The following is a 288358-nucleotide window of genomic DNA, read 5'->3' on the forward strand; positions in this document are numbered from 1 at the left end:
TGATTATATTCTTATCAAAGTAGAGTGCTGGTCATCTCTGGTGGACATGTCCATTCTTGCCCGTCCGGAGAGTGACCATAATCCTCTGGTCCCTAGCCTGAAGCTTGAAAGTAACCCAGTAAGTACTAGAGTCACTAAGTACGCTACTGCTGAGGCTATTTTAACAAATGATAGACGGAGGGTGAGGTGGAGCAGGGAAGTGGAGGACCCGGCAGTTTTGGATAAGATCTCCTTCACAGTTTTAAATACTCTACATGATATGCAGGCATTGGTTGATCCTTTGGACAATCTGGTGCACATAAGTGTACTGCACAAGCAGCTTTTTTGTTCCTTGAAAGCCCTTTTCTCCAAAAATATTATGCCCGCAACTATCTTGGGCACGAAACCAGGGCATAAATGGTATAACAAACAGTGTCGGCAGGCACATAGTGTCCTGATTACTGCACTAAAATCCCGTGTTAGCGCAGACATCAGGAAGGCAAGGCTTGAATACAAAAAAATCCAGAGAGAGGCAAAGAGAGAATGGGATGACTGTCACTGGCAAGACTTATATGAGGCAAGCCTGTCTACTAACCAGACCAAGTTCTGGCAGATTATTAAATGGGGAAGAATCCCCGAATTGCAAACCCCCTCTAATCATGTTGCTGCGGACGATTGGGTAGAATATTTTGAGTCCCAGTTTAGGGGTCATGAAATAGTGGCCATTGGTGGCTCGGAAACAATTGCCGCACTGCCAAGGTCAAGGTGCCCCCCCATAGTATTTGAGTCCAAAGACGCAGAGATTGCACTGGGTTTAACAAAAGCCGATAAGGCCCCAGGCATGGACTGCATCCCGGCAGACCTATTTAAGCACGAGCCCGGGATCTGGGTGCCATGTATTACCTTATTTGCGAATGCAATTGCGAATGGGGCTCCGATTCCGGACTCTTGGTTGGGGGCTGAAATTCTTCCTATATTTAAAAAGGGGGATCGTTCGGCCCCGGGGAACTACCGCCCAATTAGCCTGATAGACGCAATCCAGAAAATTATATCTAAGATGGTGTTAGCTAAAATTCTGATCTGGATGGATACTGAAAACATCTTATCCCCCATGCAGGCCGGTTTTAAATCCTGTGTCAGCACGATCGACCAGGTGTTCAGATGTATTCTTATTTATTGGAAAGTGGTGTCCCTGGGTGATGGAACAATCTATGCTGCGTTTGTTGACTTAAAGTCAGCATTAAATCTTGTCTCCAGAGCCAAGTTATGGAAGGCATTGTGGAGTATGGGTATGCCTAGTGATCTTTTGGATTTGGTTATAAGACTGCAAAAGGCAAATTTTGCACAAGTTAGATGGGGCAGGCAGGGGCAGGTTACCCAGAGATTTCCAGTTACTCGTGGTGTCCGTCAGGGGTGCGTATTAGCTCCAACTTCGTTTTTATTATTTATCAACAGAGTTGTGCATTTCCTTGCGGACACTCCGACAGATGCACCTGCTTTAGGTGGCACAAAGTTCCCTCTTCTCATCTTTGAGGACGACACCCTTATCCTGTCTAAAACTCAAAAGGGGCTACAAATTGCTCTAAATAAATTTGAGGAATTCTGTAAAAATAATGATCTTCAGGTTAACGTGAGTAAGACCAAATTTATGGTGCTAACAAAAAATAGGCCGCTGGCGAGTCATGTCAGTATGAATGGTGTCGGGTTAGAGCAGGTGGAAGTGATGACATATCTGGGGGTTGTCCTTGAAAATAGGCTTAGATGGAAAGCTCAGATTGAAGTACTTTCTCTGAAGTTTGCACATCTGACTGGGAGCCTTATCAAGGAACAGATAACCTCACTAATAAAAAGAATTGGTCCTGCACTTAAAATATATAATGCTAAAATTAGTTCATCCATATTGTATGGTAATGACCTTTAGGGTTACTCGGATTTGTCCCCCTTAGTGAGAGTACAAAAAAATGTCTGCGCTGTCTGGTTGGTTTGCCCCAATCTACTCCTTTGATGCCCCTGTTATTGGATCTAGGCTGTCAACCGATTGAAGAAGTTGCACGTTTTAGGACTGTTGCCCTGTGGAGGAGGATATGGTCAACCCCGGAACTCGCATCCTTTGCGAAGGAAAGCCAAGATGTTAGATCTATAGTGGGCTCTGGTAATCTTCCATGGTTTAAGACAGTTAAATCTATATTGGAGAACATGGGTTTAAGTCAGCTGTGGTTGGACCCTGGAAATAATGTATTCCCTCCTAAAAAGGCATTTAAGGATCTTTATTGGGCGGCCCAAAGGAGTCAGCTTATTGCCCAGTCAGATTCAGTTTCCTTGACTGGTAGGTTCCTGAATCATAAGCTTGATCCCTCGTTTGAAATTTACTGGGATGTCATCACCAAGAGTATTGATAGGAAGCTGTTCCACCAGTTTAGAGTTGGGGCGTTACCTCTAAGATCCTTTACAAAGAATTTGGGGTGGGGGGGTCAGTCGAAGGCTACCTGCCCGTGGTGTAGTAATCAGATAGAGTCTATTGGCCATGTCTTTTTTGTCTGTCCCGCATATTTAGCACCACAGAGAAAATGGTTAAAACCAATTTGCAACAATCTGAGAACACGGGTGGGCCAGGAGGCTCTATGGCTGCTGAGGACGACAACATCAGTCCCCGTGGCCACAGCCGTAGCTAAATTTTTGGGTTGGACTTGGGTTATTAGAGCCAGGCACCCAACTGATGTTTGTTGATCAACTATTTGATTGTCTTAAACAGTAATGTATTTTCTGGAGCGTCTATATTCGCTAATTTAATCCTGTTTTATGTATTTTATTCAATTAACCTTTTTTATTACTGTGTAAATGTGTAGTTTTGTACTGATAGGAGATGGGTTTAGGAAATTTCGGCCAATCAAGTTTTTAAGTATCTTTTTATGGTCTATGCTGCAATTAGATGATGAAAGTGTTTTATGATGTCTTTTATGATGAAATATACCGAAATAAGGACGTTTGAACTGAGTTGCACTGTGTTTTCTTGGGTCTAGCCCACCACAGATCAAGGGGTGGGATATTCAGGGTTCAGGCGTCTCAGGCTAAAGGTCTCAGGTCTACCAACACTTGGAAGCAAAACTACCGTTATTAATTTAGCACATTGTTGCTTTGAACAGGTAAAGAGAGGCAATGTCAGACCCACCCTTCCTAAGTCCTGCATCATTCCTGCTTGGATAGGTAGAAATGGAGCTAGTTTAGGGCTCAGGCCGTGCAGAGAAAAGGGTACACTGCACCCACCCCATCTTTGTAGCCCTTAAAGTCAAAGGACACACAGGTTCTGAAAATAGATGGCATGGGGGAGTCTCCTAAATGAGGGTGGCATAAATCTGTGAGACCTCGAAGTAAATAGCCCCGAGCATGAGACCAGCTTTAGAATCCTGCTGGTGACCTTTAGGGGTGCTTGCATCACCGTATCCCTGGAGTTATTATATTTTATTTAAAACATTTTATATAGCGCAAACATGCCCCATGAGGTTATCAGAGCACTTTACACACGTTCAGAGAGCAGATACATATGACCACAAAATATAGAAACAGATGGATACAGTAGTACAAAAACAAAAGCCATAGGTAAAACAAAATCAAAACAATAACAACCAGCAGTAATAAGGGAATATCTGATGAGTCAAGAGTGGTACGGGGAGAGGAGATCCTAGGATCCAGGGCATACCTTTGTTCATAATAATCGGTTGTAGGTTTTCTTTTTAAGAGAATCTAAGTGGTTTCAGCAGTAATGTGCTGGAGGTTCTGGAGGATCTACTGCCACCGGAAAGTTCCAAGTTCTGAGCAAGGTATCTCCAGGTATTGAAGTGTAGGGCTTTATGGGTCTTGCAGGCAATGTTTTATTGAATTCTTGCTTCATAAGGGAGCCATTTGAGAGCTTTTAAGTCAGGGGTGATGTGGCAGCCCTTTTCACACTCCCTTCTGGTTTCACCGTACTGCTGAAGTAGGACAAAAATGTAAACCACAGTCCACAAAGGCTACCACTTGCCAACATTGGTTACCCTTGCAATATTTCTCATAATTATTCATCTTCTGTACCATACACACTATCAATCAAAATAAATTTGCACAGGCTGGCAATCAGACATGACACTCATGCAACCATGATGGAGCACATATGTAGCACACTTTATCGCGCGCCAATGCTCTGTAATGCCTGTTGCCTTCACAAAGTTATGTATGTTTAGGGACATAGATACATTTTGAGAGTAACCGCCAGCAGCCTTCTTCCCTGTCTGCGTTTCCTCTGGAGGAGTAGAGGACACACCATGGACTTAACAGGAGGTGACTACGACTCCCGTCACCCCCTGCACGAGGAGAAGAGCTCTAAAGCGCATCGCTTCACTGAGTCAGCTGTAGCTGCCACCAGCCTGTATGGCCAGGGACTACTGAATTGACATGAGAGGTATTTCTTTGGAGGCGGGGGTCGTACAACCCCCGGCCGTATTTATTAAAACATAAAATCAAATGAAAATTGAAATAAACACTATTTACAAAATATGCAGAAAACGTTTCATAACATCGGATTACAATTGATGTATACAGTTATCAGATGGCTAACCTTAACATAATTCTAGTACAAGGTATTTCCTATCCGAATCTAACATATGAACCATAATCATACAGTAATTACTTTTCTGAATATCCTATTTGGGCCTACGGCAAGGTTACTAACTGTGTCAGATCGTTATCAATTAACCATGCCCTCCAGTCAGAGTGCGCATGCGCAGAGGGCCCGTTTACCGTGAGGGTACTCCCCCCCCCCCCCGTTACCCCTGTATGCCATTAAAGGGGGCCCTTGCAGCTCTCCGCCGTTTAATGACATCATTGTGCATGTGCGGGGTGGCCAACCAGCCTAAAGAAAGCGTGACTCCCCCTCCCCAGCACCCATCCAGCCAACCGGCTGTACTTCCCCTGGAGTTCTAGGAGAGACCACTTGTCCCTCCCCTTGGGCGACCCCATTCAAGAATGGCGCCTCCCTCTAGGGACCTTAAATTTACTGCCACCAATCATGACCTTACCGCCACAGGCCAGCGTAGTTGCCCGACTATCTGGTCCCCCCTACCCTCCTACACTGACATGTCATGCCCTGCCCTTAAAACTCACTAGCTAAGCCAATATATTTTCCAACAGGATTTCATTACCTATCTTAGTCAAGTGGACTCAGTCTTACAAGAAGCACGGTTCCCCCCGGATACATCCATGTGCGATCGTCTGTAGGTGAGGAGACCTAAACAATTTCCCTATTTTATGGTTGATCCTCCTTACTGAGTGATTCAACGCTTTCACAGAATCTCCCCCCCTCCATTTAAATCTGGGTACCATCTGAAACCAGACTATGGTGCAGCCCTGGCATGTCTTAGCTAACCACCCCACTTCCGAGATTATGTCCCCCATCAAGCCTCTTCTACCCAGATTCACCTGGTAGTTCCCACCCAAGTGTAAGATAACTATCCTGGGTGGAGCACCGTATCTATTCAACAGATCTGTAACAAAACCCCTGAACAGACTAAAGCAGAGACCCCCTTTTCCGTGGAAAGATACAGTAAAACCGCCCTGCTCAGCTCTGTGTCTGTAATTTCCTGAAAGAAAAACTGAACTCATACGTTTTACATACGAATGACCAATGACCCAAACAACATGTGCTCCTGGGTCTTGTGGATGCGCCAGTCGGTGTGATGTATCCTGTTGCTGGTGCGCTGACGCCAGTTTCCCCCCTGCGTGACAGGTTTCAAAAACTGAAATGTAAGCAGAAAATGGGACAGGCATCAGCAACAAGTAAGAAATGCCACACTCAACATGTGTAGCCGCCCACAGAGCTTATAACAATTGGAGGACCACCTCCCAATTCTCTTCACACTGTTGCTGTGCAAACCTCTAGCTGTTGCCTCTGTGGCAGCCCCTATTCTGAATGAATGTGTTCCAAAGCACTTGGGATCCAAGCCTGCCCTATCTATTGCCATGTCCAATACCCTTTTAAATTGGAATCTGGTGAGTGGGGTACCGTCAGCATGTATCAACAGTGCTTCCCCATTGCACCATTCCTATCGGAGGAACACTTCTAGCTGAGTCACGGGGCAACAAGGATTCTCCTGTGCGCAGTGAAGTACTACCCCTTCACCACGGGCTTCCTGGTCTGTTTTTGATTTTCTAATGGATATTAGTAAGATGTCGCCCTGTACCCTTGTGTGACAGGGTGTGTCGGCCTAACAAACAAACATCCGCTATACCCGAGTGGTGGTCTCCTACATGTGACCCTCCCAATCTTATTCCCTTCCAGCACGACAACTGGAAAACCGATGATAAAACTTTATTGATCTCGCAAAACTCTGAACAGGAGGACGGCTCCTTTAACTGGGGATTTCTGTCGGGCGAGGCCCCACCTACCGATGACGTCAACCCGCACCAGACGCTATCCGAGGCAACTTCCTGGTTCCCGGCACGTCCCAAGTTCGGAGAGGAGAGTGGCGTTTTCCAGACGTGGAGAATACAGGTGTACTGGCAAGAGAAGAGGACGGAGACCACAGACCAAGTTCGGCGGAACTCGCAACAAAGCCAGAAGGCCAACGACCCCGCGACTCGCCCTGCCACGCCCACGGAGGTGCGTGGCTTGAGCAGGGTGGGAAGGAAGGAGGGTAGTAAAACCACTCAGTTACCTCCAACCCCCCACTACCTTGTAAATACCTGTAAATACTAATGGCAACACCTCCACACGAGCACAGTTCCCCTCCTTTCGTCTCTCACTTAGTGCACAGTGTGTTTGGTGTTTCTCCTCACTCCCCGGCACTCTCAGATCTCGGCTCTGAAAACAAGAGTCCTCATAGTATTTTTCTTTCTTCTTTATTTTCGGCCAGAGCCCTTTTGTATATCGGATGGACCCCCAAGTCTTCGGATCTGAAGAGGCCAACCACAGTCCCCTGACAAGAAAGGCGGAAAAAGACCAGCGGCAAAACGGACCTGGACCCCTTGCCCAGAGAAAAGAGGACTCAAAGACATATGCGCTGTTTTAAGCAAATAAAACCTTAGTTGATCCGACCTGGCCTACGACCCTATCATTCGAACCCACAACACCTTGCATGCTCCAACTGCAGCCCTCCTTGCACATCCTGCTTATTGCGCGCCACCAGCTCGCCTATCCTCAAGGCTCTGTATAAAGCCAGTGAAAAAGCTGCTCTGAATAGCAACGCTTCCCCAGTTGAGCTGCAAATGCCACCAAGGGCTACTAGCAGTGATGTCAGCAGCTCTATCCCACTTGGGCGCCTTGTGTCTGGGGTTGCCCCCTGGAGGCGCCGCCACCCCTTCAGCGCCTTTCTAACATTAAAACTATTAGTGGGATCGTTGGTGTCCTTGATTTGTGCAAAGAAAGAGATTGCTGCCACATATTGCCTGGCTGTTGCCACAGAGCGCCCTTCCTTATTCAAAGTATCTAAATACCGGAGGAATGCCCCTGTCTCATGCCAGCTGTGTACCCAATCCTGCCCCCAAAAAGCACAGTAAGACCAAAACACCCCTTCATAAGCTTTCCTGGTCTTGGGGGCTAGGCTAACTGCCACGAGGTTCTGTAGCTGGGGGCACCAATCTGCCAGAGTACTTCCGGGAAAGGTGTTGGTTTTGCCTCCGCAGAGGGAAGGTGTTCCCTGAAAACCTGCATCTTGATGCAAGAGAGTGCGTCAGCAGCATTATTTAACACCCCCGGGACTTGTTTAGCCTTAAAGTGTATGTTTAGTTTCATACAGAGCAATACTATTTCTTTCAGCAGGCGGAGGATCATTTTACACCGTGCTACCTGTTGGTTGATGCATTCTACCACTGTCATGTTATTTGACCAGAAAATCACAGATTGATTACGCAGATGGTGAGGCCAAACAGTCAGCGCCACCCAGATAGGAAATAGTTCCAGGAAACAAATGTTAGCTGTTACACCATTCTCCACCCACCAAACAGGCCAATGTTGTGCCACCCACTCGTTCCCAAGTATGGCACCAAATCCCAAACTGCTCGCAGCGTTGGTCCATAAACCCAACTCTGCAGAAGTAGAGGGAGGACCCACTACTCTACCGTTGAAATTCTCCAGGAATGCCATCCAAATTCGCATGTCCTGGCAAACCTCAGACGACAGTCTTGTGTGATAGTGTTTTTCCTGGAGGCCTGTCATATCCTAGGAGATGGAGTGGTAAAATGGTTGTGCCATAGGTATGACTTAATGCAAAGTTCAACTGAAGCACTGTCTGTTGTAGCTGATGTAAGGTTACTTTATCTTTTGTCAAACAGTGTTGCAATGCTGCTCTAAATTTCAATTTTTTTTCTTTAGGTTACCTGAAACACCCCTGTACTGAGTCCAACTCAATGCCTAAAAATTCTATAGTGGTTGCTGAACCCACGCCAGAGGAACCCCAGAGGATCCCCAAAAGCACGCACGAGCACACAAAATTCCTGCAATGTCCAAGCGCACTCCCGGGAGCCCGCCGACCCCAGAAAGAGAAAGTGCTCCAGATAATGCATGACATGCTGGTGCCCTGTCGCCTGTCTTAAAATCCATTCCAAAAATGAACTGAATTTTTCAAAGTAAGCGCAGGAAACAGAGCAACCCATGGGCATGCACATATCCATGTAGAATTTGTTCTGAAATGTAAAGCCCAGAAGGTGGTGATCCACAGGGTGCACAGGTAGCAAACGGAAGGCAGATTAAATATCTGATTTGGCTAGCAAGGCCCCGGGTCGCAGAACCCTTAGCATATCCACTGCCTGGTCGAAGGAAGCATATTTCACGCTACAGATATCCTCATTGATGGCATAATTCAAAGAATTGCCTCTAGGGGCTGACAGATTATGAATCAACCTGAACTCCCCCTCCTCTTTCTTTGGGACCACTCCCAGGGGTGAGCAAATAAAATTGTGTATGGGATGTGATCAAAAGGGCCAGCTATTCTGCCCAAGCGTAATGCTTTTGCAATTTTTGTCGCTGCTACCCCCGGGTTGGTCCTCACATAAAGCTGATTTTTACACTCAGGTGTCCCTATGTAATCAAATGCAGGAATCCTGAAGTCATACAAAAAACCTTCCTGTAAAGTCCTAGACGTAGCATGATCTGCGTACCTGTTTAACCAGTCATAGCCATAACATCAATGGGTGAGTGTGTTACCAGTTGTGTCCCCTCCTCAATGCTGTTTCTTCTTTCCCCTATAGCCTGCTTTCTTGAGACATTTAGATTCTGGGTGAGAAGGGCTGTTGCAGATAGAACATGCGTGTCTGCACTTACAAGTGCCTTGGGCCCTGGTGCATTTCCGTCTATTGAATTCCCAACATGTCCATTTCCACCCCCCCCCCCTCCCCTGTCCCTGTCCCTGTCCCTGGACCAGTGGCCGTGCCCGTGGTTTGGGGCGGCCGAAAGGGCTGTGACGCTTGAAATGTGTGACCCTTGTTCAAATGTTGGACTGCGTTACCCGGATGCCTTGGCCCAAACTGATCCAACCACGAGAGCGCGTCGACTCGGTCCCAGGAAATTGATGGGTCAACTGCTTTGGCCTTCCTGAAATTCATGTCAATCCTTCCACCCTAAGCCCCCATATTTGTCATGAGACATAGTGATCCTGCTCTGGTAACAAGCCATCTCTGCTTGTAAATTAGGTGAACGCTAAGCTATTATTGCCATAAATACAGAGAAGGCCCTAATCCAATTGCTCAGATTCTCCTCTACCCTGAATTTCAACAGTTCAGCGCACCATTCACTAGGAAGCATCCAATCTTTCTGTTTCCTTGATTACTCCATTTCCCTATCATCCACCAGTAGGGAGAAAATATTAATGTAAGCACCAGACAATACCAATTCTTTCACTTCGCGTGTTACATGTCTGGCTAAATGTTCCCTTCCTGTGGGTAGCACATCCGCGCCCAGCAATGGCAATGTCACTTCCTTACCTACTGCCACCACTCCAGCTGGCTCAGTCGCTTTGTCTTTTCCATAGCTGGTCGCTGGCAACTCTTTGTCTCCTGCTAACGGAACCACCCCTGTTGGTTGGGGAAGAGATGGAGTATCCAGCCCTTCGCCTGGCGTCCCGTTTGGAGCTGCAATAATCTTTGCCACCAACTTCTTTGCCTCCGCCAACGGGTCCTCCCCTACTTCCTTTGCCCCCACTGACATTGGCAACTCTCCCCCTCTTCCTAGCCAAGGGAGAACTACAGCTATCTGTGCCAGTAGCTCCTGTGGGACCGGATTGATACCTGTTGGCACTGTGACGGGAGTAGGGACCACTGGACTCGGTACCGGTATCACTGGACTAAGTGTGGGCACCACAGGGATTGACGTAGGCACCACTGGGGTAGGAGCGGGGGACCAATGGAATGCTTGTAGGGATCACTGGTATCGGGGTAGGGCTCACTGGTGTTAATGGAACTCCTGAGGGACCCTCACCCGAAGAAATCTCCCCTAGAGGCTGACATGGCATGGGGGCTTTGTCCTGATTCTTCCCCTTCCTGGACATAGCCCGCCTGGGGAACGGATCCAATTCACCCCTGGGCTTTGGTGGCAATATTGTTCTCTAAGGCCTGCCAACCGCCTCACTCTGCCCTTCCACTCTTTGTCTGAGCTCTGCAAGGCTCTGCCCCAGTTTTTCAACCTTTCCCAACTCATATCCATTGTCACCATCCTACGCATCATCGACTCCAACATATGTTCCATGCGGGAACGCTTAGCCCCACGCTTACTGGCCATAACTGCTTGAGCCAGAAAATTGAGAAGTCACCTATAAGTTTGATGAGTAATAACACCGCGAACACAATGTTATCTGAATCTAAGTGATTTCTATCACTGCTCACTGAGAGCCTCCCCACAATATTTTTCTGGCCTGGAAACCTGTCCAGGTCCTTACCTAAGCACCGTTGGAGGTCCACAAACCGGCCGTAAGCACCAAGCAACTGGAGCCGCGCCACACCCGCTAACCTGGGTGTTGGGCGAGTAATCTCGAGCCCGGCGGCCCACAGAAGCAGTGAAATGTAGGCTTGTCTGTGACCGCTGTGAGTCAAGTCTCCTTGGATGTCCGATGTGCCACCGTGGAGGGTCCTTTACCAAAGACGGCGAATATGGAGTCTGTGAGAATAACAAGGAAAATGCTTAAAAATCCCTGATATCAGCTTAAAAACTGCATCTGAACCCTCTTTGACCGTACCTTGCAACGCAACACTGTTGGCCAGGGGCAGTAAGTACCTTTCTTCCTACGGTGAGTATCTAAAGTACCCCTGCAGTAATTACACACTTATGTTCACTGGTTACAATAATGCCCCCTCTGATCGCTGTTAGGACAAATGCACAGCCCACTGACTTAAATCATTCACTAGGCTTGTCCAATTAGCAGCACTCACACCAGCACGAACAATGTGGTTAGTTATCAGTTTAAAAAATATCAGAGTGTTTCACATGAGCACCAGTATGTTGAGCAAGGACTGTGCCACAGAAGCGGCAAAAAACAAAAGATCCAGTGATCAAAACCTGCAACCTCTGTGCTTTTTTGCGACCGTCACTACCGCTGGCCCAATCGCCTACTTCCGCCCTAGCACTTGGGTCACAGCCTTGCGAGCCCGCAGCAACCGTTGCCCTGCTATTTCAGACAGGCGCTTTAACCAATCCTTAAAAACACTTCGCCCAACTGCCGTGATAAGCACCGCGCCTATTCAATTGTCCGGCCGTGTGGACAATTCCTCCGAGGAGCGCTGCCCGTGCTCCTCAAACCACCTAGTCCTCCGTGAAGCGGAAAGAAATGCCTATCCGATCCGGGCGCTGAAATACCGCTGCGGCCCCAGTCGACGTCCTTGAAAGGGGGACCTCACTCCGGCGGGAGGCGCCCCTAGCACTCGCCGGTCCCCTCTGCTGCTCGTGGTGTAATGGCACTCGAAGCAAATTGCCCTGTAGAGGAGAGAAAAACAAAAGGGGTGCTCTCCCAAGTGGTTTCCCTGCGGTTTTCGGACTGCTCCTCTTGCCGGCGCTGAATCCTTTTGCTTCCAGACGCGCCGATTCCTCTACACCCAAAAACTCACCTGTAAGAGCGGAAAACACAAGAAAAAGAATTACAGCCTACTGGAGGCTGGGGGGGCAGGCCGTGGAGCACAGGATCAAAGAGGCAGACTTCCGCGCTCCCCGGCCTTTTAACCCCTCACTGGCCAGGCCAGTTCTAACCGGTCTTAGCTCCCCAGTGGCCCGGAAGTGATTCAATCACTTTCTGGTCACTGAGGAACAGTGATGTGATGTGACGGGGCTTGCCCTACCACAGGATGCGGGTGGGGGCCGGTGCGCCCGCCATACTTGCAGCAGGCCGATGCCGGCCCCGCCTTTCTCTTTCCCCGTTTGCCTTTCCCCTGGAGGAGGAGGAGAGAGGACTCGCCACAGACTTCGCAGGGGGGACTACGTCTCCCATCACTCCCTGCGAGAGCAGAAGCAAGTAGCTGCATGAGCCTATTGTGAGAAAGTGGTTCTATATATACTGGACCAAAGTAAGGTACAGTGTGTATAGAGTCCACAAACACCAGAGGTATAACAGAGGTTAAAGTCAAGGCTGACCTTACTCTCAAAAGTGGTAGCTTGGTCGAGCAGTAAGGCAGTACCAGAGGACAGTGTAAAACATTTGTTATATCACAAGATATAATAGTTTTATTTTTAGAACAAACAGGTATAAAAATATACTTTTCTTGATAATGTGTGATCTCAGATAATTACTTTGCAGAAAGGTAATGACTTTGTGAACACAGTAAGTACAGTGGTTGCAGTAGGCAACACAGTTCTAAACACAATTTAGCATTGAGCTCAATGGGTTTTTCTACACAATTACAGTTGATTACTATGTAGATTACTTTTGTAATTCCAGGACTTGATCCTAGATTCAATCCTGGGGTCTAAGCTGAAAACAGTTTAGTAAAAACGTTTTGGTTATTGCAATGATTTTTAAGGAATATAAAGGTATTTTAAAAGTTCTCACAGAAACTTTTCAGTAAAATCTGGCAATGTTATCCAATGGGAGAAAAGTCAGGTTACAGGTAGAGTATGTTCTTGTTACTTTTTGTAATCCAGTACTGGGCTATTAGGTCCAGCACTGGGATCTCTACTTAAGACAGGTAAGTAATTAAGTTTCAGTAGTTGGTACAATTTTTAAGGAATATTTCAAGTTTTCAAAAGTAGACAAGAAATGTCATAGAAAAGCAGACAATGGATTCACATGGAGAAAATTCAGGTTACTAGTGAACCCGGTTAGGATTACTTTTGCAGTTCAGTACTGGGCTGCAAGGTACAGTACTGGCCTCTCTCCTGATCACAGGTGAGTACTTCGGAATTCGGCTGATTTTATAGGAATATTTAAAGTGTTCAAAAAGTCACACTTAGAAGAATATTCGAGTCAAACCAGTCAATGTTATCCAACGGCAGGTAAGTGAGTTACTGGTTTCCAGGTGAGTGCTCAACTGGTGAAGTTAAGGTTCTGGGCATAGACTCAGGGATCCCCTAGGGTCAGGTAGGTACAGTTGGTTCACCCTGAGCAGCAAAGGGACAGCCGGGTGCAGAGGTAGTTAGGCCCAATGTTATCAGACGAGAGGCAGGGGGCCTTCGGTTGGTGGCTGCTGGCTAGCAGGCCACGCGGCTGTGGGAGCTGGGCTCCTGGTCACTTTCTCAGAGCAAATGGGGAGGTAGGATAGGGTACAGGGTGCAAGGCCAGAGGCACTCGGACGGCTGGGTGCAGGGTGCTTTTGAGCCGTTGGGCGCTCAATGTTATTCAATGGAAAAGGTAAAAAGGGAATAAAGGCTGCAGGCTTGTGGACGGGGGAATCTTCAGGTGCGACCACCACTTCGAGAGGTAAGTTGGGATCTTGGAGAAGAGGTAGGTACCCCAAAGGTAGGCACAGGGCGCCGGGTGCAGGGGTCCCAGGTTCTGAGGCTGCAGGCGTCGTCTAGGTGGGTCTTTGGGCACTGGACTTCGGGTCCCAGTCGCCGGGGGGACGTCCTCGTGGTCTTGGATCACTCAGGCACGGGCCGGGCTCGGCGGGCGCAGAGTGGGTTGGTGTTGTGCTTCCTGGCTGGCACCAGGAGTAGGGTTGTTGAAGTAGAGCCTCTGCTTAAGGGAGTCCCAGTCTTTAAGAGGGTCAAGGCAGGCAGGTCCTCCGGTTGTTCCAAAGTTGCTGTTAGCAGGAGTCGCCGGGATTAGGCAGGAGCAGGTTCCAGGATCGACAGGCCAGTAGGGCTGGGCCCAAGTCAGTTGGTGTGGTCCTAATGTTAGCAGCTGCACGGCGGGTCTTCTTCTTCTTAATCTTATTTCTTCTTTTCTTATCAGGATCTAAGGAAGGAAAGTTCAGGGTACCCCTAAATACTAAATTTAGGGGCATTACAAGTAGGGCAAGGGCAGGGACCAATAGGTCCCTGTCCTGGGGTGGGTACACCAACTAGCCTGCTCCACTCCTGTGGGAGGGGGGCAGCAGCCTAGCTGTGATTGGGCAGGGCTCCTCATCCTCAAGATGGCCGGAGCCCGGGGTCATGCTTCACCTCGCCTCCCCCACCTGAGGGGTGTGGTTGGCACAGGCTGGCACACCGCCCTTCCTGACGTAGGGTTTCCCGCCAGTCTTCTCGCAAGAGTGGCTGTCAGAACCAGTGGGGGCCAGTTGCTGGGTACAGCAAATGGTCTGGTGAAGCTCACAGAGGCGGTATGCTTTTGAAGCTTCCCCCTGCCCATCCTGGAAGGAGGAGACCTAGCACCTCGCCCAGGATGTGCATTGTTGCAGGCCCAGGAGAGCGGGAGGCTCTCCACCCAGGGGTCCAGCAACATGTCTACTGTGTGGCAGCCTCTGCAGCCACTAAGACCAGACGTGGATTGTAGGTTAGGTTTTCAGGGGGCATCTCTAAGATGCCCTCTGGTGCATTTTACATTAAATCCCACACTGGCATCAGTGCGAGTTTAATGTGCTGAGAAGTTTGGTATCAAACTTGTCAGTCTTCAGTGTAGCCATTATGGTGCTGTGGAGTTCGTAATGACAACCTCCCAGCACCATATACTCTTAATGGCATCACTGCACTTACAGTGCCCAGGAATGGTCCTGGGTACTGTACGGGCACAGGGCTCATGCACCTGTGCCCACACCACTGGCAGAGGGGTGACTGAGGTATGCAAGGGCCCCTTTGCTAGCTCTCGGTTCAGGTCGAACACTGAAGAGCCACTCCTTGGCATGGGCTACCGCCAGCGGTGTGAGGCAAACACCGAAAGCCTCGGCTTCAGCGTGATCTATGAGCACCTTCATGGGTACCGCTATGTCAGTGAGCTCCTTGGCACACTGGTAACTGGCAGACCGTGGGATGAGGGTTGAAGGTGTGAATAACGGTGGAATGCTTCCTGTTAGAAATGTGATCTCTGGTTGGCCAAGGCTCGCGACAAAGTTAGGGCAAGGGAGTTACATGCCAAGATAACCCCTGCTCACCCTCTACGTAACGTGACGCGAGCAGCAAGGCTAATCTCGGAGGCTATGTAAGTTAAGCATTTGCGAGCGCAGCCAGCAACAACACCCAAGGCCCACCACAATGGAAACTCCACACAAGGTTATATATAAAAATAGCCTTTGTATTATACCAAAACACATTAGATTAAAAGCACACACTTTACAATGTGCCAACAGGCACGGGCAGAATTTACAGGGGAAATGCACAAGACAGGGCCACCTGGACAACTGTCAGGAATATGCACTTTTAGACTTAGTTCTTGGAAGAATTAGCACTTGTAGGAATAGTAATTAGCACATAGAACACTTGTAGCATCAAATAGCAAATGTAGCACAAAATATAAAAATAGAGCACACAACCAGTAACTACTGTACCACCTATGCAACCCTAACCACCTTAGGAGAATATTACGCAGGGAACCAGGACCTCACTAGAAACACCTGTACTAGGAGAAAACAACCACCTAAGTATCACCATACATTTAGGGGTATAGGCATAGGAACATTAAACATGATGCATCACAACATTCAGAGGTGTAGGAAAAAACACATGATGCATAAACATACATTCAGCGGTGTAACAAAGAACACAATTGCGCAGAAATCACCTTAGGCCACAACCAGTGACTGTCCCAAATGTCAGGGGCCTAAACGTAGCAGCTGCCCACTAAGTGCTGGGCAGCTGAATCCAATGGCAAAAACACACGTTGGAGCCTCGTGGGCTCGAACAACCACTGGGACCTTAGGAGCTTCAGGGACTCCGGAAACAAAATGGCGCCTTCAGGGGAGTCCCTCTCGGGGGACTCAAGATAAACAAAAATGACCTGAGGCTCTCGTAGGCTCTTAAGAAATGCCTCAATGCCCCCTGAAGCCCTCGTGGGCTAAATCAAGAATGTGCCCGGAAGCCTCGCAGGCTTTCAACAATAATGTCCCCCGGGAGCCTCTCAGGGCTCGGAAGAACTGTCCCACACGTTGGAGTCCCGCTCGGGGGACTCTGAATCCAAAAAATACCCAAGAGCCTCTCCCGGGCTCTGAGTAAAGAATGCCCCCGAAGCTGCTGGGTTTAAGGGGGGGGGGGGAGCGGCCCGCTGCCTTCTGGAGCCGCTCCAGGAATATGCCCAGGCCCACAAGGGGCCTTTCAGAACAAAGCGCCCAACGTCGGGAGAGCCTCGACAGGCTCTGAATCACAAGTGCCCTCCCACGGAGAGAGCACACTGGGGAAGGGGGAGGGGGGGGGCGGGCACCGGCAATGTGCCCCAACGCCTCACCCTGTAACTACCAATACTTGGCCCCACTCACCGGCTTCTCCTGGTGCGGCGGCGGCTATTACTGCGGGGCTCTTCTACTTGGTCGCTGGAGGCCCGCCTGCTTCTCTTTGCCTGCAGCTGCTGGGCTCTCCCCACACCACGGGGGCCCGCTGCTGGACAGGCGGCTTCTCCCTCTTCTTGGAGAGCGCAGAGTAGGCTCCTGCCCGCTCCGGTGCTTGTTCAGCCGCGACTCTTCTGCTTGGGCTGCCCTGCGAGGGTGGGACTTCCGGTCCTGGCCCCAGAACTTCCGGGTCGCCGCGGGGAGCTCGGCGGTCCGTCCAGGCACTGCAGGCTGGGGAGTAAATCAACCGAGGGGTAGGCTCCCTCGAGTTAAACAACAAACTGGGCCACACGAGGGGTAGGCTCCCTCTTCAATTCAAACACAAAGCGGGCTGGCCACCCGCTAGCCAAATTATGCCACGAGCGGCACAAATGCGAGGTGGGCACTCGCCTGGGGGCACAAAGGGGGATCCCCACACCGGGGAATCCCTCAAGGACGTAAAATATCGGCAAATCAAGCGCCCCCAGGTGCTGAAGAGAGAATAAAGCGCTCCCAAGCGCTAGCGGAAAAATCAAGCTCTTCCAGGCGCTATAGGGCAAAGTTCAGGGACCAGCAAAAAGTCCTTCAGGAGGTGGGGGGCAAGGCTGGGCCCAGAGTTAGCTCACAGGGTCCTCCTAGGCAGGGAGGCAATCCCCAGTGGCGGTCCTCCTGGCGCCCAGCAGCAGCCCCCCTCAGCAACAGGATCCAAGAAGAGAACAACTTGTAAGGGGACACAGCCCCTTTTCATACAGTGAATTCCTTTGTCTCAGGGTGCAGGGTGGGGTAAAAACCAGTCGCAGCTGGTTTTGGAGCACTGTGATGTGCTCAGCCCCTCTCACTATTCACTGGCCAGGCTAGGGACATCAATCGCACCACAGGGGGCGGAGCCAGCATTGTGTGGGGGAAAGCTCAGCCCTATTCAGGTCCTAGGTGCACCCCCCCTCACATCAGCATGCTAATCTCTCCACTCATCACCGGGGCAGACCCATCCAGACTCCTGGAGCCAGGCTCACCAGCAAGCTCCAGCCAATCACACGCCAGCACACTCACCGCACACCAATGTCTAGAAGTGGCCCTTCCACACTAGACACAATCATGCCACATACATCATTGCGCAGCATTCAATCTCACGAGTTCGCACATACCAAACTCGGGCCTGCACACCCCAGGCATCAGGAACTACCAGGGACACATACATTCCCCATGCATTCCTATGGGAGGGCAGGCCTATCTCACCACACGCACTCAGAGTGTGCACGCTTTCCACTGGGACACAGTGAAAAAGTGCGCAGAGACCAAAAATCACTACCATTGGGTCACCACACAACGCAAAAAGTTTAGGGGTGAACCTGCCAAAAGGGCCAAGTCCAACACTTCCTGTCAGGGGCCGGGGTACTATAGCATCCGATTAAATTTCATGGCAGAGACTACAGACAGACTTACTACCACCCACATGGATGTAAAATTGTCTTGCGCAGTTTAGTCATAGGTAACGAGGATACAAAACCACTGGACTAGGATAGCGCTTCCTTTGCTACAGATCACTGGCTTCAGGTGAAGCACCTGAGAAGAGCTATGGGTAATTTAATAGTGTAAAGTGTCCAGGAACTGAGAACATGTTTTGGAGCCCCACAGGCTCACAGAAAAGGTGGTCCTAACAGTATCAGACCACAACTGGGAACAGATGGAGCAACGTACCGTTCACACAGGTTTCTTTTTTACTATGACACTTTGAGAGAAGTCAGATCAGCAGTATCAGTGGGGGAACACACTGGGTTTTCTAATGTCTAGCTCAAATCAGACTCAGGAGAGTACTGTAATGCAAGTTCCTTACATTCACAAACTAACCAAGAGTAAATGTCCAAACGGGAAGCATTATACCCAATGCAAGCGGAGCTAACTGAGGAAACGGAAGCTACCTATTGGAGCCGACGTGTACAGGGAGACCACGATATGGAGACCCACTACTGGTGATTCCTGTCAGAGAAATCTGTAAATCGATCGGAAAACCGAGGAGTGAATGGAAACACCTACCAAGGACGAACAAGGACTTGAAGGGTAAATGTTAATTTATGACGAACAAGCCCACTGTGGTGTTCTAAAACCGCCAAAGGCCCAAAGGGATACTGTTTCTAGAGAGAGCAGCAGTCCTACTGTAAAATGCAACGGTATGGTTTAAAGGCAGCATAGTGTGCACTCACTTCATGTTTGGGTTTGAGGGTTACAAATATCAAGGAAGACCTCCTACTATTCACAACTACAAAACTAGAGGCGTTGTATAGGCACTTAAAGATATGAGCAGGGTGCTGGCTCATTAAAACAAGCATTGGCATAGCCAATAGGTCTTGCCTTTGGGACCTTATAAGTGTTTAGCCATGCAACAGTTGATGTTGTTGTACCAAGGATATTGTGCTGCATAACGAAATACTTATAAGGTCCCACAAGCGAGACCTATTGGCTATGCCAATGCTTGTTTATTTTAGGTACCTCAGTGGGGACTGGCACTTGGGGATCCACCTGAACGTTAAGGGCTATTTTAAGGTTCGAGTTGGACTCATCTAGCAGGAGTGGCTGAATAGAGCTTTGAAGACCACTTGTGTGAATATCCTCACGGTATTTAAGTAAGGCGTCAGCAGTTTGTGGTTAGAAGCCAGAACTTCAGAGTGAAGACACTGCTGATGACAGCGGGCTAACTGGACCCGTGGTCTACATCCTATGGGTCTCACTTGACTCGGATTCGTTCTTCCTTATTGCCTCTGCTCTGAGGCTGACCCTTTTTCCTACACCTCGCTCTGAGAAGATCCCTCCTCCCTCTGACCCACTCTTCTAGGACCTACTGGGAGCCGTGGCAATCTGGTTCCTTCCAGCACTTCAGGGGCTCCCACAGTGGCAGTAACCGGAGGCAGAGTCCTATTACTCCTACTACACCCACTGATGGGGGACCTGGTCTCACTGGGATGTAGACCGAGATGTAGACAGAAATTAAGTAGAGAGAAGGAAAGAATTTGGCTGGCACAGTGCAACAGGAAAGTACAGAAGGCAGTCTTACCTCCAGACTCTGATGAAGGGCATGAGGTCCTTACTGTCAATACAGCATAGCCTGGAGTATTGCAGAAGTATGGCTGGGGTGTAGCTGGAGTGTAGTTGAAAAGGCTTCAGGAACTGCACTGGAGCTGAAACTAATCCAGTTCTTTGCCAGTTTTTCACACCTTGGAGTTTAACGGAAACTGTGGAACCTAGAGGCCCACGAATCCAAGGGCCAGGACTACTACTTATTTTATTTCATTTTCTTAGGTGGGGGGGGGGGGGGGGGGGGGGGGGGAGGATAAAAAAATGTTCTGGCGCCCTAATAATAAGCCACTGTGCCCACTGAGCTGGGTAGACGAGTGGGGCCCAACCGGCTTGACCGGGGGAGCAGGGAACTCTAGCAGGCCGTTCGCCTCTCCTCGGGGAGAGAAATTCCCCTTTCATATGATATCCCTATCTTGTGGATCCCTGCTTGACGGTCAGCACAGAAGGGTGATACCATAACCTTCGCACTCTCCCCCACCTCCCAGTCTGTACCTTTCCACAACCACTGCCTTCCCCCTCTGAAGTAATAAAAACAAACATACGTTTTATTCTTGTGGTGGTCATTTGTTGGCCGCAGTTTAGTAGGAATACAGTGACAACATGCATAAATTCTGTGTTTATGCTGTATAGTCTCTTTTTGGTGTTTTCCTCCGGTTGGTTGGGTTTTTAGGGCTCCCCCTTTTCGGGAGGGAAAGGAGTAGCTTCTGTACTGGGAGTTAGGCCACGACTCGCTACCTTCCGGTTCTGGTTGTGCCCTGCCATACAGCGGGGGCTGGGCTGCGAGCGCCGTCTCTGTGTCTGCTACTCCCCCATTCTTTGGTAAGCCACCTCACCCAGTCGTGAGGCATCTGAAGGTGGGGGGGTCTTACCCTCTGCCCTTAGGCCAGCTCGCCCAGCCGTGAGGCATCCCAAGGCGAGCGTTCCCATCTTAGCACACCGCCCTCCGGTGTGCCTTGTTACCAACCATTCTTTGCGTAGTTCTCTGCCACGCCGCCTGGGAGGCTTCCGTCTCCCGGCGGCTCCCGCTTCCGACTACGCTGAGTGTCCTGTTTACTTGCATCCCGCCAGAGCCATGGCGCCCCAGAGGTTGCTCCAGAACAGGCCCATCCCGGCGTCTGCCAGGTGCACGCCGTCTCCGGCGTATAGTTCCGGGCGGCCCGTGTGGATGAGACCATGCCTTACCAACGATAGGCCATTGGCCCTGCAGTATTTGTTCACTGCGAGGTTCAGTTGTTTGCGGGAATTCGACAGCTTTCTGCGATTCGGCCCGGCGCCATTCGTGCCTGCTGATGACTTCTGACCATATTACTGCCAAGCCCCTAAATACCCTGGCGACCTCTGTGAGCTCTCTCTTTATGTTATGCAGGAGAGTCCTCCTTCCCAGCCTCGCCAGGTCGTTGCCCCCCAGGTGTATTATTAGTACATCTGGGTGCCATGCCGTGTCTGCCCTTAATTCCTCGAGGGCTGCCGGCAGCTGCTCCCACTTCATCCCCGGTCGGCTGAACCACCGAATACATGTGTCTGCTGGTCCTCCCGGCGTCTTGCTACACCCTTCGCTGCCACCAGGTCTGCATCCAGGATATGAATGAGTGTCCCACCACCCCCACCAGGCGTTGTCTCCTTCCTGTCAAAGCAAGGAACATGAGTCACTTCTTGTTCATCCCGCGTGAGGGAGGGGGGTGCTGCGCCCTCCTTGCCTGGCCTGACCTGTGGTTATAGCAGCTCGGGTCTCACGTATGTTCTGTAGGCCTGGGATCTCCATCTCCCCACTGCTTGAATCTCTGATTCGTTCATCCCGTATAATGCTGCGCTTGTGGCTGCACCTATTCTAAAAGAGTGGGTCCCAAAGGCCGCCGGGCACAAGCCGGCTTTGCCTAGAATGCTGCGCATCACAGTTGTAAACTGAAACCTGCTTAGCTGGTTTGAACAGCGGTCCCTCCCCAGCTGGCCGGAATGCCATGAAGGCGAGCAGGCAGCACACTGCGCAATACCGCTGGTCCTTGATGCAGCGCAACCCTATCTTTGTCCCTTTCCCTGCCTGGTCCGTCTTTGACCATCTCAGTAAGATCTCAACCCCTCCCGTCGTGGGCGTCACGTCGCTTGCCTGTATGCATCTCTCTGCCGCTCCCCATTTTGTTGGCGACACCAGCTCGCCGATGCGGAATGCCCCAAAGAAAGCGGTAGCGAATACCGCCCTGAACAGTACCTGCTCAAACTCGTCTGTGATTATGCCCCGAGAGCCCCTAGTACTATCAGGAGCCTTGTGAAATCTATGGGGCGTCTGGCATCCTTTCTCGGACCTTCCTTTCACCTCCACCCTTTCGTTGCCTATTTGCCGGCCTGATGTAGTGCGACACCACCGGCTCCTGGCCTACTTCCAGCTTCGCAAAATGGGTCACTGCGGCTATGTGCCCATGATCTGAATTTTCCTGTCTCGAACGACCACTGGATGAACCGTTCACTTGCTCTGCGCGTGTCGCCCAGGGATTGAATCCCACCTACCCTCATCACTGTCTCCACATACTTTCCGTACCTCTTGGCTGCTTCAAGCCAGAGTGCGTGGCGTGCCAGCTCTGTCAAGTCGATCCTGCCAGTTCCCACAGCTTCTCTGGGAATGGGTTCATGCTCTGCTTTGCCTTCGGTGCCAGGCTCCTGAACGTCTGTCTGCTGCTGGACAGGGCATCTGCCATCTCGTTTTCCACCCCTGGGACGTGGTGTGCTCGCAGGTCCATGTTGCTGTCCAACTGCAATGCAACCAGCCTACGCATTAGTCGCAGCGTGTCCGGGCACCTGGCTGAGCCCCTTGTTGTCTGACCATAATGTGAGGTTCATGTTCTGTAACAGTCCACCCCATATCGTCAGTGTCACTATGACAGGTAAAAGCTCTAAGAATGTAATGTTCCGGAGGCGGAGCCGGACCGGCGACCAAGATGGCCGCTCGGGTTCCCGGCTCCACCGACCTTCTTCCCTCGCCGCCCGATCCAGTCGAATGTCCCGCGCAGATACGGTGCTCCCGTACGTTGGAAGGGGTACTGTGATGCTGCGTTTGACTTTGAGGATTTTCCGAGTCCCGGGGACGGAGATACAGACCCCCGCACGTTGGGGCCTGCACAATACCTGAAGCCGGGACCCCACGTGATGCTGCTGCCGGCCGCAAGTTGAACAACAACGGACATGCAGACCCGGAAGGTACCGGCCAACCGTCATGGAGGTCAGCCCGCCCCCCGAAAGTATATTTCCAGCGCGTGATCATTGGACCCTGGTGAACGTGCAATGAGCCGTCCCTCTATGCCGATCGCTCTCCCTCCCCGAACACAGCTCGACGGACACTGGAACCTGGAAGTTGCTCTTTGTTTCCCTAACGGTACTTTGTTGGACCCTTGTATAACTGTCTACATCCCACGCTCCAGCTGATCGGAGCCGGTTGATGTACAACGTTGCGGTGGCACTTTTTGGGTTGAGGGGGCTCGTATGTGCCAGTCATTGGTGAGTGAGGATGGCACCCGTGTTGTGCACTAGTGTGGAGGTCTTGGTGGACTACGCTCCTCTTTCTGGCGGGGGCCGGCGGCTTTGATGCTCGTCTGAGCTGCGCTCATGTGGTGAATTCCTTTTGGAAGTGGCGCCTCGATGGGTCCTATCTGATCATGGGGGTGGCAGTGCGAACTGAAGACCGGGGGGAGGAGATCGGATACCCCCTGTGTGCTGGAGGGTCAAAATCTGGAAAAGCGTGCTACGTGGATGATCCCGGTTGCCTTTGGATCGGTCAGATAGCCAGAGACCGGTATCAGCTCTGGGAAACCCTGTTTGTGTGGCACATACTGCAGTTCCCCCGTGAAGACGCTGCTGTCGGGTGTGGAGGTGACTATTGTGGTTGAGAGGCGAGTATGCTTATTTGAGAGACTCCCTGGTAGTTCTAAGTGGACCGACACAGGGACACCTGGCTCCGTGGGTGAAGGTGGAAGGCTGCCGAGTGTGTTGTACCATGGGACATTGTAATAACTCTGGCTTCTCCTGGACTGGCCTGCGTGCTCCATCTGGTACTTTGCTTGCCCGACCCTGCACTACACAGACTGTGTAATTTTTTGATTAGAGCCGGGTGGGTCTGTGGGAGTCGATGGCACTCGGGTCTCCCTTGTTGCTTCACGGGGGGATTTACATCTTCACTGTGTGATTTGAGGAGCTGAGCGGCGACTGCTATCCTGATTATGTTGGTGTCTCCGATGCCTTGGATATAATTCTGGGGTAATTGAAATGCCATGCGGCGGTGGGGGGGAGAGGGGGGGGGGTGTCGGGGGACCCGCAATGGGAACCCTCCATATTTCTTCTTTCTCCTATCGTGGGGCTCTAGTTAATTTCTTTCCTTTCCCCCTTTTTTTCTCCTACTTTAGTGTAGATTATTGTTTCTTTCTCCTTTCTCTTTCTCTCTCATCTATATTTCGGGTTTCAGACACTGGGCGACAGGCACGCTGCTAGGGGGGTAGGCCGTAGCCATATGCAGGGGTGCAGGGTGGGGGGATGGGGGAGGGGTGTTATTGTTTTTCTTCTTTTTGTTTCTATGGCCTTCTTTTATTTTTGTTAGTCTTGGCTCGTCTTCCCTTCCCTCTTTTCTTCTCCTTTTCCCGGGATCTGCGTGGAGTAACCTCTCCGCACGCTTTTACTATTTCAGATAATGAGGGTGGAATTTTTTCTAATGCCTTGCTTACTGCGGTCAGGAACTGTCTCGGTGGGAGAAATGTATTGCTTACTGATTATCCTGACTATGTACTCCAGAAGTAATATCTTGCCTACAGCAATCCTGACTGTGAATATCCTGCCTAACGAATATCCCTTGATTTGTTCTGGTTTAATTGTACTGCATCAGATCCTGTTCTTTCCTTAATTTAAAAGTAAAAAAGGAACCTTCTTTAATCCTGTTACCATTATGGTAAGAACGTTCTCCTGTGTTACAACAGAGTATTTGAGGAGCGGACTATTTCTATGGCTTACTTGTTTTGATTTGACCGCTTCTGTCTTGATGGCCGACCGAGATGGTATATATACTCATGACTGTAACTGACTTAAGTAACAATAAAGGTTTACCCAAAAAAAAAAAGAATGTAATGTTCTGGGTGATGCCCTGCCTATGCCATTTGTCGGGCCACTGTCCCGCACACCATCTGTCCCCCAGGATTTCCCCGAAGCCTGTGCTCCCATGTGTCTGTGTACAGTTCGATCTGCTGGTTGGTGAGCTAGCCTTCTCTCCAAATTAATGTTCCATTAAACTCGGTCAAGAATGTGTCCCACATTGCCAAGTCCCTCTTTACCTCGGCCCCCAACCTTACGTGGTGGTGTTTCCGTGTGAGGCCGCGTGTCAATTGTGTCAGTCTCCTAGCAATTACCCTGCCTGCCGGTATCACTCTCGTTGCAAAATTTAGTTTGCCTGTCAGCCTTTGGAGCTCCCGCAATGTTGCCTTCTCCCTCCCGCGCAGGCCCTCAATTTCCTTCTGGAAATCCTCCACCTTGTCCGGCGGAAGCCTGGGGGTGCCTGCTACGGAGTCGAGCTCTATGCCCAGGAAGGTGGTCCTGGTGGCCGGCCCTTCCGTCTTTTCTTGTGATAAGGGAATCCCTAGCTCTCTTGCCAGTGTCTTGAACATCGCTAGAATGCTTCCGCACTCAGCGGATTCCGCTGGACCCGTGAACAGGAAGTCGTCCAAGTAGTGCAGTTTCCCCCCTGTTGGTTGTCTGTCGTGTAATGCCCATTCTATGAAGGTGCTAAAGATCTCAAAATAGGCGCATGATACAGAGCATCCCATTGGCATAGCTTTGCCTATGTATAGTTCCCCTTCCCACCGGAAACCTAGCAAGTGAAAGCTCTCCGGATGAACTGGGAGGAGGCGGAACGCCGACTCTATGTCCGCCTTTGCCATTAGGGTCCCCCGACCTGTTGCCCTGATAAGGTCAATGGCATCATAGATCGTGGCGAAGCTTACTGAGCATATCTCGGAGCTAATCTTGTCGTTAACCGATGCTCCCTCGGGGAATGATAAGTGGTGTATTAGGCGGTACTGCCCCTCTTCTTTCTTAGGCATCACTCCTAGCGGCGAGATCACCAAACCTTTGGCCATGCTCGCAGGCAGCATGCCCTCAATTCTCCCTAGCTTCTTCTCCTTATCAATTTTCTTGGTTACTATCCCTGGGTGCTGCAGGGCAGATTTCAGGTTTGTCTTGCTGCCCGTGGGGAGTGTGCCCCTGAAGGGGATGTGAAATCCTTCCCTGAAACCGCTCACTAGTATCGCTGCGTCTGCCTAGTTGTGGTACCTGTTGGCTAGTCTGTTTAGTGCGTGTGTCTGGACGGTGGACCGTGCTAGCCTGAAATCTTGAGAGTCCCATTGTGGTCCCTGGGTCCCCCCCTGCCTCTCTCCTCATTTCTTCCTCTCCTTCTTGTCCCCTTTGTGCTCTTTCCTGCGATTGCATCCTGCTGCTGGGTGCCCTCCTCCGTAGGTGGTGCATATGTGCTGGAACGTATACGCTGTCCCGTATGTACACTCGTTGGTTTCGAACTTCCAGCATATAGCTGGTGGGTCACCGCTGTGTGGTGCCCGCCCTGTGCCGGCCTGCTTCTGCCTTTGGAATTGCCTTCCCCTTCCCCTGTGCTTGTGCCCGCGAAAGGACTGCTTGTTCCTGCCATACCATGTCGTAGCCTCCTTCACTGCCATCATTTTGTGGATGAAGCCGGACACGTCCTCCTCGTTCCACTCCATCTCTGGGTGGGTCTGCATCTTTAGCCTAAACCCTTTATCATATTCTAGCCACGCCTCGCCTGGGAATTGCCTCTGTGCGTTATATATGCTGGCTTCATACAGCCATAAATCCACTGTGCAGCGCGGGAATTTTTCTACAATTATGCACGCCATTATCCTAAATGCGTCTAACCAATTGTCAAAGTTCCTCTCCTTGCGCTTCCGCCGTCTCTCCCTTCTGTCCTCGTCTTTCTCATCACAAGTCGTGAGGGCTAGCCTCTCTAACTAAATTTCTAGTAGCGAGAATAGGTCGATGAATTCTTACCTCCAAATGCGTTCCTTCACTGCCAGTGGTATCAGACTAACGAGCCCTGTGGCCCAGGTGGTTAATGGCACCGGCCCCGGCGACGGCCGTGCATAGGGTTCCGGCGCAGGTGCCGCAGGCGTAGGATTGCTGCTTGCCCCCCATGCTACCACTGGTGACCCCTCACCTGCCATACTGCTTATCGTGCCCTGCCCTGCAAGCGCCGCCAGTCGTGCCGCCCCCGGGTCAACTAAATGCCAGGGCAAGCCCGAAGGCTCTTCCTCGTCAGAGTTCCCTGATGCCCCGGCCCATTCAGTTACAATCACGCTTAAATGCTCACCGCAGCGTCCATGTCTCTCCCGCTTGGTCCAGCAGTGCAGTGGAAGGTCCAGGAGGCCGGGCCGCCTTTGGGGTTGGTCCCTTTGGGTGGCTGCCTCTGCAAATTTAGCTGGCACCTTCTGTTGTCTTTTGCTTGGAAGTGCGCTGTGCGCCCCTTGCTGGTTGCTTGGGCCTTCTCCACCGTCCCCCAACAGGTGCGGCTGGAGCCAGTCGCTCCCATGAATAGCTGATGCTGCCCTGATGCGCTGGAGCAGGTCGTTCAGCTCTTGCTGCTGCTTACCGGCTCTCTCTCTTTTCGCCATCGCCGCCCTTGACCCCAAGTCGCGCTTGCCTTCCTCATCGACGTTCTCCTCTGTCCAGGCAGGGTGCTGCTGCAGTTTATGCACCAACCCAGGCCTTGTGCGCAGGACCTGTTGCCTGCTGTTTACTCTCTGCCCTTTCCTTCAATGGTCCTTTGCGGGGTGCTGCCACCGATTTTATGCACCAACCCTGTGGAGGGTGGCCCTGCAGTGCAGGACAACTGTTGCTTGCCTATTTGCTGGGGAGGGCGAGGGATGGATACAGCACCCACCTTTGTGTCCACTAGCAGCTTGCCCTTCGCTGCTGTGTGTTCCCTCGAGCAGCTTGAATTTTGCTGCTGTGTGCACTCGATGCTGCCCCTTTAAGGAGCCGCTCGCCACCTACCGCGCATGCGCAGCTGTTTACACCCGCGTCGCGCCGGCCTGTGTTCTGTTTGGTGCGGGCGGGCCGTGAGGTGTATTCTCCCCTCGTTGCTGCTGCTGCCGGGTGGGCTACGGTCGCCGCGGGCCACGCCCGCTGGTCCTTGGGCTAGTGTGGGCGGGTCGTGCGGCATGCTGCTCACTTTCGGCTGGCGCCGGGTGGGCTCCGGTCGCAGCCTGGCCCGCTCACCTTCCTTCTCTCTGCGTCGAGCTCGCCGGTGCTCGGGCTGACGCGTGCGGGCTGCAGAGTTTCGCTGCCGGTGGGCTCCGGTTACAGCGTTGCTCCCCTTGCTCCTTCTGCAATGGTCTTGATGGGCAGCCAGCCCAGCTCCTTCGGCCTCGTGCCAGGTGGGCTCCGGTTACTGCCTCGTGTCTTCCTCCTGCGGGCCTCCGATGCCGGTTGGGCCCCGGTTCACGGTGCGCCAGTGGAGGGTGCCTCCGGTCGCCGCTGGCCAAGCCGCCTGCTTCAGCTCCCGGACGTGCTTGAGTCGGGTGAGGGAGCTCCCCTGCTTTTACCCGCTCTGCTGGGGGACAGCTCCTCGTCGACCTCCTACTTCCGCCGCCAAAGTCTCCTCAGGTAAGCCACGCAGTTTTCAAAAGTTTGATAAACGAGTTGCTGCTCCCCCGCTCCAGCCGTGACCATGGAGCCTACCTGGGGGAGCAGCCTTATATCCCAATCCCCCGTACTGCTACCTGCTGGCCTCTCCTGTTGGGCTATACCTCATTGGAGTGTTTGTATCTAGCACCCCCTCCCCATTGCAATGGGGGCGGGGTGCTCTAATGCTGGGGGCTGCTCTCACGCCCTCTGCTTTTTGCGTGCCAAAACTTGGCGCAGGCTGGCTCTTACAGGGGGGGGGGGGGGGGGGGCGCTGCGACAATTATGGCGCCAGCTCTTGAGCCCCCTTCGTGGGCAGCCTTTGCGAAAGCAGGTATTCACACTAAACAACGGGGATGATTGCGGGGAGGGGAATCGGGTTGTGCTCCTCCCTTGGGCCCCATTAGTCTTGCGGTCACCTCTTGGGGATGGATGGTGCGTTCACCTCCAATCGCCCCACTCAGGGGGGGGAGGGAGGGGGGGGGGAAGGTAGAAAGCCCACTAGATGCCAGAGATTTTTAGACTGCAGCATTGTTTTGGGGGTGGGAGAGGTCCCCAATGTCATGGACATGTGCTCTTGTCATTAGCACAATTAGTCTCATCTTACTGTCCCACAAGGAGGCTGATGGGGTGTTCATTCCGTATCAGGTTGCCTGGGGGTAGACAGACCACTAGACACCAGGGATTTTTTTAAAGCTGTATTTTTTTGGAAGGAGGGGAGAGGCCCCCTGGGCATGGGCCTGTATTCCCTCTCTAACCCAGGCCTAATTAGTCTTTTGCCCCTACAGGTGAATATGAACCTTCATCCCCCAATCTGTCCCACCCCAGGGATTGGGTAGAATGCCCATTAGACACTTTTCTTAGGGGGAAGGGGAGACCTCCCTGTGCATGGGCCTGTGTTCCCCAACAGGCACCTAGGATTTTTAGACTGTAGAATTGTTTTAGGTGGTGGGGGAGAACGCCCCCCCCCCCGGGGATAGGCCTGTGCTCCACCCAAAACTGGGCACAATTAGTCTTACTGCCCCCCCCCCCCCCCCCCCCCCCCCTCGTGGTGGATGGAGGTGTTCACCCTATCTCTGCCCCAATGTGAAGCTGAGGCCACTATCACCAGCAAAAAGATATTTCCGAAGAAAGGAGGGGGTGAGAGGGCCAACTCACCCAAGCATCAGGCTGTACCCCCACCCCAATACGCACCCAACAACCTTTTTCTTTCAAACCACTCCCCTTGAGGGTAGATTGAGGGAGAATACCTGCAATCTGTCCCCTGTGTGATATAAAGCCCACTAGCGATATATTTTATTTTTGTAAAAAAATAATATTTTGGGTGGGAGACCACCCAGGTTTTAGGTCTATCCTCCAGCTCTAAAACCCCCCAGTCTGTCTGCCCACCTAGGCACAGAGCCCCATTCCCAAGACAAGCAGGAGAAACATAAGATTCTTTTGGCTCTAGTTTTGAACTATGGGCTGGCTGAGTAGGAAAAATCATCCATCCTACTCATACTTCAGTGAAGGAAAGTTCCAGAATCTCAGAATCTGTGGGGAATAACAATGTTCCTACCTTTTAGCGTCCCCTACTTTTCCCAATAAAAACGGTACCCCAGGTGTGTGACTAACCCAAACACTTGCAACACATATAGCCCCAAAATGCAGCATGGAGAAATCTGCAATAGGGGAAGCAGTATTCTTTGAGTTTTAGCTGGACGGCCACTGAGGGAAGCCTACCAAACCCAGACTTTCTGAAAACTATACACCTGGGGGGAGTCCAGGCTTGTTTGCCTTGCATTCATCTCATGATGGTTTCTTACCTGTTATGTGCTGCAAACCTCAATCTTGGCCTAAAATCGCATATTTACCTTGCATTTCTGTAACTTGAACATTTGGAAATTGCAGGGCTCCACAAAATTCGTACCTCCCAGCATTCCCCGATAACATTTTTACCCCACTTGTGTCAGCCCTTGATTGCACGCATACATAGGAGCCGAACGGGGCATCCACCGGAAAAAATAACATTTACCATAGAGTGTAAAAATGGTTCCTTTGACACTTCACTTGGAACACGTTCACCCTCCAGACTGGCCGTCCTTCTTCTGGTTACTTTTAAGCTGTATTTGGGCCTTCCTGCTATTTCATAACACTGTTATTAGTTATACTGTGCTGCTTCTATTACTGGTTACCACCCTGCATATGTAGAGGTGAGTGAAAATTCAAGTGGCTTCATGTAACCGCATCTACTGTCTGCATTATTGAGCATGATAAAAACCATTGCATTTTGCCTTTCCATTAGCTCTCTGTCAATAGGGGTCAGTACTGGCACACCTTCATCCCTAATTCCTCCCTGTTTAGTTATGTTTTGCTTAGTTCTGTTTTACCTGGTCCTGGCCTCTCTCTCAATGCTCTTCATCAATAGGGGGTCAGTACTGGCACACCTGCATCTCTAATACCTCCCCTGTTTTTTCTTTTTTGCTTAGTTCTGTTTTACCTGGTACTGGCCTCTCTCAATGCTCTTCATCAATAGGGGGTCAGTCCTGGCACACCTGCATCTCTAATGCCACCCCTGTTTTTTCTTTTTTGCTTAGTTCTGTTTTACCTGGTCCTGGCCTCTCTCAGTGCTAGGTGTAAGGATAAGTGGGGAGTCCAGAGGTCAGGGGATGTGTCATCATGTGGACATGCGTGCCGTGACTTTGTAGGTGTTTTAAGTTACATTAAAAAACAAGACTTGCTGTATGTTCTCTTGTTCACTGTTTGTGCACTACCGGGTCTGATGGAAGCACAAGACTGCAAAAATAGGCCTGCTAAATGTCCAACAAGAGATGTTCAGGTTGTTTTAACTAAGAAACATTTTTTTTCCTTTGTAAGAGGCTTTCTGAATGAATAAGACAGCTGCAAAGCGGTTATTAGGGAAATGACTTTGCAAGTATTGTCTCGAAGGAACAAGAGGAGATACCATAGCAGTAGTCTACCGAGTACTTCTTATAATCTGAACATGTGTATCAAAGTAGGAGACGAGCCCCTCCTCGTTTCTCAGAGAACCATGCATTAAGATAAAGGTGACTCGTTCCTAATTATGCAAATTGACCAGTTGCTGGCAGGGAGCTGAAATAAATCGTTCCAACTTATGGTGTAGAGGCATAACCAAATAAGCAGAGAGGCTTTACATGACTGAGCATATAAAAGCAAACTAATACAACTATGCTGCTAAACAGCTATTCTTTTACATTTGAACAAATAAATACCTGTGCTAAAATTTGGTTGGGGATAAACAAATCGTATATGTCAAAGAGAAGACGGATTTGTCTCAGGTCTTTGCATATAGAAATAAATTAATCTAGAAGTGTGACTCACTCCACACACTGTGAATTTTCAGCTTCCTTTTAGTATTACCCCATGACCCTAGGTTGTGCCCAGTCAGTCACATTTCTTTCAAATTTACAAAGCAAAACTAGGAGGTCACAACCATGGAACAATACCCTTGAATGAAGCAGTTTTGTTCTTTTCTGATTACTCATTTAACTAAAAAGATAAACTCTTCTCTTACAGCTGACATAGGCGCTTTCGCAATCCCCTTCTCACCTAAAAAAATTATTTAAAAGGCAAACCTCCTGTTATTAGCCAACAAAATCTGCTGTTTCATCTCTTTCACTCAGAGTTCCGACATTTGACAGGGAAGGAATGTTAACTGGCTACCATTAGAGACGAGCTCTTCTTCACGCCTGATGAAAAGTATACGCTGCGTTGATCCTTCTTGATCTCAATGTGACTTGTGATACCATACACAAGCATATTATTATTCCACCTGAAAATTCCTGGTTTGGAATTTGCTGGAGTTGCACCCTGGACTTTTTCCTCTGCTACCACACCCAGCAAGTACACCTCCAACCTTTTGGTTCACTGTGCTGTGCCTCCAGGCATCTGCCTTCTCCTAGGTATGTGCTCCCTTCCTCAGCTACTAAGTCTGCTCAAAGTCCATTTCTGACTGTACTCTGACATATGCAGACATCATCTTGGAAAATGATTCAGAGAACCAACATAACATCACCAACTAGACAACATCCCAACTTTGAATGAGAAAAAGCTTTCTTTGTTTAAGTGGAACAAAACCGGTAATGCTATTCTAAGTCAACTAGAGTATGCCTCTTCCATTTAACTCCCTCTCTTGTTTAGTGTCCACTCCTACTACCTCACAGAAGGTTTAATTGTGGGATCGTTATCACCTCGATTTTCTTATCCACCCTTCTTGGGTATAGGTGTCTATATGCAACTCTCCTTGCTTTGGAAAATTCTTCCACTTCAGTAAACCTACCATCGTATTTTTCTCATAAGATGTCTACTGCTTTGCGTGTTATTTAGGCTTTCCACAGAATCCTATGAAAAGGCTTAAAGAACGCCAAGTTAACCCCTTCACTGCGGCGGCTATTCCGCCGCAATGCTAAGGGGCGGGGCGGAAGAGCGGCAGGCGCATGCTGGTGACTGAACCGCTCCGTCACCAGCGTCGGTTGCGCTGTGCTTATGACGGCGCGGTTCCGTCATGGCCCCGCCCGCTCAATAGAACGCTCAGCGCAGGCGCGGAATTCGCGCCGCGCATGAGCGGCGGGCGGGCCATGACGGAACCGCTCAGTCATCAGCACAGCGCCACCGCAGCTGATGACGGAGCGGTTCCGTCATCAGCATACAAGGGGTTAAGGGCACTCGGGTGTACCAGAACAGACATGATCACTGAGACAGACCTCTACCCTTTTGGAGTTTAGAAATCAGTTAAAAACTTGGTTGTTCCAACAACTACCATAACTCATCTCCGTGAAATAATTCTGCGTGGCAGTCTTTGCTTTTGTCTTTTCTGTCAAAGCGCCGGGACACTCTTGACGAGTAGCTGTGCACTCTATAAATTCTGGATTAACATAACATACCTTCAAACCAGCTCTGAATGCCGCCCACTACCTTAAAGTAGACTGGAAATTCAAGACACCTTGCATAGTTCATAAAGTTTGTTGGAAAAAGGGCCTGTCTGCTTCCAAAAGAGGTCTCCCCATTACCTCTGCATCAGAAACCTTCAATCAGAATCCTTGAACTGGTCCCTCAGTGTTCCATCAATCACACACACTGCAGTCATCCCTGGGTAAGTGTTGTAAACTTTGGATCACACTGGTGCCCCACCTCTGATCATAGCCAAACTCCCTCCAATCCTTGATACTTCTTAAAACTCAACTAGTCGGATCATTTTAAGAAGTCCTTTACCTGAGCCCTCGTTGAATGCCGGATAAGGGCGCACCCAGGATCCTGTTGGACTAACAGCCACTCCGTTCCCTGATCTTTGGCTTTGTATAACTCAGAGCTCCAAAGAGATCACAACATGACAGCTAGTACTTTACAAAACAGTTCCATAAAAAATAAGAACCATCTGCTCATACTCACATGAGAAGGCACTCGTGAAAGGCGGAAACCATTATAAAACACTTTCAAGACCATTATTTAACAGGCTTTTTATTTCATACAAAAATTGGCATTTTACTGTCATACAAAATTTAAAAAAAAATTCATTAACAAGGTGACATTGGGCTTAAACACAGCCCGGTTGAAGTAGAAGACATTATCATAAGGCATGGATTATTTTAACTTATGTAAACTACAGATCAAACATCGGTCGACAGTGATTAGAAACGAAATAGTAAACTGTACTTCAAAAAACATAGCCTACACATCTTGACAGTGTATGTGCACATAAGAAAATTAAGACAGGCACACACATACACGTATGTGTACTTGTATGTGCAAGTACACATACACGTATGTGTACTTGTATGTGCAAGTGTGAGTTTGTGCGTAAACTACAAAAAAATGCCATATAGTAAACTGACAAAAATAAATAATTTCCGTGTGCATAGTGAAAAAAAGTGAACCCCAAATAAAGAAACAAATGCATAAATGAATCCTCACTGTTAGAGTTCATGACCATGGGTGCACATAAAACAATGTATACCACCCAAACATTTGAAGGGATATTGATTGTGTACGAGATTCCAAGTATACACACATACTAAAATATCAGAAATTCCATAGAGTACACACCAAAATCATATTCAATCAGAGTCCAAGCTCAGCACAGAAATGACAGCTTGTAATGTGGAACTACGATGGCTCAATTGCCATGCTGTCCAATGTGTGCTCCAATTGCTGCGGGTAAGTAGGAAGACTGAATGATCAGGGTAGAGGCAGAATTGATCTGAAATAAACATTGGCGTTCTGGGAAAAAAATGGAGGGCATGTGATTTGGGGGCATTTCAAGTGGAAAATGTTGGGATGAGATTTAGTTGTGAAAGTAGTGCATGATGGAATGTGGATCAAAGTGCAGCTCTTATCGGGTACTGAGTACATCTAACAAAACTGTAATAGGTCACAAGGATAACTACTGAATTATTCGATCTCTTAAGGGTAGACAATACATGTCCAACTGACCAGAAACAAAATGATGCCTAAACTGCTTGGAAGAACATGAAACAGATTCAACTCAACAGAATAAACCTCTCTCATGGTAGGCACTACTGCAACTATGTAGTTAATAATCTGCTTTGTGTGCACCTGCAGGGAGATCAAGGACCATACCTTCCTGGTTTAAATGGCAAAGCATCTTCTCCAGTGACTCATAGCGGCACAGTGCCCCAGCACAGCCCAACATGACCAGCTTGTGCTTGGCCCTCGTGAGGGCAACATTCAGGCGCCGCCAGTCTTTCAAGAGATCACCTAGATGACCATCTGTGTTGCTACGAACAAAAGACACAATGATGATGCTTTTATCCCTGCCTTGATACTTGTCTACGGTGTTCACTTCCACCAGACCGAGGGCTGGATTGTCAAACAAGTCTGAAATGACTTTTAACTGTTGTCTATATGGAGCAATGATTCCAATATCTCCGGGCTTACAACCAGCACGAATGAAGAGGGAGGTAAGTAAAAACACCAACCTGGCTTCAGTCAAGTTACTAACACCACCTTTCTCTGTGGTCTCTGGTGCAGGAACATTTTCAGTGTTCAAAAAACAGACTGGATTGTTTGGCTCAAGCACGTGAAGCCACCACTTCTCACAGCATCCAGCCAACAGTTCCATCTCCAACTTGAGGTCACTAAACTTGGGCAGATGAACTGTTGCAGTGGCTACTCTTTCCGATCCGCACTCAAGTTTCCCTTCATAAACCATCTTGTTACTGAGTGTCATAATTTGGCGGTTCATCCTGTACTGCACTGTCAGCTGCACCACAGCATCCTTGTTCTTTTCCAGTCGCTTAAACAAACTTTCATTCATTCCAAGATCTCGTGCTTCAGAGTTGAGCACAAGTGGGGGCAGCTGCTGATGGTCGCCCACCAGAACAAAGCGGTCTGCATGGAAAAGCGGGCCAAGGCAAATGGGTTGACTAATCTGTGATGCTTCATCCACTATACAAAAGTCAAATCTCCTCCGAGTGAAAATTGGATGGTTTGCTCCCATGCACGTAGTTGCAACTACAGGCTGGCTGCTGAAGAGCTCCTCCAACTGTGCTAACGAATTAATTGATTGAGATCGACATACTTCTTCCTCTGTGAAACGCCTCACATCTGGATGAACTTTCTGAGCCTGTCCCAAGCGCAAAAATCCAACTTTAAACTTGGTCAACTTTAGCAAGATGTTGTCGACGGCAGAGTGCGTGTAACTGGTAAGCAGCACACTGAAACCACAGGCGTAGAGAATCCGAACCAGACTACATATGGTGGTGGTTTTTCCTGTCCCAGGCATACCCACAATGAGTGTGTAGTCCTTCGAAAGCAGAACTTTCTTCATTGCTTGCTTCTGAGGCTTGTTGAGACCCTTTAAGATGTTTGCTACAGTTTCCTTTGCATCGTGAGGAAGGACAGAGCTGAGATGTAGAACAAATTGAGGCACACAGAAATCAATAATCAAATTGCGCAGCTTTTCACTGCCAGTACTGTTTTCCATCAGTTTGGAAAGATTACCTACATGTGTATCTAACCCACCTCCACCCTCATCATGATCAATGCGAAATAAAGTGCCTGTGGGAAGCTTGGTCAGATTTCGGTCAAGGGTGCAAGTGATGTGCATCGTACTGACCTCAGAAACATATCCAGAAGACAATGCAAGCATATTTTTCTCTTGCCCGCTCACAACAATCCTGTCCCCAATTACAAGATTGGTTCCTGGTAAGGTGCCACTTTTACCCTGAAAGTAGTGGAGGTACTGGCCTTCTGAAATTGCTTGCACCTGTCCGGTTCGAATTAGATTTGCAATGCAGGTGCCATCTTTTTCTCTTTCTGAGGCAGACGTCATCCAAATGCTTCTACGGCCTTTTCTACTCTCTTTGCATTGTGCCTCCAGGGAGCACATGAGGTACCAGAGGGAAAAATACTGTAAATGTGTCGTTTTCAAGTGCTGAGTCTCTCTCTCTACAACAGGTTTCATTTCAGAGGGAATATCGTTGTCCACTATCTGTTCTTCCACAGCTCTGTTATAAAGGGAACAGTTTCTGATTTGTGAGCAATATTTACACGCTTGATGATCATTGATTATAGGGGGTAAGGGGGCTAGTTGCACCTGTCCAGTTCCTGACTCACATTTTCTTACAGTATTGAACAAGTAAAAGGCCAGCTGGTTTCGCAACTTTAAGAGTTCTCTGCGGTCCATGTGATTGGCAGGCACTGGATACATGGTGCCTGTCTTGAGATAGAGCAGAAAGCCAGCTTCTGGATCTAATCTTCTTTCTTGACTCATCAAAGTGTACAGCACCACCTGACTTCGGTGTTCTATCGAATTTGATTCCTTTCCAGTTTTCAGCTCCAGAGGCATGACTTTAAAATTAGAGCTACATCGTCTGTTGATCTTCACCCCTGCGGTTACATCAATCTTCCCTTTTAACCCAAACCTGGGGGACCAGATGTTCTCCTCAATGTCTAGAAAATCTGTAACTTGGACATGGCAGGATGAGTCTTCTTTTCTGGCATCACCTGGCAGCTTCATGATCAACTGGCGTGGACGAGTTTGGGCAGATGTGTGGAAGTAGTCATCAGCCCACTTGGTAAACGAAGGCAGGTACTCTTCCACCTCTTGCAGTATTTCCGTCTGGTTCATATTCAAAGGGTACATGTTTTTTAGAAACTTGGGACCATTGACAGTTTGAAGAGCAAGTTCTTGCAACTTGTCCTGGGCAAACCCTGAAACTGTTGCCCTTTGGAAAATGTCATGAAGCATTGTACCAAGCAACATTGGACGAGATGCCAGGTCATAGACTCGAAATTTCTCACTCAGCACAGCTCTTCGCATGCATCGAATGCTGTTGGCAATGCTAGTTCCGGAGATGAGGAAGTCTGGGTACAGGATAAGAAATCCAGAGTCTCTGTCAATTATCCACATGTTTGACTTTATTTCTCCTTCAAGATGAATGATGTCGCCTGGCTCTATAGGAAGAGACTCCCAATCATTCTTCAGAATGCATGTTTCCGTGTCTTCAAAGGTCGGGGATGCTGTAATGGTGAGATGTTTCTCAGTCTGTCTGCCATATTTTGGGATCTCTTTCACAGACAGGACACAGTATCTGTTGTTCAGACCCTTGCAGAGTGTGGTACCCGTGAAGGCAATTTTTTTCTGTATTTTTTCCACATATTTTGGTTCTTCCTCTATGTCGGTGAAGCTTTTCTCCATCAGTTCTTCCAGCAGCCATTCTGGGTCTGTATCCATCGTCCCACATTCAGATGTCCCAGTTAATTATCACGTTCAACATCTGGAATAACACTTGCCTGGAAAATACACAAAAGATAAAATAATGAGAACATTAAACTCTTTGCCAACAGACTATCAAAACACAGGAGTAGCTAATCGTAAAAAGATGCGTTGCAGACAATTGTAGAAATGTAACTAGCAGTCACCACTCTAAGTAGAAAGACCCCTGGACTCCTAGTGACTGCACATCTGTCACCCATCTACATAAGAACCCCACATTATGATGTATGAAAGAGTGCAAGCTTTCATTGTTTTGACCCACTTTGCATACCTTGAGCGAAAGTCACACTCCAAGACCCCCTCCAATGTACATATTCAGTCAAATGCATACATAGCTGCCACATTTCCCAGATCCATTCTTGACTATCTGCCCCAGTCCAAATTTTTCCTTCTTTGAATTCTTGGACTAGTTGGCCTGATTTACTAATGGGATAAACAAGACTGCCAGGCCTAGAATGCGAAGACAAATCCAAGACTGGAACATCAACTCACACATGGGCCTGAGTAATTTCCAGGAATGCCAACATAAGGGCAACAGCCATGCAGAGTATCCACAGGCAAAACTGCACATCCTCTGCTATACCCACACAAGGTCTCAGCCAATCTCTGCACCCTCCACTTGACTTCTCCACCAAGCGCTGCCTGCCACAACACTGCACACCACTTCACATTGCAAGCCCTCTATGAGCATTCATAAGCACATCATGTCATGCCCTGCACACACAGCCATATACTGAAAATGCTGAGGCTACACAGGCAAGCTCTGAACACTGTACCCCACAATAAACACCCATAGCAATGTTGTGCAGACTAGGTGACAACAGAGCGAAGGTCTGCAGATCTTCAGCCTTTGCGGGCCATTTAGCAAACCTATCAGCTCCTTTCGCTTACTAGGTATAGGTGGAATATTAGGTCCTTTTACACAATGAAATACTGTTTGAAGCAAGAAAAATAAACGTGATCCAACATAGTTAACTGTAAACAGTTAAATAAAATAGTTGCACCGGTTCTACAGTAAAGCCCAAAAGACATGAGAAAAACTTGGGTCGCTCCCTCATGTTTGCATGCTGCAATGATTTTAACAAAGGGAATAACTCTCCTGATAGTCACAATGGCTCTTCAATGTCATTTTAACTGAATCTTATCTTATCAAGAATTTATAGAGCGCACGCTCACCCGAGGGTTTCATGGCGCTTACGGATATACTCTGGGATATTACTGCTCAGAGACTAAGAGAAATTAAGTCAATGCATGGGCAAACAGCCATGTCTTGAGGAGTCGCCTGAACTGGAGAATAGTGACACAAGAACGGATTTCACAGGTAAGAGAGTTCCACAATTTAGTGGCAAGAGTTGCGAACCTGCATCCTCCCTTGCGTTGAAATTGATAACGGGGGAAAATCAGAAGAGTTTGTGATTGTTAGACCTGGCACCTTGGCGTGAGTCTCCCTTCCACTTTTTGCTGATGTGCCTCCGATGTTTTGCTGGTTTTCCGATACTCAGGGCACTGCGCCACGGCTGATCCGTGCCGCAGTGCAAGTGCTCCCTACTGTAAATTGTACATACGATTGGTATCCATGATTGGTGCATTGGATTTACTGTTAGTCCCTAGTAAAGCGCCAGAGAGAGTGCCGGGGCTTGTAGATGCCAATACTGCTGGTGGGCCTGCAGCGCTGGTTGCGCCACCCACCGAAGCAGCCGTAAAGATGTGTCTGGGAACTGCGACCGCAGAACCCGCGTGCGGTCTCGTACTGTCACGCTAGCTGGGCAAGTGTCCCCACTTGCCAGCACCGACCCTTCCCTTGACTACATATTAGTCACCCCTATGGTAGGCCTACGGGCAGGGTGCGTTGTAGGTGCAAGGTAGGACAAGCCCTGATGTGCGTGGCATGTCCTGGTAGTGACTTACAACGAAGACCGTATTTCACTACTGAAGGCTACCTGCTCCATTAGGCCAGACTGAGCTGCGAGGGTTATTACACCCTATAATCCCCGCAGGCTCAAGGAGCATGGTAGTGAGTCATGTTTAGTATGCCTGAACTCAGGATAAGGAGATATTTCTTGTAGTCAAGTTTATTTCAGTACCCTGGGTTTGCAAATGCTACTTTTAGAAAGTTAGCATTTGCTTGCTTAACCATTTCAGCCGCCTCTGCTGGTGTGTATCTGACTGTCTGGGATGTGTGAGTGACAGGGCTGGAGGGATGACGGGTGGTGAATGCGCAGATTACACCTTAGTGGGAGGTAGGAGTGCCTCTTGACTCGAACTGTCACTGTGCTCGACCTCCACAATGCTGGCTCCACCCTCCTGGGGAGCGGCGGATGACTCTGCCGGCACCTGGCCCAGGAAGAGCGAAGCCCCCATCAACAAGGTACTCTGGCCACTCCTGTCCGGACAATGCTGGCTCCACCCCCTGTGGGGCGTCTGATGCGCCTGCCCCTCACACTGAAAGCAGAAGCCGGAGTACACCCGCGGGGGTACTCCAGAACTGAGAGTGGCTATGCAAAGGCCCCCCTGGCCTGCGAGAACAAAAGAATTGGCCTATAAAAGACGGAGCCCTGCTCCTTGAAAATTAGATCCGGTTTGGGCCACAGAAAGACTCTGCCCTACGAGAAGGACCGTGAGAGACAAGGAAGGGTGCTGACTCTTGCCTGTGTCTGGTGCCTTGCTGCTGAAGGAGAGGAAGACAATAAGACTACGAAAAGACTATTGTGCTACTTGTGCCAAACTCTGCAAAGAGATCTCCAAGGGCTTGCAACTGAACTTGCCCCCTGACCAGCGTCCCAGGACCAGTGGACGCTACCCCCTTGGAAAGCGACTGCGGGGGCTGACCATCGCCGCAGCACTGACGGAGGAATCTCCTCTTAGGCATCAACATCCTCCCGACCACCGTGACCGGGGCCCAAAGCAACAGCAGAAGCAAAGTGAGGACCAGCCGCCGCTGGCCCGAACACCGTGACCGCAACTGCACCGGGAGCCCGAGAGCAAAGCAAAGGAGGACCCGTCCGGTCCGAGCTATCGAGGTGACTGCATAGCGAGCAGTCACTCACCTGCAAGGACGGACAGTTGCCCTACGAGAATCCGCAAGGTCGGTAAGCCTGCCCGACAGCCCAGCTGTGAGCCCACAGCTGCACCGACATTTGGCTGGGTACGTCCTGCACTTGGGGACCGTACTGCCACTTGTCACAACCGCACAGCCGCCGCCTCCAGGGTCGGAGCGGACGACGAGGAAAGGACCCTGCCGCCACAGAACACCGCTGCCCCGGACGACCAGTGACCTGTTCGGCCGAAGAGCCGCAACGATCAGCGACCCCAGGAAGGCAACGCGACGTGGGACAGATCCCTTGGAAGCCGCCGGCTCCACAAGAACTTTGAATAACACCGGCCTACGGGCCTCAAGAGAACTTCCATAAGAACTGTGGTAACCCAAATTACGTAACTTGCAACCGTCTTCATAAAGTTATTGACTGTATTCACAAGCCTGCTTAAAATCTATATAAAGATATATATTTTTACAAGAATACAGTCTGGTCTCGTTGTGTGGTGGGTTGGTTGTAAAGGTGTGCTGTTGCAAGTGTTTAACCCTATGTGCCCCAAAGATTAGCCTACGACTGCTTAAGCCACACTACCTAGAGGGTAAGCAGAGGTTGTCTGGAAGGTAACCCTCAGCCCTGACGAGGAAGAGAGAGTCCCTGCTTGTCGCTAGTGTTGCACTGCGCCAACTAGAGCCTCCCCCTTCCTACATTGGACGCAGCGGTGAGGATTTTCGAATTTACACTTGCGATAGTTATACCCGAGCTTCTGACCACTACACAAGGATCACGGTACAGTTACGAAACCACAGACTTTGCTTTTTGAAAGAAGATTCCGCGTGCAGAAACCATGCCGGGCACAAAGAGCCTGGATGGAGCAGAGTCCAAGACCTCTGAGGTGTTGGAGGTAGAGTGGGACGCCGCAAAGCTGGACAAATACTCAAAGATGGAACTGAAGTTTTTCTGTAGGAAACTCAAGGTTCCGCACGCTGGTTGCAAAAACAAACCGGAATTCTACAAGGCCCTGAAAGCCTGGGTGGAGTCCAGAAAGACCCCGGAGGAGCAAGACGTCCTCGCCGAGCAGAATGCAACGCCGGAGCAGAATGCACCTGGGGATCTGATCGATCTCGAAAGGCAAGACAGCGAGCACAGCTTTGGTAAAGGCCTGTCGCCAGAGGAGCTGGCGGACAGGAAGGAAACCCGGAATCACGAAAGAAAGTTGGCAGAATTGAAAATCCAGCTGGAGCTGGAAACCAAAAGAATGGCGCTGGAAGAGCGAAAGCACCAGATGGATTATGAAATCAAGATGAGGGAGATAAGTCTCAAGGAGAGAGACTTGGATCGGCCTCCCTCTGGTGGCAGCACATCGCCAGTGCAGGTAGAGTCAAGAGTGCACATCCCGAAGGACGTAGTTAAGGAGTTCTTTAAGGGGGATGACATAGGACAGTGGTTTAGGGCATACGAGGTAGCCATGTCCTCCCACCGGGTCCCTGACAAGGATTGGGGAGCGGGGTTGTGGGGAAGGTTCCTTAGCGAAGGGAGAGATACCTTGCTAGATTTGCCCGTTGAGAATCAGAGATCCTATGCCCACATGAAAGAAGCTTTATTAAACAGGTACGGGCTTACCCCTGAAATGTATAGACAGAAGTTTAGGGGATGTACTAAGCGGCCTGGGAATACGTATGTGGAGTATGTGACTTACTTTTGCAGAGCACTGGATGGTTGGGTGAAAGGTAACAAAGTTAATGATTTTCAAGGTCTCTTTGATTTAATTGCATGGGAGCACTTGGCTGATCACTGTTTTCCTGAGTTACGCCAACACCTGATCGATAGCAAGCTGTCCAACCCGAGGAAGCTTGCTGAGGAGGCGGACCGCTGGCTCAGCACCAGGGTCCACAAGGGTCCCGTGGGAGATTCCGCCAAGAGTGGGCAGGGTCCCCAGCAGAAGAGTGGGGGGGACAAAGGGGGAAAACAGAAAGGGTTCCAAAAAGGCCCCCAAAGTAGTTCCCAAGGGAATCCGCAGCAGGGTTCTCAGCCTCCCCCACCCCCGAAGCAGAATGGGGCCCGACAGGTAAACCTGTTCCAAAGGGGCCCTTCAATTGTTTCAAATGTGGCGAGCCTGGGCACATATCCAGTGACCCCAAGTGTCGCCTATTTGGAAAACCTGCACCCACTGGTGCTCCGCCCCGACAAGTGACTAGCGTTCACCTGGGAGAAGAAATGATGGTCCCGGGGGGTGGAGATCCCGTTCACATGACCCTGGTCTCGCTAGGAGACAGTGAGATGATCCCGACTAACTACCTGCCCTCTAACACTAAGAAATATGGGCAGGTGGTGATCATCAATGGCAAGGAAGCTGAGGCTCTTAGAGACACAGGAGCCAGTGTGACTGCAGTGAGGCAGCACCTGGTGTCTCAAGAGCAGGTTGTACCCCATGCCTACTGTAGGGTTATCAATGCTGATAATTCTGAGAGCCAGTGTCCGATGGCTCAAGTTCCCTTCGAGTGAGGGGGGGGGGGGGGGGGGGGTCTCTGGTACTCTGCAGGTCTGTGTGAGAAAAACCATGCCTGTTGACTGTTTGCTAGGGAACGACTTGGAGCACTCCCCTTGGGAAAAGGTGGAGAAAGCGACTCACCTGCGGATGGTGGGCCTGCCTGACTGGGCGTGCGTGACCACCCGGTCGATGGCAGCCAGTAAGGGTGATCGAGAGGTCCTGGGGCCTGATGGAGAGGCCCAGGAACCGGCTTTAGGGAGAAGGCGCAGGGGGCGCGGGAAACCGGCCCCTGAAGTTCCTACGGTCCAGGAGGAAGCAGACCTTGAGGGGGATGCCCTGGAGCCTACAGGGGAACAGATCGCCGAACTGGGGGACCTGCCTGAGCTGGCCCATTGGCAGCAAGAAGGAGGACCCTCCAGGGAGGAATTCTGCAAGGAGCAGAAAGAATGCCCTTCTCTCGTGGGTATGCGGCAACAGGCTGCAGACCAGGCCAATGGTGTTCAGGCCAAAACACATTACGTGTACTGGGAGAACGACCTCCTGTATTCGGAGCCTAAGGCTGCTGAACCTGGGTCAGCCCGTGTGCTGGTGGTACCCCAGAAATTCAGAGCCTTCCTACTGGGGCTGGCTCATGATGTGCCTTTAGCAGGACATTTGGGGATGGACAAGACCTATGACAGGCTTGTCACCCACTTCTACTGGCCCCAAATGCATAAAAGCTCAGACGCTTATTGCAGAACCTGTCCGACTTGCCAGGCAAGTGGGAAGACGGGAGGGAAGAACAAGGCTCCCCTCCAACCCTTCCCTGTGGTCGGTACGCCATTCCAGCGAGTGGGTATTGACATCGTTGGGCCTCTGGACCCCAAGACAGCCATGTGCAACAGGTTCATCCTGGTCTTGGTGGACCATGCCACCCGGTACCCTGAAGCCATCCCTCTGAGGACAGTGACGGCTCCCGTGGTGGGGCGTGCACTGATGGGAATTTTCTCACGAGTAGGATTCCCTCTAGAGGTGGTGAGCGACAGGGGGACCAATTTCATATCAAAATATATGAAGTCCCTTTGGCAGGAGTGTGGCGTAACGTACAAGTTCACCACACCCTACCATCCCCAAGGTAACGGGTTGGTTGAAAGATTCAACCGAACCCTCAAAGGCATGATAATGGGCCTGGAAGGTCCGATGAGGCGTAAGTGGGACATCCTCTTGCCATGCCTGCTGTTTGCATATCGCGAGGTACCACAGAAGTCCCTAGGGTTCAGCCCCTTTGAACTGCTGTACGGTCACCCCGTGAGAGGACCACTGAGTTTGGTAAAGGAAGGCTGGGAGCAATCTCCCAGGAAACCTCCCCAGAATGTATATAGCTACATGATGGCCTTCAGAAACCAGACCAGACGCTTCAGACAACTTGCCGAGGCAAATCTGGAAGCGAGCCAGGAAGAAATGAAGCGGTGGTACGATCAGAATGCCACTCTGGTCGAGCTTCAGCCTGGACAGGAGGTGTATGTCTTGGCCCCAGTGGAGCCCTGTGCCCTTCAAGATAAGTGGACAGGACCATTTGAGGTTGTGGAGCGCAAGAGCCCCGTGACATACTTGGTGGACATGAAGACGCCTAGGAACCCTTTACGGGTCCTACATGTCAACCGCCTCAAGCCCCACTTGCGAAGGTCCGAAGTGGGCATGTTGTTGGCAACCGATGACGGGATGGAGGAGGAGTCGGAGCCTCTTCCTGACCTCTTGGTGGCCTGTGAGAAGGATGGGTCAGTGGATGGAGTTAACCTCTCACCCTCCCTGACCGCCGAACAACAGGAGGATTGCCGCCAGTTGCTGGGACAGTTTCCAGACCTGTTCTCCCTGGTTCCGAGTGTCACAGATTGGTGCGTCCATGATGTGGACACTGGAGACAGCTTACCGGTGAAGCATAAGGCTTACAGGGTAACTGACAGGGTACGGGCCTGCATCAAGGAGGAGGTCTCCAAGATGCTTGCCCTCGGGGTGGTTGAGTCTTCCAGCAGTCCTTGGTCCAGCCCCGTGGTCTTGGTTCCGAAGGCTGCTGCGCCGGGAGCCACACCCGAACTCCGGTTCTGTGTGGACTACAGAGGACTCAATTCAGTCACGAAGACTGACGCGCACCCCATCCCCAGAGCTGACGAGCTCATTGATCGGCTAGGGGCTGCCCGGTTTCTCAGCACGTTTGATTTGACGTCTGGGTACTGGCAGATCGCCTTGACCGATGGGGCAAAGGAGAGGTCGGCATTCTCTACACCAGATGGGCATTTCCAGTTCCGGGTTATGCCATTTGGAATGAAGAATGCCCCTGCCACCTTTCAGAGATTGGTCAACCAGGTGTTGGCTGGGCTGGACGAGTTCAGTGCCGCCTACCTGGATGACATCGCGGTGTTCAGCGGCACCTGGCCCGAACACCTGCGACACCTCTGGGAAGTGTTGATGGCCCTGCGCAGAGCAGGCCTCACAATCAAGGCAAGCAAGTGCCAGATTGGGCAGGGTTCAGTAGTGTACTTGGGACACCAAGTTGGGAGTGGCAAGGTAGCCCCCTTGCAGCCCAAAATCGAAACCATCCCGGCTTGGGAACCCCCCAAAACCCAGACTGCAGTGAGAGCCTTCCTGGGGCTCACTGGGTATTACAGGAGGTTTGTCAAGGGCTATGGCACGATCGTGACCCCCTTGACAGAGCTGACTTCGAAAAAGCAGCCCAGGAATGTGATTTGGACTGACACCTGTCAGAAAGCTTTCGACACCCTGAAGACTGCCATGTGCACGGCGCCCGTGCTCCTGGCCCCAGATTTCTCCAAAGAGTTCATTGTGCAAACAGACGCTTCAGAGCATGGTGTAGGGGCTGTTCTTTCACAGATGACTGAGGAGGGCTTTGACCAACCCGTAGCCTTCATAAGTCGGAGGTTACTTCCACGGGAAAGTAGGTGGAGTGCAATAGAGCGTGAAGCATTTGCTGTGGTCTGGGCGCTGAAGAAGCTAAGACCCTACTTGTTTGGGTCTCACTTCCGAGTTCAGACGGACCACAGGCCCCTCAGATGGTTGATGCAAATGAGGAGTGAGAACCCGAAACTGTTGAGGTGGTCCATTTCTCTACAGAGTATGGACTTTACGGTGGAACACCGCCCTGGCACCGATCACGCCAACGCTGACGGTCTGTCCAGATTTTTCCGCCTTAGTGATGTGGGGGAAGGGTAGTTCCCCCCACATTTCAGCTGGAGGGGACACATGTTAGACCTGGCACCTTGGCGTGAGTCTCCCTTCCACTTTTTGCTGATGTGCCTCCGATGTTTTGCTGGTTTTCCGATACTCAGGGCACTGCGCCACGGCTGATCCGTGCCGCAGTGCAAGTGCTCCCTACTGTAAATTGTACATACGATTGGTATCCATGATTGGTGCATTGGATTTACTGTTAGTCCCTAGTAAAGCGCCCGAGAGAGTGCCGGGGCTTGTAGATGCCAATACTGCTGGTGGGCCTGCAGCGCTGGTTGCGCCACCCACCGAAGCAGCCGTAAAGATGTGTCTGGGAACTGCGACTGCAGAACCCGCGTGCGGTCTCGTACTGTCACGCTAGCTGGGCAAGTGTCCCCACTTGCCAGCACCGACCCTTCCCTTGACTACATATTAGTCACCCCTATGGTAGGCCTACGGGCAGGGTGCGTTGTAGGTGCAAGGTAGGACAAGCCCTGATGTGCGTGGCATGTCCTGGTAGTGACTTACAACGAAGACCGTATTTCACTACTGAAGGCTACCTGCTCCATTAGGCCAGACTGAGCTGCGAGGGTTATTACACCCTATAATCCCCGCAGGCTCAAGGAGCATGGTAGTGAGTCATGTTTAGTATGCCTGAACTCAGGATAAGGAGATATTTCTTGTAGTCAAGTTTATTTCAGTACCCTGGGTTTGCAAATGCTACTTTTAGAAAGTTAGCATTTGCTTGCTTAACCATTTCAGCCGCCTCTGCTGGTGTGTATCTGACTGTCTGGGATGTGTGAGTGACAGGGCTGGAGGGATGACGGGTGGTGAATGCGCAGATTACACCTTAGTGGGAGGTAGGAGTGCCTCTTGACTCGAACTGTCACTGTGCTCGACCTCCACAATGCTGGCTCCACCCTCCTGGGGAGCGGCGGATGACTCTGCCGGCACCTGGCCCAGGAAGAGCGAAGCCCCCATCAACAAGGTACTCTGGCCACTCCTGTCCGGACAATGCTGGCTCCACCCCCTGTGGGGCGTCTGATGCGCCTGCCCCTCACACTGAAAGCAGAAGCCGGAGTACACCCGCGGGGGTACTCCAGAACTGAGAGTGGCTATGCAAAGGCCCCCCTGGCCTGCGAGAACAAAAGAATTGGCCTATAAAAGACGGAGCCCTGCTCCTTGAAAATTAGATCCGGTTTGGGCCACAGAAAGACTCTGCCCTACGAGAAGGACCGTGAGAGACAAGGAAGGGCGCTGACTCTTGCCTGTGTCTGGTGCCTTGCTGCTGAAGGAGAGGAAGACAATAAGACTACGAAAAGACTATTGTGCTACTTGTGCCACACTCTGCAAAGAGATCTTCAAGGGCTTGCAACTGAACTTGCCCCCTGACCAGCGTCCCAGGACCAGTGGACGCTACCCCCTTGGAAAGCGACTGCGGGGGCTGACCATCGCCGCAGCACTGACGGAGGAATCTCCTCTTAGGCATCAACATTCTCCCGACCACCGTGACCGGGGCCCAAAGCAACAGCAGAAGCAAAGTGAGGACCAGCCGCCGCTGGCCCGAACACCGTGACCGCAACTGCACCGGGAGCCCGAGAGCAAAGCAAAGGAGGACCCGTCCGGTCCGAGCTATCGAGGTGACTGCATAGCGAGCAGTCACTCACCTGCAAGGACGGACAGTTGCCCTACGAGAATCCGCAAGGTCGGTAAGCCTGCCCGACAGCCCAGCTGTGAGCCCACAGCTGCACCGACATTTGGCTGGGTACGTCCTGCACTTGGGGACCGTACTGCCACTTGTCACAACCGCACAGCCGCCGCCTCCAGGGTCGGAGCGGACGACGAGGAAAGGACCCTGCCGCCACAGAACACCGCTGCCCCGGACGACCAGTGACCTGCTCGGCCGAAGAGCCGCAACGATCAGCGACCCCGGGAAGGCAACGCGACGTGGGACAGATCCCTTGGAAGCCGCCGGCTCCACAAGAACTTTGAATAACACCGGCCTACGGGCCTCAAGAGAACTTCCATAAGAACTGTGGTAACCCAAATTACGTAACTTGCAACCGTCTTCATAAAGTTATTGACTGTATTCACAAGCCTGCTTAAAATCTATATAAAGATATATATTTTTACAAGAATACAGTCTGGTCTCGTTGTGTGGTGGGTTGGTTGTAAAGGTGTGCTGTTGCAAGTGTTTAACCCTATGTGCCCCAAAGATTAGCCTACGACTGCTTAAGCCACACTACCTAGAGGGTAAGCAGAGGTTGTCTGGAAGGTAACCCTCAGCCCTGACGAGGAAGAGAGAGTCCCTGCTTGTCGCTAGTGTTGCACTGCGCCAACTAGAGCCTCCCCCTTCCTACAGTGATGCAGATCGTAGATTGCGCGGAGGAGTATACTTGGGCAAAAGTTCTTGAATGAATTTAGGGCTGCGTGAATGGACGGACTTAAACGTCATACAGGCGGCCTTAAAAAGTACGTGCTGAGTAATAGGAAGTCAATGAAGTTGCTTCAACAATGGTCTTGCAGATTGCCAATGCGGGAGACGGTAAATCAATCAATCAATCAAGGCATTTATAGAGCGCACTACTTACCCGGGGGGTCTCAAGGCGCTTGAGGGGGGGGGGGGGGGGGGGAGGGGGTTGCCGCTACTGCTCGAACATCCAGGTCTTGAGTTTCTTCCTGAAGGTGAGGTGGTCTTGGGTCAGGCGAAGGTCGGTCGGGAGGGTGTTCCAGGTCTTGGCGGCCAGGTAGGAGAAGGACCTTCCTCCTGTTGTCTCTCTTCGGATGCGGGGGACGGCGGCGAGGGCGTGGTTGGTCGATTGGAGGTGGCGTTTGGGAGCGTAGAAGTTGAGGCGGTTGTTGAGGTAGCTCGGGCCTTGGTCGTGTAGGGCTTTGTGTGCGTGGGTGAGGAGACGGAAGGTGATTCTCTTGTTGACGGGGAGCCAGTGCAGGTCTCTCAGATGTCCGGAGATGTGGCTCCTTCGGGGGATGTCGAGGATGAGTCTGGCTGAGGCGTTCTGGATCCGCTGGAGTCTCTTCTGGAGCTTGGCGGTGGTTCCGGCGTAGAGGGCGTTGCCGTAGTCCAGTCGGCTGGTGACGAGGGCCTGGGTGACAGTCTTCCTGGTCTCGGTGGGGATCCACCGGAAGATCTTCCGTAGCATGCGCAGGATGTTAAAACAGGACGCGGAGACGGCGTTGACTTGTCTGGTCATGGAGAGGGAGGAGTCCAGGGTGAAGCCCAGGTTGCGTCCGTGGTCTGTCGGTTTGGGTGCGGTGCCCAGGGCGGGGGGCCACCAGGAGTCGTCCCAGGCGGAGGGCGAGGAGCCCAGGATGAGGACTTTCGTCTTGTCTGAGTTCAGTTTCAGGCGGCTGGTCGTCATCCACTCGGCTACGTCTTTCATCCCTTCGTGGAGGTTGGTTCTGGCGGCGGCGGGGTCGTTGGTCAGGGAGAGGATCAGCTGGGTGTCGTCGGCGTAGGAGATGATGTTGAGGTTGTGTTGGCGTGCGATGGCCGCAAGGGGGCTCATGTAGACGTTGAAGAGTGTGGGGCTGAGCGAGGAGCCCTGAGGAACGCCGCAGATGACTTCCGTGGCTGCAGATCTGAACGGTGGTAGGCGGACTCTCTGTGTCCTTCCAGCGAGGAAGGAGATGATCCACTCCAGTGCCTTCTCCTGGATTCCGGTGTTACTGAGGCGCTGCACTAGGGTGCGGTGGCAGACAGTGTCGAACGCCGCGGAGAGGTCTAGGAGGATGAGGGCCGCTGTTTCACCGTTGTCCAGCAGGGCTCGGATGTCATCGGTGGCAGCGATGAGGGCGGTCTCGGTGCTGTGGTTGGCTCGGAAGCCAGACTGTGAGGGGTCGAGGGATCCATTTGTCTCGAGGAAGGTGGCCAGCTGCTTGTTGACGGTCTTCTCGATGACTTTGGCTGGGAACGGGAGGAGTGAGATTGGGCGGTAATTCTTGAGTTCGGTGGGGTCCGCTGTTGGTTTCTTTAGTAGAGCGCCGAGTTCGGCGTGCTTCCAGCTCTCAGGGAAGGTGGCGGTGTCGAAGGAGGAGTTGATGATGTCCCGCAGGTGGGGTGCGATGACAGCGTCGGCCTGGTTGAAGACGTGGTGGGGGCACGGGTCGGTCGGGGATCCGGAGTGGATAGAGTTCATCGTGCGGATGGTGTCTTCTGTGTTGATCTGGGTCCAGGCGCTGAGGGTGGTGATAGGGGGCGTTGGTGCGGTCGTTGGGAGTGTTGTTTGTGGGCTGAAGCTGTTGTGTATGTCAGCGATCTTGTTGTGGAAGTAGGAGGCGAGGGAGTTGCAGAGGTCTTGCGACGGGGTGATGTCGTTGTTTCCGGCGTTGGGGTTGGAGAGCTCTTTCACGATGTTAAAAAGTTCCTTGCAGTTGTGTGCGTTGTTGTCCAGCCGGTCCTTGAATGCTGTTTTCTTGGTGGCGCGGATCAGTTGATGGTGCTTCCGGGTGGCGAGCTTGAGGGTGGTCATGTTGTCCGGTGTTTGCTCCCTTCTCCAGGCTTTCTCGATGGCTCGGCAGTTCTTCTTGGAGCTCTTGAGTTAGTCGGTGAACCATGGGGCCTTCTTGCTGCCGGGTCTGCTAGGCGGGGTCCTCAGTGGGGCGAGGTCGTCTGCGCAGTTGCTGATCCACTTTGTGAGGTTGTCGGCGGCCTGGCTGGGGTTCGCTGAGCTGGCGGGAGGGTGCTGGCTCAGGGAAGCGGCGAGCTGGTCTGCTGTGATCTTGTTCCAGTTTCTTCGAGCAACCTGTTGCTGTTGGTGGTGGATCTTCTGAAGGTGAAGTGGACGCAGCTGTGGTCCGTCCAGTGGAGTCCGGTGGCGTGGCTGAAGACGATGTCCTTGCTGGATGAGAAGACAGCGTCGAGAGTGTGTCCGGCGAGGTGGGTGGGGGTGGTCACCAGCTGCTTGAGTCCGAGGTTGGCGAGGTTGTCAAGCAGGGTGGTAGTGTTGCGATCGTTGTTGTTCTCCAGGTGGAAGTTGAGGTCCCCCAGGAGGATGTAGTCAGCGGATGGGAGGGCGTGCGGGCTGATGAAGTCGGCGATGTCTTCGCTGAATTGTGTGCGTGGTCCCGGGGGTTGGTAGATAAGGGTGCCTCTGAGGGTGGTTCTGGGGTCCGTGCGGATCTGGAAGTGCAGGTGTTCGGCGGTTGTCAGGGTGTCGTCGGTGTTGGTCGTGATGCGGATGGTGTCCCTGTAGATGATGGCGATGCCTCCTCCCGTCTGGTTGCCTCGGTCTCTGCGGGTGATCTTGTAGCCCTCTGGTATGGCGATGGCGATGTCGGGCGCTGAGGAGTCGTTCATCCAGGTTTCCGTGAGGAAGGCGACGTCAGGATCTGTGGTGTCGAGGAGGTTCCAGAGTTCGATGATGTGTCTGTGGACGGAGCGGGTGTTGAGTAGGATGCACTTGAGGTGGTTGCTGCTGGTGATCGGCTTGGCGGGTGCTGGTGCAGCTGAAGGGTCCGTGGGTTCGTCTCGGGGTGGCTCGGTAGCATCCCGGGATTCAGCCGGTGTTGAGTGCGCTGAGGGTGGCGGCGGCGGCGTACGTCCGGCGGGTGGGCTGGGGTCCTCGGGGGCCAGGGGTCCTGGCACTGGGCGCGGTCCAGGCGCGGACGGGCGCAGACGGGCTTACCTTTGGCGCTCAGTCGGCGCTCAGTCGGCGCGCGTCGCGCGCGGTCGCTCAGGGGGCGTCATAAGAAGGAGGACGGGAGGGCGGGTCTGCTGGGCTGGGCGAGCGGCTGGGCCAATGGGCCGGTGGTGGGTGGGGCCACAAGGGCCCAGCGGCGGGAAAAAGTGGCGAGCGGCCGGCTCAGCTGTGGCTGGGCCGCTCGGGGGGGCTGGGGGGCGACGGAGTCGGCAGGCAGGAACAGCAGGCGAGGCAGCAGGCAGGAACAGCAGGCGAGGCGGCAGGCAGGAACAGCAGGCGAGGCGGCAGGCAGGATCAGCAGGCGAGGCGGCAGGCAGGATCAGCAGGCGAGCAGGTGAGGGGGCAAGGGGGTGACCCGGCCTCGAGAGGCAAAGTGGTCACTAAATAAGTCTGGCTGCCTGATTTTGAGCCATTTGAAGGAGTTTGCTGAGAGAAGCCGGCAGACCCAGGTAGACGGCATTGGCGTAGTCTAGATGCGACAGCACCAAGGCCATCACCACCTGGGTCAAAGCAGATTGAGTGAGCATCCGGCTAATCTTCCTTATTTTCCGAAGTTGGAAGAAACACGAAGATACCACTGAGTTAACTTGAGGTCTCATTGATAGTTCTTCGTCAATAAGAACCCCCAAGCTTTTGACAGAGCTGGAAGGAGTGGGGGGAAGGCCCAGATTTAAAGGCCAATAATGTGGACCCCAAAAGATCTTACTTTTGCCAAAGAGAACCAGCTCTGTCTTCTCAGGGTTCAACTTCAATTGGTTGCCGTCCATCCACTGGCGTATAAAGAGCATGGTGGATTGAAATTGGTGGACAGAGTCTGGGAAATCATCACTAGTAAAAAGGAGTTGCAGATTGTCCGCATAATTAAATGTAGTGACTTTAAAAGTTTTTAGGGAGTGAAGCAAGGGAAGCATATAAATGTTGAACAGGATGGGTGATAGGGAGGAGCCCTGAGGCACCCCACAAGTGGTAGGAAGTTTGGAGGATGAAAAAGGCGGTAGGTCGACGGCTTGAGAGCGGTCACAAAGAAAGGATCTGATCCAGTCATGTGCGAGGCCGCGAATGCCGGCTAGTTCGACACTGTCGAGCATAATATCATGGTAGACCGTGTCAAACGCAGCCGACAGATCAAGCAAGACCAGGGCCTGAGGAGTGCTCAAGTCTGCATTGTGGCGTAGGGAATCTAGGACTGCAGTGAATACCGCCTCGGTTGAATGCGCCGGACGAAAACCGGCTTGTGCAGGGTCCAAAATGTCAGACTGTTCAATGAAGCTAGAAAAATGAGATGTAACGTGGGCTTCAAGTACTTTAGCTAAAAATGGCAACAAAGATATTGGCCTGTAGTTAGATAGGGTAGTGGGTTCCATGCCTGATTTTTTTTGCAAAGGCATTACCACTGCCTCCTTAAAAGAAATAGGTACTACACCTTGATTTAACGAAGAGTTGAGGAGAGCCAATATAGGAAGAGGAAAATCAGTAATTAAATTTTTTAGGACATGAGGGAGGCAGCAGTTTCGTGGAGATCCCGACTTAATTCTTGCCATAAGAGCGCACAAGGACGGGACGTCCAACAGAGGAAAACGATCAAGGGAGAATTTATTGAGGGTATGAGTAAAGTCAGGGGACACAGGGTAGGTGGGTAGGATAGTGGACTTTATAAGTGTGATTTTATCCAGAAAATACTGGTTGAGGGTATTACAGAAATCTTGAGTGATTATAGGTTTAGGCTGGGTTCTGGCAGGGTTCGATAGTTTGTCAACGATCGAAAAAATGTCTTTAGATTTATTATTGGACATTTCAATTGCATTGGAAAAGAATTCTGTTTTTGCTAGGAAAATGGCTTTCATATAGGCGGAGCGGGCGACTACATAATCAGTCTTTCTGAGCGGGTCATAATTCCTTCTCCACTCACGTTCTTTTTGGCGAACGATTAGTTTTTTTGCCCTAAGGTCTGGAGAGAACCATTTATGCGCGTCAGATTGACGCAGAGTCCTCAGTTTTTCAAAGGGGCATGTGTATCACTAGCTTTAGTAAGCCATTCAGAAATGTTGACTACGGAATGGTTAAGATCAGTATTGCAAGCCGGGACTGAGTTCTTCAGGCTCTCCAGAAAGGCTGGCAAGTCAAGAGAACCCCACTTCCTAATAAAACTTCTCTGGAGTCATGATTTACAGAGGGATTAGGAACGGAGATGTGAAATTTGACCAGAAAATGATCAGACCATATGCATGGAGAGATAGTGGGAGGCGAGATACTAAGATTGGCACTCCAGATCTGATAATTGCGGATACCTACCACAATTTGGCCAATGGCTCCATGAAAACAAATTTTGTATTCTATTCCAAACGCCGGTCAAAATGGAAAAACATCTTTCTTCTCCTCCTGCAAGAGACCAAGACCATCAAGATACCCTATGGAACTAAACTGACGACGTCCCCCTCCTCTTCTTTTAAAGGTGAAATGGATATGTCCATTTTCAAGACAGGTAACATACTTATACAAGCGACCGACCCTCACCTCTCCTTATTCGATCATCACTTTGTCATTTTTCAAACCGTTATCTCCGCAGGGAGAGCTGATTCATTTGCCTTCTTCCCCACGACCTCCGACTAGCTCCCCTGAACCACCCGACTTCTTCCCATCTCCAATTCACCTTCCAGCCTGGAGCTACCCAGGGTTCTGACCAGCATCCTTACTTCCCCTTCTAACACTCCCAGCACACGTACATCTCCCGCTGGGTCGACACCTCTGCCCACCCTAACAATCTCCGGGTATCTAATCGCAACGATGGGCACCTCAATCCTAGCAGCTCGGACCTCATTGCGAGGCTTGCTACACACATACCCAAAGCCGACGCGCCCTTCCCCACCATTGACTTCCATACTCAACCCATAGGGGCTAACCACAAACCTAGTCCAAAAGATAAAGAGAACACACATTAAAACAGTATGCTCCGAGACACCAAGGATTGGACTCATTTATTTATCGAGTTTTTTTATAGCGCAAACTTGACCCGATCCTCCCTCTGGCATTGCTGATAGTGTCAAAAAATCACTTTCACTCAGATATTTTCCCGCTTGGAACAGAAAATTGACTCCCTAGCCTATGACATAGCTTACCTACGACATGACATATCTCAACAGACCAAGCTACCTAGATATCACACCCCAGAGATTTTTAAAGTACCCCCAATCACTGGTGCGACCACCTCAGCTGTGCAAGATATCACCTGGACCCTCACTCCTCTAAGTCATTTGGTCCACAGACCCCTTTGTGCACAATGCACCCTCTCTGATCTTGAAGCCACTGCTCTCAGTGAATCCTACTCTACGAAGCACTTGACAAAATCTCCCCAACCCCTATCCACTATCCCAGTAATTGTCAGCACAAATAGACTACCCTTAACTATAAAAAGAACCCAGACCACCAGCTCAACTCACCTCCAGTCTAACTCTTCCTTCCTCGAAGGATAAGCCTTGTCCTCTCTCTTACATGCTCCTACACTGTAGATCAGCAGCAAAGCACACAACCGATATCGCTGAATTTATCATCAGAGAAAAAATAGACATTGCTTTCCTCACTGAATCCTGGCTAAATGACAAGTCCACCCCTTTACTTGACCTGCTAACCCCACCCTGTTACTACATCATCAGGCAGGACAGACCTAAAAGATCAGGTGGGGGTCTAGCCATTATTCACAAAATTTAAATTTAACTTTCCACTTTACGTAAGGCAGAATACTCAACCTTCAAATACCTCGGGCGGAACGTGTAAACAAAGGCTCCCATCCTATCAAATTCCACACCATCTACCATCCTCCTGGTGAACGTGCCCTCTTTGTAGAAGAGTTCTCAGACCTAATTATGCTTTACACCCAAACAGACACTAACAAGATGTTCTTCGGAGATTTAAACATCCATTGGAACAACACAGAAGACACTTCAATCCGGCTACTCACAAACCTGGAAATTAGCAACTTAAATCAACTCTGTAAGGAACTAACTCACATCAAAGGCTCCACCCTTGACGCAATTATAACGAAAAATGACCTTATCTCCATTAGCTCCATCTCACCTATTGACTGGTATGACCACCATCTAATTCTTTTCAACATCAATTCCCCAACCAGATCCCGCCCTGATGTTATAAAGAAACCAAAGCTGTTAACCAGAAATATCAGACAAGTCCCAATTCTTGAACTTGAATCCAAAATGTGTGATCAACTACAGCACCTACCCGTCTTGTCTACCGCAGAACAGCTCACTTCACACTACAACTTATTGATATCGGATGTTCTCGACCAAGTGGCCCTGCCTAAACTAAAAAGATCTTCAAAATAAAAAGCTTGGTTTAATTCCGATCTCAACAGCGAAGGAAGAAAACTCAGACAAGCAGAAAGGACTTGGAGATAAAACCCCCCAACTTATCAACTAGTACTACTTAGAACAACAAAGCTGTCTTACAAAAAACACTTCTTTAAAGAAAAAGCCTCCTTCTTCCGCAACCAACTGGACCGTGCAAAAAGCAGACCTAGGGAGCTTTTTAAAAAACTGTTAGACAACAAACTACATCAGCATCCTCTACTGCTATAATCGCCACATATGAATGTGTGAAGAAATCGCTAGCTTTTTCGCTGACAAAGTTGTAAAAATTGAGCACCATCCCACCTCCCCTCGTAGCTGGTCCAGCTCCAGAGCCTGTTGCGGACCAAAAGACCATGATAATAACCAACGACTTCATGAATCTCGCCAAACTGAAAAACAACGCCAACTGGTCGGACTTCAACCCTTGACTGAAAAGGAAGTCTTCAATATAATCATGAATCTAACGCCAACGACCCACAACAATGATCCCCTCCCATCCATGATGGTGAAAAACCTCAACCACATCATCGCCCAGTTCTGGACACATCATCAACATCTCTCACCACGGGTTGTGTGCCGATCTCACTCCAACTAGGACAAATCACATCTATCCCCAAAAATACCAGGGCTGACCCAAACGATCTCAACAACCTCAGACCTATCTCCAACCTTGCCAAGACTTTGGAAAAATGTGTCTTACAGCAACTTAATCATCATATACAAAAATTCTACCTTCTTGGCACTTTTCAAACAAGTTTTAGGAAAGGCTGTAGTACCGAAACGGCCATGCTGAACATATCTGATGACATCCACGGAGCCTTAGACGAGGGTGAAGCCTGCCTACTTATTCTGCTTGACCTATCGGTGGCATTCAATATGGTCAATCACCCAGCCCTACTTGAATCTTTGAAGTTGTGTTAGGTTTGAATGGCACCGTACTAAAATGGTTCTCATCCTACCTTCAACACCGCTCGCAACAAATTGAAATCAACTCTTGCTTGTCTAAATCAACTCGGATCAATCTTAGCGTGCCTCAGGGTTCACTTCTATCCTCCTCCCTTTTCAATTTCTTTAAGAATCCCTTAACAGTCATCTTAAAACAGATCAAATACCACCTATATGCTGATGACACCCAACTTGACTACAAAATCAAATCACCCAGTGACATGACATCTCAAGACACACTGAACAAGTTACAATCCTGGCTTTACACAAATTACTTAAAGCTTAACCTGATCAAGACAGAAGTTATTATTTTCTCCCCTAGAAGTAACCGCCTTCCAATACACGAATGGCTCATCGACCTAAATGCTTTAAAGTGCTCTCTTACTTTATCAAACTCTGCAAAATCCCTTGACTTCGTCCTGGACAACATGTCAACGTTAATGTTAATGTTAACAGTACTTATAAAGCGCTAACAATCATCCTGAATTAGGATATCACGGCGCTATAATGGCAGTAGTGAATGTGAGTGATAGGCATATGGTGGAATCGATGTTTTAGTCAGGCTTGGGGAAGAGAAATGTTTTTAATTGCTTCCTGAAGGACAGGTAGCAGTCTGTTAATCTAAGGTTTGCGGGCAGCTCATTCCATCTGGTTGCTGCCAGGTGGGAGAAAGCCCTTCCACCCATCCTTGTTGTTTTCACACGGGTTGTTCTGGCACGTGCTGTAGTTTGGGAACACAGATTCCTGGATGGTGCATAGAATTTAACTTTGTTTTTTAAGATGCATGGGCCTGTATTGTGCAGTGCTCTAAATGTTATGCACAGTAATTTAAAGGTAGCTCTTTGCCTCATTGGCAACCAGTGGAGCTCTCTTAGGCAACTCTTGGCTGAATCAAATTTTCTTTTGTTGCAGATTGCTTTTGCCGCAGCATTCTGTACGACCTGAACTTAACAGAACGGATAATCAGCCATTCCTGCAAACAGGAAGTTTCCGTAATCCAGCCTGCTCATCAGTAGGGACTCGACAAGAATCTTTTTGCACTCAGTAGGAATCCACGGGAACACTCTTCTAAGCATTTTGAAGACTGCAAAACCTTTACCACAGATTGACAGTACATGACTTTTCATGCTCAGAGTGTTGTCTAGTGTCACACCTAGATTTTTTGCCGTGGTTGTCAGGCTGGGGGGGTACCCAAAGATGTAGGCCACCAACTGCTATCCCGTAGCTGTATGTGTCTGCCAAACAATAGTATTTCAACAATAGTATTTCAGACTTGTCTGCATTCAACTTAAGACAATGGCTGTGCATCCAATTGGCTAATTCAGTGAGGCAGTTTAATAGCCTCTCCTTTGGATCGTTTCCCTCATCTAATGTGATCATTAGCTGGGTGTCGTCTGCATATGAACAGATTACGACGCCCCATTTTCTTCCTATTTCAGCCAACGAGGAGACAAACACATTAAATAATGTTGGACTCAGAGAGGCCACTTGCGGGACCATATTTGATGTTCCGGGGAGGGGATGAAAAATCACCCATCCGTACTAGTTGTGTTCTCTCAAGCATAAAGGATCACAGCCACCCTAAACCATTTTCCCGGATACCTTTCGTAGCAAGAATTTCCAATAACCGATTATGTGGTACGGTATCAAATGCCGCAGAGAGGTCCAATAATATCAGGGCAACTGTCTTACCCTGATCTACCTGTGTTCTGATATTATCTGTAACTGCCAGAAGTGTTGTCTCTGTGCATTTATTGGTCCGGAACCCTATTTGGGAAATATCCAATAGTTCGTTGGTTTCCAGGAAATTGGATAGTTGTCTATTGACTAATTTTTCAAGTACTTTTGACAGGTAGGGTAACTGTGAAATGGGCCTACAGTTTGCCGGATTATTGATATCAGAGCCTACTTCTTTTAATAATGGAGTGACTATGGCGGTTTTCCAAATTTGGGGGAAATTCTGCAGAGGTTAGAGAGAGATTTAAAGCTTTTGTTACAGCCGGGCAAATTATTGGAGCTTAATTGGGAGAAAATATGATACTGGCAAGGGTCTAGTAGCGAACCTGATTTTACTTCTAACATAACCTTGCCTACCTCCTCTTCTGAAAATGGGCCGAATCTGAGGCAACTAGCCTGAGTTATCGGTAAAACATCAGGTTTGGAATGTTCTGGTTCGGTCTTAGAAAAAGAGGCATAAATTGAATCTATTTTCTCACAAAAATAATCATTTATTTTATTGCAGCCCTCTTGTGAGGGAGTAGAATCTAAGGAAAGGCTTGCAGGGCTACACAGTTCTTTAACTATTTTAAAAAGCTCTTTCGATGAATTTTTATTTTCAGTTATTCTGCGCAAGAAATATTCTTTCTTCGCTTTCCTAACAGCTTTGTTATAGAGTGTAAGTTCTCTTTTATATGTGGCTCTCGTTCCTTGAGTTTTATTAATTCTCCATTTATGTTCACAAGCTGTGCATTTTCGTTTTAATAATTTAAATTCCGGTCCATACCATTTCTCTGTTAGTGTTTGTCTACGTTTTTGTCTAGAGTGTAAAGTTGAACAGTGTTCTAGTGCACTCCTGATGTTGTTCTGGAGTAGCTCTATTTCGTCATTGATATTAAAAACTCCTGTGTTGACATGTGTAAAATGTTGCTGAAATTTTTCTACAGAGAAGTTTTTCCAGCTCCTCGTTTCAGCAGCAGCCGCAGTTAATAATTTGGAGTGTTTAATTGTCAGTTTGAGAGAAAACACGATCATGAAATGGTCTGTCCATAGCAATGGGTTTATCTCATTGATATCAATGGTTTCTATATTAGAAAACACTAAATCTAATATGTGTCCTGCCGTGTGTGTAGGTTGATCGATTCTTTGGGTCAACTGTAGAATATCCATGTTCTCTACTAGATGTTTAGTAAGGGGATTGTTACTATTATCATAGTGTGTGTTGAAATCTCTTATAATCAGGATGTTTTTATTTTTTAGGCAGAATGGCATAATTTGTGCAAGAAGCTGGGCACTAAAGTCTAAAGTGCTACCTGGAGGGTTGTAAATTAACACTCCACCAAAAATAATATTGGTGTTTAGGGACACAAGAAGGCCATTGCCTCATGTCTATTAGCCTGGGCGATCGTCTCTTGTCTACAAGAGAGAGAGTCTTTAAAAACCAGGGCTACCCCTCCGCCCTTTTTCCCCCACTCTATTTAAGTTCAGGATTTTATATTCGGATGGCAAAGCAATTGCGACATCCGGGGTACTATGGTTGTCAAGCCATGTCTCGGTTATAAAAGCCAAATCCGGCTGAAGATCAAAGAAAATATCCCAAATTTCCGTAGCATGTTTAGGTAAGGATCTGGCATTAAGGTAGATGCATTTTAGTGCAAGATTAGGGGTATTTACCAGAGTGGGATCATACCCGGGGTCGCTCTCCCATCTGCAATTATAACAGCAGACAGAGACCATAGTATTATGTGGTCCCAAACATGCACATAAAGCAGACTTATTTACCCTTGTGAAATTAAGATTCCTAAGTTCACTACTAGAGTAGGATATAGTATTGGACGTCTCACCTGGGTTTTCGCTAATCAATTGAGTAGGGGTTGTGGCCCCTGGTCCCGGCCGGGCGCTGACGGGCTTAACTTCGGCGCGCCCGCTGCGCTAGTCCGCTGCGCTTCCTATGTGAGGTGATCATTTTATGCCTCCAAGGGCGGGAGGGGCCGAGCACAGCACTGCTCGCCTGCTCCTCACCCAAGATGGTGGCCGCAATGTATCACGAGCCCAGGCAGCACCTAATCAGCTGCGATGGGTCTGGGGGGCAAAGACCGACTACGAGGTCGAAATGAGGCAGGTCAGTGCTTGGGGAAATGATTTGCAGCAATAATCGATTTTTAGATTGCACCGTTTAAAATTTCGAACAAACAAGTAAAGTGCAAGTAATTTTTAAAAATAATATTTCCAAGGCTAGGCGCACACACCAATCTCGGCTTCCGCCTCAGGACTCACACACAGACACTGTCAATCGTGGCTGGCGAAAATGAATGTCTTTTATGCCTCCAAGGGCGGGAGGGGCCGAGCACTGCACCGCTCGGCTGCTCCTCACCCAAGATGGTGGCCGCAATGTATCACGAACCCAGGCAGCACCTAATCGGCTGCAATGGGTCTGGGGGGCAAAGACCGACTACGAGGTCGAAATGAGGCAGGTCAGTGCTTGGGGAAATGAGTGCAGCAATAAACGATTTTATGATTGCACAGTTTAACATTTTGAACAAACAAGTAAAGTGCAAGTAATTTTTAAAAATAATATTTCCAAGGCTAGGCGCACACACCAGTCCCGGCTTCCGCCTCAGGACTCACACACAGACACACTGTACTGACTCATATTTTCATTTGATGCCTGCATTACTGTATTCTATCACAACCATGTAAAGTGCTCTGACACCTAAGGGGCTAGCTAGCGCTATATAAAACTTACATAAATAAATAAATAGACAGAAGAGGCTGTGCGGGTGGGTAGTGAGGTCATGATATGAATGTCTTTTAAGGCTAAGAAGCCTTGGAGAATAAAAAAAAAAAAGCTTAGTACATTTCTGGGAACTTTTGATGTACTGGAGTTTCTAAAAAATACTGTGAAGTTGAGCGACGGTAAGGTTTGGAATCTCAATTGCATCACTATCCTTAGGGGAGAAAAATACGTATATTCCAAAAATTCCTCCAATGTGATTGATAATTATAGTAGTGACACAGAGTTTCAAATTGAAGACAGGGAAAGTGAGAAGGATCTGACAGATCATTTTGGGAAAAGGGAATTGTTACAAAATGCCACTGAGGATGCACAGAATCTTTACATGGAGTACTGAAGATGTTAGTGATGGAGGAAAAAAGATCAGAAGGGCCATGTGTGGTTGTCTGTTTATTCTGTGTAACTTACATTTCATCCGGCACTACTTTTCCTTATTTTTTCTTTGGTTATGTGTACAGCGTGGGGTTATATTTATTGCTCCTATAGTGCATTTATTCCATGTTTGTACTGCCACATGTGCACTCTTATTGTTAAGTTACATTCCTATCATATGTATATTATGTTTTAAAAATAAGAAAAAGGTGGAAGATAAGTTGTTTTTCAAGTTGTTCGTGCAGCGATTGCCACGGGTGCATTTCATATAGTTGGAATGTGAGTGCTGTCACTTTGCAGTTGCTGAGACAAATAGGGGAGACCATGACAACACTTAACTGATGTGGTGCTATTACTGAATAAGCATACTTAATTGCACCTCTTTCGTAGGTTTACTCCTTTACAGTACTTTTCAGAGCAGTGCCATAATGTGACATATCATTGTCAACGCGTTCACTTGCTAAAGAAAACTGGGTTTTTGGAATTTTAGTAGTGTTTGTTCTATAATTTACATGAGAAACATTTTCAGGGCTCGGTTCGTGTCTGGGTTCTAAGAGCCAATCAGAACCTTGGCTCGGCCTCGGCCACCCTGTTAATTTGTTAGCTCGTCCACCTTTTGTTTCACATTACACGATTACCTGTAAACTAAAAAGGCGTCACCTGTCCCGTCAACAGAAATCCTAACACGAACATCCAAATGTCGCCAGCCCAGATGTTTGTCCTGGGCACGTCATATACAGCAGCCTATCCGAGCCCCACTGAAGGAATTCCACTGGCCAACATCCGCATCTCGTGACCAGCGCAGCACAGGCATGTCACAAAGACTGAAGATCAGCTGCTGCCATGCGAGGTATAACATAAGGGAAAATTAAAGCACTATGTATATTACCATTAGTTAGATTTTAGCGCGAGATTAAGCCGCACATTAAAGCGTTCACCCTCCGTGGAGAATAGGGTATATCTCAGTGTACACAAGGAAGTGCTAGCTATCCACTAACTTGAAGGGGCTTTCTCGCCATGCCTGCACTATGCTGATTTGTATAAACTGCCAGGCGTTGAAGAGCTGACTGTTACCGAGATGCACTCTCAACAAAGTATTAAAGACAGCGCAAGAGCCCTCCTCCCGCTCCGCGAAATTGTCACTTAGCAAGAAATACAACTGTAGTGAGGATAGCTATAAATGTAATACCTGGTGTCTAGAAGGAACACAGTCCAGGCTGGTCCTGGCCGAAAAACTACGAAAGATTTAGAAAAAAAAAAGGCGCGCGGTCTGGAGGTCATGGACAAAAAAGAAGGACAACATTTTTAGACGGCTAGACTGTAAGCATAGAACATTGAGCGGCAGTGGAAGAGGGAGCAGTCTATCGCGTAGTGTCTAGTTCTAGTGAACGAAACCACAACTAAGATATCTATCAGTACATCGTCTGTGCCTGTGAGGTAAGCATGCAAAAATACCCGGTTATTCTCTCGTAAGAAAAATCAATATTAGGTTCCCTAAATAAAAAAAATGTCCTTTTATATAAAAAAATACATGCAAGAGGTCCCGCATTTTAAAGCAAAGATAAATGCTTCTTCAGGTGTAGTAAGCGCTATATAAATACAATTACACTATATCTATTCTGTGCAAAACATCCTGCAGTTTATTTCTAGTTAAACAGGTAATCACCCTGATTTTTAAACCTCCCTCTGGTGGCTATTGTTGTCCCTCCTCGCTTTTCTTATATTTTCTCAAATCTAGAAACACGCTTTTGTAATGCAATCTGCGTAGCATTGTTGAAAGTTAGACCTATTAGTGTTGTAAATGGTGCTTTTTACGTTTTTTTTGTCTTCAGTGGTGTGATTAATTAGAAAACGAGAGTTAGAGCTATAGGCGTTGTTAATGTAAATATTTTTTACTTATGTGTTGTGAATGTATGCGGGAGGCATTGGAATTATGTGGATAGAAATTATGTGGTATTTAGTGTATTGGAAGTATGTGGAGGGAGGTTGTGTGTTATGAGAGCAATTATGTGGAATCGCATTTTGTGCTGAGGAATCTTATGTGGTTGAGTTTAAATATGTTGCTTGCTGTTGAATTTTGTGATGTGGAATTATGTGTTGTGGATTGAATGTATGTGGCGTGTTATGTAATTGAGTTGTTGATTTGTATTATGTGGTTTCTTGTTGAATTAGGTGGTGTGGAATGGAAACGTGTTGAGTTGATTTGTGTGGAACTAAGTGGCATTGAGTGAAATGATGCTGATATTAATTATGTGGCGTGGTGTGGATTGTTGCTATGTGGTATAGATTGGTTTAATGTGGGGTATATTTATGTGAGCGAGAGATAGGCTGGGTGAAGAAAGAGGGTGGAGGGATGCAAGAAGAGAGAGGGCGAGAGTAAAGAGAGGAGGAGGGGAAGGAAGTGACATGCCCAGCGCGTCCTGGGGGAGGGCCCGTCCTGTAGTGAGCAACGTTTACAAGTTACAGCCCAACTTTATTTTAACTCTGTTCCAAGTCCAGTGAGGGGGAGGGAATGAAAGCACAGTATGAAAAAAAGACAACACTATAGGAGAGAGACACCCAGCACAGCGTAAGAGTGATTCTAGCACTGCATGATTGAGTGAGAGCAAAGCATTAACAAAAGAGATGACGGCACAGGAGAGTGACAGCACTGCACGAGTGGCCTTTGCAACCAATTAAAGCAAAACAGGTTTACTGGTATTTTTACCCTTGTTGCCAATTTCTTTGTGGCAGAGGTTTACAAAAAAGATGAATAAGTTGTCTGTCAGACTGTTTTTCATTACTCTCACTTGCGACTTCTGCCCCTTTTTGCAACACCATGACCCCCAATTTATGGGTTCCCTGAGTAAAGTTTTTCCAAATCCAGCACTGGTAACGCCCATCCTATACTCCCTTGCCTCTTATTCCTCAATGTAATATATACTATATAATAACAGAGCAGCATAGCATAGCAGATCTGAACAGTACAAGATGGCATCTACTTATACGCCATTGTCTAGCATAGTATTATAACAAATAGTAGTAGAGCATTACGAAAAAGCACCTCCTTAACGTTGCCCAGGATCACACTGTACGACCTAGCAAAGCATCACATGTACCGTAAAGCATAAGCACAACACAACTTGAAGTGAATTGTGTCTCCGAGTTCCCTGCCTCCCCTCTGAGAAGGGGGTGCATCTCCACCTCTATCTCAAAACCTGATTAGTACATGTCTCCTCTGTTGGGGTAAGTGAGGCTGGGTACCGCTGGAAATGAAAAGAATGACACGAGAGAGAGAACCTGGTAGTGGAGGGAGCCGAGAGCGGTAAAACAAGATAAGAGCATGAAGATTGAACATGGAGAAAATGAGATACAGAAAGGAAGAAGAGTATGAAAAAGAAGAAAATAGGAGAATGTAAGATGTGGAGAGAGATTAAGGAAAGAAGTCGCGTAACTGGTGAGGTGGCAAGAGAGGTGGGCAGGCAGGAAGGACGAGGAAGCGCATGTGAAAGACAGGAGGGAAAGAGAGAGACCCAAAGGAAGAGAGAGCAGATAATTAGATGGAAGAGAAACGTGTGAGGGAAAGGACAGCAGAAGATAATGATGGAAGAGGGGGCACTAGGAAGGAGGGAGGGAGTGACACAGGGAGGGGAAGAGACAAACAAATAAGGAGAGTAATTTCACTTCTATATACAGATTTTACAGATAAGCCTTGCAGGCAATTTTCCTCCGGGCGCTTGTCGATGACCCTAAAGAAGTTAAAAAGCTTTATTGCAAGTATCATGGCGCTGGTTTTTGTTATTGTGGATGGGGGCTTGACAACAGGGACGGGTGGGGGGCAAGGAGACACAACAGGGACAGTGGGGGTGAGCGAGGGAGAGGGCAAGGAAACACAGGCAGCCAAAGATGGAGTGAGTGGGCAAGCCACATAGACAATGAGAGGGCAGGTGGGGGCCGCCGCATTTGCTGAAAACGGCACTGTGCTAAAAACTGAAGTGCAGTGCATTAGTACGTTTTATGGCATGTACTAAAAGCACCAGCCTCCTGAAGCTGCTGTAGAGTTATGCAGTACTGGATGGAGTGGGAGGGGCTGGAATGTATGTTTTAGGACTTTTTTTATATTATGCGCAACCGCAGAACAGAATATAAATAAACAAACCTTATGAAAGAAGCCCTCGCACATAATATTTAAAAAAAGTAAAAAAATACTCGACGGGTGGGAGGTGGTGGGGGGACGGATGAATGTGTCCTTGTGTAATGTAACTGGTGCTCATGTAAAACGCTCCAATACCTTCGATTAGAGTTTGCGCTATATAAAACTGCAAAAAATAAATAACATGGGAGCTGAAGATAAACCACACGAAATAGCGAGCAGGAAATAAATACCAAACAGGAGGAAGGAGGAGAAGGCAGCTGTAGCCCGAAGAGAGGGAGCCAGTTTGGGCGTGAATGAGTTCCTGAGCCTGAAAATGCAACAATAAAGAAAGAGTGCTTGTAAAGGTAATAAATAACATGACGAGTGAGAGCATAGGTAATAGGGCCAGTCCTCATGGGAGGTTACAAAAGTAGAAAAGGAGGAACATCTGACCATATTACCCAAAGAAAAACAGCCATTTATGAAGGGCCGTAAAAGGAGCCAATCAGAAAGATGGGCGGTGCTTAAAGCCCCTATTCCAGATAAACCATGTCTCGAAGAGACCGCGCAAGCGCTGCCCATGCCAGACCTAAAAAGGCAGACTGAAGCCGCACTATGCAAACCCTTTGCTAAGAGGCACGTGCAATACTTTAACCATTTAACCTGATCTTTCGCCCAGGAATGTAAAGTGGGATGAAAAAAAGTATTTCTGGGCAGGTCTTCAAAAAAGGGCACGGCCTATGAATTTAAGCTGATATCTTAAACAGGTTCTTAGACCTGGCATCTTTTGGCGTGTTTCCCCTGTCTTTTGGCTTTCTGACCTCTTGGTTTTGACTCTGCTTTTGCTGGTTTAGTGTCTCTGCGCACTTTCTCACTGCTGTTCAGTGTTAAAGTGCAAATGCTTCTATCGTAAATTGGAATATGGATTGCTGTTTCCATTGAAGGAAGTGGCCCGTTTAGGGTCAACCGGGTCACTCACGACCACCTCTCAGCCTGCCATACCAAATGAAGAATCGGTCAGACAGCAGAGAATACAAACCAAGTATATGTTTATTCAGATACACTTGAGTGGAGCCCCATCTGGCCAGTCGCTTAGGGGTGCTGCAGAGAGAACTGACTTTAGCAAACATAGCGAAACATTATGTACGTTTCAGAACCAAGGAAGACCCACCCATAATAGAATATTCCAGGCAGGTGCAGCTAACACAAAGAAGTACAGTAGGATGAGTTTCGACTCTGAGGCCGAGCACACAGTATCTGCTACCCAAGGTCATTCTGTCCGTGCCTGCCGCTAGACTAGTGGGAAAAGGCCGCTATTGAGAAAGGTTTGCACTAATAACAACAGTGTATTCATTAGCAGAACAAGACCTAACGTTGGAGAAATGAAACTTTCCACAACCTACTTCTCGAGGAGGGAAAACGCAGTTAATGGTATGATTCAAAATGGCGGATAAACACAAAATGGTGCAGCATATGTTAACTTACATAGAACAATGCATGAACAGAATAGCAAAAACATATTCATTTAATCGGACCCTCCTTTTAGCATTCACTAACCAATTTATGGGGGGCAAAAAAGACATAACATGCTTATGAAGAAAATGACATAAATATTTGGAACAATCCATATACTCAGTGTCAGGAATAGAAGCAGCAAGGGATGACATAGAATCAAAGATGCCCTCGCCGAACTGCATCATTTCGTCAATCTGTTTCTGTAACATAACTTCTGCATTAGTATCATGAACTTGCATTTTCGGCTTGGGAGTAAGGATAGTGACACAATAAGAGCAACAAACTGGGAGACATTGTATGCAGAGGCAGCATGTGAATAAAATGCCGGCAACTACAGCCAGAAAAGTGAGGATCTTCCAACCCTAGGATGTGAGTATGTTCCAGAACCACCCGGATAGGGTCCCAGTACCTGTCTCTTAGTGTTTGTCAGACGAAAGTCTATGCAATTTCTGTGTAGCTGCATACACGTTGGGAATGTGATCAGGTATGTAAACACAACAACTGCTGCCAATGATGAGATAAGCCCCACCCCTATCTGCTAGTATGACGTCTAACACCATCCGGTTTTGCAAAGTGAATAATCTCGAAGCCTGAAGCTCAGCAGTCATGTTTGTCAATATCCCAGCAGCTGTATTAATAACTCCTTCCACAACTCTTGATAACCAACAAATTTGGAGACTATTAGTCATGGGACCCCAAAAAGGTAGTAAACCCTTTATGACATCCCCAAACTGTTATTTCGTAGTGTCTGCCTGATATTTATCCTTTGTGTCAACAACCCTTCTGACTCTGGGCAAGTATGTACTCCTATGCTGCAGCTGATGTTCTTTATGATAATTGGATGGGGCAATATACACAGGGGGAAGGAGCAAAGAGAGATAACATCTGCCTGTCCATCCCCTCAGACTCCAAACATAAGGTTGGGATCCACAGACAAAATAGACATTATGGGGTTGGGCCAAGAGCGGACTATTAATCGTTCTCAGTGTGTGGGTGTAATTGCATTTACTCTCCCCCCACCTTTACCTCCACAGTCCCATGAACAGAGAAACTAGCTGCTGTGTTGACCACGGACACCGGCATCGGTTTGTCTTTGGTAATATTGCGAGCTTGGAAACACTGAAAATACTCAGAAGTGTTGATCCTTTGGAAATCAGGAATTTCCATTCGAAGCCAGGTTTCGTTCTTTACTTTTTCATATTTTTTCATACAGGATTTTGGGGATAATGTACCGAGGGTCCTTTGTCCTGTTGGTCCTGTAGGAGTAAACCTGTGATGGAAACGTATATACTCTACCACAGTGTGAAAATCAGCAGGTGTCATAAACAGAGTAGAGAGTTGGAAATGGTAGTGCACCATAATGAACAATTCAAACCAACCTTCACAGCTACCAATATATGACAATGGCATGGATAACAAATTATCACTTCTATGAGTAAGTGAGGGGAGCAACCCACAAACCCAACAATTAGTTGTATTGGAGACATTATGAGCTTGATGCAACATTTATATAAAAATATTATTGGTGTAGGAGATCTTATGCGCTGCTGTGTGTGGAGCCAAAGTGACAAAAACGTGCTTGGGGGGAGTGGTGGTATTACCCATCAGGGAGTGTACAGGACATTTTTCCTCTAAGAACCAAAACATTCCAAGTACTGTTTGCTAGTATAATCACAACAAGTAATATACAAATTATTTTACTCTTTTTCGACCAACCCATCATTAAACTCTGTGGTGCAAATGGCTGTTTCTCCTCAGCCACAGGCCGACCAAAACGGTACATGATTAGGCAAGAAGAGAAATGCAACGAAAATAAAGGCAAGTGTTCCCACTGTCTGTCTGAGCTTCACTGGTACAGGCTCCTATTGTTAACCAATGTTGTCGCTCTTGAGCGCCGGTGGGGGAGCTTGCTCAGTCCTAAGCTCAAGATGAATCCCATGATGATCAGGATAATGTACCCCTCTCCAGGAGTGAACGTACAACTTATCCTGTCCAATGTCATGAACAGTGCACAAATCTGACTTCACAATAAACTAACTCCGTTGGTACTACAGGAAGTTACACCCTAACTTACACATTCCATCCCTGTCTAATTTGACTTTTCCTTTTGTGCACTATTACTAAGCCGGGCCGCATATTGTACCTCGCAGCCCCAGGCACAGTTTGATCAAGAAACAGCAGCTCTTTTATAACTCTTATCTCTGGGGAAACCGCTACATTCTATACATCATAATTTTCTTTTTCTGTTTCGGTCCAAGTTAGCATTGCATCGCTGAAGGGGAGGCAATGCTAACTTGGACACATTCAACCCAGTCAAAAGATCTGGGTCCTAATCCATCGTTTTTTTGCACTCCACACCACCCTGGGTTAGACAATGGCGATATGCAAATCAGCTCTGACCCTGTGCCCCATGGGAACAGTCCAGTCCGAACTACAAAAGCCATGTCCTTCCCAGAACGGAATCAAGCATCCGAGGACCGGACCGGTTTCGAGGTAACACCTCTCATCAGCCCGGCTAGCTTGACTCCAGTGGTGTGGAGTGCCTGGCACCCACGTCTGGGCATCCCCAGCGCACTTAGGGCGGAATATGCAAACAAAACAGGTGATGGACCGAATGTGGATCAATGTCACACACTCACCCCAGTCCAAAGATCTGGGCCCAAATCCATCGTTTTTTTGCACTCCACACCACCCTGGGTTAGACAATGGCAATATGCAAATCAGCTCTGACCCTGTGCCCCATGGGAACAGTCCAGTCTCTCCAAGGGCTTGAAATAGAGCTTGCCTCCTGTTCACGAAGTCTCAGGGACAGCAAAATCTTCACCTACATCTGAGTACGACATTTGGAACCGCGGTTTGAATTGCTGCAGAGGGAGAAAGCAGCCAACACCATCACCAACACCGCTGCTGTCTCCGTCAGATGGCAGATGGCATCGCTGCACTTTGCACTACAATGCTGGCCTCACTGACGATAACGATTGCTGCCACTGAGCTGCTGCTTGCACCGTGACCTGTGGGCACCGCACTCCGCACCGCCCCGCTTCACTCCGCACCCCCGGTCTCACCGATGACGTCGCTGATCGCAACACCCATGACCACACCGTGGGTTGGAGGCACCGCTCATAAGTTACACGATGCACCGCCCCGTCCCACACCGCAGTCTGGGCCCACCACCCCCAGCTTCCAGCAACCGGCACTGTCACCTGCACAGTGACCTGCCTGCACCGCAACAAGCACTGCCTCACTCTGCACTGCAGCCCTGGTCTCACCGATGGCGCCGGACGATGTCACTAAGCCGCTGCCTGCACCGCGCCTTGAGGGCACCGCACCTCTAAGCTTTACATCACAACTACAATGGTTGCCACGACTGGCCCACTCCAACGTGATCGGCCGCAACAAAAGGGTACTGTTTTCCAGGCTGCCGACACCACGACCGACGCAGTCGGATGGAATTGTTGGATTCTGTTTTCAGCACTGTGGTAGAACCGGACTGAGCTACCGCCTTCAAGGAACTGCATCTTTATGGTTATTCTTGTGAAGTACATATTTTTAAGTACTGTATATTGGATTCTTATAATTTTGGTCTTGTTTTCAACATATAAAGTATTGGATATTTTTCTAAACTACGGTGGTGCCCTTTTGTAGTTTTTTCACTGTATTACTGTTGGTTATGTGCAATTGCTTCACACACTGCCTCTGAAATAAGCCTGACTGGTCATGCCAAGCTACCAAGGGGGTGAGCAGGGGTTATAATAGGAGTGTATCCCCCTTATCCTGGCTAGAAGGAAGGGCCCCGATTTGGACAAAGGTGCAAACCATTGCAAACTAGAGACCCCCATAACTCAGGTACATGAAAGTTCTGTGATAGTGTATGCTAAGCCCCCAATCCCCATATCTGAGGGGAAGGCAAGTGACACAGAGCATTTAACGTATCAGAGGTCCTCTGTATATCCACAAAAAGACACAGAATTGTGTAGCCCTGGACCACAGGTAAGCAAGGCTTTGCCAATCGACCAAAAGAACAAATGCAAATAATTTGGAAACAAGTTGCGAATTAACAGAGCCAACAGAAACAGAAATTATCATGGTATCAGTAGGCCCCAAAGTCAAAGAGACTGAGTTCCCCTGTTTAAACCTGTCAAACTTGCCAGAAGTACATGGCAAAAAGACACATTTAACACAGCCACACACTCCCTCCTACATGTATACCTCACCAGCGTATAGCGTATCAGAGAACAACCCAAGTATGACAGCTATAAATCCAGCAATCAACTGAAAGGTTTGGTCTCTCCTGCAACACAATCCCCACCAAGGTTTTCGGAATTCATGCATTTCTGTAAAGTCCATTCAGCTGCCTCCAGATTCCACCTTGCAATCCCTCCTGAAAACAATGCAGGCCACAGATGTGGCAATGAATTATCATTCTGACAAAATGGACATTCAAGTTAATCTGTTCAACACGCTGGCCATCTTCTTGGCAGGGATAGACTAGAAGTTAAGACAGCTCAACTCACGCATTGTCAGAGCCGAGGCCACGAATGGCAGTATGCACAAAGCTTCTTGTATATGTTACTGATATCAGAGAAGCTTACGGATACTAGAGAAGCTAACAACCATTGGTATCATCATGAGCTGCTTCCTTGAAGAAGGAAAACTGAGCAGACTTATACTCACAGGAGGCAAGCTTGCTTTACAGGAAGACAAATACCACCTCCCCCAAAAGGTGACTTTCGCAAGCAGAATCCAAACAAGGCCAGACAGATGCACCTTGAACATTATAAAGGACGCAGTGGAAATAAACAGGGCAAAGAGCTGGACTACGCGAATGTCCTCCTCCTAGGCGCAAACAGAGCAGAAACTGCTAGATTTCAACGAGTGCAAAATGCGGCGGCAAGAACGCTGGTCGGCCTTCCCCGCAGATGCTCAGTCAGAGCCACCATCCGCAAACTTCACTGGTTGCCCGTTGAATCCAGAGTCCAATTTAAAGCCCTCATCACGATCTTCAAAATCTTCAAACTGGGAAGCCCCACTCTTCTACAAAACCTCATCAACCCCTACGTTCCTAGCCGTGAGCTGCGCTCCTCCAACCAGCTCCTCTTGAGTGTACCCTGTGCAAAGCTTTGCCGCACTGGAGGTCGCTCCTTCAGGGTCCTGGGACCCAAGCTGTGGAATGCTCTACCCCTTCACATCCGCTCCCTAGACAGCCTTTCTACCTTCCGAAAAGCAATCAAGACCCTCCTATTCCCATCCGGCTAGTTCTGTTCTTCTCCCCCCCCCCCTTCCCCTTCCTGGTAGGTTCTGTGACTTCTCTCAGCGCCGGGACGCCCCATTGCTGGGGCAGCTGTCGCGCTTTACTAAACCCAGAAAAAAGAAAAAAAAGAAGCTTATACTAATATCAGAAAAGTATAATATTGAGTACTAATTAGGGTGAAGATCTGCTAATTGAGAGTATGCCTAGGATTGCTGCCCAAGTCACAGTCTTCAGGGTATGCAGGAAATACCCGATATGTAATCCAAGAATAGACGTCTCAGTCAGGACGCCAGGCCCGAAAAACACTCAAAGCCCACACACTGGCAAAAAGGTACCTCGGCTGAGCACGCAGGAGAGAAAGAAGCAGTGTAAAAGCAGGAAAAGATTCTGTGATAATCACAAAAAACTACACGAGAAATGTATACCCAATTTAAAAAAAAGAAAATCATAAAGGTTCAACATCAAAGTCAAAGAGAGCCAAACCACTGGCACAAGCCAAGAAGCAGCTGAGGTAAATTCTAGTAATGAACCAATTCGGAGGCAAGCCATAGAAGAAGGAATACCTACAGCGGTAAACACTGAATTGCAAACAAAATGGGTCAAACCTGGGCTCACAGCAAACCCCCGTCTGTGGGAGCCTGAAAGCAGGAGCTAATCCAAGCAACTAACCATTGTGAAAGGAGTCTACAAAGTACACTGGTGGTACTCAGAAAGCAGAGGTTAATCCAAGTAGCCAAGCTAGTTGGAAGGAATCCCTGATTTGAGGAAACACCCTTACAGGTAACAACTGAATCCCAAACTGAATAGGCCAACCCTGGGGAGTTCACAGCATCTGCTGGCACTGATTCAAAAGAGAATAAGCTGAGGACCATAATTTGTGCAAGAGCTAAGGACATCGACTTTACCAGGCAGATCCTAAATGGCAATCTACAAATCATCAAAGATCTCCAACCACAGAGTAGAGTAACACCAAACTGCGTAGAGTAACACCAAACTGTATGAACAGGCCAAGTAATGATCAGGCTTTGTCATTTCATCAAAATAAGCATTTATGGTAACTGGAATACAAAATAAGGGGCAATCACAACGTTCTCAATCGCACTAACATCTTTCTATTTTTGGAAAAAACAGATTTTATTGGTAATTTATGATAACATCACGGCAGGCTATCAGTTGAGATACATTCCTAACATAAGTTCTGTAGGTGTATCTGCTGCTGATGTTCCCATCACTGACTAGAAGCCCCTTAGTAACAGTTGTAACTTCAGTGTCCCCCTCCCTCCCTTCCCCCCATGCGAGTCCACATCATTAAGTAGAGAGCTAATACATATAGCATGGATCTTTATGCGTATCAGCTAATGAAAGTTTAGTATGGGGGTTCAGACGGCATTAGGTTGGGATGTAGGTCTATAAGGATAAGGTCAAACCTTGAGTACAGGGTGGCCTCATTTATGGTCAGTGGATTATGTTTCAGGGTCTTGTCCTATTAGGTCTAGTCTTCTCCCGCCGGATCCTCCAGATCCGGCTGTATTAGGTCATGCAGTATGGTTTCCCATGCCCTGGCAATTTCCATATTCACCAGTCTTCTCTTAGCCTCCCTCATCAGGACTCTCCCCTCGCATCCTGCCCATTTTAGGAGCTCTGCTTTCCAGGTGGTTGTCTTGGGACCTCTTGGTGACTTCCAATCCCTGGTTATTTCCCTTTTCGCTAATATGAGCCCCAGATCTTGGAATCTGCGAGTGTCCTTGTTTATGGCCATGTGGGGGAACCACCCTAGAAGACAGTGGGATGGGGAACAGGGAATTTCTTTGCCTATGGTCTCTCCTATTATGCGTGCTACCACCTCCCAATATTCACATAGGCGGATGGGCAGATCCAGAATATGTGTAGGATATGTGCTTGCTCTTAACCACATTGTGGGCAAAATTGCCCTGACATCTTGAGGTTGCTGGTAGAAATACGATGGTAAGCAGGTAAAAGATCACGCCATATAGCTTGCATGGAGATTAATCACACCACTTGGGCTGCAGCAAACCAAATCCACTGTCGTGACCTTCTCAACACCCCAACAAACCACACAGGTATACATGCACAAGAGCACCCTTAAGAAATGGGGTTTTAAGACCAGCTGGTTTATAGGAAATATATAACCCCTGCCACTGGTTAATCAGGAACCATCCCATCATGCCAGGAATAAAACTATCTCTGTTTTGCAAAGCGCAGTGGGACCATCCCCAGGATTTTTGTTGGCGCAAGAACGGAATATTACTACAGGCCTGAGGACCAATCATGAGGAGGTAACTGGGTGTCCCACTAGACAGTCCATCAACCAGGGGATGCATTGGGGCTGGTTTGCAGCTACACTATCCACTCCCCACAACTGCCAGTGACAAGATAGACCCAACTTTCACCCAGCCGCAGAAAAGAAAGGACATTGATATGCTCCTGTGATGGAGGGGGCTTGAATAATAAAACTGATTGTTAAGATTCTATACTGTACCTGCAGCAATTCAATGTTATAATATTACAGGAAACTTGGTCCCAAAACCCTGTGTTGTTGATGGGATACACTGAACAAGTTAGCTTGGCTGTCAAATCAAAGCATCAGTTCTGACCTAAAGATAAAGAAATCGCCCACTGTATTATTAGATCACGGTCTCCTTGCAGTCCTCCTGGAGGGATAGAAAGCAGAAGGTAACTCTCGCCCAATTATTATAAACACCTACTTAAATCCCAGCACAAAAGAAAAAGGACCTGAGGTTGAAAAGCGATGTGAAGTTGTAACAGACAAGAAGACAGCCTATGCTGACCCTGACATAATGCTAACGGAGGATTTAAATTTGGACCTATTCGATAACAACAACAAGAAGTGGCTACACATTAAATGAGTTTCAGAGGAGCAATACCAGATCAAGCTCTGCTATTGATGAAATGCCCCAAAAAACTAGAAAAAGCTTGGTTTGACTATTGCTCCTCGGCAGGTTTGAGGGGGCTTAATTGAACGAAAACAATGGTTCTGTTGGGGATCACATTTACATTGAAAATATATACAAAAATGTAGTGGTGGAGATATACCCAGTGAGTGATATATCAAGAACCTGAATTTAAAAGGAGAACAGAACAAACACCTGACCACAATTGACATTTGTAGGCAAATCTTTAGTATTTGTCCTTTCTAGTGGTTTGATTCTCAAATTTTTTAAGAAGCTGTCCAAGACAAACAATACATCAACAGAATGTACATTTAGGAAGGTGAGTTGTGACTTGTGACTGAGTGCTCAACATAAAATTAAACAGAGAACATAATCATAAGTATACATATAAACACTATATTTCAATCATAAGTGTCCACATTGAATTACAATGGTTTCAAGCTGATATTATTTGTTTAGTTGAAACTCTGTGTGGACCGATACATAGACAGAACGTCAACGTTTCGACCCTCGATTGGATGCGCTGACTTTGTGCATCTAAAGGCGGGTCTTCCTCAGGACTGCAAGAAAGGTGGACAGCCTATGAATGTAAATAGGATAAGGTCAGGGCCTAATGTGTGTCAGTTTTTAAATTAATGTCAGTCCACTTGCCATTCGGCTGCTTACCTTGTTAAAAGTGGATCAAGGTGGGGGGGCGTGGCTAGCAGCCGGAGGGAATGGTCGCTTGCTGAAGCGGCTCCCGGCCCTCGCCTGAGAATCCGCCCTAATAATCCGTTATCCTGATCGGGGGACCCCTATACAACTGGAGGTCCCCAAGAGCAACCGGTGGTGCACACATCGGACCCGGAGCAGGCCGGGCGGACGGTGCTGTCAGTAAGAACGGAGCAGGTTAAGTGCGCCTCCGGTCGCACACAAGATGGCGCCAGCTACCGAACCCAGGCCTTGAAGCAACCTGAGCGTCGCTCATAGTGAAGAACCTGAACCGGTAGCAGCTCGGCACGGCCCCCATCACTGATCAGAGCAGAACGGACCCCGCCGCGAATATAGAAGCTGCCTGCCGAGCCACCAGACGGTCCAGATGAGCCTTATTGGGAAAGCGGAGTTCGGCCGCCCACAGCGCCGGGGAGACAAACACGCTAGACCCCGGCTTCTAGGCCGAAGACCCTGCGATCAGATCGATCCGCCTCTGGCGCTTGGGAGTAATCTCCTCTCCCCTCTGCCCCCCCCCCCCCCCCCCCGGCAGCCCTCCGACGCTCGGCAGAGGTCAGGAATAAGAAGGTGAAGCTGGCACCGGGCCCCGGGGGAGCAGGCCGGCGACAATCCACCTGATCTGTATACCGAGACTCTGTCTGGCCCCCACACTCACCGGACGGCTCCTGCATGGTTGTGCAGAGCGGAGCTCTGCTGGGACGGCCGGTGGCGTTGGCCCTCTGAATAGCGCCCTAGGATCCGGACCAGGCGGTGAATATTGACCCCACCCCCCCGACCTACAAACCATGGACATCGACGGCCTGTGCCGTGGCTGGGCCCACGAGGACACTCCTGGTTGCGGACGGCCTACTGCACCGAGAAAGGGGCCCACAGTAAGGGTTTCATCGAGTGTGGGGTCTACAGTTACAAGCTACACGGCGATCTTGGACTCTAGCAAGATCTAACGCAGGCCTCTGGAAGTACACAGTTCCTTTTCGTGATCCCCAAATCTGACCAGGTCGACGGGCCACAGTGACCATCACCAAAGTCGCAGATAAGGAGCGATCCCTCTCCCTTGTAGTGCCTAGCTTGTACCCGTTGCTTCGGCCGCCAACAAGCAGTCGAACCAGAGGCAAATTAATAAGCTCTCCTGGGGCCCCAAAGCAGACAACAAGGCCGGAACTTCTTCCGGGGACCCACCCCCCACGTCTCCCTCGCCACGAGGGAAATCCCTCACCCTAGAAGACGTCATGGAGGCAATAGCAGGGGTCCGGTCCTCCTTCGAAACCCGAAGTGATTCAGTCAACATAGAGGTGACCCTAATGAGAGCGGACTTGTGGAAAATGGACTCTAAAGTCAAAGATGTGGAGGTCAAAACCGCAGCTCTTATTGAAGACACCTCTACCCTCCAGCAACAAATGGCCCAGCTTCAAAAACAACAAAAGCAGATGGGTGACCTTCTGGATGTCTATGAAGGTAGGGCACGAAGGAACAACATCCGTTACCTAGGCGTGCCGGAAAGAATGGAACTGCAAACTGCTGACTGGTTTGTTGAAGACCTAATTATGAAGCACCTCCAGCCCAAGAACCTCTCCAATTACTTCTCAATTGAACGGGCACACAGGGTCCCAAGAGGGAAACCAAAACCGGGGGCTCCACCTCGCCCCATCATCGCGAGGGTCTTCAACTTTAGAGATCGAGGTACCATCCTCCAGACGGCTCTCTCAGTTCCACCCCTACTAGTAGGGAATACCCGCATCACACTGTTTCAGGACTTTACAATGAAGGTACAGGCACAGAGAAGCAGCTTTCTAGAAGTTAAGAAAGCCCTATGGGATAAAAGCATCAAGTATTCTATGCTCTTTCCGGCGAAGCTACGAGTTGAAATGGACGGCAAAGCGTGGGATTGGCTGGAGGGCTGGCAAAAGTTCGGGAGATCACAGAAGAAGCGCAATCTCTCTGCGGAACACCAACGGGACGAAGATCGGCCGGAGAGTCAGGATCTGTTCACTGGAACTAACGAAGATGAGATTTGAACACTCTCCACCACAAGTGGTTTACCATGTGTCATGACCCGGAGCTCGCTCGTCTAATCAGCGCCCTTCACGCCAAGGCGGTGGTGTGAAGTGAGTTACGGCTTGATTAGTATCTCTTCTCCCGGCGGGCTCATTCGATGGACCGGACAGAACTGAGAGTGTATGCCAAAAATATTCCTTGGGTAAGGTGTTGATGTGCAGTGACACTTGTTTTTCCGATTCCACTGTATCCGGTATAAATTTCCTTGAATCAGGCGAGAAGCTTCAACGGCTCACCAGGTACCCCTGTAATGGTTGGGAAGGCGACAGGCACTCTGCCTAGTTGGGGTGTGGATAGTTTTAAATCCACGTGCAGGGAAGCAGGGTGGGGGGACGGGAAGGGGAGAAGAGTGAAACTTGCACGTTTTGTATGGCGTAAAAGATGATCTTTCATTTGAAAACGAAGACCCGATACGAACAGACGCTTTTGCTGTAGCAGGGGATACGATTATACCATTTTTTAAGAAACTACCCCAACGCTCACAAAAGTAAAGGCAGCTCACCGCGCCTCTATTATTCCTTCTACTGCGAGATCTCTTTTTGACCATTATAGAGAGACTCGTTCTGGTCATTGAAGCCAACCGCCATTGATCTTGATATTCATCCCCGCTACAAGTCAAGAACAACTAAAGAGTAGTGACATAGAAGTGTCTGAAGATTTACAGACTTTGAAAAGTTTTCTAATCCTTATCGGATAGGAGAATCATTAGTAACCTCCAGATAGTCACCGCCCAATAAGAATATCTCCTCACATCCTGAAAGAATTTTTATCTCCTACATAATAAGGAATCCCACCAAACAGGACAACCAAAAGGATCCAGTAACACGACAGACAACAAATCAATAGTCTTGATAAAGGTGGCACATAATAATACGCAAACCACCGAAACGCGTCGACGCAATTTTCTGTACAATTCATCTTTTTTCCCCCCCGGTGTATATAAGATTGTAAGGTTATAAAACCAGGGGCCGTTGAAATTTTAATTGTGAATGTACGCTTTGTAATCTCTAATTTGTATGTTTTACAATTGAGTTTTGTCTGTCCTTCATTTTTGTGCTGGTCACAAAATTATATAGTATTTTAATTGTTTTTTAACATTTTTTCCAGTGTAATTGTAAATTGTCTTTTTATTGTTTCAATAAATAGTTATGTAACTTCATTTTTTTTTTTTTTTAAATTTTTGAAAACCTTTATTTGTGCATTCAGAGAAGTACAAATAGTGGCCCACAACCTTCAGGCCGGCCACAAATACTGTTGAGCACACATACATACAAGACGGTGAAACGACAGTATAGCAATATAATCAGGAAGCAGTAAACAGGTACGTTGCAGAGACCTTACTGTCGCGTCTCAGGAGTTGTGAAGGTTAATTTTAAAATTTTCATTGCAAGCAATAATGTCCAACTATTCCATTTTAATAAAAGATGGGGAACATAAGCAAAAGAAAGAGCAGGGTCTATGAAGACGTGAAGTAGTGATATCAACAAAGGCATATACAGCCCAGCAACTCAGGAGATACATCCCACTAGGCAGAATGGCGGTCAGGATATACATCACCAGGATATTAGCCCCAAGGCCCTAACAGCAGTCGCCGCCACCCACCCAGCAGCAACGTCTACACTGTAACTTCATTTTTGATCAATTTCTTTAGTTAGTGTGTTTATATCTGATTGTGGTTATAGCTAATTCCAAGCTTCTCCTGTACACGACCCAAGGGAATCATTCTGTTTGATTTAGGTTTAACACCCCAATTCCCTTGTTGACTTCAAGGGGTTCCTCTCTCTTTTCATAATATGGTTGGGAAGGCGACAGGCACTCTGCCTAGTTGGGGTGTGGATAGTTTTAAATCCACGTGCAGGGAAGCAGGGTGGGGGGACGGGAAGGGGAGAAGAGTGAAACTTGCACGTTTTGTATGGCGTAAAAGATGGGGAAGTGGGGGGGAGGAGGTTATGGGAATGTTTAGTTGTTGCAATGATGTTTTTTTACGTTTTCAGCGGAGTCCTATTTAGTCGCGATGTTCTGCCCATTCAGGGTTCCTTGCAGACAGATTGGCCACCCAGGTTGGCTTCTGGTTTCCCTGGGACCGGGGATCCTCCTAATCATACGGCACGATGTATCCTAAGGTCTCGCCGTCACGGGCGATCCCCTTCCAGTCATCCTTCCTTTCAGCTCCACCAATTCCACCAGCATGACGCAGCTTCTCTCTAGAACCCTTACTATCCTATCCTGGAATGTCAATGGTCTGGGTCACAAGATAAAGAGGAGCGTGGTCCTCCAATTTCTCCGACGCCACTCCACCGACATTGTCTTGCTACAAGAAACGCACCTGGTGGGCAACACCTGTCAGATGCTCCAAAGGGGAGGGTACAAATTCCTAGTCCACTCGGGGTTCTCTTCTGGTTCCCCTGGCACCGGGATTTTGGTCAAAAAGACTCTTGCACTCATTCACACTAGGACTTGGGCTGACCCCCTGGGCCGTTTTGCATTGGCTGAGGGCACGTGGGAAGGGCGCCCACTGAACATTATCTCAGCTTATCTTCCACCGACTTTGGTCCGAGACTCCCTTGGAGCTGGGCGCTCAATTACTAAGTCTTTCCCCTGGGACGCTCCTGATAGGCAGTGATTTTAATGTAACGATGTGTGATGACATTGACCACAGGCCCCAGCGAGGTTCCCATCGTCGTAGATTGGACTTGGCGGACTTTGCGCACGCCATGGGGCTGGAAGACATATGGCGCCGTCACTATCCAGACACACTGTATTTTACACACTATTCTAATGCACACAACAGTATGTCTTGAATCGATTATTTATTTTGCCCTACCGCGGACGTAGGTTGCTTCGTTCGCCCGAAGGGCCTTCCCCGTGGCATCTCCGATCATTCACTCCTTAGTGTGGACCTCACCTATAATCGCCAATTTGCAAGGGGACCAATTTTCATCAGTCCCTGGCTAATGCAGATCCCAGATATCAGAGAAGCGTTGCAAGAACGCACTGAACAATATTTCGCTGAAAACGTTGGGTCTGTGGACTCGACGGTCACACTCTGGGACGCTTACTTGGCGGTGATAAAAGGAGTGGCGCTGGCCCTTAAGATGGGCTATCTGCGGAAACACAACGAGCAGATCCTTCAGGCTGAATCTGACCTCATCCTCCTTGAGGCATCCCATAACGCGACTCCGTCAGATGCTAGTGCAGCTAGGCTCCGTGCCCAGCAGCTGATCTATAAGGCCTTGTCATAGGAGAAGTCGCAAGCGCGGCTGCTTCACACGCGCCATCGGGTCTACGAGTTCGGGGATAACGCCGGTAAGATGCTTGCCTGGCTGGAGCGCCGTGACCAAGGGTCCAGGTGGGTGTCATCCATAGTCAAGCCAGACGGCTCCACAATTGTGGACCCGCAAGACATCGCGGAGGCCTTCGCAGACCACTTGGAACGGGTCTATACGACTGGCGATGGCTACACATCTGATGAATCCAGACAACTTCTGGAAGAGATGCGCCTCCCAACTGTGTCAGATGCGGATAGAGTGGCCCTGGACGCCGACATCACGGCGGAGGAGCTAACTGCGGCACTGTTCGCCGTTAACTCCGGCAAGGCTATGGGCCCCGACGGGGTCCCTGTTGAATTTCTGAAGGGCATGGTCCCTGACATTATCCCTCATCTTCAGAATATGTTCACAAAGAGTCGAGAGGTCGGGGTCCTTCCGCTTGCCCAGAGGCTTGCTTCCATAGTGGTCCTACTTAAGCCCACTAAACCACCCTCTGACTGCAGCTCTTACCGGCCTATCTCCTTAATTAGTGCGGAGGCTAAGGTCCTGGCAAACTTCTAGCAAATCGCCTTCTCTTAGTGCTCCCCTCCCTGATACATGATGACAAGTCTGGTTTTCTTCCGGGTCGCAACACACCATTGAATCTTCGGAGGGTACACAATGTAATGTGCCGCCGGTCCATTCTGCAACAAGACGTGGCCATTTTGTCCCTCGATGCCACGATGGCGTTCGACTCGATCGAATGGCCTTATATGTTCGAGGTTCTCTGTCGCTTCGGGCCTCAGTTCATTAGTTGGGTGCGACTCCTTTATACAGACCTTTGGGGTCAAGTCCGAGTGAACAATCACACATCTCGGAGGTTTCAACTTCATCGGGGTACCATGCAGGGCTGGCCCCTGTCCCCACTATTGTTTGCTCTCACCCTGGAACCCCTGGCTCATTGGGTCCGCACGGACGTCTCTATTAGAGGTCTGCACTGGAACGAGGACATTACGGATAAAATCTCCCTCTATGCGGACGACATCCTAATATATGTGTCATCTCCCCGATCCTCAATTAATAGCCTATTTCACGTTCTTTCTAATTTTGGGAAGTACTCCGGATACTCTATAAATTGGACTAAATCGGTGCTGTATATGTTATATGGCCCCCCCGCCCCGTTTGCCCAAAGGGTTTTCCATCGCAATGGCCACGGAGGGTTTTATGTATCTTGGTATTTTTATTACACCAGATTCCAAAGTATTTTATGATCGCAACTTGTTGGGGCCCCTGCGTAGGCTCCGCAGTGATGTTTCCCACTGGCGCTCACTCCCACTGTCGCTCCCGGGCAGGGCGGCATTGTTTAAGATGCTGGCGCTCCCGCGCTTCTTATATGTCCTGCAGAATTGCCCTTTCTTGATCCCAGATTCATATTTCCGGTCTGTAGAGAGCGAGCTCCGACTTTTTTTGCGGAACGGTGGTGCCGCTCGGATTGCCCTGTGTAAACTTTTCCAGGGATGGTATGACGGGGGCATTGCCCTGCCTAACCTCTGCCTCTATTATTGGGCTTCGCATTTGGTGGCTATAAACCATTGGTTACACGGTTAGCCCCTGAATCCGGCCTTCCTCTTGGACAGTTGTCAGACTGGTCGAGAGGGATACCTGGGAGCTCTTTACAGTAAACCTGCTAAAGCTAGATACTTGGGGCCTAAGGCACACACAGTAGATATTTGGCACAGGGCTAATAGATGTTTGGGGTGGTCGAACAGACTCACTAGGGCAACTCCTCTGTGGTCGGCGCAAAGTTTGGGTTCCCTCTGCTTCCTTCGGGGCTTTGATAGGTGGGACACGATTGGGATCTCTGAGATAGGGGACCTTGTTCATAAGGGTAAACTGATGACCCTTAGTGATCTCCAGACTAAATATGCTCTAGCGCCCACTGAATTCTTCCGTTATTTGCAAATTACACACGCTATTCTTGCGGCTGTCCCGGATCTTGCCACCTTATTTGAGTCATCTCCTTTGGAGGACAGGCTCCTATCAGAACCCCTCCCCGAGAAGGCCATTTCCCTTACATATCGCAAACTATGTAATAATCTCCCTGATCCCTTCCAGTCGCTGAGATCCAAGTGGGAGGCTGACTTGGGTCCCTTAGATGAGGGAGACTGGCGTTCGGCCTTAATGTCCCCGAGGGAATCAGCCATCTGCCATAGGTTCCGGTTGATCCAATTGAAGGTGCTGCATAGAGCGTATATGTCTGCCCATACCCTGGCCAGGATTGGAAGGCGCCCTGATGCACTGTGTCTGTGAGGTTGTGGTCTCCCTGGTACCTTCTACCACATCTTGTGGGACTGCCCGGTGGTGCAGCAGTTTTGGAGCGGAGTACTTTGGAAAATGAGTAACTCCCTGGGTAAACCGCTCTTGCCAATGCCCAGGGAATGTGTCCTTAACATCTGGGGTGCTAATGACCTGAATGATCAGGAGGTACATTGGTCAGCGTTAGGTTTTCTGCTGGCTAAATGTGCAATAGCAATGAAGTGGGGATCACCGGACAGGCTATTGGTCGTGGGCTGGGTGGCTGAAATGGATAGATGTATGATTGCTGAAAAGACAGTCTACAAGGTTCAAGGATGCCCAAAAACGTGGGACAAGAAATGGGGGCATTGGAATGCTTATCGGGGAAAATATGTGACTCTCCAACAGCGGAACTGGCCATGTGCCGTGACGGCCCTGTGGGAAGACCTGTACGGTGAATCTGATATGATTGATTTGTGTATAACTTTATGGACTATGCAGTGCTTGTGACTGATTTCTGACTCCGCTTTCTTTGTTTCATTCAATGTTTCAGTTAAAACAAAAAAATGAAAATAGGCCGCTATGATATTCTTGTAGGAATTGGGGGTTCTGAGTATGTCTTATTCTACTACGCCGCCGGACACCAGGGTTGTCGGCTAACGGGCTGTGTTGAACGGAAAATGATCTGATTATTGCTGCCGGCCCCTGGGTTGTAGGCATGTAGCTGTGTTTTAAAGAACTATATAATAAAGGTCTTTTATAAAAAATAATAAAAAACAAAAAAGTGGATCAAGGTAAGCCGCTATATGGCAAGTGGACTGACATTAATTTAAACACTGACACACATTAGGCCCTGACCTTATCCTATTTACATTCATAGACTGTCCACCTTTCTTGCAGCCCTGAGGAAGACCCGCCTTTAGATGCACAAAGTCAGCCCATCCAATCAAGGGTCGAAACGTCGACGATGAAGAGGAGGTCTTCATGATCTCTTTTATATGGCCAACCAATCAGAGAAAATTACCCCCGCCCATCTGACAAATACAAATTGAAGGGAATCTTGTAACAGCACTTATAGACACAGGAGCTTCCGTAAATATCCCAGATGCGGACCACTATCTCCAGCTAAAATCACGTCCACAATTATTGGCTACCAGAGCAAAAATAGTCACATATGGAGGTAACACACCCATTCCGTTACAGGGAGTAATTGAAGTGGAGGTCACCCATGGAAACATCTCATTGCAGACCAAATCTTATGTAACACAAGGCAGCGCAGGAACAATACTTGGATGTCAAACGGCTGAGGATCTGGGGTTGGTGATGTTTGCACGTCAAGTCCACCAATCTCATATTGCTTTAGTTATGACAGAGTTCCCCGGGCTCTTTGAAGGACTCTGTTGCCTGAAGGACGTCAAGGTCAAATTGCACATTGACTGGTCGGTCAAGTCTGTGGCTCTCCGCCACAGAAAAGTACCATTTCATTTGCAGAGTTGGAGAAACTGGAAAAAGCGGGGTGATCGAAAAGGTGTCAGGACCCACTCCGTGGGTGTCCCCACTGGTGATCGCTGCCAAACCTAAACAGCCAGAAACGATACAGCTGTGTGTGGATATGCACCTACTGATTAAGGCAATACGGAGAGAGAGGCATATTACACGTACCATCGATGAAATCGTCATTGACATCAACGGAGCGAAATGTTTTTTGAAAATAGTCCTCCACTCTGGATACCATAAGTTGCTATTGGATGAGTCAAATCGTTACATAACAACTTTTTTGACACATGTAGGGTTAAGAAGATTTTAGCTGCTTAGTTTTGGAATATCATCTGTGGCAGAGGTATTCCAAGACCCCATCAGATGTGCCCTATCGGGATTGATAGGGGTCATCAATGTCAGAGACAATGTTTTTATTTTCTCAGAGAAATTGGAGGAGCATCACATGCGCTTAAGGGCAACCCTACAAAGACTGGTAGAACAAGGGCTTACTTTAGACAGAGACAAGTGCGCGTTCTATACCAAAGTTCTTCGGGTACAAGTTCTTGAAAGAGGGCCTACAAGTATATCCCTTAAAAGTGGAGGCCATAAAAATTCCCCAGAATCCGACAGACATGCAAAGCATTTTTGGGGATGGTGAATTATTGCGGAAGATTTATTTATCTAGCGAGCCTGTTGGAGCAATTGAGGGTACTCACGAAAAAGAACAGCAAGTGGCAATGGACCAGTGCTGTGACAAAAGCCTTCCAGGAGGTGAACAGGGCAGTACTACAGGGAGCGACAGCGTGTACTTTAGCCCAGGGAGCCCCACAGAGCTGATAGTGGACGCTATTTCTGTGGGACTAAGAGTGGTCCTCCTTCAGCAGGAGACTCAAAAGGAATGGGTACCAATTGCGTATGCAAGCAAGGCGCTGTCAGCAATTGAGACCAGATATGCTCAAATTAAAGGGAGAACAAAGCAAACCCAAGGAGATGATGGACATAGCACTGAAACAATTAGATTAAAGCTGTATTTCACACAGCCTCAAACCCAGCCTGTGAGGCACTGTCCTTTAGCCTCAGCTTATCCCAACACCACACTTTTAAGGGCATCCTATTATATAGACCACCGGGACCTAGGAGCACCTTTTATAACCTCAATTGGAAATCTGTTGGAAGAGGGGCTCTGCACAGACTCCTTTACCATCTTGGGAGATTTTAACTACTACCTGGAAGCATTCACTAAACCAGATACAGTGGCCCTTATAGATATGATGAACTGTGCTGACCTTAGGCAGCAGGTGACAGGCCCCACCCATGTGGTAGGGCATACTCTGGATGTAATTTTTTCCAACCACCCACAACTCTCGTACATCGGTTTATTGCCTCTTGTATGGACAGACCATGCAGCTGTACAATTTGAGCTGGTCCTTCCGGATTATCGTTCTGTTGGAGGAGGCCACAAGAGGCAGATGGGAATTAGAGCCTTGAAAAAAATTGAGGGGACAATCTTAGAAGAAATGCTTATTACAACTGCTGGGCAGATGCCTACAGGATTGGAGGAGGCCACCATCCAATATACTAACTGGGTGGAGACAGCTTGTAAAAAACTAGCCACAGTAAAAATTCTGGTTCCTTAAAGATCACAACCTTCGGCCCCCTGGTACACAGAGGAACTTAGGAATCAAAAATTCGAATGCAGACGTTTCGAGGGAATTGGAGGAAAGAATAAAAGGAAATAGAGAAAAAGATATATAAACAGAGCCTCATGATCTTTAAACAACTCTTATTCAATGCGAAGAAAATGTTCTTTGCTAAACAAATGAACATAGCAAATAACTCTTCTAAAGAGCTCTTTAAAACTGTATCTAGCTTGGCATCACCCTACCCAGCTAAAATTCAGACGAGCCAGGAATTATGCGAGGACATCTCCATGTTCTTAGGTCATCTTCTCAGCTTTCAACTGTCCAAGCTCAGTAGGGACTGTATTTCTAACAGAGGAAAACAAGCCAGCATCTAGCCTGCCCCTTTCCTCTGACAAGTTCGAGCCGGTATCTATAATTGACACCAAAAGGCTCCTTATGTCAGCAAGATCAGGCTCTACCTACGCTCCCTGTCCAGTCTCTGTGATCAAACTTGCCCCGGGACCTGTAGCCCTTTCCCTCACCTCCCTTTTCAATGCAATGTTTGAAGCAGGGCACTTCCCTAAACCATGGAAGGTAGCATCAATACTGCCACCTCTAAAGAAGCCCAGTTTGGACCCCAAACATCCTAACAATTTTGGAACAATCTCACGCCTCCCGCTCCCAGCAAAACTGGTCGAGAAAACAATGAATGTGCAACTCAGTGCCTTTCTATGCGAAACTCAAGCCCTGGACCCCACTTAATATGTTTTCAGAGAAGAACACAGTACTGAGTTTGCCCTCATAAAATCCACCGAAGAGATTAGGGAAGCCCTGGTTCGGGGAGGCAAGTCCGCTCTAATTATGCTGGATCTATCTGCGGCTTTTGATATGGTCCATCATGATTTGTTGATGGATCGTTTGTTGGCATGCGGGGTCCAGGGTAAAGTGTGGAAGCTTTTGAAATTCTTCCCAACCGACAGATCACAAAACATGTAATTGGGTGAATTCTACTCCAAACCTTTTTCCCTACCTTGTGGAGTTCGCAGGGGTCGTCTCTTAGCCCCACACTTTTTAATGTGTATGTATCGTCTTTGGTCTCCGTGATCAGCTCCTTTGGCTTTTGCCTTACTTCGTATGCAGATGACAGACAAATTGTTGTGTCACTGCTGCCAGGACAGGAATTGGGAATAGGCAAATGGTTCCATGAGTGTATGGTAGCGGTCGGGAGGTGAATGTCACAGAATTGCCTGAAGCTCAACTCGGGCAAAACTGAGGTCATCCTATTTGGAAACTATGCCAACTTCTGGACCCCAAATTGGTGGCCAGATACAGTGGGTACTCTTCCTACACCATCCAGGAAAATTAAAAACTTGGGAGTCATAATTGATGATCAGCTCAACTTTGGTGACCAAGTTAATGCAGTGGCATCTGCCACCTCTTACTCTCTCAAAACGATCAAGAAAATACTGCCCTTTTTCCTGGCCGACAGTCAGCGGACAGTTGTTACAGCACTTATCCTGTCAAGGCTGGACTACTGTAACAGTCTTTACCTGAATATTCAGGAACGTTTCCTGAACAAACTTCAACTGTTGCAAAATGCGGAAGCAAGACTGCTTACTGGCATATCTAAATTTGCATCAATTTCCATGGAAATCACAAAACTGCACTGGTTGCCGATTTAAAATCCCTTTGCACCATCTACCAGGCCCTACCGGGAACAGGACCCGACCATCTGAAGAGGCAGTTTCAGTGGTATATGCCCAAAAGAACACTTTGCTCTGTAGGAGCCAAATTGGTGACAGTACCACCCATTAAAAAAGTTATGTGGGGAGGGAGAAGCTTTATTGCCTGTGCTGCAAAATCCTGGAATTACCTCCCTTTCCATTTGAGAAATGCCACTGACCTCCTGGCATTAAGGAAAGGATTAAAAACCTGGCTCTTTGACATGTAAACCTGTCTACAACGCTCGGTGCTCAGAAGACAGTAGCTAGCGCCAGGACACCTTGGGGTAACCGCTGCGCTTTAGAAATGTCTATAACATAACAGAACATAACAGAGAATACCTTCATCATTTAAATATCAGACACCGGAGGCTGACCCCCCAAGTGGCCTCAGGCCAACGAGGAGGTTGAAAGATTCACACGAACACTAAACAAAGCGCTTAGGATTAGTGTGTCTCCATCACTTTCTGAGAGCCTGTAGACAGACAGGGCATAGTACCACTAGGTGTTCGCCGAGTGAGTTGATGATCAAGAGTCCTGTGCAAGACCTAGTTCCAGTGAGTGCCAGTGGACACTGGGAGTGTTTGATGGCAATACGTCCAGGAGATTGGGAAATAGTTAAAGAAGGGCACCCGGGATGGAAATTTAGGACACAGTTCGAGAGGGAGTCATGGGAAGTATTGGAGATGAAAAGAACCATGGTCACTGTCAAAAGAGGCGACCGGATGTTATCCGGGAACGTGTCATAGTTCAAGAAGGATTCAGAAAAGGGGGTGGTGATGAACAGAGTGTCTGAATTAAGCAGACCACTCTTACCCAGTCCAAAGATCAGGGCTTGATCCATCACCGTTATTTATCTCACTGCACCATCCCAGCTCAGAACCTGGCTATATGCAAATCAGTCTGTCCCTGGCCCAGTGCATCATGGGAACAGGGCAGACTAAACTACCAAGCCAATTCTTCACCAGAAAGGAGACAAGCTACCGGGGACCGGTTTCTGGCATTTCAGCCTTCTTCGGCCTGGCTTGCTTGAATCCTGATAGTGCAGTGAGAAAGGGACTCATGTCTGAGTATACCCTGCCACACCTATAGTGGCCAAAAACGATTCAGAAAAGGGGGTGGTGATGAACAGAGTGTCTGAATTAAGCAGACCACTCTTACCCAGTCCAAAGATCAGGGCTTGATCCATCACCGTTATTTATCTCACTGCACCATCCCAGCTCAGAACCTGGCTATATGCAAATCAGTCTGTCCCTGGCCCAGTGCATCATGGGAACAGGGCAGACTAAACTACCAAGCCAATTCATCACCAGAAAGGAGACAAGCTAACGGGGACCGGTTTCTGGCATTTCAGCCTTCTTCGGCCTGGCTTGCTTGAATCCTGATAGTGCAGTGAGAAAGGGACTCATGTCTGAGTATACCCTGCCACACCTATAGTGGCCAAAAACGATTCAGAAAAGGGGGTGGTGATGAAAGAAAGATCACAGTGCCACCAGACTATGGCGTTGGTGAGGGCGCACTGACACCTCCAAGGGAACTTGATCTAGAGGAGGAAGAAGAGGGAGGGCCAGTCAAGGGGAAGAAGTAGTGAATGATGAACCCAATACGACGGAGGATGACAGTTCCTTTGTTCAGACAACCAGCGTGCCTTGAACTGGAAATGATGTGGAGTCCCGGAGAGGACATCCCTCTATTTTTACGAGAAAATCCATGGCCTAGCCAAAGGTTGAGAGACTTTGTTTGCTAAAAATTATCTTTGTTTTTTGTCTTGTTTCCATTATTAAAGGTTATGAGGGATGTAGTGAGCCATTCGGCCACTAGCATACTTTCTTGCTAATTACATCCTCTGGGCTGAGCTTGGTCCGGAGGTGATAAATAAAGTTGCGACCAACACTCGTGGTTGATTGCACATAATTACAAACTGGGTCTAGTGCGTAAGTGCGCCCATACACCTAGGGGCACTTTCCAGGGCACACTGTGTACATGAGGAGGATAAGATGGGATGAAGTCATAACCCCAGACCTCCTTAACAGCTGTGCTACATTTATGCAAACCCCATAGGCAACTGGTCGGATCTTGTACAACATATCTCACTGTGATGCCCAAGGAGAACCCATAAAAAAGGCCGCGCCCTGATAGTACTGACAAAACAATGGTTACTGCCCAAAGTGAGGCATTTGAAAAAGAGGGTGAATAAACTAATGCTGCAGTTAAGAGTCACCCCACAATGGTCCGAATTAAAGGAGGCAGTCAAGTGTCAGAGGAGTGAACTAAAAAAGGAGCTCTGGGCATATTAAAAGGCAAAACATGATGACTTCTGGGCAAAGCTCCTTTTTGCCAGTAATAACAAAAATGCTGCAAATTACTGGAGGATGTTTAACAATAAAGGGCATGGGCCATGGAAAGCCAACAATGCAAACGCTAGCGAGCAGGCCAGGACAACTCATCTATTGAATCACTTTTCAGCCCCCGATGACCAGCAGGGCAGACCAAATCATGAAAAACCCAATACATGTAGCCGGAGCGAAAACATTAACACTGCAAGGGAAATTAAACAAAATTGCATTGAAGCCAGCGCAACAAGCAACAGGTGCCGATTGGTAAAAAAAACATAATTAGGCAGAACTGCAAGGCTGCATATGTTACCAACACATTCAACACAATGATTAGTAGACACATAACAGCATATCATGAACAATGGCATTATGGGCGGTTCAACAGATCTTAGCTAGCAGGTTGTCACCTCACTGGGTTGCCTATTGAACATGATGGCCATCTCTATGTTAATAGATTGTGCGATATAGACCCACTCCTTTCTATATGCTTGCTTTATTGACTTTAAGGCAGCCTTTGACTGCGTTTCAAGAAACAGACTCTGGAAGAACATAACAGCCTTGGGTATACCAACAGAGCTTCTGAGACAAATACAGCTGTTATACATAGGAACCTGGCTGCGGATGAAAGTGGTAGATGGCGGAACTTTGGCAAGGAAAATGCCACCACGGAAGGCCTAAAACAAGGATGCGTTTTGGATCCCCTGTTTTTCAACCTGTTTATCACTGATCCTAAGGGAAATTCAGACAAACCTCAAATGCTCCGATTCTCAGGAGCAAACACTTCTCCAGCCTACTCTATGCAGATGATCTGGCCCTGTTGAGCCGCACCCGAGTCAATTTACAACGACTGATAAATGCCCATTGTGAATACACACAGCAAAATAAATTGGAAGTGAACCTGGGGAAGACCAAAATTATCATCTTTGGGAGGAGACAAAACAAACCAGGTGTTTGGCAAATGTGTGGGGTTACATTCAAAAGGGGCCGGAATATGAATACTTTGGGTTTAGCTAGATGCAAAAAGGTGTTTCCAGAAGCAAAAGACCTCAAATACGAAATAAGACATATTCCATCCAGACAGCCCTGACAACCCTAGGAAAAAAAGCTGTGGGGTCCTAGCATGGACCAAATCCTGAAGGTAATCAGGCGAAGGTTTCACTGGTCCTTTCAAATAAGAGCAAAATTATGCCAGGTAATAACGCCAAATTGTTAGACTCTTTGACTATACAAATCTACAAAGGCCTCTTTTGCCTCCCAAAGTCAGCATCGCCAGCCCTGGTTCTTCTAGAGTTTGGCCTCCTCCAGCAATCGGTGTCCAGGAAAAATGCATTTATCAGGCTATATTATAAGTTCAGGTCGGCACCACCCAAGATACTCAAATATATTCTGGAATGAGTTAACTAAAGGTAAAGCTGCCCATGCCCGATATAGTGATGCAAGCCTGGATGATCTATGCCTCCATGAGGCATGGAGTTTTGGAATAAACATAAATTTGTTTTGAAAAATGGCAAATGAAAGCGCCTGGGTCCTGGGCACAACTTCTGAAATTCTGTCTCAGCGGTCTCATGCATGGATGGTTTTACCATCATATAATACTAGGAGGAAACTATCAAAGACATACAAAAAATAGATTTATGGCATTCACACTTGAGCTCTTCCAACACTAGACCTTCTCCCAAGGAGTGGCTGCTCCTCCGCTACGGTGGAGGATCGTCGTCCCTTTGCTTTTCAGCAGTGTAAAAAAAGGAAAAATAAAATGATAACTCTATGTTAACTCGCTCAGACCAATCACAATGCTGCATTGCAGCATGGCTTCGGGAGCCTGGGTGCTTCTTGCTTCTGTTCCAGCCCAGGAGAGATGACTAGGACAGACGCTGTGGTAAGGTAAGTTTATTTTTACTTTTATGCACACTCAGCCGACCCCTCCCAGCCACCAGTGATCCATGTTAAACGCCACTGTCCCAAATTGGCAAACTCATTTTCCAGAGACAAAATGTAAGCGCCTTGACACCTTCGGGTTTAGTTTGCGCGATACAAGTTGCTTAATAAATAAATAAATAAATAAGCTATATATCAAACAGCAGGAGACCCTACTTTACATTATATGTTTGTGTCCTGCAATTCTTGAACAATGCAGGCTGATGCTTCGCTGTGTTAGTTAAGAATTGTACTGTTATCTTACAGGATCAGCACTGCCACTTTATAAGATCTTCAAATTTGGATAAGCTTAAGCTTTTAAGTGAAACTTTATTAAAACAACCCTTATAAAGATTGTTGAACTGAGTTTTATGCCCGCTTGGTTGTATTTAGTACATTTTATCAATATATGTCAATTGTATTATAAAGATTTTATTTAATTATAAAGTTATCTAGTCCTGGAATACTCAGGCAAAGTGTTTGTTTGTAAGCCTTTGAATGAATGAATGAAATAGATTTGTAAAGCGCAATAGAGCTGCTCCAGGAGTGACCCAATGCTAAGTGATGTAAGAAGCAAACCACTCTCTCCCAGCCCTTTCCTGTACTCATGGGGGTCCCCCAAGGGTCCGCTTTATCTCTTATCCTCTTCAACCATTTCTTGGAACCTCTTGCAAACTCTCTACATTCCATGGACATTCTCTTCCACATGTATGCGGACGACACGCAAATATATCTGAAAGTCTCATCCCCGGAAAACATCATCTTACTCAATACTACCCTAATGTTTACCCAAAACTGGTTAACAGAGAACCATCTTCTGCTCAACACTTCCAAAACGGAATTTCTGCTCATCTCCTCTCCGAACCACATCCATAAGCTAGACTCCTGGCTGAGTCACCTCAATGCTTTCAACTGCACTCCTCTCATCGTAGATTCAGCCAAACCTCTCAGTATCACCATGGACAAGCACCTGAACATGAAAAATCATATCAGCAATGTATGCAAAGGAGCAAACCACTTGATGAGGTCTCTCAGAAATATCAAACCTTTCCTTCTTCTAAATGACTTCAAGCAGGTGGTCCAAACGCTTGTCTTGCTGAGGCTAGACTCGGCAGTGATAACCTCTGTGGCCTTCCCAAATATGCCCTGGTTCCGCTAGGGGCCTCACTGAATGCTGCGGCTAGACTGGAAACAGACACCAAACGAAAAGAGCAAATATCCCCAGTCCTAAAATCCCTCAATTGGCTACCATATGAAGCGCAAATTCACTTAAAGATTGCTGTTCTTACACACAAATCCCTTCACTTGAACACTCCTACGTGCCTTGCGCAAAAACCTAAACTATCCTGAAGTGTAAGAGCCTCAAGAAGCGCCTCTTCCTCCTGAAACCACTCATCCTTAACAAAAAGAGAAGTTGTCACCAAGCCTTCTCCGGCGCTGCCCCTAAGATATGGAACTCTCTTCCACCGGAAGTATGTAGAATCTCCTCATCGACGGCGTTCAAAGAGGAAGCCAAAAGATTCCTAAGGAACAAATTCTTACCCTAATAGGGATAGACTCAAGCGCCTGTTGACATTGCTCCTACTACCATTGTATTTCCATCTGATTCGTCCCCCCCCCCCTACTGCATACTGTGACTCCCTCTTGCTGTTCGCCTACACCTGTCTATTACATTACCCTCCTGGGTGTAATTGTACTGTCATATGCGAACTTTCCTGTTTTTTTCTCCCTCCTATGTGATATATTGCTTGTACTTCCTCCCATTATACTGTTAAGCGCTCTGATATCCCTTGGGATCTTATTCGCACTATATAAAACTTTATAAATAAATAAATAGGCAGCTAAGAGGAGTAGACTGAAAGAGGGATCTGCCAACATAAGATATCTATGAAGTGGTGGGTCCTCAGAAGGCTCTTGAATGTGCTCCCTGAAGCTTGGGGGCTAAAAAAGAGAAAGAGCGTCCACCTACTCTGGTCTTGTAAATCTTAGGAATGCAAAGCAGGTTGTGGTTGGGTCATCGTAAAGCAATGCAGGGAAGGGATCTTTTGATTTTATCAGAGATCTATTTTCGTCCTATCAATTGTGTGGCCCTGAACGTTATTGTCAGGACATTGAACTGTATTCTTTGATTGACGGGCAGCCAATGTATGCTTTTTAAGGCATTATGAATAGATTGCCTTTTAGGGATGTTCAGCACTAATCTGGCTGCCGCATTCTGGACCCATTGCAATCTTTTTATCAAAATGTGGGGAGACCCCAGTAGCAGCATGTTGGATGATCATATCTAGATGTGAATAATGGTCTTTCTGGAGTGTTCCAGCAGGAACTTGAGGATGTTTTGTAAGGTTTTCTGTAGGAAGCAACAGGCTCCTGCGGTAGCAGTAAAGAAAGGTTTGAAAGATAGAGCATTGTCTAATTTGACCCTAAAATTTTCACAGAGGTAGACAGAACCAGAGAAAATCCCAGTTTAGAAGGCCACAGGTGGGTCAAATCCAAAATGGAGGAGGTCAAGTTTCAGATTTTTGAGTGTTTAAACAGGGACAGCTTTTATGCATCCAATCTGCAACTGCAGATAGGAAACCCTGAAAACTGACTGAAATCGAGGTGCCAAAATGTTTAAAGGCAAACATCAACTTGGTGTCATCAGCAGAAGACAGCACACTGAAGCCCGACTCTTGAACAATAGCAGCAAGGGGAGCCAAATAGATATTAAATAGACACAGGCTTAACGCTGAGCCCTAGGGAACACCACATATTGTCTCACAAAATTCTGATGTAAATGGGGGAGGTAGACTGTTTGCTTGTGATTGGAGAAGAAGGATTTTACCCAATTCCACACTGTGCCAATTATTCCTGCCCGTTCCAGTCTTTGCAGGAGAATGTCATGTACGCTGTGCCGAAAGGCGCTGATAAATCCAGCAGAATAGCAATGGGTTTTCTACCCACATCAAGGCGGGTTTTGATAAACTTGCTTAGCTCTAGGAGAGCCGTATCTGTGCTAAAACCAGATCTGAACACTGAATGCGAGGGATGTAGCACATTGTTTGCTTCGATAAAATTCATAATCTGACGATTAACTGCAGATTCCAACATCTTTCCACACACCAGAAGATGGGAGATTGGCCTGTAGGTAGCAGGACAGGAGGGATCCAGATTACATTTTTTTCACCCCTTCGCTGCTAGGCTTTCACCCCCGCCCTGTGCTAAGCCTTTTTTTTTTTGCTATTTTGGGTAGTTCACGCTTAGACCCCTGTAACTTTTCGACCACATAAGGTATCCATGTCAAATTTGCGTCATTTTCTTCCAACATCATGGGGATTCTAAAGGTTTCCAGGGTTTGTGGATTACCCTGGAGGCGACCCAGAAATTAGCGCAAAAATACAGCAACCTTTTAGTTTTTGGGGGAAAAAAGGGCTACAATTCAAAGTGTCTGTTTCTTTCCTGCAAATGGTATCAACAAAGGGGTTGTGGTGCTGAAATCACCATCTTCCCAGCTTTCAGGGACAAGCAGACATTTGTCAGAACACCTACATTTTTTACACAGTTTTGGCATTTTTCTGGGACATAGCCTATTTTTGCTATTTTTTGTGCTTTCAACATCCTCCCAGTTAATGGTAGAAATGGGTATAAAAGCAATAATGGAAAGCTATACATTTTAGCAAAGTAACACAATTCTGAATTCAGCAAGGGGTCATTTGTGTAGATCCTTCAAGGTTTCTTTATAGTAACTAACAGTTAAATATAGGAAAAATTGAAAATTTGTTTTAAAAAAACAGCCATTTGTGTCAACGTTTTCACCTGTAACTTCTTGTAATTATGACAGCTGTTTAAAAGCAATATACCCTTACATCCTCTGGACCTTTCTGGTTTTGGGTATATATAGGACTTGTAGGTTCACCAAGAACCCGACAAACCCAGCGCCAATAACTGAGCAGCATCTTGCAATGTTTTTTATTATGTACCCGGTATATAGCAATTATTCTGGGAAAATGTATACATGGAAAATCGGTATGAAAGACATCTATGTATTTCTGAAATGGGAACAAAATATAGAATTTAAAAACATTACATATTTGCACATTTCCGAAATTGGGAGTACCCATACTAGCATGAGAATTATAGGTGATTTTTCAAAATGACTTCTTTTTTACACATTGTCTTTCATTTGGAAGGAGGAAATGCATCAAAAGTCAATAGGTAATAGCAGTTGCTCTACACCAGGTTCTGTTACCCAGAATCCCTTGCAAACCTAAATAATTGACAAAAAACACATTTTCCTCAAATTTCTGTGGTGGAAAGTTCTAGAATCTGCATGGATCCACATAATTCCATCCACCCACGCTCTCCTAAGTCTCCTGATAAAAATGGTACCTCACCTGTGTGGGTAAGCCTTGTGCCCACGACAGGAAACAGCTCAAAACGCAACCTGGACACACCACATTTTCACAGTGAAAAATGACCCTTTTTTTGCAAAGTACCTAGCTGTAGTTTTTTAACCCTAGCTCTGCTGGCACCTAGAGAAACCTAGCAAACCTATACATTTTTTAAAACTTGTCACCCAGGGGAATCCAGGATAGGGTGACTTGCTGGCTCTCACCAGGTTCTGTTACCCAGAATCCCTTGCAAACCTAAAAAATTGACAAGAAAAACACATTTTCCTCACATTTCTGTGGTGGAAAGTTCTGGAATCTGCATGAATCCACAAAATTCCACCCACACGGTGTTTCCCAAAGTCTTCCAAGAAAAATGGTACCTCACTTGTGTGGGTAGGCCGAGTGCCCACGAAAAGAAACTGCGCAAAACACAATGTGGACACACCACAATTTCACAGTGAAAAATGGCCCTTTTTTTGCAAAGTGCCTAGCTGTAGTTTTTGAACCATAGCTCTGCCGGCACCTAGGGATACCTAGCAAACCTGTACATTTTTGAAAACTAGACACCCAGGGGAATCCAGAGTGGGGTGACTGGACTGGCTCTCACCAGGTTCTGTTACCCTGAATCCCTTGCAAACCTAAATAATTGACAAAAAACACACTTTCCTCAAATTTCTGTGATGGAAAGTTCTGGATTCTGCGTGGATCCACATAATTCCACCCACCCCACGTTCTCCTAAGTCTCCTGATAAAAATGGTACCCCACCTGTGTGGGTAGGCCTTGTGCCCACGACAGGAAACAGTTCAAAACGCAACCTGGACACACCACATTTTCACAGTGAAAAATTACCCTTTTTTTGCAAAGTGCCTAGCTGTAGTTTTTTAACCCTAGCTCTGCCAGCACCTAGAGAAACCTAGCAAACTTATACATTTTTTAAAACTTGTCACCCAGGGGAATCCAGGATAGGGTGACTTGCTGGCTCTCATCAGGTTCTGTTACCCAGAATCCCTTGCAAACCTAAACAATATGACAAAAAAAACACATTTTCCTCACTAGTTTCAAGTTTATTTATTTATGATGTTTGAACTCATATGAGATCCACATAAAAGAATTAACAAATTTAATAAAATAACATATAATCCTGAGCACGATACAACGAAAAATAGATGGTTTAGACATAAATAGACATTTGTAACCTTCTAATATATCGCAAAGAAACATTTAAAAAAATTATACAATTTAAAACAGAACATTTCATTTGGAGGGTTGTGAATAGCAGCAAGGAAGGTAGTAGCTGAAAAAATACTCAATTGAAGACAAATAGGTTTTAACCACTTACGCCTATGCACCATTAGGGCCGGACACACAAAGATAACATGATGCATATCCTGAATATTGCTATTACAGAAGTCACATAATGATGAGGTGGCATACCATCTAGACATTAGAGAGTTCAAAGGAAGTAAATCCTGCCTCAATAAAAACAGTAAACGCCGGAATCCGTGAGGGAGATTCCAAACAACGAATGATTGGTCTTTCCTCATTAGGCAAGAGTCTATGGCTGGGGTAATACCTTTCTTCGCCATACAAGCCTCCCTATCCAATCTAAAACCTAATTCCCAGGAGGCCAACTTCAGAGTAGATTTCAGCTGATATGCCGATAGGGTGAATAGAACTGATTCATCCAATTGCAAAAGATCGGCAGCGATTCTAAAATTCTTTACAATGAGCGAGTGTTCATTAAAATTTCCCAATAACTCAGTTTTTATAAGGTACCTTAAAGTGCCAGGATCTCCCTTTGCCAGGTTATAAACCCAACGCACAATTCCCGATAAGCCTTGAACCCAGCTACTACGTAAGCCGAATTCCTGTCTAAGGGCGGCTGTTGAGCTTGCTATATTAACAGACGCTAGACTACGTAGAATTCTGCCTTCCGTTGCATTCATATAGCTCCAACTTTTCATATCAACTATTTCCATGCCATAAAGTAATGATTCTGGAATTTTTGCTCGATATACCTCCAGCAATGTCGCAAAATGCCTTCTACCAGTAGCCTTATAGAATGTGATCAAACTCTTCCCTTGGGCAATAGCTTTCCGTGTATTATTAGCTATATGTGCTTTTTCACTTAAATTACTAGTAACTATTTTTTCAAGGAAAATGTAAGATTGTACTACATCTAGTCTTTGTCCCCCTACAGACCAGTGAAAGTTCGCATATTTTGACTTTTTCCTCCCCGTCAAGCAGATAACTTTACTTTTTGCAATATTTATCTTTAAATGATGTTCCTCCTCATATTCATATAAGGCATGCAGGCGACTATTCAGACCTTTCGGTGTGAGATCCAGGATCAGAATATCGTCTGCATACATTAGGCATGCAATTGGGGCACCCCCCAAGATCGGAACTATACCTTTGCTTGCGGATAAAACCTGGGGGAGATCAGCTATATACAAGGAAAATAACAGAGGAGCCAATAGGCAACCCTGTTTTAAACCGTTTGCTGTGGAAATTACTCTAGATAACCCTCTTTCCCCGCCCATCAATACTCTGCACCAGGTGTCTGAGTGCAAGGCTCGAACTAAATTAATGAGAATAGGTGGCATTCCTAAAGCAAATAACTTTCTCCACAGCAAGGATCTGTCCACTTTATCAAAGGCTGTGGAGAAGTCGATAAAGGCGCCGTAAACTCTCCCTCCACGAACCTTGACATATTTCTCTGTTATGACCTGCAATGCAGTCAGATTATCTAGAGTGCCATGCTTTTTCCTAAACCCAATCTGTTCAGGGGGTAAGATTTCAGCCTTAAGCACCCAGTCATTAATCGAGTTAAGAAGGCATTTTGCAAAAACCTAGCCTATAGCATCTAAAAGAGCTATTTGACGGTAGTTTTGTGGCAAGTCTCTAGGTCCTTTCTTGAAGAGGGGGACTAAGATGCTCCCTTTCCAGGATGGTAAAACAGTTCCACTAGCAAAACAGAATTTAAAGACAGGAAAGAGAATTTTACTCCAATGCACACTCTGTTGTTTTATCACCGAGATGGGGAGCTCATCCGGACCCATCGCGCCCGAAGAACGCAAGCTCTTAATAGCTAGTTCAATGTCCTTTTCGGACGGTGGGTCATAAGGATGATTAACCTCATATAGTGTATCATTTTCACGGGGCAAACCCTTACTACTGTATAATTGCTCGATGTATTCGACCCAAATCTGCTCATCTATAGAGATTGGTGAAGGTCTAGATCTTAGGCCGCAACCCTCACCAATTATCGACCAGAATAACCTAGCTTGTCCCCTATAGGTACATTTCTGTGGTGGAAAGTTCTGGAATCTGCGTGAATCCACAAAATTCCAAACACACAGTGTTTCCCAAAGTCTTTCAAGAAAAATAGTACCTCACTTGTGTGGGTAGGCCTAGTGCCAGCGAAAAGAAACTGAGCAAAACACAATGTGGACACACCACAATTTCACAGTGAAAAATGACCTTTTTTTTGCAAAGTGCCTAGCTGTAGTTTTTGAACCGTAGCTCTGCCGGCACCTAGGGATACCTAACAAACCTATACATTTTTGAAAACTAGACACCCAAGGGAATGCATGATGGGGTGACTTGACTGGCTCTCACCAGTTTCTGTTACCCAGAATCCCTTGCAAACCTAAATAATTGACAAAAATAAAATTTGCCTCAAATTTCTGTTGTGGAAAGTTCTGGAATCTGCGTGGATCCACATAATTCCACCCACCCCACGTTCCCCAAAGTCTTCTGAGAAAATGGTACCTCAATTGTGTGGGTATATCTAGTGACTGCGACAGGAAATGGCGCAAAACGCACCATGGACACACCACATTTCACAATGAAAAATGACCCTTTTTGTGCAAAGTGCCTAGCTGTAGTTTTTGAACCCTAGCTCTGCCGGCACCTAGGGTATCATTTTGCTCAGGAGACTTAGAGGAACGCTGTGTGGTAGGACATTTGTACTGGCACGGTGATTCCTCACAAAATATGTGGAAAATGTGTTTTTGTCATCTAAATTTGAGGTTTGCTGGGCATTCTGGGTAGGAAAACTTTGGGGTATCCACCCAAGCCATACCTCATTGGACTTCCCCGGGTGTCTAGTTTTCAACAGAAATGTTTGGGTTTGGTACTTTCACAAAATGGCCACCGATCCCGGGGCCCAAACCCCAGGTGCCCCCCCCCCAAAACCAGGTAGTTTTGTTGTAGGTACTTTTGAAGTCTCCACAGTACAATATGGGCCATTTCCTGTTGCAACCACTATGCCTACCCACACAAGTGAGGTACCATTTTTATTGGGAGACCTGGGGGAGCGCTGGGTGGGAAAAGATTTTTGGGTCCATTCAGATTCCATAACTTTTCTACACAGAAATTGAGCATAAAGTGATTTCTTTCAACTAAATGTGAGGTTTGCAGGTGATTCTGGGTAGGAGAATGTTGGGGGACCTACCCAAGCCATACCTCGCTGGGCTCCTCTGGGTGTCTAGTTTTCAGAAATATGTGTGTTTGGTAGGTTTCCCAAGGTGGCCGCCGAGCACAGGGCCAAAAACTCATGGAACCCCCCTTGCAAAACCAGGTTTGTGATAGGTAATTTTGAAGCTGCCTCAATAGGTTTTGGGCCCTTGCCTGTCGCGGGTACTTGACCCACCTACACAAGTGAGGTACCATTTTTCTCGTAAGACTTTGGGAAATGCAGGCTGGGTGGAATTTTGTGGATCTACACAGATTCCAGAACTTTCCACCACAGAAATGTGAGGAAAATCTGTTTGTTTTTTACAAATTTTGAGGTTTGCAAGGAATTCTGGGTAACAGAACCTGGTGAGAGCCAGACAAGTCACCCCATCCTGGATTCCCAAGGGTGTCTCGTTTTCACAATTGTATAGGTTTGCTAGAATTCTCTAGTTGCCGGCAGAGCTAGGGTTCATAATCTACAGCTAGGCACTTTGCAAAAAACGGGTCAATTTTTACTGTCAAAAATATGTCTTGTGTCCACATTGCATTGTGAGCCATTTCCTGTTGCAGGCACTAGGCCTACCCACACAAGTGAGGTACCATTTTTCTCGGAAGCCTTTGGAGAATGCTGGGTGGGTGGAATGTTGCAGATCCCAGAACCTTCCACCACATAAATGTGGGGAACATTTGTTTTTTTTGTCAATTTTTAAGGTTTGCAAGGGATTCTGGGTAACAGAACCTGGTGAGAGCCAGACAAGTCACCCCATCCTGGATTCCCATTGGTATCTTCTTTTAAAAAATGTACTGTTTTGATAGGTTTGCCTATGTGCCAGCTGCGCTAGGGCCCAAAATCCACAGGTAGGCACATTGCTAAAAAAAGCCTGTGCCTAGTGGGCTTTCTGCTGCCTTGGGGGGAATCAGGAGGGGGCGGGTTGCCCCGATATGTTCCGAAGGGGGGCAGAAAGACTGTGGCTATTTTTTGGGGGTGGGGCCATTCTGGGCAGCCCCCACGCATACAAAAAGCCAATGTATTCGCTGGCGCCTAGTGGGCATTCTACCCCCCTGGGGGCAGATCAGTGGCCACTGGCCCCATCTGCCCCCCCGGGGGGCAAGAAAGACTGGAATTTCTCTGGGGAAGAGGGTATTGTCATGCCCATTTTGGGCAGCCCCCACCCCTACATGAATACAAATAAAATCCCTGGTTTTTAGTAGGCTTTTTGCCCCGGGGAAGGTCAGATTGGAGGCTACTGTCCCATATACCCCCCGTGGGGGGGCGCAGAAAGACTGAAGTTTTTGCGGGCGGGTAGTGGGGGCATTGGCCTGTCCGTTTTGGGCAGCCCCCACCCCTGATTCAAATTGGCAAAAAAAATCCCTGGCGTCTAGGGGGCAGATTGGGAGCTACCACCCGCAACTGCCCTCCAGGAGGGGCAGATAGGATGTAATTTTGGCCGGGTGGAAGCATTGGCATGCCCGTTTCGGGCAGCCCCCACCCTAATTAAAATTGCCTCATACAATCCCTGGTGTCTAGGGGGCTTTCTGCCCTTGGGGGGGCATAAAGGCTGTAATTGTGGTGAGGGGGGTGGGGGCATTGGCATGCCCGTTTTGGGCAGCCCCCACCCTCATTGAAATGGCCCCCAAAAAAATCCCTGGCGTTGAGTGGGCTTCCTGCTCCCCCACCCCAGCTACTGCCCACATCTGCCCCCCAGGGGGGCAGAAAGGCTAAATTTGGCTCATTTTTGTTTTGGGGGGAGCAAAGGCCCTTGCCCAAGGGGCCGCTTCCCCCTCCCTGGTGTCTGCTGGTAGATCCCTGCTTGGGGATCACCTTCCACTGGGGTGGGGTACCATTGGAAAGGGGAGATTCTCCCCTTTCCAATAATACCTCTCCCTTCTTTCTATGTGCTCAAGGGGCTGAGATAGCCCCCTGAGCACATAGAAAGTGGAACTGAAATAAGCCTAAAGGCTCATTACAGTTTCGGTTTCTATGAAATTACGTCAGCGCAACATGCGCGCTGATCATCATTTCATAGAAACTGCAGGGGGTGCTCGAGAGCTGGGGAATCTCTTCCCCAGCTCCCGAGGCTTTGGGGATGAAAAATAAATCCCTCTGATGTCTGCACCAGAGGGATTTCCACTGCCATGTGCCAGGACGGCCGGGAGCCTTCCTGCCCACACGAGCCCTGTTGCGCACGACAGCTCCCGGCCGTCGTGCGCATGGAAAGGGTTAAGAGTGGAAGGACTAACGCCTCCTTCCAACATGTAAAAACAACAGCTGATGGACAGAATCCAGAACAATGTCATACATTCACCCCAGTACAGAGATCTGGGCCTTAATCCATCATTTTTTTGCACTTCACACCACCCCAGTTCAGACACGGCCATATGCAAATCAGCCTCAACCCTGTGCCTCATGGGAACAGTCCAGCCCGAACTGCCAAGCCACGTCTTTTCCGTGCTCACTACGCCACTGGAGTCAAGCTATCCTGGCTGGAGATGGCTGTTAGCCAGAAACCGGTCCTAGGATGCTTGATTCCGGTCCAGGGAAGACATGGCTTGGCAGTTCGGTCAAGCAGTGAAAAACAAGTCTTTTTTCACTACATTGACTGCTGATACAAAAGTGACCCATTGAAAGGAACTGTATGACTTTGGGAAATCACTTCATCAAAAAAGCTAATGACCTTGAAATTTACATTGAGACGAAGAAGCAGAACTGCTTCACTACAACACCCATTCCCCAACCTAACTACAAACCATGCCACATCCTGAAACTGCTCTTTAACTCTTTAACAGCAGAAGACGTCTCTATCATAACGAAAGACTATTGATCATCAAGATTTCCACTGGACCCATTACCAGGTCACATTTTCAAGGACTTACTCATCAAAAGCTCTGCAACCATACAGATCAGGGGATAACCAATCATTTCCATAATAAACTGAAAATGGTATAAACTCAGCATTTATTAATAAAAGTATTAGTCTCAGAACCCCTTTTAGAGGGTCATGGTGCAAGAAGGGGCTACTGGGCTCAACAGTGAGGTTTGAGACTTTTCACTCCTGATGTCCCAGGGCCCGACCTACTGTGGATTCTGAGTAACTGGGCCTAGTACCCCTTCAGCACTTGTTTCTCAGTAATAATGCGATTTGAGGACACCAAGGCTCCCTTGGGGGGAGGTGGATACAGGCGAGTGAACACCGACAAACAATTAAAAATACGAGCAAAAGCAGCAATACATAATTGTCTAGGTAAATACTCACATTTATGTAAAAAGAGTAGTACTTTATTTCTACCGCTAACCACACAAAGGAAACATATGAAATTCACAAACAACTACACATTCCTCCTGAGGTCAGGGCTCAAGTGTTTCTTTAGGCAGTTCCCTGGGCCCTGCTCCCTTCTTGCTCCTAGCAATAGTGGATATTCCCTATTCACTACAGGCGACACTCGGGGCCAGCCCTACGAGTAGTCCAAGTTACAAGAGTCCACTCAAACTCTATTTTAAAGTCAGTCGTACCTATGCCTGCAACTTTGGAGCATCTGGTGTTCCTGGGGTGCTTGAGCGACAGCATCTGAATCAGGTGAGTTGATGCATGTGGCTCAGGTGGGCTGCACTCAGCGGGCGAAGAGTTCCTCACAAGCAGTCGCACCACTGAAGTGACCAGAGGTTCTCTGTAACTTCTCCTTCCACAGAAGTATCTGATCCATCCCAAGGTGGCAGTGTAATGAGACAATTCTGAAGTGGGCCCCTTGCCCTAATGATGGTGCGCACATACTCCTACGGTGGCCTTACTTCTCTGTCAGGGAGTATCGATCAAGGCGCATGTCTTGTTGCACCCAGTGACCCTCTCTGGCATACAGGGTGTCGATATCCTCCCTGTACATGGGCTTTGGCTGTTTAGCACATCAAAGTCCTCTGCAGCGGCCCCTTTTGGCCAACGGGGTCACAACTCACCACAACACAAGGGCTACAGTCCTCAAGGCACAGAAATCTTCTCGGGGTGGCCACTCCTGGCATATAGTGTTGTGACTCCTCACTGCACACAGGTTCCGGCCCGATTGACGCAGCAATGCACGTAGTTAAGTTCACATCAGCCCTCCTCCTGCATACAAGGGTCGCCAACTTTGTCCTGCACATGGGCAACAAACAGAATGGTGCTTGAGCCGTTTCCTCACACGCCGCAAAGGGAGCCCTCCAGTCCTGGTCACAGGGAGGCAGAAGTTTTGCAGAGCTTCCCCTTCTCGCACAGTGCTCAACTACAGCTCATCCCTGTTTAATATCTGTTTTAGACTATTACCTGTTCTCATATACTCCTTAAATCTCAACTACTAGAACTACGCCGATGATAGTTAAATTATACGAAAGCTGTACATTTCAAATAACCTTAACTAACGTACTATGGGTAAATGCCTCCAAGAAATTCACCACTGCATGGTTGCTCCATCTCAAGATCAACAACTCAAAAACAGGTATTCTTGCTTGTGGCAGCTGGAGTAATCATCATCCGTCTACCATATGGCCTTTGGAACTAGAGCACCCTCCTTTTTACTCAGCTGAAGCAGGGAATTGGTTGTGATAATGGACTCTAAACTATCCCTTGTACTGCGAGGTATTTAAATGGCCTAAGAAGCTTTCACACAATGAGATGTATTAGATGTTTTTCCCATTCCTTGGGTTTCTGCGAAAGGTCCATGTTACGATCATCCTAACACTCAGCCACCTTCGCTATGCTAAAGTACTGTATTTAGAAGCAACAATACTAATGCTACTGAAATTACACACAATTCCAATTGGAGTACCAAACAGCACATCAACCTATCAGTGTGCTCTCACATAAGCAATATGGCATTTTCTTCCTTCACTAGCTATCTTTTTTTTGCTGTTTTTATTTAAGATTTTCTGAAAACACACAGGGTTAAGTTATTTTGGATATATTATAGTATCATCTGCAAGATTCTAAAGACATAGCAATAGTACAATAACATGAGCAGGTGCTAGTAGGTGTTGGTTCCATGACCACTCCTCTGGGTGGGCCAATATCACTTAAGGTATGTGGGCTCTGCTAGGTTGGAGTGTCTGGTAGACCCATAGCGTGAATTAAACCTAGGAGAAGTGCCCTATGACACTATTCTAATAAAGAGCATGGGGGAAGGAGAAAGCAGGAGGCACAGGTACGTAAGAGTGAGGATCTGTGTGCCTAAGGGAAGCAGTGAGCTGGCTGAGTCATGAGGAGTTTCTGGAGTCTCAGTCTGAAGAGCATGGTCGGGGGAAGGACATGACCTACTAGGGCACAATGGTTTGAAGTGAGGGCATGTGCTCAGTAGCGCTGTACAGTGACGGGGGCCCTCTGGGGGCGGGCGATCAGATCCGGGTCTGTGACGGGGGTTCACCCTTAAGGGACAGAGGGCTCATCGGGTCCCGGGGCAAGGTATGACGGAGAGCAATGGGGGGCTCCAGCTGTGTGTCCCAGGCATCGGACAGGGGAGTTTGATGTAGTTGCAGTGCTTTCTCATATCTGAGGGCCTCATCCTCAGCCCTTCCCCACTTACAAACCAGCCCATGCCATGCCACCACCAGTGGTGCCACCTGCGGTCTCCAGTGCACTGTCTGAGTCATTTTTGCCAGGAGGAGGACCAAGCTGGCAAAATGGGCTAGTACCTTGTGCCGTTTAGGGCGTTTGAAGATGCTCAAGGTGCCTGCCTCCCATGAGTCTACGTCTGGGAGCTCTGTGACATCACGAGGTTTGCATGTATGTAGGACCAGTAGTGAGAAAGAGATGGACAAGACCAGAGCATGTGGGGTAGGTCAGCAATGCTGATTTCCACCGAGGACAGCATCGGTCTGCATGCGGGAAGTAGCAATGGAGTTGATCAGGTGTTTAGTAAGCCTGATGCAGGATGAAAAATTTAATATTTTTTAAATGTGCATTCTGTGAGACCGAAACTCCATAGCCTATTCCCACTCTTTGTAATACAGTACCCTCCTAATACCTTCCTCCCACTTAGCGGGCAATGTGTCCTTCACCAGCTATAAAAATAACATTTAAACTAATGTGTGTAGCTCACAAAGCAATCTTTGGGACTGGGCCACCCTTCCATCACTCAAACCTCCATTGGCATCACCAAAATAGTCCAGCCCGCTCAAGGATTGACCCACTACTGATTTTACCTCCATTTTGAAAAAAAACTTGAATTGGTGGAAAATCCTTCTATGAACAGACAGATAAAGTCTGGGATTCCATGTCTGCTAGAATAAGGAACATAGACAATTACCCCTGGTTTTGGATGGAACTAAAGACTTGGCCCTTCCCTTCATTATAAACAAAAGTCATTGGCTGTGATCAATACAAACTGGTAAGTAGATATGCAAAGTTGCATCTGCCAACTCTCAAATCTTCCTCAATATTTCATGCTTGTGCACTGCGACGTATGAAGCATCAATTTTGGAGCCTGTCTTTGAACCTTAACGTACATCTTCAATTTATGTTATTCTACATCAAAAACAGTAAAAATATATAGGGAGTCACCCTTTGTAAAGAAAAAGGGAATGGGTTTGTGAACAACAAAATACAAGAGTTCCCTTTTTCTGTTTGTAAGTGACAGAACAGACTAACCTCGTAGTCATTCTGTCAAGTCGTATTTTACGATAGCCTATAATCAAGTTAGAGTCCCACGCCACAAAGTAACAAATTTACAAACAGTATCATCAATATAGATAATTTACTTTCCCCACTTCAATATTCGTAATTGTAAATAGTTTCAAATCTGCATCAATAATGAACAAAGGATAATAATCAGGTAAAGAGAGGTTTTACAATTTATATAAAAAGGTTTATTATAGCAAAAAACTGTTTTTTTACATTCAATATTATTCCATAAAAACCATTAATCACATATACTTTATTAAAAACATGATATTACATTTCTTTTTTTTTAAAAAAAGGTTATTTCAAGAAAAAGCACAAAGAACTGTCGATGCGGCGTTTCGGTGAAAGAGCAGATCACCTTCTTCAGGCCAATGCTTTTTAAAGTTAAAAACAATCTATACAAAGAAAAATAAAAGTTTATTATTTATGCTAAACATTCCTCTCAAACAACCTCTATATCCTATTACTCCATATTTTCATTGTAGTTCTAACTTTCTTCATTCTGTTTACTATATGTTATTCCATTAAACTTTAAGCATGCATTTTATCCTAGAGATTGAATTTCTTATTCATACAGTATACTTATTGCATCATACACAAGATCAATAGTTTCGGTGGGAGAGATTATTAAAAGAAAGGACCTATCCACATGTTGCATAGGTGTTAAATTATTACATCTTCTACTATTTGTTACTCTGTGGGCACCCGGTTCATTGACATACTCTGTTGGGAAATTAAAACTATATAGTTCATGAACACGATACTCACTTTTTTAATAATAAATTTCTTGTTTCAGTTCAACTATATTGGCCTTAAGTTGTGGTACCGGAACTTTGCTGGGGCACCAACCGTTCAATTGTACTGTAACATAAAGAGTATTATCTTTAGTTGTCACTTTTATGTTATCTCCAGGTAAGTCACACTGTGCTCTAAATCCCAGGATTATTATCACTTACTTTTTATCTCTAGGGCCGGACTTTATATATATCCTCTGCTCCTAGTCTGTTATGGTCGTTTTCATATGGATAGTTGTTGTTAAATCTAGTCAACTGTGGGGACAAAAATTTATACTGAATGCTACTCCTTATTTACTAGGTACATATAATAAATACATTTATCAAAATTCTAACCTAAATTTAAATGAACTTAAAGACTGTAGATCAGGGGTCTCCAACCTTTTGTGTAGTGTGAGCTACTTCTGGTCACTGAAAATCGTCGTGAGCTACTAAACCCCAAGCAACTCGCGCATTTTTCGAGCGACCTCCCCCGCCCAGTTTTATTGGCGTTAAGCCTATTTCTTCAGAGCCCATGGGCCCCATACTGTGGCTTCAACACAATAACACTGAAAGAAACTACTTTTTTCCCTTTTTACCTGTGCACTGCCTTCTGCAGCACAGCGAGACAAAAGCTAAAGCACAAGCCACAACAGTGACACAACAAAAGCACAAGCCGTGCAAGCGGAGGCTTATGCTTGTGGGAATGGGACAGAAAAGAGGCTCTGGCACCAAATTAAAAGCAGCCCCATAAGCCGTGTCTGATGGCTCACTGCACTAAAGCAGCCACTGCAGGGGCCTGTGCTTGACCTCATGGTCACAGGTTTAAATCCCAGCAGGTCCACTCATCCTTTCATCCATTTGAGGTCGATATAATGAATAGCCTTGAGTTGGGTAACAATAAACATCTTTTATTCAGCCCCAGGACACCTTCTGGTAATAGTGTGCTTTGCAACTAGACCTGTTACGTTATTAAATATAGGGCAGGCAAATGAAATAGCTAAAAAAAAGTGGCCCACATTTGCAAAATAAGTAAAACTTAGGTATGGAAGACTACTTGGCTATTTGTGCTTGCAGCAGGCAATGATTGGTACTTTCAGAAAAATTTACAATAAAAAGCATCCCACCAGCCAATAAAATCGGCACACAAATAGCCAAAAACCCACAGACAAGCATTGGCACAGACTACCAACCAATAAAATTGTCACACAAACAGACCACAAAACAACCATACATAGCATCTTGAGTGGCCACACGACACCATGAAACAGTCAAGGCCTCACTGTTGAGAGGCCAGAGCTGGGAAGCCAGAGCTGCCTGTGTCCCTGAAGAGCACACAGAGGCCAGTGAAAAGGCACATTGTGGTACAGCCCCCCTCTGGTTCAGTCAGCACAGGCTCAGAATGGACCAGCTTGAGAGGTGCTTCCGGTGCCCTCTTCCTGCCCCATGCCCATGCTATCGCCCCCTGCACCCTGTCCCCTGTTTCTGTTCTCTGTCCTCCCCTGCTCTCACTCCGTGCTTCCGGTACCCCCTATCTGCCCGGTTCTGTGCCACAGGACCCTGCCTCTGTCCCACTCCCTACTCACTGCATATCCATGGCTAAGGTCCTTGCACCTGTACCTGCCCTGCTCACCACTGTCGTCTATAGCTGCACTCCCCCCTGTCCCTTGTTCTGCCCAACATGTCTGCCTTTCTGTCTCTGCTCCCTACCCCAACCCCTGCACTCTGTCCTGGCTCCAGGACACGCTCTCTGTTACTGCACCTTGCACATGCTCCCTGCCCCTTCTCTAACACTACACTGTGGTGTTTTCCTAAGACAACATTACATACACTGCCCTTATCCTGCCCTTGCTCCTGTCCTGAGCCCTGTTCACCATCTCTGGCTCTCCCTCACTCTTTCCTTGCCCCCCTCTCTCCCGGTCTACGCCCTAAGTCTGTCGGTGACATCTCGACAATCTTCTCGTCGAACCCTCTGTCTTTCTCCATCCCCACTGTCTCTCCCCAGCCCCTCTCTCCTCCTACCCCTACTGTCTCCACCAGGCCCCCTCTCCATCCTGCCTCTCATGGTATCTCTGCACCTCCACTGTCTCTCCCGAGCCCCTCTCTTGTCTGCCCCTCACTGTCTCTCTCCGCCCCAACTGTCTCTCCCCAGCCCCTCTCTCCCCAGCCCCTCTCTCTCTTGCTCCTCTCGGTCTCTTTCAGTACAGCTGCGCCTCTCTCTCTCTTACTCTCTTTCCAGCGCCCCAGTCTCTCGCTAGCCCCACTGTCTCCTCCTGCCCCTGTCTGTCCTGCCCCTCACCGGGTCTCTCCAGCGGGGTCCAACTACGAGGGGTCCTTCCTCCTCTCAGCCGGAGGGTTGGACACCGGGAGGGTTGCCTTTAAGCATGTTGCGATGTAGCCCATAGCACTCGTCTCCCAAGCCTGATCGGGGTTCCAGGTTCACCGCTCCCCCTTTGTGTTGGCGGGGGCCTCCACTTATGAGCCCCTCTGCCCCCTCACCACACCTCCCGGTATATTTTGACTGCCAGCAGAGCTGGCTCTGGTCCGCTGCGGGTAGACAGTCTCTGAGAGGCTCAGCTCCGCACTGACCGCAAGATATCTTCGCGGCCGCCGAGTTTTACTTGGGGGGGAGGGGGAATAGGCTTGCAAAAGGCCGCTTCACGCCGTGGTCCATAGTCGGGGGGGGGGGGGACGACAATGCCGGTGGAGCACTGGGGGCTGCCCAGGGTCTATGGGCCTCCGGGTTTGTGCCAAAGCGGCCGCCTGTGCCTCTAGGTCTGATGCATCACGTCGGGAGGTAGATTTTTCGGCGGTGAGTCCGTGCCCTTAGGGCATTTTCCCTCGACTTGCACATTGCTTCTGCCCTCGTCACCATTCCACTGATCCTCCCTCTCGCGAGACTGCAGCAATGAACGTCATCCTCTTCGGCCCGCCCCTCCCCATCTAAGCGCAAGCCAATTGGAGCAGCTGCGTTGGGTGAGGGCGGGCAACAGACACGGAAATAAGCCTGAACAGCCCAAAATAAAACTAATGGGGTAATAAATTGAGCAGCACTCGGCGAGCTACTCACACGGTCTCGGCGAGCTACCAGTAGCTCGCGATCGACCGGTTGGAGACCCCTGCTGTAGATCATTGATTATCTCTATTAAACTGCATTCCCCTTCTATGTTCTTTCTATTTCCTCACGAATGATTCTTGGAGGGCTATGAAAACAGTCAAACATTATTATTCCTGCCAAATGGTGCTCTTAATTTTACTAGTATTGATGTTATCCCTCTTACCTCAAGCTTATTGGGCTTGAAATCTTTTAAGGGCTGGTTGTGGTCCAGGCTTTGATTCACTGTGGAAACACAACCTAGCATTATTCCTTCCAGGTATTTTAGTAGATTTTATTACCTCACTGAAAATGCCCATCATATACTAGATCTATGTATTACCTTTGAGCTGTATACTGATGTGTACCCTCTTATTTGTGGTTGGTCTGCATCTTTGGTTGGCCTGATTTTATATTTTCAGGAGATTCTATCACAAAGGAATAAGAAAACAAAGATTTTGTATAGATTGGGTCTACAATTATTAGAGCTCTAGTTTTAATTATTTATCTGGTGGCTATCTCAGCAGTCTGCACTAGATTACACTTACTTGTGAGTTTTCTGAGAAACGGCTTCCGCAACTGTCCTCTTTCGTGGCTGCAACTGAGATTGCAGTTCAGTTTTGCTCTCCTATTTATATTCCTCTTAATTGAATGAGGAGGTCTTAATTGGTACTAATTAGAACTTTTCACTCGGGGCGGCGTGTATATGTACGTAAACGTGTCGGCCATCTTGGAACATGTTCGTTTTACATTTACCGTATTTTCCGGCGTATAAGACGACCCGGCGTATAAGACGACCCCCTACTTTGCTTGATAAAATTTAGGTTTCGTGCTATACTCGCCGTATAAGACTACCCACACTTCCAGCGCAGTCCAACGCAGTCCTGCATAGCCATTCCGAGAATGTATTTTGAACTTACCGTATTAGTGATTCTAATCCTCCTCCCTGTGGGTGAGCAGTAAGGCTTTATCAGTGGACAGTGTTAAGCGTTTATTTTACAAACTCAAAGACTGAACTCAAACAAATTGGTTGTATAAACAATATTGCTTTACTCGCAATATTTTTATTTAGAACCATATGAAAAACTGTCACTTGTGAACATACCGTACCTGTTTGTCATCAAACATAAATTAGTGCATGAAACAGTGCAAGTGGATTAAACTTTCCATAACTTTTCATAAATCCAAGCGATTTCTACAGGATTTACAACGTTCCCTTTAAAAGCCTTCAAAATCCTCCTCTTCGTCATCTGATCTCATAAGTAAGTCAATGAGATCTTGTGGTACATCTGTAAGGCAGTCATCGTATGGATCTGGTACCCATTCCGTATCAGATGATGTGGTCTCTGCTTCGGCATCCTCTTCATCTTGCCACAAGTACTCGTCCTCCATACCATCTAATGAATTTGATATGCCACACTTCTTGAAAGACTTTATGACAGTTTCTGCATCGATGTCGTTCCAGGCCTTTATGACAAAGGTGCACAAAACATCCAACTGTGGAGCACGCATGTTTCCTCCTTTTGTGAATGTTTTTTCACCGCTAACAATCCACTCATTCCACTGTTCTCGGATGCGATCTTTAAATGGCTTGTTTAGACACACATCCAGTGGCTGCACCAACGATGTCAATCCTCCAGGTATAACTGCAGCATCTGTTTTTAGTCTTGCCAGCCTTTGCTTGGTGCTTGGAGTTAAATGAGCCCTGAACATATCCCACACCAGTAGACTACGTCTTTGTAGAAGTCCACCTGGTCGCCTGCTCCATACATTATCAAGCCATAGCTTTACCCCTTCTTCATCCATCCATCCTTTCTCATTCACATGCACAAAACAACCAACAGGAAACTTGAGTTTCGGCATTGTTTTTCTTTTGAAAATAACCATTGGTCTCAGTTTTGCGGCATCAGCTGTGCATGCTAGTACCACTGTGAAACTGGACTTCTCATGTCCTGTTGTTTTTATTAAAATTGTCTTTTCACCTTTTTGATGGACAGTTTTGTTTGCAATCATATCGAAATTCATTGGAGTTTCATCCATATTTCCGATGCTACTTAGCGCATAGCCATGTTCATTGCACAGCCTAATAACGTAGCGATGGAAGCTATGCATTTTGGCATCAAGATCCGCAGGTAATTTTTGGGCAATTTTTGTCTTTTGCCGCAATACCAGATTATGCCTTCCCAAGAATCTGGTACACCAGGATACAGTGGCCTTAAATCTGTTGCTGAGATCTGGGTTAGATTTGGCCCACTGAAGTGCAACCAATCGGATTTTATTTCGGGTCACAACATAACCGCTTTGGCGATGATCGGCCACCATGTCTGCTACATGCTTTTCGAGTTCTGGCCAATGTGGGGTGCCTCTTCTTAATGCACACTTACCCCTTGGCATACTCCGTAATGCTTTCTCATTTGCTCTCCAGGCCCGAACCATCTTTTCTGTCACTCCATATTGTCTTGCAGCAGCACAGTTATTATGTTCCGTGGCAAAATCCACAACTTTAAGTTTGTAACTGGCTTCATATTTCCTTCTTCTTGCCACCGCTGGAGCCTTGCTGGGTTCTTGACTGCCAGCCATTTGCACTGGATGTACTGCTGGAGCCTTGCCGGGTTCTTCACTGTCTGTCATTTGCACTGGATGTACTGTTGGAGCCTTGCCGGGTTCTTGACTGTCAGCCATTTGCACTGGATGGACTGGTGCTGTACAGTATGAACAGGTGCGGTACGGCAAATATCTGCTCACCAGACTGCCTTTCCTCTTCGCAACAACCAGCCAATCACGGCAAGTGCTCTACTGCCTTCGGGAACATTCCTCAGTCCCCTTTCTATGCCCATGCCCATGTCATGGAGAGAGGAGCGCGTGCCAAACGTGCAACACAGCGGGGCTGCCATCTTCGGCGCTGGCTGCCCGTTATATATTTCGGACGTCCTGCTGCCTCGTCCTGCTGCCTCGTCTGCCTGGGGATGTGCAAGTGGTTGGAGGAGCATGTGCAGCGGCAGCGGCAGTCGAGGTAAGACTCATGGCGCCATTTGCTTGCTTGTGAAGTGGTCTGACACCTTCAAATGAAGTCCTCGCTATGAAAAAACGCTCGCTTTCGATACTTGCACAGTTCATGGCGCGGGGCCTGGGTGTGGACGTTGCCAGTGCCGGTGGCTGTATTTTTTAACATAAGGTGTGTTGTTTCTTGTTATTTCCTATTGTGAAGCGGTCTGACACCTTCGAGTGAAGTCCTCGCTATGAAAAAAAAACGCTCGCTTTCGATACTTGCACAGTTCATGGCGCGGGGCCTGGGTGTGGATGTTGCCAGTTCCGGTGGCTGTATTTTTTAACATAAGGTGTGTTGTTTCTTGTTATTTCCTATTGTGAAGCGGTCTGACACCTTCGAGTGAAGTCCTCGCTATGAAAAAGCACATGAAAACATACCATAAAATTTGGTACCCGGCGTATAAGACGACCCCCGACTTTCCAGAACATTTTACGGGGTTAAAAAGTCGTCTTATACACCGGAAAATACGGTACTGCCCTGTTCACCAAATATCTTCCACAATTAACTTCATATTTTAATCACGTACTTGTTGCAGTCCTGTTTATTATTCAGAAAGGAAACGGACTTGCCGGTTATGCAGCGTTTTATTTGATTAGTATTTCAAAATAGTAATAAAAATTCATATCGACATTAAGTTCTGCACCTAATGCCGAACTATATAAACAAGAAAGGGCCATCTGTTTTGTAGATGAATTCCATTCGATTCAATTGGGAATTGAAAAATGGTCATAGGAATTCGTATCGACTTTAAGTTCTGCTCGTAATGCCAAACTATGTTTACAAAAATGAGCCACCATCTTTGACTGTTGTTTAATTGAATTTGTTTCATTGCTCGTAATGCCAAACTATATTTATAAAAACGAGCCGCCATCATTGACTGTTGTTTAACTGAATTTGTTTCATTCTCAGTATGTTCTAGATTATACTGTGGGCTTCTAATCAACTCCATATAAATAAAGGAATATGGTAGAAATACAATATTCTGAATTAGTCAATTGTAGAATGACGAGCCATTAATCTGGAATATCATGTGCCCTGTATGCGGTTTATCCTGAGTTTTACTTAGGGCTTCTACTGAGCTGCCAATATCTTGGAGAGCTATTATTGACACTTAGGAATTAAAACGATTGTGCCAATGTAGTGAATGGCTGCCTGGGGTTTTGGTTGTCTAACTTCCGCAAAAAACATCAGGGCTGCGGACATCTTTTTTTAGGAGCTTGTTGTCAAGGAGTATTATTCTCGGCAAACTCGGCGATCCCGGCTAGCCATTTGGAGTTTCGCCGATTGCCTGTTTTAATGATGTTAAGTACTTGGGACCCGCTTGTCTTGATGTAAATACAGGCGGTTGGAGTGATTATAGCAAAATGGGCCGCCATCTTGAAGTGTCGTGTAATGTGCCTTTAGCTAATAATTGTCAGTTTTCTCCTTTTGTTTCAGCTTTGGAATGGTGCTATATTATTAATAAACTATTGTCTAAATTTGTGAAATAAATTGGTATTCCGAAGGGATACCTGATATAGTAGTTGTATTGTTACAGATGAATATTAAAGCCGTGAATTTAAAGCTTAAGAACTTATAGTAGGTTGCTTATCTTATATGAGATTATATACATGAGAACCGCTTATCTTGATGTAGAGTAGGCGATTTTTTGTAATGTCTATAGTACATTATATTTTCCATGGGTCTACTATGTTTTGTACTAATGAGTGTTATATCTGTGGTGTCCACAGAGTACAGTACAACCATCTGGGGTTTATTTATACTTATATTCATATTGCGTATTTTTACAGGTTAAACTTAAGCTCCAGAATACAGCTATAGGCAGAAAAAAGTCAAAAAACAACGGGTTGAAATATTAATCAAAGGATTCTTTCCCATTCTTCTCGACTGTTTAGGCCATTTTTGAAAGTCTCAAATTTGGATATATAATATTGTTCAACGTTTAGTATTGAGATCTCCTCCTCTATTGTTCAGTCTTACTGCCTCTAGAATACACCATCTGATTTCATCTTCTTTGTGATTTTCAATTCCCCAATGATCCACTAAGGGTGCATTGGGCCGTTTAGTTCTGATCGCTGATTTATGTTCATTGAGCCTCAACCGGATTTCTCTAGAGGTCTTTCCAATATATGCTTTCTCGCAAGGGCATTTGATCATATAGACCACATTTTATGTCCTGCAGTTATCTAAGCTTTGTTGTTTGTGGTTGATTCCTTTGTATGTCACTATAGGTCCTTTCATAATCATATTACAGTTTTTGCAGGTACCACAAGGGAAGCTTCCAACAATACTTTTTCCATCTAGGGTTCCTATCTGTTTTCTAGTTACCGTATCTGGTTAAGTATGTACTAAGCAGTTTGTAATTGTTCTGTTGCGTCTAAACACATAGATAGGTTTTAGAAGTGGGCATGTGTTTTCATTATTCAATAGCTTTCAATTCCTATTAATCAGGTTTTTCACCTTGTTGGTTACATTTGAGAAATTTGTTACACAAACTAATTTGTTGTCCTCATTTTCTTTCTTCTGTTGTGGTTCAAACAAACTCTCCCTATTGTAATATTTAGCTCTCTTATATGCTTTCTTAACCATTGTTTTGGGGTAACCTCTTTCTGTGAATTTATTCATTAGAACCTTCGCATGTTTTTCAAACTCCTGCCTGTCTGTACAGTTTCGTTTAACCCTAAGGAATTGACCAAAGGGTATGTTGTTACGTTGACTGGCTGGGTGATTACTCTCATAGTGCAACATTGTGTTGCGGTCTGTGAGTTTACAATAAAGCTCGACTTGTAATCTGCCTTGTGCATCTTTTATTTTTATATTCAGAAAAGTGCAGCTCTTGTTACTATATGAGGATGTAAACCGTAGGTTACTGTCCCCGAGGTTGATCCACTCAATGAAGGCTATCAGGTCCTGCTCATTTCTCTTCCATATAAAGAATACATCGTCAATGAAGCGGGACCATCTATCGACATTTTCGAAGAAAGGGCCGCTTCATTGAAGATGTGTACCTCCTCAAATGCTGCCACGTAGAGACATGCCAAACTTGGGGCGCAAGTATCGCCCATGCTGGCTCCCTTCGTTTGTTTAAAAGAATCCTCTTTGAATAAAAAGATATTATTTTCAGGATTATTTCTACGCAGTCTACTATGAATCTCGAATGGTCAGATAGCTCATCTTGTTGGCCTCTTAAGAGATTATGAATCACGGCAATGGTATCATCTTGCGAGATATTTGTGTATAGTGCCTCAATATCTAAGGTCACTAGCCACTCCATTTCCGCATTATAGGGTGTATTCTCTATTTTCTCAATCATAAGAGTTGTATCTTTAATGTAGGCTTTTTGGGCTATCACTAAGGGTTGAATAAACTTGTCCACGTATTGACTTAAAGGTTCAGTTAATGATTTGAGACTAGACACAATGGGGCGCATGGGGGGGTTTGTTAAACTTTTGTGCACCTTCGGTAGCCCATACATGGCTGGTACTGTCGGTGTGTCATTTCGCAAATAGTTAAATTCTTCTTGCGAGATAACTTCATCTTCGAGGGCAAAATTTAAACGATTGGTTATCAGTTTACCTAGGTCCATCCATTCTTTTCTATTGCTGGCTGAGTAATGAGTGGCATTATTTAAGAGATCTTTCATTCTCTTCTCGTAATCTATTGTATCCATGACGACAATGCTGCCACTTTTGTCGCCTGGTTTGATGGTAATATCCCTACATTGTTCTAATGTTGTTAATGCTGTTTTTTCTTTGAGGGTTAAATTATGTGTAATCCATTTGCTTGTAGACAAAATATCCTCCAATCCTTTTTCGACTACTTTTTCGAATATTTCAACTTCCTTACCTACCATTTGGGCTGCGGGGGTCCATACGGATTTTGGTCTTAATTCTGATGTATTTTCTGCTGTTCTTTTTTCTTTTCCATCAAAAAAATGTGTTAGTCTTATTTTTCTGAAAAGACATCTAATGTCTCTTTGAAGATTAAATTTATCTGGGGGTCCGGGTAGGGCAAATCCTAATCCTTTTTCTAACAGATTCATTTCATCTATGCTCAAATCTCTACTTGATAAGTTTATAACTACATTTTTTTAGACTAAACCCAATTTTTTTGAGACCGTGTTTTCATGTAAGGACGTTGTTGGCCTTGGTTCTGAGTATAAAAGCCTCTCCCTCGTCCCCTCCCAGTTGGGGTTTGGTTCTGTTTGCGTCTTTCTAAAAAAGACAAGTTATCCCTATTCAAGTTGTTTGTGACTTCTTTTTCTCTAGGTACTTGATGTTCTTGTGCTCCTTCATTCTCTGATTCAGTACTAGTATAGGAGGTATCAGAGAAGGTAACTCCCTTTCTGGGGCCATTACGTCTATTGGTTCCCCAGGTTCTTCTATAGGCTGAATCTTCTCTTTGTTTGTCATAGTAATCTTTTTGTAAGTAAGGATAAGTTATTTCAGGATTGTATTTTTCAATATCTTTTCTGAAATTATTACTTTTTTTGTTAATTAAATAATCTTTATATCCATTAAGATTTTCCTGAATCTCATCTAATTTCTTTTTGGCATTTTCAAGTGACGTAGTGTCTTTTAATTTCTTTTCCATATCCTCAAGTTCTCTTTTTTCTATAATTAGTGTGTCGGTTGCGGTCTCAATTATTAACAGCAACCAATCTCGACTGTACCTATTCGCTATGAAGGTCCATGTTTCTATGAATTTACCGTTTTTAGTGAACAGACTAGGTTCATTTTTCACTTGTAAACCTTTTGGAATTATGCCTTTTTTGCAGTACTCCACTAGGAATTCAGCGTGAAGTTCTGTACTGATTACTTTCTTTTTTAAATTCCATAGTTCTTTCCATTTCTCTTCATCACTTTCTGATATTACTATTGTATTGATGCTTCTTGCTGGACCATTGATTACTTTATTAAAATGGTCTTCAGAGAAACTAAAAGTTTTAAAGGAGTCCATTATTACTTGGGAGCCCTGTGCCGCAAGGGCACCTCACTTTGTTATGTGAGACTGTAGAACCACTCCACAGTTAACAAACTGTTCTTGTAGCAGTAAAAATATATAGGGAGTCACCCTTTGTAAAGAAAAAGGGAATGGGTTTGTGAACAACAAAATACAAGAGTTCACTTTTTCTGGTTTTAAGTGACAGAACAGACTAACCTCGTAGTCTTTCTGTCAAGTCGTATTTTACGATAGCCTATGAGTATAATCAAGTTAGAGTCCCACACCACGAAGTAACAAATTTACAAACAGCATCATCAATATAGATAATTTGCTTTCCCCACTTCAATATTCGTAATTGTAAATAGTTTCAAATCTGTATCAATAATGAATAAAGGATAATAATCAGGTAAAGAGAGGTTTTACAATTTATATAAAAGGTTTATTATAGCAAAAAACAGTTTTTTTACATTCAATAATATTCCATAAAAACCAATTAATCACATATACTTTATTAAAAACATGATATTACATTTCTTTTTTTAAAAAAAAAAGGTTATTTCAAGAAAAAGCACAAAGAACTGTCGACGCGGCGTTTCGGTGGAAGAGCTGATCACCTTCTTCAGGACAATGCTTTTTTAAAGTTAAAAACAATCTATACAAAGAAAAATAAAAGTTTATTATTTATGCTAAACATTCCTCTCAAACAACCTCTATATCCTATTACTCCATATTTTCATTGTAGTTCTAACTTTCTTCATTCTGTTTACTATATGTTATTCCATTAAACTTTAAGCATACATTTTATCCTAGAGATCGAATTTCTTATTCATACAGTATACTTATTGCATCATACACAAGATCAATAGTTTCGGTGGGAGAGATTATTAAAAGAAAGGACCTATCCACATGTTGCATAGGTGTTAAATTATTACATCTTCTACTATTTGTTACTCTGTGGACACCCGGTTCATCGACATACTCTGTTGGGGAATTAAAACTATAAATTTCATGAGCACGATACTCACTTTTTTAATAATGCATTTCTTGTTTCAGTTCAACTATATTGGCCTTAAGTTGTGGTACGGGAACTTTGCTGGGGCACCAACTGTTCAATTGTACTGTAACATAAAGAGTATTATCTTTAGTTGTCACTTTTATGTTATCTCCAGGTAAGTCACAATGTGCTCTAAATCCCAGGATTATGATCACTTACTTTTTATCTCTAGGGCCGGACTTTATATAAATCCTCTGCTCCTAGTCTGTTATGGTCATTTTCATATGGATAGTTGTTGTTAAATCTAGACAACTGTAGGGACAAAAATGTATACTGAATGCTACTCCTTATTTACTAGGTACATATTATAAATAAATTTATCAAAATTCTAACCTAAATTTAAATGAACTTAAAGACTGTAGATCATTGATTATCTCTATTAAACTGCATTCACCTTCTATGTTCTTTCTATTTCCTCACGAATGATTCTTGGAGGGCTATGAAAACAGTCAAGCATTATTATTCCTGCCAAATGGTGCTCTTAATTTTACTAGTATTGATAGGGATAGGTATGGGTTTTGGGGTACAGGGGTATTTTTAGGGTTCAGGGCAAGGTTTGGGTTTTGGGGTACAGGGGTATTTTAGGGTTCATGGGAAGGTTTGGGTTTTGGGGTACAGAGTGATTTTTAGGGTTCAGGGCTAGGTTTGAGTTTTGGGGTACAGGGGTATTTTTAGGGTTCAGGGGTAGGTTTGGGTTTTGGGGTACAGGGGTATTTTAAGGGTTCAGGGCTAGGTTTGGGTTTTGGGGTACAGGGGTATTTTAGGGTTCAGGGCTAGGTTTGGGTTTTGGGATACAGTGGTATTTTTAGGGTTCAGGGCTAGGTTTTGGTTTTTGGGTACAGCCCTGAACCCTAAAAATACCCCTGTACCCCAAACCCCAAACCTAGCCCTGAACCCTTAAAATACCCCTGTACTCCAAAACCCAAACCTAGCCCTGAACCCTTAAAATACCCCTGTACCCCAAAACCCAAACCTACCCCTGAACCCTAAAAATACCCCTATACCCCAAAACCCAAACCTAGCCCTGAACCCTAAAAATACCCCTGTACCCCAAAACCCATACCTATCCCTAAACCCTAAAACTACCCCTGTACCCCATAACCCAAACCTACCCCTGAACCCTAAAAAACCCCTGTACCCCAAAACCCAAACCTAGCCCTGAACCCTAAAAATACCCCTGTACCCCAAAACCCAAACCTAGCCCTGAACCCTTAAAATACCCCTGTACCCCAAAACCCAAACCTACCCCTGAACCCTAAAAATACCCATATACCCCAAAACCCAAATCTAGCCCTGAACCCTAAAAATACCCCTGTACCCCAAAACCCATACCTATCCCTAAACCCTAAAACTACCCCTGTACCCCATAACCCAAAACGATATCTGAACCCTTAAAATACCCAAACACCCCAAAACATATACCTCAGTACCCCAAAGCATATACCCGTATACCCATACTTACCTTATCCAAACATTTTTAAAAAACATGCTTTTACCATTCATGCATTACAAAGAATTTCGTTGTAAATGTATGCTTGGTAAAAGCATATAAAATGTAATGCATGCGTTATAATTAAGCATGGGGGGGAAAATCCGTTCCGCTCGCGGATTTCGCAGATTTTCGGTAAATTCGCAATCCGCGAGATTCGCGAATTTCCCGCAAAATCCGAGAACGAAAATCCACGAACGGACGGATTGGGTCAAAAGTTCAAGCTGACTTTTGTAACTCTTTTAGAATGGCGCCAGCAAGCTGCCAGAGCCATTCTAAAATAGTTACAAAAGTCAGCTTCAACAGGAAGCTCTAATAGATAAAGTAAAGCAGGTGCTGCTCAAATTCAGTTACACAATCATTAATCACCCCAAACTTGGGATGATTAATGATTGTGTAACTTAATTTGACCTTCAACTGGAGCACCTGCTTTACTTTATCTATTAGTGCTTCCTGTTGAAGCTATTACTAGCTATTTTAGAATGGCGCTGGCAGATTGCTGGCGCCATTCTAAGTGGGGCTGAGGGCAGAAGGGCACAAAAGTGGGACAGAGGGCAGAAGGGGACAAAAAATGAGTGGGGCAGAGGGGCACAGAAACAAGTGGTACAGAGGGCAGATGGGCATAAAAAACAAGAGGGTGGCAGTGATTAAGCAGGCAAAAAAACAAAACAGCGAAATTGCAAAGCGCCTCGCGAACACCCGCGAACACGCAAAGCGCCTCGCGAACACCCGCGAACACGCTAAAATAAAGAAATCCGCAAATTCGCGCGAATTTGCGAATTTTGCGGATTGCCAATTCGCAAATCCGCAATTTCGTGAATTGCCAATTCGCAAAATTCGCCCATGCTTAGTTATAATGGCATTGCGGAGTCATGGTACTTTCGTAATGAAAGTATGCGGAGTGATGGTTTGCGGAAAGAAAGTTGCAGAATAATGGGTGTTTACCCTACCCCGGTAAGTACATTGGTGGCACGGCGGCCCACATCTCCAGCAACATACTCATTTTTTTTCACCACTGATTTGAAAAATGCACAGGTCTCTCTCATTGATGGCCAGCACCGACATACACTTTTAGACACACCTCCCGCCACAAGTTCTAGAATTGCGAACTTTAGAGCTGGGGAGCTACGTTCAAATCTCGGCATCAGCTCAACATCCTGTGATTCCAGGCAAATCGTTTTGTCTCCCCGTGCCTACCACAAATGAATGTGTTCTTCTGTAATGTAAATTGTACTCATGCCATGTTGTCGAGTTCGCGCTATATAATATTACAAGGAAAAATAAAGTAGGGAAACTCGAGTTCACACACTACTGAACGCGCACTCTTATGTGCATCAGCAGTGCACTGTGAATCGAAGCGTTTCCCAGGCCTGTCACAAATAAGAAATGCTATCAAACCGAAATCCTACAAAACAATATACTACTGGCCGGCAGCAATTCATACCCGGTATAGCGCGAACTCGATAACATGGCATGAGTACAATTTACATTACAGAAGAACACATTCATTTGTGGTAGGCACGGGGAGACAAAGCGATTTGCCTGGAATCACAGGATGTTGAGCTGATGCCGAGATTTGAACGTAGCTCCCCAGTTCTAAAGTTCGCAATTCTAGAACTTGTGGCGGGAGGTGTGTCTAAAAGTGTATGTCGGTGCTGGCCATCAATGAGAGAGACCTGTGCATTTTTCGAATGGGTGATGAAAACATATAAGTATGTTGCTGGAGATGTGGGCCGCCGTGCCACCAATGTACTTACCGGGGTAGGGTAAACACCCATTATTCTGCAACTTTCTTTCCGCAAACCATCACTCCGCATACTTTCATTACGAAAGTACCATGACTCCGCAATGCCATTATAACGCATGGCATTACGGTACATTTTATATGCTTTTACCACGCATACATTTACAATGAAATTCATTGTAAATGCATGAATGGTAAAAGCAAGTTTTTTTTAAATGTTTGGATAAGGTAAGTATGGGTATAGGGGTATATGCTTTGGGGTACTGAGGTATATGTTTTGGGCTGTTTGGGTTTTTTAAGGGTTCAGATATCATTTTGGGTTATGGGGTACAGGAATAGTTTTAGGGTTTAGGGATAGGTATGGGTTTTGGGGTACAGGGGTATTTTTAGGGTTCAGGGCTAGGTTTGGGTTTTGGGGTATAGGGGTATTTTTAGGGTTCAGGGGTAGATTTTGGTTTTGGGGTACAGGGGTATTTTAAGGGTTCAGGGCTAGGTTTGGGTTTTGGGGTACAGGGGTATTTTTAGGGTTCAGGGCTAGGTTTGGGTTTTGGGGTACAGGGGTATTTTTAGGGTTCAGAGCTAGGTTTGGGTTTTGGGGTACAGGGGTATTTTTAGGGTTCGGGGGTAGGTTTGGGTTTTGGGGTACAGGGGTATTTTTAGGGTTTAGGGATAGGTTTGGGTTTTGGGGTACAGGGTATATTTATAGGATTAAGATGGGTTAGTGTTTAACACCTTGGCTGCTGTGGTTATTTTTGCCCTGTGCTGGAAAGTCCTTGATGCCATATATTCATGACAAGCTCAGCTCGTCATCAGCACACGACCACCGTGGCTGATGACGAGCTGAGCTCGTCATCAGCATCGAAGGGGTTAAGGGTGTTGGGTTATTTTAAGGAGTAAGGGTGGGTTATGATTATGGGGTGCAGGGGTATTTAAAAGGAGCAGGGTGGGATTAGCACACGATATGAGACATGGCATGAAGGGCGGAACGTACCACACGCCCCCAGCGTTTGTCACGCCCCTAGCACATGCCCACAGCACAACGCAGACACGCCCACAAGGGACTACTTTGCTGGCACGGTTCTTTTACCTTTTAAATGTATATGGTGGGCGTCTGTATAGAGTATGTCCTTCTGCTGCAACTTCCCTTTCCAACGCTGTATTGGGTGTTGTGATTGGTGCTGTGGTTCCTGAGATTACCCGCCTCAACGGTTTGGGCTCTCTCTTTATTATATTAGTATGGATATATATATATATATATATATATATATAGAAAAAGTATCATAGTAGTGCAAACATATAAAAAGGCTATCATATCATAACAGTAAAATGTCCTGGACTGGACTAAAAACTATTAAAAAAACATATAAAAGACATTTAGTTTGCATTAAAAAAGATTTCTTCATTTGTACTGAAATCAGATCTCGAGAGAAAGGGGCATAAAAGGAAATTTTTACAGGATGCGAAACATATTCAAGATATGATTGAGACATTCTTGCTGAATAGTACATATAACTACATTTCATAAGAAATTGTGCATGTCTTCCGTATTATTCAATCTGTTGGGCCATATGCTATCGAACTCTAAAATAATTTTAGTTTCTAATTGCCTGAGCTGGCGTTCTCTATTGCCTCCTCTTCTCAATTTAGGGATGGCATTAATAACATAATAGGAAAGGCAATTTATGTTGTTTGCATGCGTTTGCTTAAAGTGTCGTGCCACAGGATATGCTGGATCACTGTGGAGTATGGCCCTTATATGCTGTAATATCCTGACATGCACCTGCAGCTTCGTACTACCGATGTAGTTAAGGCCACAGGGGCACGTCAGGACATACACAGCATATTCGGTTTTACAATTGTAGTTACCTTGAATAGGAATCGGTGTATCGCTGAAAGGTGTGGAGTAATGCGTCGTATTGCGCCCAAACTTACATGCCCTACAGGTCACGCACTTTCTAAAGCCATTTGCAGGTTGCAGCCACGAGGATGCTTTTCTTGTTTCTGGAGAAGGCCTATCTAAGATACTACCCATAGTTTTACCTCTTCTAAAAGTAATTATGGGGGTATCTGTTAGTTTATTGTGAAAGACGTTATCTGTGAGTATTATAGGCCAATGTTTGTTAATGATGGATCTCACTCCGCGTTCCTCTTTACAAAAGGTTGTCATCAGTCTGGGGGTATTCATATTTTTAGATGTTGTGGGATATTCTGTTTCTTCCTCATTATTATAGTTAGAAAAAAGACTTGTCCGAGGTCATGCATTGGCCTTAGTTAAGGCATCCCCAATTCGTTTTTCAGAATACCCTCTGGCTAGTAATCTTTTCACCAGATCAGTTTGACATTTGTTAAAATCCACCTCATTGCTGCATATACGTTTGAGTCTCAGGATTTCTCCGTACGGTATGCTAGCAATGGGGTGTTTATGGTGGGAACTGGTGGCATGCAATGTAATATTACCTGAGGTTGGTTTTCTGTACAGTGTGCTTTCAATTTTTCCATCATTAATGTAAAGCCTTACATCTAAAAAATCTATTTGTGTTTTATGGATATTGGAGGTGAATTTAAGATTTAAGGAGTTGTTATTAATTTCCTCTATGAAGCTATGAGCTTCATTTTCATTTCCTCTCCATAATAGGAAAACATCGTCAATGTACCTTAGATATGTTACCACATGGGATTTAAAGAGTGCCTGATGCGTGATCTTGAGGACCTGCTCCTCCCACCAGCCAACATGCAATCATGCATACCTGGGGGAGAAGCAGGACCCCATTGCCAAACCCCGCACTTGTTTAAAAATATCTTTGTCAAAGAGAAAAAAGTTATTATTCAGGCACCAAATAATGAGTTCAAGAATCACCTTATTGTGCTCATAAAATTCACTTGACCTGAAATCCAAAAAATGTTTTATAGCTCTTACTCCTTGAATATGATATATGCTTGTATATAGAGATTCTATATCCACATACACATGAGTAAAATACATTGCCATTTACAACACCAATAGCTCTAACTCTCACAAATGCGAGACCTATTGTATTGCAAATGCTTGTTTACACCTGGGGCATATGTGCCACTAGAGGAAACAGTTAATGTCATGTTGGAGTGTATCTAGATTGCAAAACTGCCTGAAGTCACTATTTAATGTAGCTGTGTTAAATGCGCCTGTTTTCACTGTTTTTGTAAACAAAAGTTTGCAGTGCTAATTGCCACATATTTATATAATTGAGTGCAGCCATCACATGTATGCTCAGTTCCTTGCTGTACGTAGACTTATCTGCAGTGCACAGAGATCTTATACTTATACAGAGGGGAAAAGGTAGAGGGAACATTGCCTGAAGTACCATTCATTGCTTCACAGTCTCTACATATTTTAATTTCCCAGTTGCACCATTTGATCTGCATTTCTTCACTGCCTCCTTTGGCCACAGCTCCTGGATCTGTATTGAATCAGTTCCGGTGCTACTGTGTGAGGTTCACAGGTTGAGCTTCCGCCAGAGTCCCCTTCTAATGATATCCTGCAGGCGATAAGGGTCTGTGGCGCACCAGTGAGCTCAGATGGAACCCCTCTGGACCCAGCAGTGCTGAGTACCTTGTCCAGAGCAACAAACACCGCTGATTTTGGCAGTCAGCGCCGGAGGGCCACGGAGAGATGTGCGTCCCTCAAGATTGTGGAGAAGGGCTGTGACTAACGGCCGAGCGAGACCCATCAGCAAAGGAGGCCTGCTGCAGAGAGAGGCCTGAGACTAACAGCAGGAGATATTGAGTAGCGAGAGTGCCCCCCCCCCCCCAAAGTTGCCTCGTGGACAGACACTGCGGCTTGGAGGTCGGGACCCAGTGGCGCTGTGAGTGGTTGAGCCTGGTAGGATACCTGACTTTGTAATATAGATCTGCCTGCCCCGAGATTCTGCCCCCTTCCCACAGCTGGATCCCAGCACAAGCTCAAAATCAGCCCCAGGATCCTGCATGCCGCCTCCACCGACTACCGCCTGGCCATCTAACCCTATGGCCATCACCAGCTCGGGGATCCCTCCAGGACCAAGATAACCGGGCAGGAGTGCAACAGCACCTTGAAGGCCTGGCTGAATGATGCCGAGAAGATCATCCTCTGTAAATATGTAATATATAGTTGTCCAACCCTAATCGCTTCTTAAAATGTAATCTTGAGTGAATTTGCAACTTGTGTGCATATATATATATATATATATTACCTACTGGCGGTCGCCAGTAGGTATATATAGTTAGGATTTTTCCCTATGGCATTTCTGAAAATTCTATGTCTAATAACTTTGGCGTTTGTGGACGGAATCGGCTGAAATTTTCAGGAAAATGGCACATTTTGTTTCTGAGCAGCTCCTGGAAATTTGGGGGGGGTTCGTCAAGGGGGGGCCGAGAAAAAAGGGGGGTCCCAAAACGCGTTTTTCCCATGTTAATTTCCATAGGGCGGTTGGACTCACTTTTAGCCCGAACGGCTGAATGGATTTCCACGAAACTTGGCAAAATTGTAGGGACTGTTAGCCCGATGTGCCTTTGCTAGGTCTCAATATATGTGCTTCAGTGGATTTTGAGAAATTAACGTTTAAATCAAGATATATATCTGTAACAGCGCTCCGGGCAGCGATCCGGTTAGCGAACTTTTCGCGTATCGGAACTTTGCGATGCGAAGCTGATTGGCCCTCCGGTGTCTGTCAACATTCTAAACAGTCCGTAGCGGCCGCCATCTTGTCTCTCGGTAGGATCGAGAGACAAGAGGAGGCCAAAACAAAGGGGGAAATGAAGGAAAGGGGGCAAGGTAGACCCCTTCTGACCCCCTAGGATTGATGAGGGGGATATTATAGAGCCACGCGGGGCCCCAAAAAAAAAAAAAAATCCGATTTTTTCGCCGTAGAGACGCGTCTTGGTAAGCGAACCGGGCAGCTAACCGGGCAGCTAACCGGGAAGCTAACCGGCAGTGTAACGGGAGTCTGAGGAGCAGCTGATTGGCTGTCAACATTGTAAACAGTCCGGAGCGGCCGCCATCTTGTCTCTCGGTAGGATCAAGAGACAAGAGGAGACCAAAACAAAGGGGGAAATGAAGGAAAGAGGGCAAGGTAGACCCCTTCTGACCCCATAGGATTGATGAGGGGGATATTATAAAACCACGCGGGGCCCAAAAAAAAAAAAATCCTGAGGAGTAGCTGATTGGCTGTCAACATTGTAAACAGTCCAGAGCGGCCGCCATCTTGTCTCTCGGTAGGATCGAGAGACAAGAGGTGGAAAAAAAAGGTGTATATGAATGAAAGGGGTAAGGCAGACCCCTCCTGAACCCCTAGGATTGATGAGGGGGCTATTAAAGTTCCCTGCGGGGCAAAAGAAAAAAAAAATTGCGATTTTTTGCGGTAAAGGTGCTTCCTGGTACGTTAACCGGGCAGCTAACCGGCAGCGTAACGGGAGTCCGACATATTGTGTTTTTTGAACGTTTGTGATATGTGCACGTGTGGATTTTGTCTAATTAAGGTTAAAAAAATATATATATATCTTTAAGTGTGTTCTGGCGCGCTTACGTTTTGGGTTTGGTTTGCGCTGCAGAGACGATACGTCACGGTTATGCGATGCATCATGAGGCGTCTCACGGGCTACGTGATACGTCACTTAATAAAGAATATATTTTACAGCTATAGATATTAGCTTTTAAAAAACCAATGAAATTCACAGAAAAAACCATAGGTTATAGACCATATATAGTTAGGAATTTGCATTTACAAAACCTTGAAAATTCACTGAAAAAACCATAGGTTATAGACCATATATAGTTAGGGATTAGCATTTAAAAAACCTTATTTTATTTGCACAAAACCATTGAAATTCCATATATAGTTAGTTGCACTAACTATATATCGCGGACCCGCAATCCACTGCTAATGATGTCACATATTACATCATTCATGACATGGTCAGTGACATCACTGATGACATCACTGATGACATCTCAAATGACATCACTGATGACAACACCCAGTGACTGTATGTTTCTGTAAAGTTAAAATATGTCTTACATATTGAAGAATGAGTGGATATATAAGTGTCTGGATGAAGGATTTAGTAGGTGCATGACTGACTGTATGAGAGAATGATTAAATGTGTCTCACTGAGTGTATGGGTTAGTGATTAAAGTGTCTTAATTTGGCAATCATTATTTATGTTGTTCTGTAAACTGCTGCATGTTTAAATCAGTAGCTATATCAGTAACTATATGGGTTATTGAATGGTTGCCCAAGTATTTGTATGGGAGACTGAGTATGTGTGTGGGTGGCTGGGAGGTGTATAACTCTGTGCATAGATGTGTGAGCAGTTGATTCCCTAGGTGTATGGGTTCAAAAGTGCATGTAGAAACAGCTGTATGGACAGTTGACTGTGTGCATGAGTATATTGGTGAGTGAATGGATATCTCAGTGCTACATGTCAAAGTAAGTACATATGTAAAACACACTCCATGTGAGAGTTGACATATATAAATAACTGAACATAAGAGCCAGTGAATGTGTGAGTGGCTGTATGAATCATTGTGAACTTGTATCAAGGATTGTATAAGAGAGTAAATATGTGTTACTATATGTTTGAATAAGTAAGGTGTGTATAACTGTATAGTTGAGGAAATGGAGATGTGATTGATTCTTTGCATGACTGACTAGGTGTGTGAGTAACTCCATGGATGTGTGACAGTCTGTGAGTGCCTGTTTACACTGAGTGTATCTAAGGTTATATTAGAGTCTGAAGATGTATTATCACATAAATTATATCATCAGTGATGTAATCAGTAATGTCAAATGAGATGTCAGTGATGTCATCAGTGATGTCATTTGAGATGTCATCAGTGATGTCATCAGTGATGTCATTTGAGATGTCATCAGTGATGTCATCAGTGATGTCACTGACCATGTCATGAATGATGTAATATGTGACATCATTAGCAGTGGATTGCGGGTCCGCGATATATAGTTAGTGCAACTAACTATATATGGAATTTCAATGGTTTTGTGCAAATAAAATAAGGTTTTTTAAATGCTAATCCCTAACTATATATGGTCTATAACCTATGGTTTTTTCAGTGAATATATATATATATATATATATATATATATATATATATATATATATATATATATATATATATATATATATATATATATATAATGCCAATTTCTCTTCCTCCATGCAGACCGGGACACTTTGCCGGCGGTGCGACTTGGGTTGGAGGTTCCCGATAGTAATCCAGTTTCACGTACACAAAGTACCACGCACTCCGCACAGGCAATGATGATTAGTACTCCGTCTGTGTGCTCATATACAGGGTTTATTAGTAAAAACCATAAGCCATCAGAAAAACCCTACGCGTTTCGGCGGGTAACCGCCTTGCTCACGGGTAAAGTGTTGTTGTGTGACCATTGGTTATATTTAGTGCACGTGATTACACATCTAAACAAACAACACAGAAAAGAGACTAACATAATTATTAGGGTCGGCCATCTTCAAACGGGTTGTGTTAACTTCAATACAACGAAAATGCTGTCATCAAAAAAAAAAAATATGTGGCCAGCACCATGTTTGCTGCCAAGAAACGGGTGCTAGAACACATGAGAGCGATCCAAAATAAAGACAAACATTCACCCCTTGCCCGACATTTCGAGGAATTCCATCATAGTAACCGTGACCTGCTACGCTTCTTTGTTGTAGACAGAATACCAGCTAAGCAACAGAGGAGGCGATAGAATTCGCAAACTAAGACAATTGGAATCTCAGTATATCCTGAATTTAGATTCCAAGATCCCCAAAGGGTTGAATTCTGAGGAGGAAATGGCATGGTTTTTGGGATACTAATTTTCCCTATCAGCTAAATTCCATGTCAATCTGGGAAGCTATGGTGTACAACTGCTAGTAATTCCCCTTATGGGCTCCCAATTTCGATCCTTGACTGTTTTGGACTGCTTTGTTCTGTTTTGAGATAAGCATGAATGATACTGAGTCAATATGTCTTCCGCAATGTTTTTCACCTTTACTTAAATGCACTTGTTTTTAATGTAACAAAAGATAGGAGTCGCATCTACTCTTAGGGTTGGAGATGTAACCTTTTTCTGATTTATAATGAGCCAGGGGCATTTTCTTCTTTTTAGATTGGGATATCTCTTATCATATGGATTTGGATATTGAACAAGGAGCACATCTTAACAAATAAGAAAATGGAAGAATTAATTATATGGACTGTGTAATTAACTACCTGGGTTGGAGTATAAGAACTATGGCAGTTGAGAAAAACCATTATTTAACCCACTTGGGTACTGACTGTGTTGGTTTTTGTTTATGTTTTGTGATGAATTCCACACTAATTATTAAGGACTGTTTTCCCATCCTTGGAGATGCCACTGGGCAAGAGCATTAGTAAATTGAATGTTGGGGCATCTGTCCTTTGGTCAGAATAACTGCCTTATTCCGCCAGTCCAGGATATTGTGGATGAGACTATGTCAAATTCCATCTTGATTGTTTATACTAATTTACCTTTCTTCCTATTGTGATACACTGCCACTTGGCAAAATATTTAGTGTTAAGGCTCCATCCCTTTGTTGATACGTGTGGGACCCATATTATTGTTACATTCCAAGCCCTCGACAATGAGGCTCGGCAATACCTGTCAGAAACTGTGGTTCATAGAGCAACAGAATGGTATATGCAACGTCGATTGGCCTTTTGAGATGAACACGGGGGATTCAGTATATCACACACGCATAATGCGGGTACCTGAATCGCTAAGGTTAATATAATTCAATTTCCTTTAGCCCACAGACTTGATGACAAATCTTGGATAATTTGGTTTAGCAACAAATGTATTATGTATTCAGGTTTAATGTAATTTAATTTAATCTGATGAATTGATTTGACCTTATGTTGCAGTATAAGTATCGAAGTGTACCCAAGATAGTTACATTTATATTTACATGCATGCGTGTTAAGAATACTACAATACCCTGTTACCAAATTCGAACATTGAATCTGCTCTTTGTCCAAATCAACAATTGATGACAGCATTTTCGTTGTATTGAAGTTAACACAACCCGTTTGAAGATGGCCGACCCTAATAATTATTTTAGTCTCTTTTCTGTGTTGTTTGTTTAGATGTGTAATCACGTGCACTAAATATAACCAATGGTCACATAACAACACTTTACCCGTGAGCAAGGCGGTTACCCGCCGAAACGCGTAGGGTTTTTCTGATGGCTTATGGTTTTTACTAATAAACCCTGTATATGAGCACACAGACGGAGTACTAATCATCATTGCCTGTGCGGAGTGCGTGGTACTTTGTGTACGTGAAACTGGATATATATATATAACCACTATTATCTGTAGTAGATTTTTGTACTTGCTACCATTCTTATGTGAGTTTAGAGTTCATTTGTTTGCATCTTTTATGTTATTCATGTACTCTGAAGTCCTTATGTGACCCCTGACCCTGCTCAGGCCAGGTCGCCTCCCTACTGCCGAGCAGCACCACCTGTGCCTGCTTGCTCCACTGCTTCCGCTCCTAGCGCGTGCTCGCCTCCTCTGTGCCCCGGACAGCCGTTGTGCATTTTGGTTCGCTTTTTAAAACCTGCTTCATTTTTCTGCTGTTGTAATCTTTGTGTGCCCACTAGCACTGTAGTCTCTGTCTGCCCAGTCCGCTCCCCCCCACCCCCACATTTTCTTTCTTCTGCAAGTCGTTCCCGCCGCTGCCGCCTGCGGCCACGCCTCCTCGCAACCCTGCTCCCGCCTCCCAGTTGCTCCTACCTCCCTCCCCGCCTTAAATGGCGGCCGCCGCCCGGCAGTAGGAGTGACACCTGACCCTGCTCAGGCCAGGTCACCTCCCTACTGCCGAGCAGCGCAACCTGGGCCTGCTCGCTCCACTGCTGCCGCTTCTAGCGCGTGCTTGCCTCCTCTGTGCCCAGGACAGCCGTTGTGCCCCCTGGGGCCGCGCCCCCTCACCACCCCGCTCCCGCCTTCCAGCTGCTCCTCCCTCCCTCCCCGCCTTAAATGGCGACTGCCGCCCGGACACGCAGCGGACACACCAAAGGCCGCTCCTGGACCGTGCCCAGTGCCAGAACCCCTGGACCCCGAGCACGCCAAGACACCAGATTCCGATACGACGCCAACACCCACCTGCCGAGACCACCGCTGCTTCGAGGCTGCCCCAAAACGCACCCACGGACCCTTCTCCTGCCACCTCTGCAACTTCACCTGCGACAGAACCACCAAACCTTCAAGGACCGGACCCAACCACCTCTGCTGCATACTCCTCAATACCCGCTCCGCACGCAAACACGCCGTCGAGCTCTGGGACCTACTCGACACCTCCGCCCCAGGCATTGCCTTCCTGACCGAGACCTGGTGGAACGACTCCTCTGCACCTGACATCGCCATAGCCATCCCGGACGGCTACAAGATCTCCCACAGAGACCGCGCCAACGGATTTGGAGGAGGAATAACCATTGTCCACAAGTCCACCCTCCAGGTCCACACTCTTGCAGTCGACTGCCTCAACACCGCTGAACACCTTCACTTCCGGATCCACACCGACCCAAACACCACCCTCAGAGGAACACTCGTTTACAGACCCCCCGGAACCCGGGCCCCCTTCAGCAACTCCATCGCGACCTCGCCAGCACCCACACACTCGCCTCTACGGACTACATCCTCCTCGGAGACCTGAACTTCCACCTTGAGAACAACAATGACACCAACTCCGCCACCTTGATTGACAACCTCGCCAACCTCGGCCTCCGACAACTCGTCACCGAACCCACCAACGCCGCCGGCCACACGCTCAACCCATCTTCTCCACAAGCACCCACATCGCCTTCAACCACACCACCAACCTTGCACCACACACTCAACAGCTCCCCCGCCGCTGCTGGAGCAAAGTCACCGAAGACCAGCTGACCTCCACCCTCGTCCAGAACCCGCCCACTGACCCCCACCGACACAGGCGCCGCCGCCCGAAACTTTGGACAGTGGATCAATGACTGCGCCAACACCCTCGCCCCGCTCAAGAAACCATCCACCAACCACTCCAGCAAGAAAGCCGCATGGTTCACCGAAGAACTCCAGACCTCCAAACGTACATGCCGGAAGATGGAGAAGAAATGGATCCACGACCACACACCAGACAGCCCACAAGGACGCCATCCGCAGACATCACCGCCTCATCAGAATGACCAAAGAGATCCTCCTTCAAAGCCCGCCTGGACAACAACGCACACAACAGCAAAGAACTTTTCATTATAGTGAAGGAACTCTCCAACCCTAGCGCCAACACCAACGACGTCCTACCCTCGCAAGATCTATGAGACTCACTGGCCACCTTCTTCCATCGCAAGATCACCGACATTCACGACAGCTTCAACGTCCCATCCACTCGGACCGCTACAGACCCCACCCCGAACACCACCTGCACCACCCAGCTGACCTCTTGGTCCCACGTAAATGACGACGAGACACGCAAGGTCATGAACTCCATCCACTCAGGATCACCGTCAGACTCCTGCCCACACCACATTTTCAACAAAGCGGACACAACCATCACACCCCAACTACGGAAGGTCATCAACATCTCCTTCAACATAGCAACATTCCCGTAAAGCTGGAAGCATACCGAAATCATTGCCCTCCTCAAGAAGCCCAAGGCGAACCCTAAAGACCTCAAGAACTTTCGGCCCATCTCCTTCCTCCCCTTCCCGGCGAAGGTCAGGCCGGAATACAGGAGAAAGCCCTGGACTGGACCACGTCCTTCCTCTCCGGCAGAACCCAGCGAGTTCGCCTCCCACCCTTCCGATCCGAAGCCACCGACATCATCCGCGGCGTACCCATGGGCTCATCCCTCAGCCCGACCCTTTTCAACGTCTACATGGCCCCCTCGCACAAGTGGCCCGCCAGCACGACCTGAACATCATCTCTTACTCCGACGACACCCAGCTCATCCTCTCCCTCACCAAGGACCCTCACACCGCCAAGACCAACCTCCACGAGGGAATGAAAGCCGTCGCTGACTGGATAAGGAGCAGCCGCCTGAAGCTGAACTCGGACAAGACGGAGGTCCTCATCCTCCACCCCAACTCCTCTGCGTGGGACGACTCCTGGTGGCCGACCACACTGGGAACAGCACCGACACCCACGGACCACGCACGCAACCTAGGATTCATCCTCAACTCCTCACTCTCCATAACAAAGCAGGCCAACACCGTCTCTTCCTCCTGCTACAACACCCTCCGCATGCTACGCAGGATCTACAAGTGGATCCCGACCGAAACCAAAAGAACGGTGACCCAAGCCCTCGTCAGCAGCAGGCTGGACTACGGCAACACACTCTACGCCGGAATCCCGGCCAAACACCTGCAACGCCTACAACGCATCCAAAACGCCTCCGCCCGACTGATCCTCAACGTCCCCCTCAGCAGCCACATCACCCCCACCTCAGAGACCTGCACTTGCTCCCCGTCAACAAGAGGATCACCTTCAAGCTCCTCACCCACGCACACAAAGCACTCCACAACACCGGACCAGCCTACCTGAACATCAGACTCAACTTCTACACCCCCGCCCGCCAGCTCTGCTCCACCAGCCTCGCCCTTGCCCCCGTCCCCGCATCCAACATACATCCTTCTCCTTCCTCGCGGCCAAGACCTGAAACTCCCTCCCCACCCATCTGTGCGGTAGACCCAAGACCTGCTCAACTTCAGAAGGCTCCTCATAACCTGGCTCTTCGAGCAGTAGCAGCACCCTCCCTCAGCGCCTTGAAACCCTCACGGGTAAGTAGTGCGCTTTACAAGTTCACTAATTGATTGATTGATTGATTGATTGATTGATTGATTATGTAATATAACAGGTTCTGTTGTAAAGCACTCTGACACCTTCGGGTAAAGTTGGCGCTGTATAAAAATGCCTAAATAAATCAATATCTCTTCACTTTCACAGCTCTCCACAGACCAGCAATGTTTCACTTTTTTGTAGTTTTATATAGCCCGCACACGATCGGAAGGTATTGTAACTGGTGCTCATGTGAAGCTCTCCGAGCCCACGGGTCGAGTTCGTGGTATATAAAAGTGCAAAAAATGGAACGCTCTACATGAGGACTAGTTACATTGCACAACCACTCATTCATTTCAAACGGCCTCTTTTCTCCTCAGTTTACGCTAATCAATGACTAAAGTGTAAGAAAGTTGAAGGGAGCAATGGATCCTTGCTGAGGTCTGTGTGATACATATACATTACGGGAGTGCTAATGATAGATCGGACTGCCTTTAGGTCTGCTCATCCGCGTGACCTCTCTCCCCACGCTCCCGAAGACTGGCTGTGCCAGATGCCACTCTCTCTGCCCGCCCTCGCGTGCCTGATGCCGCCGGGATCAAGGGCTTGCATCAGTGACGCTGACTTGTGCTCTGTTGCTCTGTAGCTTGCCAGTTCGGGAGGGGCCAGTCCTCAGTGGTGTTTGTTTTCCTCACGTTTGTCGGCGACGTGGCATCCTCCGAGAGCAGGCGCCCTCCCTCCAGAGCTTGACCTTGAAGATAAGCGCACGGAGAGTGTAGGTTTTCAGGTTGGTGTGGAATTAACTAACCAAACAGCAGTCAAAGGGGCCCCTCACTTGCTTGTACCAGGACCCATGGCCTCCTTGCTGCTCTACTGGCCCAAATCGCCCCTAAAACCTACCCAGGCACCAGCGAGGCAGGCGCACACGTGCAAGTCTCTACAAAGAGTGTGTTGGCCTCTTTCCGAAAGCGAAAGACCTCCTTTTTGATAGGGCACAGTATTCTGCAGTGTCAAATCATATCTGTGCCTTTAAATTGTATCACGCCTCCGCTAGTCCAGCTAGCAGTCACCCTCGTCATCGTCGCCCCCATAAAAAGTACTTTTTTTCGCGCCTCGTTGGGCCGCAGTCGCCGTTGTTCTGTTGAAAATTATAATGCACACCAAAATCAAAAGGGGGAGTAGTACTGAGAGGAAGAGATTGGAGTCCGGGTGGCACCGGTGCACTCCTTACATGCAGTAATGTTTCCATGGGCCCTCATGCAAAAAAAGAGAATTACCCCCGACCCATAGCCACAGTTTAGTAGTAAAATACAGCCGTACTAGAGACTGCCGCTGGGCCTCGGTGTCACTGCACCTGCTGCGCTATTGATAGTTACGCCCCCTCTCACGAGCTATGTCATGCGTTATAAAAAGCCCTATGGGCAATGCGCCCTGCTGACTCGGATAGTTCTAAGCGGTCGACACAAAGCGCAATTGAGAGAGTAAACAAACTTTTCAAGCCTGTTAAGTTCGTGGAGAACAACGGGTGTTTGTTTTAAAGAGGAAGAGCTGACACTGACTTGAACTCTGCCCGGTTGACAGGAGGAAAACCACAAGAAGGAAAGTGAAACCTGAGATACGCCGCGAGAAGAAGAGTTACACAGTTCAGGACACGTCCGCGGAGTCCGGTCGGTGCCTCGCTGACAAGTATGTGGATCTGGAGAACGTCATATCGTTTAGGTGTGGGGGCGGGGGGAGCGGGGCGGTGAACTTATATTACACATTTCATTTACCGAACCTTTACCAGGAACATGGCACAAGTCCTAAAAATAACAAGCATTGGCATAACCAATAGGTCTCGCGTTTGGGACCTTAAAAGCAGGGCTCGAGTCGAGATACCACGCGGGTGGACGGCGTCCCCCCACTTATTTTACCAGGGGGACGCTGTCCCCCCTGCCAAACAGCTGGACTTCACCCTTTGGCCTCTCTGGGACGAGGAGCTCAGCACCTTTTGTGACATCACTTCCTGCTGTGACGTCACTTCCGGTGACAGCGTCCCACACTTTTTTTTAGGACTTGTGCCCTGACCCTATATATCATTATTCGAGTGATTAGCAACAATTCACCAACAATTAAGCATTTCAACAACAGTAAGGTGTATTGTCCTTTAGCTCCGGCGACCATTACAAACTATTCGACCATTGATTTTATAAGCTCTAAACAGCTTACTTATTGGTCAGTTTCACCTCCCTGTCAATCCTATGTTCCGGACAAGTTATAAGTACTTAGTTATGCAGTAAAATATCCTTGGTGCAACAACATTAACTCTTGCATCATTAAACACTTATAAGGTCCCAAAGGCGAGACCTATTGGCTATGCCAATGCTTGTTACGGCTTGCCCTCCCACCAGTAAGCGCTGCCATCAGCTTAGTTATGTAACAAGCTCGAACTTGAGTGAGTACAAATATATCCCAGAAATCACTGGGAGCCCATAAAAGTTGCACAAACAAAACCCTGAAAAACAAAGAATCAGACACTGTGGGGCTGCTGTGTAGAACACACTTTATTTTGAAGCGAAAAAATAAATAACGGCGAGGGTTTTTGGTCCAAATGCTTTTTTGCTTCAAATTTATTTTTCATTTCCCTCCGTACATCGAGACAACCCCCCTAGGAGGCCAGCCCGACCGCGAGCCCTCAAAATACAAGAACCCAATAAATATACATGGCCTTTTCTGCAGAGCTTGACAATTTAACTGTGCTATCACCTTTAAGGAGCACTTTGTTTTCTAAGAACAAATTATATATCGCATTATACTGCTAAAATTAATTTATTTATTCAGTAATGGGAAATGTGTAAATAAATGCACTAAACGCATAATTGAAACTTACTCTTTTGAAATGTTTTCTTCTATCCCTGGTGTAATACTATTGCTGTGGAAGTGAAGGGTCACACTTCCGTCAAAGGGACCACACATTCTGTTAATTATTTATATCAAAGGTAGTGTCGACATAGGAAAGCATGTAAAGTATTAAAACAAGGCAGGGTTAACGTTTTTATCTTCTTGAAATGGCAAGAACAAAGAACTTCACTGTTGAATATCCCTAAAATATTCCCACAAACAATCTCCATCAAACAAATCTGTGTAGCTATTCACCAGTCCCCGACCATGAATTATGTGGTAGTAAGTTTGGAGTTACCGCCATTTGAAAATGTAACCCACTTTTTCAGTTTTTTTTTTTTTACCTACCTGCTTTGCAAATTGTGGTATTCTTAATTTGGTGCCCAGGCCCATATTCTTCCTCGGTCTGAGCCTGCCTGATTAGTTTTATGATAGGAACCATAACCTTCTCATGACGTTGAGCGACAAAACCGGGTCGTTTGCACCCATAAACTTTGCAGAACTTTTACTAGTCAGATTTAATTAACTAGAAGGCAAACGTAGCGGAAATTTCTGCGCTGCACGAAAAGCCAACTTGTAACTCGTAAAATTACTACTGAAGTCCGGAGCTCTGGTCATTGTGTTTTAAATGCCTCTGTAAAGTCAACTGTTTCAAAAGGCTTTGAAAGGAATGCTGGTAATTGAAAACCATCCCAATGCAGAGAATGAAAAATATCCCTCCAACAACAGACATTCTGCCATGAGTGTGCCAGCAGAAGCGCCTTGAGAATCTGTGGCCTCCTTTATTATATCAATGAAACCACCTCTGACTCTGTCCTTTTCTGTTAAACGAGTCAACAAGTAGCAGTATGTCTGAGCAGATGGGCACAACTGGGCACTCAACAGTTAGGCCCATCTTTAGGCGCAGGAATAACAAAGGACCATGTGGCACCAGAATACGAGGGAGAGGCAGTAAATGAATGCAAGGAAACCTTTCGAACCACACCAAGTGGGCTGTGATGGCTCTCTTGTAGTTGCCTCATGTTATGTTATGTTATGTTATGTTATAGGGTTTTATATAGCGCTCAGCTGCCCCAGCCAAGGGGCGTCCCGGTGCTCTCAACAGCAAAGAAACTAACCGCCGCGGCGAGAAAGCTCAACATAACTCAGCATAACAGCCGCCCGAAGCGTACCCTAAAGGAAAGAGGAGGGTTTTGATGGCCTTCCTGAAAGTCAGCAAATCCTCCAAACCTCGTATTTGGACCGGCAATGAGTTCCACAGTTTGGCTGCGAGATAGCGGAAGGAGCGACCGCCCGCCCGACAGCGCTTCACCCGCGGAACTGCTCCCATGTGCTGCCCTAAGGAGCGGCCCGCTCGCGGAGGAACATACGGGGTCAGCAATGTACAGAGCATCTGAGGTGTCGCGAGCTTCAAGATCTTAAAGGAAAGGCAGAGTGTCTTAAATTGGATCCGCTCTGCCACAGGGAGCCAATGCAGTTTACGAATGGTATCAGCAATAGGATGGAAGCTTGGAAATAATAATATATAATAATGCAGCATGTAAGCCAAAACTGGAAACCTCTGTCGAACGTCTGAAAGGAGATGACGTACCCCGATGAGGGCAGACCAAGGCAAGCAACAAGACTCTGCCCTGGGATGCAGATTGCTGCTGTAGCAACAGCTGCTCACCTTCCAAGTCTTTTCTCAAACTAATCAGTTCCACTTTCTTCAGAAGCAACAGCGGCTTTAATGTACATGCAGCACTGCAAAAAGGGGTGTGTTGCGAAAGAGTGTGAAATGTTTTGGTGAATAAGGGCTTCGGTATTTCGTAGTGGATCAGGAGCGAGGGCGGAACCAGTTTGGGGACGCATGGTTTAGGGCACCAACAGCAACCCATCAATTTTAAATGTGCTTTTAACTGCATGTAGCACGAGATTAAATACCATGCTAGTTTCTCCTGCTCATTCACAAGACGTGGGCAATTTCTATAGTGTGTATTTACACGGGGCATTCGAATAAAGCCTTTTAATGATTCACAGTCTTATTTAACTTTACCAGGCACTTTTTGGCGAACAGAGCATTCCTGGGCGAGTTCACTTCACTGGAACATGTCCTAACATTTTATGTTCACGCATGGGCTAAGACTTACATACTGGCAGAGACGATTTGCGGCTCATGGGACAGCTTATTCTTTGCAGTTTAAGGTCCTTAATTTAATTGTGTGTCATCAAAGGAAAAAAAACAAGTGGGAGGGGTGATTGAGTGCGCGCGCGTGCGGGCAAACACTCGAGTGAGTGCTGCATGCGCAGCAGAGCCCAAAGTGAAAGAAATCACGCTCCAGATGGTGCCTCAGGCGCAGAGAGCTGGCAGCTGTGCACGTTCACGCTTGCGTGAACGCAAGCATTAGGCCAGCAAAAGCACTTTTAAAACTCACTTACTAAAAGTCAAGCAACAGCGCATGCCGTCTTTAGGCTCGACCTAAAAAGCGGGGGGCTAAGCAAGTTAGGCAGTAGGCAAGTGGCATCATGGTGCTTGACATCACATTGTGTGATATTGCATGTGGCATCACAGGAAATTACATCACAGGAAGTGGCATCACAAGAAGTGACATCAGATGTTAACACCTCAGACATATGTTTAGCAGTTCTATCATGCGCACATTTGAGTGCATTACAAGATTTAACAAGTGAGGTTTGCATCAGGGTTGTGCAAAAAAGGTGAGGCAACTATGCTTAAAAAAAAATGACGGTACAAAAGACGGTGGTGATGGAAAATTGACAGCAAGGAGAAATGTGGCTGTAAATCTGTTGTGCTTAACTGGTTGCAAAGTCTGCTTTTTAAAATATTTCATGAGGTTAAGACACCTTCTACAGAGATGGGTATGCCCAGTAAATCTCAGGGAATAATAATAATGGTAAGATAACTCTGGCGGTTAGTGCATTTGTATGCTATGAAGGAGATGTGACACCTACTACTTGTAACCATCACTGTCTTATGTAACATCCTGGATTTTTGATTTACACACATGATTTACTGTCAATGTATATTGCTTGCGTGCGATATAAACCGCTCTGACACCCTGCATTGGCATGAGTAGCACTATAAAAGAAATAAAGCAAAACAGTGGTATTTAAATTGTTATTTCTCTAAATAGTGGGGCGGGCCAACACTTCTGACATTCTTACAGTGCATACCAGTCTCTTATAAACAGGGGCTGAATAAAGTCAAAACCATGCCTCTCTTAAGTATCTGTGAAGTTTTAAACTGTGTGCGTTTGTTTGCCCTCCATTGCATTTTCTTGTGAGGCTCCAGATAGCTCCCAGCCAGGAGATTCAAACAAAAGGAGACCTTTGTTTTGAGCCAGCTGGAATTTAAAATAAGAAAGCTGCCTCTCTGTCTGCATGCAGCTGCATAGAATGAAAGCTGACAACATGCAGGTGCTGCTGAAAGTGAATTCAGATTACTTTAATGGGGCACAACTTCTTGGCAGGGTGAACAGTGTCAAACGTGTGAAAATAGTGGGTGGATGCCACCTACCACGTGTACCCCCTGACTTGTGCCTTGACAGGAACTGAAAAAAATTCTACTTACCTTTCACCCTCGGCAACACAGGGTCAGATTGGCCTATAAAACCAATCGGGCAGTGCCCGATGGGATGATCTGACGGGTCAGTGTGCCAGCCATTTTCTTTGTTTGTGGGACTGTTTATGGTCTGCTGGGCTGGTTTTTACTGTTAATTTCTTTATTATTAAAACAATCATCACCTCCAGCAAGCACAAATGCATGCAGTGTCCCATACCTTGCAAAACACTCATACAGCGTGGGCCCGATTTGCAAAGGGCCTTTGCACACATGGCGAAGGCCCGCTAGTCAAGGCAGGGACCCCACACTTCTGGTGGATCTCCGCAATCAGAAACTGCAGTGCAGATGTCCTAACACATGGGTGCAGACCCTCACCACGACAGAGGGCCTCCTCCATGAGTGTGGAGGACCTCTGTGAATCAGGCCCAGTGTCTTTTCAAGTTTAGAATTGCCTCAATTTGCCAATGTGGACCTTTTTAGGTTTCGGCTACCGTCCCACTGCGTAAGCAGTGGGTGGGCGGAGCCCAAATCTTTTGTTAGTAGTATGGGGGCCTGAACACGCCCCTCTTCTCCATTGGCTGGCCTCGTAAATGCTGGCCAGCCATTGGAGGAGAGGAGCGTCACTGAGTTCAGGGCCCGCCTTGATGCGATTCAGGGGCGTTTCTGGGTCTTTTTTTAAGCCCCGCCCCTTGTTGCCGTGTGTCCCGGGCCGCGCTGTGATTGGCTGCCGGCCCGGGACACCCCTGTGACGTCATTCCCCGGGCAGCGCTGTGATTGGCTGCCGGCCCGGGACACCCCTGTGGCGTCATTCCCCGGGCCACGCTGTGATTGGCTGCCGGCCCGGGACCTGACTTGCTTTATTTTTGACACCGGTATGAATGGAGTGTTTTTGAAGTTTAGGCATCATTAATCAGTTTCACCAAGGGCCACTTTCTTGTTGTGCTTCATAAATGTTAACAAAACAAGCGATATATTTATGAAATACAATAAAATAAAAAAAAGCTCATGTACAGTTTACCGCCGGGCTCTTTCTTTTAAATACTTATCTGCGCCCTTTAAGCCCATTTCACTCTCGCTTCAAAAGATGAATTTCAGAATGTACCACTTCCGCCATTAACACTGACGACGGACCGGAAGCGCCGCATGATTTGCTTGCTGGTGCTGTGATGCATGGTTGATTTTTATGATGTACTTACCAGCCAAGTGCCTTGATACCAGCCAAGTGCCTTGGTGTCTATCTAACAACAGATGATGTTGGTCCCTTAACAACATTTGATTAGTTTTCTTTTCAAAGCCGTGATCGTATTTTACATTTCCTGACTGATGTGTCGTTGCTAAATATTTATATTTTAACATGACCTAGTGAAACAATAATTTAAATGCTGTTTTACAGTAAAGCTAGTAGCGACAGATTGTGATGCATGGTTGATTTTTATGATGTACTTACACCTTGGCACTTGGCTCGTTTTGTGAACCAATTTTTTTTTCTTTTTTCATATTTACTATTGCAGATGATACTGAAGGTAAAAATAAAATTATGATTTCTAGATGCACGGCGCTTTTGGTATACGGCATGCATATTGTTTCTTGTGATCGTTCTTATCTACATGTATGGGTTGTTAAAGCTGCATATCCATAGTCTGACCACATGGAGTCCACTCTAAACCCATTCCTATGCACTCTCATAATTACGAGCCTATTATTAGTATTTTTGGCAAGACCACTTATAAGCAGTCTTGCAGATCGGGCCAGCCAAAATTGTAAAGGAATAACTATAATTACAGTACTTTTCAAGAATAGACCACCTCATGGTGCTGACTCTAGGCAGAATTTCATATTTTCTTAGCATTTCATCCAGTGACTATTTCGATTGATATTATTTTTGAACAATAGTGCTTCACGTTGATGGTGTTCACGAGGGTCATGTTAAGTGTTCCACCCTGCATGCAGTTGCTGTAAATCAGTTCCTTCATTTGAATTCGTAAGGTTATTCAGGAGCTTTCACTGAGAGAGTGGGCCAGGAGGAAGGGCAGTCAGTTAGGACCTGCTGTCATGAACTCACTTTGACCTGTTGATACAGTGTCCACATTAAATATTGAATATGTGTAAGTGTAGATTTGCTCGAGAGAGGTGTGCACATCAGTCTTTTAACTTTCAAACTTAAGTTGTGGTTGTTTTTGCTGGGGGACGTCAGCGCTTTATCACATAATAAATACGCCCTGGTCATGGAATGTGGATTCAGATGACTTAATGTTTTAGGAGAGTACAGAGGAGAGTACAGAGGGGTTTCTCGGGCAGCATTGGGTTCAAGTCCCTACCCCTTTCTTTATACCTGCTCACTCATTGAAGAACTCGAGACCCCGCCTTTCTCTCTCTGGGACCGGCCAGTCCCTAGTAAGGCCCCCCTATGACTGCTCAGACAGCAACGGGTTCTGTGCCCCGCCCCCTCCAAGGTCCCGCTGTGCTTCATAGCCTCACAGGGTGCAACAGATCTCAAAGCTGGCAGGTCTGGATGTCCTAATCCGTGGGTGGGCGTTTGTGATTGTTTTTAAGAAGGCCCGGGCTGCTTTTTCTGCGTAAAAAAGTGCCCCATCTTCCTCGTCTTCATTCATCCCTCTTGACCTCAGTGTGCATTTTGAATGTTGGTAAAAACCGTATTTATCCTCCGTATATTTTAATCTGGGGAACTGATGAGTAGTTTCCTGGCGATAATAGCAGTATGAGCAACACCCAGTGTTTTATCGGCTGTATTTGCCAGGATTTCAGAGTTATTTGCATGACATACATACAGTGTAAGTGGGCAGTGCTTCGCAAGAGGTGGGAAGGCGCTATACAAATAGTTCCGAAATGGTGTCTGTCACTGTTCTGATCTGTGGTGACTGGACTTTCGGGAAGGAAGGTTTAGCTTCCCAGAAACGCGTGAGGAGGGCCTGTGGTCTGCTTGCACACACATAAGTGGGAGGTTCTGCCAATCACATGGGAAGAAAGGACATGACACACTAGATGGAGAGTTTGATTTATGTCCGGAGGTGCTTTGGGGGCTGGTGACATTAAACACCGTCTCTGAGGTGGGGGTGGGGGTGTGGTGGGGGGGGGACCATTCAGTCTTGATCGCTCTGCTGTGACTGGGGAAGGGCTTGTTCAAAGGGCAAACAATGCATGCATTGCAGACGGGTCACTCGCCTAGGTAAAGCTGGGAGGGCACTTTGTCCCTTACCACAGTCAATTCTAATGCGTCACTTACTCTCGTCAACAATGGGAAGCAACTGGGCGAAAAGTGAGATTAATGGCGCATTGTATTTACGTTGGGCAGACACATTTATTGAAGAAGTCTCTCTCTCCCGTGGACTTGCAAGTGCGCCCAACTGTTTACCTGCATCAACTAAGTCTGCGCCCTGCCCTTCCGCCTAGATTATGTACATTTTGCAGCTGTTTTTAGAGGCAAATAAATGCATGACAAACAACGGGATTTTAGTATAAAATATGTGGAAAGCAATTCAAATCAACAGCCAAGCGCTTACTATCGCCGACCCCCGCGTATAATGGTAGCAGGGTGGTTGGCGTGTGTGGGGGTGGGTGGGTACGCGTTTCATTTGTTCACCGGGGTGTACTTACTCGTCCAAAAGTGTTTGGGGGTCAATGTTGCTCGAATTACGAAGGGAAACAAGAAAAATAAAACAGTTATATGGGGATTCTCGGTTGAAGATTTCTCATTAACCATAGTTGGTCTGATCGCTCAGTTAACACTCTGGACTTGATTTAAATTTACCAAAGCAGTGTTTAAATAAAAGAGTGGCTAGGGAGTGCAGATTGGCTAGGGAGTGCAGAGTGGCTAGGGAGTGCTAGGGAGTGCAGAGTGCTAGGGAGGGCTAGGGATGGCTAGGGAGTGCAAAGTGGCTAGGGAGTACAGAGTGGCTAGGGAGTGCAGAGTGGCTAGGGAGTGCAGAGTGGCTAGGGAGTGCAGAGTGACTAGGGAGGGCTAGGGAGTGCAGAGTGACTAGGGAGGGCTAGGGAGTGCTATGGAGTGCAGAGTGACTAGGGAGGGCTAGGGAGTGCTAGGGAGTGCAAAGTGGCTAGGGAGTACAGAGTGGCTAGGGAGTACAGAGTGGCTAGGGAGTGCAGAGTGGCTAGGGAGTGCAGAGTGACTAGGGAGTGCTAGGGAGTGCAGAGTGACTAGGGAGTGCAGAGTGACTAGGGAGTGCAGAGTGACTAGGGAGTGCAAGGGAGTGCAGAGTGACTAGGGAGTGCTAGGGAGTGGAGAGTGACTAGGGAGTGCTATGGAGTGCTAGGGACTGCAGAGATTAAGCTAATGGCAATGTAAATGACAATGCCACTTATTTATCTGTTTTCAAAACCAACACATAAATACAAATTTTGTCATTTACAATGCCAATAGCTCTAACTTTTCCAAAGGCGAAACCATTGCATTCTAAATGCTTGTTTCTTTAGCTATCTGATTAGCTAATTTAGGCCATATTTTATTTGATGTCAGGGCCTATTTACTGTCCTTGTCCGACCTTGTGGAGACCTATTGAACAGCTTCTGGTTCACAAGGAGAAGAGCATTAAAATCTAACAAACATGTTTTGTTAAACAAAAAAAAACAAAGTAAAAAAACATAATTCGAGGGCGTGGCCAGGTAAGCACCAATAAGACATGTCTTTCTTGAGCTCTGCCTGTTGAGCTCCCGCAACACCATCCCATGTCTGCACAGCAGGTGAGGGTGCAGGGCGCCAGAGAGCACAACCCACATAGAGGACGGCTGCGGGATCAGCAGACTGTCTGTATGTAACAGGATGGTGATATCTGACAAACTTACACAGCAGATGGAACCTGAGCCGCCATCCAAGATGGCACCCATGCTACAAGCCTGATCACGCCGCAAGAAACTTTGGGCTGGGGCGCCGGGACTTTTGTAGGGACTTGTCCCCTACAGCGCTATGACCCGGGCTCCTGGAGACATATGTGGCGCATTGAGGCATCCACCTCAACCTGAAAAAAGGTCTGGATCAGGCAGTCTGGACTTGTGGGTGAACTGAACTCCAGAGCATTATATTGGCTTTCGCCACAAGAAGTAAAGTGGGCTTGCGGGGCACTCTGAGCTCTGCCGCACACCTGAGGGGGCCAGAGCCCACTCTGCAGATGAGGTGCCCCTCTCCTCCAGACCTGGATATCCTCAGGAGCCTTACTTTATCGTTGTCCCAGAGTCCTCCTGGGGCCTGGACCGCAGCTGCCCGCTGCACCACGGCCTTTTTGATGGGAGAAATTCACTGATACCAGGTGCTCAGCTACAGGCGTCCGCATAAGCGGCTAGGGTGACTCCTTCAGTCAGTTTACCCGACGCAAAGGCAACTCTAGACTCCTTGCCCCACTCCGTCTGATATGTGGCTGGCAGTTGTAGGAGCTTTTTGGGCCTGCCATCCTGCAATCATGCAACAAAGAAACAGTGTCCTGAGAGGTAAGAGTCGGTAGACAATTAAAATAAGCATGCACATAGCATTACTGTGAAAGAAAGAAGGCGAATACTCGTTGGTGAGATAAAAGATAGTTATTCATCTTTATATTGTAACATTAGTTCCAAGGTCGGATGTATACAGTTGAAAACAGCACTGCATAGATTGAATTGGTGACAACCATGTGAAACTTGGTGCATAAAAGTGTTCAAAGTGCAAGTGGCGACGCAAGTGAAGGTGAAGAGCGTTGGTGGCGCACTGTGCATAAGGTGCAAATAATTTACAGTGAGTGGCTCAGAGGCGAATGTGACAGTGTGATATCACAATAGGCAAAGGTAATTTCATTTAATTGTAGAGCCACAAGGGAAGAGTGCGCCTATTGTTTAGGCTGTTAGGTCGACGGCGTTTCGATCCGGGTTAGTTCGGATCATCATCAGGACTAGGTTGTCTGAGTTGGGGAGTGCTGGAGTCAGATCCGAGTGATGCGAATCCTCTTAAATTAAGCAAGTATCCTCGAAAGGGCGGCTGTGGTAACTTCTGGAGCCACTCAAGGATCGTCTGCGGGCTGCAGGAGGGCACTTTAGTTAATCTGTACCACGGTCGGCCGTGTGGTTCAGCCGTTCTCACGTACGCTGTGTCAATCGGCGTGTGCGGCGCTGCCGTGAAGGCAGTTTACCCGACGCAAAGGCAACTCTAGACGCCTTGCCCCACTCCGTCTGATATGTGGCTGGCAGTTGTAGGGGCTTTTTGGGCCTGCCATCCTGCAATCATGGCCAGTGCCACATCCAAGCACAAGTCATTCAGAACCTCTTCTATGCATAAAAATCGCAGACTCAGATGCCAGAGAGGGGGCAGACGTAGGAGACTGAGGCAGAGGCCCTTTGAATGGCGTTCTGACCTCCCAAGATGGCGACTTGCAGGGACCAGCGACCAAGGTGGACATCCAGGCTTTAAGGTCGAAAACCACATGGACAAGATAGAAAACTGTATCGTAACCACTGCCCATGACCAGGAGAACCTATCGCTGAAGGCACACCATTAAGAATTGACATATAAGATGGAGGACTTATAATATGGATCCAGGAGAAACATATGTGTAAGGTACATTCCAAAAGAAATAGAAGCCTCAGACTTGGAGGATTACATACAGTCACTCTTCCTGCAGATACTCCCAACTCCTCCCCCAACTCCAATCTGAGTGGATCGCACACACAGGATACACTCTGCATTTCAACAGAGGAATAACCTAAACACTGACTGTAGGAAAGTAGGATCTGCTTCTTATGGTTATCCCCACTTTTTGCTTTTTGCACCCACTGTTTTGACTAATCTGGCTGGGATCCTGCTATTCAGGACCCCAGCCTATCTGCTTTCTCCCTTAAATTTAGATGTATGTACTTTGGTACAACTCAAGATTGGATACTGGAGTACCCTTGGCAGTCCTAGTATATGGTACCTATGTACCCTGGGCGTAAGTACCCCAGAGGTCTCCCATGAGCCATGCAAAATGGAATCTCAGGTCTGCTACTGCAGCCTGTGTAAGCTGGTGCTTGCATGACTTACGAGAGATATAGGTTCACTATATCTATATATATCACTACACTTAAAACCCTATAAGTCACTCCTTTAGCAGGCCTTAACAATCCTGAAGGCAGGGTGCCGGGTTTTAATTGAGAGGGTGCACCTGCATGAGTATGGCCTCTCTGTAGTCTTCGGAGACCAAACATATAGGTAGAGGAGCATTATAACCTCACGGCCATTGCTATCTCAAAAATGACTGCAATGAAGTATGTTGTGTTTTGTGTCAAACACCTTGGAATCACACGTCCATACCAGTAACTGGTGTTTGAGGTATGATTCCTAAGACCTAAGTCTACCGGGACCAACTTTGTCGAGCCTTACAGCACAAAATGGATGCTGCCAGCCACAGACACGAGTCTGCCCTCCTGCTGCTGAGCCAAGCTCGAGCAGAGGAAGGTCGGACAATAGGTATCCTGTCAATGGGAGGTGTGACCACCTCCCAGACAGGATTTAGTGTATTGTGGCTGGGTGGTTTCACGGTCTCCATGCCAGAAAGTATGCACGAGGGGCACATTTGGAATCCCTGTGCATAGTCCAGCTCAGACCAGTTTTGGGAGCCATTTGCTCCTGTTCTGGTGTGAAACTGACCAAAGGGCATGGGTGTAGCCACCCCTCTGTCCTGTCCCTCCCCTAGGAGGGTCCCTAGAGTCTGTCCAACCCTTTCCCGTGGGTATAAAATGGGTTACCTGGCTACAGGACATTAGATTTTACGTGGACAAGATTCTCAAGAAGATACCGCTACACTTCGACCGTCTGGACACTCTGTACTTCGCTGGACCTCCCTTGGGCTCGAATTTGTCTTCCCTTGCTGTCCCCAGTCTCGACACTGTCCGGGATCCATGAAGGCTCCGTGCTGGACCCTGTGGACCTCCAAGACAACAACTTGGAGGTCCACAACTCCCTTGGGGTGAAGGAGTCACTCCCCTGCAAACGCAGGCACCATAACACATCTGACCAGTTTTCTGATCCTGAGCTCCTGCGGACTCCAAAGGCTCCAGAAACACAGGAGGTGGGTTTCTGAAGGTCTCCGAGGTTGAGCTGCCCTCTCTCGGCGGTATCCCTAGAGGGGACCGTATACCCGTACCCCTGTGATCTGCCTTCATTTGCAGCTGCAAATGCAAATGCTTGTTGTCGTGCAACAATTCTGTGCATTGGGCATTGGGCAAGTTGTAGCCCTGACCCTAGTGCATCTTTTCAGAGGAGGACCCCGGCATACTCACACTCTGTGCGCTGCTAGCTGGTATCCTCTGAAACCGCCTGAGGTCCCATTGTGACTCATGTGCCTTCGGCCTGTGGGTCCACTTGAGGGTCAAATTTGCTTTATTTGGGCTCCTCTGGTTGCTCCAGGCCTGCCCTGAGTCACCTTGCTGTGGTGAGTCTCCTGTTCCTTGCTGGGCCATATCGACACAGAATTTGACCATCTGCGTTGTTTGACACTGTCAAGGCTTGTTGGTGCTCCCGCCGGCATTCGACATCCTTCATGGGACAGCTCGCCTCCAGCTCCTGGTCATCCAAGATGTCTCCGGGTCCTTGCAGCTGAAGAGTCAAGATCACCATCATCACACCTGAAGCACCCGACATCAGTGGGCATTCGTCTACTGAGCCCCTGGTCACTCCAAAGTGACACAGACTCTGTCCCCTTTGCTTTCAGATTCTTCTGATCTAAATTCCATGTTTGGATTCCACCAGACACTTTTCGAACTTTCAGCAGCAGCATTTCTTTGTCGACATCCATAGAGAACGACAAGGGTTTCCGACGTGACATTGTGCCTATGCCTCCAGCTCCTCTGGGGTAGGTAACTCTGGTACAAATGTATCAACGGGTGGGGTGGCTCTTCAAACTCTTAAGTTCCAAGGGTAGTCTTTGTAATCTGCTGGGAAGGGTCCTTAATCACTGATTTTCCAACCGCAACTTTCCCATTGAATTGTACAGAGCACGCGGTTGTGTTCTCACACTGCACCCGTCCTCCATGGGGTCCCTACTCACTCACCTTGGGTGTTTCCTTCCGGTGCCAGCGATTCTACATCTTCTAGACTAAGTCAAGTCCCGAGTCGTGGTTCTTATACCGTATCAAACTTCTCAGCACATTAAACCCACACTGATACCAGTGAGGGATTTAATCAAAAATGCACTCAGAGGGCATCTTAGAGATGCCCCTGAAAAACAACCTAACTCTAGTGTCCTGGCTGAGTGGCTGCTCGCGCCAGCTGCCACCACCAGACTTGTTTCTGGACCCCTGGGGCGAGAGGCTGTCTCTCTCAGGGTCCTGAAACAAAGCACATCCTAGGATAAGGTGCCAAGCCTCCTCTCCCAGGATGGACAGGGTGCATGAAGGGGAAGCTTCAAATGCTTGCCGCCTTTGTGAGCTACCCCAGCCATTTGCTGCTCCCAGCAACTGCCCCCACTCGTTCTGACCACCACTTTGGACGGAAGAATCAGCGGGAAAACTAAGTTAGGAGGAGAGGTGTGCCCACCTTTGCCCCTCAGGTTGGGGAGGCGAGGTGAAGCACAACTCTCAGTCTCCGCCATCTTGTAGATGGGGGACCTAGCCAACCAGAGTGAGGCTTATGCCCCCCTCCCACTGAAGGGTGGCATAATAGGGTGTGCACCCACCCCAAGGTAGGGACCCATTGGTCCCGGCCTGTACCTACCTGTACGCCCCTAAATGTAGTATTTACGGGCAACCCTGAACCTAGCCTCTACAGACAAGAAGAAACAAGAAAAAGAAGGACCAAAGAGCCGTGCTGAAGAAGAAGAGGAGGACACCATCTAACTTGGCCCCAGCCCTACCGGCCTGTCCCAAACTCGACCTGCTACAGCAAAATCCTGATGCAAAGTCCTGCAGCCAGCAGCCCCCAAGAACCCAGAGGTCCTGCCCTGCCTTCCCAAACCAGAATTTGTCTCCTCTGAGCACCAGATTTGCTCACCCACAGACTCTGGCTCCGGCCTAATCTGCGAGTCTGCACCACTCTGCACCCGACACCCACGGCCGAGTTCGAGTGGCCCAACACCACAAGGAGGTCTCCCCGGCAATCCTGACCTGGGATCTGGTGATCCCTGACCTACCTCAAGTCTCCAACCGATGCCTGCAACCCCTTTCTGGAGGATCCCCCGACCGCGACCGGAGCCAGTAAGAGCAACCTGATGCCAAAAAACACCCCTGCACCCGAGGTCCCATGGCCTTGGGTGACCCAACCGACGGTGTCCCAGCATCCCAAGGCATCATAACTTACTCTCCAACCGGTTGTTGCCTCCAGAAGAACTTTGTCCCCATGCCTGCAGTGTTTGTTGCAACCAGAGAATCCCCATTGGAACCAAAAAGGCTCCTGACGCCAAAACAGCACCCTACACTCGCCCGCCCCGGTGCCACTATGGGTGCAACTTGTGTGCAAAATCAGATGCCCCTTTGCCCTGAGCCTAACACCAGGCACTTTTCTGCCACAACCTTGTGGCCTACTCATGATCAGCCACCAACCGGAGGCCCCCTATCCGTCATTGGATAACACTGGGCCTCAGTACTCTGCAACCGGCTGCCCTGGTTCCGCTGAGGGTGGTTTGCGAGTGCATCCTTGACCCTGGGGGAACCCTGGTACTAACCCCAGAATACCAACTCCAAAACCTTAGTACTTACCGATAAACCAATAACTCTGTTTTCCCCCATTGGACTGCATTGACTGCTTTTCTGTGAAAAATCTTCTAAGTGTGGAGTTGGTTGGTATGAAACCCCAAGAAATTGCAAATGTACAAATACTGATTTACTTACCTTTTCTCTGGGACACGTCCCAGTGTAATATCTATGCATATCACAATGAGTAGAAAAAGTACCTTAAAAAGGAATCTAAAAAATAACTGAAAAGTAATTCCAATTGTTTTACAAACATCTGACTTAGCTATACCCATTCCAATTGCATTCAACTGCATTCAAACTGTATTTAACTGCATCTTTCTTGCAAAGTGTTATTATACTTACCTGCACCAGGCCTGGCTTGGTTCTCGAAAATAAAATACAACTAAATAATATTTTTATACTAACAAATCGGTCTGCGTTCAGTCTTTGAGTGTGTGACATCATTTCTTGCCTGAGTGTGTACAATAAATGCTTAACACTACCCTCTGATAAAGCTGTACTTCTCGCCCTCACTACCACAAATAAAAAGTAAGGATTTATCCACTTTTCCCTTTGCTTACCTTTGGGGTTCCACTGGACTCCGTGTGCACTATACCTTACTTTCGTAAGGTATATACAGAGCCAGCTTCCTACACTCATCCATTCAAGGGTTTGGTTTGCAATCTATGAAGTATAGGCGTCAATTTATTATGGGATAAAGAAGACTACTAGTTCCAGAATGTTAGAGCAAAAACCTGGACTGGATGAGCTACTAATGGTGTCTTGCGAGCTTTGTTTTGGTGCATTGAAGAGCCATGCAGCAGCTTGTAGGACACTCTTCAGAGGGGGCAGTGTGGAGATTGTGACCAGAGGAATATTGGCTGACTTTGGATGTTTTATTGTGGGATAAACAAGATTACAATTCCTTGAATGTTGGACCAAAAACCTGAACTGGATAACCTAATAATGCATGGTCCTGGTGAACTTGCGAACCCTGTTTCAATGCTTTGAAGAACCATGCACCCTTCAGGGGCGGCTCTCGGCTCATGGCGGCCCTGGGCAGGGAGTGTAGGTAGGTGGCCCTGGAAGAGGGGGTCCGGGTGAGGCGGAGCGCGGAGGCCAGTGAAGAGGGGGGGAGGGTTGGGGGTCAGGGTGTTTGGAAGTGGAACAGAGCCAGAGGCCGCCAAATCCCTGCCAGGGGCTGCCACGCAAATATGTATCCATCCTCAGAGGATTTTTATATTAAGGATATATATTGGCGTGGTGGCCCCTGGGGTTTGGTGGGCCTGTGCAGGTGCACAGCTTGCACATGCCTAAGGCCGGCCCTGCACCCTTCAAAGGGTCCTGTGTGGGGACAGAGGCCAGAGCAGTAATGGATGACTTTGAATGTTGATTTGGATCTTGCTATGCAAACATGTTTCTTTTTTTTCTACAGGAATCGTGTACAAATTAATGTTGCTGGATCTATTTTGTGTTTTAGTGCAATGGTGTAGCACTGCTGTCCTTCTAAGAAACTTTTAATCCCACATCTTTAATGCGATATTGCTGTTCAGTCTGGGGAGACTCGGATCTCGTAGAAATCACACCAATAACGTTGCCAGACAACTTCATGTCACTCAGGGCAACTATACCCGTGGGCTTGTATTTGACAACAAAATGCATTCTGATAGCTGTCGTTTTGATTTCAGTGAATAGCATCAGTTAGCCTAAATTACCACATGACAGTGTTTTATAAAAGGGTATCCCAGGCCTGGCTCATTTTCCAGATACATCACTTCTGTTGGTAAGCCAGGAGCACCGGCCAACTACAGTTTCCTTACACTCTAGGTCTTTATGTATTTATTTATGGACTACTTTTTTTTTAACAAGTGCCCCATTCCGTGCTTTCACTTTAATGATGGCCCGCCACTTTCTTTTGACTGGTCTCATCTAAACAAGGATGCGCGGCCGCTATTAAAGTGAAATTGTGGAATGGGGCGATTTAAAAAAAAATAAAAAATCATTTGTTTTTCAACAAGAGAAACAAATGCTTTTTTTTTGTAAAAGCACCCCATTCCACGCTTTCACTTTAGTGACAGCCGCACCCCTTTCTTTAAACAAGCTGCATCTAAAGAAACGGTTGTGGCCGCCATTAAAATGAATGCACGTCATGGGCCGCTTCTTTAATTTTCGTTTTTCCTTGCATGTCCTGGTCTCCAAGCCTCTGCCTGTCCACATGCTGGCTGAGAGTTTAAACTAAATAATTAGTATTAATGGGATCGTAACGTATACTTTTTAAATATATTTTAATACTGGTTTCATTGGAAAAAGATTCTGAATACAGCACTTGCTACTAAAATATATTTGTATATTTGTTTGAGTTAGAAAATGTATTTCAGTTCAGTTAAACATTTCTTGATTAGTATTTCTCGTTTATTGCCCTTAGCCAAGATAGACTGCGTATGTAAAAGGTTCAGAGTTTCTTTTTCTTATCACCAATGTGTGAGTCGGCAGCCAAGATAAAAGGGTTTCATTTGAAAGGGCTTATGCGAGGCTTGGATTTCCTTCAGTTGCAGCTAATGGAGGTTTTGATCTCTGTAAAATGTCCAATACTCTCTGAGACATAGTCTGGTGTGTTACCAAAAGCTTTCAATATTCAGCCTTGAAAGGTCTGCAATGAAAGGTTCCTTGCCATGGCTATTAAATCTAATTTACTTGGGTCGGATTCCTATTAAATATTCACTTATTTTTGTCACTGCACTCCTAAATAAGAAACTTTATGAAACGGAGACAACCCGTGTTTGGTAAAAGTAGCCATTGCCCTATTAACTTTGCAAGAAAGAGGAAGATGAGGGGGGGGGGGGGGTTGTTGGTGATTCTTTATTGTTCTTCTAATGTACACGTAAAAAGCCAGTTTCTGTTCTGCTCTCGACCTACGAGCGGTCTGCGGTATGAAAGCACCCCTCTTTCAGAATGAAATAGTTACTGGCCATTACTTCAGATGCTCTTCTAGGAGGATTCCTGTTGTCTGTTGACTGTCTCTAGGATACCTGTCTGCATATAACCATGCCCCAGAGGTGTTGTTGCTGCGGCTAGGCATGGTGCACAGCAAAGTGTAGGTGCACTCCTAACAGAATATTATTTGTTGGCACTAAACAAGAGATTCCCGCCTGAAGTACCCACTTAAAAGTGCACACTTAGGGCCTTATGTATGAACACATTTTCCTATAGGCACCGAATGGGCAAAACCCTTTGATACATCTGGTACCCTTCATGGTGGAATGAATCAGCGACGGCTGATTCAGACACGCCGAACGCGAGAGGGGAGCCACTAAGTCCGAGTTCTGGGCATTTTAATTGTGTTTGAAACAGGACGAATACAAGCATCAGTGCACGACACCCATCGATTCCACCATGAAGGGTACCTTAATTGTGATTTGAAAGGAACATATATAAGCATCAGTGCACGACTCCTACCGGTTCCACCGCGAAGCTTAGAATCTTCCCAGCATTATTATCGACAATGAAAATGAGTTTTCCCTAGAAGACAAGGACTAATGCCCGTTAGGTCCTGAGGAGAACCCCCAAATTGAAGGGGCTTCGAAATGCGTCGACCTGTTCTGTTGTGGTTTTCTGATTTGTTTTTTATGGTTCAGCGGCAAATCTTTTGTAAATGAATGTTGTTGTATATAGAATAACCTATATATTGTTTAGATGGCCCATTGCATCATAGAGTCAATAGTGATGTTAATATAATATTAGTGCCCCACCATTCTTCGAATAAATTGGCCATTCGTTTTTTGGTTGGGATACTATTTTTTCCAAAAAACAGCCTAAAAGTACTAACTCTAGTGATATTAGGAATCTTCTTCTTCCTTTTTTGTTCACTGCACACTGTATGTTCTGATTTTGTGTTGTTAGTCCACTGATGTTTGTGAGTTTGAATTGTGGTATGAAAGTTTGGCACAGAATAAATGAAGAGTGAGAGTGTACAAGTATTACCCATTTATGTGACATTCGTCCTCACTTGTGCGTTTCACATTTCTTCGAATTTTAAATTAGATACTACTCCCCTCCCTGACATTAAAATAAAACCTCTTAAAAATAAAAAATGAAATTTTGTGAAATTTTCTACATCCTCAAAAAGAACAAAAATAAAAATATTTAACTTTGAACACACGGTGTATGGTGGTTATGCTTCAATTGTTTCATATCATTGGGCATTGTAAGTTTGTTGATCTATTTGTGCAGTATTGGCAATTGTTTTGTTTACTTGGTACAAGCTGCAGCAGGTCTCGCATTTGCAAGAGTTTCAGCTAATGGCATTGTAAATGACAAGGCCTTTTATTTATGTGTTTTGAAAACCAGCCAGCGGTGCCTTAACACTGACTTTGTGCCTATAGTTGTTGCTTACGAGAAAAAAGGCTGGCAGTAACTGTGTCTCATTTACTGGCAACCTTCCTTCTCCTAAGGAAGGACTATAAGTACAAAGTGCGTGTTTACGCACCGCTTGCCAGTTTTTAAAACACATACATAAAAAGCATTTACAAAACCAATAGCTTAAACTCTCGCAAATGCGAGCGAGACCAATTGCATTGCAAATGCTTGTTTTCTATGCATTATTAAAAATAGGGCGAGTTCCAGAGGACAATGAAAAAGTAGGGGTGGACCAGTTGGCCCCACGCGGACCTGGGAACCTTGGCTGCTACTATTAGTCATCTAATTTTCAAAGCACCCCTTGACTTGCCTCTCCTGTGCGGCCTCATAACGTGCCCTGTTGCAGCATGCTCCTTATCGGGGCGTACCCTCTCAGCTTAACAGGCACCGTTGGTGCAGCAGTTTCAGCCCTATTGGGCCCACTGAACCCTGATAACTATTATATTTTAGTACCCCCAAAGTAGTCCAATAGGTCATGTTCCTTGCTTGCACCAGGTTCCATAGCATCCTGGCTACACTGCCCTGCCTTAGCCCTCTCTAAACTCACTCCCCCATTGCGTGGAACAGAACAGGTTAACGCTGACTCGCACTCTCTGTTCACAGGAAACAAAGAAGAAAAGTGAAACCTGAAAGACATATATATCTATGTATGTAAAGGGCGAGAGCTGAAGCTACAAAGTCCGTTACGAGTCGAGTCGACATAGCCGCGAAGATGCCACCGTGTCAGGTAAGTTAAGCTGCCTTTATTTATTGTTTCGGGGGTTTCTTTATATGTCACGGCACGTGAACTGAATCGCCTTGAGAGCAGGACTAGCCTCCCAGATTTGTTTTGGACGCTTTTTTGAATATTTGTCGGCCTATTTTACGGTCTTCTGGGTCAGTTTTTTGGGGGTTGAATTCCCAGCTATTACAGCAAACATTACACGCAGCAAGGTCAAATCCTTGCAGTTTTCCACGCATTGCAAAACACCTGCACAAGTTCAAAACTGCCCCTATTTGCAAATATGGGCCGATTTTTTGTTTTGTTTTCTATTACAGTAGTGTGTGGGGGGCGGTTCAATGTTGTTTTGGTGCCCAGGCCTATTGTCTCTCCCAGACCGACCCAGCTCGAAGTACATTGAGTTAGCAGCTGAGGAAGCTAGTTTTGGTTGCGAAAATATATTAAGTGCTATTTTCTGAATGTGAGCTGTCCCCCTGACGTTTGTAGGAAGGAGCTGACAAGAGAAGTTTGGAGAGGTATCCGAAGGCTTTCCTTTTAAGGTTTGTTTGGGGAGGAGAACAAGTAGGGAGCGCCAATTAGTGGCGCATTAAAAGAATGCTTTGCTGTTTGTGGACATTTCACATACGTAGAAGAAATACCGTGTTTTCTTGTTCTTGTATATACCTTAGCTATCTTGAGTTTTTATATTGGTTAGATTATATAGCTTGATTTTGACGGCATATTTGTCTGGGTAGGTCAGACAGCTCCGTCATTGCACCATCACGAAAATATGAATCTTCCCTTGCCTGAGACCAGGGGGAGCTTCATTGGGCTCTCACTACCAGTAGCTGCTTCTACAAATGGCGGCCACATCGAAACTATGAGATTCGTGGGGCTGCTGCCAGGGCTTTAAGTGGGCCGAGTCTCTCCGGGTCTGAGCATCGGCAGTTATTTTCAGGGGGCCTCGAAACGGGCCTCTATCGGGCTCTATTTTCGGGCCTAGCAGAGGTAGTCCGTTTTCTTTTCTTGCACCAAATTTATTTTGCTCTAGTTGGAATTGCCAGGCTAGATCCTGAGGCAGCTGACCTTTGTGCACGCTGTAGATCTGTCGTGCAACGCCCATTGGACTGAAAGGGCTTCAGCCCCCCCACCCCTTTCATGTGTGGCAGCCGGGGCAGAGACAGCTTCCCAGGCACACACACAGCCACGCCCGAGTACTTCACAGGTCTTTAAAAGACCATATTTGTTCATAACCACTTCTCTGGCTATTTCATTCTTTTTTCTCCCTCTCTTCATTCTTTTACTAAGCAAGGTTTGGGTTCCTATTCACCTTTTTGATTCTTTTATTTTACTTTCTTTTCTCCTTTGATTTAATTCCTCTTCGATTAATTTTCTGTCCAGTTCTTTCTATCACCTTAGAACGACTTTCTCTCCAGTTTTTGTTTGTTCTTTTCATTCTTTTTTTTTACTTTTCTCTTATTTTAATCTTCCGTCGTTGTCACCTTAGATTCTTTTCCTATTCATTTATATTTTTGCCCTTAGAACCGGTTGTTATCCAAGTTTTTTTCTGTTCTTTGATTCTCTTTTAACCCTTGGATTTTTTTTGTTTCCTTTGCTTCTCGATGTTTCCACGCCTGTTTTGTTCCCTTCGGTTCTTTCACTGTCCCTTGATTCTTTATCTCACTTATTAACACCCTCAATTGATATATCTGCGGGGTTTATGTTTCTGTAAACACTACTATTATCGTGTTTTAGAAAAACAGCGTAGCATGCTATCCAGTTGTGTTACCAGCCAACACTTTACCTTTTTTTCACACACCAGAGAACCAGCTCTTGGGAAACTCTGAAGTGTTGAAGATGGGAAAAGAAGAACGAAATGGCAAAGCAAAATGCACCCTTTACGGACAACACTTTCAAATCAGAGCATGTGCAAGGAAATAACATAAAGAAAGCCCATTGATTTCCAAGAACAATACTCTGCGATCAGGCACCTAAACAAAACAGATTCATTATTCATACAATTGGCACAGCATGCAGTCAGGTTGGCTCCTTAGCAGGATGACAATGAACGCTGCTTAGATATAGGAGTCGTTACCATGACTTACTGTGATATCATTGGCAGAAAGAGTAGACCATGAGATCAGAAAACATCCCCTTGCATGCCATGGTCGCTACAGCATGATGGCGGAAGATTATAGTTGTGAACATATTTTAGTAATTACCAGCCCTCTCTTTCAAAACGTAAGAACACCTCTGGAATGCCCCACACTGCACTTCTCAACAGGCAGGTCAGTCAGTCTAATAGACGTGCAGATGTTGTAGTCGTCAGTTTCTTCAACCTGGGGTATTTCACTGTTTGACTTAAAACATAATCATTTTGAGGAGTTATGCTGGTTGGTATGAATGAAATCGATTCCCATTTCTGGTGTGTGCTCTCTTTCTGCGACATGCTTCCACCAACCATCTGGAGGACTCTTAAAGTGAAGACATATTTAAAGTCAGGGATGTGGTCAGAGTAAAATGTGCTAGTCATTTATGTCAAATGAATGCATAAAGTTCTTTTTAGCGAAAAGTTAGAGAGCACACAGATCAGTAAGAACAGGGCTTTAAGTGGGCCGGGTCTTAGCACCAGCCATACATATCTTTATTTAGACCACGCCCATACTACGGTATTTGGCAGGCTTAAGGTCCTACTTTGGTATGATGACCCCTAGGGAAACCCTATCGGGCCTCGCAGACTGTTCCCATGGGACCTGCACGGTCTGGTTAGGTACCTTAGCGGCGTGCGGTCATCGCCTCTCACACCTACCCCCACAATACATGCCACGATCGGTGTATGGAACAGCTGTTCACAATTTGTTCACTGTGTAGTACTGTCACCATAGGTCCTGAAGAATTGCCCGTTAGGCAAGAAACATGTCGACCTCACTAGAGGGTTGAGATAGCTAGCCACTACCTTTCCTGTCTCTCTATCTCCCCTCCCACTTTTTACCTAAGGGAACCAGCCACATCAATAAAGGTCATTGTGGACTGTTTCACCTTGTTTTAATTCACCACTCCCACACGACTACACAAGTTTTCAGAACCCCTCACATGCACTCACCCACTGGCCGGAACAGAAGAACTCCGACAAAGAGCACCTATAAGGTGCCCGTCAGACATTGCAGCGCCAGTCTGACGAGGAGCAGAAGGCCAGTGATGAAGCATGACATCTAGCTTGCTGGGTGTGTGAGGCTTTCTAGTTCCAATAAGGGAACCCACCAGTTCCCTGTGCAGATACTCTCCACTTCACAACACATACCTCGTTGTCCTCTCACTCCCTTTGGGGAACTTTGTACCCTATGTTGCTTTCAAAACAGGAACAGGCCTCAGAGTCTGGAAGAAACATTTTACTGTAACTCGTTCTGAAGAAAAGAACACTGTGCTCCCAATGTGTGGAGAGGAGCAGGGTACTGGCCAGAAAGTATAAGGAGGAAGTCCCAACAGACTGAAGCCTGCACACAGGTCGTGTCTTGAGGAAGTGAGCAGCCCAGGAACCATGAGCACCTTGCAGTCAGCCGGCCCACAGTGAAGGACACAGTACACGACCAAAAAAGGTGAGAATATTAAAATAGAATTCCAGGACTGCTTTGTTCCTAATCTGCAATAGGTGAGAGCCTGTGTACTCCTGTCCTGACCCAGACAAAGAAGGATACAAAGGTTTTTTATTCCAGCCCTCTGGCGTAGGTCATGTCTCATTTGACGCAGCTGACCCGTGACCCCAATGGTTCTGGAATAATCCGAACAAATTTGTAGCACTACTATGTGTGACATATTGCTGTTTAAAGTTGCAGTCCCACCTAACCCGAACTATCATTTCCCAGTGTTAACTTTTGCTCTGGTGGATCAAGTTGCACCTCATTCTGTGGGAGCCATCAATTGGCAAGTGTATTCCTACTGATGCATTTTACCAGTTTAGTGATACAAGGGTCTAATGGTTAGGTCCCTCTGAGAACAATCGTTGACTGTTAGCCCATCATCAGTTCAAGTATCATGCATTCATGTTGACTGTGAGACCAGTTTCACTCTCTAACTGATCTCTCCTGAACTCCATGCTGTTTCTTGACACTGACTATCAGATCATTAGTTGCTGTGTTAACTTCACACTGAGACTCTATTTTGGGTAGGAGCACCTATAAACACAGGGACATCATGGTTGACGTGTAAAACCCATGTTCCTCATGGGCGGAGGGACCTTGGGTGTCATTACTTCCTGGAACAGTTTTAGTGACATCTCAGCACCTTCCGAATTGGATTCAACCTCATTGCGTTATTTGCCTTGACCCCTGGGGTTGCAAAGAAACAAGAAAAGGGAGACATGTCATATTAAAATTCATTGATTTCTTTCTGGCACCATTGCCACATTGACTGAGCATTTTAAACACCACCTTGAACACATATAGGACTGCATCACCATGGGATTAATCACAGACCGCATACCAGACATGCCTGATAAGGCGGCTATTACGTACTTTACGCAACGTTGAATAGCAGGACAATAATTCACTAATGATGCCACAACTGCACTCATACTGATAACTTACGCCTTGAGAAAGCCCCTGCTTGTAAGCCAAAAAAGGGGGCGAAACACGTGTTGACTGTTCTAGTTGCTCTTACCCCACATCAGTGATTCTGACCCTTAAGAATCACTTTTGACTCTGGGCTTTTGTATCAATAATTAGACCATGAATCATAGTTGAATGGAATTTACTGAGGATTGATAACTTCATTGATTTTTTTCTTTGTGTTCTTAAACTATACACCACTCAAAGTCTGTGACTTGAGACTCAAGAGTTTTAGAGTTTAGTAATATTCAATTCAATTCAATTCTTTATTATGTTTTGGAACTCCGAGGAGATCCACATAAAAACCATACACAATACAAGACCCATTCAATGCAAAAAAGACATCTACAATGTTTACAAAAATACAGAGTAATCAGATTCACATACTACAAAAGCCATCAATAAATAGCTAAAAAGCATTTAAAAAAGTTAAAAATATTAAAACAGAAGAGTTCATTTGGGGGATTATACAATGCAAGTAAGAAAGAGTAAGCATTTAAAATACTCAATTGCAAACATACATATCTTAACCACTTACGCCGAAATGGGCGCAATACAGGGCATATGAAGAGAACATGCAAGCGATCCTGGGTGGACAAGTTGCAAAAATTACAAATTGCAGGAGCACCATACCACTTTGCCAATAGATTGTTTAATGGCAACAAATCCTGTCTTAGGAGAAACCAAAATCGCCGAATGCCATGTGGTAGAATCCAGGCGACATAAGGTTGCATAGCTTTCCTAACATACGAGTCAGTAAGATGGTTAGCTCCCTTCTTAAAATAAATAGCCTCCTTGTCCATTTTAAAGCTAAGATCCCAAGATGCCTCTTTCAAAAGTGATTTTAACTGTGCAGAGGAAACAATAAAAAGAGTGCTCTCTTCCAATTGGAGAAGGGCGGCCGCCTTTCTGAAATTCTTAACAATTTGCGAGTACTCCTTTAAGCTGCCCAACAGTTCAACCTTCATAAGATTTCTTAATGATCCCATTTCTCCTCTAGCCAAACTGGCAACCCACCGTATTACAGCTGCTAGGCCCTGCACCCAGCTACTGCGAAGACCATATTCAAGTCTGCAGGCAGCCGCTGAGCAAGCGGTGTTAAGAGAGGATATAGATCTTAACAACTTCCCTTCTACAGAATGTAAAAAATCCCATTGCCTTAAATCAACCAGTTCCATTCCATACAAAAGGGAAGATGGGATTTTTGCCCTAAAGACTTCCAGTAGGCAATCGAAATGTCTTCTCCCCGTGGCTGAATATAATGCACTCAAGCCTTTTCCCTGAGACAAAGCTTTGCGGGTGTTGTTATCGGTGTGGGGCTTGTCACTCAAATTATTGGAAATGATTTTTCCTAAAAAGACATAAGTCTTTACCACCTCCAATTTGTGGCCACCAACTGTCCAAACAAAGTTCTTATACTTTAACTTTTTTCTCCCTGCGATACACATAATTTTGCTTTTTGTTGCATTTATCCTCAAGTAATGGGCTTCGGCAAAAAGATGTAATGCACAAAGACGATTGGCCAACCCTTTAGGTGTTAGATCCAGTATTATAATATCATCTGCGTATAACAAGCAGGAGATAGGGGTTCCCCCTACAATCGGGGCTATACCGTCACTTGAGGAGAGAGATGCAGGAAGATCCGCAATATACAGGGAAAAGAGCAGTGGAGCAAGAAGACAACCCTGTTTTAATCCATTAATTGATGGAATGACAAGTGATAACCCCCTTTCTCCACCTTGCAGGACACGACACCATGTATCAGTATGTAAAACCTGCACCAGATCTAGCAAGTGAGGAGGCATGCCCATGGCAGATAGCTTTCTCCACAGCAGGGGGTGATCCACTTTATTGAATGCTGTGGAGAAGTCTATAAATGCTGCATACACATATCCCCCACGAACCCTTACATATTTATCAGAAATTATCTGAAGTGCGGTAAGGTTGTCTAGGGTGCCGTGCCCTTTGCGGAAGCCAGTCTGTTCTAGGGGTAAAATGTGGTTCGCATCAACCCAATCATTAATTAAGTATAACAAACATTTGGTGAAAACCTTTCCAATTGCATCAAGGAGGGCTATTTGACAATAGTTCTTCGGTATATCCCTATCGCCCTTCTTGAACAGTGGCACCAGTATGCTCCCTTTCCAAGAGGAAGGGACAATTTTCTTAATGAAGCAAAATCTGAAAACAGGAAACAGTATTCTGCTCCATAAAACTGGTTCCTGTTTCAAGACAGATATCAGGAGTTCATCTGGCCCCATGGCACCTGAAGTACGCATGTCCGTAATCGCCTGTTCAATAGTTCTTTCTGAAGAGGGCTCTATTGGGGAATCAAGCTCAATACTAAGGCCCCTAAGCTCAACCAACTGCCCATTCATAGCGTATAAAGTGGAGATATAATTGACCCATAACGATTCAGGAATAGGAATTGGGAGGGGACCAACTCTTGCACCACAACCCTCCCCAATAAGAGACCAAAACTGTCTAACTTTGCCATGAACCACTGCCTCCCGTAGTCTTATCCATAGGGAATCTTCTTTTTCTTTTTTTATCTTTTTCTTAATCCTACTTCTCCTTCTTTTTAAACGATCAATTTTGTGGAGTCTTTCAGTTGATCTGCACAAGTATTGCTCCCGCACTAGCTTATTTATTTCCTTATTAAGGAGAATAATCGATCTTGGGAGGAAAATCTTTTTTTGGCGCCAAATTTGATTTTTTAACATCCAAAATGATCTTCATAAGATCCTCAAAATGGATTAATTCAGACCCTTTCCAATTATTTAACTCTAATATAGTTTTATCAAGGATACGCCCGAGGCTCTTTATGGCTTTAAAGTCCCAGAAACATCTTCCAGACTTCTTATGAAAATTGACCGCATCCCAATTGAGTGACCAAGGGTCAGATTTAGGAGGGTGTATTGAAAGGGTTAAAGTTATCAACATATGATCACTAAATATATTCTCTGAGACCACCAGATCTCTCAATAAAGAGAAGGAGCGGTGGTCTGTGATTACATAATCCAAAATGGACTCACTTGTGCTGGATTTATGGGTATATTTTGCTGGAACATCAGAAGGGAGCCTACCATTCACTATTAGCCCCTCCATAAGAAACAATTCTCCCAGCAACATTTTCCCTCTTTTATTGGTTTTGATTTTATCGGGGAAGAGGGCTTGAGGAATCAAAAGAGCTTCCTCTTTGGGCTTATTTCTAAAAAGCTCTAAGCTATAATTAGAAACTCTGCAATTGAAATCCCCACTAACAGCACCTGGGGAGTAAGTATTGTCTCCTTAATCTTTTTAATAAAAATAAAAACCTGTTTTAATACACTATTGTAGCAATCATCAGGGGGGATATAAGCATTTATTATAACCAGTGGGTTTTTATTATCCCCACTACCAAAGCTACTAAGAGTGACCGCCTGAAAAAGGTTACTCTGATCCACATAATGAGAGTAGTTCCACTTTATTCTATTAGAAAGAAGGCACACAATTCCTCCTTTTGCATGCCCTCTCTTCGAAGGGGAGGCTGCGACCTCAAGAACAAAATAGTCCCTCCCCACGCCCATTCTGTCTATACACCAGGTCTCTTGGATACAGATCACACCGGGGTTCAACGAGAAAAGATACTGTAATTTTTCAGGACTATTGTTGATCCCCGCGGCATTCCAAGAAAGAATTTTTATGCTACTGCTAAAGATGGGGAAATAGCTTTGGGTTATCTTTTGGTTTACTTAACAAAGCCCCAGGAAGCCAATTCCATTGTTGGTTATCCTCTCTTGGAATGCAGAACGTTTTTTGCAGGGCAGGAATTACATGGGACACTAGCCGTTTAGTTTTTAATACACATATATTTAAGTCCTCGAAGAAGGGAGGGTGACCTGCTTGACCCAAGCCCCGTTGAATAGGTCTATTTTCCCAAAATCTATCTCCACAATTTGCCAAAACAGGTATCACATCAATTCCTCGACTTTGAAAATTTTCAGCTTGATTCAAAATGAGGTTCACTATTAGTTTGGAATAGATTGTTACCCTAATGTGTGATGTATTATCAGTTCTTGACATAGACACCAAATCAATATCATTTGATTGAATTAATTTTAGGCTCTCTATATATCTAAAACATTTAAGTAACAATGTTCTATTTAATACCAAATCGTGGTCAAACAACAGAAGAAAGTCTAGGATCAGTGTATCTACAGAATCTTCCGTAATTTTTCTAGGAGGTTTTTGCGAACAGGCTGTACCTTCAACCAGGGAATAAAAAATAGGAGCAGCGGGATTGAGGACAACTGAGACAGAAGGGACTGACTTTGTCACTTCTATTTTTAGGAAAGAGAATCGTAGATCTCCCCACATCAGGGGGTGGTCCTCCTGTAGACAAAATAGAACAATTAGGGAGGATTTTATTGCAATCTGCAAAGGGTACTTGAATATCGGGGATACAAGTATTTGAATCCTGCTTCAAGAACCCATTAACTGGCTCTTCCGTAATAGGCTGGTCATTTGGCTGATCTTGAGAATCCTCAAATATTATTTGTCTCAGTCTTTTTTTCCTATGACTGCGAATTGGTTTTCTCTTTTTTCCTCTACACCTTTTCTGCTTGCCTATTATTTCTTTTTCTTCTTCCTCTGCCCCTTGGACTCTGGCATAAAAATTGGGAAGAGCACTTTATCGAGTTTACAATCTGCGGAAACCCCATCTTCTTCTACAATTTCAAGATCAGAATCCCTTATACAATTATAAGCAGAAGATTTAGGGATTGGAGAAAGCTCGCTTCTGGCTGGGACCCCCGGAATAATTTGATCAGGATTATAAGGCGTGAACACAGGATTATTTCCGGAAGGAGAAGCACCAGGGGACACCGGTTCCTGCGAACCCACTCTAGGATTTAGTTCCAATGTCTTCTCTGGAAATCTAAGTAATAAAACCTTTAATATCTGAGTGACAGATTCCAGAACACAGTCAGAGCTCCCCACAAATTTACTCAATAACAGTAATATCGAAGATAACAAATGTTCCAAAGCAATCAATGACTCAGAAATAGGCTTTTCATGTCTATCCAAGCCTAGTGGTATAATAGGATCGATACCTGATATGTTGAGCTCAGGGCTTTTTGAAAGGTTAGACTGCATAGATGAATCTTGAGATTTAAGGGAGGGGGTGCTACTATAAAGCTGCAAGCCTGAGGGAGTAGCGCCAATCGGGGTCTTAGTGGCTTCAAATAATTTCAATGAACCATCTGCAAAGTAACGACCACACAACTCCAGGTCAATATCTAACCCATGAGAGTCACCATTACATATCTCCTTTGCCTGGGTACTTCCTACTAAATCATTAGTCAAACACATTTCAAGCTTTGGGAGGACGTTATTTTGATGCACATTCTCTATTCTAGAAGCGAGCAAATTAACACTACTGGAGCCTTCTATGGGGTTTGGATTAAGCCCCTCACAGGACTGTAAGGCAGGAATCGATTTTTCTACCAAAACAGGCCCCTTCTTTACAAACGCAGGTTCTACGCCAAGTGAGGGAGCTACCCCTATGTTCTTATTTATAGCAACTTCTTCAGGGTCAGCCTCCTTCGCCAAGTCCTTATCCGTTGTCTTTTCCCATAACTGGAATAGCCGGCATTGACCTTTTAATTGGAGATTTTTTGAATCCTTGTTTCGCAGGGGGTTGGATCTGGTCTTTGCACAAGACCTTCCCCCCAAGAGTCTCCCAGAACGTACATTTTTAGCAGTCATCTTTAGTCTTATATCGAAGAAGAGAAAAGCGAAGGCAGAGCGCAATACCAATGAGAGAAACAATAATTAGCAGCTTAAAATATATTAAATAAGGCAATTGAAGAATGTGAGTCAAAGTTCCTGTATTAATCAACAAGTCAATGGCTATGTAAGCATGAATGGTCAATAAAGATCTATCAAGCTAAACAAGAAGAAAACGATTAAAATAAAAATGTAAATATGTGGGCCCAGCCCAGCCTACTTCAGCCACTGAGGGCCCGCCCTTTGCCCGGGCTTCATCCGGCTAGGCTGCCGCTCGCTCCCGCGTCGCGGGGCTCGCCGCAATTTCAAGCGCCTCCGGGCGCCGAGGTGACGTGGCGGCGATGCGCCGATGCTGGGGCGCCGGGGAGCCTGGGTAATGTAGTCCTCACCGGCCGCTATGGAGCGCTGCGGCGGGAGGACCAACAATGCAGACTGATAGTATCAAATTGCCCCGTAAGACCTTCGCTCATTCAGGGTCAACAATGCCTCGCTGCAGCTCTGCTGTGGGAACAAGTTTAGTAATAGATTAACCTTGACCGATAGGATAACATTTACTATATGTCCCATATTATGTTATAGTGGCTTACTGTTTAAGCTCTAGATTTATGTTTGGTGCCATATCTCAGCCCTAGAATGTTCTAGGATCTTCTTGTTTTCTGGAGACGTCGAGGATGACCACGAGCTGGATACGAGCTGTCCCAAGAAGGATGTCGAGTACTGTGGGGTTGGTGTCCAGCTAGAGCACCAACAAGCCTTGGCAGCGCAACCAATGAAGATGTTCTAGAAAGGTTACGGATCGGACCAGCAAGGTCCAGAAGACTCACCAAACACAGGGGAGTCAGGGCAGGCCTTGAGCAATCAGGGGAGCCCAAGAAAAGAAGTGTTGACCCTCAAGAGGACCCAAAGTTTTGAGGGTACCTCGAGCAGAAATACAAAGCAACAGCCCACAAAGCACTCAGTAGGAGGAGGCCAAAGTTCTTTGGTGGAAATGATGCCAGAGGTTGGGGTTACTCAGAGCCCAGTGCACTTGTTTTGGGAACGCCAACAAGCATATGCACTAGCAAAAGTACGTGGTGCACAGGGGTACGAGGGATTCTGTCCTCAAACCTAGTGAGATTGCATCTCGGACCTCGAGGGACTTGGAAACCTACCTTCTGTGGTGCTGGAGCCTTCGGAATCCATAGGAGCTCAGGAGCAGGAGACCAGTACCTCATGGTGTGGTGCCTGCGGTTGCAGGGGAGTGACTCATTCACTCCAAGGGAGATCTCTTCGGATGTCCTTGATGCGCCACAGGTCCTGCATGGAGACTGTATGGCGCACAGGCACAAACAATGCTTCAGACTGAGAGGGAGATGAAATTGGGCCCAAACGATGTCAAGCAAAATCCAGAGTGTCCAGACGGTCGAAGTTCTGTGGTTTCTGGTTCAGAATCTTGTCCACTTCGAATATAGGATCCTACAGCCAGTTAAGCCCTTTTGTACCCACAGGAGTGGGTTGGATAGATTCAGGGCACCCACACAGGGGAGGGTCAGGACAGTCGGGAGGTTACTCCCATGTCCTCTGCCCAGTTTCGTGCCAGAGCAGGAGCCAACAGCTCCCAGGACTGGTTTGTACTGGACTATGCACAAGGACACCAAATATGCCCCTCCTGCAGACTTTCGGTCGCTGGCAAGGGCACCCACCCAGGCCTCATACACGAAATCCTGTCTGGGAGGTGGTCACACCTCCCTGTGACAGGATGCCTATTGTTCCACCTTCCTCTGCTCGAGCTTGGCTCAGCAGCAGGAGGGCAGAAATGTGTCTCTGGTCGGCAGCAACCATTTTGTACTACCTGGGACTAGGAGTCTGATACCAGGAACACCAGGGACCCAGCAAAGCTCACTTCTGAGAGCTGGAATCATACCCCCCACACTGGTTACCAGTGTGGGGGTATGATTCCACAATGTTTGACACCAAACACAATAGGGTTACTTTCAGCCATTTTAGAGTTTGCCATTACCTGGTCGATTAATGCCACTCTATATGTCGTAAATGGCTGATTCACTGACAACCCGGCAGAATGGACTCCGTAGGCTGTAGGGGTGTACTGCTCATGCAGTGGCACCCTCTCACTTAGAACCAAACACCCTGCCTTCAGGATTGGTAAGGCCTGCTATAGAGGTGACTTATAGGTTTTAAGTGCAGTGACCCTTAGATATAGTAAACCTATATCTTAAGTAAGTGGTGCATGCACCAACCTACACAGGCTGCAATGGCAGACCTGTAGATCAATATTGCATGGCCTCCCATGGGTGGCATAATACATGCTTCAGCCCATGGGAGTCCTCTGGGGGTACCAATGCCCTGGGTACATGGGCACCATATACTAGGGACTGACAAGGGTACCCCAGTATCCAATCGGGAGTGTACCAAAGTACATAACAAAACCAATTTAGGGAAAAAGCCAATATACTGGGGTCCAAATTAGCAAGATCCCAGTCAGACTAGTCAAAACAGTGAAACATGAAGCAAAAAGTGGGGGTAACCAAAAGAAGCAGATCCTACTTTCCTACAGTTACCATTAGACATGGCTATGTTGAGCATTTCCCCAAATGTGGGCTTTGAATTTGAAGTGCAGACAAAACCCTAAACATTCGCTCTAGAGTCTGTGATGAATCAAAAAGCATTGTCCACTTACTATCTGCACAAGAATAAGCAAGCACTTCTCAAAACACGGTGGTACAGCAAGAGAGATAGATTGCACACTTGCTTGCATTTTCCTATGCTGATTAATTCATTGTGCTACTGCTCCACAGTAGGTGTAGAACACATTTGGATACCACTAAGAAATAAAGTGCTGTCCTTGCCTGCTGTGGTGAGAGAGTTGTCCGGAACGTTACCACACAAATATGACTGTGAGCAACAAGGACGTGTACGCAATGTTTGGAGAGTCTATGTGGTTCCCTATTTGTATCAGTTTGTTTGTCCAGCTATTTCGGAGGACCATGGAATGTTTATAAGTTCAGAAGGCTTATGCTCTTTTGGAAAAGGAGCAGAGGATGAGTCATCATCTACCAGAATATGTCACTCATCCAAGGCGGTAAAAGATATCTTTGGTGGAGCACGTATATATTGGGCCCTATTACGATGCAAGTTGGAACTTCTCTGACTTGGTTTCAAATCCGACAGTCTTATTAAGATGAAGGCTGTCTGATTTGAAACCAGTTGTCGGACCGAATGGCTTCTGGCCGGCTCAAGGAGCTCTTCGGCCAGTCGGAAGCCTCTCATAATCCTCTTTGTATGGGGTTTATGAAGTTGGGATTATGTTTTTGGTTTCGGACAAGCTTTTTATGCCGGGCTTTCCGACATGAAAAGTCTGTTGGAAAGCAACTTTGGGGGCACCTAGCCCGGCCCCCTTGCCACAGCAGCCTCCGGTTCATCTCTTCACCAGCTGGCAGGCACCATGAGGTGCCTGCCATGCGGTGCAGAGATTAAAACAAAACCACCCATTTCTCTAAGGGAACTTGTGCTACGGGCGGTTAACGGCCGCAGCACAAGATGCCATAGAGAAATGGGAGTGTGCGACCGCACCATGTGCGGTTGCACCCATATAATGCAGTCGGGACCTATTCCGCAATGGTATCTGCCTGACATTGTAATGAGGGCCTATATATTTAAAGTTTCCTGTGCCCCAACAAGGATTTGGAAGCCCAATGTATATTCTTGAGCCTGGAGATATAGGGCCATATGTAGGTAATTTGTGTTTTGCGATTCTCGAATTGCGATTTTTAGAGAATCGCAATTAGAGAATCGCAAAACGCAATGTAGGTAGGATTAGCAACATTTTTTGCGAATCCCACGTATTTCTTATTTGCGAATCGAAAATTGAGATTCGCAAATAAGGAATACCTTCTCATTAATTTCTATGGGCTAGAAGGCCCATAGGAATGAATGGGAAGACATTCTCAATTTGCGATTCTCAATTAGAGAATTGCAAATTGAGAATGTAATTTCAGGGTTGTAAGGGTGTCAATAGGACACCCTTTTGCACATGTGTGCATATGTGGCTCACATACATGCCCTAAGGGCATGTATGTGAGCCACATGGCACTTTGAAAAATGCCAAAAAGTGGACTTTTCAAAGAAATCGCAAAATACCACCAACCTGAAGTCGGTGGTATTTTGCAATTCCTTAAGCCAAAATTTGCACAACTTGGGTGCTTCCTACATTGCATTTAAGGAATCGCAATTTGCGATTCCTTAAATGCAATAGCAAAATAGGTCATCGCAAATTTTGCGATTCCTATATTATTCAGCGAATTTCAGCATTTGCAAACGCAATTAGGCTTTCTACATATGGCCCATAATTTCCCTCTATTAAACGGACCAAAAATGTAAGTATCTTCTTCACAGGTGAGCGACAAACCAATTCCTAATGCATGGGGCGAGGGGGATAGGTGTAAAAATATACTAAAACAAAAGTTAAAATACAGAGAAGATCTGTACGAATTGACTCTAAATTTGAAAAAGCACACATAACCAACCTGGACTCTGGTTGAATGCCAAATGTGGTGTCATTTTGCTCAAAAGTGTTTTTTACGATTTCAATTTTTTTTATGTCAACCTAAAACTGCACATACTAGTTAAAATAGAGAAATCCTATTTTTCGACCAGAAATAACTTTACGCCCTTTTGACAAATATGCAGGACGTTTCAGATGACAGAGCAAAGGTAAATGAAGCTTTCTTTGTGACGATTCATGCACAGTCATGGCCGGCATGACTCGCGGGCAGGGGTTCGCGTGGAGGGAGTCAGGCGGTGGGGGTTAATTTTATAAAATGTAAAACATTTTACTTACCTTTGCTGCCCGATCCGGTCCCGTCTCGTCCTGCGTCCTCTCCTCCCTCCACACGGGAAGCAGGCAGCCTCCCTCCCCTCCCCTAAGCCAATTACAACGCTGCAATGGCAGCGTTTTGATTGGCTGGGACGCCGACCGCACAGGCATCCATGGGGAGACTTTTTTTCTCCATGTAGGCTGCATGCAGGTTACATGGAGAAAACGGCAGAGTGTGTATGACTGTTTGGTCATCCCTGGGGCCGACCAAACAGTCAGCGCCCTCGGAGTAAGCAAGCCACTCCTCCCCTGTCCTGGAGCAGGACCGCCCACCCGCTCGCCCCCAAACAAACCCTTCTACTCGCAGTGCGAGAAGTAGAAACATAAAATGGTTTTTATAATACCATTTTATGTTTCTGCTTCTCGCACTGTCAGAAAGCAGTGGGGCAACGCTCTTCCACCCACATAGAAGAATGTGCATGAACAGGGGCGATCCTCTATCGGCAGAAAACATATTAGCAAAGAAAATTTCCTATTGATTCACATATTTAAAAATTACTGCCTCTGTAATATAAATATCAGTCTGACAGGGAAGAATATTCAGTCAAGCAAGTAAACAAATCTAATTCAAGGGAACACTTTATGTTTCAATTGTAAGATATTAACCATATCTTTCGCTTGCTTTTTAGGAAGACCCCAAGCCTGGAGACCTTATTGAGATTTTCCGAATTGGCTACCAACACTGGGCCGTCTACGTGGGGGATGGTTATGTAGTGCACCTGGCACCTCCAAGTAAGACCTAGTCTAACCTTTGCTCTTTTCTAACATGGGTCGCCGTAGGTTCCCAAGCAGCTTAGAGCACACAGGCCCAGTAGTCAGGGGTAATATAACTTATGAACAACTGTGTTCCTGGAATCATCCACACCTGCACATATGGATGCAGGCAATCACATATGCACGTATACAGTATGAGCAGTGTTTTTTCTTAAAGTATTTTTTTTTTTTTTAGCATTTTGTATACGGATACAACCAAGTAAAACTTTACAGCATAATACAATCACTATAAAGTGCATGCTAACAACTTTGAAGCTGGGGAACCAGGTTCTAGTTTGGCGGCAGGCTCAATTATCCTGTGATTCTGGGCAAATCACTTAATCTTCCAGTGCCTACAAATGAATGTGTCTGTCTGTAGCGCTACTGAGGCCGTATTACAGATGGTGCCCCGGGGGCGCATCGGGCATTTGCACACACTTTGCGGGCCCCCTGGGCGCTTTGGTATTATAAAAGGGGACGCAGACGCTTGTCGATTCCCTTCTGTCATACCGATAGTGATGGCGCACTTAAAGCGCCAGCACTATCAACAGAGTGTGATCCCTCATTTTGCATAGGGGCGTGCCCTATGCAAAATAGGGAACACCTTTGACTCTGGGCCTGCGCCATATGACAGACACGGCGCAGAGTCAAAGAAGCCATCAGGAGGTGCACTGACAGTGCACCATTTAAAAGTGGCGCACTGTCAGTGCGCCTCCTGGCAGAAGCCCTCTGCAGGGGGTAAAGGGGGTCCCATGGACTCCCCAAACATCCCCTTGCAGGTGGGTGCAATCGCTGACTGCACCCATCTGCAAGGGATCTCTAAACCCCTTTGAAAGTGCAGGCGGTGCAGAAGCAAGAGGGCTCTTCTAGGGGTCCCCATACTCGCTTTTCGACAGGTTTTCATGTCGGTAAGCCCGGCATGGAAAGTCTACCGGAGACAGAGTATCGTAATCCCAAGAGTGAAAAGGCCATTCTTTGGGATTACATGCCACCTCCGACTGGCCGTTGGCCTCCATGAGCCCGTCAGAAGCCAGCCAATATGACCCGCTGATTTAATTGCCGACCGCCAGCATTGTAATGTGGCAGTCGGAAATTAAATCGAGATGTGGCCCAGAAAGCCACAGATCGACGGTCAGAGCCTTGCCATGCCGCATCATAATAAGGCCCTCGATGTTGTATTTTGCATATATCTACAGCATCCGAACATATCATGACTGTACCTGGGCATACAATGGTGGCTTTGACATATGAAATCTGTTAGTGGCAATAATTGTTTTTACTCCCCACATAACCTGTGTTCCTGTCTGCTCTCCCACTTCCATACACCACCTCCACTCATACATTTGCATTTGTACATGAAGACACAAACAACCACAAATACTCTTGTTTATGCTCTAGCTCTATCACAAATGAGTGTTGTGAATGTGGGATTGATGTGACAAACATTAGTTTTCCTGATTCACTGAGATACTCCAGATTTGTCAGACAACGACGTGATATTTCTCAGCTTATTTTACTTTCTCATGTTAACAATATCACTTGGCCTTATTCAAAACAATGGTCAGGTGCAGAACCACCCCCTTCTTCTTTGAAACTGAAATCTCCTACAGTATCACTAAATGCAGGTATATTTGCAGAAAGCACTCACTTATTCACTTAACAATATTAAAAAGTAATGGGATGGCAAGCATTGTACTTTGTAAATGACAGCCAATGTAGCATTAACATAACTCGCATGCCAGGAAGTAGCACAACACAAGTAAACAGGACATCACCAAACTAGAAGTGAAGAAGTGAAAAAATGAAAAAACACAGGGCAGGGACTTTTGGTGTTCATCTAGAATGTGGAACAGCATCCATCTGCACTTCAGACTTAACCTATAGCTATTCCTATTTATTATTAAATGCTGAACGCTAAGCTCTCAATGAACATATCAACCATCTTGAGTAGGTAATTTTTGGCTAACTTCACCAAACCTTTCCTACTCATAAGAGATTCAGCTCTTTGGTCTTAGAAATGTGTACATTTTGTTGTATCTTCAGTTCTGAATGTTGTACAGCTCTCTGGTCTCCCTAAGAAGGTTCACCCTCTATATCTACCAGTACATGCATACATTAGATAACTCTCTCATTAGTGAGTGCTCTTACATTACTCACTCAGATGTGTCACATTTTGGTCAATTAATTGCAAAATAGTGATTCTCTTACCAAAATGTGTGCTTGTGGTGTTCTCATTGCCCCATGCTCCCGAAGTGCTATCACCTTGGACCTTCTAACCACAGCTAGAAGGAAGGCAGTACCTAGGAATATGATGGCAGAATGTGGGCATACAGTGATTGACCATGGGCACATGATGGCAGTACCTTAAAAAACAAAAAGGCATTACCTGATCATGTTATAGAACCAGTTTAAAGGATGTCTTTGGCATGTGAGGATTTCTTTAAGTAAAATTATAGTACAATAAAAGCATACTCTGACAGGAGCTGAAACTTTAACGCTTTAAAAGGGGCCTAAGGTAGCCGTTCCTAGTTATAAAATATCAATATAGTTTAAATGGTGCTTGCACACTACAATTTCTATCTTATCAAGTGAAAATAATCTGAAAACTCTATCAATCAAGTCTTTTGTTCCAAACTTCATTGCTGTAAACAGTTATGTAATGCTTTTAATGTGTAAGTGAGGTGTTTGCACTGTGCTACTTTGTGTATGGGTAGCCAGTGTAGCTCCTTGAGGTGAGGTGAATTGCGCTTGCAAAGTTGAGCGCTAGGCTGACTTGTCTGTGCCATGCAGATCCAGCAGAGCACGTTACATTGTATTCCAATATTGTGAGGGTGATGGATGAGGATAGGTTGGGAGACTGTGTCAAATGCTGCAGAGAGATCCAGAAGGATGGGAGCCGCTGTGTCTCCTCTATCCAGATCATATGGATGTTGTCTGTGCCTGTCGATCTTGTAGACAACAGGATAGCTTTAGCAATGTTTTGTGCCACTCCAGGATTCAGCCAGATACCTTTGAGGTACAGCAGATCCAGGGCATTGTGATGCAGCAGTTCCAGATCTCCGGGGAATGTTTTGTGAGTAAGTGGGGGCTAAAGAGCATGCATGAGAATATGCAGTGTTGTGTGGAGGGTGATGGGAGTGTTTGAGTCGGACAAAGTTAACATGATAACATCAAGATGTCACTGGATAGAGGAGGATCAATGATTCTGGTGCTGTTAGACCTGTCGGCAGCCTTTGATACTGTGTCTCATGAGATTCTTCTCGGCCGATTACAGAGAGTGGGTATTGGAGGATTGGCACTGTCCTGGTTGGAGAGTTTTCTCTCCGGCCGCTCACAATCTGTTAGCATGGGACCCTATCGTTCCACCTCGAGGGTACTCACTAAGGGGGTGCCACAGGGCTCATGCCTAAGCCCCACATTATTTAATGTGTATGTGGCCCCTCTTGCAGAGATTGTGAGAAAGTTTGGGTTCACTCCAGTGTCATATGCTGATGACACCCAGCTGCTTTTCCCTTTCAACTCTCTTACGCCCGATGTGAAGAACAATTTTGCCGAGGGCATGAGAGCAGTTTCCAACTGGATGGCTACCAACTGCCTCCAGTGTAACGTCGGGAAGACCGAGGTAATGCTATTTGGGAAAGCTAGCATGCTCTGGTCTCCCGACTGGTGGCCTTTAGATCTTGGCCCCGTCCCATGCCCAAAGCCAACTGTTAAGAACTTGGGGGTGAAATTGGATCAGAACTTGAGCTTAAAGGGGCATGCTAACTATGTCACAGGAGCCTGTTTTAGAACAATTGGCCAGTTAAGGCGAATTTTCCCTATGCTGCCTGACAATCACAGGAAGACCCTTGTACAGGCCCTGGTGATAAGTCGCCTAGACTACTGCAACGGCCTCCTCATATCAGCGAATGAGGAGGCGTTAAATCGTTTGCAGGTGGTCCAAAATACGGCGGCCAGACTAATTCTAAATGCTCCCGCAAGGACCCCGTCCAAACCCCTGTTAAGACACCTTCACTGGCTGCCCATACGACAACGTGTTACGTTTAAAATCTGCTGTTTAGTGCACAAATGCCTCTATGGGCAAGGCCCTAGATATTTGGCACAAAAATTTCAGACATACAAACCTGAACGTCTATTACGTTCCAGCAACCAATGTCTACTGGAAATCCCCACTATAAAAAAAGTCAGACAAGGTGGACGTGCCCTATCATTTATAGCCCCAACCATGTGGAACAAACTTCCATCTGACCTAAGACACAACGACAACCATCTATGTTTTAGGAAGGCCTTAAAAACTCTTTTGTTTCAGGTAGCATAACCGTCCCTGTGGTATTCCACAGAGTCAACATATTTCAGAATTTTTGCGAGCAAAGCGCGGAGATACCCCATGGGTCGATTCTGGCGCGATATAAGCAATTAAATAAATAAAATAAATAAAGTTGGGTTTTGGTTGCTGTGGGTGTGGGAACTGTGGTATCGAGGCACAAGTATGTACATGAGATCTTATAGTATGCGCAGAAGAATGCCCCCTTGGCGTTGTGCGGTCAGGCCGCAGTGAGTGTACGCAAAAGTTGAGAGGGCAGAGGGTTGCGGTGAGTTCGAGGTGGGTGGGAGTAGGACCAGGGTTCTGGTGCTAGGCACAGACTGGTCATGGACAGATGAAGATGGTTTACCTTTGTCTTACCAGTCACGCATTCCCTGTGAGCATTCGCTGTGCATCCACACTGCAGCTGAAGGAAGTGACCTGATTCGGGCCACCCGGGTCCCTCACGACCACCTCTCAGCCTTCCATACAAATGAAGAGTCGGTTAGACAGTAGAGAATACAAACCAAGTATATTGTATTCAGGTACACACGAGCAGAGTCCGGTCTGACGAGTCGGTTAGACAGTAGAGAATACAAACCAAGTATATTGTATTCAGGTACACTCGAGCAGAGTCCGGTCTGACCAGCCTCCTAGGATTGCTGCTGAGGGACTGACTTCAGCAAACATAGAGATACATTATGTACATTTCTGAACCAAGAAAGTCCAACTCATAATGGAATTCTACTAGCAGGTGCAGCTAAAACAAAGAAGTACAGTAAGATGAGTTTTGACTCTGAGGCCAGGCACACATTGTGTCTATGCCAAGGTTGTACTGTTTGTGCCTACCGCTAGACTAGTGGGAGAAAGCCTCTGTCTATGGGAAAGGAATGTGTTAACAAGAAAAGTTTATTCATTTGCAGAACAAGGCCTAACTTTCGAGAAATGTAACTTTCCACAGCCTGCTTCTCGAGAAGGGAATACACAGTTGACAACATGATTCAAAATAGCTGTTAAACATAAAATGGTGCCGCGAATGCTAACTTAACATAAGAACAAAACACAAACAAGATAGCTAAACAAATTCATTTCATCAGCCCTCCTTTTAGCATTCGCGAACTCATTTTAGATTGTGGGTGGAAAAGATGTAATATCCTGAGAAGCAAAAGGACATGAACACCCAATTCATATACTCAGGATCAGGAATAGAAGTTGCAAGGGATGATACAGAACCAAAATGCCCTGGTTGATCTGCATCATATCATTAATGTCCTCTTGCAGCATGACCACAGCACTAGTATCATGACCTGGCATCTTTTGTTGGGGGTGAGAACATTTATACAAGAGGTGCAGCAAGTCGGGAGACAGTGTATGCAAAGGCAACATGTAAGAGAAAATGCCAGCAATCACAGATAGAAAAATAAGGATCTTCCGACCTCAGGACGTGAGCATATTCCAGAAAAAACCCGGATGGATTCCAAAAAACGACTTTCATGGTGTATGTTAGATGAGAGTCTATGCAATTTATGTATGGCAGCAGAAACATTGGTGGCATGGTCAGAGATGTAAACGCAACAGCTACTGCTAATGACGCGTTCTGCAAAGTAACTAACCCCGTAGCCTGAAACTCAGCAATGATGTTTGTCAGTATCCCAGCTGTTGTATTAATAACCCCTTCAACAACCCTTGTTAACCGATGAATTTTAAGGCTATTGGACATGAGGCCCCAAAAGGTTATGAGACCCTTCATGGCATCCTCAAACTGTTGTACAGTGGTATCTGTCTGATCTATATCCTTTGTGTCAATGATTCCTCTGACTTGGGGAAGTATACTCTCCTACGCTACAGCTGATGATCTTTATGGTAATTGGGCGGAGCAGTATACACCGGGGGAAGAAGAACAGAGAGGTAGCATCTACCTGACCATCCCCTAGGAAGCCAGACATAAGCTTGGGATCCACAGACAAAATAGACATTAGGGGGTAAGATCAAAGGCGGACTATTAATCGTGCTGAGTGGGTAGGTAAAATTGCATTTACTTTCCCCCACTTCTATCCCCCATTCCCCTGGACACAGAAAGCAGCTGCTGAGCTGACCACAGACACCGGCATTGGTTTGTCCTTAGTGATATTACGATCTTGGGAAGATTGGTAATACTCAGAGGTGTTAAACTCCCGGAAATCCGACATTTCCATTCAAAGCAATATGTTGTTTTTCACCTTTTCATATTTGCTTATGCAGGAGTTTGGGGGCAAAGTACCGGAAATCCCTTGGCCTGCCTTTCATATGGGGGTAAACCCATACTGAAAACGTATATAATCTACCACCGTGCGAGAATCAGCAGATGTCATGACCTGACTAGAGAGTTGGAAATGGTGGTGTACCATAACGAACAGTTCAATCAACCCTCACAACTTCCAATGTATCACAATGGCATGGACAAGAAATTATCACTTTTACGACTAACTGAAGGGAGCAAGCCACAAACCCAACAATTATTTGTATTGGACATGTCATGAGCTTGATGCAACATTTGTATAAAGACATTATCTGTGTAAGTATTTTGGTGCTCTCTTTTGTGAGGGGCCAAAGTAACAAAAATGTGTTCAGGGGGAATGGGTGTTGTACCAACCAAGAAATGTACAGGATACTTCTACTCTAGAAACCAAGATATTCCAAGTATTGCTACTAGGGCAATCACAACTATTAATGCAAAAACTATTTTACTCTTTGTAGATCAACCCTGTGCTGGACGCGATGGTGCAAATGGCTGTTCCTCCTCATTATTAGGCCGACCAAACGGATGCATTATGAAGCAAGAAAGAGAATGTAGTCAAAATTGATAAAAAAGGCAATTGTTCCCAGTGTCCGTCTGAGCCTCACTGGTACAGGCTCCTATTGTTCATCAACGTTGGTGCTCTTGAGCACCTGTAGTGGAGCTTGCTCAGTCCTAAGCTCTTGACGAATCCCACGTTGATCAGGATAATGTAACCCGTTCCAAGGGAGCAAGTTTAATCTATCCTGTCCAATGTCGGAGCAGTGCACCAATCTCGCCTTTCCATAAACTAACTCCATTGGTACTATAGCAAAGTACACCCTAACTTACACAGTCCATCCCTAACTAATCTGACTTCTCCTTTGGTGCACAGTTCTTCATCCGAGGACGCAAATTGTACCTGGTGACTCCAGGCACAGCGGGGTCAACGAAGAGAGGCTCTTTAATGGCTCGGATTTCTGGAGGGACCGCTGTGTTTAGTATATCATCGTTCTTAGCATCCGTTTGGGTTCATATAAGCTGCGCATTACCAAAAGGGACAAACTCAGGTACCTTTTCACCCTCAGCATCCCCAATGCCATCCCTTACCCATTGGTCAGAGGGCAAGGGCAAGGGTATCCAGCGACAATGGTGAGAGTATTCTGCTTAATTCCGAAACTCTGTCCATCACCACCCCTTGTTGTTAAATATTTTGTCCACCCTAAGCGTGGAAGGGTATACTCAGATGTGAGTCCCTTGCTCATTGCACCATCAGGATTCAAGCAAGCCGGGCCGACGACGGCTGAAATGCCAGAAACCGGTCCCCGGAAGCTTGTTTCCTTCCCAGTGTAAAAATTGTCTTGGTAGTTTGATTTGCCCTGTTCCCATCATGCACTGGGACAGGAACAGACTAATTTGCACATAGCCAGGTTCTGAGCTGGGATGGTGCAGTGAGCTAAAAAATGGTGTTGGATCTAGCCCTGATCTCTTGACTGGGTGAGAGTATTCTGCTTAATTCAGAAACTCTGTCCATTACCACCCCTTGTTGTTAAATATTTTGTCCACCCTAAGCGTGGAAGGGTATACTCAGATGTAAGTCCCTTGCTCATTGCACCATCAGGATTCAAGCAAGCCGGGCCGACGACGGCTGAAATGCCAGAAACCGGTCCCCGGAAGCTTGTTTCCTTCCCAGTGTAAGAATTGGCTTTGTAGTTTGGTTTGCCCTGTTCCCATCATGCACTGGGACAGGAACAGACTAATTTGCATATAGCCAGGTTCTGAGCTGGGATGGTGCAGTGAGCTAAAAAACTGTGTTGGATCTAGCCCTGATCTCTTTACTGGGTGAGAGTATTCTGCTTAATTCAGAAACTCTCTCCATCACCACCCCTTGTTGTTAAATATTTTGTCCACCCTAAGCGTGGAAGGGTATACTCAGATGTGAGTCCCTTGCTCATTGCACCATCAGGATTCAAGCAAGCCAGGCCGACGACGGCTGAAATGCCAGAAACCGGTCCCCGGAAGCTTGTTTCCTTCCCAGTGTAAGAATTGGCTTGGTAGTTTGGTTTGCCCTGTTCCCATCATGCACTGGGACAGGAACAGACTCATTTGCATATAGCCAGGTTCTGAGCTGGGATGGTGCAGTGAGCTAAAAACGGTGTTGGATCTAGCCCTGATCTCTTGACTGGGTGAGAGTATTCTGCTTAATTCAGAAACTCTGTCCATCACCACCCCTTGTTGTTAAGTCTTTGAAATGTGATCCTTCTGCCATACGGGGTCTAACAACTTGCAAATACCCTTAGCACTGATATGAGCTGGGCCCGCAGGAAGAACATATGCATCTGGCAACATCCATCTCTACTTCCCTGACTTGTCAATCCAACATCCCTCATCATTCAAGTTTGCTGTACTTTCTTGCCACACTGCTAATTCCTCCACCATGGCCTCACTCTGTATTTCCTTCCCATTCTCTGGTGTATCCTCAAACATGGTAACCTCAGGCACCCACCTATCGGGACCTGCTATAAACATTCTTTTCATCTTCGTTCATCCTGTTTACTTAGCTATCTGATCTGCAAAGGCGTTCCCCTTACCCACATCGTCAGCAACTTTCCCATGGGTGCTGGGCTTCACTATTGCCAATTTCTTAGGGAGTGTCAAAGTGGATAGAAGCCTATATATGAGAGGGCCGTGTTAAATTCTCGTTCCATGGGAAGTAAGGAACCCTCTCTTCCCAGAGCTGCCCAAAATTATGGGCGACTCCAAAGGCGTATTGACTGTCAGTATAAATATTGACAACTTGTCCCTCACTCAATTCACAGCTCCAATAAGGACGAAAAGCTCTGCAGCTTTGACCGACTGATAGGGAACTCGTGATGTCTCAACTGCTGTACGCAGTGTAGTAATAGCCTACGCAGCAGTTGTAGTGCCATCTGGTAACTTTAAGCAAGAGCCATTGACAAACTATTCCCCTTTAGGATCAGATAAGGGAAGATCAGTCAGGTCTACCTTCCCTTCGACTCTTCTTCCACCCGGAAGATACAATAATCTGCGCCGTCCCCTCACCTGCACTATAATCGTTTAAGCACCGCGCTTTGCGGGTCCCTGACTCACCTCTCGCTTTGGCCGACATCTTGGGGGAGATTTGGACGCTTGCCATTCGGGGTTAGCAGACCAGCTGTCACAAGGACACGCTGACCTGCATATAAAGCAGCCATTTTACGTGCAGCGTTCTCGCGCAGCGTTAGTGCCGTAGTAACGCCGGAGTCATGCCAGAGTCCAGCCCGTCTGCGCCCATCCGCGCTAAGGCCGGGCTAAAGGGCTGGAGACTCTGGCCCCGGAGTGTAAGAGGTATGCCTCCCCGGACATTGCCTCTATGCTCTTTCCAGGATTTTGTTCGGCTGAGACCAGCTTGGCTCCCATGCCATTTTTCCTGCGCATGGATACTCTAAAAGAGTCCTTTTACTGTACTTGTTTCAGCACTTGCGGTAAGCCTCCGGCAGTTTGTATTCATAAGCCCCACTCCGTGTCCGCTATCGTCCCCAGGTCGCCTATCCTGGTAGGAATCGGGCTTACTAATCAACACTAGATCTCTATTGAAAAATAATATCGCTTTCTGCAATTTTGTGACAGCACGAAAGCCCACATGGGTGTTTCTCACGGAAACTTGGGCTACTGAGTCTTCGGAACCTGACCTGGTTGAGGCTGTGCCAAATGGGTACTCCCTATCAAGATTAGATAGAGTGGGGCGTAGAGGAGGTGGCCTTGGAATTCTCTATAAAACCTCGCACCCCTGTCATACTACTCAGCTTTCCAGGCCCTCCGACCTTTTTCAAGCCCTGCACTTTCTTATAAAATCCCCCGATGCAGCGCCTTTTGTGGGTATTTTGGTTTATAGACCCCCCGGCTCAAGGACAGATTTTAGTCAGTCTTTACTTAGCTTGTTGGAACCGTATTTTGGTGCTTCTAATCTGACAGTTCTTGGTGATCTAAATTTTCACCTAGATAATCTTGATTCTAAGGCCTCCGTAGACCTTTTGGATGCACTATCTGCCTGTGATCTCGTACAACTGGTTAAACACCCTACCCATCAGGCGGGTCACATATTGGATGCGGTCTTCTCCAATGATGAGAGGCTCAAAACTGATGACCCCATCCCTCTGTCTTGGTCGGACCACTCTGCTGTCCCCTTGGAACTTTCGCTTACTCTTACTCCCATAAAGAGGGACATACCCACCCAAACTATTCTCAAGAGGAATCTGAAGAATATTACGAGTTCCTCGTTGGGCCCTCTGATGAAAATTTTTAAAATTGCCCTCTTCGAGGATATCAATTTAGCTGCTTCAAAACTTTCTAAAGCAATTAGTACTGCAGTAGGCGTGCTAGCTCCTCTCTCCTCGTGCTATTCTGCAAGAAAGAAACATTCCTCACCTTGGTTCTCGGAGTCCCTTAGGCTCATGAGACAAGGGTGTAGGAAACAAGAAAGGCTCTGGCGGACGAGTTGGAACCCTGAGGAGAGAGAAAATCATAAAAGACTCCTCAAGGAGTATAAACTTGAGATTATCAGAGTTAAGCAAGACTACTTTGCTAACCTGACAACGGCTCTCTCCTCTCTCAGGGACCTCCTTTAAAATAGTGGACTCGCTTTGTACACTAAAGACGCAGGATCCTGTAGTAAGTTCTCAGGAATTCTGCGATGATATCGCAGGATTCTTTCATGTTAAGATTGCGGACATATATAGGGATCTTGAATTACAAAGATCCGATACCCCGCCTCCACCCGTTCCCATGTCTCTTGTTATGGAGGAGATTTCTTCCAAATCTTTTAAAAATCTGTAAGAGTTTCCATCGCTGTCCCTTCAGGAGCTTGACCTGCTCTTAAATAAGACGAGGTCGGGATCTCCACTAGATCCCTGCCCCTTGAAAGTCCTGAAGGAGTGCAGAGACCCCCTTCTTCCCCCCCGGCTTGATATCATGAATAGGGCCATGAGAGAGGGCATCTTTCCATCCCAATGGAAGAGCGCGGTGGTTAAGCCACTTCTAAAGAAGCCTACTCTAGATCCCGAGGTGTTTAAGAATTACCGCCCTATCTCTTTGCTTCCTGCGCCGGCAAAGATGCTGGAAACGCATCTGAATCATCATCTGGCGGCATTTCTTGACTCCTCGGGTCTCTTAGACCAATCCCAACATGGCTTCAGGAGACACCATAGCACCGAGTCAGCCCTCACGGTCGTACTGAATAACATCCGCATGGAGGTAGACCAGGGACATTCCACCGTTTTGGTCCTTTTGGACCTCACAGCCGCCTTCAATACCCTTTCTCCCTCGGTTTTAACATCTCGCCTGAGGGAGATATGGGTGGAAGGGGCAGCTTTAAATCTGCTGGCCTCCTTCCTAGACCAGAGGGTACAGAGGGTCAAGCTGGGAGAGTTTCTATCTCCATCCCTACCTGTGCAATGTGGGGTCCCACAGGGGTCGCCATTAAGTCCGACCCTGTTCAACATCTACGTGACCCCACTTGCCAGGTTAATTAGATACTTTGGGATGGAGGTAGTCTCCTATGCGGATGACACTCAGATCTTGGTGTCCCTCTCCCACTCTGGTGACCCGTCCCCGGTCAACTTTAGGAACTGCATGCATGCAGTGTCCCAGTGGATGATCTACAATTATCTAAAGTTGAACGGGGAAAAGACCGAGATCTTGGTGTTTGGCTCCAACAATAACATCGGGTCTCCTGAATGGTGGCCGCCCTCATTGGGATCATGTCCCACTCCTGCGGGATCAGCGCGGAACCTGGGGGTGTTGATTGAGCCTGCCCTCTCCATAACTTTGCAGGTTAACAGAACTGTCGCCACCTGTTGGGGCATTATTAAAATACTCCGCAAAATAAAACACTATCTGTCCCCTCAGGCGCGGAAACAAGTGGTCGTAGCACTTATCGCATCGCGACTGGATTATTGTAACGCCCTATACATCGGCATGAATAAGAGCCTAATCCAATGTCTTCAGACCGCTCAAAATGCGGCAGCTAAATTTGTTCTTGACGCTCCTAGACAGGCTTTATCAACGGTAGCCAGGAAGGCCTTACACTGGCTTCCCATTGAAGCGAGGATCACTTTCAAGACACTCTGCATGACCCAAAGTGCACTCTCTGGGAAGGGTGCGGGGAGGGTCATGAAACTCTTGCTACCTTATGTTTCAAGCAGACTTTTACGCTCCTCCACTAAGAATCTGCTGGTGGTCCCTCGCTTTCGTAAGAGTAAATGGGGTGGAAGGGCTTTCTCTTCAATTGCCCCTAAGTTATGGAACACTCTTCCATGCGACATAAAATCTCAGACTTCCGTCCTTGCTTTTCGAAAAGCATTGAAAACCTGGTTGTTCGCGAAGGCGTCCCCGTAGATACTTCTCATTTGTTTATACTTTTTTGTTAGGCACCTTGACGCCTTCGGGCTTAGTTGCGCATTACAAGACTCTTTTCATTTCATTTCATTTCATAATGTATGTCAATCTCCTCATTCCCAGGAGGGAGGGGTAGTAATGTGACTGGATTCAGAGTGGCACAGCATTTGATTGTAATGTGTTTCGCAAAGAGCGTTAGCTCATAACCTGTCAGAAGTGCATTGGTGAGGTGCTGTGTCCTTGTCTTATTCAAATGTGTATCTACAGCATGGGGTAGCATACCTGTGAGGTGGGTATCAAGTATGAGTCCAGCCGATTGTCTTATTGAGACAGCCACATCTGCGACCGCTCTTAGACAGTTTGGGAGGGCTCGGGAGACGGGGTCAAGCACAGCAGAGAAATATTCACACTGTTGTTGCTTAGCCCCAAACATTTGTGTCAAAACAGAAAGCGCACAACCACCCATCTCATGGACGTACAATACAAAGCATTTAAAGTAGTTAGGGGTACCAAGCACTGGAGCCGAGCAAAATGCAGTTTTTAATTGCTCAAAAGACTAGTGACACTCTGGCGTCCAAGGCACGGGTTCATGCACGTTTTTTAGTGTTAACGCAAGCAGGGGCTTAATAAGCAGTAACCAGGTATCCACTGCCTGCAATAGGAAGTGATACCTGTGAAAGCGCGCACCTCTTTCTGAGTTTGCGGAGCAGGCATTTTAACAATGATACTGATGCGCTCAGGGGTCAATCTCCTACCCTCCTTCGACAGTAGGTGACCTAAGTAGGTGGCCTCCTGTCGACAATACTGACATTTGGAATGGGATCCCCTGTGGCCATTTGAGCTAAATGAAGCACTAATTAAACTGTCCTGTCTCTGCAACCTTGTTCTGTATCTAAGGCGATGATCAAGTCATCGGCATACTGGAGCAATACATTACCTGTAGGGAGCGACAAGGAATCCAGCTGACCTTTCAATGCCTGACTCTAAATACACGGACTCTCTGTATACCCTTGAGGAGCGCGACAGAATCTAAAACTTCTACCAGCTAGGGTGAACCCAAACAGATATCTGCTATCAGGATGAATGGTAATACTAAAGAATGCATTTTTCAAGTCAATGGCAGAGAAGAATTTAGCAGAAGAAGGAATCATTGCCAAGAGAGTCGTAATGTCAGGGACCACCGAGAACTGGGGAATCACTATTTTATTAACTTCAGGCAAATCCATCGCAAAACTATAAGTATCTTCTTGATACTCCAATTGAGGATGGAAAGAATAGGGCTGTTACAAACATTAGCAGTCTTCTCCTCACCACTCCTTTCTTAATCAAATCCTGCACAATTTGTATCAAAGCTCTCTCACCTGCCTGCGGAATTTTATACTGAGGGATACAGGGTAAAATAGCACCTTCCTTTACACATATCGAAACAGGCGCGATCTGCAACAATCCCACATCTGTGATGCCCGTTGCCCACACAACTTTAAATTCAACAGGGAGGGGCTCATCTGTGGATAGACACTGCTTAACGCTCACCACATCAGGACCCATTGTTATATAAATGCCTGCTGGGGAGCAACAGTAGCATGCAATTTTTTCAACAAGCCCAAACCCTTCAAATTGTCTCTGCAATTGGTTGTTAATTGTGAATCCACGGTGAAAGGACCAATAGTCAACGCAAGGGGTTTCGGAATGGGGCTCTCAACAGGTACACCAAAAAAAACCTGCCAAAACATTATTATGGCCAGACAGAGCCGCCCCAGGGACCAAGAAACGAGAAATAGAGCTGTTCATTGCACCTGTATCCACCAAACAAAAACTCCTGAGCCAAACCATGCACATCCGCACTAACATACAGACCGCGTTGAGCTACAGGTATCAGAACTGGTCCCTCACTCTGACCCTGGCTATCCAAGCTGTAAGACATTCCTTTCACCTTGTCCGTATCATATTCATCATGATAATACTGTCAACCCAGAGCGTCATCGAAATAGTTCTGATCTGAACTACCCTGAGAGGCCCCCGCATTCTGAGTCCTGTCCTGTCCACCAACTCCACGACCCCGTCCACTAGAACCTCGTCCTCTAGGGTCCGCGACCTTCTGCAAAACACCGGACACTAGCTGCGCCAGTGTCCTTCCTCTTTACAGTACTCATACTGATTCAGTCCAACAGGTCCTGCTAGTGCGTGGGAGCTGTCTGGCCATCCCATAACATCCTCTACCGTTTCCCCTAGAAGCCTGCTGCAACAACACCTTCGTCTTCATATCCTTATGCTTCTTTTCTGACCTTTCCTTGTCCTCATTTTCCCTATGTTCATAATACTGTGCCATATTCAAAATACCAGAAGGGGAAGAGGTGGACCAGGTGCTTTCGGAAACCTGCAATCGGGACTAAATCTCAGGAAGCAAATTGGAAACAAAACTATTAACAAACAGTTGCACCCCACCTTCAACCGACAAGTCCTGTCAACTATAATCTAGAAACACTCCTTCAAACAGAGTGAAAAAATCAGACACACTCATCTTTCTTCTGACGACAAGCCGATGACCTGTCCCAATCAACCTTCCTCAGAGGCATAAGAGAATGCATGTACGTAATGATTCGACCGGGCAAAGCAAGTATTTCTGCTCTAGGCTTATCACCTGGCATCCGTTCCTGATCCCATACTTTAATTTTATCCCAGGTACCACCCAATTCATCAACGTGATCCTTCGTGTGCACTTGTCAACGGGACTAGTAGACCAAAAAACATTTCAATATCGGAAAGTGTCATAATAGCTTCAGTCAGCAGTAGGATTTTTTTCTAGGGTTAGGTAACTGAGTCTTGAGAGACAAAACTTCACTCCACTTCCATGGAGTATAAACCAATTAATCTTGAAAATGGGTCTCTACCCTTGGCCTAGTCACATTATCATGCTGATCCCCTAGCTCTGGTATCTCAGGATGGTATATAGGATGTATCTCCTTCATTGGAAACTGAGTTACTGAGGTGGGGCTCTTCTCCAGCAGCCTTCCCCAATAAGCAACCAACGTTGCAACATTATCAAAGACATGAGCAGGCTCCATATCACTAACATACACCTGATCCACCCTTGAAATACTGCTCCCAAAGAATGATCGGAGTAGCCGATGTGTTTAAGGGCATGTTGCTTTACAAAAGGCTCATGATCTTTCATCGCACTTCACACGTCTTCCACACTGTAAATGGGGTTCCGAGCCCACTGTGCAGCCTGATTAGCCACCACCTGTTTCTCTGCATCTCCCACATCCGATCGGACCAATGTCTGCCCTAAGCGCTCCTTAAATTTCGTTCAATCTCTATCCTCAGGGCTGCGTACCGGTATCTCACTGTTCAGTAGCGTCGAGGAAGGGAGGAACAGAGTGGGGGTGACAACAGAAGGGGCGGGCACTAATGTAATTGTCGGTTGTGTCGTGGGTGCAAGAGCTGGAGAGAAGCTATAGGCATTGCAGGAGTACTAACAGTCACTGTTGTCACAGACGGTGAGGACGAAGAAAGGACAGGAGGTGCTGTGGCCAAGGTAGTCTGATTAACAGTAAAAGAAGCAGAAACAGCAGAGACAGAAAAACTGTGTAGCTGGGCATTTGGGGGATATGGAGGTGGGGGTCAAGTATCTAACCATTGCTCCACAAACGTATCATTGACTTCTTTGGCCACATATGATTTATCAATCTGTAACTGGGATCTCCTATCTTCAAGTTCAATCCCTATCCCCTATTTCTCTCTATCATGCGCTACAGCTTTCGGAGTCAATGTTTGCATTCTCCCTTTCCCGGCCTCTTTCTCCACTTTCATTCGCCTCTGTTTAACCTCCTCTTGCCATGTTCTGAAGGAATCAAACATAGACTGCCTGCTCCTTCTTGCTAACAACTTCTCCTGTAAAAAGGCAATTTTTTGTTAATTGAAGATGCCCATCAAAGGCCACTGCAACTCGGCATTGTCCCTCGTATATTTGTGAAATAGCGTACTAAACATAATTGGACCAAGGCCATGCTTCACATATATATCAAAATTCGGAGTGCCATCCGGAGGCGCTGGCTGACTTACTTCGAGTTGAGCATCAGCAGAACAACAATGACAACAGGAAGCCAAAAATCGGCTGAACCCAGGCATTTTCAAAAGTAAGCCAAATTTGTTATGTTGCCTGGCACAGTATTCACAAACCAAAATGGTACCATATCCCGAAGAACCAGAGCAAACTCACCAGGTGCACTCAGGTCAAAAGAATGTATTCTCTACTGCCGACTCTTAGGACCAATCGGCCAGATCCAAGGGTTTTGCTGTTCAGGACCCCAGTCGGGATGACCACTGGGTGAGGCACCGACAGACCAGACAGACGAGGCAGCTGCGAGTTCAGGAACTGTCTTATGCAGGGATCCCTGGTCCGCCCGTCCGACCCAACGATGGCCTTGACCTCGTCACACTTCTGCGGGCGAGGATGTGTCACCCGATTGAGTCCCTATTTGGGCACTAACTGAAGGAAGTGACCTAATTATACCCACCCGGTCATTCATGACCACCTCTCAGCCTTCCATGCAAATGAAGAGTCAGTCAGACAGTAGAGAATACAAACCAAGTATATTTTATTCAGGTACACTTGAGCGGAGTCCAGTCTGACCAGCCTCCTAGGATTGCTGCAGAGGGATTGACTTCAGCAAACATAGAGATACATTATGCACATTTCTGAACCAAGAAAGTCCCGCCCATAATGGAATTCTACTAGCAGGTGCAGCTAACACAAAGAAGTACAGTAAGATGAGTTTTGGCTCTGAGGCCAGGTACACATTATCTCTATGCCAAGGTCGTTCTGTTTGTGCCTACCGCTAGACTAGTGGGAGAAAGCCTCTATCTATGGGAAAGGAATGTGTTAATAAGAACAATGTATTCATTGGCAGAGCAAGACCTAACCTTGGAGAAATTGAACTTCCACAGCCTGCTTCACAAGAAGGGAATACGCAGCTGACAACATGATTCAAAATGGCGGCTAAACATAAAAATGGTACAGTGAATGCTAGCTTAACATAAGAACAAAACACAAACAAGATAGCTAAACATATTCATTTCATCACAGCCTTTATTACTCAGTCCTAGGTGGAGGGAGAAGCACAGGAGGAGGTGGGCCAGACTCTGAGAGGAGCGGGAAGAGGGACAACAGTTAGCAGGACAACAGGAAAAGGTAAGGAGAGCTTGGGGAGAAGAAAAGAGGGAGTGACAAATGGAAATGTCATAAACCTAGGGCACAAACCAAGGGCACAAACAAAGGTCAATGACCAGAGAGAAAGCACAAAAGAAAGAAAAAATGCACTAACATGGGCAGTGACAAAGAAAAAAAGGCATAAACAAAGGACAATTATAAAAAGAGAAAAAAGACAAAACAAAGAGAAGAGGCACTAACAGAGGGTAATGAGAACAAGAAATGGCACAAATAAAGATCAGAGAGAAAGAGAAAAGTAACAAAGAATGGACAATGACAAAGAGAAATGGCATAAAACAGAGCAAGATGACGAGTGAGTGGATTAAGAATACAGAAGAGAAATGACAAAACACTAAGGCTGGAGCTAACTTGAGGTGCAGCGAAAGAGAGCGAGAAAGTAACCAGGGATGTGGGAGCTTTGATGCGCTTGAGCAGGGTCCGAAAGGGCCTTATATGGATGGAGGTTGTGGCATAGGTACGTTCTAGGGGAGCTTAGAATGATACCTGCTTAATGCATATGCTATATACTTATATTACAGGTACTTCTTTCCCCATGAGCACAGAACATCCATTGATATCCCAGAACCTACTGTAGTAGTACTTTGTTTTATGTTGTGCAGTTTTGAAGATTTCCTTTCCATTAATTGATCACTCTTAATGTGCGTCTTAATACCTTAATTAGTAAAGTTCATAAATGATTATGTTGCCTGGCCATCGCACAACATCTCATTGTAGAATATGCAGCTGGCAAAGGTACAATGCATCTATCCTGTCAAAAATTCAAACAAAATAAAACACAGATGTAAAAGAACATAACATGCCACAGAATTGGAACTAAGAGAAACTTATGTTCTAAATTGTAAAGGCAACTCCATATCATTTTAGCACTTTCTTACCTAGCTCTGGTGTGTGCAACTCCTGCTATAGTTCTTACTTTGTCAATGCATTCCTTGTGCCATCTTTGACTAACTGCCAGAATGCTTTATAGCATTACTTTTAACGCCTTTCTCTTACAAGGCATGTCTAAATTTGGAAAATCCCTTTTAGGTTGAAGCCTACTAGACAATGCATGCGCTGTCTGTTGCAAGACATATTATGGCTCTTCAAGAACATACAGGTGGCTTGGAGCCTGCCTATTGCTTATCATTGGTTGGCTTTCCTTGTCTATTTCATTTGCCTGCTTCTAATTCGTGTCCCAGCTTAATCAGATTGTCTACTTACATCTCTTTTGAATGGTTGCCTTAGAGGCTTCAACTGCTTGCATTTCAAGAACTTCTTTTTTCTTTTGTGTTAAGCATTACATGGGAGTGTTTGTATGTTCGAGCTGTCTTCTTTGTGCACTTCTCTCCCCCTGTCCTATGTTGCACAACTACTTCTCACCACCCCGTCCAAGTTGCGCTTATCTGTGTGCTTCTCCACATTGCTTCTTCCACTCGTGCCCTCCTTCTCTCTCTCCCAATGCTGCTCCACCCGTTCACACCCTTCGTGTTGCTTTTCCCAACCCCCATGTTGCTGCTGACCCCCACTTCCCTCATGTTTCTTCCATGGACAGTGTTGCTTTCTTCCGCACCCTATTGCTACTGTTCGCCCACACTTTTGCACGTTTCTTTTTCTTTTTTTATAACTGATCCAACTCTAATTGGTAACTAGAAAGAAAAGCACGTTCATGCCTACAAAATGACGTGGAGGCCCAAGACAAAGGCTTTAAAAAAAACTTTAGCCATGCTGCACAACATTGTAGCATTGCTACAAGTAAATGGCACAGCCAACAGGTCTAAGAGGCGAGACCTACTGCTTTATCAATATTTGATCAAAAATCCAGAGGATTACATGTACCCAATACCCCCACAAAAAAATATATTATTTCCCACCTCTCCTTGTTACTGAAGTGAGAGACACAGTAAAGGCAAATGCAGCCTCTTGTAGAGCCCAGAAACACAAAACTTCCTTTGTAAAAAAAATTTTTTATTGGAATTTACAGGATACAAATTACATATAATGACAGACATATAGGTACAATTTCTTGGTTAAAATCTCGCCGCTGACTTAACACAAAAAACATAAAACATAGAACAGAAACCGTCTAGTGGTGGCGGTTGGTTTGACAGAAAAGCAATTCCATTTAAAGGTTGGGTTGTGCTTTGACCCTGGTTGTTATACGGAGATTGTGGGTTTGTTTGGTATGGATCCCGCCTGACTTATAGATTTCTCCTTTGGTCAGCTGGAACCTCAGGGCCTGAAGCAAGTACCACTGATTGGGTGTAGAGGTGTGCTTTGACTATGGTGGTTTGAAGGTGTCCATGTGATTGTCTAGTTTAGACCACATCGCTCTCGAGTGGTGTCTACCTGGCGTGTTTCTGAGGGTGGTCATGTATGCACCTCTTAGGAAGATCACCCAGTTGAGCCAACATTTGAAGGTGGCCTTGGAGGTGTCCTTCCAGTTTGTGAGTATTATTTTTGTTGCCGAAGCAAGGAGAAAGCATAGGAGGTTTTTGTCTTCTTGGGTCGGGACTTCTTGTGAGATATGTGCTGTAGCTATAGTGGCAAATGACTCTTTGAGGGTGAAGCCTAGTGTTTTGTTTGTAAAATCTAGCACCTGTTTTCAGAAGTTTTTGACTTTAGTGCAGCTGAAGATGAAATGTTCTAGGTCCCCTTTCTCTAATCCGCAGTTCCAGCAGATGTCATTGTCTTTTAGACCAACAGATGCCAGGCGTGCTGGCGTCCAGTAGGCTTGGTGTAGTAACCAGAATTTGGTTTGCGCAAGTACTGGGGATATCATGTTCTTAGATGGGGAAGCCCACAGAGCTTGTATTTCTTGTTCAGACAGTTTAGTCTCAGTTTGGCTTTCCCAGTAGGCCTTTTTTTTTATCATTAAGCTTGGTCGTGGTTGGTCGGAGCAGTTTGTACAGAAGTGAGACTTGGTGTCCTATCTTGTTTAAGTTCTCCATGAGCTGGAAGATGGAAGGGGTCTGTCTATGTAGATTTGAGTTCGTTAGGGCTGTTATTATGGCTAAGAAGTTGTAGAGTTCTATGTCTGGTAGGTTGTGTTTTTTTTTCAGGTTGTTGAAGGTGTATGGTGTTCCTTCCTTTTCTAGTTGTATTGGGAATTGAATCCCTCGAGTTTTCCATGTACTCATGTCTTAAGTTTTCCCTCTGTATTTAATCTTGTGGTTCCCCCATAGTGTCTCCCACTGAGAGTTTTTGATGCTGACCTCTAGGTTGCGGTCTATCTTCAGTAGTGCCTGTTTCGTGAACTTTAGAATCGGGTTGTTGTTGAGTGCCTGTTTGTTCGCAGTGAGTGGTGTGAGTGGGGCGGTGTTGTTTAGCATGGCTTTCTCTATGGCTAACCAGGTTGGCGTGTATTTTTAACTGGGTACCACCCAGTGTATTCCTTGTCTGGCTACGAATGCTAGTTGGAACGTTTTCAGATCTGCTAGGTTGAGGCCGCCTAGTTTTTTCCCCAGTCTCAGCTTGCGGAGGCCTATCCTAGCTTTTTTACCCTGCCATATGAATTTGTTGATCATTAGGTCTAGCTTTTTGTGGAAGTCTTCTGTCATGGGCAGGGGGAGCATGTCCGCCAGGTAATTGACTATGGGTGTTACCATCATTTTGATGGTGTCTATGCGGCCCCACCATGTGATGAACTTGGGTGACCATGAGTCCAGTAGCTCTTTCACTTTTCTCAGCGTGAGTGTCTCGTTTAGATCTAGAGTGCCCCTTAGGCGTCTTTTGAATTGGATGCCCAGGTATTTGATGGCCTTTGGCTGCCCGCTAGTCCTATGTTCCCTATTACTTCCCTGGTTGTGTGCACATTGAGTGGCATGCAGTCCAATTTGTCCTTGTTGAGTTTGTAGCCTGAGTGTTTGGCATATGTTTCTATTGTGTTCATGAGTGCTGGTATGGATTCGGATGGGTTGTTTGTCAGAATTAGTAGGTTGGCTGCGTAGGCAGCGATCTTGGCTGTTGTATTGTTTATTGTTATCCCTGTGATGTTTCTATTTGCTAGGGTGTCTGCGATCAGAGGTTCTAGTGCTAGTAGAAATAGTAGCGGGATGGAGGGCACCCCTGTCTTCGTGCCTCTTTCAAGTTCGAACGGGGCTGATGATCCCCCATTTATGTCAATTTTTGCTATTGTTTTTTTATATAGCGCCATGACTTTCTTTGTGTACTCGCTCCCTACATCATACTCTTGCATGCACTTCTCGAGGAAGTGCCAGGAGACCATGTCAAACGCTTTTTCAGCATCTAGCGTAATAGCTTCAGCTGGGTGTCGAGTTGGAGGAGTGTTCGATCACCTGACATAGAAGTCTGGTATTGTCGTGCGACATGCGGGATTTCAAGTATCCTACTTGTGTGTTTCCGATTAGCTGGGGTAGTATTTTGTTAAGTCTAGTTGCTAGTACTTTTGCATATAACTTGCAGTCAAGGTTGATTAGCGATATGGGGCGGTAGTTTTTAGGCCATTGTGGGTCCTTGCCTTCTTTCGGGATGACTATTATGTCGGCTTGTGACATTGTTTCTGTTACTGTGCCCTCCTCTGCGCAGTGGTTGAATGCTTTGGTCAGGACTGGGGCAAGAAGTTCCTTGAACTTTTTGTAAAAGGGTGCTGTGTAGCCGTCTGGTCCCGGTGCTTTGTTGTCTTTTAATGAGTTAATGGCATTTGTTATTTTGGTTTCCTTGAAGTCTTGGCCAAGCGTTCTCGCTTCCTCATCTTGTAGCTTGGGTAGGTTGAATCTTTTTATGTAGTCTATAGGGCCTGCTTGTCTATGTTGTTGTCCTTTGTGTAAAGTTGCCCGTAGAACTCCCTGAAAATCTGTAGGATTTCTGAGTGGCTTGTGTGTGATTTGTTTTGCTTATCTGTGATGTTTGCTATGGAGTGCTGTCTTTGCTTGCGTTTGAGGTATGACGCTAATATTTTTCCTGCCTTGTTAGCCTTGCACAGATTGATTTGTTTGTACCTCCTGATCCACATTCCTGCTCTCTCGCTGAGGATTCTGTTCTATACATATTTCTTTCTTGTGAGGGTTAGGTGGAGGTCTGAGTTTGATGTGTTATCTATTTGTTTTGCTTCTAGTAGTTTGATGTCCCTTTCTAGATTATTCAGCCGCAAATTTGCTTCTTTGTCCCTCCTGGCCTTGATTTCAATCAGGTTACCTCTTATGGTTGCTTTCAGGGCCTCCCACAGGCATTTCGGGTTAGTTTCTTCTGTGTCGTGTTCCGTTATGTAGTTTTTGATTGCTCCCTCAATTGTGTCTTTGTCCTCTTTCTTCACTAGAGTTATGTTGTTGAACCGCCATTTACGGGTAGTATGGTCGTTATGTCTACCTGAGAGGTGTGAGACCGTTCTAGTTGCTATATCTGTATGTTCAGTAAGGTGTTTGTGTGATTTAGAGATGAGAATGTAGTCGATTCTGCTATAGGTGTTGTGCGGGTTGGAGTAGAAGGTATAGTCTCTGGTGTCTGGGTGCTGTAGTCTCCATGGGTCTTGTAACTGAAATCTATTGCAGATATTTTTCTGGATATTGTGGGAGGCTGGTGGTCTTGTCTTGGAGTGTGACTGTCTGTCTAGTGTGTGATCTAGGACTAGATTGAAGTCGCCTGCAACGATGTTTAGGTTGTTTGTGTGGTGCTTTTCTAGCTTCCTGGTAACCCCCTGCCAGAATACTGTCGTCTTTGTTCGGTGCATAGATATTGGTTACCGGTATTGTTTCTTCTCCTCTTTTCAGTCGTGCGTATAGAAGTCTACCTTCATCATCGTGTTCTACTCTTTCGATTTTTATTTTGAACTTAGAGCTCACTGGGGTGATTACTCCTCTCTTTTTCCCTACTGCTGGTGAACAGGCTGGATGGTTTATCCAGCGTGCTTTGATCTTGTTCGCATCCTCTGCTGATAGTTTAGTTTCTTGCAGGAGGATGATATCTCCTTTTATTTTTGCTAGATAATCTAAGATCTTCCTTTTAACAGGATGGTTCAGACCCTTTACGTTCAGTGATATAACCTTGAGGTCGGATTGCAGTGTCTCTTTGCTATTCATTCCGATGTGGTGTTGGTCGTTGTGTTTTCAATTTCTGAGTGCGTGGGAAGTATGTATTGTGCCTGCTCTTGTTGGTGGACAAAGTGGTCGTGGTGTACTTGACTTGGTCATGATTTCTGTCTGAGATTGCGCTTAGGATATGGATATGACTTACATGACAGTCGAGACATACGTAACTGACATTACAAAGCAAATAAAACAAACATATCTGAGCTCTCCCCTCCCTTCCCCTACCCTCCCCCCCTTCCCTCCCCCCTTCTTCTTCTTTGTCGTGCTGGAAGCGTGAGACAGCAATGTCCTGAGCCCCCCCGCCTCCCCGGGCCTTTGTTCAGCCTGTACTGCCACCCAATGGCTAAAGATTGGAGGGAGGGAGCACGTGAAACACAAAACTTCCAAGACACTTGAAACATCTTTTTTCTGCTAAGCTTCAAGAAAATGAAACTTGGGGCCTCATGTACTAACAGTTAAGCATTGACCGATCCTCTGATTCAGTAAATTAGAGGGTATGCAAATGTTAAAACCCTTTTTAAAACGTGTAAGCTTATTTAACTATTTGAAAAGGTTTTTTTGAATAGTTATATGAGGTTAAGAAACCATTAAAAATCAGTATTTAGAAGGGGTTTGCTAATGGTTTCTCTTCCAAATACTGATTTACTGATTCTTAATGGTACGTATTAATGTTTTGTGACCACAAAGGAGGTAATAACGTATTTGCAAATTGGATGGGGTCCCCAAGTGATGACCCCCCCCACCTTTGTAAATGTTAAATGTAAATGTAAAATGTAAATTGATACTTGTATAGCGCACTACTCACCCGCAAGGGTCTCAAGGCGCTTGTACGAATACCGCTGTGGAACCCGTCCTGGCTTTCCCTGTGCTCATTAATATTTATAAGGTAGGCCAAATTATGACCCACTAGGATTCTGTATGTTGGGAACCGACCTATTAATACATAGGTCAGTTTGAAAAACACAAATGATTTTGGTAAAAGACTGTGTGCAAATTGCAACCACTTTGAATGAATACATTTTAGGACTTGATGCCCTAACTGCCTTAATAACTCACACTCAAACATTCCAGGCGGACTTTAAAACTCACATATTTATAACATAATGAGCAGAACAAAGCTGTTAATCTTCTCTTACTCGTAGACCAGGCTTTTACTATTCTTATGTTCTCAGCTGCTTGTGCAGCTAATGCAGATTGATATACAAATACCTTCAATTAATAAAATAATAAATAACATAACTAAACACGTTGAACCCTGGATAAAGTTTGGCACAAATATCCAAAAGTAAAGGAACCAGGTTTCTGCTATCATTGGTGCAGATTAGTCGAACTGCTCCCATATCATTATTGATAAAAAATAAATCTGCATATCCTATAGACACTGGAATTTAACTACAGATGAGCTATTATTCTCTCCTCGTCTAGTACATAAGTAGAAGTGTAATCAGCTATTTATTACCATTGTTGAGTGCAGAGCGGGACTGTGGTTAATTCAGAACAGGAAATTCTGTGATCAGACAATCATTGAGAATCATGCTTAGTACATTTAGACCAGATGCATTTTTTACATAAAAAAGAGGATTGAGAGACAAATAAAATTATTATATATACCAGTAAGCATAAATAATGTTGAAAAACCATTGCTTTTCTAAAATTGTTGTTGCCTTTAAAGCTATTGTATCAAAGCATACTGCTTCAGAACTCGTAATCTGAAGTGGTAGTTTGCCCACAATGTAAACTCCTTCAGTTTGGGAGGGAAAAGCTAAATCTACAGTAGAAATCATTCACTAAATTGTTCCTACCATGGGCGTATTTAATGGAGGAAATTCAGCCATGGTAAACTCCACAGGATTTATCATTGTAATGATAAAGTGAAGGACATTTTGTGACAGACAAGTTCTAAACTAAGCCCTTAGACTGTTTTAAGAGATTATTCACTAGTTTACTAAACCCTGAAATAACCTGCTAAACTCAAAAGAACATGCTAAACTCCAAGATCATTCAAAACTCAACAAGAAAGACTTTGAGGCATCCAGAGATCACAACTGTCCTTAAAATCATACTGTCTCAAGAATTGGAACTGTATGGGGGAAAACTTGAGATGTCATTCTAGCAAGTAACCATACATCGTGTGCTCTGAAACACAACCTGCTCTCTGAAGCAGCTAAGGGGTATCATGCAGTACACCATGCCAACTCTGGTAACACTGACTGATAGGACAGCCTTGGAACCCCTCTTTGATTTACTTCTACAAATGTAGGAGACAGTGAAGGAGAGTGGGTGTGGAACATCTAGGTTCCCAAACCAAGTCATTTGATAGTGAGGTTTGGCGCTCTTTGCACACCAAACATACCTACCTTTTATTCCCTTTATTCTATCTGCAGGTGAATATGCTGGGGCTGGCGCCTCAAGCGTCCTGTCAGTCTTTGCTGAAGAAGGCTTGGTGAAGAAGGAACTTCTGAAGGACGTGGCAGAGGGCTGCGTGTACCAAGTCAACAACAAGTACGACACACAGTATTCACCACTGCCCCGCTCAAAAATTGTACGAATGGCTGAAGAATGTGTTGGGCAGAGGATTACCTACTCCCTGGCCAGGAACAACTGTGAACACTTTGTTACAGAACTCAGATACGGGGTCAAGAAGAGCAAACAGGTCAGTACTGCCCTCATCTGGGTCCAGTTATAGAAGTGGCATGATCTATATACCTCTGCCTAATCCCTAATCCCTGAGTATTACAAGAATTATGAGATTGTTGGGAATAACCTGCAGATTTGTGCTTGCCATACCAACAAATGCATGTTCCAGTAAATAAACGTATAGTTTTGAGATGTGATTTACCGTATTTTCCGGCGTATAAGACGACTTTTTAACCCCTTAAAATGTTTTCAAAAGTCGGGGGTCGTCTTATACGCCGGACACCAAATTTTTATGAGTGGAAGCAACGCTCCACCGACTTTGAATTTGCACCCACGAACCCTCCAATATGACCTGGGCTCTTCTCGCGCGTTCACACTCCCTGTGCCGTAGCAGGACTTTACCCGAAGGTGTCTGCCCGCTTCACAATAGGACCGGTAATGATACATGAAGAACAAGTACACGTTTACCGGTACATTAATCAAAAATTGCACATGATTTAGTGCACAGTTACTTACCGGTACAGTCCCGTAGTGCTGTAGTGCCGATGGGAGAGGGTCTCACGGGGCATTTCGGTATTTTCTTACTGCGTCTTCAGCCTAGAGACACAGCGGTATAGGCGCTGATCTGGCGCCATAATCCTCACGTTCATCGGAAGTAGAGGAGCGTCACTAGCGCACGTCATCTACTCAGTTCATGGACATGGAAAGGGGACTGCAGAAGGTTCCAGCCGGCAATACAGTACCGGAACATAATTTTTGGAAGTGTTGGAAGTGAGGGTCGTCTTATACGGCGAGTATAGGACGAAACCTACATTTCATCATGAAAAGTAGGGGGTCGTCTTATACGCCGGGTCGTCTTATACGCCGGAAAATACGGTAAAAGTAGTTACTGCACATATTTAGGCTATCCTGTTTTAGGTTTAGACCTATAATAAATGATACACCCCCATGGAAAGGGAAACAGCCTTTATCAGTCTGAAAATATAGACACTGATAAACGCTTGCACATCCACAAACTAAAACTTCATTCAAAGGAAGGAAAGTGAGGGAGCATAAGTCATTTGTATTGCTTACTTAAGTGGCCAACACAATGTAACCTAGTTATGGAAGGTAGCAGAAAGAAAGACTAGTCTAGGATTATTCTGCTTGAGTTTTGTTCTTTGTGGGTGCTATTAAAATAGTGTGTCTTCTTCCTTTTGTTTCTTTTATTGTGTGTGTTCGGATTAAAGATGCAGGGTTTAGGAGCATATTTTAGGTCTGATCTGATTAGGTTGTACACTTTCAAGAATCTGGCCATATTAAAATCATATTTGATCTGCTGGCAGTGTTCAATGTTTTCACTGATTGGTAAAATCGCTGGCTCATAAGAATCTTGGCCAATTTGCATTATTACATTTACCCCAAACACAGAATAGGTAGAAACCTTTGATCAGCCCCTTTTTCTAAAAATGCAGTACAGATACCAGGTGTACTGCCAAATACTCCAGGCTTTAAACATTCGATGTAAGATGTAGTGACAGGTACCTTTAAAGAGTGCTGTCACAATGTACATGGGATAGTTGTGAAAATTAGGGGTGGGCGAAAGTCGCGTAATGGACTTTCGCGGAGAGGCACGGAAATTGAACCAATTTCCGTGCCTCTCCGCAAATTTCCGTTACGTGACACACGCCCGCCGCCCGCCCGCCTCCCGCCCGCAATAATAAAAATATTAAAGCCAGAAATAAACTTTAAAAGACTTACTTTAACGCACCTTCTTCTTTAAACTGCGCATGCGCGGAAGCCTGCGAATGCCTTCTTTGCGGAAGTCGGACGCGCAAATTTGCCCACATTCAGTGGGCGGAATGGAAATGTCCGCCCACCCTATTGAAAATATGACACACGCCTTTCCACATACTAACAAAATTCATAGCGGCAAGGTGCCCCATTGTTATGCGTGATACAGTGAGCTAATCCAAGAGTCGCTGGGCAGCTAGCTATGAGTGTCCACACAACAGCAGCACCACCTTAATGCAGTGCAGAAAAGCAGCAGCAAGAATGCTTAAAGCAAGCCTAGAATGAAAAGCTACTAATTCATTTGTCTTAATTCAACATTTTAAAGTTTCACTATGTGCTTTGTGTTGGAGGGGTTGGCCCTACAATGACATAACATTCAGCAAGGTAGATTAATGACCCCCAACTGTGTCCACCAATATTTTTATTAAGACATTTGAATATAGCACTCTTACTTTCAATCCATGATTAGTCCTGTAAACCAAATAGCCCTGACAGAGTAAGGGTGATAGATAATTAGATGTTAGAGAGGGTGATAAGATGAGAGTGGGAGAGTGCAAAATACAGACTTTCTATGCTTAAAACACTTTAACATAGGTCAGTTGGGCACATTGCCAATGTGAAAACACCACATCCCCTGGATTAATTATCCTCTAAATCAAATATGTGCTTTAGAACAATCACTCCAAAACTCAAAATGTGTTGTAAAGACTGAAAAAACACAGTTTGTCTCTATTTTGAACATTAGGCAATTAAATAAACACTGTAAGCACTGATTTCAAAATGTGTTGAACACTCTGAGAAAACAACACTGAAATCCACAAAAAATATAAACACTCAAAACAGGACAGCCTAAACATATTGCAATTAACTGCCCCCGTGTAATGAGGGCCTAAGCTTTTATGTAAGATAAGACAATCTCTGTATCACTATTGCCCATCCACAGATCCATACATACATCCATGGATGTGACTGGGTCTATAACCCGGGACCCTGGAATGTGTCAGCATTTAACAGGCACATAGACTGTATAATGAATCCAATTCCACAGCCAACTTCCAATCAGTTGCTACTATATGTATCTTTGTAGCACTCAGGATTTTCAGGGCATTCCTAGAGCATGTAACAGTTGTTAGCTGTGTGTTTTCACCAGAATCTCACAACAATTGGTAAATTGAAGCAAGAAGCAGTGCTTCTATGTAGTGTAGATAATAAAGTAACTCATTACATAAGCTCTGTAAAAAATCTTGACAGAAAACAGTTTTCTCGCAAACATGCTTTATCAAATACCAGCACATGGTCAACATTTTTCACAGGCTTATGCCTGCCTCAACATGTTGTTGCGGCTGGGACCAGCCAATCAGGATTGACTAGTGCCCTTTAAATTGGCAAAGCGAAGCATAACAGGAACCCAACAGTCCTGATCTATCTTTTCAACCGCTTCATGCCCAACCGAAGTGCCTCCTTAAATACTAATATCTGGAAAATGGCAGAACAGATTTACACCAAATCTCAAAAGTACTCTTTCAGAGTAAAGTTCACAATTTTTGTCAAATTTGCTGCAATTCTTTCAACCATTGTTCTTTATCTAAGTGGAAAGTTTCCTATGGGAATTAACATGGGAAATCACACTTTTGTGACCCCCTTTTTTCTTTATTTTTTTTAAACATCTTTTTATTAACAAAATATAGCTTTCCATGTAATGAGACAATACACATAGCAGTGTGTCAGCCGGGTAGTGACAGTACAGTATACAACAAATGTCATACCTTGAGGCCAGTAATAGTCCGAGCGCTGCCAGAGGACCCTCAACCCCCACCCGGTACCCCCACAACCATACTTCTCAATCAATTAATAAATCCCCCCTAAAAGCCATCCATGACCCCCAGACCTTTTCCCATTTACGCGGGCACCCCCTACTCTGGTACACCACAAGGTCAGCTCGCTGACCCCAATCAAGGTCTCTTTCCCATCCTTCTATCGACGGAACCTCGGAGGCCCCCCACAGTCTAGAAACATTTCGTTTGGCCACCACCCCGGCCAACGCCAGCCAAACTGTAGCCCATTTGGGCCACACTACCTCCCCAGTCACTCCCAGGATAACCCATCTAGAGTCTAATGGGACCTCGGAGCCCACCACCTAAGACATAACCCGCGCAATGGCTTCCGAATACCTCTGTATCAATGGGCATGCCCACAGGATGTGAAAGAAAATCCGTGTCTCATTGCAACCCCTCATGCACTTGTCTGACCCGATAAACCCGTTTTGATGCTGCACGGTTCTAGGTACATAGGAACGATGGAGAATCAGGAGTTGAAACAGGCAAAACCGTGCCCTGACCGCTATCTCTCTGGGGCTCTGTTGGGCCTCCGCCCAGTCATCATCTTCAAAGAGCCCAACATCAGATTCCCAGGCCTCACGTAACGGTCCCAACGGATCGGCCGTGTTATTAATTAACTTTTTATATGTAAGGGAGATGTGCTTATCCACCATAGGATCGAGTAGGAGCCGATCTTCTAGCGGAGAATACTCCAGCAACCGCTCCCCCTCTTGGAGATGGCAATGCAAGGCATGCCTGACCTGTAAATATATTTTAAATTCTCCCTCGCCCATCTGGTATTCTGTCTGCATGGCCGAAAAGTCAAGCATCTTTCCCCATTCCCAAACCTCCCCCAGCAGTTCTATCCCGATGGAACTCCACCCATGAAGGACCTTTAAGCGTGCAGTCTCCAACAAAAAGTCCCCTTCCCACGGTGGGGTTTGTTCCGTGAGCCTGGCTTCCCACCCCGTCATCTTTGTGCCTTCCTACGTCGCCAGCACCGTGTCTTTGTCAGTTGTGAGATCCGAGTTGCACCTCGTCTTCCTGTACAGGGCAGCAAGTAGGTACCCTTCCCAATGGCCATACGATCTACCCAATATGCAGGTTCTTCGGTGGGGGAGAAGACCCACCCATTGATATTGACCAGTTGCGTCGCCCAGTAATATTTCCTGAGGTCCGGTACTGCCAACCCTCCCTCATAAACCCCTAGTTGCAATTTACGTAGAGCAATTCTGGGGCTCCCTTCCCCCCACAGCAACGTGCACTGCTCCGCTTCCACTGCACAGATGAAACTCTCTGGCACCACAATCGGCGTATTCTTCATACAGCAAACGCGGCCGGGCCCTTATCCTAAATAAAATTGCGCGCCCCATGAGTGACACTGGCAGGCCCCGCCAGTGGGAAACATCCTCTCTCAATCTGTCAAGTTGGGCATGAACATTCAGGTGCATAAAATCCGAGTCGGATTTCGTAATCCATATGCCGAGGTATTTGAACGAGTCCCTGAATGTCAGATCTGCACAAGCCGATGTCGGCACCGATGCTTCCATGGCGAATACAAATACCAGGGACTTGTACCAATTGACACAATAGCCGTAATAATTCCCGAAGGTTCTAAGAATATGTATAAGCCCCTGGAACATTTGTCTGGGGCGATGCGCATAGAGCAGGACTTCGTCAGCATACAGGGAGATGCGTTCCTCCCAGCTCCCCGTATCAATACCTTGCACCATTGGGTCGCTTCGCCCCATGATGCCAGCGGCTCAAGCGCAAGCGCAAACAGAATCGGGGACAACAGACACCCCTGTCTAGTTCCTCTACCCAGGCCAAAGTCTCGGGACATATTCACATTCACCCTGTCCTGCGCCCTCGGTGTCATGTAAAGAAGCTTGACTCAGGCCCGGAAGGTTGGCCCAAAATCAAACTTGTTCAGGACCGCAAAGAGATACTCCCATTCTACACTGTCGAACGCCATATGAGCCCAAAAGAGACAAAAGTGCTGCCGGCTTATCCGGGTGCTGCGACACCCCGTGCATTACACCATAGAGGCGTCGTAGATTCAGCCTGGTGCTCCTATGGGCCATGAAACCAGACCGATACGGGTAGATCAGGGATTGAATGACTGGGCCCAGTCGATTGGCCAGGACCTTTGCTAGCATTTTGGCCTTAAAGTTGAGCAGGGAGATTGGTCTGTCGGAGCTGTACCTCTCCTGTGGCTTACCCTGTTTGTGGATCGCAACAATAGTTGGCGTACGCAAGTCTTCTGGCAGTTGTCCTGTTGCACGCGCTTCATTAACATCTGCAACATGAACAGGGCCCCCGTACCTGCCACACTTTTGAAGGATAGTCACAAAACAATGTACAAAGTTCCCCAAGGTGGAGTGGTGGAAAACTAGAGTATGTCGAGTGAAGCGTGAAAAGAGAGGGAGAGAAAAGCCAAAGAAGGGGAATACCCTTGTTGGAACTAAAACCCTCACACACCTAGCAAGCTAGATGTCATGCTTCATCATATGGGTTTTGCTCCTCGTCAGACTGGCGCTGCAATGTCTGACGGGCACCCGTAAAGGGGCTCTGTATCGGAGATCTTTTGTTCCGGCCATATGGTGCATGCGGGTGTGCGGGAAGAAAAAGGGTGTAGTCGTGAAAAAAGTGGTGAAGATTAAAAAAGGTGGGTCAGTCCACAATGAAATTTATTAACGTGGCTGGCGCCCTTGGTTAAAAAGGTGGGAGGGGAGATATATGCCTCGGGTAGTATTTAAGCTGTATATCTACAGCCCCCTGAACAGGTCAACATGTTTCTTGCCTTCTCATCAGAAGAGTAGGTAGACCTTTTGTTGGAATATCCGTCTTTGAGGTATGGATAAACCTTTTCTGTATCGAATCTATCCACTTCTTTTTGAAGTTTGGTCATCTTTTGTTTGAGCAGGAACTCTTGACTATCAGCGATTTCTTGATTTATCTCCGCCAGTTTAGTTGTAAAGGGAGTTTTTGTGAGGGTCCCTCTGATAGCTACCTCCATAGCTGTAATTTTAATCAGTGAGGCATCTGCTAGTCTTTTGGCTGTTTTAACTATTAGGAAGAGGAGGTCCTTAGTACATTTCCATGAAACATGGCACCAATCTACTTTGAATTGCCCGTCCTCTAGGAAGAGTCTGGGCATGATGTTCACTATGAGACCCTGTGGAGCGATGTTTGCTCTCAAGTATTCGGTCATCATGGACCCGTTGACGGTAATCCTGAGCCATTCTTTTTTCAAGGCGGTATGGTTTGCCCAGTCGTTATTATTAGTTGTGCTAGATGCGGAAGCTCCACCCGACCCAAAGAGTGGGGGGGCGACTCTCAGGGCCTCGGCGATAGCGTCTTCATCAAAGCTCAGACCCGGAAAGTCCATGGTAGGTAGGAACGGCCGGGAAAGTTGTATGGGCTATAGATGTGGAAAAGGTAAGGGGTCCACCGATGTTCGGTAATAACACCAGGGGATCCAATAGGCCTAGCAGTAATGAGTATACTGTAGGTAACCTAGAGAGGGTTCCACGGGAAGGATCCCGCGCAAAGTATGACAACAGGAGGAACCGTAAAAGGACAATTTTGAATGGGGTCCAGTGTACGTGTCCGAGAGAATAGTCACAAAACAATGTACAAAGTTCCCCAAGGTGGAGTGGTGGAAAACTAGAGTATGTCGAGTGAAGCGTGAAAAGAGAGGGGGAGAAAAGCCAAAGAAGGGGAATACCCTTGTTGGAACTAAAACCCTCACACACCTAGCAAGCTAGATGTCATGCTTCATCATATGGGTTCTGCTCCTCATCAGACTGGCGCTGCAATGTCTGACGGGCATCCGTAAAGGGGCTCTTTATCGGAGATCTTTTGTTCCGGCCATATGGTGCATGCGGGTGTGCGGGAAGGAAAAGGGTGTAGTCGTGAAAAAAGTGGTGAAGATTAAAAAGGGTGGGTCAGTCCACAATGAAATTTATTAACGTGGCTGGCGCCCTTGGTTAAAAAGGTGGGAGGGGAGATATATGCTTCGGGTAGTATTTAAGCTGTATAGCTACAACCCCCTGAACAGGTCAACATGTTTCTTGCCTGGGTGGCAATTCGTCAGGACCTTAGTGAGACGTACTACACAGTGAGAAAAAGGGTGTTCATACAACCTTATGCCTTGAGGTCGTATAAAGGCAGGCAAAGAAATCCTGCTGAGTTGGGGTGACCTAAAGGAAATACATAACAGAAAAAGCATCGTGGTGGTTCTGGTTATGTTACAAGGTCACACAAACAAAACATTCAAAGACATACTCGTGGGAGAAAAGGAACAGTGACTGCACAAATAATGGCAGGTGCCTTCTCGGAGGGAAAAGTGGTTTACGATGTAAAGTTAAAAAATGTTAAAAAGACGCTACACAAGGCCAGAGATCAGGACCGTCGGATACGTTGACTGCGTCTGTCCAACCTGCTACAGCCACTTGAGGAACCTGGCGAGTTGTCCTGGGGTCCTGTTCAGCCTCCTGCTCTCCGTCCGCTGTCGTTCTGTGACGGTGACTCATCGAGCCAGGCCTGGACCTCAGTTGGAGTCGTGAAGAACCAGGATTTCTCTCCGTCGACGACCTTCAATTTTGCTGGAAAGAACATCATATATTTGATGCCTCTGTCCCGTAGGATTTGTGTAACAGCGTCAAAGGTTCGTCTCTCCTGTTGTACCTTGAGGGTGAAATCCGGGAAGAACAACACCACCGCATTCTCAAATGGCAGTTATCTGAGCTGGCGAGCCGCTTGTAGGATGGCATCTCGATCACGGTAATTAAGTATCCTGTCGACCCCCTTTTTTCTTGGCCCTTGCGTGATGCATCAGCTCAAAGCTTTCCATTGAGGACCTGAGGTCACTAGGCCAAGAAGCCCATGGATGTGGCCAGACAACACCCCTGTGAATGGCCTTCAGGCCTGTGGCCACCCTGCTGTGGGCAGTCACCCCCTCCCCTGCTATGCACAGCTTTTGCCTGTACACAGCTGGGAGTTGGCCAGAGGGTTTGACCTCCGGCTAGGTTCTCCACCCAACCCCCAGTGGCCAACCAATGCACATTTTGTTATTTATTATTTTCTGTGTACTGCGATACTGCCATGGTACCCAAGCTTCTCACCTGTGGTACTAAAACACTGTGCGATCATCTTCTTGAGAGCTTGCACAGTACCACAGTAACATAGGGGTGAACCTTGAGTGGCAGCTCCATCTGGAGTACCGCAGTACCTCATGGGAGAGTTGCACTGCATCCCACAGGCCTACCACAGGACTTCTTTGGAAAGTTACACTGGGTCCAGATGGAGTACCTCAGTACCTCCAGGTAGGATTTTTTTTTTTGCCCCTCTGGCGGTTCTTCTCAGTCTTGCCCACTAGGGCCAATGGGTCAGAGTGTCTCTACCCTGCCCCCTTTTACTATTTTTCAGGACAAGGAGACCGGGGGGCAGATTTACAAGCCACATGCGCCACCGGTGCATTACGTCGCGTGACGCACCGGTGGCGCAGCCTGCCAAGAGATATTTACAAGCACAGGTAAAGTCACCCTGCGTGACTTAACCTGTGCTGAACATAGTGCTAACTTTTTGCCAAATGTGGTCTAATTCTGTTTGGCGTTTTTTTCTGTATGAGAGAGCGAAGTTTCCTATGGGAATTAACATGGGAAATCAATATTTTTGAACCCCAGCCTTTTCTTGGCCCCGGCTTGATTGTTTGGTGCAACACTTTCCAGGAAGGAGCTGAGATGGATCTATCAACGTTTTTTGGAAAGTAGCTTGCAGATGCATCAAACTGCTCCAAAGTGTATTAGTAAAACAAAAAAAGCGCTTCCTATTTTTGTTTGAAAATAATTAAATACAACTTTTAATAAAAATCTAAAATTTATTACATCTAATTGAACAAATAAGTGTATTCAAATTTAATAAATATAAAAATTATAGTGAACTTGGATTTTGATAAATAATTTTAAATAATACTAATTCTAAATGTAATATTTTTTATTTACTTCGGTATTAAACATTTAATTTCATGAGTTATTTTAGATTTTTATATTTTAATTTTACATTGAAAAAAATAAAAATGTAATAATGTTTTAAAATAATGATGATTAAACTGTATTATTTGCCCCTGTACTTTATCACAGGGACCTCTCCATCCCGATGTCAAAGGCCTCCGCCAATGTCTGAAAAGTTACTAATAGTAACTTTACACTAGTCAATCTTGTTCTAGCAGGCTACACTCTTCTGTTTTGAGGGGGTGTAGACATGTAAGTCTATACCTAGTAGTGAATTTGGGAAGGCCGTAGTTTGATGATGATAGAGACTACTCCATCTCCGTCATGGTCAAACTCCTCTGAGGATCAGGTGGAGTAAAGGCCATAGGAGCTTTGGCTATATGTCCATCCACCTAATTTAGATAAGCAGACATACGGCCGTTGTTCAATGCCTGTCACCGCCAGGAAATACCTGGTGGTAAGGGACACTGAAAAGTGCTAAATGCCCCCTCGGTTTGGGAGTAAACTCCCTTAGTGAGGAGAACATTTAAAAAAAAACACTTTGGGATTTCTTTTTGAAAAAAAAATAAACTGTATGTTTGACATACAGCTCTTTTGTATTGAGTCATCCGTCAAAATTACAAAGCATTAGCAGCAATTGCTGTGATGGCGGTTCCTGTCAAAGATTGAAATGCCTGCTGGGCCAGTGGACATTTCAAAAGTTGGCAGTGGCATTTCCATGTAAGGATCCTAAACACTTTATTCCAAGAAATCTCCACCCCTTATGAAAAAAACAAAAGCAGAATTAAAAGGTACCAATAATGGTTTAACCTTGACTTGGTTAACAAGAAAAGGGCTGGACACAATCTCTTTCAAGTCTGCTTGCCTTGATCAGATTAAGACAAAACAATTTGCAGGATCTCACTATCAGCTATCTAAGGTTTTTGAAACTTTAACAGTCTCCAGAGATTATAGAGCGTACTAATAAACTAATACACCAATACATGGAAATTGTTCAGGATGCATTATATATTATCCATCTGCACAAGAAGTGACATAACTTAAGTTCCCATCATCCATCTGCACAAGAAGTGACATCACTCGATTTCCCATCATCCATCTGCGCAGCAAGTGACACAATATTTCCCCCCTATCAGAACCTACTTAATGATAGCCACAGCATAGACGAGCCTCTGTAGCCCCAAAGGCTAGCTCATCTGTGCCCATCCGTGCCAGGACCATGCCATGCACAGGGAGATCTGGTGTTTTTGCTGCTACACCACTGTGACCTTCTGCACCCTCAATCCTGGCCAATGCTCCACAGCCTGCTGTCTTGGCACACCACACAACACAGAGGGAGAGTTCTACTGTACTTCCTGGAAGTTTTCAAGGGTTTACCCACACGCAACACACACCACACCTGCACCGAGAGCAACCAGCACCTTAATCTCTCACACTCACAAGTCCTGCAACCACCCACACAACACTCTGCACTTACATGCATGCTCCTGAATACCCGCTCACTCACCAAACATGCCACAGAGATCTGTGACCTGCTGCACGACAGCACCCCGGACCTACTTTTCCTTATGAAAGCCATGCAAAACCACCAACTGCACCTGACATCGCCACAGCCATCCTTCCTGACTGCAAGATCGCCAGACAAGAAAGATTCACAAGCCTGGAAGTGGATTCACCATCATCCACAAGAATGCCATCAGCTGCACCACTTCCACGGGCATGTCATCCTCCAACATAGAAAACCTCTTATTCAAGCTCCACTTGACAGCCAACTTCACCGTAAGCAGCACTCTCATCTACAGCAGTCAGGGACTAACTTCACTGATATCATCATGAACTTCTAAGGTCTATTTTTTTGGCAGTATGTTCCTTGAGGGTGATGTTGGTGTCCATGGGTAATCCAAGCATCTTGGAATTTGGTGAAAGTTGAGATTTGAAGCCATTACGTTTCATGTCATTGAGTCAAATTTGTAATGCTTCTTGTTTTTTGTTCTCTGCAAATAATTGGAATTCAGTCTTGGTTGGATTGAGTTTAATAATGCCCTGCAAATCAAGCCATCATCGAGAGCTTGATTTCCAAGGCATTGTTAAACTCAATCCAACCAAGACTGAGTTCCTGTTATTTGCAGAGAACAAAAAACAAGAAGCATTACAAATTTGGCTCAATGACATGAAAAGTGATGGCTTCAAATCTCAACTTTCACCAAATTTAAAGATACTTCCAAGATACTTGGATTCCCCATGGACACCAACATCACCCTCAAGGAACATACTGCCAGAGAGACTTTCAAGAAGAATTGTATATCCTTAGCATATTGGTAAATCTTGATGTTATTATCTGTGAATAGAGCATCAGGTGACCCCATATAGAGGTTGAAGATGAAAGGAGACCGCATGGACTCGGTGATAGTAATATTTTTGGACTTGGAGGTGCCCAGGGGAACAAACTGGTGTTGGGTGGAAAGGTAGGAGGAGAATCAGTGAATCAGTAAAGGATACTGCTGGCGCATTCCATTTGAGGCTCAGGGGCACATTTGAGGGTGGACTGCTCCTCAAACGCATACCACAAATCTTGGACCATTATTGTGAAGCTCTTACGATCTGCTCTGAATCAATAATAATGCAAACATTATCTCCACTGTCCTTTTCAATTAAAAAACAATAATAATTGGTCCATGGGAGACACACAAAAAAACCAAATTGGGATGGTGCTGAAGTAATTACCTGTGCTGAGAGCATTCCATCCATTATTTTTCTTTATTTTTCATTGTGTCCATAGAAGTACAACAGGTTTGCCCGTGCGTGGGCCCAATGCTCACTGCACCACTGGAACCAAGCTCCAACCAACTGAGCAGGCCCTACTAGACTGAAACCTGTCTTGGGTTTCTTGTGTTCCGGGTTAAAGAGAACCTGACTTGGCAGTTTGGGCTGGACTGTCCTTGTTGGAGCAAGATGAAGGCTAATTTACATATGGCTGGGTCTATTCAGAATAGGCATGTGGGCAAAAAAGGATGGATTGGGGTGCAGCCTGAGTAATTACCATTGGCTGAGATTAATTCAAGCGTCCCATCCATCACTTTTTCGTATTTTCTTTGAGTTATAACGTGACATAGACTTGTCTGTGCCAGGGATATTGCGCCTCCTGATATTGGACTGATATTTTTCCTCATCTGTTGGTGGGAGGGCAAATTTCGTTGAAGGAGATATATTCATATGATCACAGTTTTTCATGTGTTGAGTCAGCATTTCCCCTTCCACTCACACTTTAGTTTTCATAAAACCTAGACCTTCAGGCAAGGTTTCAGCAGCCCTCATCTGAGTGAATTGAACACCCTGGTAATGCACTTTGTTTTAGATGATACCCAAGTTGTGAAGGGCTGGGGTAAGGGTAATGTATTTAGAGTTTTTGTTTTTATTGTTAGTCTATATGGCGCTCCCTGATAAGTGAATTTAATAAAAAGTTTTGAAACTAGTAAAAATCAGCTGATGACTATCAAGTTTATTCCTCTCCTATCACAAAACTCATGAAAATCATAGAAAAGTGAATTCATCTCGGTTTAAGGATTATTTGGAAATAGCTTTACTGGTGAATTTCAATCAGGTTGTCGCTAGGGGCACAGCACTAAATCATTTATGGTGGCAGTAGTAAATGCCACCCAATGTCTTTGATAACAGTGGCAGTTGCCACTTAATGCTTTTAGAGTTATAACCATTCTTTGATATGGTGGATCACAAACTTCTCTTTTGAACCCCTCAAAGACATGCTCAGAATTAATAATTCTGTACTACACTGATTTCAGTCCTATCTTTCTAATAGATGTTGAAGTGTGACTCTCCAAACTCACCCATGTAACTAGTGATGCCCTTGGGTCTAAATACTGGTACCCTATTGTTTAATATTTATGCTGAACCTCTTGGGTCCCCCCACATCGACCTAAGGATTTGGGGTCATCTCTATGCAGGTGATACCCGTTGATACCTTAAAGAGACTGCACTTTCTGACTGCTTAATCCTGTTCATCTGCTTAACTGGCAGATCATTACTGGTAGAAAAATAGATACTTATTCTCTTCTCACCAAACCTTGATTGTTCTAAATGAAAACTGGATTAAAAATGTAATCCAGATTTGTGGGCAGGTGGACATTCAGTATCTTGATGATACTCTGGCTCCATTTCTGAGATAGTGTTCGGACAACCCGACTGAGTATGGTCTGTCCGAGCTTTGGCGATTCAACCGCCCACCCGATTTAGAGACATCTTTTACTGTCCATCACCACGGGGTAAAATCTGGCAGCGAGCGACAGAGAAAATGTTTAAATGAGCCCCCCTCCCCGACGGCAGGGGAAACAAATCCCAGGATGTGGGGGATGTCAGTTTTAAAAAGAAACATCTTAAAAGTTTGAACGCCCGTGAATTTTAGATTACTGTTCAACAGATTTTTAACACATTAACAGGAACGGCTGTGACTTGGCGGTTCCTTCCATTGACTGGAGATGGCAGCTGGACAGCGGGCATCTCTAAATGCCGAGGAGAGAGACCCGATGAAGGCGGTGAAGTATTTTAGTTTGTTGCCCTCATGGAGCACAAACTGTGCTCCGCGCTCTAAATCGGGCTCTTAGATTTAAAGGCCACATCAAATGTCCAGCTGTGGGGGGCATCTTTCTTCCTCAGATTATGAGGGTGCGGAGTACCGGAGCCTTCATGTTATAGTTGGCTCTGTGAGCTGCGAGGTGAGGGCCTTATGTGATGTTAGATTGAGGTGACCTGTGCTAGGAAACATTGAGAGCCTGATTTCGCATCCAGAAAGGACTACATGATTGTAGCAACGTGGGGTCAAAAGAATGGTGTCAATGGGAATGGCTAACAGAGATGTGATGACGTCAAGGGAAACTAAATGAATCCAGCCATCGCTTATTTTATGCCTGGGTTAGAACATGGCTGTGATGTGGTTTCAAGTCGCTGAATATACTTTTTCTTTTCAGGTGGAAGATGCAGTTACTGCCGGTGGCTGGGCCATTTTGGCTGCTGGCATCGCTGCCATGGGAGTGGCAGCATTCGTGGTGCATAGAAACAACAGACGGCAGAACCAGTAGCAAGTCCTTCTCGAAGCTGAACATCAGAAGAGAAAATGGCGTCTTCAGCATGCAGCCAGTCAACACCCCGGAATACTTTCTTCTGCTGGCAGGACGTTGTTCCCACCTGGTCCACCCTTAAATAAATGTGCATAACTTCACACCTACAGTGTCTTTACAGTCTGTGGCTGCATATTGGTGGGAGATTCACTGGCAATCGTGTTATGTCCAGACGCCCTGCCTATTCTATCCTCTTTCTCCCAGAGAGGAGCTGAACGTGGGCTAAAGATCACCATATGGTGTGTCAGTTAGCTAATATAATGATTACGTTTTTAGGTTTCGACCTTGGCCGTAGCACCGCAGGTGCTACGCCCAGGGCGAAAGCTTTTGTTTACACTAGGGGGAATTGAACACTCCCCTTCTTCCATTGGCTAGCTCCATAAATGGAGGCTAGCCATTGGAAGACATCAGCGTCAATCCCTTTCTCCCGGTCAGAACGCGAATCGTGGGCGTTTCTGACTATTTTTTTAAATCCCGCCCCTTGATGCCGTGTGTCCCGGGCCGCGCTGTGATTGGCTGCAGGCCCGGGACACCCCCGTGACGTCATTTCCCGGGCCGCGCTGTGATTGGCTGCCGGCCCGGACACCCCCCCCCCCCCCCCCATGACATCAGCCAATCACAGCACGCCCGGGACCTGACTTTTTTTAGGACTTGTGCCCTGTATACAAATGTGACAATGCAGTTCAGGCCTGCAGCTGCGAGTGCGGCGGCACGGCTGTTATGCCACATACAGTAACTGGCTGTCATGCCACATACAGTATCTGGCTTCCAGAAGTTCCCCGCTGGGCCTGCACAGCGTGTCCGTCTCGATCTGCTGCGAGTCCGGCCAGCAGCCAATGTCGGTGCCCCGGGCCTCAGCGAGAGGATACTTTGAACCCGCACTTCTGATTCCTATCAGGATCCCTCGGCTGCTGCCAGCGCCTCGGCCTGGCTGTGGGTCTGGCGCAGGGCCTACACTAACAGCGTGCGGGCTGGGGACGCGAGAGTAAACACGCAGCAGTCCCTGCCCTCGTGCTCACGGCTCAGAGCAGGACGGGCCTAGGATGCTCTGCAATTCCCGTAAGAGCAACAGGGCCCTGACGGGGATCTAAGCCACATTTTCAGCAGTGTGTGCTTTATTTTCCAACGAGTTTGTAGCTTCGGGGGCTAAACCCGCCCTGCGAGGGGGTGATAGCACGTCTATTTTGCACTATAGAATAAGAGGGCTCGGTACGTGGATTTCTTCTGCATAACTCTTTCAAGTAAAATGGCACGAGACTGGACACGGGTGTGCGCAGCTCGCCATCATGTGCAACGGACTTGTTGTGCTACTTCCCCAATAGAGCTTTCAGCAGACACCGCAGAGGCGATTTCGCTGCCAAATGATTTACAACTTCATGGCAAAGTACTCCAAGTGGTAATTGCCGAAAAATTGATTTCAAATATCATTTCCGCTGCAGAAAATTGTAGGATACTAGAAATAATCAAGAACTCGACAGAAATACCGAGGGATTCTCATAACGTTAGGTATTGTAGAGGACATATTTCGGCAGACTGTCGCTGTTTATAAAGTCTTGTAATATTGACCAGCGGGTACTTTGTTTCAGCCGTTTGTCTCAAGAGCATCGGGCTGTGTTAACAGGTGACTCTCCCACTTGGGCCGTATTTATACACATGCGCTACATTGTGGCCACGTCCTGTTGTAAACGGTGAGCAACCCGGTGCATCTGCAGAGATCTCGAGTGTCTAGCGTCAGGCACCGTCATGGCTCCTCTTCATGTATTCTCTTATGTGCAAAAGGGTCTGCTTTCGGTGTTCGATTTCCCTTGCATTCTGAGAAGAGCATCCTTAAACAGGATGAACTACTCACGCCAGACAGGAGGCAACTGGAGATCTCGGGCACCTCTGACGTCACCTACATAGCAGGATGCAGTCACCCTCGTACACCCACTGATCTACCTGTCTGGAGGAGGAGCCTAAACCACAACAGGGTAGTCAAGGGGCATCAGGTCCCGCCCCCATCTGCTCCAAGCCCCGCGCAGAAGGTGTGAGCACTTGCCTGGCTCCTGTCACGACTGCAGCAAGCTCCTGTCAAAGGGACCACGCACTGGTCCTAGCCTGTCTGCTGCAGGCAACACGCGCGAGTAAGAGCACTTCATGCGTCCAGCCTGGAGCCATCTCTCCACTCACTTACTCACTAACACACACCACACGTGGGGAAAGTGCAGGCAGGCACACCACATACCAGCAGCCCAGGAATCGCACGCAATTAGCTCGGTCTCACTCCATTACCCCTGCGCCGGCAGCCAGAGTCACGGCAGGAGCTGCTGGTCTCTCCTTGCCAAAAGCCACCTCAGACACCGGACCATAGCCATGGAATGTGTTTAATGCTGCGAAAGAGCTGCCGACACCATATCTGTTGGAGGCGGGGGATGGGCTGGCATACTTACTGATTACAAACATGGAGCACGAGGTGTCTAGGTTCTCTCACAGTTTTTCTTCGCATTCGGGGACTTTTACTTAGCCTGTTTTAAATTCAGCAAAACCAATAGACCCAGTGAAAAACGGAATGGCTGGACACTACCTTCACACCTGATAAGGAAGATTTTCATACGTTTTCTCTACGAGAACAACTTTGAACAAATGTTACAACAGACAAACATGAGGCACATTTAGACCTCCACAGTTCCGATATGTGAAGCCGGGGCTAACGGAGTCTCCTCGGATACCCCATTCACCTGGTGGGAGAGAGACCCTTGCCTCACAGCGGCATGCTATGAGCGTGGGCAGCATTCACCGGGACAACACACAGGGGGAGGGGGAGGGGCGGGGGAAGGAATGGATACCATCCCTGCCAAACTCCATTTGTCTCGCACGGTGGAACGTACAGTATCGGAGTAAATCTGACACTTGTTTCATTTTATTCTCTGCACTGGAAATTGAAGGCTCGGGCGGAGAGATCACAGCATTCGCCCTTATTCCGTGCACAAAAATCAAACACGCTGATCGTCTCCTGCCCACCACCAGGAGCAAGCACAGCTCTTCAGTCGCAGCAGGGTGAGAGGCCACTCTCAGTCCGACTTATAAGAGGCGCACAGGGTGTATGGAACTCAGTATACAAAGCATGCAGTCTGAATGCCTTAGCTCGCCTGCTACAAAACCACAACTGCTCAGAGCTAGGGGCAATGGCAGAAACTTTCACAACTCCTCCAGAGCTGAGCTGACCCTGTGTCAGCGGAGGTCCAGCCCTCTCTTATAAGTGCCACCCCGAGTGCAAGTCATCACACTCTAGTTTGAGATGAAAACCGCTGGACTCGAGGCGCCCATCTCGAGTCCTGTCACAGTATATAATCGTTTTGTGCGGTGCAATTCGTATTTTATTAATGTTGTTTAGCACGCCGCCTTTCAATCATATAACCTCGTGGTTCACTCGTGCATTTTTGTTTCCATTTCCCCTTTTGCTCGGTTGCAGACTTGCAGTGCAGGCTTCTCATTTGCAGTGGTTTGCTAAAGCAGCCCAGACCGCGGTTTCCTCGCAGGGGCCCTAGTGCAAGGAAAGGAATTGGCCCCCTGGCTGCTGTATGACGTATAAAATACGGCAATCTTCGAATTGGAGAGGTCCTTCAGCACCCGGTGCCACTGAACCCGCTGCACTAGTGTAAGTTACGTTCCTCCGCCTGACACGGCCTGACATTTCCTGCTGCTGCTGGAGGAGGCTGGACAACCAGTTACCATGGCAACACCCTGACTCTATCCTGGCCTGACTGGGAGCCATGGTGGTTGCAGCTCCCTGGAGCTCTCTCACAACGTTGACAGAATCCAGTCCTACCGGTTAAAACTTTACCAGACCCAGCCCTGCAAGAGAGACTAGAAAATATTTTCGTTCAATGCAAATGAACAACTCTTCAGAAAAGGTATGTGGTTGCTGGGGGACCGATTTTCAATATCTTAACTCTGACGCATGGAAAATACCGACCGGAAAGAAAGCCGGGGTTGGGGGAGGGGGGGGGGGGGGTGGAGGGTGCGGTGGGTGAAGGGGTTTTCCTACCAAACACTCTTCTGTTTTGTATCTTTTATAGCTTTTCAAGGTCATCAGGTCAGTTATTAGAAACACACTATTCCAAAACTGCATTTTAATAATCTACCCCTATAGTTTTAAATGGGATCTCCTTTTTCAGTCAATAAAACGTTATTTGTTTTTTTACAACTATAAAGGTATACAATATCAGCATATCATTCAAATAAAAATAAGCATCTCCTTGCTTCGCTGTCACTTGTTTGAGTTGAGAGCAGGAGAGAGCTGTGTGCAGTTGAGACGTCCTATCTGCGCGGTACTCACTAATAACTCTGTCATTAAATCTGACAACAAATGTAAAGAGAGCAAAACTCCGTATATTGTCATCAATATAGTCTGAAAGTGGCACATTATTTAGGACTCGTCACTCGTGCCCTAAATTACGCAATGAGCCAGTCGTGACTTTTCAAACATTAACACTAAATTGCCCCAATTGAGGTTTTGTCAACAAAGCACTTGCACGAAGGCATGATTGGCAATAAAACCAACACTGACTCATTGTATTGTTATGAGCGGGGCCATTTACATATTGACTTTGGCAGGGGTTGCGCAATGGATAGATAAGGTCTGTTTGGTCGTGACCACATGCCTCAGTTCAGTGTTTCCTTTTATTGGACATATGGAGCATATGTTTTCTGAACAAACCCGAGGCTCCCCACATCCCTTCCTGAACAATAAATAGCGCTGCCAATACAATTATTACATCCCTTGCCAATCGGGCAAACAAAAGCAAAATAAGCAGTTCAACAGTGTTCCAGATAGGCATCTTTGTGCCAGGGGTCATAGCACACAGTCTGCTCGAGGCAGTAAAGGGTGGTCTATAGTGGTACTAGGACCCCTCTCCAGGTTGCGTTGGCCCATTTTCCGAGCTGTTTCACTGGTCTTCTCATTGACTTGGTCAGGGATTGACGTCCACGTTGGTGGATTAGGTGAGGCTCTCTAAGCATGTTGAATTTCAGTTCATTAATTGCTGTAAGCACTAGTTTTTGTTAGGTCTCGCATTTGCGAAAGATTAAGCTATTGACATTGTAAATGACAATGCCATTATTTATCTGTTTTAAAAACCAACACAAAAATAAACAATTTGTCATTTGCAATGCCAATAGCTCTAACTTTGTCAAAGGCGAAACCGTTGCATTGTAAATGCTTGTTTTACAAGTTATTGTATGGTACCAATATTTGTACTGCATACACCATCTACTGAAATGGCCCCTTCACTCCTGTGGACTGCCCTGGTTTGCACGATAGCAGTTGTTTGCCTCTCCATACACACCTGGGCTGTGTAATTGTGCACGTGCTTTAACGGTCGGTCTATGCGACTTCAGGGTCAGTCAGAAACAAAAGGTGCTACCCAGTTGGTGCGTGCGAATATGAGTGTGCAAAACATGCTCTCAATAGTAAGGTAGTGAGGTGTAGAAAGCTTGTTTCAATAGTGGCGCAGTGGCTTTTGTCCTGTGGTGATTGTGTGCATACAGCAGGGCATAGTGATGAGCATACTCTAATTTACAGAGTCCCACATACCATGGGAGCACCTGCTTAGAATTCAAATACAAATAACCTCCAGGGAGTACGTGTGCAAACAGGGCTACTCCAGCATCTGATGCCATCTAGTGGTATAGCCATGTTAGCTACCTCATCATTAATAAACAGGACAGACTTGCTTCAAAATCTTAAATACATTTTGCCGCCTGAGCACAAACCTTGAAAAGTATTAGTTTTGAGGAATAATAAACGAATTGCTCCACCCCACCACCCCCTCACACCTCTCCTTCTGATGGCCCTGCTTGGTGAGACACGTCTGTTTTCGGGTAGGAAATGTGCAAGGTTGGTGGCAATGGGAGGGTACTGTCAGTGTTCTATTAAACTGCCACATTGTCAGTGGGGTGATCTTTGCTGCTGTGATGACTGCTTAAGAAGCTAGATGAATTACATGTTTCAGCAGCATCTGCAGTAGTCTGGTGCACAGAGCCTTCTGTACAGTGGAAGGGTAGGCTGGTTGAATTTACTGCTGTTACAGAGCAACATCTTGCAGTCTAATTCACCCCTGGTGCTTTCTTGTTTGCATGAGTGTGGTGAGTACTTCTCTACGACATTGTTGGTTGAGACATGATATTAGTTTGTTTAAGTGCATTAAAGCTTAGCAGGTTGATAAATTAAAACCATACTTATTCAAGTGACAGTGGAAGTTTTCTCCTCAAGTTTTTAACACAGCAAGGGCCCTCCACCAAAGCACACGGCTAAATGTAGGCATTCCTTTCAAATGGGAGCAGTGTTGCAAGTGGACAAATGTGCTTTGAAAACTCATCAGCGTAGAAAGGGGTGAGGGATTGATGGGATTAATGTAGACAGGTTTAATGGATAATGGTACAAGGCAGCTATTAGAGTGCAAGTGTGGCCTATACTTAAGGAACTCATCATATTAGCTCTTTCAAATACTTACACAGAGCTGATATGTTTAATATAATAGTACCTTATTTTGCCTTCACCCCTCTTGTCATCTGAACCCATTTTTGTTGGCTTTTAGGACTCTGTGCACTTTACCACTGCTAACCGGTGCTAAAGTGCTCGTGCTCTCCCTCCAAACTTGGTCAAATTGGCTTACACCCAACTGGCACATTTAATTTACTTGTAAGTCCCTGGTAAAGGGATGCTACATGTACTCAGGGCTTGTAAATTAAAAGCTACAAGTGGACCTGCAGCACTTATTGTGCCACCCACTTAAGTAGCCCCTTAAAAAATGTCTCAGGCCTGCCATTTCAGCTTGTGTGCAGTTTTAAGCAGCCAATTTGATCTGGAAAAAACGCTTGTGTGGCCCAAAACTCAATTTTAATACATAAATCCCTTAAAGTAGGCCCTAAATTGCCTATTGGGCAGGGTGCATTGTATTTTAAAAGCTGCACATGTACTTATCAGTTTTACATGTCCTGGTAGTGAAAAACGGACACATTTTTATTTACCTGTGGTGAGGCCTACCTCTCCCATAGGATATCATTGGGTTACCTTATTACGTTTGCTAAGTGATATCATTTCTGGGAACACATGGAAATATTGTGTTTGGTGTCCAAGGAACTGTAATTTAAAATTCTCTTTAATTGTAAAGTCGAATTTTAAGTCACAATTCTGAAAATGCCACTTTTAGAAAGCTGGCATTTTCTTGTCCTAATCATTTGGTGCCTGCAGTCTGTTTCCTGGGTCACATGATTAGGTGTATTTGGCAGTTGCCCTTTGGGTATTCCTCCCAGACAGTTACAAACAAGCATTTACCTTGCAATGGTCTCTGCATTATTAAAGGTAGAGCTATTGGCATTGCTCATGACATTTATTTATTTTTTTTAAATCATAAATAAATGGCATTGTCATTTATATTGCCAAGCATAGGAAATAATACATACAACATAAAAACAAGCGCCTAAAATAGGGAATAAATACGTTAAAAAAAGGTACACTTACCTCTAAAAACAGACAAATGTAGTATGTAAACCAAAACATACTTTTCCAGAAGAATAGATGTAAACCAGAAACATTAAATGTACTTACCATAAAGTTGCCACAGCCCTATTCAACAGAATCATGAGACGAAATGGGGTAAAGTTATAAAAGTCATAAAATGCATTACATAAAATAAGAAAAGAGGGCTTACCTGTGTCCATAAAGCACAGCATACATACCAAACAAAGCAATTTGTGCACGCCAGTGCACGAAGACGACACGACCCAGGATAGACCTGTAAAGAAAAAAATGCATTAATTGAGCAAGATAGGCAGGGCAAATGCATAAAAGCATAGAAAAGTATAACCTAAATAAAATACTATATTGTAAGTAGAAGATAGGAAAAAATAAAATTGAATACACTTACCGCGAACTTGCGGCAACCCGACCGACAGTACAATAGCTTCGCCAATGTCCGCAAAGATAGCATTGTCGCTGATTCAACAAAACTAAAAAAACGAAAACAGTTAACAGTATATTCGACACAGGCAAAAACAGTGCTTAACTTTAAAAAAAATGTTAAGAGACGAAATGGTGTAAAGTTATAATAAAGAAAACGCATTACATTAGAAAGAAAATAAAGAGGGCTTACCTGAGACTGCACTGCATGCACGACGCTGCACGGAACCGCCACGGGCCGGGGTAGACCTGTAAAAGGAACAAAAAAAAGCATTCGACAAGAAACATAGACAAAAGAAATGTAAACAAAGAAAGATACAAGCACATTCTTAAAAAAAAAAATCAGGCCCAATCAGGCTACCCTACTGGTACTCCTTAGTTGTCCACGGCTAGGACCAGGCCCTAGGCCACCCAGATACCACTGGTCCATGCCCATACACAGAGTGGGGGGTAGTAACCCCTGGCATACACTAGCAATTCTCCACTCCATTTCTCAGTGTAGTTCCAAGCTACCACTGATCCTCCAACCTAGGTTCCGCACCCTCAGGCTGACCAGAGGTCACGGGCAAGAATGCCCCACCCTACCTCTACTTCTGGGGTTGCGCACTCTCCCAGGAGAAGCACCCTCCAGAACACAACTCTCCCACCAGTTCAGGGACGTTACTCCCATAGCAGCAGTGACGGCGGTCAGACCATGCCATAGAGGCGTAGTGAGGCGTTGCACAGTGCGGTGCCTACAGAACACAAGGGTGGTCAATGACGGCGAGGTCACAGCTCCCTGAACTGGTCTGCCATCTGGGATCAAAATTCACTGGATGCACAGGGGTCCGACTTCCTCTGACCCCCTTCCAGAGTTCTGCACCCTCCCAACTGGAGTGGTACCCCTCGAAGACAAACCGGCCAGGACACTGCCTACAGTTGCCCTGCCGTCCAAGACAGGCAAACACCTGAAACTGGCTCCCCAACCTAGGGATGCTACCCTTTGGTCAGATGCCTGGCGCACCAGGACTTTTACAAGTTGAAAATAAAGTCTAAGACTTTCTCTCCTCCTTCAGCAGCAAGGCAACCACTGCAGGCAAATCCCCCAGGTCAGGGAGAGTACTCTTCCATACAGCTTACACGGTTCCTTCTCTTCAGGAAGAAGTTCCTTCTTGTAACTTCAGGACACTACTTACAGTTGCCCCTAAGTCCAGATCGGGAATCACCGGCTACTGGCTCCCCAACCGAGGGACGTACCCCTTTGGTCAGATGCCTGGCGCACCAGGACTTCCTTGAGGGTGACACAACTAATGTGTCATGTACAAGTCTGCCTGACACTCAGGACAGATGTGGCATCACCATGGTCACTCCTCGGCGACACAACCCTTCTGGCTGGCGCCTGACCCACTGGTTCCTCCACTGGGGAGCCTATCCCCCTCGCACCCCTCCATCTGGACTACTGCACCCTCCTAACTGGAGCGGTACTGCCAGACACCAGGACTAATGGAGCTCTGCTTACAGACACTCCACGTCCTTCAGACACTGGGAGATCCCCCTCAAAGGACGCTCCATATGGACATGCTAGGCTCCCTCACCTGGTGTTCCCAAAAAAAACATCCAGACTACGGAGACCAGGCTTGTGCTCCTCTGAGCCACTTCCACCACCGGGCTGGAAGACCAGAACTTTTCCTTAGGGTCACTCCCCAACAAATAACACAATGGCGCAGGGGCCGGGGAAACTCCCCTTAGCTTCAGGCCAAACCCTGAAATCCAACACACATCCATCCCCAGACTGGTAAGACAGTTTCTACCTCCCCTGATTTCTCAACCTGACCACCACGTGACACAGGTACCATTACTCTGGGAACGGGGAATGGGACGTTCACATTCATCCAGCGCATCACACATTCATCCCCAAACCCCTCTCAAGACTGGTAAGACAGTTTCTACCGCCCCTGATTTCTCAACCTGACCACCACGTGACACAGGTACCATTACTGCGGGAACGGGACGGGGAACACATGCACTGGACACACTTATGCTGCCACCACTGGATCCCACCCTTCCTGGGGAATCCAGAAAACTTACACTGCACTTAGGGGATGATCTACCCTCCCGAGCTAGGGACACCTAACTCACAGTGCACAAGAAACACATTTCATAAGAAATGACATTTAGAACAAACTTAGAACAATAATCCCCTTCTATGTGACTATCTAAAAATGCAGAGTTTTGTAGTGGAGCCCGTTGTCGCTGTGGTACTGTGCAAACACAAATCCTTATCCTTTCGCTGCCACCAGTGATAGAAATGGGATTTCCGGTTGGCTGAGGCTCGCGCCCAAACCAGTCAGAGACCACCACTCTAAGTCAGGGCAAGGGAGCTACACACCAAGATAACCCCTGCTCACCCCCTTGGTAACGTGACACGAGCAGTAAGACTAAACTCTGAGGCGTTGGAAGTTAAGCGTTTGCGCACGCACCCACCAGCAACAACATCCCAGGCCCCCCACAAAAAGAACTCCACACAAGGTATATGTAAAAATAGCCTTTGTATTACAAAACACATTAGATAATGACCACATACTTTACAATGTGCCAGAGGTACAGGCAGAATTTACAGGGGATTATATACATGGGACAGGGCCACCTGGACCACTGTCAGGAATAAGCACTTTTAGAACTAGCTGATGGTAGAATTAGCACTTGGTAAAAGTAACACTTTTAGAACATAGAACATCTAATCACTGTCGGCGGGTACGGACCGTACCTTCCGTTCTGGTTGCACGGGATAATGCAAGTGATCTCCTCAGTAGGCCTGAGCGGGTGGCCGGCGTGCTACAAGCATTTGGCTGGGGCGACCTAGGTGTGGGGCTCAGAGGAGGAGGGGGCAGGGTGCGGGCGGCCCAGCGAAGTGGACGCGGCTCAGAGGAGAGCGGCGCGGCTCGAGGCATGAGGGCGGCCCTGGCACGAGCTGCCGAGGTGCAGGATGCGGGCGGCCCCGGCGGAGCAGAGCACGGCTTCACAAGGAGCGCTGCGGCTCTAGGCGGGGGCGGCTAGGCACGAGCTGCAGGGGAGCGAGCGAGGCACATTTCAGGCGAGGCCCCAGCGGCCCAAGGAGATCAGACAAGTCCCAGCAATTTGTCAGGGAAGGCACAATAGAGTCCACTGGTCCTGGGACTCTGGTCAGGGGGCAAGCTCAGTATCAAGCCCTTGGAGATAGTTTTAAGCACAAAATAGCAACTGTAGCACACAACCAGTAACCACTAGTAAAAGGTAAGTACCACCTACGCAACCCTAACCGCCTTAGGAAAATATTACGCAGGGAACCATGAACTCACTAGCCTAACTATACTAGGAACCACCTAAGCATAAAAATACATGTAGGGGTATAGGCCAGAAGCTTTACACATGATGCATAAAAACACATTCAGAGGGTTCAGAACACAGGGTGCACAAAACATACTACACACAGTACATTTCCTAACACCCAAAGCATTAGCGCATAACTCATAACAGCACACAAAGCACATTAGCGCAGAAATCACATTTAGCACATAACTCACATCAAAGTTCAGGTTGCGCCTCTGCACCAAAACCTAAACTTAGCAGCTGCCCACTACTTGCTGGGCAGCTGAGGACAGGGACAGAACAGGGCCTAAACGCTGCAGCTGGCACTAAGTGCTGCGAGGCTGGGGAAGGCCAGGGTAGGGATGAAGGAGTGCGACTCACTCTTAAGTCCAAAGAACAAGTCCCTAGAAGGAAAACCTAAACGGTGCAGCTGCCCACTAATTGCTGGGCAGCTGGGGATGACAAACTGTGGTAGGGGGCTCTCACTAGCCCTCCAGAACAAACTGCGCCAATCATTGGAGCCCTCTGGGCTCTAGAACAACCAAGACGCAAAAAGCGTGGGAGCCATCTGGCTCTGGAAACAAACATGTGTCCCCTAATGAACTGTGGGGGGAAGGACGCAATGGGCCCTGGCACAACGGTGCCCTCTGGGCCCTGTTGGGGCTCTTTAAAATTACATGGCCTCCGCTGGAGCCATGCACGGGCTCTAAGACAACATCTGTGGGAGCCATCTGGCTCTGAGAACAGCTGCCCTGACTGCTGGGGCGGCCCGCTGCCCAGGGGGGCCCCCCACGGAGAAAACCCCCCAGAGCCCTCTCTTTACCGGGCTCCGGCGGCAACACTTCTCCAATGGGCAGGGGGGGCTGGCACTGGCAATCGTCATCGCGGGGCTCTCTCACCTCATGAGAGCCCCGTCCCCTTGACGTGCCGCTCTTTACCTGGTCCCCCATCTCGGGACCGGGGCTTGGCAGGAGAGAGCCTGCGAGGCTCCCGAACTTCCCTCGGCCACTCGGGGAGGCGGGGTAGGCTCCCGGCCTCCCCACGCAGCACCAGCTTCTGAAGGCAGCATCTCCGGGCTCCCTCTCCATACGGGAGACCAGCAACATCGACAATGGCTTCCCCCAGGCAGGGGGAAGCGGAAGTGACCGCATCTAGGCCCCGCCCACAGTCAGGCGGGCTCGGGCATGGCTTCCGGTTCTCGCCGCGGCGGTGGCACTGGACTTTCCTTTTTCTCAGGGGCAAGAGGGGTAGGCACCCTCGCAATTGAATAAATAAAAACCGCGGGGGACGCAGGGTGGGCACCTGCAATTGCGGCAATAATCGGGGTAGGCACCCGAATTTTAGCGATCAGAAATGTCGGGCATAAGGCAGGGTAGGCACCTGCATGCCCGGGGGCACACAAAGGGCAGGAGTGCTTCCCTCCAAGGGAAAACGACAGCGCTCTGCCCAGAAATAAAGAATACATTGCTCACAATGTGCTGGGGGCACGGACAGTCCCAAAAGGCCCCAGAGATGACCCCTGCAATCAAGGAGGGTCCAAGGAACACAGCCCCCTTAGGAGAAGAGGGCAGGAGGGTCCCACAAAGTCCTCAAAGATAAGGAGGGCATCCAGGGGCAAAGCAGGGCAGAAGGGTCCCCATAATTCCTCCAGTAATCCAGGTTATCCAGGGGCTGGGCAGGGCCCAGGGAGGTAAGCCTTCCCCTGGGCCCCAGCAGCAGCACGCCCCTGGTAGATTCTAGTATCAGGACACAAGAAACCTGTATAAAAAGAGGTCACAGCCTCTTTTTATACACAAAATTCCTTTGTCTAAAGGTGCAGGCAAGGGGCGAACCAGATACAACTGGTTCCTGAGCACATTGTTTTTGCTCAGCCCCTCTCTATATTCACAGGATGGGTCAGGGACATCAGACACACCACAGGGGGTGGAGCCAGCATTGTGGAGGGAAAGCCCAGCCCTATTCAGGTCCCAGGTGCAGCCCCTCCCGGCAACCAACATGCAGATCTCCCCATTCACCACCGGGGCAGACCCATCCTGACTCCTGGAGCCAGGCTCACCAGCCAGCTCCAGCCAATCACACGCCAGACACAAATTACCCAAATATGCCAACTTCTAGAAGTGGCACTTCCACACTAGACACATTCACGCCGCACACATCATTGCGCAGCATTTAATCACACGAGTCTGCACATACCAAACTTGCACTCCCCATGCATCAGGAACTAACATGGACACATACATTCCCCATGCATTCCTAAGGGAGGGCAGGCCACTCTCACACACGCACTCAGAGAACACACGTACTTTACACTGCGCCACAGTGCTAAAGTGCGCAAAGACCATAAATCATTATAATTATTTCAGAGTTCAAATGCAAAAAGTTCAGGGGTGAACCTGCCAGAAGGCCCAAGTCCAACAATAGCTTACCCAAACAGCTGCATACATACCGGGCAAAGCACTCCTTGCACGACGCTACACGGAACCGCCACGGGCCGGGGTAGACCTGTAAAAGGAACAAAAAAAAGCATTAGACAAGAAACATAGACAAAAAAAATTGAAACAAAGAAAGATAGCTTACCCAAACAGCTGCATACATACCGGGCAAAGCACTCCTTGCACGACGCTGAACGGAACCGCCACGGGCCGGGGTAGACCTGTAAAAGGAACAAAAAAAGCATTAGGCAAGAAACATAGACAAAAGAAATGTAAACAAAGAAAGATAGCTTACCCAAAGAGCTGCATACATACCGGGCAATGCACTCCTTGCACGACTCTGCATGGAACCACCACGGGCAGTGGTAGACCTGTAAAAGGAACAAAAAAAAAGCATTAGGCAAGAAACATAGACAAGATGGCTTACCTGAGACCCGCAAAATGCTGCATACATACCGGGCAAAGCACTCCTTGCACGATGCTGCACGGAACTGCCACGGGCCAGGGTAGACCTGTAAAAGGAACAAAAAAAAGCATTAGGCAAGAAACAGACAAGATGGCTTACCTGAGACCCGCAAACAGCTGCATACATACCGGGCAAAGCACTCCTTGCAAGACGCTGCACGGAACCGCCACGGGCCGGGGTAGACCTGTAAAAGGAACAAAAAAGCATTAGACAAGAAACATAGACAAAAGAAATGTAAACAAAGAAAGATAGCTCACCCAAACAGCTGCATAAATACCGTGCAAAGCACTCCTTGCACGACGCTGCACGGAAACTCCACGGGCTGGGGTAGACCTGTAAAAGGAACAAAAAAAACATTAGGCAAGAATCATAGACAAAAGAAATGTAAACAAAGAAAGATAGCTTACCTCAACAGCTGCATACATACCAGGCAATACACTCCTTGCACGACACTGCACGGAACCGCCACGGGCCAGGGTAGACCTGTAAAAGGAACAAAAAAAAGCATTAGGCAAGAAACATAGACAAGATGGCTTACCTGAGACACGCGAACAGCTGCAAACATACCGGGCAAAGCACTTCTTGCACGACGCTGCACGGAACCGCCACGGGCCGGGGTAGACCTGTAAAAGGAACAAAAAAAAAAGCATTAGGCCAGAAACATAGACCAGATGGCTTTCCTGAGACGCGCAAACAGCTGCATACATACCGGGCAAAGCACTCCTTGCAAGACGCTGCACGGAACCGCCACGGGCCAGGGTAGACCTGTAAAAGGAACAAAAAAAAGCATTAGGCAAGAAACATAGACAAAAGAAATGTAAACAAAGAAAGATAACTTACCTAAACAGCTGCATACATACCAGGAAAAGCACTCCTTGCACAACACTGCACGGAACTGCCACGGGCCAGGGTAGACCTGTAAAAGGAACAAAAAAAAGCATTAGGCAAGAAACATAGACAAGATGGCTTACCTGAGACGCGCAAACAGCTGCATACATACCGGGTAAAGCACTTCTTGCACGACGCTGCACGGAACTGCCACAGGTCGGGGTAGACCTGTAAAAGGAACAAAAAAAAGCATTAGGCAAGAAACATAGACAAGATGGCTTACCTGAGACCCGCAAACAGCTGCATACATACCGGGCAAAGCACTCCTTGCACGACGCTGCATAGAACCGCCACGGGCCGGGGTAGACCTGTAAAAGGAACAAAAAAAAGCATTAGACAAGAAACATAGACAAAAGAAATGTAAACAAAGAAAGATAGCTTACCCAAACAGCTGCATACATACCGGGCAATGCACTCCTTGCACGACTCTGCACGAAACTGCCACGGGCAGGGGTAGACCTGTAAAAGGAACAAAAAAAAGCATTAGACAAGAAACATAGACAAAAGAAATGTAAACAAAGAAAGATAGCTTACCCAAACAGCTGCATACATACCGGGCAAAGCACTCCTTGCACAACACTGCACGGAACCGCCACAGGCCGGGGTACACCTGTAAAAGGAACAACAAAAAAGCATTAGGCAAGAAACATAGACAAGATGGCTTACCTGAGACACGCAAAATGCTGCATACATACCGGGCAAAGCACTCCTTGCACAATGCTGCACGGAACCGCCACGGGCCGGGGTAGACCTGTAAAAGGAGCAAAAAAAAGCATTAGGCAAGAAGCATAGACAAGATGGCTTAACTGAAACCCGCAAACAGCTGCATACAAACCGGGCAAAGCACTCCTTGCAAGACGCTGCACGGAACCGCCACGGGCCGTGTAGACCTGTAAAAGGAACAAAAAAAAAGATTAGACAGGAAACATAGACAAGATGGCTTACCCGAGACCTGCAAACAGCTGCATACATACTGGGCAAAGCACTCCTTGCACAATGCTGCACGGAACCACCACGGGCCAGGGTAGACCTGTAAAAGGAAAAAAAAAAGCATTAGGCAAGAAACATAGACAAGATGGCTTACCTGAGACCCGCAAACAGCTGCATACATACCGGGTAAAGCACTTCTTGCACGACGCTGCACGGAACTGCCACGGGTCGGGGTAGACCTGTAAAAGGAACAAAAAAAAGCATTAGGCAAGAAACATAGACAAGATGGCTTACCTGAGACCCGCAAACAGCTGCATACATACCGGGCAAAGCACTCCTTGCACGATGTTCCACGGAACCGCCACGGGGCGGGTTAGACCTGTAAAAGAAACAAAAAAAAGCATTAGGCAAGAAACATAGACGAAAGAAATGTAAACAAAGAAAGATAGCTTACCTAAACAGCTGCATACATACCAGGCAAAGCACTCCTTGCACGACACTGCACGGAACCGCCACGGGCCAGAGTAGACCTGTAAAAGGAACAAAAAAAAGCATTAGGCAAGAAACATAGACCAGATTGCTTTCCTGAGACGCGCAAACAGCTGCATACATACCGGGCAAAGCACTCCTTGCACGACGCTGCACTGAACCGCCACGGGCCAGGGTAGACCTGTAAAATGAACAAAAAAAATAATTAGGCAAGAAACATAGACAAGATGGCTTACCTGAGACCCGCAAACAGCTGCATACATACCGGGCAAAGCACTCCTTGCAGGACGCTGCACAGAACCGCCACGGGCCGGGGTAGACCTGTAAAAGGAACAAAAAAAAGCATTAGGCAAGAAAAATAGACAAGATGGCTTACCTGAGACCCGCAAACAGCTGCATACAAACCGGGCAAAGCACTCCTTGCACGACGCTGCACGGAACCGCCATGGGCCGGGGTAGACCTGTAAAAGGAACAAAAAAAGCATTAGGCAAGAAACATAGACAAGATGGCTTACCTGAGACCCGCAAACAGCTGCATACATACCGGGCAAAGCACTTCTTGCACGACGCTGCATAGAACCGCCACGGGCCGGGGTAGACCTGTAAAAGGAACAAAAAAAAGCATTAGACAAGAAACATAGACAAAAGAAATGTAAACAAATAAAGATAGCTTACCCAAACAGCTGCATACATACCTGGCAAAGCACTCCTTGCACGACACTGCACGGAACCGCCACGGGCCAGGGTAGACCTGCAAAAGGAACAAAAAAAAGCATTACGCAAGAAACATAGGCAAGATGGCTTACCTGAGACCCGCAAACAGCTGCATACAAACCGGACAAAGCACTCCTTGCAAGACGCTGCACGGAACCGCCACGGGCCGTGTAGACCTGTAAAAGGAACAAAAAAAAAGATTAGACAGGAAACATAGACAAGATGGCTTACCCGAGACCTGCAAACAGCTGCATAGATACTGGGCAAAGCACTCCTTGCACAATGCTGCACGGAACCACCACGGGCCAGGGTAGACCTGTAAAAGGAAAAAAAAAAGCATTAGGCAAGAAACATAGACAAGATGGCTTACCTGAGACCCGCAAACAGCTGCATACATACCGGGTAAAGCACTTCTTGCACGACGCTGCACGGAACTGCCACGGGTCGGGGTAGACCTGTAAAAGGAACAAAAAAAAGCATTAGGCAAGAAACATAGACAAGATGGCTTACCTGAGACCCGCAAACAGCTGCATACATACCGGGCAAAGCACTCCTTGCACGATGTTCCACGGAACCGCCACGGGGCGGGTTAGACCTGTAAAAGAAACAAAAAAAAGCATTAGGCAAGAAACATAGACAAAAGAAATGTAAACAAAGAAAGATAGCTTACCTAAACAGCTGCATACATACCAGGCAAAGCACTCCTTGCACGACACTGCACGGAACCGCCACGGGCCAGAGTAGACCTGTAAAAGGAACAAAAAAAAGCATTAGGCAAGAAACATAGACCAGATTGCTTTCCTGAGACGCGGAAACAGCTGCATACATACCGGGCAAAGCACTCCTTGCACGACGCTGCACTGAACCGCCACGGGCCAGGGTAGACCTGTAAAATGAACAAAAAAAATAATTAGGCAAGAAACATAGACAAGATGGCTTACCTAAGACCCGCAAACAGCTGCATACATACCGGGCAAAGCACTCCTTGCAGGACGCTGCACAGAACCGCCACGGGCCGGGGTAGACCTGTAAAAGGAACAAAAAAAAAAGCATTAGGCCAGAAACATAGACCAGATGGCTTTCCTGAGACGCGCAAACAGCTGCATACATACCGGGCAAAGCACTCCTTGCAAGACGCTGCACGGAACCGCCACGGGCCAGGGTAGACCTGTAAAAGGAACAAAAAAAAGCATTAGGCAAGAAACATAGACAAAAGAAATGTAAACAAAGAAAGATAACTTACCTAAACAGCTGCATACATACCAGGAAAAGCACTCCTTGCACGACACTGCACGGAACCGCCACGGGCCAGGGTAGACCTGTAAAAGGAACAAAAAAAAGCATTAGGCAAGAAACATAGACAAAAGAAATGTAAACAAATAAAGATAGCTTACCCAAACAGCTGCATACATACCTGGCAAAGCACTCCTTGCACGACACTGCACGGAACCGCCACGGGCCAGGGTAGACCTGTAAAAGGAACAAAAAAAAGCATTACGCAAGAAACATAGGCAAGATGGCTTACCTGAGACCCGCAAACAGCTGCATACATACCGGGCAAAGCACTTCTTGCACAACGCTGCACAGAACTCCCACGGGCCGGGGTAGACCTGTAAAAGGAACAAAAAAAAGCATTAGGCAAGAAACATAGACTAGATGGCTTACCTGAGACCCGCAAACAGCTGCATACATACCGGGTAAAGCACTTCTTGCACGACGCTGCACGGAACTGCCACGGGTCGGGGTAGACCTGTAAAAGGAACAAAAAAAAGCATTAGGCAAGAAACATAGACAAGATGGCTTACCTGAGACCCGCAAACAGCTGCATACATACCGGGCAAAGCACTCCTTGCACGATGTTCCACGGAACCGCCACGGGGCGGGTTAGACCTGTAAAAGAAACAAAAAAAAGCATTAGGCAAGAAACATAGACAAAAGAAATGTAAACAAAGAAAGATAGCTTACCTAAACAGCTGCATACATACCAGGCAAAGCACTCCTTGCACGACACTGCACGGAACCGCCACGGGCCAGAGTAGACCTGTAAAAGGAACAAAAAAAAGCATTAGGCAAGAAACATAGACCAGATTGCTTTCCTGAGACGCGCAAACAGCTGCATACATACCGGGCAAAGCACTCCTTGCACGACGCTGCACTGAACCGCCACGGGCCAGAGTAGACCTGCAAAATGAACAAAAAAAATAATTAGGCAAGAAACATAGACAAGATGGCTTACCTGAGACCCGCAAACAGCTGCACACATACCGGGCAAAGCACTCCCTGCAGGACGCTGCACAGAACCGCCACGGGCCGGGGTAGACCTGTAAAAGGAACAAAAAAAAGCATTAGGCAAGAAAAATAGACAAGATGGCTTACCTGAGACCCGCAAACAGCTGCATACATACCGGGCAAAGCACTTCTTGCACGACGCTGCATAGAACCGCCACGGGCCGGGGTAGACCTGTAAAAGGAACAAAAAAAAGGATTAGACAAGAAACATAGACAAAAGAAATGTAAACAAATAAAGATAGCTTACCCAAACAGCTGCATACATACCTGGCAAAGCACTCCTTGCACGACACTGCACGGAACCGCCACGGGCCAGGGTAGACCTGTAAAAGGAACAAAAAAAAGCATTACGCAAGAAACATAGGCAAGATGGCTTACCTGAGACCCGCAAACAGCTGCATACAAACCGGGCAAAGCACTCCTTGCAAGACGCTGCACGGAACCGCCACGGGCCGTGTAGACCTGTAAAAGGAACAAAAAAAAAGATTAGACAGGAAACATAGACAAGATGGCTTACCCGAGACCTGCAAACAGCTGCATACATACTGGGCAAAGCACTCCTTGCACAATGCTGCACGGAACCACCACGGGCCAGGGTAGACCTGTAAAAGGAAAAAAAAAAGCATTAGGCAAGAAACATAGACAAGATGGCTTACCTGAGACCCGCAAACAGCTGCATACATACCGGGTAAAGCACTTCTTGCACGACGCTGCACGGAACTGCCACGGGTCGGGGTAGACCTGTAAAAGGAACAAAAAAAAGCATTAGGCAAGAAACATAGACAAGATGGCTTACCTGAGACCCGCAAACAGCTGCATACATACCGGGCAAAGCACTCCTTGCACGATGTTCCACGGAACCGCCACGGGGCGGGTTAGACCTGTAAAAGAAACAAAAAAAAGCATTAGGCAAGAAACATAGACAAAAGAAATGTAAACAAAGAAAGATAGCTTACCTAAACAGCTGCATACATACCAGGCAAAGCACTCCTTGCACGACACTGCACGGAACCGCCACGGGCCAGAGTAGACCTGTAAAAGGAACAAAAAAAAGCATTAGGCAAGAAACATAGGAAAAAGAAATATAAACAAAGAAAGATAGCTTACCCAAACAGCTGCATACGTACCGGGCAAAGCACTCCTTGCACGACGCTGCACGGAACCACCACGGGCCGGGGTAGACCTGTAAAAGGGACAAAAAAAAGCATTAGGCAAGAAACATAGACAAAAGAAATGTAAACAAAGAAAGATAGCTTACCCAAACAGCTGCATACATACCGGGCAAAGCACTCCTTGCACGACGCTGCACGGAACTGCCACGGGCCGGGGTAGACCTGTAAAAGGAACAAAAAAAAGGATTAGGCAAGAAACATAGACAAAAGAAATGTAAACATAGAAAGATAGCTTACCTGAGACCCGCAAACAGCTGCATGCATACCGGGCAAAGCACTCCTTGCACGACGCTGCACGGAACCGCCACGGGCCGGGGTAGACCTGTAAAAGGAACAAAAAAAAAAGTTTAGACAAGAAACATAGACAAGATGGCTTACCTGAGACCCACAAACAGCTGCATACATACCGGGCAAAGCACTCCTTGCACGACGCTGCACGGAACCGCCACGGGCCGGGTAGACCTGTAAAAGGAACAAAAAAAAAGATTAGACAGGAAACATAGACAAGATGGCTTACCCGAGACCTGCAAACAGCTGCATACATACTGGGCAAAGCACTCCTTGCACAATGCTGCACGGAACCGCCACGGGCCAGGGTAGACCTGTAAAAGGAACAAAAAAAAGCATTAGGCAAGAAACATAGACAAAAGAAATGTAAACAAAGAAAGATAACTTACCTAAACAGCTGCATACATACCAGGAAAAGCACTCCTTGCACAACACTGCACGGAACTGCCACGGGCCAGGGTAGACCTGTAAAAGGAACAAAAAAAAGCATTAGGCAAGAAACATAGACAAAAGAAATGTAAACAAAGAAAGATAACTTACCTAAACAGCTGCATACATACCAGGAAAAGCACTCCTTGCACGACACTGCACGGAACCGCCACGGGCCAGGGTAGACCTGTAAAAGGAACAAAAAAAAGCATTAGGCAAGAAACATAGACAAAAGAAATGTAAACAAATAAAGATAGCTTACCCAAACAGCTGCATACATACCTGGCAAAGCACTCCTTGCACGACACTGCACGGAACCGCCACGGGCCAGGGTAGACCTGTAAAAGGAACAAAAAAAAGCATTACGCAAGAAACATAGGCAAGATGGCTTACCTGAGACCCGCAAACAGCTGCATACATACCGGGCAAAGCACTTCTTGCACAACGCTGCACAGAACTCCCACGGGCCGGGGTAGACCTGTAAAAGGAACAAAAAAAAGCATTAGGCAAGAAACATAGACTAGATGGCTTACCTGAGACCCGCAAACAGCTGCATACATACCGGGTAAAGCACTTCTTGCACGACGCTGCACGGAACTGCCACGGGTCGGGGTAGACCTGTAAAAGGAACAAAAAAAAGCATTAGGCAAGAAACATAGACAAGATGGCTTACCTGAGACCCGCAAACAGCTGCATACATACCGGGCAAAGCACTCCTTGCACGATGTTCCACGGAACCGCCACGGGGCGGGTTAGACCTGTAAAAGAAACAAAAAAAAGCATTAGGCAAGAAACATAGACAAAAGAAATGTAAACAAAGAAAGATAGCTTACCTAAACAGCTGCATACATACCAGGCAAAGCACTCCTTGCACGACACTGCACAGAACCGCCACGGGCCAGAGTAGACCTGTAAAAGGAACAAAAAAAAGCATTAGGCAAGAAACATAGACCAGATTGCTTTCCTGAGACGCGCAAACAGCTGCATACATACCGGGCAAAGCACTCCTTGCACGACGCTGCACTGAACCGCCACGGGCCAGAGTAGACCTGTAAAATGAACAAAAAAAATAATTAGGCAAGAAACATAGACAAGATGGCTTACCTGAGACCCGCAAACAGCTGCATACATACCGGGCAAAGCACTCCCTGCAGGACGCTGCACAGAACCGCCACGGGCCGGGGTAGACCTGTAAAAGGAACAAAAAAAAGCATTAGGCAAGAAAAATAGACAAGATGGCTTACCTGAGACCCGCAAACAGCTGCATACATACCGGGCAAAGCACTTCTTGCACGACGCTGCATAGAACCGCCACGGGCCGGGGTAGACCTGTAAAAGGAACAAAAAAAAGGATTAGACAAGAAACATAGACAAAAGAAATGTAAACAAATAAAGATAGCTTACCCAAACAGCTGCATACATACCTGGCAAAGCACTCCTTGCACGACACTGCACGGAACCGCCACGGGCCAGGGTAGACCTGTAAAAGGAACAAAAAAAAGCATTACGCAAGAAACATAGGCAAGATGGCTTACCTGAGACCCGCAAACAGCTGCATACAAACCGGGCAAAGCACTCCTTGCAAGACGCTGCACGGAACCGCCACGGGCCGTGTAGACCTGTAAAAGGAACAAAAAAAAAGATTAGACAGGAAACATAGACAAGATGGCTTACCCGAGACCTGCAAACAGCTGCATACATACTGGGCAAAGCACTCCTTGCACAATGCTGCACGGAACCACCACGGGCCAGGGTAGACCTGTAAAAGGAAAAAAAAAAGCATTAGGCAAGAAACATAGACAAGATGGCTTACCTGAGACCCGCAAACAGCTGCATACATACCGGGTGAAGCACTTCTTGCACGACGCTGCACGGAACTGCCACGGGTCGGGGTAGACCTGTAAAAGGAACAAAAAAAAGCATTAGGCAAGAAACATAGACAAGATGGCTTACCTGAGACCCGCAAACAGCTGCATACATACCGGGCAAAGTACTCCTTGCACGATGTTCCACGGAACCGCCACGGGGCGGGTTAGACCTGTAAAAGAAACAAAAAAAAGCATTAGGCAAGAAACATAGACAAAAGAAATGTAAACAAAGAAAGATAGCTTACCTAAACAGCTGCATACATACCAGGCAAAGCACTCCTTGCACGACACTGCACGGAACCGCCACGGGCCAGAGTAGACCTGTAAAAGGAACAAAAAAAACATTAGGCAAGAAACATAGGAAAAAGAAATGTAAACAAAGAAAGATAGCTTACCCAAACAGCTGCATACGTACCGGGCAAAGCACTCCTTGCACGACGCTGCACGGAACCGCCACGGGCCGGGGTAGACCTGTAAAAGGGACAAAAAAAAGCATTAGGCAAGAAACATAGACAAAAGAAATGTAAACAAAGAAAGATAGCTTACCCAAACAGCTGCATACATACCGGGCAAAGCACTCCTTGCACGACGCTGCACGGAACTGCCACGGGCCGGGGTAGACCTGTAAAAGGAACAAAAAAAAGGATTAGGCAAGAAACATAGACAAAAGAAATGTAAACATAGAAAGATAGCTTACCTGAGACCCGCAAACAGCTGCATGCATACCGGGCAAAGCACTCCTTGCACGACGCTGCACGGAACCGCCACGGGCCGGGGTAGACCTGTAAAAGGAACAAAAAAAAAAGTTTAGACAAGAAACATAGACAAGATGGCTTACCTGAGACCCACAAACAGCTGCATACATACCGGGCAAAGCACTCCTTGCACGACGCTGCACGGAACCGCCACGGGCCGGGTAGACCTGTAAAAGGAACAAAAAAAAAGATTAGACAGGAAACATAGACAAGATGGCTTACCCGAGACCTGCAAACAGCTGCATACATACTGGGCAAAGCACTCCTTGCACAATGCTGCACGGAACCGCCACGGGCCAGGGTAGACCTGTAAAAGGAACAAAAAAAAGCATTAGGCAAGAAACATAGACAAAAGAAATGTAAACAAAGAAAGATAACTTACCTAAACAGCTGCATACATACCAGGAAAAGCACTCCTTGCACAACACTGCACGGAACTGCCACGGGCCAGGGTAGACCTGTAAAAGGAACAAAAAAAAGCATTAGGCAAGAAACATAGACAAGATGGCTTACCTGAGACCCGCAAACAGCTGCATACATACCGGGCAAAGCACTCCTTGCACAATGCTGCACGGAACCGCCACGGGCCGGGGTAGACCTGTAAAAGGAACAAAAAAAAAGCATTAGGCAAGAAGCATAGACAAGATGGCTTAACTGAGACCCGCAAACAGCTGCATACAAACCGGGCAAAGCACTCCTTGCAAGACGCTGCACGGAACCGCTACGGGCCGTGGTAGACCTGTAAAATGAACAAAAAAAAAGATTAGACAAGAAACATAGACAAGATGGCTTACCTAAGACCCGCAAACAGCTGCATACATACTAGGCAAAGCACTCCTTGCACGACGCTGCACGGAACCGCCACGGGCCGGGTAGACCTGTAAAAGGAACAAAAAAAAAGATTAGACAGGAAACATAGACAAGATGGCTTACCCGAGACCTGCAAACAGCTGCATACATACTGGGCAAAGCACTCCTTGCACAATGCTGCACGGAACCGCCACGGGCCAGGGTAGACCTGTAAAAGGAACAAACAAAAGCATTAGGCAAGAAACATAGACAAAAGAAATGTAAACAAAGAAAGATAACTTACCTAAACAGCTGCATACATACCAGGAAAAGCACTCCTTGCACAACACTGCACGGAACTGCCACGGGCCAGGGTAGACCTGTAAAAGGAACAAAAAAAAGCATTAGGCAAGAAACATAGACAAGATGGCTTACCTGAGACCCGCAAACAGCTGCATACATACCGGGTAAAGCACTTCTTGCACGACGCTGCACGGAACTGCCACGGGTCGGGGTAGACCTGTAAAAGGAACAAAAAAAAGCATTAGGCAAGAAACATAGACAAGATGGCTTACCTGAGACCCGCAAACAGCTGCATACATACCGGGCAAAGCACTCCTTGCACGATGTTGCACGGAACCGCCACGGGTCGGGTTAGACTCGTAAAAGAAACAAAAAAAGCATTAGGCAAGAAACATAGACAAGATGGCTTACCTGAGACCCGCAAACAGCTGCATACATACCGGGCAAAGCACTCCTTGCACGACACTGCACGGAACCGCCACGGGCCAGGGTAGACCTGTAAAAGGAACAAAAAAAAGCATTAGGCAAGAAACATAGACCAGATGGCTTTCCTGAGACGCGCAAACAGCTGCATACATACCGGGCAAAGCACTCCTTGCACGACGCTGCACTGAACCGCCACGGGCCAGGGTAGACCTGTAAAATGAACAAAAAAAACAATTAGGCAAGAAACATAGACAAGATGGCTTACCTGAGACCCGCAAACAGCTGCATACATACCGGGCAAAGCACTCCTTGCAGGACGCTGCACAGAACCGCCACGGGCCGGGGTAGACCTGTAAAAGGAACAAAAAAAAGCATTAGGCAAGAAAAATAGACAAGATGGCTTACCTGAGACCCGCAAACAGCTGCATACAAACCGGGCAAAGCACTCCTTGCACGACGCTGCACGGAACCGCCACGGGCCGGGGTAGACCTGTAAAAGGAACAAAAAAAGCATTAGGCAAGAAACATAGACAAGATGGCTTACCTGAGACCCGCAAACAGCTGCATACATACCGGGCAAAGCACTTCTTGCACGACGCTGCATAGAACCGCCACGGGCGGGGTAGACCTGTAAAAGGAACAAAAAAAAGCATTAGACAAGAAACATAGACAAAAGAAATGTAAACAAATAAAGATAGCTTACCCAAACAGCTGCATACATACCTGGCAAAGCACTCCTTGCACGACACTGCACGGAACCGCCACGGGCCAGGGTAGACCTGTAAAAGGAACAAAAAAAAGCATTAGGCAAGAAACATAGAAAAGATGGCTTACCTGAGACCCGCAAACAGCTGCATACATACCGGCCAAAGCACTCCTTGCACGACGCTGCACTGAACAGCCACGGGCCGGGGTAGACCTGTAAAAGGAACGAAAAAAAGCATTACGCAAGAAACATAGGCAAGATGGCTTACCTGAGACCCGCAAACAGCTGCATACATACCGGGCAAAGCACTTCTTGCACAACGCTGCACAGAACTGCCACGGGCCGGGGTAGAACTGTAAAAGGAACAAAAAAAAGCATAGGCAAGAAACATAGACTAGATGGCTTACCTGAGACCCGCAAACAGCTGCATACATACCGGGCAAAGCACTCCTTGCACGACGCTGCACGGAACCGCCACAGCCGGGGTAGACCTGTAAAAGGAACAAAAAAAAAGCATTATACAAGAAACATAGGAAAAAGAAATGTAAACAAAGAAAGATAGCTTACCCAAACAGCTGCATACGTACCGGGCAAAGCACTCCTTGCACGACGCTGCACGGAACCGCCACGGGCCGGGGTAGACCTGTAAAAGGAACAAAAAAAAGCATTAGGCAAGAAACAGACAAAAGAAATGTAAACAAAGAAAGATAGCTTACCCAAACAGCTGCATACATACCGGGCAAAGCACTCCTTGCACGACGCTGCACGGAACCGCCACGGGCCGGGGTAGACCTGTAAAAGGAACAAAAAAAAGGATTAGGCAGGAAACATAGACAAAAGAAATGTAAACATAGAAAGATAGCTTACCCGAGACCCGCAAACAGCTGCATACATACCGGGCAAAGCACTCCTTGCACGACGCTGCACGGAACCGCCACGGGCCGGTGTAGACCTGTAAAAGGAACAAAAAAAAAAGTTTAGACAAGAAACATAGACAAGATGGCTTACCTGAGACCCACAAACAGCTGCATACATACCGGGCAAAGCACTCCTTGCACGACGCTGCACGGAACCGCCACGGGCCGGGTCGACCTGTAAAAGGAACAAAAAAAAAGATTAGACAGGAAACATAGACAAGATGGCTTACCCGAGACCTGCAAACAGCTGCATAGATACTGGGCAAAGCACTCCTTACACAATGCTGCACGGAACCGCCACGGGCCAGGGTAGACCTGTAAAAGGAACAAAAAAAAGCATTAGGCAAGAAACATAGACAAAAGAAATGTAAACAAAGAAAGATAACTTACCTAAACAGCTGCATACATACCAGGAAAAGCACTCCTTGCACAACACTGCACGGAACTGCCACGGGCCAGGGTAGACCTGTAAAAGGAACAAAAAAAAGCATTAGGCAAGAAACATAGACAAGATGGCTTACCTGAGACCCGCAAACAGCTGCATACATACCGGGCAAAGCACTCCTTGCACAATGCTGCACGGAACCGCCACGGGCCGGGGTAGACCTGTAAAAGGAACAAAAAAAAAGCATTAGGCAAGAAGCATAGACAAGATGGCTTAACTGAGACCCGCAAACAGCTGCATACAAACCGGGCAAAGCACTCCTTGCAAGACGCTGCACGGAACCGCTACGGGCCGTGGTAGACCTGTAAAATGAACAAAAAAAAAGATTAGACAAGAAACATAGACAAGATGGCTTACCTAAGACCCGCAAACAGCTGCATACATACTAGGCAAAGCACTCCTTGCACGACGCTGCACGGAACCGCCACGGGCCGGGTAGACCTGTAAAAGGAACAAAAAAAAAGATTAGACAGGAAACATAGACAAGATGGCTTACCCGAGACCTGCAAACAGCTGCATACATACTGGGCAAAGCACTCCTTGCACAATGCTGCACGGAACCGCCACGGGCCAGGGTAGACCTGTAAAAGGAACAAACAAAAGCATTAGGCAAGAAACATAGACAAAAGAAATGTAAACAAAGAAAGATAACTTACCTAAACAGCTGCATACATACCAGGAAAAGCACTCCTTGCACAACACTGCACGGAACTGCCACGGGCCAGGGTAGACCTGTAAAAGGAACAAAAAAAAGCATTAGGCAAGAAACATAGACAAGATGGCTTACCTGAGACCCGCAAACAGCTGCATACATACCGGGTAAAGCACTTCTTGCACGACGCTGCACGGAACTGCCACGGGTCGGGGTAGACCTGTAAAAGGAACAAAAAAAAGCATTAGGCAAGAAACATAGACAAGATGGCTTACCTGAGACCCGCAAACAGCTGCATACATACCGGGCAAAGCACTCCTTGCACGATGTTGCACGGAACCGCCACGGGTCGGGTTAGACTTGTAAAAGAAACAAAAAAAGCATTAGGCAAGAAACATAGACAAGATGGCTTACCTGAGACCCGCAAACAGCTGCATACATACCGGGCAAAGCACTCCTTGCACGACACTGCACGGAACCGCCACGGGCCAGGGTAGACCTGTAAAAGGAACAAAAAAAAGCATTAGGCAAGAAACATAGACCAGATGGCTTTCCTGAGACGCGCAAACAGCTGCATACATACCGGGCAAAGCACTCCTTGCACGACGCTGCACTGAACCGCCACGGGCCAGGGTAGACCTGTAAAATGAACAAAAAAAACAATTAGGCAAGAAACATAGACAAGATGGCTTACCTGAGACCCGCAAACAGCTGCATACATACCGGGCAAAGCACTCCTTGCAGGACGCTGCACAGAACCGCCACGGGCCGGGGTAGACCTGTAAAAGGAACAAAAAAAAGCATTAGGCAAGAAAAATAGACAAGATGGCTTACCTGAGACCCGCAAACAGCTGCATACAAACCGGGCAAAGCACTCCTTGCACGACGCTGCACGGAACCGCCACGGGCCGGGGTAGACCTGTAAAAGGAACAAAAAAAGCATTAGGCAAGAAACATAGACAAGATGGCTTTCCTGAGACCCGCAAACAGCTGCATACATACCGGGCAAAGCACTTCTTGCACGACGCTGCATAGAACCGCCACGGGCGGGGTAGACCTGTAAAAGGAACAAAAAAAAGCATTAGACAAGAAACATAGACAAAAGAAATGTAAACAAATAAAGATAGCTTACCCAAACAGCTGCATACATACCTGGCAAAGCACTCCTTGCACGACACTGCACGGAACCGCCACGGGCCAGGGTAGACCTGTAAAAGGAACAAAAAAAAGCATTAGGCAAGAAACATAGAAAAGATGGCTTACCTGAGACCCGCAAACAGCTGCATACATACCGGGCAAAGCACTCCTTGCACGACGCTGCACTGAACAGCCACGGGCCGGGGTAGACCTGTAAAAGGAACGAAAAAAAGCATTACGCAAGAAACATAGGCAAGATGGCTTACCTGAGACCCGCAAACAGCTGCATACATACCGGGCAAAGCACTTCTTGCACAACGCTGCACAGAACTGCCACGGGCCGGGGTAGAACTGTAAAAGGAACAAAAAAAAGCATAGGCAAGAAACATAGACTAGATGGCTTACCTGAGACCCGCAAACAGCTGCATACATACCGGGCAAAGCACTCCTTGCACGACGCTGCACGGAACCGCCACAGCCGGGGTAGACCTGTAAAAGGAACAAAAAAATAGCATTATACAAGAAACATAGGAAAAAGAAATGTAAACAAAGAAAGATAGCTTACCCAAACAGCTGCATACGTACCGGGCAAAGCACTCCTTGCACGACGCTGCACGGAACCGCCACGGGCCGGGGTAGACCTGTAAAAGGAACAAAAAAAAGCATTAGGCAAGAAACAGACAAAAGAAATGTAAACAAAGAAAGATAGCTTACCCAAACAGCTGCATACATACCGGGCAAAGCACTCCTTGCACGACGCTGCACGGAACCGCCACGGGCCGGGGTAGACCTGTAAAAGGAACAAAAAAAAGGATTAGGCAGGAAACATAGACAAAAGAAATGTAAACATAGAAAGATAGCTTACCCGAGACCCGCAAACAGCTGCATACATACCGGGCAAAGCACTCCTTGCACGACGCTGCACGGAACCGCCACGGGCCGGGGTAGACCTGTAAAAGGAACAAAAAAAAAAGTTTAGACAAGAAACATAGACAAGATGGCTTACCTGAGACCCACAAACAGCTGCATACATACCGGGCAAAGCACTCCTTGCACGACGCTGCACGGAACCGCCACGGGCCGGGTCGACCTGTAAAAGGAACAAAAAAAAAGATTAGACAGGAAACATAGACAAGATGGCTTACCCGAGACCTGCAAACAGCTGCATACATACTGGGCAAAGCACTCCTTGCACAATGCTGCACGGAACCGCCACGGGCCAGGGTAGACATGTAAAAGGAACAAAAAAAAGCATTAGGCAAGAAACATAGACAAAAGAAATGTAAACAAAGAAAGATAACTTACCTAAACAGCTGCATACATACTGGGCAAAGCACTCCTTGCACAATGCTGCACGGAACCGCCACGGGCCAGGGTAGACCTGTAAAAGGAACAAAAAAAAGCATTAGGCAAGAAACATAGACTAGATGGCTTACCTGAGACCCGCAAACAGCTGCATACATACCGGGCAAAGCACTCCTTGCACGACGCTGCACGGAACCGCCACAGACCTGTAAAAGGAACAACAAAAAAAGCATTATACAAGAAACATAGGAAAAAGAAATGTAAACAAAGAAAGATAGCTTACCCAAACAGCTGCATACGTACCGGGCAAAGCACTCCTTGCACGACGCTGCACGGAACCGCCACGGGCCGGGGTAGACCTGTAAAAGGAACAAAAAAAAGCATTAGGCAAGAAACATAGACAAAAGAAATGTAAACAAAGAAAGATAGCTTACCCAAACAGCTGCATACATACCGGGCAAAGCACTCCTTGCACGACGCTGCACGGAACCGCCACGGGCCGGGGTAGACCTGTAAAAGGAACAAAAAAAAGGATTAGGCAAGAAACATAGACAAAAGAAATGTAAACATAGAAAGATAGCTTACCTGAGACCCGCAAACTGCTGCATACATACCGGGCAAAGCACTCCTTGCACGACGCTGCACGGAACCGCCACGGGCCGGGGTAGACCTGTAAAAGGAACAAAAAAAAACGTTTAGACAAGAAACATAGACAAGATGGCTTACCTGAGACCCACAAACAGCTGCATACATACCGGGCAAAGCACTCCTTGCACGACGCTGCACGGAACCGCCACGGGCCGGGTAGACCTGTAAAAGGAACAAAAAAAAAGATTAGACAGGAAACATAGACAAGATGGCTTACCCGAGACCTGCAAACAGCTGCATACATACTGGGCAAAGCACTCCTTGCACAATGCTGCACGGAACCGCCACGGGCCAGGGTAGACCTGTAAAAGGAACAAAAAAAAGCATTAGGCAAGAAACATAGACAAAAGAAATGTAAACAAAGAAAGATAACTTACCTAAACAGCTGCATACATACCAGGAAAAGCACTCCTTGCACAACACTGCACGGAACTGCCACGGGCCAGGGTAGACCTGTAAAAGGAACAAAAAAAAGCATTAGGCAAGAAACATAGACAAAAGAAATGTAAACAAAGAAAGATAACTTACCTAAACAGCTGCATACATACCAGGAAAAGCACTCCTTGCACGACACTGCACGGAACCGCCACGGGCCAGGGTAGACCTGTAAAAGGAACAAAAAAAAGCATTAGGCAAGAAACATAGACAAAAGAAATGTAAACAAATAAAGATAGCTTACCCAAACAGCTGCATACATACCTGGCAAAGCACTCCTTGCACGACACTGCACGGAACCGCCACGGGCCAGGGTAGACCTGTAAAAGGAACAAAAAAAAGCATTACGCAAGAAACATAGGCAAGATGGCTTACCTGAGACCCGCAAACAGCTGCATACATACCGGGCAAAGCACTTCTTGCACAACGCTGCACAGAACTCCCACGGGCCGGGGTAGACCTGTAAAAGGAACAAAAAAAAGCATTAGGCAAGAAACATAGACAAGATGGCTTACCTGAGACCCGCAAACAGCTGCATACATACCGGGCAAAGCACTCCTTGCACGATGTTCCACGGAACCGCCACGGGGCGGGTTAGACCTGTAAAAGAAACAAAAAAAAGCATTAGGCAAGAAACATAGACAAAAGAAATGTAAACAAAGAAAGATAGCTTACCTAAACAGCTGCATACATACCAGGCAAAGCACTCCTTGCACGACACTGCACGGAACCGCCACGGGCCAGAGTAGACCTGTAAAAGGAACAAAAAAAAGCATTAGGCAAGAAACATAGACCAGATTGCTTTCCTGAGACGCGCAAACAGCTGCATACATACCGGGCAAAGCACTCCTTGCACGACGCTGCACTGAACCGCCACGGGCCAGAGTAGACCTGTAAAATGAACAAAAAAAATAATTAGGCAAGAAACATAGACAAGATGGCTTACCTGAGACCCGCAAACAGCTGCATACATACCGGGCAAAGCACTGCCTGCAGGACGCTGCACAGAACCGCCACGGGCCGGGGTAGACCTGTAAAAGGAACAAAAAAAAGCATTAGGCAAGAAAAATAGACAAGATGGCTTACCTGAGACCCGCAAACAGCTGCATACATACCGGGCAAAGCACTTCTTGCACGACGCTGCATAGAACCGCCACGGGCCGGGGTAGACCTGTAAAAGGAACAAAAAAAAGGATTAGACAAGAAACATAGACAAAAGAAATGTAAACAAATAAAGATAGCTTACCCAAACAGCTGCATACATACCTGGCAAAGCACTCCTTGCACGACACTGCACGGAACCGCCACGGGCCAGGGTAGACCTGTAAAAGGAACAAAAAAAAGCATTACGCAAGAAACATAGGCAAGATGGCTTACCTGAGACCCGCAAACAGCTGCATACAAACCGGGCAAAGCACTCCTTGCAAGACGCTGCACGGAACCGCCACGGGCCGTGTAGACCTGTAAAAGGAACAAAAAAAAAGATTAGACAGGAAACATAGACAAGATGGCTTACCCGAGACCTGCAAACAGCTGCATACATACTGGGCAAATCACTCCTTGCACAATGCTGCACGGAACCACCACGGGCCAGGGTAGACCTGTAAAAGGAAAAAAAAAAGCATTAGGCAAGAAACATAGACAAGATGGCTTACCTGAGACCCGCAAACAGCTGCATACATACCGGGTGAAGCACTTCTTGCACGACGCTGCACGGAACTGCCACGGGTCGGGGTAGACCTGTAAAAGGAACAAAAAAAAGCATTAGGCAAGAAACATAGACAAGATGGCTTACCTGAGACCCGCAAACAGCTGCATACATACCGGGCAAAGTACTCCTTGCACGATGTTCCACGGAACCGCCACGGGGCGGGTTAGACCTGTAAAAGAAACAAAAAAAAGCATTAGGCAAGAAACAAAGACAAAAGAAATATAAACAAAGAAAGATAGCTTACCTAAACAGCTGCATACATACCAGGCAAAGCACTCCTTGCACGACACTGCACGGAACCGCCACGGGCCAGAGTAGACCTGTAAAAGGAACAAAAAAAAGCATTAGGCAAGAAACATAGGAAAAAGAAATGTAAACAAAGAAAGATAGCTTACCCAAACAGCTGCATACGTACCGGGCAAAGCACTCCTTGCACGACGCTGCACGGAACCGCCACGGGCCGGGGTAGACCTGTAAAAGGGACAAAAAAAAGCATTAGGCAAGAAACATAGACAAAAGAAATGTAAACAAAGAAAGATAGCTTACCCAAACAGCTGCATACATACCGGGCAAAGCACTCCTTGCACGACGCTGCACGGAACTGCCACGGGCCGGGGTAGACCTGTAAAAGGAACAAAAAAAAGGATTAGGCAAGAAACATAGACAAAAGAAATGTAAACATAGAAAGATAGCTTACCTGAGACCCGCAAACAGCTGCATGCATACCGGGCAAAGCACTCCTTGCACGACGCTGCACGGAACCGCCACGGGCCGGGGTAGACCTGTAAAAGGAACAAAAAAAAAAGTTTAGACAAGAAACATAGACAAGATGGCTTACCTGAGACCCACAAACAGCTGCATACATACCGGGCAAAGCACTCCTTGCACGACGCTGCACGGAACCGCCACGGGCCGGGTAGACCTGTAAAAGGAACAAAAAAAAAGATTAGACAGGAAACATAGACAAGATGGCTTACCCGAGACCTGCAAACAGCTGCATACATACTGGGCAAAGCACTCCTTGCACAATGCTGCACGGAACCGCCACGGGCCAGGGTAGACCTGTAAAAGGAACAAAAAAAAGCATTAGGCAAGAAACATAGACAAAAGAAATGTAAACAAAGAAAGATAACTTACCTAAACAGCTGCATACATACCAGGAAAAGCACTCCTTGCACAACACTGCACGGAACTGCCACGGGCCAGGGTAGACCTGTAAAAGGAACAAAAAAAAGCATTAGGCAAGAAACATAGACAAGATGGCTTACCTGAGACCCGCAAACAGCTGCATACATACCGGGCAAAGCACTCCTTGCACAATGCTGCACGGAACCGCCACGGGCCGGGGTAGACCTGTAAAAGGAACAAAAAAAAAGCATTAGGCAAGAAGCATAGACAAGATGGCTTAACTGAGACCCGCAAACAGCTGCATACAAACCGGGCAAAGCACTCCTTGCAAGACGCTGCACGGAACCGCTACGGGCCGTGGTAGACCTGTAAAATGAACAAAAAAAAAGATTAGACAAGAAACATAGACAAGATGGCTTACCTAAGACCCGCAAACAGCTGCATACATACTAGGCAAAGCACTCCTTGCACGACGCTGCACGGAACCGCCACGGGCCGGGTAGACCTGTAAAAGGAACAAAAAAAAAGATTAGACAGGAAACATAGACAAGATGGCTTACCCGAGACCTGCAAACAGCTGCATACATACTGGGCAAAGCACTCCTTGCACAATGCTGCACGGAACCGCCACGGGCCAGGGTAGACCTGTAAAAGGAACAAACAAAAGCATTAGGCAAGAAACATAGACAAAAGAAATGTAAACAAAGAAAGATAACTTACCTAAACAGCTGCATACATACCAGGAAAAGCACTCCTTGCACAACACTGCACGGAACTGCCACGGGCCAGGGTAGACCTGTAAAAGGAACAAAAAAAAGCATTAGGCAAGAAACATAGACAAGATGGCTTACCTGAGACCCGCAAACAGCTGCATACATACCGGGTAAAGCACTTCTTGCACAACGCTGCACGGAACTGCCACGGGTCGGGGTAGACCTGTAAAAGGAACAAAAAAAAGCATTAGGCAAGAAACATAGACAAGATGGCTTACCTGAGACCCGCAAACAGCTGCATACATACCGGGCAAAGCACTCCTTGCACGATGTTGCACGGAACCGCCACGGGTCGGGTTAGACTCGTAAAAGAAACAAAAAAAGCATTAGGCAAGAAACATAGACAAGATGGCTTACCTGAGACCCGCAAACAGCTGCATACATACCGGGCAAAGCACTCCTTGCACGACACTGCACGGAACCGCCACGGGCCAGGGTAGACCTGTAAAAGGAACAAAAAAAAGCATTAGGCAAGAAACATAGACCAGATGGCTTTCCTGAGACGCGCAAACAGCTGCATACATACCGGGCAAAGCACTCCTTGCACGACGCTGCACTGAACCGCCACGGGCCAGGGTAGACCTGTAAAATGAACAAAAAAAACAATTAGGCAAGAAACATAGACAAGATGGCTTACCTGAGACCCGCAAACAGCTGCATACATACCGGGCAAAGCACTCCTTGCAGGACGCTGCACAGAACCGCCACGGGCCGGGGTAGACCTGTAAAAGGAACAAAAAAAAGCATTAGGCAAGAAAAATAGACAAGATGGCTTACCTGAGACCCGCAAACAGCTGCATACAAACCGGGCAAAGCACTCCTTGCACGACGCTGCACGGAACCGCCACGGGCCGGGGTAGACCTGTAAAAGGAACAAAAAAAGCATTAGGCAAGAAACATAGACAAGATGGCTTACCTGAGACCCGCAAACAGCTGCATACATACCGGGCAAAGCACTTCTTGCACGACGCTGCATAGAACCGCCACGGGCGGGGTAGACCTGTAAAAGGAACAAAAAAAAGCATTAGACAAGAAACATAGACAAAAGAAATGTAAACAAATAAAGATAGCTTACCCAAACAGCTGCATACATACCTGGCAAAGCACTCCTTGCACGACACTGCACGGAACCGCCACGGGCCAGGGTAGACCTGTAAAAGGAACAAAAAAAAGCATTAGGCAAGAAACATAGAAAAGATGGCTTACCTGAGACCCGCAAACAGCTGCATACATACCGGGCAAAGCACTCCTTGCACGACGCTGCACTGAACAGCCACGGGCCGGGGTAGACCTGTAAAAGGAACGAAAAAAAGCATTACGCAAGAAACATAGGCAAGATGGCTTACCTGAGACCCGCAAACAGCTGCATACATACCGGGCAAAGCACTTCTTGCACAACGCTGCACAGAACTGCCACGGGCCGGGGTAGAACTGTAAAAGGAACAAAAAAAAGCATAGGCAAGAAACATAGACTAGATGGCTTACCTGAGACCCGCAAACAGCTGCATACATACCGGGCAAAGCACTCCTTGCACGACGCTGCACGGAACCGCCACAGCCGGGGTAGACCTGTAAAAGGAACAAAAAAAAAGCATTATACAAGAAACATAGGAAAAAGAAATGTAAACAAAGAAAGATAGCTTACCCAAACAGCTGCATACGTACCGGGCAAAGCACTCCTTGCACGACGCTGCACGGAACCGCCACGGGCCGGGGTAGACCTGTAAAAGGAACAAAAAAAAGCATTAGGCAAGAAACAGACAAAAGAAATGTAAACAAAGAAAGATAGCTTACCCAAACAGCTGCATACATACCGGGCAAAGCACTCCTTGCACGACGCTGCACGGAACCGCCACGGGCCGGGGTAGACCTGTAAAAGGAACAAAAAAAAGGATTAGGCAGGAAACATAGACAAAAGAAATGTAAACATAGAAAGATAGCTTACCCGAGACCCGCAAACAGCTGCATACATACCGGGCAAAGCACTCCTTGCACGACGCTGCACGGAACCGCCACGGGCCGGGGTAGACCTGTAAAAGGAACAAAAAAAAAAGTTTAGACAAGAAACATAGACAAGATGGCTTACCTGAGACCCACAAACAGCTGCATACATACCGGGCAAAGCACTCCTTGCACGACGCTGCACGGAACCGCCACGGGCCGGGGTAGACCTGTAAAAGGAACAAAAAAAAGGATTAGGCAGGAAACATAGACAAAAGAAATGTAAACATAGAAAGATAGCTTACCCGAGACCCGCAAACAGCTGCATACATACCGGGCAAAGCACTCCTTGCACGACGCTGCACGGAACCGCCACGGGCCGGGGTAGACCTGTAAAAGGAACAAAAAAAAAAGTTTAGACAAGAAACATAGACAAGATGGCTTACCTGAGACCCACAAACAGCTGCATACATACCGGGCAAAGCACTCCTTGCACGACGCTGCACGGAACCGCCACGGGCCGGGTCGACCTGTAAAAGGAACAAAAAAAAAGATTAGACAGGAAACATAGACAAGATGGCTTACCCGAGACCTGCAAACAGCTGCATACATACTGGGCAAAGCACTCCTTGCACAATGCTGCACGGAACCGCCACGGGCCAGGGTAGACATGTAAAAGGAACAAAAAAAAGCATTAGGCAAGAAACATAGACAAAAGAAATGTAAACAAAGAAAGATAACTTACCTAAACAGCTGCATACATACTGGGCAAAGCACTCCTTGCACAATGCTGCACGGAACCGCCACGGGCCAGGGTAGACCTGTAAAAGGAACAAAAAAAAGCATTAGGCAAGAAACATAGACTAGATGGCTTACCTGAGACCCGCAAACAGCTGCATACATACCGGGCAAAGCACTCCTTGCACGACGCTGCACGGAACCGCCACAGACCTGTAAAAGGAACAACAAAAAAAGCATTATACAAGAAACATAGGAAAAAGAAATGTAAACAAAGAAAGATAGCTTACCCAAACAGCTGCATACGTACCGGGCAAAGCACTCCTTGCACGACGCTGCACGGAACCGCCACGGGCCGGGGTAGACCTGTAAAAGGAACAAAAAAAAGCATTAGGCAAGAAACATAGACAAAAGAAATGTAAACAAAGAAAGATAGCTTACCCAAACAGCTGCATACATACCGGGCAAAGCACTCCTTGCACGACGCTGCACGGAACCGCCACGGGCCGGGGTAGACCTGTAAAAGGAACAAAAAAAAGGATTAGGCAAGAAACATAGACAAAAGAAATGTAAACATAGAAAGATAGCTTACCTGAGACCCGCAAACTGCTGCATACATACCGGGCAAAGCACTCCTTGCACGACGCTGCACGGAACCGCCACGGGCCGGGGTGGACCTGTAAAAGGAACAAAAAAAAACGTTTAGACAAGAAACATAGACAAGATGGCTTACCTGAGACCCACAAACAGCTGCATACATACCGGGCAAAGCACTCCTTGCACGACGCTGCACGGAACCGCCACGGGCCGGGTAGACCTGTAAAAGGAACAAAAAAAAAGATTAGACAGGAAACATAGACAAGATGGCTTACCCGAGACCTGCAAACAGCTGCATACATACTGGGCAAAGCACTCCTTGCACAATGCTGCACGGAACCGCCACGGGCCAGGGTAGACCTGTAAAAGGAACAAAAAAAAGCATTAGGCAAGAAACATAGACAAAAGAAATGTAAACAAAGAAAGATAACTTACCTAAACAGCTGCATACATACCAGGAAAAGCACTCCTTGCACAACACTGCACGGAACTGCCACGGGCCAGGGTAGACCTGTAAAAGGAACAAAAAAAAGCATTAGGCAAGAAACATAGACAAGATGGCTTACCTGAGACCCGCAAACAGCTGCATACATACCGGGTAAAGCACTTCTTGCACGACGCTGCACGGAACTGCCACGGGTCGGGGTAGACCTGTAAAAGGAACAAAATAAAGCATTAGGCAAGAAACATAGACAAGATGGCTTACCTGAGACCCGCAAACAGCTGCATACATACCGGGCAAAGCACTCCTTGCACGACGTTGCACGGAACCGCCACGGGTCGGGTTAGACCTGTAAAAGAAACAAAAAAAAGCATTAGGCAAGAAACATAGACAAAAGAAATGTAAACAAAGAAAGATAGCTTACCTAAACAGCTGCATACATACCAGGCAAAGCACTCCTTGCACGACACTGCACGGAACCGCCACGGGCCAGGGTAGACCTGTAAAAGGAACAAAAAAAAGCATTAGGCAAGAAACATAGACCAGATGGCTTTCCTGAGACGCGCAAACAGCTGCATACATACCGGGCAAAGCACTCCTTGCACGACGCTGCACTGAACCGCCACGGGCCAGGGTAGACCTGTAAAAGGAACAAAAAAAAGCATTAGGCAAGAAACATAGACAAGATGGCTTACCTGAGACCCGCAAACAGCTGCATACATACCGGGCAAAGCACTCCTTGCACGACGCTGCACTGAACAGCCACGGGCCGGGGTAGACCTGTAAAAGGAACGAAAAAAAGCATTACGCAAGAAACATAGGCAAGATGGCTTACCTGAGACCCGCAAACAGCTGCATACATACCGGGCAAAGCACTTCTTGCACAACGCTGCACAGAACTGCCACGGGCCGGGGTAGAACTGTAAAAGGAACAAAAAAAAGCATAGGCAAGAAACATAGACTAGATGGCTTACCTGAGACCCGCAAACAGCTGCATACATACCGGGCAAAGCACTCCTTGCACGACGCTGCACGGAACCGCCACAGCCGGGGTAGACCTGTAAAAGGAACAAAAAAATAGCATTATACAAGAAACATAGGAAAAAGAAATGTAAACAAAGAAAGATAGCTTACCCAAACAGCTGCATACGTACCGGGCAAAGCACTCCTTGCACGACGCTGCACGGAACCGCCACGGGCCGGGGTAGACCTGTAAAAGGAACAAAAAAAAGCATTAGGCAAGAAACAGACAAAAGAAATGTAAACAAAGAAAGATAGCTTACCCAAACAGCTGCATACATACCGGGCAAAGCACTCCTTGCACGACGCTGCACGGAACCGCCACGGGCCGGGGTAGACCTGTAAAAGGAACAAAAAAAAGGATTAGGCAGGAAACATAGACAAAAGAAATGTAAACATAGAAAGATAGCTTACCCGAGACCCGCAAACAGCTGCATACATACCGGGCAAAGCACTCCTTGCACGACGCTGCACGGAACCGCCACGGGCCGGGGTAGACCTGTAAAAGGAACAAAAAAAAAAGTTTAGACAAGAAACATAGACAAGATGGCTTACCTGAGACCCACAAACAGCTGCATACATACCGGGCAAAGCACTCCTTGCACGACGCTGCACGGAACCGCCACGGGCCGGGTCGACCTGTAAAAGGAACAAAAAAAAAGATTAGACAGGAAACATAGACAAGATGGCTTACCCGAGACCTGCAAACAGCTGCATACATACTGGGCAAAGCACTCCTTGCACAATGCTGCACGGAACCGCCACGGGCCAGGGTAGACATGTAAAAGGAACAAAAAAAAGCATTAGGCAAGAAACATAGACAAAAGAAATGTAAACAAAGAAAGATAACTTACCTAAACAGCTGCATACATACTGGGCAAAGCACTCCTTGCACAATGCTGCACGGAACCGCCACGGGCCAGGGTAGACCTGTAAAAGGAACAAAAAAAAGCATTAGGCAAGAAACATAGACTAGATGGCTTACCTGAGACCCGCAAACAGCTGCATACATACCGGGCAAAGCACTCCTTGCACGACGCTGCACGGAACCGCCACAGACCTGTAAAAGGAACAACAAAAAAAGCATTATACAAGAAACATAGGAAAAAGAAATGTAAACAAAGAAAGATAGCTTACCCAAACAGCTGCATACGTACCGGGCAAAGCACTCCTTGCACGACGCTGCACGGAACCGCCACGGGCCGGGGTAGACCTGTAAAAGGAACAAAAAAAAGCATTAGGCAAGAAACATAGACAAAAGAAATGTAAACAAAGAAAGATAGCTTACCCAAACAGCTGCATACATACCGGGCAAAGCACTCCTTGCACGACGCTGCACGGAACCGCCACGGGCCGGGGTAGACCTGTAAAAGGAACAAAAAAAAGGATTAGGCAAGAAACATAGACAAAAGAAATGTAAACATAGAAAGATAGCTTACCTGAGACCCGCAAACTGCTGCATACATACCGGGCAAAGCACTCCTTGCACGACGCTGCACGGAACCGCCACGGGCCGGGGTAGACCTGTAAAAGGAACAAAAAAAAACGTTTAGACAAGAAACATAGACAAGATGGCTTACCTGAGACCCACAAACAGCTGCATACATACCGGGCAAAGCACTCCTTGCACGACGCTGCACGGAACCGCCACGGGCCGGGTAGACCTGTAAAAGGAACAAAAAAAAAGATTAGACAGGAAACATAGACAAGATGGCTTACCCGAGACCTGCAAACAGCTGCATACATACTGGGCAAAGCACTCCTTGCACAATGCTGCACGGAACCGCCACGGGCCAGGGTAGACCTGTAAAAGGAACAAAAAAAAGCATTAGGCAAGAAACATAGACAAAAGAAATGTAAACAAAGAAAGATAACTTACCTAAACAGCTGCATACATACCAGGAAAAGCACTCCTTGCACAACACTGCACGGAACTGCCACGGGCCAGGGTAGACCTGTAAAAGGAACAAAAAAAAGCATTAGGCAAGAAACATAGACAAAAGAAATGTAAACAAAGAAAGATAACTTACCTAAACAGCTGCATACATACCAGGAAAAGCACTCCTTGCACGACACTGCACGGAACCGCCACGGGCCAGGGTAGACCTGTAAAAGGAACAAAAAAAAGCATTAGGCAAGAAACATAGACAAAAGAAATGTAAACAAATAAAGATAGCTTACCCAAACAGCTGCATACATACCTGGCAAAGCACTCCTTGCACGACACTGCACGGAACCGCCACGGGCCAGGGTAGACCTGTAAAAGGAACAAAAAAAAGCATTACGCAAGAAACATAGGCAAGATGGCTTACCTGAGACCCGCAAACAGCTGCATACATACCGGGCAAAGCACTTCTTGCACAACGCTGCACAGAACTCCCACGGGCCGGGGTAGACCTGTAAAAGGAACAAAAAAAAGCATTAGGCAAGAAACATAGACAAGATGGCTTACCTGAGACCCGCAAACAGCTGCATACATACCGGGCAAAGCACTCCTTGCACGATGTTCCACGGAACCGCCACGGGGCGGGTTAGACCTGTAAAAGAAACAAAAAAAAGCATTAGGCAAGAAACATAGACAAAAGAAATGTAAACAAAGAAAGATAGCTTACCTAAACAGCTGCATACATACCAGGCAAAGCACTCCTTGCACGACACTGCACGGAACCGCCACGGGCCAGAGTAGACCTGTAAAAGGAACAAAAAAAAGCATTAGGCAAGAAACATAGACCAGATTGCTTTCCTGAGACGCGCAAACAGCTGCATACATACCGGGCAAAGCACTCCTTGCACGACGCTGCACTGAACCGCCACGGGCCAGAGTAGACCTGTAAAATGAACAAAAAAAATAATTAGGCAAGAAACATAGACAAGATGGCTTACCTGAGACCCGCAAACAGCTGCATACATACCGGGCAAAGCACTGCCTGCAGGACGCTGCACAGAACCGCCACGGGCCGGGGTAGACCTGTAAAAGGAACAAAAAAAAGCATTAGGCAAGAAAAATAGACAAGATGGCTTACCTGAGACCCGCAAACAGCTGCATACATACCGGGCAAAGCACTTCTTGCACGACGCTGCATAGAACCGCCACGGGCCGGGGTAGACCTGTAAAAGGAACAAAAAAAAGGATTAGACAAGAAACATAGACAAAAGAAATGTAAACAAATAAAGATAGCTTACCCAAACAGCTGCATACATACCTGGCAAAGCACTCCTTGCACGACACTGCACGGAACCGCCACGGGCCAGGGTAGACCTGTAAAAGGAACAAAAAAAAGCATTACGCAAGAAACATAGGCAAGATGGCTTACCTGAGACCCGCAAACAGCTGCATACAAACCGGGCAAAGCACTCCTTGCAAGACGCTGCACGGAACCGCCACGGGCCGTGTAGACCTGTAAAAGGAACAAAAAAAAAGATTAGACAGGAAACATAGACAAGATGGCTTACCCGAGACCTGCAAACAGCTGCATACATACTGGGCAAATCACTCCTTGCACAATGCTGCACGGAACCACCACGGGCCAGGGTAGACCTGTAAAAGGAAAAAAAAAAGCATTAGGCAAGAAACATAGACAAGATGGCTTACCTGAGACCCGAAAACAGCTGCATACATACCGGGTGAAGCACTTCTTGCACGACGCTGCACGGAACTGCCACGGGTCGGGGTAGACCTGTAAAAGGAACAAAAAAAAGCATTAGGCAAGAAACATAGACAAGATGGCTTACCTGAGACCCGCAAACAGCTGCATACATACCGGGCAAAGTACTCCTTGCACGATGTTCCACGGAACCGCCACGGGGCGGGTTAGACCTGTAAAAGAAACAAAAAAAAGCATTAGGCAAGAAACAAAGACAAAAGAAATGTAAACAAAGAAAGATAGCTTACCTAAACAGCTGCATACATACCAGGCAAAGCACTCCTTGCACGACACTGCACGGAACCGCCACGGGCCAGAGTAGACCTGTAAAAGGAACAAAAAAAAGCATTAGGCAAGAAACATAGGAAAAAGAAATGTAAACAAAGAAAGATAGCTTACCCAAACAGCTGCATACGTACCGGGCAAAGCACTCCTTGCACGACGCTGCACGGAACCGCCACGGGCCGGGGTAGACCTGTAAAAGGGACAAAAAAAAGCATTAGGCAAGAAACATAGACAAAAGAAATGTAAACAAAGAAAGATAGCTTACCCAAACAGCTGCATACATACCGGGCAAAGCACTCCTTGCACGACGCTGCACGGAACTGCCACGGGCCGGGGTAGACCTGTAAAAGGAACAAAAAAAAGGATTAGGCAAGAAACATAGACAAAAGAAATGTAAACATAGAAAGATAGCTTACCTGAGACCCGCAAACAGCTGCATGCATACCGGGCAAAGCACTCCTTGCACGACGCTGCACGGAACCGCCACGGGCCGGGGTAGACCTGTAAAAGGAACAAAAAAAAAAGTTTAGACAAGAAACATAGACAAGATGGCTTACCTGAGACCCACAAACAGCTGCATACATACCGGGCAAAGCACTCCTTGCACGACGCTGCACGGAACCGCCACGGGCCGGGTAGACCTGTAAAAGGAACAAAAAAAAAGATTAGACAGGAAACATAGACAAGATGGCTTACCCGAGACCTGCAAACAGCTGCATACATACTGGGCAAAGCACTCCTTGCACAATGCTGCACGGAACCGCCACGGGCCAGGGTAGACCTGTAAAAGGAACAAAAAAAAGCATTAGGCAAGAAACATAGACAAAAGAAATGTAAACAAAGAAAGATAACTTACCTAAACAGCTGCATACATACCAGGAAAAGCACTCCTTGCACAACACTGCACGGAACTGCCACGGGCCAGGGTAGACCTGTAAAAGGAACAAAAAAAAGCATTAGGCAAGAAACATAGACAAGATGGCTTACCTGAGACCCGCAAACAGCTGCATACATACCGGGCAAAGCACTCCTTGCACAATGCTGCACGGAACCGCCACGGGCCGGGGTAGACCTGTAAAAGGAACAAAAAAAAAGCATTAGGCAAGAAGCATAGACAAGATGGCTTAACTGAGACCCGCAAACAGCTGCATACAAACCGGGCAAAGCACTCCTTGCAAGACGCTGCACGGAACCGCTACGGGCCGTGGTAGACCTGTAAAATGAACAAAAAAAAAGATTAGACAAGAAACATAGACAAGATGGCTTACCTAAGACCCGCAAACAGCTGCATACATACTAGGCAAAGCACTCCTTGCACGACGCTGCACGGAACCGCCACGGGCCGGGTAGACCTGTAAAAGGAACAAAAAAAAAGATTAGACAGGAAACATAGACAAGATGGCTTACCCGAGACCTGCAAACAGCTGCATACATACTGGGCAAAGCACTCCTTGCACAATGCTGCACGGAACCGCCACGGGCCAGGGTAGACCTGTAAAAGGAACAAACAAAAGCATTAGGCAAGAAACATAGACAAAAGAAATGTAAACAAAGAAAGATAACTTACCTAAACAGCTGCATACATACCAGGAAAAGCACTCCTTGCACAACACTGCACGGAACTGCCACGGGCCAGGGTAGACCTGTAAAAGGAACAAAAAAAAGCATTAGGCAAGAAACATAGACAAGATGGCTTACCTGAGACCCGCAAACAGCTGCATACATACCGGGTAAAGCACTTCTTGCACAACGCTGCACGGAACTGCCACGGGTCGGGGTAGACCTGTAAAAGGAACAAAAAAAAGCATTAGGCAAGAAACATAGACAAGATGGCTTACCTGAGACCCGCAAACAGCTGCATACATACCGGGCAAAGCACTCCTTGCACGATGTTGCACGGAACCGCCACGGGTCGGGTTAGACTCGTAAAAGAAACAAAAAAAGCATTAGGCAAGAAACATAGACAAGATGGCTTACCTGAGACCCGCAAACAGCTGCATACATACCGGGCAAAGCACTCCTTGCACGACACTGCACGGAACCGCCACGGGCCAGGGTAGACCTGTAAAAGGAACAAAAAAAAGCATTAGGCAAGAAACATAGACCAGATGGCTTTCCTGAGACGCGCAAACAGCTGCATACATACCGGGCAAAGCACTCCTTGCACGACGCTGCACTGAACCGCCACGGGCCAGGGTAGACCTGTAAAATGAACAAAAAAAACAATTAGGCAAGAAACATAGACAAGATGGCTTACCTGAGACCCGCAAACAGCTGCATACATACCGGGCAAAGCACTCCTTGCAGGACGCTGCACAGAACCGCCACGGGCCGGGGTAGACCTGTAAAAGGAACAAAAAAAAGCATTAGGCAAGAAAAATAGACAAGATGGCTTACCTGAGACCCGCAAACAGCTGCATACAAACCGGGCAAAGCACTCCTTGCACGACGCTGCACGGAACCGCCACGGGCCGGGGTAGACCTGTAAAAGGAACAAAAAAAGCATTAGGCAAGAAACATAGACAAGATGGCTTACCTGAGACCCGCAAACAGCTGCATACATACCGGGCAAAGCACTTCTTGCACGACGCTGCATAGAACCGCCACGGGCGGGGTAGACCTGTAAAAGGAACAAAAAAAAGCATTAGACAAGAAACATAGACAAAAGAAATGTAAACAAATAAAGATAGCTTACCCAAACAGCTGCATACATACCTGGCAAAGCACTCCTTGCACGACACTGCACGGAACCGCCACGGGCCAGGGTAGACCTGTAAAAGGAACAAAAAAAAGCATTAGGCAAGAAACATAGAAAAGATGGCTTACCTGAGACCCGCAAACAGCTGCATACATACCGGGCAAAGCACTCCTTGCACGACGCTGCACTGAACAGCCACGGGCCGGGGTAGACCTGTAAAAGGAACGAAAAAAAGCATTACGCAAGAAACATAGGCAAGATGGCTTACCTGAGACCCGCAAACAGCTGCATACATACCGGGCAAAGCACTTCTTGCACAACGCTGCACAGAACTGCCACGGGCCGGGGTAGAACTGTAAAAGGAACAAAAAAAAGCATAGGCAAGAAACATAGACTAGATGGCTTACCTGAGACCCGCAAACAGCTGCATACATACCGGGCAAAGCACTCCTTGCACGACGCTGCACGGAACCGCCACAGCCGGGGTAGACCTGTAAAAGGAACAAAAAAAAAGCATTATACAAGAAACATAGGAAAAAGAAATGTAAACAAAGAAAGATAGCTTACCCAAACAGCTGCATACGTACCGGGCAAAGCACTCCTTGCACGACGCTGCACGGAACCGCCACGGGCCGGGGTAGACCTGTAAAAGGAACAAAAAAAAGCATTAGGCAAGAAACAGACAAAAGAAATGTAAACAAAGAAAGATAGCTTACCCAAACAGCTGCATACATACCGGGCAAAGCACTCCTTGCACGACGCTGCACGGAACCGCCACGGGCCGGGGTAGACCTGTAAAAGGAACAAAAAAAAGGATTAGGCAGGAAACATAGACAAAAGAAATGTAAACATAGAAAGATAGCTTACCCGAGACCCGCAAACAGCTGCATACATACCGGGCAAAGCACTCCTTGCACGACGCTGCACGGAACCGCCACGGGCCGGGGTAGACCTGTAAAAGGAACAAAAAAAAAAGTTTAGACAAGAAACATAGACAAGATGGCTTACCTGAGACCCACAAACAGCTGCATACATACCGGGCAAAGCACTCCTTGCACGACGCTGCACGGAACCGCCACGGGCCGGGTCGACCTGTAAAAGGAACAAAAAAAAAGATTAGACAGGAAACATAGACAAGATGGCTTACCCGAGACCTGCAAACAGCTGCATACATACTGGGCAAAGCACTCCTTGCACAATGCTGCACGGAACCGCCACGGGCCAGGGTAGACATGTAAAAGGAACAAAAAAAAGCATTAGGCAAGAAACATAGACAAAAGAAATGTAAACAAAGAAAGATAACTTACCTAAACAGCTGCATACATACTGGGCAAAGCACTCCTTGCACAATGCTGCACGGAACCGCCACGGGCCAGGGTAGACCTGTAAAAGGAACAAAAAAAAGCATTAGGCAAGAAACATAGACTAGATGGCTTACCTGAGACCCGCAAACAGCTGCATACATACCGGGCAAAGCACTCCTTGCACGACGCTGCACGGAACCGCCACAGACCTGTAAAAGGAACAACAAAAAAAGCATTATACAAGAAACATAGGAAAAAGAAATGTAAACAAAGAAAGATAGCTTACCCAAACAGCTGCATACGTACCGGGCAAAGCACTCCTTGCACGACGCTGCACGGAACCGCCACGGGCCGGGGTAGACCTGTAAAAGGAACAAAAAAAAGCATTAGGCAAGAAACATAGACAAAAGAAATGTAAACAAAGAAAGATAGCTTACCCAAACAGCTGCATACATACCGGGCAAAGCACTCCTTGCACGACGCTGCACGGAACCGCCACGGGCCGGGGTAGACCTGTAAAAGGAACAAAAAAAAGGATTAGGCAAGAAACATAGACAAAAGAAATGTAAACATAGAAAGATAGCTTACCTGAGACCCGCAAACTGCTGCATACATACCGGGCAAAGCACTCCTTGCACGACGCTGCACGGAACCGCCACGGGCCGGGGTGGACCTGTAAAAGGAACAAAAAAAAACGTTTAGACAAGAAACATAGACAAGATGGCTTACCTGAGACCCACAAACAGCTGCATACATACCGGGCAAAGCACTCCTTGCACGACGCTGCACGGAACCGCCACGGGCCGGGTAGACCTGTAAAAGGAACAAAAAAAAAGATTAGACAGGAAACATAGACAAGATGGCTTACCCGAGACCTGCAAACAGCTGCATACATACTGGGCAAAGCACTCCTTGCACAATGCTGCACGGAACCGCCACGGGCCAGGGTAGACCTGTAAAAGGAACAAAAAAAAGCATTAGGCAAGAAACATAGACAAAAGAAATGTAAACAAAGAAAGATAACTTACCTAAACAGCTGCATACATACCAGGAAAAGCACTCCTTGCACAACACTGCACGGAACTGCCACGGGCCAGGGTAGACCTGTAAAAGGAACAAAAAAAAGCATTAGGCAAGAAACATAGACAAGATGGCTTACCTGAGACCCGCAAACAGCTGCATACATACCGGGTAAAGCACTTCTTGCACGACGCTGCACGGAACTGCCACGGGTCGGGGTAGACCTGTAAAAGGAACAAAATAAAGCATTAGGCAAGAAACATAGACAAGATGGCTTACCTGAGACCCGCAAACAGCTGCATACATACCGGGCAAAGCACTCCTTGCACGACGTTGCACGGAACCGCCACGGGTCGGGTTAGACCTGTAAAAGAAACAAAAAAAAGCATTAGGCAAGAAACATAGACAAAAGAAATGTAAACAAAGAAAGATAGCTTACCTAAACAGCTGCATACATACCAGGCAAAGCACTCCTTGCACGACACTGCACGGAACCGCCACGGGCCAGGGTAGACCTGTAAAAGGAACAAAAAAAAGCATTAGGCAAGAAACATAGACCAGAAGGCTTTCCTGAGACGCGCAAACAGCTGCATACATACCGGGCAAAGCACTCCTTGCACGACGCTGCACTGAACCGCCACGGGCCAGGGTAGACCTGTAAAATGAACAAAAAAAAGAATTAGGCAAGAAACATAGACAAGATGGCTTACCTGAGACCCGCAAACAGCTGCATACATACCGGGCAAAGCACTCCTTGCAGGAGGCTGCACAGAACCGCCACGGGCCGGGGTAGACCTGTAAAAGGAACAAAAAAAAGCATTAGGCAAGAAAAATAGACAAGATGGCTTACCTGAGACCCGCAAACAGTTGCATACAAACCGGGCAAAGCACTCCTTGCACGACGCTGCACGGAACCGCCACGGGCCGGGGTAGACCTGTAAAAGGAACAAAAAAAAGCATTAGACAAGAAACATAGACAAAAGAAATGTAAACAAATAAAGATAGCTTACCCAAACAGCTGCATACATACCTGGCAAAGCACTCCTTGCACGACACTGCACGGAACCGCCACGGGCCAGGGTAGACCTGTAAAAGGAACAAAAAAAAGCATTAGGCAAGAAACATAGAAAAGATGGCTTACCTGAGACCCGCAAACAGCTGCATACATACCGGGCAAAGCACTCCTTGCACGACGCTGCACTGAACAGCCACGGGCCGGGGTAGACCTGTAAAAGGAACAAAAAAAAGCATTACGCAAGAAACATAGGCAAGATGGCTTACCTGAGACCCGCAAACAGCTGCATACATACCGGGCAAAGCACTTCTTGCACAACGCTGCACAGAACTGCCACGGGCCGGGGTAGACCTGTAAAAGGAACAAAAAAAAGCATTAGGCAAGAAACATAGACTAGATGGCTTACCTGAGACCCGCAAACAGCTGCATACATACCGGGCAAAGCACTCCTTGCACGACGCTGCATGGAACCGCCACGGCCGGGGTAGACCTGTAAAAGGAAGAAAAAAAAAGCATTATACAAGAAACATAGGCAAAAGAAATGTAAACAAAGAAAGATGGCTTACCCAAACAGCTGCATACATACCGGCAAAGCACTCCTTGCACGACGCTGCACGGAACCGCCACGGGCCGGGGTAGACCTGTAAAAGGAACAAAAAAAAGCATTAGGCAAGAAACATAGACAAAAGAAATGTAAACAAAGAAAGATAGCTTACCCAAACAGCTGCATACATACCGGGCAAAGCAGTCCTTGCACGACGCTGCACGGAACCGCCACGGGCCGGGGTAGACCTGTAAAAGGAACAAAAAAAAGGATTAGGCAAGAAACATAGACAAAAGAAATGTAAACATAGAAAGATAGCTTACCTGAGACCCGCAAACAGCTGCATACATACCGGGCAAAGCACTCCTTGCACGACGCTGCACGGAACCGCCACGGGCCGGGGTAGACCTGTAAAAGGAACAAAAAAAAAGCATTAGACAAGAAACATAGACAAAAGAAATGTAAACAAAGAAAGATAGCTTACCCAAACAGCTGCATACATAACGGGCAAAGCACTCCTTGCACAACGCTGCACGGAACCGCCACCGGCCGGGGTAGACCTGTAAAAGGAACAAAAAAAAGCACTAGGCAAGAAACATAGACAAAAGAAATGTAAACAAACAAAGATAGCTTACCCAAACAGCTGCATACATACCGGGCAAAGCACGACGCTGCACGGAACCACCACGGGCAGGGGTAGACCTGTAAAAGGAACAAAAAAAAAGATTAGACAAGAAACATAGACAAGATGGCTTAACGGAGACCCGCAAACAGCTGCATACATACCGGGCAAAGCACTCCTTGCACGACGCAGCACGGAACCGCCACGGGTCGGGGTGGACCTTTAAAAGGAACAAAAAAAAAGATTAGACAAGAAACATAGACAAGATGGCTTACCTGAGACCCGCAAACAGCTGCATACATACCGGGCAAAGCACTCCTTGCACGACGCTGCACGGAACCGCCACGGGCCGGGTAGACCTGTAAAAGGAACAAAAAAAAGCATTAGACAAGAAACATAGACAAAAGAAATGTAAATAAAGAAAGATAGCTTACCCAAACAGCTGCATACATACCGGGCAAAGCACTCCTTGCACGACGCTGCACGGAACCGCCACGGGCCGGGGTAGACCTGTAAAAGGAACAAAAAAAAGCATTAGGCAAGAAACATAGACAAAAGAAATGTAAACAAACCAAGATAGCTTACCCAAACAGCTGCATACATACCGGGCAAAGCACGACGCTGCACGGAACCACCACGGGCAGGGGTAGACCTGTAAAAGGAACAAAAAAAAAGATTAGACAAGAAACATAGACAAGATGGCTTAACGGAGACCCGCAAACAGCTGCATACATACCGGGCAAAGCACTCCTTGCACGACGCAGCACGGAACCGCCACGGGTCGGGGTGGACCTTTAAAAGGAACAAAAAAAAAGATCAGACAAGAAACATAGACAAGATGGCTTACCTGAGACCCGCAAACAGCTGCATACATACCGGGCAAAGCACTCCTTGCACGACGCTGCACGGAACCGCCACGGGCCGGGTAGACCTGTAAAAGGAACAAAAAAAAGCATTAGACAAGAAACATAGACAAAAGAAATGTAAATAAAGAAAGATAGCTTACCCAAACAGCTGCATACATACCGGGCAAAGCACTCCTTGCACGACGCTGCACGGAACCGCCACGGGCCGGGGTAGACCTGTAAAAGGAACAAAAAAATGCATTAGGCAAGAAACAGACAATAGAAATGTAAACATAGAAAGATAGCTTACCCAAACAGCTGCATACATACCGGGCAAAGCACTCCTTGCACGATGCTGCACGGACCCGCCACAGGCCGGGGGTAGACCTGTAAAAGGAACAAAAAAAAGCATTTAGCAAGAAACATAGACAAGATGGCTTATCTGAGACCCGCAAACAGCTGCATACATACCGGGCAAAGCACTCCTTGCACGACGTTGCACGGAACCGCCACGGGCCGGGGTAGACCTGTAAAAGGAACAAAAAAAAGCATTAGACAAGAAACATAGACAAAAGAAATGTAAACAAAGAAAGATAGCTTACCCAAACAGCTGCATACATACCGGGCAAAGCACTCCTTGCACGACGCTGCACGGAACCGCCACGGGCCGGGGTAGACCTGTAAAAGGAACAAAAAAAAGCATTAGGCAAGAAACCTAGACAAAAGAAATGTAAACATAGAAAGATAGCTTACCCAAACAGCTGCATACATACCGTGCAAAGCATTCCTTGCATGACGCTGCACGGAACCACCACGGGCCGGGGTAGACCTGTAAAAGGAACAAAAAAAAGCATTAGCCAAGAAACATAGACAAAAGAAATGTAAACAAAGAAAGATAGCTTACCCAAACAGCTGCATACATACCGGGCAAAGTACTCCTTGCACGACGCTGCACTGAACCGCCACGGGCAGGGTAGACCTGTAAAAGGAACAAAAAAAAGATTAGACAAGAAACATAGACAAGATGGCTTACCTGAGACCCGCAAACAGCTGCATACATACCGGGCAAAGCACTCCTTGCACGACGCTGCACGGAACCGCCATGGGCCTGGGTAGACCTTTAAAAGGAACAAAAAAAAAGATTAGACAAGAAACATAGACAAGATGGCTTACCTAAGACCCGCAAGCAGCTGCATACATACCGGGCAAAGCACTCCTTGCACGACGCTGCACGGAACCGCCACTGGCCGGGGTAGACCTGTAAAAGGAACAAAAAAAAGCATTAGGCAAGAAACCTAGACAAAACAAATGTAAACATAGAAAGATAGCTTACCCAAACAGCTGCATACATACCGTGCAAAGCACTCCTTGCACGACGCTGCACGGAACCGTCACGGGCCGGGGTAGACCTGTAAAAGGAACAAAAAAAGCATTAGGCAAGAAACATAGACAAAAGAAATGTAAACAAAGAAAGATAGCTTACCCAAACAGCTGCATACATACCGGGCAAAGCACTCCTTGCACGACGCTGCACGGAACCGCCACGGGCCTGGGTAGACCTTTAAAAGGAACAAAAAAAAAGATTAGACAAGAAACATAGAGAAGATGGCTTACCTAAGACCCGCAAACAGCTGCATACATACCGGGCAAAGCACTCCTTGCACGACGCTGCACGGAACCGCCACGGGCCGGGGTAGACCTGTAAAAGGAACAAAAAAAAGCATTAGACAAGAAACATAGACAAAAGAAATGTAAACAAAGAAAGATAGCTTTCCCAAACAGCTGCATACATACCGGGCAAAGCACTCCTTGCACAACGCTGCACGGAACCGCCACAGGCCATGTTGGACCTGGAAAAAAAAGACAAAAAGACATTAGATAAGCAAGATGGAAACAAAGACAAAACAACAAGAAACATAGACGGATTCAAGATTAGACGAGAAACAAACACAAGTATAAAAGACGGACACCTGCCCGAAAATAGCCCATACATCCCGGCAAGAAAGAGACGAAATAAACATGAGAACGGCCCTGTAGAAAAAAAACACAAAAAAACGCCCACCACTGAAAAAGGGACGGGGCTTAAAAAATAGAAAGACGAGAAAGAAAACGCCCCCGATTCTGAAAAAGACGGGGCTAGAACGGAGTGATGCCCCTCTCCTCCAATGGCTGGCCTCCGTTTAGGAAGCCCGCCAATGGAGAAGAGAGGCGGGTTCAAGCCCCCTAACTAAAAAACATTAAATCTACAAACCGAACTGCGCAAGCGAAGCCTACGGTCCTCGACCTAAAAAGGGGTGCTGGCTGGTGGCAGGATGGGTCCTCCTGACAGGATGGGAGAGACAGAACTGCGCACAGCCCCACTTACACTTCAAAGAAGCCGCATCAACCCACACACAAAAAACTTCACACTAGACTTTTGTGCCCCCAGATACCCTGGTACCACTCTACAATTCAAAGCTGGCACCAGGTATAAAATTAGGACCCTCAGACCCACTCTTCATTTCACTTCTGCACCTGTAGAGAACTCTCAGCACACTGCCCTGCTGATTGTGGCCTGTGGAGGACTCCAAGGGCTAGTTGGTTGGCCTCCTATTCAGAGCCTCTGGGACAGAAAAGGCTTCAACCATCTTGAACCCATACCTGGACGCAGTCTGAGTGAGTCTTGGCCATCCAAGTGGTGCCCCTCCAGTACTTGACCCCTGCAAGGTACAAGAGGTTTAAGCACAGGTTAACTTAGTGAGTTTTTGTGGTTTACCCTGACCAGCTTTGCAGCTGTTGCTTGAGAAGGGCTCTCACTCCCCTTAACCAAATACCCGATTTCTCAGAAACTGTTTCTCTTAAGTTGACACTATTGGTACGTCTCATGGGGAAGGACAAACTTTTATTGGTACAGCCAGGCACTCTTAACAGATGGATATACATGTACATTGAAATTAAATGCACTTTTCTTCAGGGCTCATATTCGTGTTGATGATAATGAGGCCATGGAATTATTCAATTGTGCGGCCTCTGTGCTTTTCGCATAAGTATAGATTTGCCGCATTTGCCACACAGTCCTTCATCTGCTGCCTAATCTGCTGATTTTAGCAAAAACAAATCTTTGTTTCTTGCTCAAATGGTTAAACTTTACTAGAAATGCAGCAACACGTTGCAGGGCAGTGGAAAGGCCTTTGCAAAGCTGGACTAGTCACCTTTCTGTTGTCTATTGCTATATTTGGGTGTTAAAGTGGTAGTAATGAGGTGCATCCAATGCCTATACAGTGTTTCCAAGTTTAAAAATGACGAAGTAATACTATTACAAAATGTGCTGGGTTATGCAGCATAATTTGGCCTTTCTTGCAGAATAATTTACTCAATCCTTTTCTGCATATTTCTAGTGGGCCTGATGATAACATAGAAGCTTCTGATCAAAATTATCGCCAGCCATCACAAATTAACTATGGCCTTTAATGATAGTTCACTTTCCTTCTCTGGAATCCCTCCTGCCCGTGAGGTTCCTTGACCAGGCATCTTTGGTACGTAAATGTAATGAGCCACCTCTTATCCTTCCACACTGCCCTTTGTACTGTGGAGCACGCAATTCTCATAGGCCTAGTACACGTTTTTTATAATCATGGTAATAGGTTGTTTTCTAGGCCGCCCATGTCACAGTGCCGCACTACAAAACACTGTACATAACAGGTGTTTTTACTAACCAATAGTTGCTCATTTTATTAAGTTTGAGAAGATTGTTGGCTGATTTGGCCCCGTTGAAATTTCTGTTTCATGATCTGCATATCACAGCAGATGTCAGCAGTGAGCTTTAAACTCACAGAGCAATCTTCCTGAGTAATAACCCGTAGCACCACTTTTCCGCAGACCTGCTATAAGTTTAAGTGGAAAATGTGTGATGCATGGAACAATTTTTAGGGCTCGGCCTACATCCCACGAAGTGGGTGTGGCTTCAGAGTCCTGTAGAGAGCAGCTTGCCGAGCTAACCTAGACATTCCAGAGAAGCGCGTGAATTTTGTTCATCATTATTGGTAGCTGCATGGCGATTGGCCCTCGCATGGCTGTTTTTTTACAAGTCAGCACGCAATAGGCCATAGTCTGTAGATTTTCTCCACTACCTGCATATTCTGTGCAGACACGAGCAGGAGAAGGTCATAAATCTTCAATTACCAGCTGTCATGGCTCGCGGTAATTGAAGACAGATGCTGGGCTCGCAAGGCAGATGGTGATCGTGCGTGCTCACGTGAGCCCCACAGAGTAAACACCATTCCTCGCACGAGCAGCACTGCGCGTTCGCCTCTCTTGCTTTAAATTGTAGCTGTGTGTGTGCGCATGCTGGCTCCCGGCCAGCGTTCCTTTCCAATTTTTTTAAATTTCAGCTGTGTGTGTGCGCATTCTGGTTTCCTTTCCAGGGATTCTCAAAAAAGTGTTACTGGCTGAGGAAAGTGGTGCGCGTTATTTTTAAAAAGCAGCATTGAAATCGTCAGCTTGTATGTTTCCCTCGTTACCCGCATTCACAGTCTGTGCACTACATGAATTACTGCAGTCAGCCAAACTCTTCGGTGACATTTGGGTAATGCTAAAATGCCTGCCCACCAATTATGCGCTGCTAAACTCAGCCCGTTTTGAAGGAAGTGCAGAAATTCGGAAGAAAGAATGGGGTTGAGATCTCAGTCGAAGCTCTCCTTTTTTGTGAAGCCAAGGTGGTGTTCCGTTTAATGAATTGCTTGTCTTCATGCTGTTGCAGCTGCCATTCTGTAACATCTACTTAAATCACAGCTGGAAACACAGCTAACAAATCGATCACCAGGAAGGCGCTATTTACCTAACTCACAATGCAGCGAAAATAATAGGGACACGTACTCACATCGATAATGCGGCATTTTCTGTCATTATTAATCACTTTCTTCACTGTTAGCACGTCACGTGTGCTCTTAAAAAAGTGTCAGCCCTCTTTTGTTTTAATGGCGAACCTTGATGGATCGCATCCTTGATGTAACCAGGGAGGAAGGAAGGAGGAATTATTGAAAATGATGTCAATGCGCACATCGGAGGGGAACCATCGCTGCTCAATACTGTCACCATTTGAAGGTTCGCTAAAACGCCTTGCAAACTATTCCTGAATTTAGCAGGAGCCGTGGAAGTTATTTTAATCCACTGTTTAAAGGGACCAGCGCTGAGAAATTGGTGTCTCTTTGGGCGAGAGAGTGCTTCCAAAGCTTCCCGGACTTAGTTGCAACTCATGGGTAGGAAAATTATCCTTCAGCACACGTTTAAATATAAAGATGAGCCAGGATGTGAACAATGCGAGTGATGGTGCCAAATGTTGCAAAACCTAGTCTAACAGCACAACAAACAAACGAGAACAGGAAGCCTGAATCATTGCTAAATAGTAAGGTAAGAAAGCTGGCACTACATTAGGAGACATGCTATCACCAGACACTGCACTCGAGACTTAAGAGCACATTTTGGTTATTTAAATGAAATGGGTTCTTTTTAATCACGTATTATTTAACCATGCATTAACCATCGCGCCTGGAAGCCTGCAACGCTCACGGTTTCAATACATTTGCCCAGGAAATGGCTGCTCGTAATCTGCTGGTTCACGTTTTCATGTCTGCTGTGAGGTACGTTTGCACAAGCAGAAGGCTGCATACTTCACTCAGATGGCCACAAATAACACCCACAAACGTTTAAGTTCCTAAGGAAATTCCTAGGTAAGAAAAGCGTGGCTCTACCCTGGCCAGTCGGACAGCAACTGCCAGAGAAGAGAATACCCACACATAGCTGGAACATGGAACACCACAACACAGAGCTCCATGCTCCATAATAGAAATAGAAGATCATAACATATCCTCTTCTCTTATATAAATAAACACATGAAGGAAAAAACAAAGAAATTCGATATATAAAGATACAACAGTGGCATAGCATAAATAATAGAAAATCCTATTTACAAATGTAATCTTTCAAATAACCTGGAGGATGACAGTTTCTATATAGCCTCACTTGACGAGCGCAAGGAGGACCAGAAGGAAGAGAAGCAGGAGCATCACCCCCTCTTTGCATAGTATTGCGAGAAACACCCGCGGTCTGAGAATTTTGAATGAAATCATCATCTGACATGGATAAAAAGGTGTTACTGAGAGGAACATCATGACGTATAGAATCGGTACTTACATTTGCAAGACCATTTTTCTTTTGGTACAGAGCGACCCTCCTATAGTTCCATTTCTCACCATTATCCAAAATTACTCCATACGGCAAAGTGACCTTTACCCTAAAAGGACCAAGAAACTTTGCTGAGGAACTGGGTCTCCCAGAACGTATTTTGACCCAATCACCTGGACAAATTTTCTTGTTAACATTTCCTTTACGAATAAAAGGTTCCTGAGAAGCAACTGAAGATGAATCAATAGAGACACTTTTGCCAGAAATAATGTCTCTCATCCACGTTGGTACAAGCTTGGTATTGGGCAATCGACCACGCATGATTTCAAATGGTGTCTTACCAGTGACACCATGCACGCTTGAACGGTGAGCCCACAACATCTCTAATACCAAGGACTCTACATCTTGTCCACTAGAGATTGCCATCTGTATGGCACCCTTAACTAAACGGTTGGCCCTCTCAACAATGCTGTTACCCTGTGGGTTATATAGAGAGGTACGGCTGTGTCTAATACCACACGTTGAAAGGAATTTCTGCATTTCATCAGATGTTAACTGTGTACCATTGTCCGTTAAAAGGACTAATGGTATGCCCTCTTCTCTCCAAATGCACTTCATAGCACGAATAGTAGTAGATGTGGTAATGTCTTTAGTGAACTTAATGATCATCCATCTCGTGTGCACATCAACAACTACAATGCCAAAACGCAAATTCACTTTCAAACTATTCATTGGTCCAATGAAGTCTAAACATATGGTGTGCCAAGGCTGACCTGGATCAGAGATGTTATTTGGCACAAAGAGTAGGGTCTTAGGTGGGAGCTTTAAGAGACAGAAGATGCTAAATTGATAGGAACATTTCGAGAAGTAAACTTACAAACCTGACTCTGATTAGCGGGTCTTTCGCAAAAGAAGCATTGCCATAATTAGATGCAATCTCGATTAAATAATGAAAGGCTGGTTCGACAGAATTTCTTAAAATGGAGGTGGTGAAGCCTATGGATGCCCTTTTTAGGTTTCGCTGGGGGGCGGAGCCGTTAGGCTCCTCCTCCAGAGAAATCTAATGAGTACAGTAAGGCACTATGGAACACGCCCCCCGTCCCATTGGCTAGCTCCATAAATGGAGCCTAGCCATTGGACGAGGGGCCTGTCCATCAATGCCGGACCAGACACGGGGGCGTTCCCGAGATTCTTTGGCTTTTGCCGACGTCACGCGGCGCCGGGAACGCCCCCGTGTCTGGTCCGGCCGGGCCGTGCTTGCTGCTGTCCTGCCTTGTGTCCCTCCTCCCGCCGTCCCCACGTTTCCCGCCTCCCTCCCGCCGTCCGTTCCTCTCGTGTCCTTTCCCGCCCCCCTCCCGCCCCCTGTGTCCTCTCCCGCCCCCTCCCGCCGTCCGTTCCTCTCGTGTCCTTTCCCGCCCCCCTCCCGCCCCCTCCCGCCGTCCGTTCCTCTCCCGCCCCCCCCTATATAAAATTGCATAAATAAATAAATAAAAAAAGAGTTGTGATTAGGAACCTGGTTTCCGTAATTAAATCTATGTTCTTTCGTGCGCTTTTCTAAATAATGCGAAATTACTGAAGCTCTGCTTGGGTGGGACATTCATAGGCTTGGCTTGGCTTATTCTTCCGAAATGCCTTTGTCCTACTTTAGTCTCTACCCTGAGTTCGTGCCTGTAGTCTGACATGCTCCTCTCTGATTGGCTGTTATGTGGACTACCACAAACGTGGCGAGACAGAATCAGCCACAGGAATGAACGGGGAGCGGTTTAACTACACGTCGATGAGAGGTGGGCGTACGTTTACTGACAAGGGGTTCGGAGGTCGGCTATTCCATTGCCACAGCGGGGGCTCTATTGTTTTAAGAACATATTAGAAAGAGTGTTACGCACTATTAGTTGCCTCGGTACTCATTTAAAATATGGCATATTTACATCTTCGTCACTTGTTCTTTTCGTCTTGCATCACGGAGAGTATCAGACAAAAGGCTATGCACCCCGAACCCAACTCTATGGTACAGCCTAGCCAATTCTGGTCACGTCACTTCCGGCTCTCGTTCCAGTACCTTTTATTCCCGGCAGCACCCGTGAGTCCTGGTTGATGCGGCCGGCCTTGGCAAAGAACATGAAGCTGCTTGTTGCTGCTGCGCTCGTCGCGGGGTCCATTATTTTCTTTCTCTCCGGCTTCTCCGAGGCCGAAGAGAAGAAGAAGGGACCGAAAGTTACCCACAAGGTGAGTCCGTAAGAAAAGCTAAGTATGGGGCGCGTGATTCAACAAGGGTACTGTACGGCACGGCACGGCCCAGCCCATGACGGGGGGAAGTGGAGGTGTAAGGTACCAGGCTTGTAATGCATTTGTACGGTCTGGCTGCGATTCTTGGCTGGTAGCGGGGTTCCTACAGTTTGGGGGGGGGGGGCAGAACTCTGCTGCGCCTGGTTGAATATTGACGGAACGAACAATCTGGTTAATGAACTGAGCACTCAGCGCGTCAAGGTTCTACAGTAAAACATTGCAACCAACTTTTTATAGTTGCAGACTCCGATTGTTATGCACACCCCCACTGAACACAGCCTCAACTTGCTGACCATGCCTGTTTAATTCTAAGCCGTTTAATAAAGTATCCCAGTGAGGATGTGTGAACACTATAGCCTGCATCGCCAAATCGCGTAATAGGCTTCATATAGCCGACCGCTACGTCGGTGAGATTTGGAGACCTCGCAATCCTAAATCGGAACAATATACAAGATCTTTCTCTGGTATGACCTCAATGATATTAACTCCCCCCAGAGTCTACAAAATATAATGTCCACGTTTTGCTACTGCTATTTGTCAAATTAGATGTAGGTCTATCTAGCAAGTGAAAGTAGATTCCCTTGCCCTCCATTTAACCTTTGCTTTCGATAAACAGACAGGAGGGTTGAGATTTCAAAGGAGTCTAAGTAGATAATAAGGTGATTAAATGTATGGAGTAGATACATGTTTAAGGGAGTTGTACATAAAAGGGATGCCAAGGAGATATGTAATGGTGCTCCTGAAACAATTTTATTTGATTTGTGCCACATAGGTTCACCCATTTAGTGATGGTTTACTTGGAACCTTGCTTTCTGTTATCTAAATATTTTTTTTTACACTGGTGTAGTTTTTCCTTCAGGTATTTAATGATTTACTTTTTATTACGTATAATGTTTGCCATGTCAAATTATTTTACACTTTGCCCTACCTATTTTCAATACCACATGCCTGCCATGGAGTCAACATTTACCATGTTTCTATCCTTAGCTTTATTGCTTCTTTAAAAAATGTTCTCCTTCAGACAGCTTCTTTGATTTGTTAGCCTTTCTTAGACTCTATATACAGGGCGTTAGTATAACCGTAGGTCACCGGGGAGTAGTCTTGCATGCCTCCTTAGGTTTACATATGAAAGTAATTTTCTATCTCGTTTAAAAAAAAAAAAAAATCTATCTATCCGTAGTTCCACTCTTAATTGTGGGGCTCTTTGCATGTGTGTGGGGCTCTTTGCGTGTGTGTGGGGCTCTTTGCGTGTGTGTGGGGCTCTTTGCGTGTGTGTGGGGCTCTTTGCGTGTGTGTGGGGCTCTTTGCGTGTGTGTGGGGCTCTTTGCGTGTGTTTGGGGCTCTTTGCGTGTGTGTGTGGGGGGGGCTCTTGCGTATGTGTGTGGGGGGCTCTTGCGTGTGTGTGTGGGGGGCTCTTGCGTGTGTGTGGGGGGCTCTTGCGTGTGTGTGGGGGGCTCTTGCGTGTGTGTGGGGGGCTCTTGCGTGTGTGGGGGGCTCTTGTGTGGTGTGTGTGGGGGGCTCTTGTGTGGTGTGTGTGGGGGGCTCTTGTGTGGTGTGTGTGGGGGGCTCTTGTGTGGTGTGTGTGGGGGGCTCTTGTGTGGTGTGTGTGGGGGGCTCTTGTGTGGTGTGTGGGGGGGCTCTTGTGTGTGTGTGTGGGGGGCTCTTGTGTGGTGTGTGTGGGGGGCTCTTGTGTGGTGTGTGTGGGGGGCTCTTGTGTGTGTGGGGGGCTCTTGTGTGGGTGTGTGTATTGGCATTGTAAATGAGAATGCCATTTATTTATCTGTTTTCAAAACCAACACATAAATAAAAAGTTTGCCATTTACAATGCCAATGGCTCAAACTTTTCCGAAGGCGAAACCGTTGCATTGTAAATGCTTGTTAAGGTCTGGGCCAGGCACTGGGACATTACTGTGAGTGCAGAGTGAGGGCAGGCTGAGCAGTGTGTGAGTGTGCAGGGTGCAGAGTAGTGAGTGTAGAGTAGTGAGTGCAGAGTAGTGAGTGCAGAGTAGTGAGTGCAGAGTAGTGAGTGCGGAGTAGTGAGTGCCGAGTGCGGAGTAGTGAGTGCGGTGTAGTGAGTGCAGAGTAGTGAGTGCAGAGTGGTGATTGCAGAGTAGTGAGTGCAGAGTGCAGAGTAGCGAGTGAGTGTGCAGACTAGTGAGTGCAGAGTGAGTGTGCAGAGTAGTGAGTCCAGAGTGAGTGTGCAGAGTGAGTGTGCAGAGTAGTGAGTGCAGAGTAGTGAGTGCAGAGTGAGTGTGCAGAGTAGTGAGTACAGAGTGCAGAGAGTAGTGAGTGCAGAGTGCAGAGTATTGAGTGCAGAGTATTGAGTGCAGAGTATTGAGTGCAGAGTATTGAGTGCAGAGTAGTGAGTGCAGAGTAGTGAGTGTGCAGACTAGTGAGTGCAGAGTGTGAGTGCAGAGTGAGTGTGCAGAGTAGTGAGTGCAGAGTAGTGTGTGCAGAATAGTGTGTGCAGAGTGGGTGTGCAGAGTGAGTGTGCAGAGTAGTGAGTGCAGAGTGAGAGTAGTGAGTTCAGAGTGCAGAGTAGTGAGTGCAGAGTAGTGAGTGCAGATTAGTGAGTGCAGAGTAGTGAGTGCAGATTAGTGAGTGCAGATTAGTGAGTGTAGAGTAGTGAGTGCAGAGTTGTGAATGCAGAGTAGTGAGTGCAGATTAGTGAGTGTAGAGTAGTGAGTGTAGAGTAGTGAGTGCAGAGTTGTGAATGCAGAGTAGTGAGTGCAGAGTAGTGAGTACAGAGTAGTGAGTGCAGAGTAGTGAGTGCAGAGCAGTGAGTGCAGAGTAGTAAGTGCAGAGTAGTGAGTGTGCAGAGTGTGAGTGCAGAGTGTGAGTGCAGAGTTGTGAATGCAGAGTTGTGAATGCATAGTAGTGTGTGCAGAGTAGTGAGTGCAGAGTAGTGAGTGCAGAGTAAACAGTGTGTGAGCGTGCAGGGTGAACAGTGTGTGAGCGTGCAGGGTGAACAGTGTGTGAGCGTGCAGGGTGAACAGTGTGTGAGCGTGCAGGGTGAACAATTCCAATCCAAACCACATAATTCCATTACACACCACATGCATACACTCCATAACACATGGCTAAAAGACATTGGCATTTACAATGCCATTAGCTCTAACTCAAAAAAATCCGAGACCTGTTGCATTTCCAATGCTTGTTTTATCTTTGTAATCTGCAGTTTTGAATATGGTTAATGGTGGTGACCTGAACACCATTTTGAATCCAGTAATGTCATGTGGGAATCCTTTATTTCACTGCTTAGTACAGGGCCTTGAAGGGTTATCTTGCAATAATGCCTATTCTAATCTATTTTAATCATGTATAGGTCTTGCATGTAATTGCTTTTGTGCCATTCATGGTGAACAAATTGTGCAGAGTCTGCTTTAAATGGCTTTTGGTTCTGCCTCCTTCAGTCATAGGGTCTGTGACTTTGGAACATTCAGCATGAGAAGTTGTCAATCACACCTTGGATCAACCCACAGTCGTATTTATTGCTACACCTTCTGTAGGCATAGTGACATGTATACATCTTCGCACGCAGGTCCTTGGCAAATGACACATGATGCATATACATCATCACATCCTTTTTTAACCATTTTTTGTCAATGCTGAGCAGGAGTGGAAAAAGCCCTATTGGCATAACAATCTTTGCATTGGCAACCCCTAAGTCAACGGAGATTGGCTTTGCCAATGCTTGTTTATTGCTTTTGTCTGCACACAAGTGCAAACATCAACCTTACTGGCTTTGCCTAATGTGTGTTCACTCTTGGTAAGGCATAAGCTACAGACTGACATGTCTTGCAGCTCTGATTTTTCATTTTGCCCAACTTGATACTCAAACCATAAAAAAGTAAGAACTTAGTCATGCCAGGATTCCAAACTATGCACTTTCCGTTTTACACGGACCTCGGCAGCAGGTAAGTTAACCACAGCAGGATGTAGGTGTACATGTTCTCAAAAAACATTCTGGGTGAGGTGAGGCAAGACTTACCTTGATCAGTTACTTTCATCCATCCCCCTTCAATTTTACAAAGGAACAGGTTGGAAGTCTGAACACAGCCTCCCAACATGGCACCAACTCTGGTGTTGATTTGGGATTGTTCCCTTTACACAAAAACAAAAAATCATTGAGTAAGTTGTCTTGTACTGGGATCGCAGGCATTTTTGTTCTTCATTTTATGTCCTATTGGCGTTCTTTTTATACATTGGCTGCATTGATGCAACAATGGCTGTGCTTGACATATTATCCAACAACCACTGGCAAAATCATTAGGTCTGGTTTTAATGTGCGAATGCATGCAGTGTTGGTGCTTTTGAGCAAGACACACTGCAGGGACCCAGGAGGAATTGACAGAAAAGGCTGTAATTGTAAAGTAGTCTCTCATTCAGTGCAAGCAGTCGGTGGAGGCGGAAGGAGGCAACCGTGCAACCAATAGCATTAGGTGAGAGATAATACACTGCAGGGCAGAGCTCAGCAAAGCCTCAGGCCATTGGCTGAAAGAAGCTCTTCAAAGAGAGACAGTGGTTGGAGGAGACTTACCCAGAGCCCATCCTGTGTTTATTGTTAGGACAGGTCTGATCAAGACCAAAAAAGTTGAACAGTCGTGAAGTATGGCGTGCCCAGGATGTATGGGACGGAAGGTGGCTTCTGCTGAGGCTCTGATAATGGTGGTTGACTCCAGGTCTGTGGTTTGGCGGCTTCTCTGGCTTGGCGGATTCTGTCCTGGGCTCTCGGTCCTGGTGGAATTGAGATCCAACTGGTGCAGTGTTTCGTCTGCAAAAAAGAAAATTGATGTCCTGAAAAAACAAGCAGGGTGGTCAACACTACGGGCTGGGTTTTTATCCTGTTTTTGCATCTTGTTCTGATGGACGGTAGGCTTCTCCCTACCTCGGCCCACGTTACACCGCCCTCGGCCCACGTTACACCGCCCACCCCCCACATCCCCCAGATCAGTTGATGTGAAAACAAAAAAAGACAGAAAATAAAGCCATCCCTGTTGGAAACAGTGTGATATTAAGTTTATTTTTCTTGTTTAGTTTGGCCAGACTTGTCATTCCAACAAAGTACCTCATTTGTGTTGTTATTGTTGGTTTGACATCTCTGGATGGGATTCAGTGTTTGCAGGGAGGTGGTGGAAGGAGGTCAAACCTGAGGTGTTAATCTAATTCTTCCAGTATCTGAGCTCACCCTTCCCAATCAGAGGGGCCGCCACCTTTGAACAGAACAAGACATTAAATGACACCCCCTAAGTAATATTGAATGTTTTAAGTAACTTGGCATTCTTTTCAGGAATGAGTCTCGGCATGGACTGACAAGGACAGAATGTCCTGCCTTTCCAGGGGCGTCCAGAACAGTTTTCATGAACCCACCTATTCCTTAAATCTGTCCGGAAAAGGGCGCTGTGCTTGGGAGCCACTCACAAGGGTATTGTCTTGGCCAGCCCAGTTCATATTTAATGTTCTTTTATTCTTTCTTTTTTTGGCTGGCACGTTTCTGAGCAGACACTAGGCTTGTCCAAGTATCTAATTACATGCGTTTTAATGAGGGGGAGGGGAGAAAATTGACATTTTGTTAGAGATTTTCATCTGCTTCCCTTTCTGATCTGGATTTTCTTTTCCCTGCCTGTGGTTACAGTCATACACCATTTAGCTTGGGAAGTTTAAAGCCTACATTTGTGGTGAAACATGGAACGACCACGTATTTTATTTTTTTATTTTTTACGCAGCAGAATAGCATTTCTCATTGTCCTGAACCTTCTGAACTCAATACATGCTTTTCATGGTTCAGCTCTTAACCTATCACAAAGGAGAGATGGTTCTTTCAAGATATGGAAGGGGGAAATGGGTTCTCCAGTAGGTAGTAAATTTAGGATTGCGAGAGTGGCTTTGAGGGTTTTGGGCACAGCCTCTTGATGATAGGAGAAGATACCTTAAGAAGTGCAGTATATTGTTGCAATGACCCTGGTACGTTGTCCACAGAGAAAACACTGGAATAGGAGAGCAAACTGAATCCTCTCTTGTTGGTCTTTGAGTGCCTTTACTCTGACTACCATTTTCTAAACTATTTTAAGTGTTTGCTGCGCTTTGCGTGTGGATACATGTACATTTTCTGTCACTGAACAAGTGTTTATTAGGTCATTAGTACATAAAATGTTGGGTGGCTCTGGGTGAAGAGTAGAAGAAGGGGGGAAGTAGTGATGGTTCAATGCCTTAGACACCAGCTTGACAACTTCCAAGACCTCAGTTTTGCTGCTGCTACTGTATGAATTGCCGGTCATCGATTAGACACACCAACCTCCATTTGCAGGCGCGTTTGCGAATGTTCAACAGCTACAGAGCAACAAGTCTTTGCTGGCGCAAACTTTCCTACTTGGATGAGAAAACTACCTTGTCCAAGTTGGCTTCGATGGAAGACAAAAGTCTTGATGTTAAAACGTAAGACCCATTGAAGGATTTTGAATGCGTTCTCCTTTCTAACCTATGAGACAAAATGTACTATGCAAAATCAGCTAGGGTCTAAACCGCAAGGAGCTGGACAAACTACGAAACCCAAAATTCCACGTTTGGTTGAATGATTGTCTGTGAAAGTAATTAGGTATGTAAAGTTTGAGAATGTGCGCTTTTGACTAGCAATCTTAAATTTTTTGTAGTTTGGCTTATCCTTGTTTATCGACTTAGGTCCTTCCCCGGCCAGTGGAATTTGTTAAAAAAAATCTCTATGGGAAACCAAATGTAATGAAAATGTTTTGGAATGTTGCTCTACTAAATTCCTACTTTTGAGTGTATGGCAGGCAGGCGTTGACTTTTGCTGGCAAGAAATTGGCAGGGAAAATAATAGGGTTCTGTTTCCCCTGTTTAATGTTGGATGTCGCTTCCTTTCATACGAACAAGCTCTTGTCTGTATGTATCCATGTGCGTGGCTTCGTCAAATATGACGTGTTATAGAAAACCAAATCTAGATATTCCCAACTTGCTGACTCTTTGCCATGCTCCCTCCCCCCACAAAGGAGCACAAGCAACAGGAGGCAGTCAGGTAATTATTGATGGGATGAAATGGGTTTTTACTTGATATTCAGCGTAGAACTCGTTAAACGCTAATGTCCATATCTTGCAGTACATAGTCTAACGGGTGTGGACCAGCACAGCAATAGTACACCAACAAGAGTTTTAATTTTAGGGTATTGTGTAAGTATGTGTAGAGATTTTTTTCACTTGTATTGCACTTGATCTAGAGATACAGATATATGTAGATATAGATATATAATGTGTGCGTGTATATATGTATGTATACACCATGTACCTTCACGTCCCATCTCAAGGATTCCGGGATATAATTAGCATGTATTTGGTCCTTATTTCATCTATTTGTAAGGATTACAATTTGGTTTAGTTTTAGTCTGAGATCTTGATGAATTTGGACTTGTGCAGACGGTATCTTTAGAAGGAATGTATAAAAGTAATAGATAGGAGGCAAAGCGGTGCACCATAAAATGTCACAGTCTGTGGGAGTCGGACGGTTGTGTGCCGTCGGTTTGACTGGTATTACATCTACAGTTCGCTTGTTTCATATGGCTAAACTCCTACCCATGGATGTGAGAGATACCCTTAACATGGCTGTCCTAGCACAATTTATGGAAGTAACTTCTACTGAATTTGAAATCGATTTTCTTTAACAAGTGTTACGGCAAAAAGGTAAAAGAAAGACCGAGATTATGTACTCAGTAATTTTCTACTCCATTAGACAAAATTAAGTGAACGTTTATCAAAATTAGAGTTTTTTAAGTAAAATATTTTTGCAACATAGTGAAAATAAATGCGACCTAATGACCTATGTTATTTAGAACAACTGTATTATTAAACATTCATCGACACATTTATTACTACAGTGAAAATGTCAGATTGGAGTTTACTATCACAGTACAGCAACATTGACCTGAGAAAACAACTTTACTCTCTCACAGATTTCATGTTCACTTGGGGAAACACCCTTCCTAATAGTGATGTGGTCTGTAAAGTTTCATTTTACCATAATCCTAATTTAGCTCCAGGCATCCTGGTTTTAGGTAATAAATAAAAATAAAAAACTTCTGTTAAAACAAGTGCACAAGAAGAAGTGCCATGATATCCATACTAATATAATAAAGAGAGAGCCCAAACCTTTGAGGCTATAATCTCAGGAACCACAGCACCAATCACAACACCCAATACAGCATTGGAAAGAGCAGTTGCAGCAGAAGGACATAGGCTATGCAGACGCCCACCATATACATTTAAAAGTTAAAAGAACCGTGCCAGCAAAGTAGTCCCTTGTGGGCGTATCTGCGTTGTGCTGTGGGCGTGTGCTGGGGGCGTGACAAACGCTGGGGGCGTGTGGTACGTTCCGCCCTTCATGCCATGTCTCATATCGTGTGTTAATCCCACCCTGTTCCCTTTAAATACCCCTGCACCCCATAATCATAACCCACCCTTACTCCTTAAAATAGCCCAACACCCTTAAACACTAACCCATCTTAACCCTATAAATATACCATGTACCCCAAAACCCAAACCTATCCCTAAACCCTAAAAATACCCCTGTACCCCAAACCCCAAACCTAGCCCTGAACCCTTAAAATACCCCTATACCCCAAAACCCAAACCTACCCCTGAACCCTAAAAATACCCCTATACCCCAAAACCCAAACCTAGCCCTGAACCCTAAAATACCCCTGTACCCCAAAACCCATACCTATCCCTAAACCCTAAAACTACCACTGTACTCCATAACCCAAAACTATACCTGAACCCTTAAAATACCCAAACACCCCAAAACATATACCTCAGTACCCCAAAAGATATACCCCTATACCCATACTTACCTTATCCAAACATTAAAAAAAACATGCTTTTACCATTCATGCATTTACAACGAATTTTGTTGTAAATGTATGCGTGGTAAAAGCATATAAAATGTAATGCCATGCATCATAATGGCATTGCCGAGTCATGGTACTTTCGTAATGAAAGTATGCGGAGTGATGGTATGCGGAAAGAAAGTTGCGGAATAATGGGTGTTTACCCTCCCCCGGTAAGTACATTGGTGGCACAGCGGCCCACATCTCCAGCAACATACTCATATTTTTTCACCACCCATTTGAAAAATGCACAGGTCTCTCTCATTGATGGCCAGCACCGACATACACTTTTAGACACACCTCCCGCCACAAGTTCTAGAATTGCGAACTTTAGAGTTGGGGAGCTACGTTCGAATCTCGGCATCAGCTCAACATCCTGTGATTCCAGGCAAATCGCTTTGTCTCCCAGTGCCTACCACAAATTAATGTGTTCTTCTGTAATGTAAATTGTGCTCATGCCATATTGTCGAGTTCGCGCTATATAATATTGCAAGGAAAAATAAAGTAGGGAAACTCGAGTTCAAACACTACTGAACGCGCACTCTTAAGTGCATCAGCAGTGCACTGTGAATCGGAGCGTTTCACAGGCCTGTCACAGATATGAAATGCTATCTAAACGAAATCCTTCAAAACA

The 288358-nt window shown here is 46.6% G+C and overlaps 2 protein-coding genes across 6 annotated transcripts; one reads left to right on the top strand and one right to left on the bottom strand.

The window, feature by feature from the left end:
• Positions 1-34028: 34028 nt before the first annotated feature.
• On the bottom strand, positions 34029-64164 carry DNA2 (DNA replication helicase/nuclease 2). Its single transcript, XM_086938052.1, has 2 exons — positions 64082-64164; positions 34029-38337 (listed from the first exon to the last, which is right to left on the bottom strand). The coding sequence occupies exon 2, from the start codon at positions 38276-38278 to the stop codon at positions 35114-35116; it is 3165 nt and encodes a 1054-aa protein (XP_086794178.1). The 5' UTR covers positions 38279-38337; positions 64082-64164; the 3' UTR covers positions 34029-35113.
• A 39-nt stretch (positions 64165-64203) lies between these two features.
• Positions 64204-218404, top strand: LOC147691762 (phospholipase A and acyltransferase 3-like). Of its 5 annotated transcripts, none has more exons than XM_086938056.1 (5): positions 64204-64329; positions 160623-160746; positions 176595-176697; positions 203312-203580; positions 218154-218404. In XM_086938056.1, the coding sequence occupies exons 2-5, from the start codon at positions 160732-160734 to the stop codon at positions 218262-218264; spliced, it is 498 nt and encodes a 165-aa protein (XP_086794182.1). In that variant the 5' UTR covers positions 64204-64329; positions 160623-160731; the 3' UTR covers positions 218265-218404. The 5 variants fall into 5 exon arrangements, with proteins under 5 accessions (XP_086794182.1, XP_086794179.1, XP_086794183.1 ...); XM_086938053.1 differs by lacking the exon at positions 64204-64329 and adding an exon at positions 139129-139307; XM_086938057.1 differs by lacking the exon at positions 64204-64329 and adding an exon at positions 139179-139295.
• The last annotated feature ends 69954 nt before the right edge of the window (positions 218405-288358 follow it).

Source organism: Lissotriton vulgaris, chromosome 9, assembly GCF_964263255.1.
Source record: "Lissotriton vulgaris chromosome 9, aLisVul1.2, whole genome shotgun sequence".
Classification (NCBI taxonomy): Eukaryota; Metazoa; Chordata; class Amphibia; order Caudata; family Salamandridae; genus Lissotriton; species Lissotriton vulgaris.

Coding starts and splice junctions, on each gene's coding strand:
- DNA2 (XM_086938052.1), bottom strand. CDS start 38,278: ATGGATACAGACCCAGAATGGCTGCTGGAAGAACTGATGGAGAAAAGC.
- LOC147691762 (XM_086938056.1), top strand. Junction 176,698..203,311: donor AGTGCACCTGGCACCTCCAA/GTAAGACCTAGT, acceptor TTCTATCTGCAG/GTGAATATGCTGGGGCTGGC. Junction 203,581..218,153: donor GGGTCAAGAAGAGCAAACAG/GTCAGTACTGCC, acceptor TTTTCTTTTCAG/GTGGAAGATGCAGTTACTGC.